Genomic DNA, 250,000 nt, shown 5'->3' with positions numbered 1-250,000 from the left:
TGAAGGGGTAAATGAGAGATGAGGTGGTAAAGGAGGAGATATGAAGGGGTAAAGGAGGAGAGCTGAAGGGGTAAAGGAGGAGAGCTGAAGGGGTAAAGGAGGAGAGCTGAAGGGGTAAAGGAGGAGATGAAGGGGTAAAGGAGGAGACAAAGGGGTAAAGGAAGAAAGATGAATGGGTAAAGGAGGAGAGCTGAAGGGGTAACGGAGGGAGAGATGAGGTGGTAAGGAGGAGAGCTGAAGAAAGGAGGGAGATGAAGGGGTAAAGGAGGAGATATAAAGGGGTAAAGGAGGAGAGATGAAGGGAAGGAGGAGAGCTGAAGGGGTAAAGGAGGAGAGATGAAGGGGTAAAGGAGGAGAGATGAAGGGGTAGAAGAGGAGAGATGAAAGGGTAGATGAGGAGAGCTGAAGGGGTAAGAGGAGAGCTGAAGGGGTAAAGGAGTAGATAATGAGGTGGTAAAGGAGGAGAGATGAAGGGGTAGAAGAGGAGAGCTGAAGGGGTAAAGGGGGAGAGGAGAAGGGGTAAAGAAGGAGAGATGAAGGGGTAAAGGAGGAGAGATGAAGAGGTAAAGGACGAGAGATGAAGGGGTAAAGGAGGGAGATGAAGGGGGGAAAAAAGGAGGAGATATGAAGGGGTGAAAAAGGAGAAATGAGGGCAAAAGGAGGAGATGAAGTGAAGGAGGAGATATGAAGGGGTGAAGGAGGAGATATGAAGGGGTAAAGGAGGAGAGATGAATGGGTAAGGAGGAGAGCTGAAGGGGTAAAAAGGAGAGATGAGGTGGTAAAGGAGATGAAGGGGTAAAGGAGGAGAGCTGAAGGGGTAAAGGAAGGAGAGCTGAAGGGGTAAAGGAGGAGAGCTGAAGGGGTAAAGGAGGAGATATGAAGGGGTAAAGGAGGAGATACAAAGGGGGTAAAGGAAGAAAGATGAATGGGTAAGGAGGAGAGCTGAAGGGGTAAAGGAGGAGAGATGAGGTGGTAAAGGAGGAGAGCTGAAGGGGTAAAGGAGGGAGATGAAGGGGTAAGGAGGAGATATAAAGGGGTAAAGGAGGAGAGATGATGAAGGGGTAAAGGAGGAGAGATGAAGGGGTAAAGGAGGAGAGATGAAGGGGTAAGAGGATGAGGAGAGATGAAGCTGGGTAAAAAGGGAGGAGAGTAGATAATGAGGTGGTAAAGGAGGAGAGATGAAGGGGTAGAAGAGGAGAGCTGAAGGGGTAAAGGGGGAGAGGAGAAGGGGTAAAAGAGAGATGAAGGTAAAGGAGGAGAGAAAGGTAAGGACGGAGATGAAGGGGTAAAAGGGGGAGATGAAGGGGGAAAAAGGAGGAGATATGAAGGGTGAAAAAGGGGTGAGATATGAAGGGGGTAAAGGAGGAGATATAAAGGGGTAAAGGAGGAGAGCTGAAGGGGTAAAGGAGGAGAGATGAAGGGGTAAAGGAGGAGAGCTGAAGGGGTAAAAGGAGGAGAGCTGAAGGGGCAAAGGAGGAGAGATGAAGGGGTAAAGGAGGAGATATGAAAGTAGAAGAGGAGATGAAGGGGTAAAGGTGGTAAAGGAGAGATGAAGGGTAAAAGGAGGTGAGATGAAGGGTAGAAAGGAGAAGATAAAGGAGGAGAGCTGAAGGGGTAAAGGAGGAGAGCTGAAGGGTAAAGGAGGAGATTTGAAGGGGAGGAGGAGAGCTAAAGGGGTAAAGGAGGAGATAATTAGGTGGTAAAGGAGGTGAGATGAAGGGGTAAAGGAGGAGAGATGAAGGGGTAGAAGAGGAGAGATGAAGGGGTAAAGGAGGAGCGCTGAAGGGGTAAAGGAGGAGAGATGAAGGGGTAAAGGAGGGAGATGAAGGGAAAAAGGAGGAGACATGAAGGGGTATAGGAGGAGAGCTGAAGGGGTAAAGGAGGGAGATGAAGGGGTAAAGGGAGGAGATATGAAGGGGTGAAGGAGGAGATATGAAGGGGTGAAGGAGGAGATATGAAGGTGAAGGAGGAGATATGAAGGGGTAAAGGAGGAGATATAAAGGGGTAAAGGAGGAGAGATGAATGGGTAAAGGAGGAGAGCTGAAGGGGTAAAGGAGGAGATATGAAGGGGTAAAGGAGGAGATACAAAGGGGTAAAGGAGGAGAGATGAATGGGTAAAGGAGGAGAGCTGAAGCGGTAAAGGAGAGATGAGGTGGTAAAGGAGGAGAGCTGAAGGGGTAAAGGAGGGGAGATGAAGGGGTAAAGGAGGAGATATGAAGGGGTAGAAGAGGAGATATGAAGGGGTAAAGGAGGAGATATAAAGGGGTAAAGGAGGAGAGATGAAGGGGTAAAGGAGGAGGCTAAAGGGGTAAAGGAGAGATAATTAGGTGGTAAAGGAGTTGAGATGAAGGGGTAAATGAGGAGAGATGAAGGGGTAGAAGAGGAGAGATGAAGGGGTAAAGGAGGAGCACTGAAGGGGTAAAGGAGGAGACATGTAGGGTAAAAGGAGGAGATGAAGGGGTAAAGGAGGAGACATGTAGGGGGTAAAGGAGGGGAGATGAAGGGGTAAGGAGGGAGATATTAAGGGGTGAAGGAGGAGATATGAAGGGGTGAAGGAGGAGATATGAAGGGTGAAGGAGCTGAACCTATGAAGGGGTAAAGGAGGAGAGCTGAAGGCATAAAGGAGGAGATATGAAGGGGTAAAGGAGGAGATACAAAGGGGTAAAGGAGGAGAGATGAATGGGTAAAGGAGGAGAGCTGAAGGGGTGGAGGAGAGATGAGGTGGTAAAGGAGGAGATATGAAGGGGTAAAGGAGGAGAGCTGAAGGGGTAAAGGAGGAGAGCTGAAGGGGTAAGGAGGAGACCTGAAGGGGTAAAGGAGGAGATATGAAGTAAAGGAGGAGATACAAGGGGTAAAGGAGGAAAGATGAATGGGTAAAGGAGGAGAGCTGAAGGGTAAAGGAGGAGAGATGAGGTGGTAAAGGAGGAGAGCTGAAGGGGTAAGGAGGGAGATGAAGGGGTAAAGGAGGAGATATAAAGGGGTAAAGGAGGAGAGATGAAGGGGTAAAGGAGGAGAGCTGAAGGGGTAAAGGAGGAGAGATGAAGGGTAAAGGAGGAGAGATGAAGGGGGTGAAGAGGAGAGATGAAAGGGTAGATGAGGAAGGAAGGGTAAGAAGGAGAGCTGAAGGGGTAAAGGAGTAGATAATGAGGTGGTAAAGGAGGAGAGATGAAGGGGTAGAAGAGGAGAGCTGAAGGGGTAAAGGGGAGAGGAGAAGGGGTAAAGGAGGAGAGATGAAGGGGTAAGGAGGAGAGATGAAGAGGTAAAGGACGAGAGATGAAGGGGTAAAGGAGGAGAGATGAAGGGGGAAAAAGGAGGAGATATGAAGGGGTGAAAAAAGGGGTGAAGGAGGAGATATGAAGGGGTAAAGGAGGAGATATAAAGGGGTAAAGGATGAGAGCTGAAGGGGTAAAGGAGGAGAGATGAAGGGGTAAAGGAGGAGAGCTGAAGGGGTAAAGGAGGAGAGCTGAAGGGGCAAAGGAGGAGAGATGAAGGGTAAAGGAGGAGATATGAAGGGGTAAAGAGGAGAGATGAAGGGGTAAAGGAGGAGCTAATTAGGTGGTAAAGGAGGTGAGATGAAGGGGTAAAGGAGGAGAGATGAAGGGGTAGAAGGAGGAGAGATGAAGGGGTAAAGGAGGAGAGCTGAAGGGGTAAAGGAGGAGAGCTGAAGGGGTAAAGGAGGAGATTTGAAGGGGTAAAAAGGAGGAGAGCTAAAGGGGTAAGGAGGAGATAATTAGGTGGTAAAAGGTGAGATGAAGGGGTAAAGGAGGAGAGATGAAGGGGTAGAAGGAGGAGAGATGAAGGGGTAAGGAAGCTGAAGGGTAAAGGAGGAGAGATGAAGGGTAAAGGAGGAGAGATGAAGGGTAAAGGAGGAGACATGAAGGGGTATAGGAGGAGAGCTGAAGGGGTAAAGGAGGAGAGATGAAGGGGTAAAGGAGGAGAGCTGAAGGGGTAAAGGAGGAGAGATGAAGGGGTAAAGGAGGAGATATGAAGGGGTAAAGGAGGAGAGCTAAAGGGGTAAAGGAGGAGATAATTAGGTGGTAAAGGAGGTGAGATGAAGGGGTAAAGGAGGAGAGATGAAGGGGTAGAAGAGGAGAGATGAAGGGGTAAAGGAGGAGAGCTGAAGGGGTAAGGAGGAGAGATGAAGGGGTAAAGGAGGGAGATGAAGGGGTACATGAAGGGGTATAGGAGGAGAGATGAAGGGGTAAAGGAGGAGACATGAAGGGGTGAAGGAGGAGATATGAAGGGGTAAAGGAGAGATGAAGGGGTAAAGGAGGAGATATGAAGGGGTGAAGGAGGAAGGAAGGGGTAAAGGATGAGATGAAGGGGTAAAGGAGGTGAGATGAAGGGGTAAAGGAGGAGAGATGAAGGGTAGAAGAGGAAAGATGAAGGGGAGAAGAGGAGAGATGAAAGGGTAGATGAGGAGAGCTGAAGGGGTAAAAGGAGGAGAGCTGAAGGGGTAAAGGAGGAGATAATGAGGTGGTAAAGGAGGAGATATGAAGGGTGAAGGAGGAGAGATGAAGGGGTAGAAGAGGAGAGATGAAGGGGTAGATGAGGAGATATAAAGGGGTAAAGGAGGAGAGATGAATGGGTAAAGGAGGAGAGCTGAAGGGTAAAGGAGGAGAGATGAGGTGGTAAGGAGGAGAGCTGAATGGGTAAAGGAGGGGTATGAAGGGGTAAAGGAGGAGAGATGAAGGGGTAAAGGAGGAGATTTGAAGGGGTAAAGGAGGAGCTGAAGGGGTAAAGGAGGAGATAATTAGGTGGTAAAGGAGGTGAGATGAAGGGGTAAAGGAGGAGAGATGAAGGGGTAGAAGAGGAGAGATGAAGGGGTAAAAGGAGGAGCGCTGAAGGGGTAAAAAGGAGGAGATGAAGGGATAAGAGGGGAGATGAAGGGGTAAAAGGGGTATAGGAGGAGAGCTGAAGGGGTAAAGGAGGAGAGATGAAGGGGTAAAGGAGGAGAGCTGAAGGGGTAAAGGAGGAGAGATGAAGGGGTAAAGGAGGAGATATGAAGGGGTAAAGGAGGAGAGCTAAATGATAATTAGGTGGTAAAGGAGGTGAGATGAAGGGGTAAGGAGGAGAGATGAAGGGGTAGAAGAGGAGAGATGAAGGGGTAAAGGAGGAGAGCTGAAGGGGTAAAGGAGGAGAGATGAAGGGGTAAAGGAGGGAGATGAAGGGGTAAAGGAGGAGACATGAAGGGGAGGAGGGGAGATGTAAAGGGAGATATGAAGGGGTGAAGGAGGAGATATGAAGGGGTAAAGGAGGAGAGCTGAAGGGGTAAAGGAGGGAGATGAAGGGGTGAAGGAGGAGAGATGAAAAAGGATGAGAGATGAGGTGGTAAAGGAGGTGAGATGAAGGGGTAAAGGAGGAGATGATGTAAAAGGGGTGAAAGGAGGAGAGCTGAAGGGGTAAAGGAGGAGAGCTGAAGGGGTAAAGGAGGAGAGATGAGGTGAGATGAAGGGGTAAAGGAGGAGAGATGAAGGAGTAGAAGAGGAAAGATGAAGGGTAAAGGGAGGAGGGAGATGAGGAGAGCTGAAGGGGTAGGAGAGCTGAAGGGGTAAAGGAGGAGATAATGAGGTGGTAAAGGAGGAGATATGAAGGGGTGAAGGAGGAGAGATGAAGGGGTAGAAGAGGAGAGATGAAGGGGTAGATGAGGAGATATAAAGGGGTAAAGGAGGAGAGATGAATGGGTAAAGGAGGAGAGCTGAAGGGGTAAGGAGGAGAGATGAGGTGGTAAAGGAGGAGAGGAATGGGTAAGGAGGGGGAGATGAAGGGGTAAGGAGGAGATATGAAGGGGTAAGGAGATGAAGGGGTGAGATGAAGGTGAAGGAGGAGATATAAAGGGGTAAAGGAGAGAGCTGAGGGAGTAAAGGAGGAGATAGAAAGGGGTAAAGGAGGAGAGATGAAGGAAGATGGGGGAAAGGGGGAAGGTAAAGGAGGATGAAGGGGTAAAGGAGGAGAGATGAAGGGGTATGAATGGGAGGAGGAGAGCTAAAGGGGTAAAGGAGGAGATAATTAGGTGGTAAAGGAGGTGAGATGAAGGGGTAAAGGAGGAGAGATGAAGGGGTAGAAGAGGAGAGATGAAGGGGTAAAGGAGGAGCTGAAGGGGTAAAGGAGGAGAGATGAAGGGGTAAAGGAGGGAGATGAAGGGGTAAGGAGGATATGAAGGATGAAGGGGTAAAGGAGGAGATGAAGGGGTGAAGGAGGAGATATGAAGGGGTAAAGGAGGAGATATAAAGGTGAAGATGGGTAAAGGAGGAGAGCTGAAGGGGTAAAGGAGGAGAGATGAGGTGGTAAAGGAGGAAGCTGAAGGGGTAAAGGAGGGAGATGAAGGGGTAAAGGAGGAGATGAAGGGGTAGAAGAGGAGATGAAGGGGTAAGGAGGAGAGCTGAAGGGGTAAAGGAGGAGAATGAAGGGGTAAAGGAGGAGATGAAGGGGTAAAGGAGGATAGCTAAAGGGTAAAGGAGGAGAGATGAAGGGGTAAAGGAGGAGAGATGAAGGGGTAAAGGAGGAGAGCTGAAGGGGTAAAGGAGGAGAGATGAAGGGGTAAAGGAGGAGGTGAGGGATGAAGGGGTAAAGGAGGAGAGATGAAGGGGTAAAAGGGGGTGAAGAGGTAAAGGAGGAGATGAAGGGATGAAGGGGTAAAGGAGGAGATATGAAGGGGTGAAGGAGGAGATATGAAGGGGTAAAGGAGGAGAGCTGAAGGGGTAAAGGAGGAGATATGAAGGGGTGAAGGAGGAGAGATGAAGGGGTAAAGGATGAGAGATGAGGTGGTAAAGGAGGTGAGATGAAGGGGTAAAGGAGGAGAGATGAGGTGGTAAAGGAGGTGAGATGAAGGGGTAAAGGAGGAGAGCTGAAGGGGTAAAGGAGGAGAGCTGAAGGGGTAAAGGAGGAGATAATGAGGTGGTAAAGGTGAGATGAAGGGGTAAAGGAGGAGAGATGAAGGAGTAGAAGAGGAAAGATGAAGGGGTAGAAGAGGAGAGATGAAAGGGTAGATGAGGAGAGCTGAAGGGGTAAAGAAGGAGAGCTGAAGGGGTAAAGGAGGAGATAATGAGGTGGTAAAGGAGGAGATATGAAGGGGTGAAGGAGGAGAGATGAAGGGGTAGAAGAGGAGAGATGAAGGGGTAGATGAGGAGATATAAAGGGGTAAAGAGGAGAGATGAATGGGTAAAGGAGGAGAGCTGAAGGGGTAAAAAAGGAGGAGAGATGAGGTGGTAAAGGAGGAGAGCTGAATGGGTAAAGGAGGGAGATGAAGGGGTAAAGGAGGAGATGAAGGGGTAGAAGAGGAGATATGAAGGGGTAAGGAGGAGATATGAAGGGGTAAAGGAGGAGATATAAAGGGGAAGGGGAGATAAAGGAGGAGAGCTGAAGGGGTAAAGGAGGAGGAGAAAGGGGTAAAGGAGGAGAGCTGAAGGGGTAAAGGAGGAGAGATGAAGGGGTAAAGGAGGAGATATGAAGGGGTAAGGAGGATAGCTAAAGGGGTAAAGGAGGAGAGATGAAGGGGTAAAGGAGGGTGAATGGGTAAAGGAGGAGAGCTAAAGGGGTAAAGGAGGAGATAAGAGGTGGTAAAGGAGGAGAGATGAAGGGGTAAAGGAGGAGAGATGAAGGGGAAGAGGAGAGATGAAGGGGTAAAGGAGGAGAGCTGAAGGGGTAAAGGGAGATGAAGGGGTAAAGGAGGAGATGAAGGGGTAAAGGAGGAGAGGGGTAGAAGGGGTAAAGGAGGAGAGATGAAGGGGTGAAGGAGGAGTAAAGGTAAAGGAGGAGATATAAAGGGGTAAAGGAGGAGAGATGAATGGGTAAGGAGGGAGCTGAAGGGGTAAAGGAGGAGATGAGGTGGTAAAGGAGGGAGCTGAAGGGGTAAAGGAGGGAGATGAAGGGGTAAAGGAGGAGATATGAAGGGGTAGAAGGAGGAGATGTAAAGGAGGAGAGCTGAAGGGGTAAAGGAGGAGAGATGAAGGGGTAAAGGAGGAGATATGAAGGGGTAAAGGAGGATAGCTAAAGGGGTAAAGGAGGAGAGATGAAGGGGTAAAGGAGGAGATATGAAGGGGTAAAGGAGGAGAGCTAAAGGGGTAAAGGAGGAGAGATGAAGGGGTAAAGGAGGAGAGGTGAAGGGATAAACGAGGGGAGATGAAGGGGTAAAGGAGGAGATATGAAGGGGTAAAGAAGGAGAGATGAAGGGGTAAAGGAGGAGAGGTGAAGAGGTAAAGGAGGAGAGATGAAGAGATAAACGAGGGGAGATGAAGGAGTAAAGGAGGAGATATAAAGGGCTAAAGGAGGAGATATGAAGGGGTGAAGGAGGAGATATGAAGGGGTACAGGAGGAGATATGAAAGGGTAAAGGAGGAGAGCTAAAGGGGTAAAGGAGGAGATAATTAGGTGGTAAAGGAGGTGAGATGAAGGGGTAAAGGAGGAGAGATGAAGGGGTAGAAGAGGAGAGATGAAGGGGTAAAGGAGGAGCGCTGAAGGGGTAAAGGAGGAGAGATGAAGGGGTAAAGGAGGGGAGATGAAGGGGTAAAGGAGGAGACATGAAGGGGTATAGGAGGAAGCTGAAGGGGTAAAGGAGGAGAGATGAAGGTAAAGGAGGAGAGCTGAAGGAGGAGGAGAGCTGAAGGGGTAAAGGAGGAGAGATGAAGGGGTAAAGGAGGAGATATGAAGGGGTAAAGGAGGAGAGCTAAAGGGGTAAAGGAGGAGATAATTAGGTGGTAAAGGAGGTGAGATGAAGGGGTAAAGGAGGAGAGATGAAGGGGTAGAAGAGGAGAGATGAAGGGGTAAAGGAGGAGCGCTGAAGGGGTAAAGGAGGAGAGATGAAGGGGTAAAGGAGGGAGATGAAGGGGTAAAGGAGAGAGAAGGGGTATAGGAGGAGAGATGAAGGGGTAAAGGAGGAGATGAATGAATGGGTAAAGGAGGAGAGCTGAAGGGGTGAGGAGATATGAAGGGGTAAAGGGGTAAAGGATGAGAGATGAGGTGGTAAAGGAGGTGAGATGAAGGGGTAAAGGAGGAGAGATGAGGTGGTAAAGGAGGTGAGATGAAGGGGTAAAGCAGGAGAGCTGAAGGGGTAAAGGAGGAGAGCTGAAGGGGTAAAGGAGGAGATAATGAGGTGGTAAAGGTGAGATGAAGGGGTAAAGGAGGAGAGATGAAGGGGTAGAAGAGGAAAGATGAAGGGGTAGAAGAGGAGAGATGAAAGGGGTAAAGGAGGAGAGCTGAAGGGGCAAAGGAGGAGAGATGAAGGGGTAAAGGAGGAGATATGAAGGGGTAGAAGAGGAGATATGAAGGGGTAAAGGAGGAGATAATTAGGTGGTAAAGGAGGTGAGATGAAGGGGTAAAGGAGGAGAGCTAAAGGGGTAAAGGAGGAGATAATTAGGTGGTAAAGGAGGTGAGATGAAGGGGTAAAGGAGGAGAGATGAAGGGGTAGAAGAGGAGAGATGAAGGGGTAAAGGAGGAGCGCTGAAGGGGTAAAGGAGGAGAGATGAAGGGGTAAGGAGGGGAGATGAAGGGGTAAAGGAGGAGACATGTAGGGGTAAAGGAGGGAGATGAAGGGGTAAAGGAGGAGATATTAAGGGGTGAAGGAGGAGATATGAAGGGGTGAAGGAGGAGATATGAAGGGGTGAAGGAGGAGATATGAAGGGGTAAAGGAGGAGAGCTGAAGGCGTAAAGGAGGAGATATGAAGGGGTAAAGGAGGAGATACAAAGGGGTAAAGGAGGAGAGATGAATGGGTAAAGGAGGAGAGCTGAAGGGGTAAAGGAGGAGAGATGAGGTGGTAAAGGAGGAGATATGAAGGGGTAAAGGAGGAGAGCTGAAGGGGTAAAGGAGGAGAGCTGAAGGGGTAAAGGAGGAGAGCTGAAGGGGTAAAGGAGGAGAGCTGAAGGGGTAAAGGAGGAGATATGAAGGGGTGAAGGAGGAGATATGAAGGGGTGAAGGAGGAGATATGAAGGGGTGAAGGAGGAGATATGAAGGGGTAAAGGAGGAGATATAAAGGGGTAAAGGAGGAGAGATGAATGGGTAAAGGAGGAGAGCTGAAGGGGTAAAGGAGGAGATATGAAGGGGTAAAGGAGGAGATACAAAGGGGTAAAGGAGGAGAGATGAATGGGTAAAGGAGGAGAGCTGAAGCGGTAAAGGAGAGATGAGGTGGTAAAGGAGGAGAGCTGAAGGGGTAAAGGAAGATGAAGGGGTAAAGGAGGAGATATGAAGGGGTAGAAGAGGAGATATGAAGGGGTAAAAGGGGTGAATGGGTAAAGGAGAGAGCTGAAGGGGTAAAGAAGGAGAAAGGAGGAGATATGAAGGGGTAAAGGAGGAGAGATGAAGGGGTAAAGGAGGAGAGCTAAAGGGGTAAAGGAGGAGATGAAGGGGTAAAGGAGGGGTATGAAGGGGTAAAGGAGGAGATACAAAGGGGTAAAGGAGGAGAGATGAATGGGTAAAGGAGGAGAGCTGAAGGGGTAAAGGAGGAGATGAGGGGTAAAGGAGGAGAGCTGAAGGGGTAAAGGAGGGAGATGAAGGGGTAAAGGAGGAGATATAAAGGGGTAAAGGAGGAGAGATGAAGGGGTAAAGGAGGAGAGCTGAAGGGGTAAAAGGAGGAGAGATGAAGGGGTAAAGGAGGAGAGATGAAGGGGTAGAAGAGGAGAGATGAAGGAGGAGGAGATGAAGGGGTAAAGAAGGAGAGCTGAAGGGGTAAAGGAGGAGATAATGAGGTGGTAAAGGAGGAGAGATGAAGGGGTAAAGGAGGAGAGCTGAAGGGGTAAAGGAGGAGAGCTGAAGGGGTAAAGAAGGAGAGATGAAGGGGTAAAGGAGGAGAGATGAAGGGGTAAAGGAGGAGAGATGAAGGGGTAAAGGGAGATGAAAGGGGAGGAGATATGAAGGGGTGAAAAGGAGGAGAGATGAAGGGGTAAAGGAGGAGATATGAAGGGGTAAAGGAGGAGATATACAAGGGGTAAAGGATGAGAGATGAAGGGGTAAAGGAGGAGAGATGAAGGGGTAAGGAGGAGAGATGAAGGGGTAAAGGAGGAGAGCTGAAGGGGTAAAGGAGGAGAGATGAAGGGGTAAAGGAGGAGATATGAAGGGGTAAGGAGGAGAGATGAAGGGGTAAAGGAGGGAGGTGGTAAAGCTGAAGGGGTAAAGGAGATGAAGGGGTAAAGGAGGAGAGATGAAGGGGTAGAAGAGGAGAGATGAAGGGGTAAAGGAGGAGAGCTGAAGGGGAGGAGAGAGCTGAAGGGGTAAAGAGAGGGGAGAGCTGAAGGGGTAAAGGTGGTAAAGGAGAGATGAAGGGGTAAAGGAGGAGAGATGAAGGGGTAGAAGAGGAGAGCTGAAGGGGTAAAGGGGGAGAGGAGAAGGGGTAAAGAAGGAGAGATGAAGGGGTAAAGGAGGAGAGATGAAGAGGTAAAGGACGAGAGATGAAGGGGTAAAGGAGGGGAGATGAAGGGGGAAAAAGGAGGAGATATGAAGGGGTGAAAAAGGAGAAATGAGGGGGTGAAGGAGGAGATATGAAGGGGTAAAGGAGGAGATATAAAGGGGTAAAGGATGAGAGCTGAAGGGGTAAAGGAGGAGAGATGAAGGGGTAAAGGAGGAGAGCTGAAGGGGAAAAGGAGGAGAGCTGAAGGGGCAAAGGAGGAGAGATGAAGGGGTAAAGGAGGAGATATGAAGGGGTAGAAGAGGAGATATGAAGGGGTAAAGGAGGAGCTAATTAGGTGGTAAAGGAGGTGAGATGAAGGGGTAAAGGAGGAGAGATGAAGGGGTAGAAGAGGAGAGATGAAGGGGTAAAGGAGGAGAGCTGAAGGGGTAAAGGAGGAGAGCTGAAGGGGTAAAGGAGGAGATTTGAAGGAGGGTAAAGGAGGAGAGATGAAGGGGTAAAGGAGAGAGATAGAATTAGGTGGTAAAGGAGGTGAGATGAAGGGGTAAAGGAGGAGAGATGAAGGGGTAGGAGGAGAGCTGAAGAGGGAGAGATGAAGGGGTAAAGGAGGAGAGCTGAAGGGGTAAAGGAGGAGAGATGAAGGGGTAAAGGAGGAGAGATGAAGGGGTAAAGGAGGAGACATGAAGGGGTATAGGAGGAGATAAGGTGGTAAAGGAGGTGAGATGAAGGGGTAAAGGAGGAGAGCTGAAGGGGTAAAGGAGGAGAGATGAAGGGGTAAAGGAGGAGAGCTGAAGGGGTAAAGGAGGAGAGATGAAGGGGTAAAGGAGGAGATATGAAGGGGTAAAGGAGGAGAGCTAAAGGGGTAAAGGAGGAGATAATTAGGTGGTAAAGGAGGTGAGATGAAGGGGTAAAGGAGGAGAGATGAAGGGGTAGAAGAGGAGAGATGAAGGGGTAAAGGAGGAGCGCTGAAGGGGTAAAGGAGGAGAGATGAAGGGGTAAAGGAGGGGAGATGAAGGGGTAAAGGAGGAGACATGAAGGGGTATAGGAGGGGAGATGAAGGGGTAAAGGAGGAGATATGAAGGGGTGAAGGAGGAGATATGAAGGGGTAAAGGAGGAGAGCTGAAGGGGTAAAGGAGGAGATATGAAGGGGTGAAGGAGGAGAGATGAAGGGGTAAAGGATGAGAGATGAGGTGGTAAAGGAGGTGAGATGAAGGGGTAAAGGAGGAGAGATGAAGGGGTAGAAGAGGAAAGATGAAGGGGTAGAAGAGGAGAGATGAAAGGGTAGATGAGGAGAGCTGAAGGGGTAAAGAAGGAGAGCTGAAGGGGTAAAGGAGGAGATAATGAGGTGGTAAAGGAGGAGATATGAAGGGGTGAAGGAGGAGAGATGAAGGGGTAAAGGAGAGATGAAGGGGTAGATGAGGAGATATAAAGGGGTAAAGGAGGAGAGATGAATGGGTAAAGGAGGAGAGCTGAAGGGGTAAGGAGGAGAGATGAGGTGGTAAAGGAGGAGAGCTGAATGGGTAAAGGAGGGGAGATGAAGGGGTAAAGGAGGAGAGATGAAGGGGTAAAGGAGGAGATTTGAAGGGGGAGCTAAAGGGGTAAAAGGAGGAGAGGTGGTAAAGGAGGTGAGATGAAGGGGTAAAGGAGGAGAGATGAAGGGGTAGAAGAGGAGAGATGAAGGGGTAAAGGAGGAGGCTGAAGGGGTAAAGGAGGAGAGATGAAGGGATAAAGGAGGGGAGATGAAGGGGTAAAGGAGGAGACATGAAGGGGTATAGGAGGAGAGCTGAAGGGGTAAAGGAGGAGAGATGAAGGGGTAAAAGGAGGAGAGCTGAAGGGGTAAAGGAGGAGAGATGAAGGGGTAAAGGAGGAGATATGAAGGGGTAAAGGAGGAGAGCTAAAGGGGTAAAGGAGGAGATAATTAGGTGGTAAAGGAGGTGAGATGAAGGGGTAAAGGAGGAGAGATGAAGGGGTAGGAGGAGAGATGAAGGGGTAGCGCTGAAGGGTAAAGGAGGAGAGATGAAGGGGTAAAGGAGGAGGGAGATGAAGGGGTAAAGGAGGAGACATGAAGGGGTATAGGAGGGGGAGATGAAGGGGTAAAGGAGGGAGATATGAAGGGGTGAAGGAGGAGATATGAAGGGGTAAAGGAGGAGAGCTGAAGGGGTAAAAGGAGGAGATATGAAGGGGTGAAGGAGGAGAGATGAAGGGGTAAAGGATGAGAGATGAGGTGGTAAAGGAGGTGAGATGAAGGGGTAAAGGAGGAGAGATGAGGTGGTAAAGGAGGTGAGATGAAGGGGTAAAGCAGGAGAGCTGAAGGGGTAAAGGAGGAGAGCTGAAGGGGTAAAGGAGGAGATAATGAGGTGGTAAAGGTGAGATGAAGGGGTAAAGGAGGAGAGATGAAGGAGTAGAAGAGGAAAGATGAAGGGGTAGAAGAGGAGAGATGAAAGGGTAGATGAGGAGAGCTGAAGGGGTAAAGAAGGAGAGCTGAAGGGGTAAAGGAGGAGATAATGAGGTGGTAAAGGAGGAGATATGAAGGGGTGAAGGAGGAGAGATGAAGGGGTAGAAGAGGGAGATGAAGGGGTGAGAGGAGGATGAAAGGGTAGATGAGATATGAAGGGGTAAGGAGGAGAGCTGAAGGTAAAGGAGTGAGGTGGTAAAGGAGGAGATATGAAAGGGGTGAAGGGGTAGGAGGAGAGATGAAGGGGTAGATGAGGAGATATAAAGGGGTAAAGGAGGAGAGATGAATGGGTAAAGGAGGAGAGCTGAAGGGGTAAAGGAGGAGAGATGAGGTGGTAAAGGAGGAGAGCTGAATGGGTAAAGGAGGGGAGATGAAGGGGTAAAGGAGGAGATATGAAGGGGTAGAAGAGGAGATATGAAGGGGTAAAGGAGGAGATATGAAGGGGTGAAGGAGGAGATATAAAGGGGTAAAGGAGGAGAGATGAAGGGGTAAAGGAGGAGAGCTGAAGGGGTAAAGGAGGAGATAGAAAGGGGTAAAGGAGGAGAGCTGAAGGGGTAAAGGAGGAGAGATGAAGGGGTAAAGGAGGAGATATGAAGGGGTAAAGGAGGATAGCTAAAGGGGTAAAGGAGGAGAGATGAAGGGGTAAAGGAGGAGATATGAATGGGTAAAGGAGGAGAGCTAAAGGGGTAAAGGAGGAGATAAGTAGGTGGTAAAGGAGGTGAGATGAAGGGGTAAAGGAGGAGAGATGAAGGGGTAGAAGAGGAGAGATGAAGGGGTAAAGGAGGAGCGCTGAAGCGCTGAAGGGGTAAAGGAGGAGAGATGAAGGGGTAAAGGAGGAGAGATGAAGGGGTAAAGGAGGATAGCTGAAGGGGTAAAGGAGGAGAGATGAAGGGGTAAAGGAGGAGATATGAAGGGGTAAAGGAGGAGAGCTAAAGGGGTAAAGGAGGAGAGATGAAGGGGTAAAGGAGGAGAGATGAAGATATAAAGGAGGGGAGATGAAGGGGTAAAGGAGGAGAGATGAAGGGGTGAGATGAAGGGGTAAAGGAGGAGAGATGAAGGGGTAAAGGAGGAGAGATGAAGAGGAGGGAGATGAAGGGGTAAAGGAGGAGATATAAAGGGGTAAAGGAGGAGATATGAAGGGGTGAAGGAGGAGATATGAAGGGGTACAGGAAGGAGGGTAAAGGAGGAGAGCTAAAGGGGTAAAGGAGGAGATAATTAGGTGGTAAAGGAGGTGAGATGAAGGGGTAAAGGAGGAGAGATGAAGGGGTAGAAGAGGAGAGATGAAGGGGTAAAGGAGGAGCGCTGAAGGGGTAAAGGAGGAGAGATGAAGGGGTAAAGGAGGAGAGATGAAGGGGTAAAGGGGAGAGCTGAAGGGGTAAAGGAGGAGAGCTGAAGGGGTAAAGGAGGGAGATGAAGGGGTAAAGGAGGAGATATGAAGGGGTAAAGGAGGAGAGATAAAGGGGTAAAGGAGGAGATAATTAGGTGGTAAAGGAGGTGAGATGAAGGGGTAAAGGAGGAGAGATGAAGGGGTAGAAGAGGAGAGATGAAGGGGTAAAAGGGAGCTGAAGGGGTAAAGGAGGAGAGATGAAGGGGTAAAGGAGGAGATATGAAGGGTAAAGGAGGAGAGCTGAAGGGGTAAAGGAGGAGAGATGAAGGGGTGAAGGAGGAGAGATGAAGGGTAAAGGAGAGAGATGAGGTGGTAAAGGAGGTGAGATGAAGGGGTAAAGGAGGAGAGATGAAGGTGGTAAAGGAGGTGAGATGAAGGGGTAAAGCAGGAGAGCTGAAGGGGTAAAGGAGGAGAGCTGAAGGGGTAAAGGAGGAGATAATGAGGTGGTAAAGGTGAGATGAAGGGGTAAAGGAGGAGAGATGAAGGGGTAGAAGAGGAGAGATGAAGGGGTAGAAGAGGAGAGATGAAGGGGTAAAGGAGGAGAGCTGAAGGGGCAAAGGAGGAGAGATGAAGGGGTAAAGGAGGAGATATGAAGGGGTAAAGGAGGAGATATGAAGGGGTAAAAGGAGGAGATAATTAGGTGGTAAAGGAGGAGAGATGAAGGGGTAAAGGAGGAGAGCTAAAGGGGTAAAGGAGGAGATAATTAGGTGGTAAAGGAGGTGAGATGAAGGGGTAAAGGAGGAGAGATGAAGGGGTAGAAGAGGAGAGATGAAGGGGTAAAGGAGGAGCGCTGAAGGGGTAAAGGAGGAGAGATGAAGGGGTAAAGGAGGGAGATGAAGGGGTAAAGGAGGAGACATGTAGGGGTAAAGGAGGGAGATGAAGGGGTAAAGGAGGAGATATTAAGGGGTGAAGGAGGAGATATGAAGGGGTGAAGGAGGAGATATGAAGGGGTGAAGGAGGAGATATGAAGGGGTAAAGGAGGAGAGCTGAAGGCGTAAAGGAGGAGATATGAAGGGGTAAAGGAGGAGATACAAAGGGGTAAAGGAGGAGAGATGAATGGGTAAAGGAGGAGAGCTGAAGGGGTAAAGGAGGAGAGATGAGGTGGTAAAGGAGGAGATATGAAGGGGTAAAGGAGGAGAGCTGAAGGGGTAAAGGAGGAGAGCTGAAGGGGTAAAGGAGGAGAGCTGAAGGGGTAAAGGAGGAGAGCTGAAGGGGTAAAGGAGGAGATATGAAGGGGTGAAGGAGGAGATATGAAGGGGTGAAGGAGGAGATATGAAGGGGTGAAGGAGGAGATATGAAGGGGTAAAGGAGGAGATATAAAGGGGTAAAGGAGGAGAGATGAATGGGTAAAGGAGGAGAGCTGAAGGGGTAAAGGAGGAGATATGAAGGGGTAAAGGAGGAGATACAAAGGGGTAAAGGAGGAGAGATGAATGGGTAAAGGAGGAGCTGAGCGGTGAAGGGGTAAAGGAGGAGAGCTGAAGGGGTAAAGGAGGGGAGATGAAGGGGTAAAGGAGGAGATATGAAGGGGTAGAAGAGGAGATATGAAGGGGTAAAGGAGGAGATATAAAGGGGTAAAGGAGGAGAGATGAAGGGGTAAAGGAGGAGAGCTAAAGGGGTAAAGGAGGAGATAATTAGGTGGTAAAGGAGTTGAGATGAAGGGGTAAATGAGGAGAGATGAAGGGGTAGAAGAGGAGAGATGAAGGGGTAAAGGAGGAGCACTGAAGGGGTAAAGGAGGAGAGATGAAGGGGTAAAGGAGGGGAGATGAAGGGGTAAAGGAGGAGACATGTAGGGGTAAAGGAGGGGAGATGAAGGGGTAAAGGAGGAGATATTAAGGGGTGAGGAGGAGGAGATATGAAGGGGTGAAGGAGGAGATATGAAGGGGTGAAGGAGGAGATATGAAGGGGTAAAGGAGGAGAGCTGAAGGCGTAAAGGAGGAGATATGAAGGGGTAAATGAGATACAAAGGGGTAAAGGAGGAGAGATGAATGGGTAAAGGAGGAGAGCTGAAGGGGTAAAGAGGAGAGATGAGGTGGTAAAGGAGGAGATATGAAGGGGTAAAGGAGGAGAGCTGAAGGGGTAAAGGAGGAGAGCTGAAGGGGTAAAGGAGGAGAGCTGAAGGGGTAAAGGAGGAGATATGAAGGGGTAAAGGAGGAGATACAAAGGGGTAAAGGAGGAGAGATGAATGGGTAAAGGAGGAGAGCTGAAGGGGTAACGGAGGAGAGATGAGGTGGTAAAGGAGGAGAGCTGAAGGGGTAAAGGAGGGGAGATGAAGGGGTAAAGGAGGAGATATAAAGGGGTAAAGGAGGAGAGATGAAGGGGTAAAGGAGGAGAGCTGAAGGGGTAAAGGAGGAGAGATGAAGGGGTAAAGGAGGAGAGATGAAGGGGTAGAAGAGGAGAGATGAAAGGGTAGATGAGGAGAGCTGAAGGGGTAAAGGAGGAGAGCTGAAGGGGTAAAGGAGTAGATAATGAGGTGGTAAAGGAGGAGAGATGAAGGGGTAGAAGAGGAGAGCTGAAGGGGTAAAGGGGAGAGGAGAAGGGGTAAAGAGGAGAGATGAAGGGGTAAAGGAGGAGAGATGAAGGGTAAAGGACGAGAGATGAAGGGGTAAAGGAGGGGAGATGAAGGGGAAAAAGGAGGAGATATGAAGGGGTGAAAAAGGAGAAATGAGGGGGTGAAGGAGGAGATATGAAGGGGTAAAGGAGGAGATATAAAGGGGTAAAGGATGAGAGCTGAAGGGGTAAAGGAGGAGAGATGAAGGGGTAAAGGAGGAGAGCTGAAGGGGTAAAGGAGGAGAGATGAAGGGGTAAAGGAGGAGATATGAAGGGGTAGAAGAGGAGATATGAAGGGGTAAAGGAGGAGCTAATTAGGTGGTAAAGGAGGTGAGATGAAGGGGTAAAGGAGGAGAGATGAAGGGGTAGAAGAGGAGAGATGAAGGGGTAAAGGAGGAGAGCTGAAGGGGTAAAGGAGGAGAGCTGAAGGGGTAAAGGAGGAGATTTGAAGGGGTAAAGGAGGAGAGCTAAAGGGGTAAAGGAGGAGATAATTAGGTGGTAAAGGAGGTGAGATGAAGGGGTAAAGGAGGAGAGATGAAGGGGTAGAAGAGGAGAGATGAAGGGGTAAAGGAGGAGCGCTGAAGGGGTAAAGGAGGAGAGATGAAGGGGTAAAGGAGGGGAGATGAAGGGAAAAAGGAGGAGACATGAAGGGGTATAGGAGGAGAGCTGAAGGGGTAAAGGAGGAGAGATGAAGGGGTAAAGGAGGAGAGCTGAAGGGGTAAAGGAGGAGAGATGAAGGGGTAAAGGAGGAGATATGAAGGGGTAAAGGAGGAGAGCTAAAGGGGTAAAGGAGGAGATAATTAGGTGGTAAAGGAGGTGAGATGAAGGGGTAAAGGAGGAGAGATGAAGGGGTAGAAGAGGAGAGATGAAGGGGTAAAGGAGGAGCGCTGAAGGGGTAAAGGAGGAGAGATGAAGGGGTAAAGGAGGGGAGATGAAGGGGTAAAGGAGGAGACATGAAGGGGTATAGGAGGGGAGATGAAGGGGTAAAGGAGGAGATATGAAGGGGTGAAGGAGGAGAAGGAGGGGTAAAGGAGGAGAGCTGAAGGGGTAAAGGAGGAGATATGAAGGGGTGAAGGAGGAGAGATGAAGGGGTAAAGGATGAGAGATGAGGTGGTAAAGGAGGTGAGATGAAGGGGTAAAGGAGGAGAGATGAAGGGTTAGAAGAGGAAAGATGAAGGGGTAGAAGAGGAGAGATGAAAGGGTAGATGAGGAGAGCTGAAGGGGTAAAGAAGGAGAGCTGAAGGGGTAAAGGAGGAGATAATGAGGTGGTAAAGGAGGAGATATGAAGGGGTGAAGGAGGAGAGATGAAGGGGTAGAAGAGGAGAGATGAAGGGGTAGATGAGGAGATATAAAGGGGTAAAGGAGGAGAGATGAATGGGTAAAGGAGGAGAGCTGAAGGGGTAAAGGAGGAGAGATGAGGTGGTAAAGGAGGAGAGCTGAATGGGTAAAGGAGGGGAGATGAAGGGGTAAAGGAGGAGAGATGAAGGGGTAAAGGAGGAGATTTGAAGGGGTAAAGGAGGAGAGCTAAAGGGGTAAAGGAGGAGATAATTAGGTGGTAAAGGAGGTGAGATGAAGGGGTAAAGGAGGAGAGATAAAGGGGTAGAAGAGGAGAGATGAAGGGGTAAAGGAGGAGCGCTGAAGGGGTAAAGGAGGAGAGATGAAGGGATAAAGGAGGGGAGATGAAGGGGTAAAGGAGGAGACATGAAGGGGTATAGGAGGAGAGCTGAAGGGGTAAAGGAGGAGAGATGAAGGGGTAAAGGAGGAGAGCTGAAGGGGTAAAGGAGGAGAGATGAAGGGGTAAAGGAGGAGATATGAAGGGGTAAAGGAGGAGAGCTAAAGGGGTAAAGGAGGAGATAATTAGGTGGTAAAGGAGGTGAGATGAAGGGGTAAAGGAGGAGAGATGAAGGGGTAGAAGAGGAGAGATGAAGGGGTAAAGGAGGAGCGCTGAAGGGGTAAAGGAGGAGAGATGAAGGGGTAAAGGAGGGAGATGAAGGGGTAAAGGAGGAGACATGAAGGGGTAAAGGAGGGAGATGAAGGGGTAAAGGAGGAGATATGAAGGGGTGAAGGAGGAGATATGAAGGGGTAAAGGAGGAGAGCTGAAGGGGTAAAGGAGGAGATATGAAGGGGTGAAGGAGGAGAGATGAAGGGGTAAAGGATGAGAGATGAGGTGGTAAAGGAGGTGAGATGAAGGGGTAAAGGAGGAGAGATGAGGTGGTAAAGGAGGTGAGATGAAGGGGTAAAGCAGGAGAGCTGAAGGGGTAAAGGAGGAGAGCTGAAGGGGTAAAGGAGGAGATAATGAGGTGGTAAAGGTGAGATGAAGGGGTAAAGGAGGAGAGATGAAGGGGTAGAAGAGGAAAGATGAAGGGGTAGAAGAGGAGAGATGAAAGGGTAGATGAGGAGAGCTGAAGGGGTAAAGAAGGAGAGCTGAAGGGGTAAAGGAGGAGATAATGAGGTGGTAAAGGAGGAGATATGAAGGGGTGAAGGAGGAGAGATGAAGGGGTAGAAGAGGAGAGATGAAGGGGTAGATGAGGAGATATAAAGGGGTAAAGGAGGAGAGATGAATGGGTAAAGGAGGAGAGCTGAAGGGGTAAAGGAGGAGAGATGAGGTGGTAAAGGAGGAGAGCTGAATGGGTAAAGGAGGGGAGATGAAGGGGTAAAGGAGGAGATATGAAGGGGTAGAAGAGGAGATATGAAGGGGTAAAGGAGGAGATATGAAGGGGTGAAGGAGGAGATATAAAGGGGTAAAGGAGGAGAGATGAAGGGGTAAAGGAGGAGAGCTGAAGGGGTAAAGGAGGAGATAGAAAGGGGTAAAGGAGGAGAGCTGAAGGGGTAAAGGAGGAGAGATGAAGGGGTAAAGGAGGAGATATGAAGGGGTAAAGGAGGAGCTAAAGGGGTAAAGGAGGAGAGATGAAGGGGTAAAGGAGGAGATATGAATGGGTAAAGGAGAGAGCTAAAGGGGTAAAGGAGGAGATAAGTAGGTGGTAAAGGAGGTGAGATGAAGGGGTAAAGGAGGAGAGATGAAGGGGTAAAGAGGAGAGATGAAGGGGTAAAGGAGGAGAGCTGAAGGGGTAAAGGAGGAGAGATGAAGGGGTAAAGGAGGGGAGATGAAGGGGTAAAGGAGGAGATATGAAGGGGTAGAAGAGGGGGAGATGAAGGGGTAAAGGAGGAGATATTGAAGGGGTGAAGGAGGAGATATGAAGGGGTAAAGGAGGAGATATAAAGGGGTAAAGGAGGAGAGATGAATGGGTAAAGGAGGAGAGCTGAAGGGGTAAAGGAGGAGAGATGAGGTGGTAAAGGAGGAGAGCTGAAGGGGTAAAGGAGGGGAGATGAAGGGGTAAAGGAGGAGATATGAAGGGGTAGAAGAGGAGATATGAAGGGGTAAAGGAGGAGAGCTGAAGGGGTAAAGGAGGAGAGATGAAGGGGTAAAGGAGGAGATATGAAGGGGTAAAGGAGGATAGCTAAAGGGGTAAAGGAGGAGAGATGAAGGGGTAAAGGAGGAGATATGAAGGGGTAAAGGAGGAGAGCTAAAGGGGTAAAGGAGGAGAGATGAAGGGGTAAAGGAGGAGAGGTGAAGGGATAAACGAGGGAGATGAAGGGGTAAAGGAGGAGATATGAAGGGGTAAAAAGAAGGAGAGATGAAGGGGTAAAGGAGGAGAGGTGAAGAGGTAAAGGAGGAGAGATGAAGAGATAAACGAGGGGAGATGAAGGAGTAAAGGAGGAGATATAAAGGGCTAAAGGAGGAGATATGAAGGGGTGAAGGAGGAGATATGAAGGGGTACAGGAGGAGATATGAAAGGGTAAAGGAGGAGAGCTAAAGGGGTAAAGGAGGAGATAATTAGGTGGTAAAGGAGGTGAGATGAAGGGGTAAAGGAGGAGAGATGAAGGGGTAGAAGAGGAGAGATGAAGGGGTAAAGGAGGAGCGCTGAAGGGGTAAAGGAGGAGAGATGAAGGGGTAAAGGAGGGAGATGAAGGGGTAAAGGAGGAGACATGAAGGGGTATAGGAGGAGAGCTGAAGGGGTAAAGGAGGAGAGATGAAGGGGTAAAGGAGGAGAGCTGAAGGGGTAAAGGAGGAGAGCTGAAGGGGTAAAGGAGGAGAGATGAAGGGGTAAAGGAGGAGATATGAAGGGGTAAAGGAGGAGAGCTAAAGGGGTAAAGGAGGAGATAATTAGGTGGTAAAGGAGGTGAGATGAAGGGGTAAAGGAGGAGAGATGAAGGGGTAGAAGAGGAGAGATGAAGGGGTAAAGGAGGAGCGCTGAAGGGGTAAAGGAGGAGAGATGAAGGGGTAAAGGAGGGAGATGAAGGGGTAAAGGAGGAGACATGAAGGGGTGAAGGAGGAGAGATGAAGGGGTAAGGATGAGAGATGAGGTGGTAAAGGAGGAGAGATGAAGGGGTAAAAGGAGGAGAGATGAAGGTGGTAAAGGAGGAGAGATGAAGGGGTAAAGGAGGAGAGCTGAAGGGGTAAAGGAGGGAGATGAAGGGGTAAAGGAGGAGATATGAAGGGGTAAAGGAGGAGATATGAAGGGGTAAAGGAGGAGAGCTGAGGGGTAAAGGAGGAGATATGAAGGGGTGAAGGAGGAGAGATGAAGGGGTAAAGGAGGAGAGATGAAGGTGGTAAAGGAGGTGAGATGAAGGGGTAAAGGAGGGAGATGAGGTGGTAAAGGGGTGAGATGAAGGGGTAAAGCAGGAGAGCTGAAGGGGTAAAGGAGAGCTGAATGAAGGGGAGATAAAGGTGGTAAAGGTGAGATGAAGGGGTAAAGGAGGAGAGATGAAGGGGTAGAAGAGGAAAGATGAAGGGGTAAAGGAGGAGAGATGAAGGGGTAGATGAGGAGAGCTGAAGGGGTAAAGAAGGAGAGCTGAAGGGGTAAAGGAGGAGATAATGAGGTGGTAAAGGAGGAGATGAAGGGGTGAAGGAGGAGAGATGAAGGGGTAGAAAGGGAGATGAAGGGGTAGATGAGGAGATATAAAGGGGTAAAGGAGGAGAGATGAATGGGTAAAGGAGGAGAGCTGAAGGGGTAAAGGAGGAGATGAGGTGGTAAAGGAGGAGAGCTGAATAAAGGAGGAGAGATGAAGGGGTAAAGGAGGAGAGATGAAGGGGTAGAAGAGGAGATATGAAGGGGTAAAGGAGGAGATATGAAGGGGTGAAGGAGGAGATATAAAGGGGTAAAGGAGGAGAGATGAAGGGGTAAAGGAGGAGAGCTGAAGGGGTAAAGGAGGAGATAGAAAGGGGTAAAGGAGGAGAGATGAAGGGGTAAAGGAGGAGAGCTGAAGGGGTAAAGGAGGAGAGATGAAGGGGTAAAGGAGGAGATATGAAGGGGTAAAGGAGGATAGCTAAAGGGGTAAAGGAGGAGAGATGAAGGGGTAAAGGAGGAGATATGAATGGGTAAAGGAGGAGAGCTAAAGGGGTAAAGGAGGAGATAAGTAGGTGGTAAAGGAGGTGAGATGAAGGGGTAAAGGAGGAGAGATGAAGGGGTAGAAGAGGAGAGATGAAGGGGTAAAGGAGGAGCGCTGAAGCGCTGAAGGGGTAAAGGAGGAGAGATGAAGGGGTAAAGGAGGGGAGATGAAGGGGTAAAGGAGGAGATATGAAGGGGTAGAAGAGGGGAGATGAAGGGGTAAAGGAGGAGATATGAAGGGGTGAAGGAGGAGATATGAAGGGGTAAAGGAGGAGATATAAAGGGGTAAAGGAGGAGAGATGAATGGGTAAAGGAGGAGAGCTGAAGGGGTAAAGGAGGAGAGATGAGGTGGTAAAGGAGGAGAGCTGAAGGGGTAAAGGAGGGGAGATGAAGGGGTAAAGGAGGAGATATGAAGGGGTAGAAGAGGAGATATGAAGGGGTAAAGGAGGAGAGCTGAAGGGGTAAAGGAGGAGAGATGAAGGGGTAAAGGAGGAGAGATGAAGGGGTAAAGGAGGAGATATGAAGGGGTAAAGGAGGAGAGCTAAAGGGGTAAAGGAGGAGATAAGTAGGTGGTAAAGGAGGTGAGATGAAGGGGTGAAGGAGGAGATATGAAGGGGTAAAGGAGGAGAGATGAATGGGTAAAGGAGGAGAGCTGAAGGGGTAAAGGAGGAGAGATGAACGGGTAAAGAAGGAGGAGAGCTGAAGGGGTAAAGGAGGAGAGATGAAGGGGTAAAGGAGGAGAGGTGAAGGGATAAACGAGGGGAGATGAAGGGGTAAAGGAGGAGATATGAAGGGGTAAAGAAGGAGAGATGAAGGGGTAAAGGAGGAGAGGTGAAGAGGTAAAGGAGGAGAGATGAAGAGATAAACGAGGGGAGATGAAGGGGTAAAGGAGGAGATATAAAGGGCTAAAGGAGGAGATATGAAGGGGTGAAGGAGGAGATATGAAGGGGTACAGGAGGAGATATGAAAGGGTAAAGGAGGAGAGCTAAAGGGGTAAAGGAGGAGATAATTAGGTGGTAAAGGAGGTGAGATGAAGGGGTAAAGGAGGAGAGATGAAGGGGTAGAAGAGGAGAGATGAAGGGGTAAAGGAGGAGCGCTGAAGGGGTAAAGGAGGAGAGATGAAGGGGTAAAGGAGGGGAGATGAAGGGGTAAAGGAGGAGACATGAAGGGTTATAGGAGGAGAGCTGAAGGGGTAAAGGAGGAGAGATGAAGGGGTAAAGGAGGAGAGCTGAAGGGGTAAAGGAGGAGAGCTGAAGGGGTAAAGGAGGAGAGATGAAGGGGTAAAGGAGGAGATATGAAGGGGTAAAGGAGGAGAGCTAAAGGGGTAAAGGAGGAGATAATTAGGTGGTAAAGGAGGTGAGATGAAGGGGTAAAGGAGGAGAGATGAAGGGGTAAAGAGGAGAGATGAAGGGGTAAAGGAGGAGCGCTGAAGGGGTAAAGGAGGAGAGATGAAGGGGTAAAGGAGGGAGATGAAGGGGTAAAGGAGGGAGACATGAAGGGGTAAGGAGGGAGATGAATGGGTAAAGGAGGAGATGAAGGGGTGAAGGAGGAGATATGAAGGGGTAAAGGAGGAGAGCTGAAGGGGTAAAGGAGGAGATATGAAGGGGTGAAGGAGGAGAGATGAAGGGGTAAAGGATGAGAGATGAGGTGGTAAAGGAGGTGAGATGAAGGGGTAAAGGAGGAGAGATGAGGTGGTAAAGGAGGTGAGATGAAGGGGTAAAGCAGGAGAGCTGAAGGGGTAAAGGAGGAGAGCTGAAGGGGTAAAGGAGGAGATAATGAGGTGGTAAAGGTGAGATGAAGGGGTAAAGGAGGAGAGATGAAGGGGTAGAAGAGGAAAGATGAAGGGGTAGAAGAGGAGAGATGAAAGGGTAGATGAGGAGAGCTGAAGGGGTAAAGAAGGAGAGCTGAAGGGGTAAAGGAGGAGATAATGAGGTGGTAAAGGAGGAGATATGAAGGGGTGAAGGAGGAGAGATGAAGGGGTAGAAGAGGAGAGATGAAGGGGTAGATGAGGAGATATAAAGGGGTAAAGGAGGAGAGATGAATGGGTAAAGGAGGAGAGCTGAAGGGGTAAAGGAGGAGAGATGAGGTGGTAAAGGAGGAGAGCTGAATGGGTAAAGGAGGGGAGATGAAGGGGTAAAGGAGGAGATATGAAGGGGTAGAAGAGGAGATATGAAGGGGTAAAGGAGGAGATATGAAGGGGTGAAGGAGGAGATATAAAGGGGTAAAGGAGGAGAGATGAAGGGGTAAAGGAGGAGAGCTGAAGGGGTAAAGGAGGAGATAGAAAGGGGTAAAGGAGGAGAGATGAAGGGGTAAAGGAGGAGAGCTGAAGGGGTAAAGGAGGAGAGATGAAGGGGTAAAGGAGGAGACATGAAGGGGTATAGGAGGGGAGATGAAGGGGTAAAGGAGGAGATATGAAGGGGTGAAGGAGGAGATATGAAGGGGTAAAGGAGGAGAGCTGAAGGGGTAAAGGAGGAGATATGAAGGGGTGAAGGAGGAGAGATGAAGGGGTAAAGGATGAGAGATGAGGTGGTAAAGGAGGTGAGATGAAGGGGTAAAGGAGGAGAGATGAGGTGGTAAAGGAGGTGAGATGAAGGGGTAAAGCAGGAGAGCTGAAGGGGTAAAGGAGGAGAGCTGAAGGGGTAAAGGAGGAGATAATGAGGTGGTAAAGGTGAGATGAAGGGGTAAAGGAGGAGAGATGAAGGGGTAGAAGAGGAAAGATGAAGGGGTAGAAGAGGAGAGATGAAAGGGTAGATGAGGAGAGCTGAAGGGGTAAAGAAGGAGAGCTGAAGGGGTAAAGGAGGAGATAATGAGGTGGTAAAGGAGGAGATATGAAGGGGTGAAGGAGGAGAGATGAAGGGGTAGATGAGGAGATATAAAGGGGTAAAGGAGGAGAGATGAATGGGTAAAGGAGGAGAGCTGAAGGGGTAAAGGAGGAGAGATGAGGTGGTAAAGGAGGAGAGCTGAAGGGGTAAAGGAGGGGAGATGAAGGGGTAAAGGAGGAGATGAAGGGGTGAAGGGGAGATATAAAGGGGTAAAAAGGAGGAGATAAGGGGTAAAGGAGGAGAGCTGAAGGGGTAAAGGAGGAGATAGAAGGGGTAAAGGAGGAGAGATGAAGGGGTAAAGGAGGAGAGCTGAAGGGGTAAAGGAGGAGAGATGAAGGGGTAAAGGAGGAGATATGAAGGGGTAAGGAGGATAGCTAAAGGGGTAAAGGAGGAGAGATGAAGGGGTAAAGGAGGAGATATGAATGGGTAAAGGAGGAGAGCTAAAGGGGTAAAGGAGGAGATAAGTAGGTGGTAAAGGAGGTGAGATGAAGGGGTAAAGGAGGAGAGATGAAGGGGTAAAGGAGGGAGCGCTGAAGGGAAAGGTAAAGGAGGAGAGATGAAGGGGTAAAGGAGGAGAGATGAAGGGGTAAAGGAGGAGATATGAAGGGGTAAAGGAGGATAGCTAAAGGGGTAAAGGAGGAGAGATGAAGGGGTAAAGGAGGAGATATGAATGGGTAAAGGAGGAGAGCTAAAGGGGTAAAGGAGGAGATAAGAGGTGGTAAAGGAGGTGAGATGAAGGGGTAAAGGAGGAGAGATGAAGGGGTAGAAGAGGAGAGATGAAGGGGTAAAGGAGGAGCGCTGAAGCGCTGAAGGGGTAAAGGAGGAGAGATGAAGGGGTAAAGGAGGGAGATGAAGGGGTGAAGCTGAAGGGGTAAAGGAGGAGAGATGAAGGTGGTAAAGGAGGAGAGCTGAAGGGGTAAAGGAGGAGAGATGAAGGGGTAAAGGAGGAGATGAAGGGGAAGAGGAGATATGAAGGGGTAAAGGAGGAGAGCTGAAGGGGTAAAGGAGGAGAGATGAACGGGTAAAGAAGGAGGAGAGCTGAAGGGGTAAAGGAGGAGAGATGAAGGGGTAAAGGAGGAGAGGTGAAGGGATAAACGAGGAGAGATGAAGGGGTAAAGGAGGAGATATGAAGGGGTAAAGAAGGAGAGATGAAGGGGTAAAGGAGGAGAGGTGAAGGGGTAAAGGAGGAGAGATGAAGAGATAAACGAGGGAGATGAAGGGGTAAAGGAGGAGATATAAAGGGCTAAAGGAGGAGATATGAAGGGGTGAAGGAGGAGATATGAAGGGGTACAGGAGGAGATATGAAAGGGTAAAGGAGGAGAGCTAAAGGGGTAAAGGAGGAGATAAAGGTGGTAAAGGAGGTGAGATGAAGGGGTAAAGGAGGAGAGATGAAGGGGTAGAAGAGGAGAGATGAAGGGGTAAAGGAGGAGCGCTGAAGGGGTAAAGGAGGAGAGATGAAGGGGTAAAGGAGGGGAGATGAAGGGGTAAAGGAGGAGACATGAAGGTGTATAGGAGGAGAGCTGAAGGGGTAAAGGAGGAGAGATGAAGGGGTAAAGGAGGAGAGCTGAAGGGGTAAAGGAGGAGAGCTGAAGGGGTAAAGGAGGAGAGATGAAGGGGTAAAGGAGGAGATATGAAGGGGTAAAGGAGGAGAGCTAAAGGGGTAAAGGAGGAGATAATTAGGTGGTAAAGGTGAGATGAAGGGGTAAAGGAGGAGAGATGAAGGTAGAAGAGGAAAGATGAAGGGGTAGAAGAGGAGAGATGAAAGGGTAGATGAGGAGAGCTGAAGGGGTAAAGAAGGAGAGCTGAAGGGGTAAAGGAGGAGATAATGAGGTGGTAAAGGAGGAGATATGAAGGGGTGAAGGAGGAGAGATGAAGGGGTAGAAGAGGAGAGATGAAGGGGTAGATGAGGAGATATAAAGGGGTAAAGGAGGAGAGATGAATGGGTAAAGGAGGAGAGCTGAAGGGGTAAAGGAGGAGAGATGAGGTGGTAAAGGAGGAGAGCTGAATGGGTAAAGGAGGGAGATGAAGGGGTAAAGGAGGAGATGAAGGGGTAGAAGAGGAGATATGAAGGGGTAAAGGAGGAGAGATGAAGGGGTGAAGGAGGAGATATAAAGGGGTAAAGGAGGAGAGATGAAGGGGTAAAGGAGGAGAGCTGAAGGGGTAAAGGAGGAGATAGAAAGGGGTAAAGGAGGAGAGATGAAGGGGTAAAGGAGGAGAGCTGAAGGGGTAAAGGAGGAGAGATGAAGGGGTAAAGGAGGAGATATGAAGGGGTAAAGGAGGATAGCTAAAGGGGTAAAGGAGGAGATAAGTAGGTGGTAAAGGAGGTGAGATGAAGGGGTAAAGGAGGAGAGATGAAGGGGTAGAAGAGGAGAGATGAAGGGGTAAGGAGGAGCTGAAGCGCTGAAGGGGTAAAGGAGGAGAGATGAAGGGGTAAAGGAGGGAGATGAAGGGGTAAAGGAGGAGATATGAAGGGGTAGAAGAGGGGAGATGAAGGGGTAAAGGAGGAGATATGAAGGGGTGAAGGAGGAGATATGAAGGGGTAAAGGAGGAGATATAAAGGGGTAAAGGAGGAGAGATGAATGGGTAAAGGATGAGAGCTGAAGGGGTAAAGGAGGAGAGATGAGGTGGTAAAGGAGGAGAGCTGAAGGGGTAAAGGAGGGAGATGAAGGGGTAAAGGAGGAGATATGAAGGGGTAGAAGAGGAGATATGAAGGGGTAAAGGAGGAGAGCTGAAGGGGTAAAGGAGGAGAGATGAAGGGGTAAAGGAGGAGATATGAAGGGGTAAAGGAGGATAGCTAAAGGGGTAAAGGAGGAGAGATGAAGGGGTAAAGGAGGAGATATGAAGGGGTAAAGGAGGAGAGCTAAAGGGGTAAAGGAGGAGATAAGTAGGTGGTAAAGGAGGTGAGATGAAGGGGTGAAGGAGGAGATATGAAGGGGTAAAGGAGGAGAGATGAATGGGTAAAGGAGGAGAGCTGAAGGGGTAAAGGAGGAGAGATGAACGGGTAAAGAAGGAGGAGAGCTGAAGGGGTAAAGGAGGAGAGATGAAGGGGTAAAGGAGGAGAGGTGAAGGGATAAACGAGGGGAGATGAAGGGGTAAAGGAGGAGATATGAAGGGGTAAAGAATGAGAGATGAAGGGGTAAAGGAGGAGAGGTGAAGAGGTAAAGGAGGAGAGATGAAGAGATAAACGAGGGGAGATGAAGGGGTAAAGGAGGAGATATAAAGGGCTAAAGGAGGAGATATGAAGGGGTGAAGGAGGAGATATGAAGGGGTACAGGAGGAGATATGAAAGGGTAAAGGAGGAGATATGAAAGGGTAAAGGAGGAGATAATTAGGTGGTAAAGGAGGTGAGATGAAGGGGTAAAGGAGGAGAGATGAAGGGGTAGAAGAGGAGAGATGAAGGGGTAAAGGAGGAGAGCTGAAGGGGTAAAGGAGGAGAGATGAAGGGGTAAAGGAGAGATGAAGGGGTAAAGGAGGAGACATGAAGGGGTATAGGAGGAGAGCTGAAGGGGTAAAGGAGGAGAGATGAAGGGGTAAAGGAGGAGAGCTGAAGGGGTAAAGGAGGAGAGCTGAAGGGGTAAAGGAGGAGAGATGAAGGGGTAAAGGAGGAGATATGAAGGGGTAAAGGAGGAGAGCTAAAGGGGTAAAGGAGGAGATAATTAGGTGGTAAAGGAGGTGAGATGAAGGGGTAGAAGAGGAGAGATGAAGGGGTAAAGGAGGAGCGCTGAAGGGGTAAAGGAGGAGAGATGAAGGGGTAAAGGAGGGAGATGAAGGGGTGAAGGAGGAGAGATGAAGGGGTAAAGGATGAGAGATGAAGGTGGTAAAGGAGGTGAGATGAAGGGGTAAAGGAGGAGAGATGAGGTGGTAAAGGAGGTGAGATGAAAGGGGAAAGGAGGAGATATGAAGGGGTAAAGGAGGAGAGGTGAAGGGATAAACGAGGGGAGATGAAGGGGTAAAGGAGGAGATATGCAGGGGTAAAGAAGGAGAGATGAAGCGGTAAAGGAGGAGAGATGAAGGGGTAGAAGAGGAGAGATGAAGGGGTAGATGAGGAGAGCTGAAGGGGTAAAGGAGGAGAGGAGAAGGGGTAAAGAAGGAGAGATGAATGGGTAAAGGAGGAGAGATGAAGAGGTAAAGGACGAGAGATGAAGGGGTAAAGGAGGGGAGATGAAAGGGGAAAGGAGGAGATATGAAGGGGTGAAGGAGGAGAGATGAAGGGGTAAAGGATGGGAGATGAGGTGGTAAAGGAGGTGAGATGAAGGGGTAAAGGATGAGAGATGAGGTGGTAAAGGAGGTGAGATGAAGGGGTAAAGGAGGAGAGCTGAAGGGGTAACGGAGGAGAGCTGAAGGGGTAAAGGAGGAGATAATGAGGTGGTAAAGGTGAGATGAAGGGGTAAAGGAGGAGAGATGAAGGGGTAGAAGAGGAGAGCTGAAGGGGTAGAAGAGGAGAGATGAAAGGGTAGATGAGGAGAGCTGAAGGGGTAAAGAAGGAGAGCTGAAGGGGTAAAGGAGGAGATAATGAGGTGGTAAAGGAGGAGATATGAAGGGGTGAAGGAGGAGAGATGAAGGGGTAGAAGAGGACAGATGAAGGGGTAGATGAGGAGATATAAAGGGGTAAAGGAGGAGAGATGAATGGGTAAAGGAGGAGAGCTGAAGGGGTAAAGGAGGAGAGATGAGGTGGTAAAGGAGGAGAGCTGAAGGGGTAAAGGAGGGGAGATGAAGGGGTAAAGGAGAAGATATGAAGGGGTAGAAGAGGAGATATGAAGGGGTAAAAGAGGAGATATGACGGGGGAGAAGGAGGAGATATAAAGGGGTAAAGGAGGAGAGATGAAGGGGTAAAGGAGGAGAGATGAAGGGGTAAAGGAGGGGAGATAAAGGGGTAAAGGAGGAGACATGAAGGGGTATAGGAGGAGAGCTGAAGGGGTAAAGGAGGAGAGATGAAGGGGTAAAGGAGGAGAGCTGAAGGGGTAAAGGAGGAGAGCTGAAGGGGTAAAGGAGGAGAGATGAAGGGGTAAAGGAGGAGCTATGAAGGGGTAAAGGAGGAGAGCTAAAAGGGTAAAGGAGGAGATAAGTAGGTGGTAAAGGAGGTGAGATGAAGGGATAAAGGAGGAGAGATGAAGGGGTACAAGAGGAGAGATGAAGGGGTAAAGGAGGAGCGCTGAAGCGCTGAAGGGGTAAAGGAGGAGAGATGAAGGGGTAAAGGAGGGGAGATGAAGGGGTAAAGGAGGAGATATGAAGGGGAAGAAGAGGGGAGATGAAGGGGTAAAGGAGGAGATATGAAGGGGTGAAGGAGGAGATATGAAGGGGTGAAGGAGGAGATATGAAGAGGTAAAGGAGGAGATATAAAGGGGTAAAGGAGGAGAGATGAATGGGTAAAGGAGGAGAGCTGAAGGGGTAAAGGAGGAGAGATGAGGTGGTAAAGGAGGAGAGCTGAAGGGGTAAAGGAGGGGAGATGAAGGGGTAAAGGAGGAGATATAAAGGGGTAAAGGAGGAGAGATGAATGGGTAAAGGAGGAGAGCTGAAGGGGTAAAGGAGGGGAGATGAAGGGGTAAAGGAGGGGAGATGAAAGGGGAAAGGAGGAGATATGAAGGGGTGAAGGAGGAGAGATGAAGGGGTAAAGGATGAGAGATGAGGTGGTAAAGGAGGTGAGATGAAGGGGTAAAGGAGGAGAGATGAGGTGGTAAAGGAGGTGAGATGAAGGGGTAAAGGAGGAGAGCTGAAGGGGTAAAGGAGGAGAGCTGAAGGGGTAAAGGAGGAGATAATGAGGTGGTAAAGGTGAGATGAAGGGGTAAAGGAGGAGAGATGAAGGGGTAGAAGAGGAGAGATGAAGGGGTAGAAGAGGAGAGATGAAAGGGTAGATGAGGAGAGCTGAAGGGGTAAAGAAGGAGAGCTGAAGGGGTAAAGGAGGAGATAATGAGGTGGTAAAGGAGGAGATATGAAGGGGTAAAGGAGGAGAGATGAATGGGTAAAGGAGGAGAGCTGAATGGGTAAAGGAGGAGAGCTGAACGGGTAAAGAAGGAGGAGAGCTGAAGGGGTAAAGGTGGAGAGATGAAGGGGTAAAGGAGGAGAGGTGAAGGGATAAACGAGGGGAGATGAAGGGGTAAAGGAGGAGATATGAAGGGGTAAAGAAGGAGAGATGAAGGGGTGAAGGAGGAGATATGAAGGGGTACAGGAGGAGATATGAAAGGGTAAAGGAGGAGAGATGAAGGGGTAAAGGAGGAGAGCTGAAGGGGTAAAGGAGGAGAGATGAAGGGGTAAAGGAGGAGAGATGAAGGGGTAAAGGAGGAGAGATGAAGGGGTAAAGGAGGGGAGATGAAGGGGTAAAGGAGGAGATATGAAGGGGTAAAGGTGGAGAGATGAGAGGTGATCACAGAGCTTTCAGAGGTGCCTCCGGCCTATCTAACCATCCCCAACCCCATCCTCAGGTCTATCTAACCATCCCCAACCCCATCCTCAGCCCTATCTATCCATCCCCAACCCCATCCTCAGGCCTATCAAACCTTCTCCAACCCCATCCTCAGCCCTATCTAACCATCCCCAACCCCATCCTCAGCCCTAACTAACCAACCCCAACCCAATCCTCAGCCCTATCTAACCATCCCCAACCCCATCCTCAGGCCTATCAACCCCATCCTCGGGCCCTAACTAAAAAGCCCCAACCCCAACCTCAGCCCTAACTAACCAACCCCATCCTCAGCCCTAACTAACCAACCCCAACCCCATCCTCAGCCTTATCTAACCAACCCCAACCCCATCCTCAGCCCTATCTAACCAAGCCCCAACCCCATCCTCAGCCCTAACTAACCAACCCCAACCCCATCCTCAGGCCTATCTAACCATCCCCAACCCCATCCTCAGGCCTATCTAACCATCCCCAACCCCCATCCTCAGCCCTATCTAACCATCCCCAACCCCATCCTCAGCCCCTATCTAACCCCAAGCCCCCCAACCCCCCATCCTCGGGCCCTAACTAATAAGCCCCAACCCCATCCTCAGCCCTAACTAACCAACCTCATCCTCAGCCCTAACTAACCAACCCCAACCCCATCCTCAGGCCTATCTAACCATCCCCAACCCCATCCTCAGGCCTATCTAACCATCCCCAACCCCATCCTAGGCCCTAACTAACCAACCCCAACCCCATCCTCAGCCCAAACCAGCCCCAAACCCTTCCTTAGCCCAAACTAACCAATCCCATCCTTAGGCCTAACTAACCTTCCCCAACCCCATCCTCAGGCCTATCTAACCAGCCCCAACCCCATCCTCAGCCCTATCTAACCCTCCCCAACCCCATCCTCAGGCCTATCTAACCAGCCCCAATCCCATCCTCAGGCCTATCTAACCATCCCCAACCCCATCCTCAGCCCTATCTAACCATCCCCAACCCCATCCTCAGGCCTATCTAACCATCCCCAACCCCATCCTCAGCCCTAACTAACCAACCCCAACCCCATCCCCAGGCCCTAACTAATAAGCCCCAACCCCATCCTTAGCCCTAACTAACCAACCCCAACCCCATCCTCAGCCCTATCTAACCAACCCCAACCCCATCCTCGGGCCCTAACTAAAAAGCCCCAACCCCATCCTCAGCCCTAACTAACCAACCCCAACCCCATCCTCAGGCCTATCTAACCATCCCCAACCCCATCCTCAGGCCTATCTAACCATCCCCAACCCCATCCTCAGGCCTATCTAACCATCCCCAACCCCATCCTCAGCCCTAACTAACCAACCCCAACCCCATCCTCGGGCCCTATCTAACCAACCCCAACCCCATCCCGGGCCCTAACTAATAAGCCCCAACCCCATCCACAGCCCTAACTAACCAACCCCATCCTCAGCCCTACCTAACCAACCCCATCCTCAGCCCTAACTAACCAACCCCACTCCATCCTCAGCCCTAACTAACCAGCCCCAACCCCATCCTCAGCCCTAACTAACCAACCCCAACCCCATCCTCAGCCCTATCTAACCAACCCCAACCCCATCCTCGGGCCCTAACTAAAAAGCCCCAACCCCAACCTCAGCCCTAATTAACCAACCTCATCCTCAGCCCTAACTAACCAACCCCAACCCCATCCTCATGCCTATCTAACCATCCCCAACCCCATCCTCAGGCCTATCTAACCATCCCCAACCCCATCCTCAGCCCTATCTAACCATCCCCAACCCCATCCTCAGGCCTATCTAACCATCCCCAACCCCATCCTCAGGCCTATCTAACCATCCCCAACCCCATCCTAGGCCCTAACTAACCAACCCCAACCCCATCCTCAGCCCTAACTAATCAGCCCCAACCCCATCCTCAGCCCTAACTAACCAGCCCCATCTTCAGCCCTAACCAGACTCATCCCCATCCTCAGCCCTAACCAGCCCCAAACCCTTCCTTAGCCCAAACTAACCAATCCCATCCTTAAGCCTAACTAACCAATCCCATCCTTAGCCCTATCTAACCAGCCCCAACCCCATCCCCAGCCCTATCTAACCATCCCCAACCCCATCCTCTGGCCTATCTAACCATCCCCAACCCCATCCTCAGGCCTATCTAACCAACCCCAACCCCATCCTCAGCCCTAACTAACCAGCCCCAACCCCATACTCAACCCTATCTCACCAGCCCCAACCCCATCCTCAGCCCTATCTAACCAGCCCCAACCCCATCCTCAGCCCTAACTAACCAGCCCCAACCCCATACTCAACCCTATCTCACCAGCCCCAACCCCATCATCAGCCCTATCTAACCAGCCCCAACCCCATCCTCAGCCCTCACTAACCAGCCCCAACCCCATACTCAACCCTATCTCACCAGCCCCAACCCCATCATCAGCCCTATCTAACCAGCCCCAACCCCATCCTCAGCCCTAACTAACCAGCCCCAACCCCTTCCTCAGCCTGAACTAACCAGCCCCAACCCCTTCCTCAGCCCTATCTATCCACCCCAACCCCTTCCTCAGCCCTATCTAACCATCCCCAGCCCCAACCCAATCCTCAGCCCTATCTAACCATCCCCAAACCCATCCTCAGCCCTATCTAACCAGCCCCAACCCCATCCTCAGGCCTATCTAACCAGCCCCATTGTAAACCCTATATAATTAGCCCCAACTCCATCCTCAGCCCTATCTAACCAGCCCCATTGTAAACCCTATATAATTAGCCCCAACTCCATCCTCAGCCCTAACTAACCAACCCCACTCCATCCTCAGCCCTAACTAACCAGCCCCAACCCCATCCTCAGCCCTAACTAACCAACCCCAACCCCATCCTCAGCCCTATCTAACCAACCCCAACCCCATCCTCGGGCCCTAACTAAAAAGCCCCAACCCCAACCTCAGCCCTAACTAACCAACCTCATCCTCAGCCCTAACTAACCAACCCCAACCTCATCCTCAGGCCTATCTAACCATCCCCAACCCCATCCTCAGGCCTATCTAACCATCCCCAACCCCATCCTCAGCCCTATCTAACCATCCCCAACCCCATCCTCAGGCCTATCTAACCATCCCCAACCCCATCCTCAGCCCTAACTAACCAACCCCAACCCCATCCTCGGGCCCTATCTAACCAACCCCAACCCCATCCCCGGGCCCTAACTAATAAGCCCCAACCCCATCCACAGCCCTAACTAACCAACCCCATCCTCAGCCCTACCTAACCAACCCCATCCTCAGCCCTAACTAACCAACCCCACTCCATCCTCAGCCCTAACTAACCAGCCCCAACCCCATCCTCAGCCCTAACTAACCAACCCCAACCCCATCCTCAGCCCTATCTAACCAACCCCAACCCCATCCTCGGGCCCTAACTAAAAAGCCCCAACCCCAACCTCAGCCCTAATTAACCAACCTCATCCTCAGCCCTAACTAACCAACCCCAACCCCATCCTCATGCCTATCTAACCATCCCCAACCCCATCCTCAGGCCTATCTAACCATCCCCAACCCCATCCTCAGCCCTATCTAACCATCCCCAACCCCATCCTCAGGCCTATCTAACCATCCCCAACCCCATCCTAGGCCCTAACTAACCAACCCCAACCCCATCCTCAGCCCTAACTAATCAGCCCCAACCCCATCCTCAGCCCTAACTAACCAGCCCCATCTTCAGCCCTAACCAGACTCATCCCCATCCTCAGCCCTAACCAGCCCCAAACCCTTCCTTAGCCCAAACTAACCAATCCCATCCTTAGGCCTAACTAACCAATCCCATCCTTAGCCCTATCTAACCAGCCCCAACCCCATCCCCAGCCCTATCTAACCATCCCCAACCCCATCCTCGGGCCTATCTAACCATCCCCAACCCCATCCTCAGGCCTATCTAACCAACCCCAACCCCATCCTCAGCCATAACTAACCAGCCCCAACCCCATACTCAACCCTATCTCACCAGCCCCAACCCCATCCTCAGCCCTATCTAACCAGCCCCAACCCCATCCTCAGCCCTAACTAACCAGCCCCAACCCCATACTCAACCCTATCTCACCAGCCCCAACCCCATCATCAGCCCTATCTAACCAGCCCCAACCCCATCCTCAGCCCTAACTAACCAGCCCCAACCCCTTCCTCAGCCCGAACTAACCAGCCCCAACCCCTTCCTCAGCCCTATCTAACCACCCCAACCCCTTCCTCAGCCCTATCTAACCATCCCCAGCCCCAACCCAATCCTCAGCCCTATCTAACCATCCCCAAACCCATCCTCAGCCCTATCTAACCAGCCCCAACCCCATCCTCAGGCCTATGTAACCAGCCCCATTGTAAACCCTATATAATTAGCCCCAACTCCATCCTCAGCCCTATCTAACCAGCCCCAACCCCATCCTTAGCCCTATCTAACCATCCCCAACCCCATCCTCAGCCCTAACTAACCATCCCCAACCCCATCCTCAGCCCTAACTAACCAGCCCCAACCCCATCCTCAGCACTATCTAACCATCCCCAACCCCATCCTCAGCCCTAACTAACCAGCCCCAAACACATACTCAACCCTATCTAACCAGCCCCAACCCCATCCTCAGCCCGAACTAACCAGCCCCAACCCCTTCCTCAGCCCTAACTAACCAGCCCCAACCCCATCCTCAGCCCTATCTAACCAGCCCCAACCCCATCCTCAGGCCTATCTAACCAGCCCCAACCCCATCCTCAGCCCTAACTAACCAACCCCAACCCCTTCCTCAGCCCTATCTAACCAACCCCAACCCCGTCCTCGGGCCCTAACTAATAAGCCCCAACCCCATCCTCAGCCCTAACTAACCAAGCTTATCCTCAGCCCTAACTAACCAACACCAACCCCATCCTCAGGCCTATCTAACCATCCCCAACCCCATCCTCAGGCCTATCTAACCCCATCCTCAGCCCTATCTAACCATCCCCAACCCCATCCTCAGGCCTATCTAACCATCCCCAACCCCATCCTCAGGCCTATCTAACCATCCCCAACCCCATCCTCGGGCCCTAACTAACCAACCCCAACCCCATCCTCAGCCCTAACTAATCAGCCCCAACCCCATCCTCAGCCCTAACTAACCAGCCCCATCTTCAGCCCTAACCAGCCTCAACCCCATCTTCAGCCCTAACCTGCCCCAAACCCTTCCTTAGCCCAAACTAACCAATCCCATCCTTAGGCCTAACTAACCAATCCCATCCTTAGCCCTATCTAACCAGCCCCAACCCCATCCCCAGCCCTATCTACCTAGCCCCGACCCCATCCTCAGGCCTATCTAACCAGCCCCAACCCCATCCTCAGGCCTATCTAACCATCCCCAGCCCCATCCTCAGGCCTATCAAACCATCCCCAACCCCATCCTCAGCCCTATCTAACCATCCCCAACCCCATCTTCAGGCCTATCTAACCATCCCCAACCCCATCCTCAGGCCTATCTAACCATCCCCAACTCCATCCTCAGCCCTATCTAACCATCCCCAACCCCATCCTCAGGCCTATCTAACCATCCCCAACTCCATCCTCAGCCCTATCTAACCAATCCCAACCCCATCCTCAGGCCTATCTAACCATCCCCAACCCCATCCTCAGCCCTAACTAACCAACCCCATCCCCTTCCTCGGGCCCTAACTAATAAGCCCAAACCCCATCCTCAGCCCTAACTAACCAACCCCATCCTCAGTCCTAACTAACCAACCCCAACCCCATCCTTGGGCCCTAACTCATAAGCCCCAACCCCATCCTCAGCCCTAACTAACCAACCCCAACCCCATCCTCAGGCCTATCTAACTAGCCCCGACCCCATCCTCAGGCCTATCTAACCAGCCCCAACCCCATCCTCAGGCCTATCTAACCATCCCCAACCCCATTCTCAGCCCTAACTAACCAACCCCATCCCCATCCTCAGCCCTATCTAACCAACCGCAACCCCATCCTCGGGCCCTAACTAATAAGCCCAAACCCCATCCTCAGCCCTAACTACCCAACCCCATCCTCAGTCCTAACTAACCAACCCCAACTCCATCCTCAGCCCTATCTAACCAGCCCCAACCCCATCCTTAGCCCTATCTAACCATCCCCAACCCCATCCTCAGCCCTAACTAACCATCCCCAACCCCATCCTCAGCCCTAACTAACCAGCCCCAACCCCATCCTCAGCACTATCTAACCATCCCCAACCCCATCCTCAGCCCTAACTAACCAGCCCCAAACACATACTCAACCCTATCTAACCAGCCCCAACCCCATCCTCAGCCCGAACTAACCAGCCCCAACCCCTTCCTCAGCCCTAACTAACCAGCCCCAACCCCATCCTCAGCCCTATCTAACCAGCCCCAACCCCATCCTCAGGCCTATCTAACCAGCCCCAACCCCATCCTCAGCCCTAACTAACCAACCCCAACCCCTTCCTCAGCCCTATCTAACCAACCCCAACCCCGTCCTCGGGCCCTAACTAATAAGCCCCAACCCCATCCTCAGCCCTAACTAACCAAGCTCATCCTCAGCCCTAACTAACCAACACCAACCCCATCCTCAGGCCTATCTAACCATCCCCAACCCCATCCTCAGGCCTATCTAACCTCCCCAACCACATCCTCAGCCCTATCTAACCATCCCCAACCCCATCCTCAGGCCTATCTAACCATCCCCAACCCCATCCTCAGGCCTATCTAACCATCCCCAACCCCATCCTCGGGCCCTAACTAACCAACCCCAACCCCATCCTCAGCCCTAACTAATCAGCCCCAACCCCATCCTCAGCCCTAACTAACCAGCCCCATCTTCAGCCCTAACCAGCCTCAACCCCATCTTCAGCCCTAACCTGCCCCAAACCCTTCCTTAGCCCAAACTAACCAATCCCATCCTTAGGCCTAACTAACCAATCCCATCCTTAGCCCTATCTAACCAGCCCCAACCCCATCCCCAGCCCTATCTACCTAGCCCCGACCCCATCCTCAGGCCTATCTAACCAGCCCCAACCCCATCCTCAGGCCTATCTAACCATCCCCAGCCCCATCCTCAGGCCTATCAAACCATCCCCAACCCCATCCTCAGCCCTATCTAACCATCCCCAACCCCATCTTCAGGCCTATCTAACCATCCCCAACCCCACCCCATCCTCAGCCCTAACTAACCAGCCCCAACCCCTTCCTCAGCCCTAACTAACCAGCCCCAACCCCATCCTCAGCCCTATCTAACCAGCCCCAACCCCATCCTCAGGCCTATCTAACCAGCCCCAACCCCATCCTCAGCCCTAACTAACCAACCCCAACCCCTTCCTCAGCCCTATCTAACCAACCCCAACCCCGTCCTCGGGCCCTAACTAATAAGCCCCAACCCCATCCTCAGCCCTAACTAACCAAGCTTATCCTCAGCCCTAACTAACCAACACCAACCCCATCCTCAGGCCTATCTAACCATCCCCAACCCCATCCTCAGGCCTATCTAACCCTCCCCAACCACATCCTCAGCCCTATCTAACCATCCCCAACCCCATCCTCAGGCCTATCTAACCATCCCCAACCCCATCCTCAGGCCTATCTAACCATCCCCAACCCCATCCTCGGGCCCTAACTAACCAACCCCAACCCCATCCTCAGCCCTAACTAATCAGCCCCAACCCCATCCTCAGCCCTAACTAACCAGCCCCATCTTCAGCCCTAACCAGCCTCAACCCCATCTTCAGCCCTAACCTGCCCCAAACCCTTCCTTAGCCCAAACTAACCAATCCCATCCTTAGGCCTAACTAACCAATCCCATCCTTAGCCCTATCTAACCAGCCCCAACCCCATCCCCAGCCCTATCTACCTAGCCCCGACCCCATCCTCAGGCCTATCTAACCAGCCCCAACCCCATCCTCAGGCCTATCTAACCATCCCCAGCCCCATCCTCAGGCCTATCAAACCATCCCCAACCCCATCCTCAGCCCTATCTAACCATCCCCAACCCCATCTTCAGGCCTATCTAACCATCCCCAACCCCATCCTCAGGCCTATCTAACCATCCCCAACTCCATCCTCAGCCCTATCTAACCATCCCCAACCCCATCCTCAGGCCTATCTAACCATCCCCAACTCCATCCTCAGCCCTATCTAACCAATCCCAACCCCATCCTCAGGCCTATCTAACCATCCCCAACCCCATCCTCAGCCCTAACTAACCAACCCCATCCCCTTCCTCGGGCCCTAACTAATAAGCCCAAACCCCATCCTCAGCCCTAACTAACCAACCCCATCCTCAGTCCTAACTAACCAACCCCAACCCCATCCTTGGGCCCTAACTCATAAGCCCCAACCCCATCCTCAGCCCTAACTAACCAACCCCAACCCCATCCTCAGCCCTATCTAACTAGCCCCAACCCCATCCTCAGGCCTATCTAACCAGCCCCAACCCCATCCTCAGGCCTATCTAACCATCCCCAACCCCATTCTCAGCCCTAACTAACCAACCCCATCCCCATCCTCAGCCCTATCTAACCAACCCCAACCCCATCCTCGGGCCCTAACTAATAAGCCCAAACCCCATCCTCAGCCCTAACTGCCCCAACCCCATCCTCAGTCCTAACTAACCAACCCCAACTCCATCCTCAGCCCTATCTAACCAGCCCCAACCCCATCCTTAGCCCTATCTAACCATCCCCAACCCCATCCTCAGCCCTAACTAACCATCCCCAACCCCATCCTCAGCCCTAACTAACCAGCCCCAACCCCATCCTCAGCACTATCTAACCATCCCCAACCCCATCCTCAGCCCTAACTAACCAGCCCCAAACCCATACTCAACCCTATCTAACCAGCCCCAACCCCATCCTCAGCCCTAACTAACCAGCCCCAACCCCTTCCTCAGCCCTATCTAACCAGCCCCAACCCCATCCTCAGCCCTATCTAACCAGCCCCAACCCCATCCTCAGGCCTATCTAACCAGCCCCAACCCCATCCTCAGCCCTATCTAACCAACCCCAACCCCGTCCTCGGGCCCTAACTAATAAGCCCCAACCCCATCCTCAGCCCTAACTAACCAAGCTCATCCTCAGCCCTAACTAACCAACACCAACCCCATCCTCAGGCCTATCTAACCATCCCCAACCCCATCCTCAGGCCTATCTAACCCTCCCCAACCACATCCTCAGCCCTATCTAACCATCCCCAACCCCATCCTCAGGCCTATCTAACCATCCCCAACCCCATCCTCAGGCCTATCTAACCATCCCCAACCCCATCCTCGGGCCCTAACTAACCAACCCCAACCCCATCCTCAGCCCTAACTAATCAGCCCCAACCCCATCCTCAGCCCTAACTAACCAGCCCCATCTTCAGCCCTAACCAGCCTCAACCCCATCTTCAGCCCTAACCTGCCCCAAACCCTTCCTTAGCCCAAACTAACCAATCCCATCCTTAGGCCTAACTAACCAATCCCATCCTTAGCCCTATCTAACCAGCCCCAACCCCATCCCCAGCCCTATCTACCTAGCCCCGACCCCATCCTCAGGCCTATCTAACCAGCCCCAACCCCATCCTCAGGCCTATCTAACCATCCCCAGCCCCATCCTCAGGCCTATCAAACCATCCCCAACCCCATCCTCAGCCCTATCTAACCATCCCCAACCCCATCTTCAGGCCTATCTAACCATCCCCAACCCCATCCTCAGGCCTATCTAACCATCCCCAACTCCATCCTCAGCCCTATCTAACCATCCCCAACCCCATCCTCAGGCCTATCTAACCATCCCCAACTCCATCCTCAGCCCTATCTAACCAATCCCAACCCCATCCTCAGGCCTATCTAACCATCCCCAACCCCATCCTCAGCCCTAACTAACCAACCCCATCCCCTTCCTCAGCCCTATCTAACCAACCCCAACCCCATCCTCGGGCCCTAACTAATAAGCCCAAACCCCATCCTCAGCCCTAACTAACCAACCCCATCCTCAGTCCTAACTAACCAACCCCAACCCCATCCTTGGGCCCTAACTCATAAGCCCCAACCCCATCCTCAGCCCTAACTAACCAACCCCAACCCCATCCTCAGGCCTATCTAACCATCCCCGACCCCATCCTCAGCCCTATCTAACCATCCCCAACCCCATCCTCAGGCCTATCTAACCATCCCCAACCCCATCCTAGGCCCTAACTAACCAACCCCTACCCCATCCTCAGCCCTAACTAATCAGCCCCAACCCCATCCTCAGCCCTAACTAACCAGCCCCATCTTCAGCCCTAACCAGCCTCAACCCCATCATCAGCCCTATCTAACTAGCCCCGACCCCATCCTCAGGCCTATCTAACCAGCCCCAACCCCATCCTCAGGCCTATCTAACCATCCCCAATCCCATCCTCAGGCCTATCAAACCATCCCCAACCCCATCCTCAGCCCTATCTAACCATCCCCAACCCCATCCTCAGGCCTATCTAACCATACCCAACCCCATCCTCAGGCCTATCTAACCATCCCCAACTCCATCCTCAGCCCTATCTAACCATCCCCAATCCCATCCTCAGGCCTATCTAACCACCCCAACCCCATCCTCGGGCCTATCTAACCAACCCCAACCCCATCCTCAGCCCTAACTAATCAGCCCCAACCCCATCCTCATTCCTAACTAACCAACCCCAACCCATCCTCAGCCCTAACTAACCAGCCCCAACCCCATACTCAACCCTATCTAACCAGCCCCAACCCCATCCTCAGCCCTATCTAACCAGCCCCATCCTCAACCCTATATAACCAGCCCGATCCCCATCATCAGCCCTATCTAACCAGCCCCAACCCCATCCTCAGCCCTAACTAACCAGCCCCAACCCCTTCCTCAGCCCGAACTAACCAGCCCCAACCCCTTCCTCAGCCCGAACTAACCAGCCCCAACCCCATCCTCAGCCCTATCTAACCATCCCCAATCCCATCCTCAGGCCTATCTAACCAGCCCCAACCCCATCCTCAGCCCTATCTAACCAACCCCAACCCCATCCTCAGCCCTAACTAATCATCCCCCCAACCCCATCCTCATTCAGCCCTAACTAACCAACCCCAACCCATCCTCAGCCCTAACTAACCAGCCCCAACCCCATACTCAACCCTATCTAACCAGCCCCAACCCCATCCTCAGCCCTATCTAACCAGCCCCATCCTCAACCCTATATAACCAGCCCCATCCCCATCATCAGCCCTATCTAACCAGCCCCAACCCCATCCTCAGCCCTAACTAACCAGCCCCAACCCCTTCCTCAGCCCGAACTAACCAGCCCCAACCCCTTCCTCAGCCCGAACTAACCAGCCCCAACCCCTTCCTCAGCCCTAACTAATCAGCCCCATCCCCTTCCTCAGCCCTATCTAACCAGCCCCAACCCCTTCCTCAGCCCTATCTAACCATCCCCAACCCCATCCTCAGGCCTATCTAACCATCCCCAACCCCATCCTCGGGCCCTAACTAACCAACCCCAACCTCAACCCTATATAACCAGCCCCAACCCCATCCTCAACCCTAACTAACCAGCCCCAACCCCTTCCTCAGCCCTAACTAACCAGCCCCAACCCCTTCCTCAGCCCTAACTAACCAGCCCCAACCCCTTCCTCAGCCCTAACTAATCAGCCCCAACCCCTTCCTCAGCCCTATCTAACCAGCCCCAACCTCCTCAGCCCTATCTAACCAGCCCCAACCCCTTCCTCAGCCCTATCTAACCATCCCCAACCCCATCCTCGAGCCCTAACTAACCAACCCCATCCTCAACCCTATATAACCAGCCCCAACCCCATACTCAACCCTATCTAACCAGCCCCAACCCCATCCTCAGCCCTATCTTACCAGCCCCATCCTCAACCCTATATAACCAGCCCCAACCCCTTCCTCAGCCCTATCTAACCAGCCCCAACCCCATCCTCAGGCCTATCTAACCATCCCCAACCCCATCCTCGGGCCCTAACTAACCAACCCCAACCCCATCCTCAGCCCTAACTAATCAGCCCCAACCCCGTCCTCGGGCCCTAACTAATAAGCCCCAACCCCATCCTCAGCCCTAACTAACCAAGCTCATCCTCAGCCCTAACTAACCAACACCAACCCCATCCTCAGGCCTATATAACCATCCCCAACCCCATCCTCAGGCCTATCTAACCCTCCCCAACCACATCCTCAGCCCTATCTAACCATCCCCAACCCCATCCTCAGGCCTATCTAACCATCCCCAACCCCATCCTCAGGCCTATCTAACCATCCCCAACCCCATCCTCGGGCCCTAACTAACCAACCCCAACCCCATCCTCAGCCCTAACTAATCAGCCCCAACCCCATCCTCAGCCCTAACAAACCAGCCCCATCTTCAGCCCTAACCAGCCTCAACCCCATCTTCAGCCCTAACCTGCCCCAAACCCTTCCTTAGCCCAAACTAACCAATCCCATCCTTAGGCCTAACTAACCAATCCCATCCTTAGCCCTATCTAACCAGCCCCAACCCCATCCCCAGCCCTATCTACCTAGCCCCGACCCCATCCTCAGGCCTATCTAACCAGCCCCAACCCCATCCTCAGCCCTATCTAACCATCCCCAACCCCATCTTCAGGCCTATCTAACCATCCCCAACCCCATCCTCAGGCCTATCTAACCATCCCCAACTCCATCCTCAGCCCTATCTAACCATCCCCAACCCCATCCTCAGGCCTATCTAACCATCCCCAACTCCATCCTCAGCCCTATCTAACCAATCCCAACCCCATCCTCAGGCCTATCTAACCATCCCCAACCCCATCCTCAGCCCTAACTAACCAACCCCATCCCCTTCCTCAGCCCTATCTAACCAACCCCAACCCCATCCTCGGGCCCTAACTAATAAGCCCAAACCCCATCCTCAGCCCTAACTAACCAACCGCATCCTCAGTCCTAACTAACCAACCCCAACCCCATCCTTGGGCCCTAACTCATAAGCCCCAACCCCATCCTCAGCCCTAACTAACCAACCCCAACCCCATCCTCAGGCCTATCTAACCAGCCCCAACCCCATCCTCAGCCCTATCTAACCAGCCCCATCCTCAACCCTATATAACCAGCCCGATCCCCATCATCAGCCCTATCTAACCAGCCCCAACCCCATCCTCAGCCCTATCTAACCAGCCCCAACCCCTTCCTCAGCCCGAACTAACCAGCCCCAACCCCTTCCTCAGCCCGAACTAACCAGCCCCAACCCCTTCCTCAGCCCTAACTAATCAGCCCCATCCCCTTCCTCAGCCCTATCTAACCAGCCCCAACCCCTTCCTCAGCCCTATCTAACCATCCCCAACCCCATCCTCAGCCCTATCTAACCATCCCCAACCCCATCTTCAGGCCTATCTAACCATACCCAACCCCATCCTCTGGCCTATCTAACCATCCCCAACTCCATCCTCAGCCCTATCTAACCATCCCCAACCCCATCCTCAGGCCTATCTAACCATCCCCAACTCCATCCTCAGCCCTATCTAACCATCCCCAACCCCATCCTCAGGCCTATCTAACCATCCCCAACCCCATTCTCAGCCCTAACTAACCAACCCCATCCCCATCCTCAGCCCTATCTAACCAACCGCAACCCCATCCTCGGGCCCTAACTAATAAGCCCAAACCCCATCCTCAGCCCTAACTACCCAACCCCATCCTCAGTCCTAACTAACCAACCCCAACCCCATCCTCGGGCCCTAACTCATAAGCCCCAACCCCATCCTCAGCCCTATCTAACCCTCCCCAACCCCATCCTCAGCCCTAACTAACCATGCCCAACCCCATCCTCAGCCCTAACTAACCAGCCCCAACCCCATCCTCAGCACTATCTAACCCTCCCCAACCCCATCCTCAGCCCTAACTAACCAGCCCCAACCCCATACTCAACCCTATCTAACCAGCCCCAACCCCATCCTCAGCCCTATCTTACCAGCCCCATCCTCAACCCTATATAACCAGCCCCATCCACATCATCAGCCCTATCTAACCTGCCCCAACCCCATCCTCAGCCCTAACTAACCAGCCCCAACCCCTTCCTCAGCCCTAACTAACCATCCCCAACCCCTTCATCAGCCCTTTCTCACCAGCCCCAACCCCTTCCTCAGCCCAATCTAACCAGCCCCAACCCCATCCTCAGCCCTAACTAACCAGCCCCAACCCCATCCTCAGCACTATCTAACCATCCCCAACCCCATCCTCAGCCCTAACTAACCAGCCCCAACCCCATCCACAGCCCTATCTAACCAGCCCCAACCCCATCCACAGCCCTATCTAACCAGCCCCATCCCCATCATCAGCCCTATCTAACCAGCCCCAACCCCATCCTCAGCCCTAACTAACCAGCCCCATCCTCAACCCTATATAACCAGCCCCATCCCCATCATCAGCCCTATCTAACCAGCCCCAACCCCATCCTCAGCCCTATCTAACCATCCCCAACCCCATCCTCAGCCCTATCTAACCAGCCCCAACCCCATCCTCAGGCCTATCTAACCAGCCCCATCATCAACCCTATATAACCAGCCCCACACCATCCTCAGCCCTATCTAACCAGCCCCAACCCCATCCTCAGCACTATCTAACCATCCCCAACCCCATCCTCAGCCCTAACTAACCAGCCCCAACCCCATACTCAACCCTATCTAACCAGCCCCAACCCCATCCTCAGCCCTATCTTACCAGCCCCATCCTCAACCCTATATAACCAGCCCCAGCCACATCATCAGCCCTATCTAACCTGCCCCAACCCCATCCTCAGCCCTAACTAACCAGCCCCAACCCCATCCTCAGCCCTAACTAACCAGCCCCAAGCCCCCCATCCCCAACCCCTTCATCAGCCCTTTCTATCTAACCAATCCCCAACCCCATCCTCAGCCCTAACTAACCAGCCCCAACCCCATCCTCAGCCCTATCTAACTCAACCCCACCCTAACTAACCAGCCCCAACCCATACTCAATCCTAACCAGCCCCAACCCCATCCACAGCTATCTAACCAGCCCCATCCTCAACCCTATATAACCAGCCCCATCCCCATCATCAGCCCTATCTAACCAGCCCCAACCCCATCCTCAGCCCTAACTAACCAGCCCCATCCTCAACCCTATATAACCAGCCCCATCCCCATCATCAGCCCTATCTATCCAGCCCCAACCCCATCCTCAGCCCTATCTAACCATCTCCAACCCCATCCTCAGCCCTATCTAACCAGCCCCAACCCCATCCTCAGGCCTATCTAACCAGCCCCATCGTCAACCCTATATAACCAGCCCCACATCATCCTCAGCCCTATCTAACCAGCCCCAACCCCATCCTCAGCCCTATCTAACCATCCCCAACCCCATCCTCAACTAACCAGCCCCAACCCCATCCTCAGTACTATCTAACCATCCCCAACCACATCCTCAGCCCTAACTAACCAGCCCCAACCCCATACTCAACCCTATCTAACCAGCCCCAACCCCATCCTCAGCCCTATCTAACCAGCCCCATCCTCAACCCTATATAACCAGCCCCATCCCCATCATCAGCCCTATCTAACCAGCCCCAACCCCATCCTCATCCCTAACTAACCAGCCCCAACCCCTTCCTCAGCCCCTTCCTCAGCCCTATCTAACCAGCCCCAACCCCTTCCTCAGCCCTATCTAACCAGCTCCAGCCCCATCCTCAGCCCTATCTAACCATCCCCAACCCCATCCTCAGCCCTATCTAACCAGCCCCAACCCCTTCCTCAGCCCTATCTAACCAGCCCCAACCCCTTCCTCAGCCCTATCTAACCAGCCCCAGCCCCATCCTCAGCCCTATCTAACCATCCCCAACCCCATCCTCAGCCCTATCTAACCAGCCCCAACCCCATCCTCAGGCCTATCTAACCAGCCCCATCGTCAACCCTATATAACCATCCCCAACCCCATCCTCAGCCCTATCTAACCAGCCCCAACCCCATCCTCAGCCCTATCTAACCATCCCCAACCCCATCCTCAGCCCTGACTAACCAGCCCCAACCCCATCCTCAGCACTATCTAACCATCCCAAACCCCATCCTCAGCCCTATCTAACCAGTCCCAACCCCTTCCTCAGCCCTAACTAACCGGCCCCAACCCCATCCTCAGTCCCGCTCTGAAGATGGTGCCAATAGACATGGTCACCTGGTTCCTGGCTCCTAAGCGACTATGCAGTATGTATTTTGTGTGTCTGTGGTATATCTCACATTATTAGCTCAGAATGTTTTTTGCATTATTACATACAGCCAGAAATATATTTTGGATATTGGAGCAGAGGTAACTCACCAGCATTTTGACCATAAATATGACTTTCCTGAATTGTATCCTTTGTTCGTACCCCCCAAGACTATTCCACTTATCCCAGAGGCTACTTCAAGACGCCGCAGGAGAGGAGGTATTCGGAGTAGACTTCTAGTCCCACTCAGGAGGCGGGCACACCATCCACCACTTCTGAGTATATTACTCGCTTATGTTCAGTCTCTAGACAATAAAATAGACGAACTCAAGGCGATTTTTCCACAATAATTTCTTGTGGAAGCTAAGTGCTTGCTAAATATTTGTATGCAACCAATAAAATGTTATTTGATTTGATTTAAATGTAAAGTGGAACCGGGTTCTAAATTAAAAGACATACAGGGTTCTAGAGGTAAAGACAAACAGGATTCTAAAGATATAGTGGAACATGGTTCTTAAGTTGAAGACAAACAGGATTCTGAAGGTAAAGTGGAACAGGGTTTAAAAGTTAAAGACAAACAGGATTCTGAAGGTAAAGTGGAACAGGGTTCTAAAGTTAAAGACAAACAGGATTCTCAAGGTAGAGTGGAACAGGGTTCTAAAGATAGTAGAACAAAATTGTAAAGGTAAAGACAAACAGGATTCTAAAGGTATAGTGGAACAGAGTAAACAGGATAATAAATGTAAAGTGGAACAGGATTCTAGAGGTAAAGTTGAACAAGGCTCTTAAAGGTAATGGGGAATATGGTGCTGAAGGTAAAGTGGAACAGGGTTCTAAAGGTAAAATGGAACAAGACAACAAAGTTAATATTGAATATCTTTTTGAAGGTAAAGTGGAACAGAGTCATATGTACATGATGTACAGGAGAGCAGAGTTTTAAAGGTAATGTGGACAGTGACATTTTATCATTTGATTTTCTCTCTACTTTGAGAGGTGTCATCCTGTGACAGCGCACACACTGAACACACACAGTGAAGACACACACTGAAGACACACAGTGAACACACACAGTGAAGACAGATACTGAACACACACTGAACACACACAGTGAAGGAAGACACATACCATGAAAACACACACAACATGTGCTTAAGGGGTAGCGACTCCAGACTGTGTTCTGTTTATTGAAGGAACTTGGATTCCCAAAGCACCACAAAACAAAGAACTTTGGTTTTAGTTTAGGCTGAAATTGATCCTTCCCAAATCTGACAAGTGAGTTTTCTTTGAAAAAGTCCCGAGACAGAAACTTTTCCCCAGGAGGAGGTATTAAAGGAGCGATCCCAGTAAGTGTTTTTCTCTGAGTGAGACAGTCTAAGGACAGTCTGAAGGTCACAGGAGACCTCAAAACACAAATATGAAGTGCAGTGCACAATTAGCCCAGCTTGGCGGGTCATGTTTTGGAGGATTTATGACTCAACCTTCACCTCTCCTAAGCCCATTGTGGAGATGCAGAGATGAGACAAGGTAGTAATCACAAAATTTATTTTTTAATTAGTAAATTCTTTGAAAGAACTCATCCAACGGTCAATTCATGTCAGCATGCCAAAACATTGAGGTGTGTGTATATACAGTGGGGCAAAAAAGTATTTAGCCAGCCACCAATTGTGAAAGTTCTCCCACTTAAAAAGATGAGAGAGGCTTGTAATTTTCATCATAGGTACACTTCAACAATGACAGACAAAATGAGGGAAAAAAATCCTGACATTTAATCCTAGTAAAAATTCCCTGTCTTAAATCAGTTAGGATCACCACTTTATTTTAAGAATGTGAAATGTCAGAATAATAGAAGAGAGCTTTTATTACTTTCATCACATTCCCAGTGGGTCAGAAGTTTACATACACTAAATTAGTATTTGGTAGCATTGCTTTTAAATTGATTTAAACTTGGGTCAAATGTGTCGGGTAGCCTACCGCTGGGTGAATTTTGACCCATTCTTCCTGACAGAGTTGGTGTAACGGAGTCATGTTTGTTGGCCTCCTTAAATGGCATATATTATTATTATTATTATATTGCTCATACACGGTGGCAGGGTGGCCTAGTGGTTAGAGTGTTGGACTAGAGGGTTGGACTTCTTCCCCTGAACAGGCAGTTAACCCACTGTTCCTAGTGGGGGGAGGAGGGGGGGGGGGTGTTGTCACATGTAATGTGGGGTTAGTTGTCACTTTCAACTCCATTTAAAACTTTGCCTGCCATTATACAATAAAACCCAAGCTCTTTTGTGCTTGTGCTACAGTATAAAGAGCTCCCCACCGAGCACGGACGTCACTTCAACGTCTAGTTTTGATTCACATTTGTTTGAGTTGTCAACTAACGTGAATTCATTGTGAAATCAACACAAAAACTCACCATGTAAATGAATATACATTAACAGTTGGGCAAAAAAAAGAGGAAATTTGAAAATCTAATTTGTTATTCACGTTAATTCAACATCCATACATACATTGTGTTTTTGGGTTGAAATTACCATGGAAACAATGTTGATTCAACCAGTTTTTGCCCAGTGGGTCCGTTCATTGCCTCTCTCACACACACATTTGGTTTTGCTGTCACACACGCACACACACACACATTTTGGTTTTGCTGTCACACACGCACACACACACACACATTTGGTTTTGCTGTCACACACACACACACACACACACACACACACACACACACACACACACACACACACACACACACACACACACACACACACACACACACACACACACACACACACACACACACACACACACACACACACACACACACACACACACACACACACACACGTACTTAAAATGTCATATGTTATTCTCACGGCATAAAGTGCTGAATTTTCATAGAAATATCGTTCGATCAAAGACAGGCAATGTCTAAGACTGTATGTTGTACTGCCCTAACAAGCAAAAGAGCAGTAACTGCACAGGTGGTCAAAAATGAGTTATTTACACTTGATACATGAAATACATGCTTTATCATCTGGACAAATGTCCTGTCCACTGTGTTGTGTTTTGGAGAAAATGGGGGGATGATGTTTGCAGTAACTGGAAAATGTTAGTGAAACCTGTTGCTTCTGCTTGCTGAGGATAAACTGAGCCACCGGTTCCTCTATGGTAATCTCTGTACGCTCGGGTTGAGAGACAGGGAGGTTCTAGTCAGAAAACAACTTATCTAGGCAACAAAATAAACATAACAAAATAATGGAAGTTTTACTCAGTCCTTCTCAGGTTCTGCTCTGTGTCTGTCTCTTGGTCTTCCCTCGCAGTATGCCACGGTGCACCCTTTATGTGTCCTGCATGGCTGGTTAGCACACTCCACTAATTACCTGTACTTGGGCGATCATCGTCATGGTGCCCAGCCTGTGAACGCCCAGCAGAGTGAGCCAACGTCACGGCACGTACCTCCCCTCTATCACCAACCCACCTCCCGGGATACCACAAGCTTAACACTATGTAAAGGTTAGCATTAAACATATGTGGTGTATGACATGATGATATGATGCATAGCCTGGCTGACATGAACACAAAGACACCGAGGCAGTCAGGTAATTAACTGGACGTGACCCCAAAAGAAGGAGGGGATGAGTGGAGAAAAGAAAAATGAGAGGAGAGACGGAGGGGGCATCAAACCTGCAGCCTGGCATGTTTTACACACCACAGTGTCTTGTTTTTGCAGAGGTCACTCCTCCTATTACAGATGGAGGCTCTGTCTTCACAGAGGTCACTCCTCCTATTACAGATGGAGGCTCTGTCTTCACAGAGGTCACTCCTCCTATTACAGATGGAGGCTCTGTCTTCACAGAGGTCACTCCTCCTATTACAGATGGAGGCTCTGTCTTCACAGAGGTCACTCCTCCTATTACAGATGGAGGCTTTGTCTTCACAGAGGTCACTCCTCCTATTACAGATGGAGGCTCTGTCTTCACAGAGGTCATCCTCCTATTACAGATGGAGGCTCTGTCTTCACAGAGGTCACTCCTCCTATTACAGATGGAGGCTCTGTCTTCACAGAGGTCACTCCTCCTATTACAGATGGAGGCTTTGTCTTCACAGAGGTCACTCCTCCTATTATAGATGGAGCCTCCCTCCCTCCCTCTCTCTCGCTCTCATCCGCTCTCTCTCTCGCTTTCTCTCCCCTTCTCTCAACCCCCTCGCCTTGTCTCTCATCCTCTCTCACCCCATCTCCCTTTCTGTCTTCCTCCCTCTCTCCATCTCTCTTCCCCCTCCCTCCCCATCCAACCCCCCTCGCTCTTCTCTCGATTCAATTACATTTCAATTTAAGGGGCTTTATTGGCATGTGAAACAATGTTTACATTGCCAAAGCAAGTGAACTAGATAATAAACAAAAGTAAAATAAACAAAAAATGTACAGTAATCACTACACTCACAAGCCTCTCTTTCCCCTTCCCTCCCCATATCTCTCTCTTCCTCTATCTCCCTCTCTCTCTCGCTTTCTCTCTCCCTCCATCTCCCTCTCTTTTCCCCCACGCCCGTCTCCCTCCCTCCCTCCCCCGTCTCTCTCTCTCCCCCTCTTTATCTCTTTCTCCACCTTCTCTCCCTCTCCACCTCTCTCTATTCCCCCTTCCCTCTCCCTCTCTCGCTCTTTCTTTCTCTCTGAGGAGATGTGAACGTAGATCAGTTTCTCCCTCTATATCCAGTGAGTCTCACACAAGCAACAGTGTCAAACAATCCATTCCTGAGCCGATTTTTAGCTGTCTGGTGCTATCCATGTGTGTCTGCGAGGTGTGTGTTTGTGTTTGGGTGGGGGTGGGCGTGCATGTGTGCATGTGTGTATCTGTTTAGAATGTGTGTGTACTCATAACACCTACTGCTAGGCTGGAGAGTTTATAAGCTGTCAGAATTGTAATGTGGAGACGATAAGGCTCCACAGAACTTCCCTGGGCCAGATCAGTTACACAGAGACCTTGACACCTTTTCATTCCCTTGGATTTTAGACCAGATCACTGGAGTCAATATTGACATTTACAATGCAGGAGAGAGGAAGAGAATGCTTATGGCTGCATAAATGAACTGTGAGGAGAGAGATGAACCCTGAGCTGGTTTCAGTCATAGTCAGCACTCAGGTAATAGAGAAAGTAGCACTGCGACTGCACCAGTGAAGGTAGTAAATTACCTTTTAATGGCATCAGACCAAGGCTCTGCATCTCTCCTCGTGCTCCTAGACCTTAGTGCTGCTTTTGATTCCATCGATCACCACATTCTTTTGGAGAGATTGGAAACCCAAATTGGTCTACATGGACAAGTTCTGGCCTGGTTTAGATCTTATCTGTCAGAAAGATTTCAGTTTGTCTCTGTTGAGGGTTTGTCTTCTGACTAATCAACTGTACATTTCGGTGATCCTCAAGGTTCCGTTTTAGGACCACTATTTTTTTCACTATATATTTGACCTCTTGGTGATGTCATTCGGAAACATAATGTTAACTTTCATTGCTATGGGGACGATGACAGCTGTACATTTCAATGAAACATGGTGAAGCCCCAAAATTGCCCTCCCTGGAAGCTTATGTTTCCGACATAAAGAAGTGGATTGAGGCATTTTTTTTACATTTAAACTCGTACAAAACAGAGATGCTAGTTCTAGGTCTCAAGAAACAAAGAGTTCTGCTGTTGGATCTGACAATTAATCAAGATGGCTGTACAGTCATCACAAATAAAACTGTGTGTTTTGACGAACATATCAAGAATATTTCAAGGATGACTTTTTCCATCTTCTTAACATTGCAAAGATCTGAAATGTTCTGTCCAAAAATGATGTAGAAAAATGTATCCATGCTTTTGTCACTTCTAGAACAGACTACTGCAATGCTCTACTTTCTGGCTACCGGATAAAGTACTAAATAAACTTCAGTTAGTGCTAAACACGACTGCTAGAATCTTGACTAGAACCCCAAAATGTGATCAAATTACTCCAGTGCTAGCCTCTCTACACTGGCTTCCTGTTAAGGCTAGGGCTGATTTCAAGGTTTTACTGCTAACCTTCAAAGCATTACTAAAAGCATTACTAAAATTCCAAGATGGCATTGCAGTAGGACATGTGTATTTGTCTTTGTCTTGTTCCCGTGTCTTATAAATAGCCAGTCTTTTTCATATATAGCTTAGTCTCACTTTCTATCTACGAACTAAATATACTTTCCTGCAACCCACCTCACCCAATGTGTTTAAGCATCAGCTGTCAGAGCAGCTTACCGATCATTGCACCTGTACACAGTCCATCTGTAAATAGCCCACCCAACTACCCCATCCCCATATTGTTATGTATTTTTTGCTCCTTTGCACCCTAGTATCTCTACTTGCACATTCATCTTCTGCACATCTATCACTCCTGTGTTTAATTGCTAAATTGTAATTATTTCCCACTATGGCTTATTTATTGCCTTACCTCCCTAATCTTACTACATTTGCACACACTGTATATAGACCTTTCTATTGTGTTATTGACTGTACGTTTGTTAATTCCATGTGTAACTCTGTGATTGTTGCACTGCTTTGCTTTGTGTTGGCCAGGTAACAGTTGTAAATGAGAACTTCTTCTCAACTAGCCTACCTGGTTAAATAAAGGTGAAATAAAAAATAAATAAATCAATTACACGGACTTGCTCCTAACCATCTTTCCGATTTGGTCCTGCCGTACATACCTACACGTACACCAGGGGTGTGAAGGTGAACGTAAAGGCACTGGAGCAAGGCACCTCCCTTGCTGTCTCTGCCTGGCCGGTTGACCTCTCTCCACTGGGATTCTTTGCTGCTAACTCTATTATGTGTGCTGAGTCACTTGCTTACTGGTGTTCTTCCTTGCCATCACTAGGAGGGGTGCGTCACTTGAGTGGGTTAAGTCACTGACGTGATCTTCCTGTCCGGGTTGGCACCCCCCTCGGGTTCACACATGGGAGATCTTTGTGGGCTATACTCGAGCTTGTGTCAGGGTAGTAGGTTGGTGGTTGAAGATATCGCTCTAGTGGTGTGGGGCCTGTGCTTTGGCAAAGTGGATGGGGTTTCATCCTGCCTGTTTGGCCCTGTCTGGGGGTATCATCAGACAGGGCCACAGTGTCTCCCAACCCCTCCTGTCTCAGCCTCCAGTATTTATGCTGCAATAGTTTGTGTCGGGGGGCTAGGGTCAGTCTGTTGTATCTGGAGAATTTCTCCTGTCCTATCCGGTGTCCTGTGTGAATTTACGTATGCTCCCTCTAATTCTCTCTCTCTAGTTCTCTCTCTCTCTAGTTCTCTCTTTCTCTCTCTCTTTCTATCGGAGGACCTGAGTCCTAGGACCATGCCTCAGGACTACCTGACCTGATGACACCTTGCTGTCTCCAGTCCACCTGGTTATGCTGCTGCTCCAGTTTCAACTGATCTGCCTGCGGCTATGGAACCTGTTCCCTGGACATGCTACCTGTCCCGGACCTGCTGTTTTGGACTCTCTCTCTACCGCACCTGCTGTCTCCAACTGAATGATCGGCTATGAAAAGCCAACTGACATTTATTTGTGAAGTGCTGACCTGATGCACCCTCTACAACCACTGTGATTATTATTATCTGACCATGCTGGTCATCTATGAACGTTTGAACATCTTGGCCATGTTCTTTTATGATCTCCACCCGGCACAGCCAGAAGAGGACTGGCCACCCCTCAGAGCCTGGTTCCTCTCTAGGCTTCTTCTTAGGTTCTGGCTTTTCTAGGGAGTTTTTCTTAGCCACTGTTTTTCTGCATTGCTTGCTGTTTGGGTTTTTAGGCTGTCATACTGTACATCACTTTATAAATACATTTGATTGAAGGTAGACGGGGGAAGGGTTCATTCATATTTGTCATGTCAGTTAAAATGTTTAGAGTATAGGACCACACCAAATGTTCATCTGCCGTTGTCAGCTGTTTGTTTGGCGCACTGTTTTTTTTAGAAACCATGGACGTCTGACTGACAACAAATAAAAGTCACTATTCTACATGTTACAGCCTGTACTCTCATCATACCAGCAAATGCTATTGGTGTGTTCCTGCCTTAAGAATGTGTTAAATGCAACAGTAAGGTTGTTGTACTTCCTGGGTAAGTGATCTCATAGAGAATGGATATAATGACTTAGTGGTTAGGCAGGTATATTCCTTGTCTAGTAGAGGTAAATAGACCTACTGGGGTACGAGGTAAATAGACCTCCTGGGGTACGAGGTAAATAGACCTCCTGGGGTACGAGGTAAATAGACCTCCTGGGGTATGAGGTAAATAGACCTCCTAGGGTACGAGGTAAATAGACCTCCTGGGGTACGAGGTAAATAGATCTCCTGGGGTACGAGGTAAATAGACCTCCTGGGGTACGAGGTAAATAGACCTCCTGGGGTACGAGGTAAATAGACCTCCTGGGGTACGAGGTAAATAGACCTCCTGGGGTACGAGGTAACTAGACCTCCTGGGGTACGAGGTAAATAGACCCCCTGGGGTATGAGGTAAATAGACTTATTGGTGTTGGGGGGGGGGGGGGGTGCAGCTCTTGCAGTGAATGTGTTAAATACAACAGTAAGGTTGTTGTACTTCCTGGGTAAGTGATCTCATGGAGAATGGATATAACAGCTTAGCAGTTAGGCAGGTATATTCCTGGTCTAGTAGAGGTTAATAGACTTACTTGGGTAAGAGGTAAATAGACTTACTTGGGTAAGAGGTAAATAGACTTACTGGGGTTGGGGGGGAAGAGGGTGCAGCTCTTGCAGTGAATGATTTCCTTGACGATGGGCAGATCAAGGGGGAGGGGGGGTGGGGGCACCATGCCGAGGCCGGGCATCATGGGGTTCATGGGACCGATGCCTGTCATCATGCCAAGGCCTTGGTCAAAATCTAGATGAAGCACACAACACACACTTATAAAAACAACATTGCCACTCACACCAGTTCAACACATGTTGCCATTTTCACGTTTAGTTTGACATTGTGTTTCTCCATGAACACTTTGCGGAGGTTTCTGTCAACAACGGTGACCCACAGCCAGTCTATAAATAACTGAATACATGCTCTGATGAATGGACAATGGCAAAGGAGGGGATAGCTACCGTTTTACAGGCTCCTAACCAACTTTGCTATCTTTGTTTTTTCGCATTTTTTGTAACTTATTTAGTACATAATGTTGCTGCTACTGTCTCTTATGACTGAAAAGAGCTTCTGTACATCAGAACAGCGATTACTCACCTCGAACAGGACAAAGATTTTTCTTAAATGAGTCTGACGCAAAGGATATACTGCTTTCCTGAGACCAGGCCCCCATCCCTGTCATTCGTGTGAAAAAAAGACAGAAAGACAGGGGGCGGGCGGATGTCTGGGTGCCTTGTGAGAATTCGTTGGTGAGTGAGTAAACCACTACCCTCGGCATTATTGGCCAACGTGCAATCATTGGAAAACAAACTGGACGATCTACGATTAAGAATATCCTACCAACGGGACATTAAAAACTGTAATATCTTATGTTTCACCGACACGGACTATATAGAGCTGGCTGGCTTCTCCGTTTTTCAGCAGGACAGAGCAGCTACGTTATTTGTCAAAAACTGCTGGTGCGCGATGTCTAATATTAAAGAAGTCACTAGGTATTGCTCATCTGAGGTAGAATACCTCATGAAAAGCTGTAGACCACACTATCTACTAAGAGAGGTCACATTTATATTATTCGTAGCCGTCTATTTACCACCACAAACCGATGCTGGCATTAAGTCCGCACTCAACGAGCTGTATAAGGCCATAAGCAAACAAGAAAATGCTCATCCAGAAGCGGCGCTCCTAATGTCCGGGGACTTTAATGCAGGGAAACTTAAATATGCTTTACCTAATTTCTACCAGCATGTCACATGTGCAACCAGATTTAAAAATATCTAGAACACCTTTACTCCACACACAGAGACTCATACAAAGCTCTCCCTCACCCTCCGTTTGACAAATCCGACCATAATTCTATCCTTTTGATTCCGGCTTACAAGCAAAAACTAAAGCAGGAAGTACCAGTGACTCACTCAATACAGAAGTGGTCAGATAACGCAGATTCTACACTACAGGACTGTTTTGCTAGCACAGACTGGAATATGTTCCAGGATTTATCCAATGGCATTGAAGAGTATACCACCTCAGTCAACAGCGTAATCAATAAGTGCACTGACGATGTCGTCCCCACAGTGACCGTACGTACATACATTACCCAACCAGAAGCCATGGATTACAGGCAACATCCTCATCGAGCTAAAGGGTAGAGCTTCCGCTTTCAAGGAGCGGAACACTAATCCGGACATTTATAAGACATCCTGCTATGCCCACAGACAAACCATCAAACAGGCAAAGCGTCAATACAGGACTAAGATTGAATTGTACTACACCGGCTCTGACGCTCTTCAGTTATGGCAGGGCTTGAAAACTATTACGGACTACAAAGGGAAAGCAAGCCACGACCTGCCCAGTGACGCGAGCCTGCCAGACGACATAAATTTATTTTATGCTCACTTTGAGGCAAGAAACACTGAAGCATGCATGAGAACACCAGCTGTTCCGGACGACTGTGTGATCACGCTCTCAGGTGGTAAGGGTAGGCAACAACATATCTGCAATGCTGATCCTCAACACTGGGGCCCCTCAGGGGTGCATGCTTAGTCTCTTCCTGTACTCCCTGTTCACCCACGACTGCGTGTCCAAGCACAAGTCCAACACCATCATTAGGTTTGCTGACGACACAACAGTTTCGACATAACAGCCTGATCACCGACAACAATGAGACAGCCTATAGGGAGATCAGAGACCTGGCAGTGTGGTGCCAATAACAATAACCACTTTCTCAATGTGAGCAAGACAAAGGAGCTGATTGTGGACTATAGGAAAAGGAGGGCTGAACAGGCCCCCATTAACATTGATGGGACTGAAGTGGAGCGGGTCGAGAATTCCAAGTTCCTTGGTGTCCACATCACCAACAAACTGTCATGGTCCAAACACACCAAGACAGTTGTGAAGAGGGCACGACAACACATTTTCCCCCTCAGGAGACTGAAAAGATTTGTCATGGGTCCCCAGATCCTCAAAAACATCTACAGCTGCACCATCAAGAGCATCCTGACTGGTTACATTACCCCCTGGTATGGCAACTGCTCAGCATCTGACCATAAGGCACTACAGAGGGTAGTACGTACTGCCCAGTACATCCCTGGGGCCAAGCTTCCTGACATCCAGGACCTATATACTAGGCAGTGTCAGAGGAAGGCCCAAAAAATTATCAAAGACTCCAGTCACCCAAGTCATAGACTGTTCTCTCTGCTACCGCACGGCAAGCAGTACTGGAGCACCGAGTCTAGGACCAAAAGGTTCCTTAACAGCTTCTACCCCCAAGTCATAAGACTGCAGAATAACTCAACTAATCAAATGGCCACCCAGACTACTTACATCCCCTTTTTGTTTTTACACTGCTGCTACTCGCTGTTTATTATCTATGCATAGTCACTTTACAAATTACCTCGATTAACCTGTACCCCCACACTCGGTACCAGTACCCCCTGTATATAGCCTCGTCATTGTTATGTACATTTCTTGTGTTACCTTGTGATAGTTGTTTTGCTTTTGTTTAGTTTATTTATTTTATTAACTCTATTTATTAAACTGCATTGTTGGTTTAGGGCTTGATAGGAACAAACAAACATCCTACATGTTTAAAGTGGAGCTACATGAGCTTCTCTTGACTCTCCTCTCTGCAACTGTGTGTCTGACCTTTGATCTTCCTGTCTGTAGTCAAGGAGAGAGAGAGAGAGAAATAGAGAGAGAGCGAAGACCAGGAAACACAGGAGATTTCACAAGTATTGATGTAGACTACCGCTGGGTGCACTCATACACACATGCGTCTGCCCACCCACCTGCCTGTTAATGACCTAATTTCTGGTATTAATTTTGAAAGTGATAAGAGGGACCATGTTGCCTGGTTGATGATGACTCCTGCCCAGCGAGGCGGAGGAGAGGTGAAATGATGGCAGGAGGAGAGATAGAGGGAGGCAGGTACAGCGGACACAGTGTCTACTGAATGCCAGTCTAAGTGGCAGCTCTGGTCTCAGGGCTGGGTGAGAGGCCCACCACAGAGCTCTCTGATGGGCCTCAGACAGAGTCATAGCGGGATTCAGCACGGGTCTCAGGGCTGGGTCGAGGCCCACCACGGAGCTCTCTAATTGACCTCAGACAGTATAATAGTGGGGTTCAGCTCTGGTCTCAGGACTGGGTGAGAGACCCACCACGGATGGGCCTCAGATAGGGCCTCAGATAGGGTAATAGTGGCTCTTGTCTCAGGGCTGGGTGAGAGGCCCACTAGGGAGCTCTTTGGTGGGCATCAGACAGGGTAATAGTGGGGTTCAGCCCTGGGTTGGGAAAAGAGGCCCATGGCAGAGCTCTGGTTGGAGAGAGAGGCCCACGGCAGAGCTCTGTCATTGGCCCCTATGCGGCAGATGAGCTGATTCATAACTGCCACTACCCTGAACTGAGGAAATGAGCACACTGCTGATGAATTATGTAAAACACTCCTGGCTGCCACACATATTATGAGCACAGAGAATAATTTTCACTCTTGGTAAATAAAAGATTTCTGCACCATATTTATTCATGAACATGACAGATGATAGGAGCCAAACCAGGCTCCGGGTGCACATCAAGAAAATATCTGGTTTGATCAAGACCAGCCTGTTTCCATTTCACTGCTGAATTTTTCTTTCTCCTTCCAGTCTGTGTGTGTGTGTGTGTGTGTGTGTGTGTGTGTGTGTGTGTGTGTGTGTGTGTGTGTGTGTGTGTGTGTGTGTGTGTGTGTGTGTGTGTGTGTGTGTGTGTGTGTGTGTGTGTGTGTGTGTGTGTGTGTGTGTGTGTGTGTGTGTGTGTGTGTGCTTCCATTCAGAGCCAGTGGGCATAGGAGGTGTGAAGTAGAGCGATGCATGATAACAGAGATTATTTACACTCTGTTTCTTCTCAGGGATTTTAAGATAAACACACACCATCTTCAGTGTGAAACAGGCCCCTTCCAGCCAGAGGTAAAACTGTCTGGAGACAGAGACAGAGCAGGAGTCTTCTGAACAGAAACATCAGCGGAGAACTCTGTCTTCTCTCCAGACACACAAGGTGTCTCTCTCTCCCCCCTATCTCTCCCTCTTCCCTCTCCCACTGACTCCATCTCTTTCTCTTCATCTCTCTCTCTTTCTCCAGTCACATGATAGATCATCACACAGCCTCTGCCTGCAGTCCCAGAGATATGAAGAGTCACCCAAACACACACACACCCACCCCATGGATACACAAACACACGCAGGCATTCACACACACACACACACACACACACACACACACACACACACACACACACACACACACACACACACACACACACACACACACACACACACACACACACACACACACACACACACACACACACACACACACACACACACACACACACACACACACACACACACAGTCCTGTATCTCCATGTTAACCAATCAGCTTCCCAGAGTTTTGTTGAAGGTAATTACATTTCATGCTGCCTATCAATAAAATGTCCAGCAAGGAATAAAACATTTGGCATTTCACTGTAGATACCTCCTGGCTGTCAACATATCACATCCATCCTCCCTCTCTTTCCTCCTCTTCTCTTCCCTTCCTCCCCTCCCTCTGTTTTCCAGGGTAAACGTCCCCCCCAGCAGAGTGGGTGCTAGGTGGAAAGAGGGCTGGGTGGAGGATGGTGTGGGATGGCTGGGGGGAGGGAGGGCTGGGTGAAGGGAGGGATGGGTAAATGGAGGGTGGAAGGGAGGGCTGGATGAACTGAGTGAGGGATGGGTAAAGGGGAGTGTGGGAGGGCTGGGGGGAGGGAGTGCTGGATAAAGGGGAGTGTGGGAGAGCTGGGGGGAGGGAGGGCTGGGTAGAGGGTGGGCTGGGTAAAAGGGAGGGAGGGCTGGGTATAGAGAGGGTGGGAGGCCTGGGGGAGGGAGGGCATGGGTGGAGGAAGGGCTGCGTGGAGGGTAGAGGGAGGGCTGGATGGAGGGAGGGAGGGTAACACAGTGAACTACTGTGAGGCATGCTAGGTAATATTCTCTAATGAGGCGAGCAGACAAAGCCCTCTAGAACACGACCAGAGGCTCCAGTCTCAATGTGCTGCCAGACATCTCCTTCTCTTCATAATATAAAATATAGATTCAGCCGCAGACAGATTTTTTTCTTGAGAGGATGGTCAAGGGTACGGAACAGGCAGGGTCTGCTGGTAGCCTAGCGGGTTAAGAGCACAGGGCCAGTAAATGAAAGGTCACTGGTTCGAGCCGACTAGGTGAAAAATCTGTAGATGTGCGCTTGAGCAAGGCACTTAACCTTAGTTGCTAATGTAAGTAACTCTGCATAAGAGCATCTACTAAGTTACTAAAATGTAAGCATAATTACAAATTATTTGTATACTGCAAATTGACTGCAAGAAGCCCAAACAGATTGACTCAAATCAAAACTTGCTTACATTTGTATACGATCACATGTCTCTCTATTATGTGTGGGAATACTTGGGAACAGATTTCATAAATTAAAATCACTTGGAGCTGATATCCTGTTGTTTTTACAGTCTATTACTCTGTGTGCACAATTATTAGGCAAATTGCATTCCTCAGGATTCATTTTATTGTTGAACAAACTCAATGCTCTCAGTCAATCCAAAATGTTATTCATCCTCAAACCTAAATGTTTAACAAAGGAAAAGTGAGCTTTGTCTTTCTCAGGGGAATACATAAGTGTGCACAATTATTAGGCAACTAATAGTGTGCAGAATTATTAGGCAACCAAATTACAAAATTTATTTGTCCCAACTCACTTGTTTATTCAACATTTTTTGAGTAAGTGTAACAAATAAGGTAACACAAAATGACAATTAAATAACATTTCCGGCCTTTCAAAAATATTCAGTGACCAATGTAGCCACCCTTCGTTTCAATAACTAACAGGAGCCTTCCATCCACGGAACCGGTCAGTTTCTTGATCTGTTCACAATCAACTTTTGCTGAAGCAGCATCCACAGCCTCCCAAATGCTGTTCAAAGAGGTGTATTGTCTTCCCTTACTGTAAATCTCACGTTTGAGAAGGGCCCAAGTCAGGTGAGGAAGGGGGCCAGGTCATTATTCGGGCATCTTTGAGACCCTGTCTGGCTAGCCAAGCAGTGTAGTACTTGGATGCATGTGATGCAGTATTGTCCTGCATAAAGATCATGGCCTTGAATGCTGAGGACTTCTTCCTGTACAACTCCTTGAAGAAAGTATCTTCCAGAAACTGGCAGTAGGTTTGGGAGTTGAGTTTCAGTCCATCTTCAACCCGAAAAGGTCCAACTACCTCATCCTTAATGATAGCAGCCCATAACAGTACCCCTCCACCACCTTCCTGGCGCCTGACTCGAAGTGGTGCCCTGTGTTCATTACTGATCCAGCCACAGGCATGTCCATCTGGTCCATCAAGAGTCACTCTCATGTCATCTGTCCATAAAACCTACGAAAAATCTTTCTTTGGGTATTTCTTTATCCAATCTTTACGTTTCAACTTGTGAATCGTATTCAGTGGTGGTCGTGTTTCAGTCTTCTTGACCTTGACCATGTCTCTGAGCACTTGACACCTTGTACTTCTGAAGACTCCAGGTAGGTTGCAGTTCTGGAATATGGTGGAGGATAATGGGTTCCTGGTAGCTTGACGTTTAATTCTTCTCAAGTATTTTGCAGTTAATTTGCAAAAAATAATTCTCCATGCGTTCTTTGCGCTACAGTTAAAATGGCGCCGGAAGAAATGGTAGCAGTTTTACGGGCGCCCAACCAATTGTGCTATTATGTGGGTTTTTTTCGCGTTATTTGTAACTTATTTTGTACATAATGTTTCTGCAACTGTATCTTACGTCAAAAAAAGAGCTTCTGGATATCAGGACAGCGATCACTCACCTAGGAATAAACAAAAGGTTTTTTCTACAACAAGGAGGACGCACAAGACATTCTCCAAACGCCCCACAGGGCCGACATCCCATTTATTTGCAAGAGGAAGTGACGCAGGTACAGAGGACAAAGAGCCGAATGCCTAGGCAGGACCCGGAGAAGGCGAGTGGGAAGGCTGCCATTACCTTCAATACTACTCTCCAACTTGCAATCATTGGATCATAAATTAGATGAGGTACGATAACGAATATCCTAACAATGGGACATAAAAAACTGTAATATGCTATGTTTCATGGAATAGTGGCTGAATGACGACATGGATATTCAGCTAGCGGGATATACGCTGCACCGGCAAGATAGAACAGGACACTCCGGTAAGACGAGGGGCGGCGGTCTGTGCATATTGGTAAACAACAGCTGGTGCACTAAATCTAAGGAAGTCTCTAGATGTTGCTCGCCTGAAGTATATTGTGATAAATTGCAGGCCACACTACTTGCCTAGAGAGTTTTCAGCTATACTTTTAGTGGCTGCTTACAGTGCCTTGCGAAAGTATTTGGCCCCCTTGAACTTTGCGTCCTTTTGCCACATTTCAGGCTTCAAACATAAAGATATAAAACTGTATTTTTTGTGAAGAAGAATCAACAACAAGTGGGACACAATCATGAAGTGGAACGACATTTATTGGATATTGAAAAATACTGAAAAATTGGGCGTGCAAAATTATTCAGCCCCCTTAAATTAATACTTTGTAGCGCCACCTTTTGCTGCGATTACAGCTGTAAGTCGCTTGGGGTATGTCTCTATCAGTTTTGCACATCGAGAGACTGACATTTTTTCTCATTCCTCCTTGCAAAACAGCTCGAGCTCAGTGAGGTTGGATGGAGAGCATTTGTGAACAGCAGTTTTCAGTTCTTTCCACAGATTCTCGATTGGATTCAGGTCCGGACTTTGACTTGGCCATTCTAACACCTGGATATGTTTATTTTTGAACCATTCCATTGTAGATTTTGCTTTATGTTTTGGATCATTGTCTTGTTGGAAGACAAATCTCCGTCCCAGTCTCAGGTCTTTTGCAGACTCCATCAAGTTTTCTTCCAAAATGGTCCTGTATTTGGCTCCATCCATCTTCCCATCAATTTTAACCATCTTCCCTGTCCCTGCTGAAGAAAAGCAGACCCAAACCATGATGCTGCCACCACCATGTTTGACAGTGGGGATGGTGTGTTCAGGGTGATGGTGTGTTCAGGGTGATGAGCTGTGTTGCTTTTACGCCAAACATAACGTTTTGCATTGTTGCCAAAAAAGTTCAATTTTGGTTTCATCTGACCAGAGCACCTTCTTCCACATGTTTGGTGTGTCTCCCAGGTGGCTTGTGGCAAACTTTAAACAACACTTTTTATGGATATCTTTAAGAAATGGCTTTCTTCTTGCCACTCTTCCATAAAGGCCAGATTTGTGCAATATACGACTGATTGTTGTCCTATGGACAGGGTTTCCCACCTCAGCGGTAGATCTCTGCAGTTCATCCAGAGTGATCATGGGCCTCTTGGCTGCATCTCTGATCAGTCTTTTCCTTGTATGAGCTGAAAGTTTAGAGGGACGGTCAGGTCTTGGTAGATTTGCAGTGGTCTGATACTCCTTCCATTTCAATATTATCGCTTGCACAGTACTCCTTGGGATGTTTAAACTTGGGAAATCTTTTATGTCCAAATCCGGCTTTAAACTTCTTCACAACAGTATCTCGGACCTGCCTGGTGTGTTCCTTGTTCTTCATGATGCTCTCTGCGCTTTTAACGGACCTCTGAGACTATCACAGTGCAGGTGCATTTATACGGAGACTTGATTACACACAGGTGGATTGTATTTATCATCATTAGTCATTTAGGTCAACATTGGATCATTCAGAGATCCTCACTGAACTTCTGGAGAGAGTTTGCTGCACTGAAAGTAAAGGGGCTGAATAATTTTGCACGCCCAATTTTTCAGTTTTTGATTTGTTAAAAAAGCTTGAAATATCCAATAAATGTCGTTCCACTTCATGATTGTGTCCCACTTGTTGTTGATTCTTCACAAAAAAATACAGTTTTATATCTTTATGTTTGAAGCCTGAAATGTGGCAAAAGGTCGCAAAGTTCAAGGGGGCCAAATACTTTCGCAAGGCACTGTATTTACCACCACAGACAGATGCTGGCACTAAGACCGCACTCAGTCAGCTGTATAAGGAAATAAACAAACAGGAAACCACTCACCCAGAGAAGGCGCTCCTAGTGGCCAGAGACTTTAATGCAGGGAAACTTAAATCAGTTCTACCTAATTTCTATCACCGTGTTAAATGTGCAACCAGAGGGAAATAAATTCTAGATCACCTGTACTCCACACACAGATGCGTACAAAGCACTCCCTCGCCCTCCATATGGTAAATCCGACCACAACTCTATCCTCCTGATTCCTGCTTACAAGCAAAAACTAAAGCAGGAAGCACCAGTGACTCGGTCTATAAAAAAGTGGTCAGATGAAGCAGATGCTAAACTACAGGACTGTTTTGCTATCACAGACTGGAACATGTTCCGGGATTCTTCCGAGGGCATTGAGGATTAATCCACATCAGTCACTGACTTTATCAATAAGTGCATCGAGGACGTCGTCCCCACAGTGACTGTACGTACATACCCCAATCAGGAGCCATGGATTACAGGCAACATTTGCACTGAGCTAAAGGGTAGAGCTGCCGCTTTCAAGTTACAGGACTCTTACCCGGAAGCTTATAAGAAATATTGCTTTGCCCTGCGTCAAACGATCAAACAGGCAAAGTGTCAATACAGGGCTAAGACTGAATCATACTACACTGGCTCCGACGCTCGTCTTATGTGGCAGGGCTTGCAAACTATTACAGACTACAAAGGGAAGCACAGCCACGAGATGTACAGTGGAACCAGCCTATCAGACGAGCCGATGTGAGCAAGACCTTTAAACAGGTCAACATACACAAGGCCAGACAGATTACCAGGGCATGTGCTCCGGGCATGTGCTGACCAACTGGCAGGTGTCTTCACTGACATTTTCAACATGTCCCTGATTGAGCTTGTAATACCAACATGTTTCAAGTAGACCACCATAGTCCCTGTACCCAAGAAAGGCAACCTGCCTAAATGACTACAGACCCGTAGCATTTACATTACATTTACATTTAAGTCATTTAGCAGACGCTCTTATCCAGAGCGACTTACAAATTGGTGCATTCACCTTATGACATCCAGTGGGACAGTCACTTAACAATAGTGCATCTAAAACTTAGGGGGGGTGAGAGGGATTACTTATCCTATCCTAGGTATTCCTTAAAGAGGTGGGGTTTCAGGTGTCTCCGGAAGGTGGTGATTGACTCCGCTGTCCTGGCGTCGTGAGGGAGTTTGTTCCACCATTGGGGGGCCAGGGCAGCGAACAGTTTTGACTGGGCTGAGCGGGAGCTGTACTTCCTCAGTGGTAGGGAGGCGAGCAGGCCAGAGGTGGATGAACGCAGTGCCCTTGTTTGGGTGTAGGGCCTGATCAGAGCCTGGAGGTACTGAGGTGCCGTTCCCCTCACAGCTCCGTAGGCAAGCACCATGGTCTTGTAGCGGATGCGAGCTTCAACTGGAAGCCAGTGGAGAGAACGGTGGAGCGGGGTGACGTGAGAGAACTTGGGAAGGTTGAACACCAGACGGGCTGCGGCGTTCTGGATGAGTTGAAGGGGTTTAATGGCACAGGCAGGGAGCCCAGCCAACAGCGAGTTGCAGTAATCCAGACGGGAGATGACAAGTGCCTGGATTAGGACCTGCGCCGCTTCCTGTGTGAGGCAGGGTCGTACTCTGCGGATGTTGTAGAGCATGAACCTACAGGAACGGGCCACCGCCTTGATGTTGGTTGAGAACGACAGGGTGTTGTCCAGGATCACGCCAAGGTTCTTGGCGCTCTGGGAGGAGGACACAATGGAGTTGTCAACCGTGATGGCGAGATCATGGAACGGGCAGTCCTTCCCCGGGAGGAAGAGCAGCTCCGTCTTGCCGAGGTTCAGCTTGAGGTGGTGATCCGTCATCCACACTGATATGTCTGCCAGACATGCAGAGATGCGATTCGCCACCTGGTCATCAGAAGGGGGAAAGGAGAAGATTAATTGTGTGTCGTCTGCATAGCAATGATAAGAGAGACCATGTGAGGTTATGACAGAGCCAAGTGACTTGGTGTATAGCGAGAATAGGAGAGGGCCAAGAACAGAGCCCTGGGGGACACCAGTGGTGAGAGCGCGTGGTGAGGAGACAGATTCTCGCCACGCCACCTGGTAGGAGCGACCTGTCAGGTAGGACGCAATCCAAGCGTGGGCCGCGCCGGAGATGCCCAACTCGGAGAGGGTGGAGAGGAGGATCTGATGGTTCACAGTATCGAAGGCAGCCGATAGATCTAGAAGGATGAGAGCAGAGGAGAGAGAGTTAGCTTTAGCAGTGCGGAGCGCCTCCGTGATACAGAGGAGAGCAGTCTCAGTTGAATGACTAGTCTTGAAACCTGACTGATTTGGATCAAGAAGGTAATTCAGAGAGAGATAGCGGGAGAGCTGGCCAAGGACGGCACGTTCAAGAGTTTTGGAGAGAAAAGAAAGAAGGGATACTGGTCTGTAATTGTTGACATCGGAGGGATCGAGTGTAGGTTTTTTCAGAAGGGGTGCAACTCTCGCTCTCTTGAAGACGGAAGGGACGTAGCCAGCGGTCAGGGATGAGTTGATGAGCGAGGTGAGGTAAGGGAGAAGGTCTCCGGAAATGGTCTGGAGAAGAGAGGAGGGGATAGGGTCAAGCGGGCAGGTTGTTGGGCGGCCGGCCGTCACAAGACGCGAGATTTCATCTGGAGAGAGGGGAGAAAGAGGTCAGAGCACAGGGTAGGGCAGTGTGAGCAGAACCAGCGGTGTCGTTTGACTTAGCAAACGAGGATCGGATGTCGTCGACCTTCTTTTCAAAATGGTTGACGAAGTCATCTGCAGAGAGGGAGGAGGGGGGAGGGGGCGGAGGATTCAGGAGGGAGGAGAAGGTGGCAAAGAGCTTCCTAGGGTTAGAGGCAGATGCTTGGAATTTAGCGTGGTAGAAAGTGGCTTTAGCAGCAGAGACAGAGGAGGAAAATGTAGAGAGGAGGGAGTGAAAGGATGCCAGGTCCGCAGGGAGGCGAGTTTTCCTCCATTTCCGCTCGGCTGCCCGGAGCCCTGTTCTGTGAGCTCGCAATGAGTCATCGAGCCACGGAGCGGGAGGGGAGGACCGAGCCGGCCTGGAGGATAGGGGACATAGAGAGTCAAGGGATGCAGAGAGGGAGGAGAGGAGGGTTGAGGAGGCAGAATCAGGAGATAGGTGGGAGAAGGTTTGAGCGGAGGGAAGAGATGATAGGATGGAAGAGGAGAGAGAGCGAAGGTTGGGACGGCGCGATACCATCCGAGTAGGGGCAGTGTGGGAGGTGTTGGATGAGAGCAAGAGGGAAAAGGATACAAGGCAGTGGTCGGAGACTTGGAGGGGAGTTGCAATGAGGTTAGTGGAAGAACAGCATCTAGTAAAGATGAGGTCGAGCGTATTGCCTGCCTTGTGAGTAGGGGGGGGAAGGTGAGAGGGTGAGGTCAAAAGAGGAGAGGAGTGGAAAGAAGGAGGCAGAGAGGAAAGAGTCAAAGGTAGACGTGGGGAGGTTAAAGTCGCCCAGAACTGTGAGAGGTGAGCCGTCCTCAGGAAAGGAGCTTATCAAGGCATCAAGCTCATTGATGAACTCTCCGAGGGAACCTGGAGGGCGATAAATGATAAGGATGTTAAGCTTGAAAGGGCTAGTAACTGTGACAGCATGGAATTCAAAGGAGGCGATAGACAGATGGGTAAGGGGAGAAAGAGAGAATGACCACTTGGGAGAGATGAGGATCCCGGTGCCACCACCCCGCTGACCAGACGCTCTCGGGGTGTGCGAGAACACGTGGGCGGACGAAGAGAGAGCAGTAGGAGTAGCAGTGTTGTCTGTGGTGATCCATGTTTCCGTCAGTGCCAAGAAGTCGAGGGACTGGAGGGAGGCATAGGCTGAGATGAACTCTGCCTTGTTGACCGCAGATTGGCAGTTCCAGAGGCTACCGGAGACCTGGAACTCCACGTGGGTCGTGCGCGCTGGGACCACCAGAGTAGGGTGGCCGCGGCCACGCGGTGAGGAGCGTTTGTATGGTCTGTGCAGAGAGGAGAGAACAGGGATAAACAGACACATAGTTGACAGGCTACAGAAGAGGCTACGCTAATGCAAAGGAGATTGGAATGACAAGTGGACTACACGTCTCGAATGTTCAGAAAGTTAAGCTTACGTAGCAAGAATCTTATTGACTAAAATGATTAAATGATACAGTACTGCTGAAGTAGGCCAGCTGGCAGTGGGTGCGTTGTTGACACTACACTAATCAAGTCGTTCCGTTGAGTGTAATAGTTTCTGCAGTGTTGCTAGTCGGGGGCTAGCTGGCTAGCTAGCAGTGTTGTTTACGTTACGTTGCGTTAAAAGAACGACAATAGCTGGCTAGCGAACCTAGAAAATCGCTCTGGACTACACAATTATCTTTGATACAAAGACTATGTAGCTAGCTAAGTAGCTAGCTACGATCAAACAAATCAAACCGTTGTACTGTAATGAACTGAAGTGAAAATGTGATACTACCTGTGAATGCGACCGGGTAGTTGAGTTCTATACAGGAGACGTTGGCTAGCTGTTGGCTAGCTGTCGGCTAGCTGTTGGCTAGCGTTGGCTAGCTAGCAGAGTCACCTACGTTAAGGACGACAAATAGCTGGCTAGCTAACCTCGGTAAATTAAGATAATCGCTCTAAGACTACACACTCTAAACCTAAACAGCACTCACATCCGTAGCCATGAAGTGCTTTGAAAGGTTGGTAAAGGCTCACATCAACACCATTATCACAGAAACCCTAGATCTACTCCAGTTAGCATACCGACCAAACAGATCCACAGATGATGCAATCTCTATTGCACTCCACACTGCCCTTTCCCACCTGGACAAAAGGAACACTTATATGAGAATGCTATTCATTGACTACAGCTCAGCGTAGCTATACACCATAGTACCCTTAAAACTCATCACTAAGCTAAGGATCCTGGGACTAAACACCCCGCTCTACAACTGGATCCTGGACTTCCTGACGGGCCGCCCCCAGGTGGTAAGGGTAGGTAGCAACACATCTGCCATGCTGATCCTCAACATTGGAGCTCCACATGGGTGTGTGCTCAGTCCCCTTCTGTACTCCCTGTTCACCCACAACTGTATGGCCAGACACGACTCCAACACCATCATAAAGTTTGCAGAAGACACAACAGTGGTAGGCCTGATCACAGACAACGACGAGACAGCCTATAGGGAGGACGTCAGAGACCTGGCCGGGTGGTGCCAGAATAACAACCTATCGCTCAACGTAACCAAGACTAAGTAGATGATTGTGGACGACAGGAAAAGGAGGACCGAGCACTCCCCCACTCTCATCTACAGGGCTGTAGTGGAGCAGGTTGAGAGCTTCAAGTTCCTTGGTGTCCACATCAACAACAAACTATAATGGTCCAAACACACCAAGACTGTCATGAAGAGGGCACGACAAAGCCTATTCCCCCTCAGGAAACTAAAAAGATTTGGCATGGGTCCTGAGATCCTCAAAAGGTTCCACAACTGCAACATCGAGAGCATCCTGACTGGTTGCATCACTGCCTGGTACGACAATTGCTCGGCCTCTGACCGCAAGGCACTACACAGGGTAGTGCGTACGGCCCAGTACATCACTGGGGATAAGCTGCCTTTCATGAACGTTGTTGTAAGAATCGGACCAAAGTGCAGCGTGGAATGGTTTCATCATCTTTATTCGAGTGAAATGCACAGAAAACAATAAAGAGCTAAATGAACGTGAAGCTATGTAGTGCTCACAAGTAACATTACATTACCAAGATCCCACATCAAACAGGTGGGAAAAGGCTGCCTAAATATGATCCCCAATCAGAGACAACGATAGACTGCCTCTGATTGGGAACCATACCAGACCAACATAGAAATAGCAAAACTAGAATGCCCACCCTAGTCACAACCTGACCTAACCCAAAATAGAGAATAAAGGATCTCTAAGATCAGGGCATGACACTGCCAGCCATCCAGGACTACACCAGGCGGTGTCAGAGGAAGGCCCTAAAAATTGTCAAAGACCCCAGCCACCCCAGTCATAGACTGTTTTCTCTACTACCACATGGCAAGCGGTACCGTAGTGCCAAGTCTAGGACAAAAAGGCTTCTCAACAGTTTTTACCCCAAGGCCAAAAGACTCCTGAATAGGTAAAAATGCCTACCCAGACTATTTGCATTGTGTGCCTCCCCCACCCCCTATGTTTACACTGCTGCTACTCTCTGTTTATCATACATACATAGTCACTTTAACTATACATTCATGTACATACTACCTCAATTGGGTTGACCAAACAGTGCTCCTGCACATTGGCTATGCGGGCTATCTGCATTGTGTCCCGCCACCCACCACCCACCAACCCCTCTTTTCCGTTATTGCTACTCTCTGTTTATCATATATGCATAGTCAATTTAACCATATCTACATGTACATACTACCTCAATCAGCCTGACTAATCGATATATGTATGTAGCCTCGCTACTTTTATAGCCTCCTCTACTGTATATAGCCTCCTCTACTGTATATAGCCTGTCTTTTTACTGTTGTTTTATTTCTTTACTTACCTATTGTTCACCGAATACCTTTTTTACACTATTGGTTAGAGCCTGTAAGTAAGCATTTCAGTGTAAGGTCTACTACAACCTGTTGTATTCGGCGCACGTGACAAATAAACTTTGATTTGATTTTAGTTGACTATTTGCAACAAAATATTTGATTGTCAGGTGGTCACGCCTCAACAGTTCAGCTATTTCAACAGTGTTGCATCCGTCTGACAGGCATTTGACCATTTTTTACTTTTCAGTGTCAGTTAAATCTCTCTTTTGGCCCATTTTACCTGCTATAATGAAGCGGCCTAATAATTATGCACACCTTGATATAAGGTGTTAGTCACTTTCACCACACCCTCCCTCATTACAAATATACATATAATCAGAAATTATTTGTCCAATAAGCATTCAAGTTCATATGGTTTGGAGTTGGAAAATGTGCATAGAAATAATGATAAGATCAGAATACTCACTTGCCTAATAATTGTGCACGCAGTGCATGTCCAACAATTATAATGAAAAAAAGTTAATAAACCACACGCAGGCCGACAGTGGGGTAACCCTGATCTATAGCCTTATGGTCAATACAGTCATCCCTCTACAGCCCTACTGAATAACCATATGCAGCTCAATGGGCCCTATGGCCACTGTTGTAGTCCCACTGGGGCTCCAGGCTGCCAACAGGCAGCAGTTGGAATTTAAGACAACTAAGCAGTATTGACTGTAGATGTCCTGTAATGTCTGATGTCATAACTCAAGTAACAGCTGGGTGAGTTGCCACCACTCCACCCTATGAAGCAGGGCTATGCAGAGGTTTAACCATGTGAAGTAGGACTATGCATAGCTTTAATCCTGTGAAGGAGATGACAAGATTCTAGTGGGGATTGCAAGGAAGCCTTGTCCACATAAAGCTTATCTCTCCTGTGAGTGCCATGTCCCCATAGTGAAGTCTTTACAGTATCATGTCCCCACAAGACAACCTGTCCCCATAGTGAAGTCTCTACAGTTCCATGTCCCCACAGTGGACTCTCTAAACTTCCATGTCCCCATTGCGAAGTCTCTACAGTACCATGTCCCCACAATACATCATGTCCCCATAGTGAAGTCTCTACAGTCGTATGTTCCCATAGTGAAGTCTCTACAGTTCCATGTCCCCACAGTGGACTCTCTAAAGTTCCATGTCCCCATAGTGAAGTCTCTACAGTATGATATCCCCATTGTGAAGTCTCTACAGTACCATGTCCCCACAAGACATCATGTCCCCATAGTGAAGTCTCTACAGTCGTATGTTCCCATGGTGGAGTCTCTACAGTACATTGTCCCCACAAGACAACCTGTCCCCATAGTGAAGTCTCTACAGTACCATTTCTCCATAGTTAAGTCTCTACAGTACCATGTCCCCATAGTGAAGACTCGACAGTACCATGTCCCCATAGTGAAGTCTCTACAGTACCATGTCCCCATAGTGAAGTCTCTACAGTACCATGTCCCCATAGTGAAGTCTCGACAGTACATTGTCCCCACAAGACAAGCTGTCCCCATAGTGAAGTCTCTATAGTACCATGTCCCCATAGTGAAGTCTCTATAGTCCCATGTCCCCATAATGAACTCTCTAAAGTACCATGTCCCCATAGTGAAGTCTCTACAGTACATTGTCCCCACAAGACAACCTGTCCCCATAGTGAAGTCTCTATAGTACCATGTCCCCATAGTGAAGTCTCTATAGTACCATGTCCCCATAGTGAAGTCTCTATAGTCCCGTGTCCCCATAGTGAAGACTCGACAGTACCATGTCCCCATAGTGAAGTCTCTACAGTACCATGTCCCCATAGTGAATTCTTGGTAGTACCATGTCCCCATAGTGAAGACTCTACAGTAACATGTCCCCATAGTGAAGACTCTACAGTCCCATGTCCCCATAGTGAAGTCTCTACAGTACATTGTCCCCACAAGACAACCTGTCCCCATAGTCAAGTCTCTATAGTACCATGTCCCCATAGTTAAGTCTCTATAGTACCATGTCCCCATAGTGAAGTCTCTATAGTCCCGTGTCCCCATAGTGAAGACTCGACAGTACCATGTCCCCATAGTGAAGACTCGACAGTACCATGTCCCCATAGTGAAGACTCGACAGTACCATGTCCCCATAGTGAGGTCTCTACAGTACCATGTCCCCATAGTGAAGTCTCGGTAGTACCATGTCCCCATAGTGAAGACTCTACAGTAACATGTCCCCATAGTGAAGACTCTACAGTCCCATGTCCCCATAGTGAAGTATCTACAGTACGTACCATGTCCCCATAGTGAAGTCTCTATAGTACCATGTCCCCATAGTGAAGTCTCTACAGTCCCATGTCCCCATAGTGAAGACTCTACAGTCCCATGTTCCCATAGAGAAGTCTCTGTAATACCATGTCCTCATAGTGAAGTATTTTCAGTCCCATGTCCCCATAGTGAAGTACTGTACCCTGTCTTCACAAAACAACCCACTGGGAACACACTGGTTAAATCAACGTTGTTTCCACATCATTTCAATGAAATTACGTTGAACCAAAGTGGAAAATACGTCTGTGCCTCTTTAGACCCTGTCCGTCTCCACAGCATTTTATTTATTTACGTTGACTGAGCCTCATCTCCCGGTAGCTACTTGGCTCTAGACAGACTGGCGATGCAATGACTTGGTGGCAGGTGGTGTTGCGTACCACAGAGGCAATAAATCTAATCAGGACTGCTGATTAATGTGTCACATGACTTGGATAATAAATGGTTACTGGGGAGGTGCCTACGAGAGAGAGAGAGAGAGTGAGAGAGAGAGGGCAAACACAGGAGACTTCCTACAAATGCTACTGTAATGTAACGCTTGTCTCTTTCTTTATGGGCCATTGAGAGGAGATGTGGAATCAAAGAGAAGAAAGCCAACATCGTTGATTGCATCTCTTACACTGTGGTAAACTATACAACCTCTATGTAATAAGAATATGAGGCACTGGTATATAATACAAGCTAAAACAATATGAAAGCAAGAGATCGTTATATATAAACCAGCTCTACTCAATGGTTAAGGCAGTGTGCATTTTAATGTTCTGACAGAGCTGTGTTCTTTGGCAGGGAAAGTTAGTTTGACTGCAAGAAGAACAGAGAGAGAGACAAGGAGACCGAGAGAGAGACAAGGAGACAGAGAGAGAGGCAGAGAGAGAGACAGAGAGAAAGACAGGGAGAGAGAGACAGAGAGACAAAGAGACAGAGTGCGAAAGAGAGAGAGATAGCTCCATCAGAAGAAAAACAACAGAGGAGAGGATGAAGTTCAATCCCTCACATGATGGAGAATCAGTAGAAAATCCAGGTGGATTAGTTCAAAGGTACAAGCCGATCTAATAACAAAGGCTTTGTGTGTGTGTGTGCTGTGAAGTGGTGTGCAGTGCTGTGCTGTGCTGTCCTTTGCGTGCGCGTGTGTGTGTGTGTGTGTGTGTGTGAAAACAGGATGTTGAAATAATGTATAATGTATAAACGTATGTATAATTAAGCAGTGTGGGGAAGCAATGTTTGTCCTACTTTAGTTGTGACTTTTATAGCAGTGGAGCAGAGTGCTGACTCAGTATAGAGATGACAGTAATGAAGCTGTTGGATAATTTGGGCTTCAGAGAGAAAGACAGAGAAAGACAGAGAGAGACAGAGAGAGAGAAAGAAAGGGATTAGAGAGAAGTAGAGAAGTATAGATGGAAGAGGTGTAGCTCCAGGTGATTGTAGTGAGCGACCACAGCTGTCCAACACCCCCCTGCATTAACCTGTTGAAGCTATGGGGGCGCTATTTCATTATTGGATAAAAAAACGTACCCGTTTTAAGCTCAATATTTTGTCACAAAAACATGCTCGACTATGCATATAATTGACAGCTTTGGAAAGACAAACCTCTGACGTTTCCAAAACTGCAAAGATATTATCTGTGAGTGCCCCAGAACTGATGCTACAGGCGAAACCAAGATGAAACTTCAAACAGGAAATGAGCAGGATTTTTGAGGCTGTTTTCCAATGTCTCCTTATATGGCTGTGAATGCGCCAGGAATGAGCCTGCCCTTTCTATCGTTTCCCCAAGGTGTCTGCAGCATTGTGACGTATTTGTAGGCATATCATTGGAAGATTGGCCATAAGAGACTACATTTACCAGGTGTCCGCCCGGTGTCCTTTGTTGAAATTGCTGCGTAATCTACAAGCTGCACGCAGTCATCCAGTGATTGAGAGGAGAGAGGAGACTTCCACGAACGATATATCATGAAGAGATATGTGAAAAACACCTTGAGGATTGATTCTAAACAACGTTTACCATGTTTCAGTCGATATTATGGAGTTAATTTTGAAAAAAGTTAGGCGTTTTGATGACTGAATTTTCATTTTGTTTCGGTAGCCAAACATGACGCACAAAATGGAGCGATTTCTCCTGCACAAATAATCTTTCAGGAAAAACTGAACATTTGCTATCTAACTGAGAGTCTCCTCATTGAAAACATCCGAAGTTCTTCAAAGGTAAATTATTTTATTTGAATGCTTTTCTGGTTTTTGTGATGTTGCCTGCTGAATGCTGACGCTAAATGCTACGCTAGCTATCAATAGCTATCAATACTGTTACACAAATGCTTGTTTTGCTATGGTTGAGAAGCATATTTTTGAAAATCTGAGATGACAGTGTTGTTAACAAAAGGCTAAGCTTGAGAGCTAGCATATTGATTTCATTTCATTTGCGATTTTCATGAATAGTTAACATTGCGTTATGGTAATGGACTTGAGGCTGTAGTCACGATCCCGGATCCGGGATGGCTTAATGCAAGAAGTTAAATCAAATCAAATCACATTTTATTGATCACATACACATGGTTATTGCGAGTATAGCGAAATGTTTGCGCTTCTAGTTCCGAGAGTGCAGCAATATCTGATAAGTAATCTAACAAGTCCATAACACCAACCTAACACACACAAATCTAAGTAAAGGAATGGAATAAGCATATATACATACACTACCATTCAAAGTTTGGGGTCACTTAAAAATGTCCTTGTTTTTTAAATAAAATCACATCAAATTGATCAGAAATAAAGTGTAAACGTTGTTAAATGTTGTAAATGACTATTGTAGCTGGAAACGGCCGATAAAAAAAGAAGGAATATCTACATAGGGGTACAGAGGCCCATTATCAGTGTCACACCCTGACCATAGAGAGCTGTTTATTCTCTATGTTGGTTGGGGCGTGATAGTGACTAGGCTGGGACATCTAGGTGATTAGTGATTTATGTTGGCCTGGTATGGTTCCCAATCAGAGACAGCTGTTTATTGTTGTCTCTGATTGGGGATCATATTTAGGTAGCCATTTTCCCCATTGTGATTTGTGGGATCTTGACTATGTTTGTGTGTAGTTGCTTTCTGCACTGCATGTAGCTTTATGGTTTGTTTATTCGCTCTATTGTTTTTGTGCTTTAAGTTTCTCTTCTAAATAAAAGGATGGAAACATACCACGCTGCATCTTGGTCCACTCATTATGACGAACGTGACAGAAGAACCCACCACAAACGGACCAAGCAGCGTGGCCAGGAGGGGCAGACATCATGGACGTGGGAGGATATTTTGGACGGTAAAGGATCCTGGACGTGGGAAGAAATCATGGCCGGAAAGGATCGCCTTCCATAGAAGCAGCAAGGGATCATCAACAATGACTCCGGGGTTCGCAACCAAGACGCAAGCAGAAGAGGCAGCCCCAAAACAGTTTTTTTTGGGAGGGGGCACACGGGGTGGTTGGCGGAGCCAGGTTCCAGACCAGAGCGAACTCCCTGCACTCGCTTTAAGGAGCGTGTGACCGTTCAGGCACCAGGCTATGCAGTGATATGCACTGTGTCTCCAGGGCGCATTCACAGCCCGGTGCGCTTGGTGCCAGCTCTCTGCACTTGCTGGGCTAAAGTGAGCATCCAGCCAGGATGGGTTGTGCCAGCTATATGCTCTAGACCACCAGTGCGCCTCCACAGTCCAGTATGCCCTGTGCCTCTTCCCCACACTCGCCCTGAGGTGCGTGTCACCAGCCCGGTGCCACCTGTACGGTCCCACGCATCAGGCCTCCAGTAAGCCTTCACAGTCCAGTAAGTCCTGTGCCTCTTCTCCACACTTGCCTTGAGGTGCATGTCACCAGCCCGGTGCTACCTGTACCGGTCCCATGCATCAGGCCTCCAGTGCGCCTCCACAGTCCAGAGCTTCCGGCGACAGTTCCCAGTCCAGAACTTCCATCGACAGTTCCCAGTCCAGAGCTTGTGACATTTCACGGTCCGGAACCTCCAACAACGGTCCACGGTCCGGAACCTCCAACGACGGTCCGCGGTCCGGAACCTCCAACGAGCCTCCCGAGACGGTCTGCGGTCCGGAGCCTCCATCAACGGTCTGTGGTCCGGAGCCTCCAGCGACGGTCTGCGTTTCGGAGCCTCCAGCGACGGTCGGTGGTCCTTCAGCAGGGGTTCCCAGTCCAGCGCCTCCTGCGAGGTTTCCCAGTCCGGAGCCTCCGGCGACAATCCACGGTCTGGTGCCTCTGGCGATGATCCACGGTCTAGTGTCTCGGGCGACGACCCTTGGTCCGGTTCCTCCGGCAAACAAGCCACGGTCCGGTTCCTCCGGCGAGGATCCACGGTCCGGAGCTTCTGGCGACGATCCACAGTCTAGTGCCTCCGGCGACGACCCTTGGTCCGGTTCCTCCGGCAAACAAGCCACGGTCCAGTTCCTCCGGCAAGGATCCACGGTCCGGAGCTTCTGGTGACGATCCCCGCACCAGGGAGGATGACGTATCTGCGAGCGGAGTGGTTACTTTGCCCCGCACCGGACCCGCCCCCGACAGTAGATGCCCACCTGGACCCTCCCCTATTTAGTCAGGTTTTGCGGTAGCCATTTTCCCATTGTGATTTGTGGGATCTTGACTATGTTTGTTTGTAGTTGCTTTCTGCACTGCATGTAGCTTCACGTTTCGTTTATTTGCTTGATTGTTTTTGTCCTTTAAGTTTCTCTTCTAAATAAAAGGATGGAAACATACCACGCTGCATCTTGGTCCAGTCTTTATGACGAACATGACAATCAGCAACCGTCATGTGTTCCAATGACAAGTTGTGTTAGCTAATCCAAGTCTATAATTTTAAAAGGCTAATTGATCATTGGAAAACAATTTTGAAATTATGTTAGCACAATTGAAAACTGTTGCGTTAATTAAAGTGGCTAATAAAACTGGCCTTCTTTAGACTACTTGAGTATCTGGAGCATCAGCATTTGTGGGTTTGATTACAGGCTCAAAATGGCCAGAAACAAATAACTTTCTTCTGAAACGTATCAGTATACTGTTGTTCTGAGAAATTAAGGCTATTGCTATTCCATGCGAGAAATTGCCAAGAAACTGAAGTTCTCGTACAATGCTGTGTACTACTCCCATCACAGAACTGGCGCAAACTGGCTCTAACCAGAATAGAAACAGGAGTGGGAGGCCCAAGTTCACAACTGAGCAAGAGGACAAGTATATTAGTGTGTCAAAATTGAGAAAAAGATGCCTCACAAGTCCTCAACTGGCAAGTTCATTAAATAGTAACAGTGAAGAGGCGAATCTGGGATGCTGGTCTTCTAGGCAGAGTTGCAAAGAAAAAGCCATATCTCAGACTGGCCAATAAAAATACAAGATTAAGATGGGGAAAAAAACACAGACAGAGGAACTCTGCCTAGAAGGCCGTGCTAACATAATGTGCAAAACTAATTGCAAAATGGGTCTTCCAAAATGGGTTTTCTAATGATCAATTAGCCTTTTAAAATGATACATTTCGATTAGCCAACACAACGTGCCATTGGAACACAGAAGTGATGACTGCTGATAATGGGCCTCTGTACGCCTATGTAGATACTCATTAAAAAAATCTGTCGTTTCCAGCTATAATAGTCATTTACAACATTAATAATGTCTACACTGTATTTCTGATCAGTTTGATGTTATTTTAATGGACAAAAATGTGCTGCTCTTTAAAAAACGAGGACATTTCTATGTGACCCCAAGCTTTTGAACGGTAGTGTACATATGCGATGAGTAATGCAAGCTATGTAAACATTATTAAAGTGGCATTACTAAAGTGACTAGTGATCCATTTATTAAAGTGGCCAAAGATTTACAGTCTGTATGTAGGCAGCAGCCTCACAGTGATAATGATGGCTGTTTAACTATCTGATGGCCTTGAGATAGAAGCTATTTTTCAGTTTTTGATGCACCTCTACTGACCTCGCCTTCTGGATGGTAGCGGGGTGAACAGGCAGTGGCTCAGGTGACTGTTGTTCTTGATGATCTGTTTGGCCTTACTGTGACAACGGGTACTGTAGGTGTCCTGGAGGGCAGGTAGTAAGCCCCCGATGACGCGTTGTGCAAACCGCACCACACTCTGGAGAGCTCTGAGGTTATGGGCGGTGCAGTTGCCATACCAGGTGGTGATGCAGCCCGACAGGATGCTCTCAATTGTGTATCTGTAAAAGTTTGTGAGGGTCTTAGATGACAAGCCAAATTCCTTCAGCCTCCTGTTGCATCTTCTTCACTACACTGTCTGTGTGGGTGGATAATTTCAGTTTGTCCATGATGTGTACGCCGAGGAACTTAAAACGTTCCACTTTCTCCACTGCTGTCCCTTCGATGTGGATAGGGGGGTGCTCCCTCTGCTGTTTCCTATAGTCCACTATCATTTCCTTTGTTTTGCTGACATCACACTCCAAGTGCCCTCACCTCCTCCTTATAGGCCGTCTCGTCATTGTTGGTAATCAAGCCTGCTATTGTTGTGTTGTCTACCAACTTGATGATTGAGTTGTAGGCGTGCATGGCCACGCAGTCGTGGGTGAACAGGGAGTACAGGAGGGGGCTGAGCATGCACCATTGTGGGGCCCCAGATTTGAGGATCAGCGAAGTGGAGATGTTGTTTCCTACTTTCACCACCTGGGGACGGCCAGTCAGGGGGACCAGGACCCAATTGCACAGGGCAGGGTTGAGACCCAGTGCCGCAAGCTTAATGATGAGCATGGAGGGTACTATGGTGTTGAATGATGAGCTGTATTCAATGAACAGCATTCTTAAATAGGTATTCCTCTTGTCCAGGTGGTGTAGGGCAGTGCGCAGTGTGATGGCGATTGCATCGTCTGTAGTCCCCACCCAGTGCCACACTACTACCCATCTGACTGCAACACACACACTCATACGCACCAGTGTTCCTCTCCATCGCACTAACACAGCTCTACAATTATAACTCGCTAAACAAAGTGCATAATTTTCTCTTGCACAGCACAGCAGTGTAGCAAAGAGAGTCTGCTAGTCTGGCAGCAGCTCAGTAAATTGTACAAATGAAATTGAACAGGAAAAAGCCAGTAGGTAGAATAGCATCCTCCAAGCCCACTTTATTTGAAATATGGAGTCCTAGTGGATTACTGTGAGGCCTAGAATTCTGGAGCTCTGTTGATATGAATGTGCTTTTAAAGAAGCTGAAGGTGGTGGTTTAGAAAAAGGGAAACAAGACATTCTAGTACAAAGAGAGGAATGACACGACTGCATGATAACATATCTGTTGGCTCTGCCACTGTAATTACATCTAACTGAGTGACTCATGATGAAGACATATTTGTTGGCTCTGCCACTGTAATTACATCTAACTGAGTGACTCATGATGATGACATATTTGTTGGCTCTGCCACTGTAATTTCATCTGACTGAGTGACTCATGATGATAACATATCTGTTGGCTCTGCCGCTGTAATTTCATCTGATTGAGTGACTCATGATGATGACATATCTGTTGGCTCTGCCACTGTAATTACATCTGATTGAGTGACTCATGATGATAACATATCTGTTGGCTCTGCCGCTGTAATTACATCTGACTGAGTGACTCATGATGATAACATATCTGTTGGCTCTGCCGCTGTAATTACATCTGATTGAGTGACTCATGATGATAACATATCTGTTGGCTCTGCCACTGTAATTACATCTAACTGAGTGACTCATGATAACATATCCGTTGGCTCTGCCACTGTAATTACATCTGACTGAGTGACTCATGATGATAACATATCTGTTGGCTCTGCCGCTGTAATTACATCTGATTGAGTGACTCATGATAACATATCTGTTGGCTCTGCCACTGTAATTACATCTGATTGAGTGACTCATGATGACATATCTGTTGGCTCTGCCACTGTAATTACATCTAACTGAGTGACTCATGATGATGACATATTTGTTGGCTCTGCCACTGTAATTTCATCTGACTGAGTGACTCATGATGATAACATATCTGTTGGCTCTGCCACTGTAATTTCATCTGACTGAGTGACTCATGATGATAACATATCTGTTGGCTCTGCCACTGTAATTACATCTGACTGAGTGACTCATGATAACATATCTGTTGGCTCTGCCACTGTAATTTCACCTGACTGAGTGACTCATGATGATGACATATCTGTGGGCTCTGCCACTGGGAAAACAGCCTATGGTATAGCCAAGATGGTGACATGATGGAGTGACAGCTAGGGTCAGTTTGTTATATCTGGAGTACTTCTCCTGTCTTATCCGGTGTCCTGTGTGAGTTTAAGTATGCTCTCTCTAATTCTCTCCTTCTCTCTTTCTTTCTTTCTTTCTCTCGGAGGACCTGAGCCCTACGACCATGCCTCAGGACTACCTGGCATGATGACTCCTTGCTGTCCCCAGTCCACCTGGCCGTGCTGCTGCTCCAGTTGCTACAGCTCAGGAGCTGTAGAGATACTACTAATGACCGGCTATGAAAAGCCAACTGACATTTACTCCTGAGGTGCTGACTTGCTGTACCCTCGACAACTACTGTTATTATTATTATTTGACCATGCTGGTCATTTATGAACATTTGAACATCTTAGCCTGGTTCCTCTCTAGGTTTCTTCCTAGGTTTTGGTCTTTCTAGGGAGTTTTCCCTAGCCACCGTGCTTCTACACCTGCATTGCTTGCTGTTTGGGGTTTTAGGTTGGGTTTCTGTACAGCACTTTGAGATATCAGCTGATGTAAGAAGGGCTACAAAAATACATTTGATTTGATTTGACAGTTACAGTCCAATGATGTGTCTATAGTTCACCTGACTGTGTGACATATATCATGATGATACATGACTATGGGCAACCCCTCCCTGACGATAGAGCCAAGAGGTTCAGTATAAATGGCGTTAATGACAGAATTACTATTTGACTTGTGTATGCGTGTCACAAAATAGGATTAACTAAGGGTTTCAAAGCTTCTGCCACCCTGCCAACTGTCTGTCTGGAACTGAGCTGTGTGGATCTCAGGCCCTCAGACTGATAATAGAGTCATAAGTCCATCTGGCTGACTCAGCGCAGCATGTTCATTTTAATAGAGACAAAGAAAATGGCAGACGTAGGCAAATGTGAGCAGTCGCAGGATGCACAGAATCCAACAACTAGTCTGCAGTTACATTCAGAAACATCCACTGGATACTGCAGACACACAGAAACAAACCCTCCAGACACTCCCCCTAGTCTCTACTGCAGCCACACAGACAGAAACCCTCCAGACACTCCCCCTAGTCTCTACTGCAGCTACACAAATGCAAAAACTCCAGACACTCCCCCTAGTCTCTACCTCAACCACAGACACTCTGTGGGCATTCAGACATTCACAGAGTTCAAGTAACTGACACATATTGACATCAATTGTTCAGAGGAGCCTGTGTGAATCAGGCCTTCTTGATTACATGGCTGCAAAGAAACCACTACTAAAGGACATCAATAAGAAGAAGAGACTTTCTTGGGCCAAGAAACATGAACAATGGACATTAGACCGGTGGAAAACTGTCCTTTAATCTGATGAGTCCAAATTTGAAATGTTTTCTATCTAACAGCCGTGTCTTTGTGAGACACATAGTAGGTGAACGGATGATCTCCGCATGTGTGCTTCCCACCGTGAAGCATGGAGGAGGAGGTGTGATGGTGTGGGGGTGCTTTGCTGGTGACACTGTCAGTGATTTGTTTATAATTCAAGGCACACTTAACCAGCATGGCTACCACAGCATTCTGCAGCGATACGCCATCCCAATTTGTTTGCACTAAATGGGACAATGTTTTTTTTTTAAATAGGAAAATGACCCAACACACCTCCTTGAATGAGTAGGTGTGTCCAAACTTTTGACTAGTACTGTATGTCTAAAATACACATCTTGATTCAGATGTGTCAGGATTTTTGTCAGCAAAACCACAAAATTCCAAATATGCATTGGAAATGGTCTGTATTCTCTAGAATATCAAGTGGGAGGTTATAACATTTCTTTCACATGACCTATCAATTTAGACAAGCGTCTGGGTGAAAATGATAAAATATTTATACAATATTTTTATCTGAACACTTTCAAAGTCATATTAGGATATCTTTTTACCTGGAGTTTTTCCTTCTTGTAAGCTGCAACTTAAACAGATTTTAGTCATGAAATCTTCTTCTATTTAGCGGGGTGGCAGGTAGTGATTAGAGCGTTGGGCCAGTAACCAAAAGGTTGCTAGATCAAATACCCGAGCTGACAAGTTCAAATCTGTCGTTCTGCCTCTGAACAAGGCAGTTAAACCACTGTTCTTAGGCTGTCATTGCAAATAAGAATTTGTTCTTAACTGACTAGCCTAGTTAAATAAAAATAAAATAAAAAATGGCCTTAAATAGATGGGTGGGGCTACTTAGCTACAGTAGAGGTATGATTATAACTCCAGTAGAGGTACGATTATAACTCCAGTAGAGGTACGATTATAACTCCAGTAGAGGTATGATTATAACTCCAGTAGAGGTATGATTATAACTCCAGTAGAGGTATGATTATAACTCCAGTAGAGGTAAGATTATAACTCCAGTAGAGGTACGATTATAACTCCAGTAGAGGTATGATTATAACTCCAGTAGAGGTACGATTATAACTCCAGTAGAGGTACGATTATAACTCCAGTAGAGGTATGATTATAACTCCAGTAGAGGTACGATTATAACTCCAGATTATAACTCCAGTAGAGGTACGATTATAACTCCAGTAGAGGTACGATTATAACTCCAGTAGAGGTACGATTATAACTCCAGTAGAGTACGATTATAACTCCAGTAGAGGTACGATTATAACTCCAGTAGAGAGATTATAACTCCAGTAGACGATTATAACTCCAGTAGAGGTATGATTATAACTCCAGTAGAGGTATGATTATAACTCCAGTAGAGGTATGATTATAACTCCAGTAGAGGTATGATTATAACTCCAGTAGAGGTATGATTATAACTCCAGTAGATTGATTATAACTCCAGTAGAGGTATGATTATAACTCCAGTAGAGGTATGATTATAACTCCAGTAGAGGTATGATTATAACTCCAGTAGAGGTATGATTATAACTCCAGTAGAGGTATGATTATAACTCCAGTAGAGGTATGATTATAACTCCAGTAGAGGTATGATTATAACTCCAGTAGAGGTATGATTATAACTCCAGTAGAGGTATGATTATAACTACAGTAGAGGTATGATTAGGATTAAATGACCCATACCTGACATAAGGGGCTGTCCTGTCATGTTCATGGGAGCCATGCCAAGGTTGTTCATGGCGGTGGCCCAGGCGTTGGGGTCTGACATGGGGTTGGACATGTCCATGGATATGTTACGAATCCCTTCTGCAGAGAGAGAGAGAGAGAGAGAGAGAGAGAGAGAGAGAGAGAGAGAGAGAGAGAGAGAGAGAGAGAGAGAGAGAGAGAGAGAGAGAGAGAGAGAGAGAGAGAGAGAGTCAGTCAGAAAACGGTACAATCAGATATGGTCTCAAATTATTTGTTCAATTGCCTCTAATTTCCTATTTAAAAGCTTCTACAACACAGTAAAGAATTTGTAACTATTTTTTTGAGAGGTCATCTGTCCAGTGACACCACTTTTTACATTCTATTCAGAGGTTATTAGAATTCATTCCCCTCTTGGCTGATCTTCCTCTGACCTCTTGTAAGAGAGGGCCTCCTGATGATGCTGCTTCTCTTCCCTGGCCGACACTACAAACTCTCAGAATGAACAACAGTACTACCACAACACACTCCTCAGATAGAATCTATACAATAAAACTTCAGTAAAAGAGCAGGGCTAGTTTATGTTTCTTTGTCACGGTCAATTTAGGGGAATAAAGCTCACAAAAAGAAGATTACTAGCTTTGGTACTAAGCAAAAGGCCATTTCTAAAGCAGTCGGTCATTCAAAACTTGAAAAAAAAACGATGGCCTAATATTACAGACACACACATCAATTCAGACACAACCCCAGGGAAAGCAGTCTGGTTTTCTGCCAAGATCCCTACAGTAAAATACCCCAAGTAAACAAGAACGCATCACACATTCAACCCCAGCCTATTCCTCCCATCTAAACCATTTCACAACTCTAAATGGACTTTCTGGCTCTCATTTCTTTTACCTGTCCCTCTGACAGACGGTAAAGTGTGTTGACTGGCTGTGGCACTGAACTGCTCTCCTGCCTCATGATGCCAAAACAAACAGTTGGTGATGATGAGAACAACACTTCACACACCTCAAAGGTCACTGTGATCTGCTAACACTGATGCTGTGTGTGTGTGCGTGCGTGCGTGTACACGCGCACGCTCGCGCCCTGTCTAATCACTTGAGCAGCAGACTGATTGGTCCGAGGTAGCTGAGGGTCTGATATAATAAAGGACTAATGATGTTTCCTCTGTCTGGTATAATACAGGACTAATGATGTTTCCTCTGTCTGGTATAATAAAGGACTAATGATGTTATCTCTGTCTGGTATAATAAAGGACTAATGATGTTATCTCTGTCTGTGTCACGTTCTGACCTTAGTTCCTTTTTTATGTATTTGTGTTAGGTTGGTCAGGGCGTGAGTTGGGGTGGGTATGTCCTTTTTCTATGTTGTCATATTTCTATGTGTTTGTGTCACGTTTTCACCTTAGTTCCTTTGTTTTGTCTTTGTTTTAGTATGGTCAGGGCGTGAGTGTCCAGACTCCTGGACATGGGAGGAGATCTTGGATGGCAAGGGACCCTGGATACAGCCGGGAGAATATTGCCGCCCCAAGGCAGAGCTGGAGGCAGCGAAAGCCGAGAGGCGGTGATATGAGGAGGAAGCACGGCAGCGCGGCTGGGACAAGAGGCAGCCCCAAAAATGTATTGGGGGGGGTCACAGGAGGAGTGTGGCTAAGTCAGGTAGGAGACCGGCGCCAACTCCCCGTGCTTACCGTGGAGAGAGGTGGACCGGGCAGGCACCGTGTTATGCTGTGAGGCGCACGGTGTTCCCGGTGCGCAGGCATAGCTCAGTGCGTTACATAGCAGCGCTTCGTATCGGCCGGGCTAGAGTGGGCATCGAGTCCAGGTGCCATGAAGCCGGCTCAGCACATCTGGTCTCCAGTGCATCTCCTCGGGCCGGGGTACATGGCACCAGCCCTGCGCATGGTGTCCCTGGTTCACCAGCACAGCCCAGTGCGGTCGATTCCACCTCATCGCACTGGCCTGGCTACGGGGAGCATCCAGCCTGGTAGGGTTGTGCAGGCTCGGTGCTCGAGACCTCCAGTGCGCCTCCACGGTCCGGTCTATCCTGTGCCTCCTCCACACCCCAGGCCTCCTGTCCTGAGCTGCAGAGTCTCCCGTCTGTCCTGAGCTGCCAGAGTCTCCCGTCTGTCCTGAGCTGCCAGAGTCTCCCGTCTGTCCTGAGCAGCCAAAGTCGCCCGTCTGTCCTGAGCTGCCAGAGCCCCCCACCAGTCCTGAACTGCCAGAGCCGCCCGTCTGTCCTGAGCTGCCAGAGCCACCCGCCAGTCCTGAGCTGCCGGAATCACCCTTCACTCCGGTGCTGCCGGAATCGCCCGCCCGTCCGGTGCTGCTGGAATCTCCTGTCCATTCGGGACCCGTGGCTAGGGTCCCCAGTCCGAGGTCGGCGGTGAGGGTCGCCGCTCTAAAGAGGCCACGGAGGCAGGTTAAGAGGCGGACAAAGACTACGGTGGAGTGGGGTCAACGTCCCACGCCAGAGCACTACCGCCACCGCGCCACCGCCACCGCGGACAGACACCCACCCAGACCCTCCCCTATTGGTTCAGGTTTTGTGGCCGCAGACCGCACCTTTGTGGGGGGGTACTGTCACGTTCTGACCTTAGTTCCTTTGTTTTGTCTTTGTTTTAGTATGCTCAGGGCGTGAGTTGGGGTGGGCAGTCTATGTTCTTTTTTCTATGATTTGGGATTTCTGTGTTTGGCCTGGTATGGTTCTCAATCAGAGGCAGCTGTCAATCTTTGTCCCTGATTGAGAACCATACTTTGGTAGCCTGTTTTCACACTTGAGTTGTAGGTGATTATTTTCTGTTTTGTGTCTGCACCAGACAGAACTGTTTTGGTTTCATTTCGTTCTCTTTATTGTTTTATTCTTTAGTTTTCTAAGTTATAATAAATATCATGAACATTTACGACGCTGCGCATTGGTCCTCTGATCCTTCCTACTACTCCTCCTCGTCAGAGGAGAGACAACCGTTACAGTTTGGCCTAGTATGGTTCTCAATCAGAGGCAGGTGTCGTTCGTTGTCTCTGATTGAGAATCATACATAGTTAGCCTGTTTTCCCCATTTTGGCTGTGGGTGTTTGTTTTCTGTTTTGTGTCTGCACCAGACAGGATTGTTTCGGGTTCATTCCGGTCTCTTGTTGTTTTTGTCATTCAGTGTTCTGTTCTAATAAATACTCCTGAACCACGCTGCCCTTTGGTCCTCACCTTCTTCCACCAACGAAACCTGTTATAGTCTGGTATAATAAAGGACTAATGATGTTATCTCTGTCTGGTATAATACAGGACTAATGATGTTTCTTCTGTCTGGTATAATAAAGGACTAATGATGTTTCCTCTGTCTGGTATAATAAAGGACTAATGATGTTATCTCTGTCTGGTATAATAAAGGACTAATGATGTTATCTCTGTCTGGTATAATAAAGGACTAATGATGTTATCTCTGTCTGGTATAATAAAGGACTAATGATGTTATCTCTGTCTGGTATAATAAAGGACTAATGATGTTATCTCTGTCTGGTATAATAAAGGACTAATGATGTTATCTCTGTCTGGTATAATAAAGGACTAATGATGTTATCTCTGTCTGGTATAATAAAGGACTAATGATGTTATCTCTGTCTGGTATAATAAAGGACTAATGATGTTATCTATGTCTGGTATAATAAAGGACTAATGATGTTATCTCTGTCTGGTATAATAAAGGACTAATGATGTTATCTCTGTCTGGTATAATAAAGGACTAATGATGTTTCCTCTGTCTGGTATAATAAAGGACTAATGATGTTTCCTCTGTCTGGTATAATAAAGGACTAATGATGTTTCCTCTGTCTGGTATAATAAAGGACTAATGATGTTTCCTCTGTCTGGTATAATAAAGCACAAATGATGTTTCCTCTGTCTGGTATAATAAAGGACGAATGATGTTTCCTCTGTCTGTCAGCGTGGTAAGTGTTCATGTTTTAAATATTTTAATGAAAACTGAAAACAAAACAATAAACAACCAACGAACAGTCCTGTGCAGGTGCAACACAACATTAAACAGAAAATAAACACCCAACGAAAAACAGGTGGAAAAAGGCTACCTAAGTATGATTCTCAATCAGAGGCAATTAACGACACCTGCCTCTGATTGAGAACCATAGGCGGGAGACTCCGGCCGCGCCGGACAGGCGGGAGACTCCGGCCGCGCCGGACAGGCGGGAGACTCCGGCCGCGCCGGACAGGCGGGAGACTCCGGCCGCGCCGGACATGCGGGAGACTCCGGCCGCGCTGGACAGGCGGGAGACTCCGGCAGCGCCGAGCAGGAGGAAGGCTCTGGAAGCACTCGACAGGCAGGAGCACCTGTAGGGAGGAGACAGAGAGACAGCCTGGTGTGGGGAGCTACCACCGGAGGGCTGGTGCGTGAAGACTTACAGAAAACGTTTGACCTCTGTCATTGCCAACAAAGGGTATATAACAAATTATTGGGATAAACTTTTGTTACTGACCAAATACTTATTTTACACCATAATTTGCAAATAAATTCATTAAAAATCCTACAATGTGATAGTTGGAAGTGTACCTATGATGAAAATTACAGGCCTCTCTCATCTTTTTAAGTGGGAGAACTTGCACAATTGGTGGCTGACTAAATACTTTTTTGTCCCACTGTATCACCAGTGTTCAGTGACATATCCCTAGGGTTCAGTGACATATCCCCAGTGTTCAATTCCCATGAAAGAGCCACTGTCTCTCAAAGGATCCCGATGCATCCATACTGTTTAGCTCATTACAGGAGGCCTTGGTTGTCTTAGGAGTTCTGATATTATCAGGTTGATAGTTATCTAAGGGCTGAAGGGTTTGAGAGAGAGTTAAAGTGCTGGTCGAGGTCAGGGTAACCCTCATGCCCTGTAATGATAAGATATCATGGAGGAAATGTCCACAGTGCCTCTCACTAGTTCCCTCCCTCCCTCTTTCCATCCATCCATTCATCCCTCCCTCCCTGGGCGCTGGCCTCCTGGGATTTAGAGCTTCATAGAGTGACCTTGAGGGCAGAGCTCTGGCATGGCTCCCCTCAGCTCCCTTCCACTCAATCACAGCCACACAGAGCAGAGGGAGTGTGTCTGAATAGAAATCAGCAGTGGAAAGATCAACACTAGCACACGCTCACACACACACAAACGCACACACACACATGCTCGCACACACACACACACACGCACACACGCTCGCTCGCACACACACACGCTCGCACACACACACGCACACACACACACACACACACACACACACACACACACACACACACACACACACACACACACACACACACACACACACACACACACACACACACACACACACACACACACACACACACACACACACACACACACACACGCTCGCTCGCACACACACAAACACACACACACTCGCACACACATGCTCTCACACACACAAACGCACACACACGCACACACATGCTCGCACACACAAACACACACACACGCTCGCACACACACAAACACGCACACACTCGCACACACATGCTCACGCACACACGCGCACACATACACACATAGCTGCCTGAGAAACTTGAGCCAGTAAAAATAATCACCTGCCATCATGGGGAGTGCTGAATATGTGTGTTCAAGATTAAAATCATCTGTTTTACCATTTTACTGGTGTCTCATATAATTTAACAAACAATTATATGACAGGGATTGGTGTAAGGTCCATTTCAAGATTCAATTCAATTCACTCAAATTAGTTGAAAATGAAATCAATGGATGCACATTCTCAAGGCAGTCTCGAAGCATCTAGTCAATAGGGACCCACTTCACCCACTTATCATTTGCAACAGTAGATGTAACACTGACCCCCCGAGGCCCATTTTTTCCCTTGATGATCCTACCCGGCCCATGTTTTCCTTGAGGCCCCCATTATTAGTCAGATAATGATCATTTTGCGCCAAAAAAAAACAGGAGAGGCACACTAGGCTAAAAATTGACCAGCCCATCTGGTATTTGGATTCAAAATACAAGATTGCGTACAGTCAGACGTCTTTTTCCTTCGTCTTGTCGTGTCCCATGTATATATATTTTTATATATTTTTTCTAAACATCAACTTCAAAACACTCTCTTGCAACCCACCTCACCCAATGGGGTGCGGATCTGTTACTTTTTTTTATAAACTTAATTTTATTCACCTCGAATCTGGAATCCCCCAACAGAAGCTAGCCAGCTCGCTAGCTACTAGCTAGTAGTCAGCTAACCACTGCTAGCAGTCATCAGCTAACCTTTAGCTCGGAAAGCTCTCGCCAGTTCGTACAACGCGACTCAAACCAGAGTATACCGGACCTATTTTCTCTCCATATCCCCGGATTCCTACTGCAAGCTCTGGACATTTTCACCTGGATCATCGCAGCGAGCTTGCTGCTACCCGGGTGACTTCTGGCTAACGTCAGTCCCGGAGCAAGCCCCAATTAGCCTGGAGCTAGCCCATGCTAGGCCCTTTCTCCCAGGCTAGCTAAAGAGGCCCATCAGCAATTCCTGGGCTACAATACCTGGACCCCTTCCACTGCCGATATGGGGCACGGAACCCCGCGATCCTTTTCGACTGCACTACGACCTAATCAGCTCGAGGGGGTGCTTAACTGGCCTCTACATCGTGACGTCGACTGAATGCTAGACGCGGCTTGCTAGCTGTCTAGAGCATATTGGACTGTAGCTGTATAGATCCATTGTCCAATTTCTTGGGCCACTATACCTATTTTTCCAATTGGACTTGGACCCCTCTGCTACTCGGGAACCCTACTAATCCATCACGACTGGTCTATCGACGTCACCGCACCTGGAGGCTAAAACAGATTTTCCTCCATCCAGACGTCCCTCTAAGGCCCTTCTGCTAGCTTGCTAGCCCCGGTCTGCTAGCTTGCTAGCCCTGCCCCTTGTCCATTACTGTCCTGGTTAGTGAGTATTGTCTTATTTCACTGTAGAGCCTCTAGCCCTGCTCAATATGCTTTAACCTATAATTTAGTTCCACCTCCCACATATGCAGTGACATCACCTGGTTTAAACTAAAAATATCTCTCTCATCATTACTCAATGCCTAGGTTTACCTCCAATGTACTCACATCCTACCATACCTCTGTCTGTACATTATGCCTTCAATCTATTCTATCGCCCCCGAGAATCCTCCTCTCTGCTCTGAACGCACTAGACGACCAGTCTTGATAGCATTTAGCCGTACCCTTATCCTACTCCTCCTCTGTTCTTCTGGTGATGTAGAGGTTAATCCAGGCCCTGCAATGCCTAGCTCCACTCCTACTCCCCAGGTGCTCTCATTTGTTGACTTCTGTAAACGTAAAAGCCTTGGTTTCATGCACATTAACATTAGAAGACTCCTCAAGTTTGTTTTATTCAAAGCTTTAACACACTCTACCAAACCGGATGAGCTAGCCATGTCTGAATCCTGGCCGTTCGGTAGACCACCAAAAACCCTCAAATTTGCATCCATAACTATAAAACTGCCAAAGGGGGCGGTGCTGCAATCTACTGCAGAGATAGCCTGCAGAGTGCTGTCTTACAATCCAGGTCTGTACCTAAACAATTCGAGCTTCTACTTTTAAAAATCTTCCTTTCCAGAAACAAGTCTCTCACCGTTGCCACTTACTATAGACCACCTTCTGCCCCCAGCTGTGCCCTTGACACCATATGTGAATTGATTGCCCCCCCATCAATCTTCTGAGCTCGTGCTGCTAGGTGACCTAAACTGGGACATGCTTAACACCCCGGCCATCCTACAATCTAAGCTTGATGCCCTCAATCACACACAAATTATCAATGAAACCACCAGATACAACCCCAAATCCGTAAACACGGGCATCCTCATATCATCCTAACCAATTTGCCCTCCAAATACACCTCTGCTGTCTTCAGCCAAGATCTCAGCGATCACTGCCTCATTGCCTGCATCCGTAATGGGTCTGTGGTCAAATGACCACCCCTCATCACTGTCAAAAGCTCCTTAAAACACTTCAGCGAGCAGGCCTTTTTAATCGACCTAACCCGGGTATCCTGGGAGGATATTGACCTCATCCCCGTCAGTAGAGGTTGCCTGGTTATTCTTTAAAAGTGCCTTCCTCACCATCTTAAATAAGCATGCCCCATTCAAAAAATGTAGAACCAGGAACAGATGTGGCCCTTGGTTCTCTCCAGACCTGCCTGCCCTTGACCAGCCCAAAAACATCCTGTGGCGTTCTGCATTAGCATCGAACAGCCCCCATGATATAAAACTTTTCAGGGAAGTTAGGAACCAATATAAACAGGCAGTTAGGAAAGCTAAGGCTAGATTTTTCAAACAGAAATGTGCATCCTGTAGCACAAACTCAAAAAAGTTCTGGGACACTCTAAAGTCCATGGAGAATAGGAGCACCTCCTCCCAGCTGCCCACTGCACTGAGGCTAGGAAAACCTGTCACCGCCGTTAAATCCACGATAATTGAGAATTTCAAAAAGCACTTTTCTACGGCTGGCCATGATTTCCACCTCGCTACCCCTACCCTGATCAACATCCCTCCACCCCCACACAGCAACTCGCCCAAGCCTCCTCCACTTCCCCTTCACCCAAATCCAGATAGCTGATGTTCTGAAAGGGCTGCAAAATCTGAACCCCTACAAATCAGCTGGGCTAAACAATCTGGACCATTTCTTTCGAAACTGATCTGCCGAAATTGTTGCAAATTGTAGCCTGTTCAACCTCCCTTTCGTATCGTCTGAGATCCCATAGATTGGAAAGCTGCTGCTCTTCAAAGGGGGAGACAATCTAGACCCAAACTGCTACAGAACTAAATCTGTTCTACCCTGCCTTTCTAAGGTCTTCGAAAGCCAAGTTAACCTGTTACTCCTACCCCCTACTTTTTCGAACATTCTGTTAAAAATCGTGCAACATTTCAGCGCCCTGCTGCTCATGCCAGGAATATAGTATATGCATATGATTAGTATGTGTGGATAGAAAACACTCAGACGTTTATAAAACTGGCTAAATCACGGCTGTGACTATAACAGAACGTGCGTTTCATCGAAAAGCGCAGGAAAATCTGATCACTGAAAATGGAAATATATATCCATCCGCCACTTCAACCCATTGATAAAGGCGAACCACAATAAATGGGGCTGAGGTTGCAATACCTACAGCTTCCACACGATGTCAACAGTCTTGTCATTTGCCTAGGCTTTGTTTCATGGTCAAACGAAGAAGAGACAAGCCATTTGTTCAAGTCTCCGACCGGATATTTTGGTTGAGATTTACCCGGACATTATTTCCAGACGGACAGCTAAAGAATATACATCGCCTCGTGATCAATTTGGTCGCTTATTAACGTGTACTAATACCTAAAGTTGCATTACAAAAGTATTTTGAAGTGTTTTGTGAAAGTTTATCGTCTACTTTTTTAATTTAAAAAATGACGTTAAGTTATAAGACGCTATTTTTTTCCGTTTATCACACAGTCTTCATAGATCGATATCTAGGCTATATATGGACCGATTTAATCGGAAAAAAGACCCAATAGTGATTATGGGACATCTAGGAGTGCCAACAAAGAAGATGGTCAAAGGTAATGAATGTTTTATATTTTATTTGTGCGGTTTGTGTACTGACGACTATGCTAATTATTTTGTTTACGTCCCCTGCGGGTCTTTTGGGGTGTTACATGCTGTCAGATAATAGCTTCTCATGCTTTCGCCGAAAAGCATTTTAAAAATCTGACTTGTTGCCTGGATTCACAACGAGTGTAGCTTTAATACCCTGCATGTGTATTTTAATGAACGTTTGAGTTTTAACTAGTACTATTAGCATTTAGCGTAGCGCATTTGCATTTCCAGATGTCTCGATGGGACGCCTGCGAGTCATTTCGATTCCCACCGTACCTTCTCCACTATTCAATCTGGTTTCAGAGCTGGTCATGGGTGCACTTCAGCCGCGCTCAAGGTCCTAAACGATATCATAATCGGCATCGATAAGAGACATTACTGTGCAGCCGTATTCATCGACCTGGCTAAAGCTTTCGACTCTGTCATTCACCACATTCTCATCGGCAAACGGAACAGCCTTGGTTTCTCAAATGATTGCCTGTTGTCCGGACCTCTGGCAGTCTCTATGGGGTGTCTCGGGGTTCAATTCTCGGGCCGACTCTCTTCTCTGTATACATCAATGATGTTGCTCTTATTGCTGGTGATTCTCTGATCTACCTCTACGCAGACGACACCATTCTCTATACCTCCGGCCCTTCATTGGACACTGTGTTAACTAACCTCCAGACAAGCTTCAATGCCATACAACTCTCTATCCGTGGCCACCAACTGCTCTTAAATGCAAGTAAAACTAAATACATGCTCTTCAACCGATCGCTGCCGCACCTGCCTGCCCGTCCAGCATCACTACTCTGGACGGTTCTGACTTCAAATATGTGGACAGCTACAAATACCTAGATGTCTGGTTAGACTGTAAACTCTCCTTACAGACTCACATGAAACATTTCCAATCCAAAATTAAATCTAGAATCGGCTTCCCATTTCGCAACAAAGTATCCTTCACTCATGCTGCCAAACATACCCCCGTAAAACTGACCATCCTACCGATCCTTGACTTCGGCGATGTCATTTACAAAATAGCCTCCAACACTCTTCTCAACAAATTGGATGCAGTCTATCACAGTGCCATCTCTTTTGTCACCAAAGCCCCATATACTACCCACCAATGCGACCTGTACGCTCTCGTTGGCTGGCCCTTGCTTCATTCTCGTTGCCAAACCCACTGGCTCCAGGTAATCTACACGTCTCTGCTAGGTAAAGCCCCGCCTTATCTCAGCTCACTGGTCACCATAGCAGCACCCACCTGTACCATGCGCTCCAGCAGGTATATCTCACTGGTCACCCCCAAAGCCAATTCTTCCTTTGGCTGCCTCTCCTTCCAGTTCTCTGCTGCCAATGACTGGAACGAACTGCAAAAATCACCAAAGCTGGAGACGCTTACCTCCCTCACTAGCTTTAAGCACCAGCTGGCAGAGCAGCTCACAGATCACTGCACTTGTACATAGCCCATCTGTAAATATCCCATCCAATCTACCTCATCCCCATACTGTATTTACTTATTTATCTTGTTCCTTTGCATCCCAGTATCTCTACTTGCACATTCTACCATTCCAGTGATTAAATGCTATATTGCAATTACTTTGCCACCATGACCTATTTATTGCCTTACCTCTCTTATCCTACATCATTTGCACATGCTATATATATACTTTTCTACTGTATTATTGATTGTATGTTTGTTTATTCCATGTGTAACTGTGTGGTTTTATGTGTCGAACTGCTTTGCTTTATCTTGGCCAGGTCGCAGTTGCAAATAGAACTTGTTCTTAACTAGCCTACCTGGTTAAATAAAGGTTAAATTAAAAAATACAAATAAAACATTTGTGTGAAATGCCAAATGGCCAGTCTTCCCCTGGTGAAGGCTTTCCAGGGTTCTGCTTAAAAATAAAGCTGTTTTGGTTGGTGAATATTTTTTTTAACAACCAGAGCTGCAAACATCCACATTTCCTTTGGCCAAAGGAATGATACTGCCAATGGCCTCTGTGACGCCAGTCCAGCCCTACTGGTCGTTGAGCTGCAGTAAAGGCTCCCCCAAGGTGCTGATGGAAATGAATCCGTTTTAAGGCCCATTGGCTGGAGGCCTCCCAGCAGGCCAAGAGAAGCTCAGGGACATTTAGTTTACAACGGATATGACGGTCTTAAAAGCTAACAGGCCAATTGCAACCTTTTTTACAAAGAAAGGCCTCCTGGAACACAATCATGGTCACATACCGACAGGGAAGGAAGTCTGCACTCAGGACTAACTGATGGAGAGAATGGAAGAATAGAGAGAAAGAGAGAGGGAGAGAGAGTCGGGGGTGAGTGAAAAGGAGGGAGGAGGAAATGGTTGGTGCAACTATGTAGAAAATTGCAAGCAGCCTCTACCTGACCCTCATCCATTATTATAGAGAAAATGTTGCATAATGGTTGTTTGTGGTTGTGAACAAAAACCAAATAATTACAATAATTACATGAGCCAAGGATTATTGGACATGAATGGACTCCCTGAATAGAAAATTACAGTGTGAGATGAAGGAGTTTCATTTAATTTCATAACCTATTCATATCCTTATATCAAAGGAAAAACTATTAATTTGTAGGTCTATAAATCAAAAGGAAAAACACTAAAGACATTAGATGTCTGTGATTTCCTTTGAATATGAGTTCTGGGTCCTTACACTTACAGCATGAATCAGAATATAGGAGGAAGAAGAGGTGGCCATTTTCATTCAAACACAATGCTAAGATTAGTGATTGCCAGGCCATCCTTACGCGTGAAAAACCCTCACCATGGGGAATAAAATGCATGGTGAAATAGCTTTGTTGGAGTGGATGGATGTCTGTTTAACCTTAATCTAGTGGATGCAGATCAATGTGTTTCTGCCCTGTCTTCTGTTTGTGTCAGAGATTCCCTCCACCTGAATCCAACACCAGCACAACTAGATGAACACTAAACAGTGGAGAGAATTGATTCCAAGTAAGGAATTGGCTACATTACTTTTTTCTATTTCATAAGTTGGAGCTTTAGAGAATCCCTCAGCCTGATCCTGCCAAGAAGCTTTCAGAATGGAAAGGGTCTCCCCCATCTCTCTCCCTCATCAAGGGTCTCCCCCATCTCTCCCTCCCTCATCAAGGGTCTCCCCTATCTCTCTCCCTCATCAAGGGTCTCCCCCATCTCTCTCCCTCATCAAGGGTTTCCATCTCTCTCCCTCATCAAGGGTCTCCCCCATCTCTCTCGCTCATCAAGGGTCTCCTCCATCTCTCTCCCTCATCAAGGGTTTCCATCTCTCTCCCTCATCAAGGGTCTCCCCCATCTCTTTCCATCTCTCCCTCATCCTCATCAAGGGTCTCCCCCATCTCTCTCCCCCCTCATCAAGGGTCTCCCCCCATCTCTCTCATCAAGGGTCTCATCAAGGGTTTCCCTATCTCTCCCCATCTCTCCCCATCCTCATCAAGGGGGTCTCCATGGGTCTCCCCCATCTCTCCCTCCTCATCAAGGGTCTCCCATCTCTCTCCCTCATCAAGGGTCTCCCCCATCTCTCTCCCTCATCAAGGGTTTCCATCTCTCTCCTCATCAAGGGTCTCCTCCCCATCTCTCTCCCTCATCAAGGGTCCCCCATCTCTCTCCCTCATCAAGGGTCTCCATCTCTCTCCCTCATCAAGGGTCTCCCCCATCTCTCTCGCTCATCAAGGGTCTCCATCTCTCTCCCTCATCAAGGGTCTCCCCCATCTCTCTCGCTCATCAAGGGTCTCCTCCATATCTCTCTCCCTCATCAAGGGTTTCCATCTCTCTCCTTCATCAAGGGTCTCCCCCATCTCTCTCCCTCATCAAGGGTCTCCCCCATCTCTCTCCCTCATCAAGGGTCTCCCCCATCTCTCTCCCTCATCAAGGGTCTCCCCCATCTCTCCCTCCCTCATCAAGGGTCTCCCCTATCTCTCTCCCTCATCAAGGGTCTCCCCCATCTCTCTCTCCCTCAAGGGTTTCCCTATCTCTCTCCCTCATCAAGGGTCTCCCCCATCTCTCTCCCTCATCAAGGGTTTCCATCTCTCTCCCTCATCATGGGTCTCCCCATCTCTCTCCCTCATCAAGGGTTTCCATCTCTCTCCCTCATCAAGGGTCTCCACCATCTCTCTCCCTCATTAAGGGTCTCCCCCATCTCTCTCCCCCATCTCTCTCCCTCATCAAGGGTCTCCCCCATCTCTCTTCCTCTGCAAACTAAAGGCCCAGACCCATGACGACTAAAAGCCAACAGTGGCTAACTGTTGACCAGTCTTTACGGTGTGTTCAAGCCTCAAGGGGTTTTCAGAGGTTGTCCCCCATCTTCCTTATCAAACTAAGGTCCCTATTGTTAGATTAGTTCACCTCTCCACTAGGGTTGGAAGCCAGGCTACAGTAGCATCATCAGATCCAACTGCAATAAACATTTGTATCCAGCTATTTTCAAGACAGTTGATTAAAATGATAAAGCATTTAATTCACATTTAATGCCAGCAGAGGCGAGTCACTTGTTGGTTTTTCAGGCATATCAGAGATTATTTTTATCCGTACAAAAATCCAACATCATTCTGCTTCTACATTTGTTTGACCTCTGAGCTGAATTAAACATCCACACATATTTGTTCACCAAACCAGACAAATGATGCAGGTATGAACTCTGACGGCATAATGATGTTAACATGAGAAATAAGCACAAATCAAAACTGCATTGTCATGCAGTCCAGCTGATTACTGTATGTGCACAGGCTAACTGCCTGATTAACCTGACTAGCTTTCATTATGATACAGCAGCTTGAATGAGATCAGCATTTAGTTTTAAACTAACTGAGCCCTTTTGAAGAGCTGTGATTAAACTCTGAAGAAAGGAAGGATTCCAGACTCACTGCTTTGGTAGGAGATGAGGAGTGAAATGCCATCTACTCAGCATAACATTGAAGACAATTGGTTTCATCAGAATGCGTTGCAATAGCATAATACACTGGAGAGGAATCTCTATTCTCTGATGTGGTCTTGGTGTTTCAGTGTTGTCCAGCGTGTCTTTCCTGACATTCTTCACCCCTCATAGGTGAGTGTTTCTTCAGTGTGTATCACGCTCTCAAGTCCAGAACTCTACCGGCAGAGAGGAGAGATTTTCGGAGGATGATGACACTGAGAGGAGATAGGCTGAGTTATCTGGGGACATGCAGCTAGTGAAAGACACTACATTACTGTAAAATCACCCAGGCCTGATTTCTTCTCTTAGACAACCTTGAAGATGAAGAGAAAAACCACAGCCACAGAGGCTGTGATTTTTGTCTATTAATTATTTTTGACGTGGACTTCACAGGACAGAGTGATTTTTGGTAAACAACCTCCGTTTTTATTCTCTTATCAGGATCCATTTTTAGATGTGTGGAGCAGGAGCACTCGTGTTGTGTCACTGGAGCAGAGCAGCCATTCCTGGAGGAGGGCTTTCACCTCTCTTTACCAGAGAGGGATGTGACAGACAGAAACACTGATTACACAGATAACACACAGAGAGCACGAGAGAGAGCGAAGGAGAGCGGGTGAGTGAGCAAGAGAGAGAGAGAGAGAAAGTGAGAAATGGAGAGAGCTGCTCGCCAACAGTAACACAGAACAAAATGCTAGGAAATAAAATATGAGGTTATCGGTTCTAATCAAATCAAATGCCTGCAGTTTGTACATAAGAGCCCTGATGGTCCTTGTCAGCAAAGGTGTTTGGTCTCTGTCATCAATTAAATCCAATCACCATTTATAAAACAAACCATCAACAAGACAATATGGACAGTTAAAAGCAGGACGATTACATTCATGAGAGACAACTCTCAGACACCTTGATTGTGCCATTGATCCTAATGATACAGCAGCATGTTGGCCACAGCAGAGGACGGACCTAATTCATGCTGTGGTCATGATGGTTTGAATGTGGAAGTGTTCCATTGAAATCAATGGAAATTTGTGGCAAAACAAAGACATGTAACCTTTAAATGAACACATTCATATCAAACAATGTTAAAAATCTGAGTATCTGTAGTGAGAAATAGAAAAAATAGAATACAACTTCACTGTCCATTTGTTACAGCTATTCATTGATGTGAGTCTGTGATATGGAGTCAGTAGGACCATAATGAAGAGGACTGGAATGCCTGGCCTGGAATTCGGCGCCGAAGAAGGCTCCGGCCTTGGAGCGGGACTGGACGCCGTACCTGGATTGGGCACCGGCGCAGAGGAAGGCTCCTGCTATGGAGCGGGACTGGACGCCGTGCCTGGACTGGGCGCAGGGGAAGGCTCCGGCCATGGAGCTGGAGGTTCCGGGCAGTTGACCATTGCTGGAGGTTCCAGACCGTGGACCATTGCTGGAGGTTCCGGACTGTGGACCGTCGCAGGAGGTTCCGGACTGTGGCCCGTCATGGGAGGTTCCAGACTGTGGACCGTCGCTGCAAGCTCTGGACTGGGAACCGTCCCTGGAAGTTCTGGACTGGGGACCATCACCAGAAGCTCTAGACTGGGGATTGTCACCGGAAGCTCTGGACTTGGGGACCGTCTTCGGGAGCTCTGGACTGGGGAGACACACTGGAAGCCTATTGCATGGAGCTGGCACAGGTGGTAGTGTGGTGACACACACTTCAGGGAAAGTGCAAGGAGCTGGCACAGGACGTACAGGGCTGTGGAGGCGTACTGAAGACCTGGTGCATGGAGCCGGCACAGTTTTTACAAGACTGCTAGCACGCTCCTCAGGACGAGTACGGAGAGCAGGCTCAGGTGGCATCAAACAGATAACACGCTCCTTAGGACGAATGTTGTGCATCATACACCAATACAACTCTCTCATTTCTCTCTCCTCCAATTTTTCCACCAACTCACTGATGTTCTCTGACTCTCTCCGTTCACTCTCCTCCAATTTCTCCCTCTTCTCCCAGACTGGCTCTGGTTCACTCCTCGGCTCCACCGACCACCCCGTGTGCCTGCCCGTCTTTTGGGCTTTCTATGTGGCCGCGAACCCCGGCGTCATCGCTGTCCTCCCTTCTCTCCTTGCGTCTGCTTCCAAGGAAGGCTTTCCTGTCCTGACATGATTTCCTCCCAAGTCCAGGATGTCTTCTCCTCCTTTATCTCCTCCCAAGCCCAGGATACCCTCCTCCTGGGCACGACGCTTGGTGCTGGTGTGGTGGGATCTTCTGTCACGATCATTGTAAGAACATTCGGACAAAAGCGAAGTTTGAAATCGGTTCAACATTTTTTTTTTCAGTGACCGCACAACAAAACAATAAAGAATAAACTAAATGTGATGTTCTGGAGTGCTCACAAGCAGCTACACAAAAACAAGGCTGCCTAAATATGATCCCCAATCAGAGACAACGCTAAACAGCTGCCTCTGATTGGGAACCATACCAGGCCAACATAGAAATAAAACAACCTAGATTACCCACCCTAGTCACACCCCAATCCAAAATAGAGAATAAAAAGGCTCTCTATGGTCAGGGTGTGACAGGTAGTTGTTGTGAAATTGTTAGATTACTTGTTAGATATTACTGCACGGTCGGAACTATAAGCACAAGAATTTCGCTACACTCGCATTAACATCTACTAACCATGTGTATTGACCAATTAAATTTTATTTTATTTTATTTGAACAGTGTCTGAGTGGGTTGATATGAACAAATTGGTGTTGAACATTTCTAAAATGAAATGTATTGTATTTGGTTCAAGATACACTATTGTTCAAAAGTTTGGGATCACATTGAAATGTCCTTGTTTATGAAAGAAAATCACATTTTCTGTCCATTAAAAGAACATCATATTGATCAGAAATACAGTGTTGTCATGTCCTGACCATAGAAAGCCTGTATTTTCTATGGTAGAGTAGGTCAGGGTGTGACTTGGGGTTTTAGTCGTAGTAGTTTAATTGGGGATCATACTTAAGTTGCATTTTTCCACCTGTGCGTTATGGAATATTGTTTATGTTTAGTTGCCTGTTAGCACCGCATTGTTAGTCACGTTTCGATTATTCTTTATTTGTTTTTTCTTTGCTAAAGTTTCACTTTATTCTTTAATAAATAAGTGGAACTCTACGTACGCTGCACCTCCGACCATCATTCCAACGAATGTGACAGAATATCTCATCACAACCGGACCAAGCAGCGTGCTCGGGAGGAGATGGAATCCTGGTCTTTGGAGGAGATCAGGGAGAGAATATCCTGGACTTGGGAAGAAATAATGGCAAGACACAAGAGGGACAGGAGGGACAGCGACGAAGTCGGGGAAGAAGGCCACAGAAACCACAAGATTTTCTGGGGGGGGCACATGGAGCAGTTGGCGGAGCCGAGGAGTGAACCAGAACCAGTCTGAGAGAAGAGGGAGAATTTGGAGGCGAGAGAAATGGGAGAGTTGTTGAGTTGGTGGAGGATGCGTGGTATTTGCCCTAAGGAACGTGGTGCCACCTGAGTCAGCTCCCCGTACTCGTCCTGAGAAGTGTGTAATGTTCCCGGAACAACTGATGCCGGCTATACGCACCAGGTCTCCAGTGCGCCTTCACAGCCCAGTACGTCCTGTGCCAGCTCCTCACACTTGCCGTGTGAAGTGGGTTTAAGTTCCGGTACCATTGATGCAGGCTATACACACCAGGTCTCCAGTACGTCTCCACAGCCCAGTAGGTCCTGTGCCTACTCCTCACATTCTCCCTCAAATGCGCTTTCCCACTCAGGTGCGTCCTGTGCCTCTCCTCACACTCTCCTTGAAGTGCGTGTTCCCAGTCAGGTATGTCCTGTGCCTGCTCCCCGTACTCGCCCTGAAGTGCGTTTCACCAGTCCAGGGTCACCTGTGCTGGCCCCACGCATCAGGCCTCCAGGGCGACAGTTCCCAGTCCAGAGTTTCCGGCGACGTTTCCCAGTCCAGAGCTTCCGGCGACAGTTCCCAGTCCAGATCTTCTGGCGATGTTTCACAGTCTGGAACCTCCAATGACGGTCCACAGTCCAGAACCTCCTGAGACGGTCCACAGTCTGAAACCTCCTGAGACGGTTCACAGTCCGGAACCTCCTGAGACGGTTCACAGTCCGGAACCTCCTGAGACGGTCCACAGTCCGGAACCTCCTGAGACGGTCCACAGTCCAAAACCTCCTGAGACGGTTCACAGTCCGGAACTTTCTGAGACGGTCCACAGTCCGGAACCTCCTGAGATGGTCCACGGTCCGGAACCTCCTGAGATGGTCCATGGTGCGGAACCTCCTGCGATGGTCAACGGTCCGGAACTTCCAGCTCCATGGCCGGAGCCTTCCCCTGCACCGATGTCCTGTCCAAACACGGCGTCCAGTCCAGCTCCAAGGCAGGAGACTTCCTTGGCATCTAGGTCCAGTCCAGGCACAGTGTTCAGCCTGTATTTTCTATGGTAGAGGAGGTCAGGGCGTGACTATGGGTTTTAGTCTAGTTTATTATTTCTATGTGGGGTTCTAGGTTTATATTCTATGTTGGGGTTTGTGTATGATTCTCAATTAGAGGCAACTGGTAATCGTGGTCAATAATTGGGAATCATACTTAAGTTGCATTTTTCCACCTGTGGGTTATGGGATTTTGTTTGAACATGTATGTATTGAGTTAGTGCACATAACATCTCTGTAGTCACGGTTCGTGGTTAGTTTATTTGTTTTTGTCATTGCTAAGTTTCATTTTATTCATTAAAATTATGTGGAACTCAACATACGCTACGCCTTGGTCCGATATTAATTCTACAAACGAACGTGACAAATATAGACATTGTTAATGTTGTAAATGACTATTGTAGCTGGAAACGGCTGATTTGTTATGGGATATCTGCATACGCATACAGAGGCCCATTATCAGCAACCATCACTCCTGTGTTCCAATGGCACGTTGTGTTAGCTAATCCAAGTTTATCATTTTAAAAGGCTAATTGATCATTAAAAAAACATTTTGCAATTATGTTAGCACAGCTGAAAACTGTTGTGCTGATTAAAGAAGCAATACAACTGGATTTCTTTAGACTAGTTGAGTATCTGGAGCATCAGCATTTGTGGGTTCGTTCGATTGCAGGCTCAAAATGGCCAGAAAAAAGCATCATGACACAGGGAGAGACCCAGATGCAGACACAGGAGGCAGATGGTTGGAGTCTTACAGTATTTATTAACCCAAAAGGAGTATGGTCGTGGACAGTAAAAGGTCAAAACCAGATCAGAGTCCAGGAGGTACAGAGTGGCAGACAGGTTCATCGTCAAGGCAGGCAGGTATGGAGTCCAGAAACAGGCAAGGGTCAAAACCGGGAGGACTAGGAAAAGGAGAATATCAAAAAGCAGGAGAACGGGAAAAACTCTAGTTGACTTGGAAAAACAAACATACAAGACTAAATGGCACAGGGAGACAGGAAACACAGGGACAAATACACTGGGGAAAATCAGTGACACATAGAGGGGTGGAGAAAATCAGGTCAGGTGGAACAGATCAGGACGTGACACAAAGTCCTTTCTTCTGAAACTCGTCAGTCTATTCTTGTTCTAAGAAATGAAGGTTCCATGCGAGAAATTGTCAAGAAACTGAAGATCTCATACCACGCTGTGTACGACTCCCTTCACAGAACAGCGCAAACTGTCTCTAACCAGAATAGAAAGAGGAGTGGGAGGCCCTGGTGCACAAGAGGACAAGTACATTAGAGTGTCTAGTTTGAGAAACAGATGCCTCACAAGTCCTTAACTGGCAGCTTCATTAAATAATACCTGTAAAACACCAGTCTCAACGTCTACAGTGAAGAGGTGACTCTGGGATTCTGCCCTTCTAGGCAGAGCTGCAAAGAAAAAGCCATATCTCAGACTGGCCAATAAAAAAAAAGATCAAGATGGGAAAAAGAACACAGACACTGGACAGAGGAAGATTGGAAAAAGGTGTTATGGACAGAGGAATCTAAGTTTGAGGTGTTCGGATCACAAAGAAGAACATTCGTGAGACACAGAAAAAAATTAAAGATGCTGGAGGAGTGCTTGACGCCATCTGTCAAGCATGGTGGACGCAATGTGATGGTCTGGGGGTGCTTTGGTGTTGGTAAAGTGGGAGATTTGCACAGGGTAATAGGGATCTTGATCTTCACTCCATTTTGCAACGCCATGCCATACCCTGTGGACGGTGCTTAATTGGACCTAATTTCCTCCTACAACAGGACAATGACCCAAAGCACAGCTCCAAACTATGCAATACATATTTAGGGAAGAAGCAGTCAGCTGGTATTCTGTCTATAATGGAGTGGCCAGCACAGTCACCGGATCACAACCCTATTGAACTGTTGTGGAAGCAGCTTGACCGTATGGTACGTAAGAATTGCCCATCAAGCCAATTAAACTTGTGGGAGGTGCTTCAGGAAGCTTGGGGTGACATCTCTTCAGATTACCTCAACAAATTGACAACTAAAATGCCAAAGGTCTGCAAGGCAGTAATTGCTGCAAATGGAGGATTCTTTGACGAAAGCAAAGTTTGAAGGACACTATTATTATTTCAATGAAAAATCATTATTTATAACCTTGTCAACGTCTTGACTATATTTCCCATTCATTTCACAACTCAATTCATGTATGTTTTCATGGAAAACAAGGACATTGCTAAGTCACCCCAAACTTTTGAATGGTAGTGTATATGCTTGCTGATGATCTTGAATTGAATTTGTCGATGAAAAGAACTCATGTAGACAAGTGAAAAAAGAACTTAGCTTCTAGGCGTCAGGTTGAAAGCAGCTTTATCATGATCAGAACACATAGATACTATTGTTATTAATTTGGGTAAGGGAATGGCTGTTACAAGATAATGTTCAGAGTATGTAACATCTGGCACACTAAATCAGGTGATTCAATCAATGGTCCTATCACACTTAGAGTACTGTCCAGTTATATGGTCATCTGCAGCAAAGAAAAAAAAATTAAAGCTCAAAACAGGGCTGCCAGATTAGCTCTACATTGCTCTCTCCATATGAATATTATTCAAATGCATCAGAATCTCTCATGGCTTCACGTTAAAAACAAATTACTATCCAGTCTTCTGATTTTCATTAGGAATGCTATATTTTTTAAAACAGTATTGTTCAGGCCAGTTAGTACATACTAGCAACAAGCATAACCACCAAAACAAACAGGCAAATTCAGGGCAGCTAAAACAACCCAAGCCAAGGACAAATCGCCTTAAATATACAGTTTTATATAGAGCCATAGCTGAATGGAACTCTTTACCAATCCATATATCTCAGGTAAAAAGTAAATCCACCTTGGCTCACATCAAAACCATTCCAGAAACCCCTGTCCCGCTCCAATTTGCATACCGCCCCAACATATGATGCAATCTCTTTTGTATGCCACACTGCCCTTTCCCACCTGGACAAAATGAACACCTACGTGAGAATGCTATTCATTGACTACAGCTCAGAGTTCAACACTATAGTGCCCTCAAAGCTCATCACTAAGCTAAGGACTTGAGAGATAGAGAGAAAGAGAGCGATTGGGAGAGAGCTAAAGGGTGAGAGAGGGAGAGAGAGAGAGAGAGAGAGAGAGAGAGAGAGAGGGCGAGAGGGCTAGAGAGAGAGAGAGAGAGAGGGCGAGAGGGCTAGAGGTCAAGAGAGAGAGCGAGAGAGAGATGACCAGTATGGGAGATTAAAAGCTTTGAACAGGTTTCTGAAGGTGACTAATCAGTGCTCAAGTTCTCATTAATGTCAATAAAACCATCCCACGTTAACATCAATATAACCATCTCACATTCACATCAATAAAACCATCCCACATTCACATCAATAAAACCCTCCCACATTCACATCAATAAAACCCTCCCACATTCACATCAATAAAACCATCTCACATTCACATCAATAAAACCATCTCACATTCACATCAAAAAAACATCTCACATTCACATCAATAAAACCATCCCACATTCACATCAATAAAACCCTCCCACATTAACGTCAATAAAACCATCTCACATTCACATCAATAAAACCATCCCACATTCACAACAATAAAACCATCTCACATTAACGTCAATAAAACCATCTCACATTCACATCAATAAAACCATCCCACATTCACAACAATAAAACCATCTCACATTAACGTCAATAAAACCATCTCACATTAACGTCAATAAAACCATCACACATTAACGTCAATAAATCCATCCCACATTCACATCAATAAAACCCTCCCACATTAACGTCAATAAAACCATCTCACTGTAACGGAATTCGTCTGTTGAAAGAGGAGCGGACCAAAATGCGGCGTGGTGGTTACTCATGTTCTTTAATGAAAAAATGAACTATACATGAAATAACTAAATCTACAAAAGAACAAACGGAAAGTGAAAGGCTGTATAGGTTATCTTTTTAAAAATAAAAAATAATTTATTATATTCAATACCATTCATTCTTTACAACTCATAATTTACATACATACTCAAATAATGGAATTTTAATTAAACTAATTAAACTAAACATAAACCCCAAACAAAACCTCAGGGGAGCATCTTCCCTCCCCGTCACCCTACAAAATACCTTTCCCTATCTCCCCGTCCCTAATCTATCCCCTTACAAATCTAAATGACACTCAGCCCGAAACCCCCCTTCCACCTCTCCCGAGCAGCATGCTGCCCCCACTTCCTCTCCTCCCTCTTCATCCTCCCCCTCAAATCTCCTTCCACCCTCCTCACTATCCCTTCCACCCTCCAATCTCTCCCTGTCTTCACCATGTTCTGCCTTGCTTCCCACAGCCCCCGTTTAAAGAGACTCATGAGAAGCCAGAGCAGAAACCTGTCCCTATCCGTCCCTCTCTCTCTCCCTACACCCCTCTCTAACCTGGCCCAGGTCAATACAAAATCCCCCTTTACCAAACCTAACAACACCCGTGCCCTAGCCCATACTACTCCGGCAAAGGCACAGTCCCAAAAGACATGGCGCACAGTCTCCTCGCTGCCACAAGAGGATCTTGGACAGGTGGGGGATTGCACCAAACTATACCGGTACAAGATGGAACGTACCGGCAAGCACTTATGGAGGCTCAACCAATTCAGGTCCTTGAGCCTGTTGTCCAGACCCCGCGCCTGCACTCCCTCCCAGACTACTTCCGAGATGCCCACTACAGGTGCCGGACTCCCTGCCTTTCTGACCTCCTCGTACAGGTGCCTGTGATCTAAACCTACTCGGGCAACTTCAACCTCAGGGTGCGCACGCAGCCACTTGGCCGCATGACCAAAGTGCCACGGCAGCTGTTCCGCCTGAGGACCCGTGTTAGACCATACCATTATGCTTCTCACCTGATACGAGAAGAACACCCGCAGGAGGTAACCGGACGGGTGTATCACTGGCTGAGCAAGCTAAGTTAACAAGAAAGAAACAAAAATTGTGTCCAGCTTGAGGGGGAAATGTGGTACCCCCTACCTCCCTCCCCGATGGGACAGATCATGCGAGCCCTGGCGACCCACTCGCACCTGCCACTCCACATAAACTGAAACACAAGCCTCACTAGAGGCCTCCTCAGACAAGCCGGCAATGGGTAGATGTATGCCAAATACAAAAGAGACGGCAACACATCCACCTTTAGGACCAGGACTTTGCCCATAAAAGACAATGATGATGGCGGCAGTGGAGAGATACCACCCTCCCCCCCCCCACCAGCTCCTCCACCATACCCCTCATCTCTTCCACCAGGGCACTTTCCCCCCAGTCCACTTGCTCTTCCACCGTCTCCTTCTCCACCACTCCTCCCTCGCTTTCTTCTCTCTCATGCTCCTCCACTCGGTTGCCTTCTTCCGCCGCTTTTCCTGGTTCTCCTACTCCCGTGCCTTCCGTTTCCTCCTCTATTCCATCCGCCGCTTCTTGCTCCTCCTCCTTCCTTGTGGCCTTCCCCTCTGGACCTGTACTCTGGTCATGAGGCGTGCTTCCTTCCCCTCCTCTTCTTCCCCCATCCCCCGCTCCTGCTCCCCCCCCAGCCGCAGACGCATATGACCTCTGACGGGCCGGGCAACCCCGCCACAGGTGTGCTGACGAGCCACACCCATGGCACGTCTTAGGCTTGTCACAATCCCTCGCCTCGTGTTCTTCAGATCCACAAAATCTGCATTTTCTTGTACTGCACGAGGGGAATATGTAACCGTAGGCCATACAGCGCCTGCAAAATGGGGGCTGACGTGCATAAAATAACGTCCCCCTGTCAGCCCCTAGGGGAGAACATAGCAGGAGGATGGAGGTAGCCACCATGTCCCTTTGGGTCCTCTCTGAGGAGGGCCTGGAAGCCTCTCATCCCATTCCAAAACCCAAGGGAGTCTTTGAGGTGCCTTGCTGAGGAGACGTTATCCATGTATCTCCCCAGAAAAGCCCTCACCTCTTTGTCCTTAACGTAAGGGTTGTAAATGTTGACAATTCTTCGCCAGGCTTGTTATTTCATAGTGGCACATCGGCCTCTCACCTCCCACTGCTCTTGCCCTTCTCAGGATATCATCGTGTTTTTCTCTGTATATAGTGCCACGTCGTATGCTCCCTCCAACGAGTTGCCTTGGAAACAAAACACGTCCTTCACCGTCAGCTTTAGAATCCCCATCAATATTATCCTTCCAAAAGTTTTGCGTCCTAAAGGCTCCAACTCCTTTTCCTTCAAAGCAAACCGAATCGTGTTGGCCAGCCCAATCCCAGGGACCGACCGTGTTGATGTATTCTTCGTTCTCTTCTCTTCCAAAACAAGAAAAAATAAAAACCAAAGTGACCAAGCCTATCTGGTGAAACTACACAGAGACAGGAACAATCACCCACAAACACACAGTGAAACCCAGGCTACCTAAATATGGTTCCCGATCACAGACAACGAGAATCACCTGACTCTGATTGAGAACCGCCTCAGGCAGCCATAGACTATGCTAGACAACCCTACTCAACCACAATCCCAATACCTACTAAACCCCAATACAAAAACACACCACAAAATAAACCCATGTCACACCCTGGCCTGACCAAATAAATAACGAAAACACAAAATACTAAGACCAAGGCGTGACACTCACATTCACATCAATAAAACCATCTCACATTCACATAAAAAAAACATCCCACATTAACGTCAATAAAACCATCTCACATTAACGGCAATAAAACCATCCCACATTTACATCAATAAAACCATCCCACATTCACATCAATAAAACCATCCCGCATTAACATCAATATAACCATCACACATTAACGTCAATAAAACCATCTCAAATTCACATCAATAAAACCAGCCCACATTTACATCAATAACACCATCCCACATTCACATCAATAAAACCATCCCACATTAAACCATCCCACACACCACACATACACACTCAGACACACACACACACACAGGAAGATAGATATGAGTGCTCCTTGTCTCCATCTTTGATGTCTATCTCAGCTCACTGCATCTGAATCAACACTGACAGATGACTGGTTAATAGGTCATTAATGTATAAATGAGAGAGGTGTGGGCTGAGCTGCTAGTTCCCTCCTAGATAGCGGTTTGCTCTACCGCCTCCTCTTTTCTCTGCTCTCTCACCCACATTAACTTTCATTAATCAAAACAACTCCATTAACAGACCTTAATTACAACACAGTGGAGAGGCTTTGAAGAGGGAATGCCTGGCCATTAGACTTTCAAGTCTGGCCTGAAATCTGTTTGAAACCCTGGAAAAGATGTGGAATTAAACCAATGATTATAAATCTAATTACATAATCTCCGTTTGACAGCTCAATCTAGCCTCTCATTTTGCATTCCTCCTCATTTGTGTTTCATGTTGTTCCTCTTCCCTCCTTGTTTTTCACTCTATAACACCTAAGATACATTTAACTCAGCTGTCAATCCAATACCATCACCTTACATTTACTACCATGCAGGGATAATCAAGTTATATGACCTTACATTTACTACCATGCAGGGATAATCAAGTTATATGACCTTACATTTATTACCATGCAGGGATAATCAAATTATATGACCTTACATTTACTACCATGCAGGGATAATCAAGTTATATGACCTTACATTTACTACCATGCAGGGATAATCAAGTTATATGACCTTACATTTACTACCATGCAGGGATAATCAAGTTATATGACCTTACATTTATTACCATGCAGGGATAATCAAGTTATATGACCTTACATTTATTACCATGCAGGGATAATCAAGTTATATGACCTTACATTTACTACCATGCAGGGATAATCAAGTTATATGACCTTACATTTACTACCATGCAGGGATAATCAAGTTATATGACCTTACATTTACTACCATGCAGGGATAATCAAGTTATATGACCTTACATTTACTACCATGCAGGGATAATCAAGTTATATGACCTTACATTTACTACCATGCAGGGATAATCAAGTTATATGACCTTACATTTACTACCATTTACTACCATGCAGGGATAATCAAGTGATATGACTTTACATTTACATTTAAGTGATATGTATATCATGACTTCCCTTAATATTGTCCTTCCTTGTCTCAGCTAAACACCCAACAAACGTAATCACCTGGCTCCACCATGTTGCCGACATTTGGTTTCCGTTGGCAACGCTTATCACTCCCAAAAGTACCAAGCACTTCCATTTCAGCAAAGTGGGTTTCATTTCCTTGTTTCCCGCATGAAGGATTACCACAGAAAATTGAGGCAGTTATCAATACATTCCAGCGTGTTACTACTGCAAATCCCATTGAGAGCCATTTTTTTTTATTAATAACTCCAGGTGTTTCAATCTCTTCAGGAGGGGCGTCTTTTAATAAGGTTTATTAAACAGAAACAGAGGTTCTTTATCAAAACCATTCAACAGGTAAGTCAAACATAAACTTCACACAGAGAATATGAAGGGTTTTTTATCAAGCCAAAGGGGGATTAAGTTACTAAGAAAGTGCAAGCTTTTTGCTGTTTGCATGTGTAGCTACATTTTATCACCGCATATATAGAGAATATCTATGTAGATATGTTTGTTCAGTACACAGATAGAGGAGAATAGACTTCCAGATTAAGACAGACATCTTAGTGTCTTTGGGAAATCGCCTGCAGAGGAAGTCTATGCTAAATGTTATAAAATCTGGTCCCAAACGTATCAGGAGCTCAAATATCAGACTTTTCTCAACTCAACATAGGATTCCCAAGTGTCAGCTCTGAAAGCCTGAGAAAATACTGACAGTCCTAACATCCTTTATGTGTCCCAGGAGGAGAAGAAAAAAGGAGATCCCCAAACCAAGATGTCCACTTTCTGAGGAGATCACAAACCATAACCTCTACCTGTCAAAGGCTAGAAGGAGATGAAAAACACAAAACCAGACTTCTGAACTAGAGGTTCTTGCTAGGATAAAGATGATTCTATAGTATTTGGTATTTCGTTCCATTCAGCCTATTTAATCATGGCTCCCTGTGCACTTCAGGGAGAACTTGACACCCATCTCAAAAAACAAGCACAAGAGTTTCGTTAATCTGTTTTTCTTTTCTTGCGGTTCCTGTCAGAACAACAGACCAGAGCTGAAGAGAAGGCTGATGCTCTCTGATGCATTGTTTTTATTAAAGGTCTGGCAGTAGAACATCACCTTTTGGGTTCCATGTAAAAAGGTTCTACCTGGAACCAAAGATAGTCTACCTGGAGACAAAACGGTTGATCAATGAGGACAGTCGAAGAACCCTTTTAGGTTCTAGAAAGCACCTTTTTTCTAACAGTGTAGCTAATGAGTGTTCCGTGCACCATTATCCAGTAACATGAGACCACAGTACTAGCTGGAGACAGATGAACACATTACCCATTCACCTAATGCTTGGACATGTACACTCTGATTTCACTGCAGAGGAGTCTCTTCAGGGCATAATAACACTGTGTGTAGCTGCAGTTACAGTAGAGGGAGAAAAAGTCCTGCAGCTTGAGATTCAATATCAAAAGCAAAAAACCTTTGTTAAGACATTAATCAAATCTGATACGCGTGGTTAAAGGGGGCCTAACCAGCACAATACAGTCAGTCTCTGCTGCTGTAAAGCTAGCCCTGAACAATCTCCTTTGGTATTACCAGTCTGCTGAGCAGAGGTTCTCTGAAGCTAGCTAGAGTGATAACACTCCTACAGCACCCTCCCAGTGGCATAGTGGCCTAGTCACCAAGTACAATATATCCTAGTATCACAGAGTTCCAATGTCCTGTGTCAAAGTGGTCCAGTGACTGTAGGAAGCAGAGCAGCCAGTACAAAATAGTCCAGTAGACAGATAGTAGAGTCTAGCTCTGAGGGGCTTTAATCTCTTCCTCCCTCCACTGGTGTCCCATTATCATTATCTGAACTGCTGATGCTGCTGCTGCCAGGCTCTTATCAGCAGCCAATTAGAACACAGGGATCTTATCTCCAACCGCCAATTACAACCGAGGGAGCTGCTGTGAGGAAATGTCAACAACTTAGAGACCTCACACCTCTCTTATCTGGCCCCGCCTCTCCCTCCCTCCCTCCAGACAGCTCCAGCTCTACTGTCATGGTAACCGCTGGTGATGGGATACTATTACAAGGGAAACAGGTACAGGCCCTTTTAATAAAATAAACTCCCAGACACCCTGACTGTCTCCCAACAATGTCAACACCCTCTTGATAACTTGCGTCCAGCAACATTTAACTCATTGGGTCTATTTCCAGTTGAAGAAAAGGCTGCTGCTGCTCTGTGTGGTTTACCCTCCCAGTTAACAGCTATTACACACAGCACTTAGAGCTACATGACCAGAGGAAGGAGCAGACATGCCTGGAACGCTCCTGTTAATGGGATTTATCTGTTAATTGAATGATTAGAATATTCCACCCTGAAACCATATAATTGTATGGAATTGATTCAAATGTATAAAATTATAATCAATAAATGTGTAGTTCTAGTCAGAATTAGGGTAAAATAATATAACTAACACATGTCTTTATAGTGTCTTAAAAACAGAATGTCTGAGCAGAATTCGGTGCCGACCTTGGCTAGGGGCCATTGAGAGATTTGGACAAGAACAGGGAGCGATTCTCACGGTCCCTAATCTTTGTCGGCTGGGTAGCAGGACAGTTTATGCATGCCTACTGTTTGTGTGCAAATGTGTGTGCATATGTTAGTGTGAATGTGTGTGCGTACATTTGTGTGAATGTGTGTGCGTACATTTGTGTGAATGTGTGTGCGTGAGAAGCCAGTATAAAATGGTTGTCTTGTACAACAGACCAGCGCTCTCGTAAATAAACTTTCTGACTACCGTAGCTGGGCCTCCGTCTGATTCATTTCAACCAGTTTCTTACAAATTATGTGCTTCAGGCTGCGTAGTCAATTGAATTGGGTTTATGAACATTGAGAACATAATTCTCGTAACAGCTCCACACCTGTACCTCTTGATAACAAAGGCTTTGCAGATTCATTACAGGAGAGGAGATAGAGATTACTTTTTGATTGGCTTATTCTCCTTGACAATGATGTCATGAAGGATGAATTCTGCTCCCAACCGCTCCTCTATCTGTCCATCAATCTCCATGCAGGAATCAATGCTAGGGCAACTCTGATAGGCTGTTTCCCATGACAACAGATAACACTTGGAGGTCAACTACCTATTTTAAAGGTTTCATTGGTCCAACTTGGTGGTGTCACCCTGGTGGTGTTATCAATAAAGCTAATAAAGCTAATACTTCAAATAGAGACAGTGTTAATGCAAAGGCAACATTCACAAGCACAAAGGTCTGTGTAAAATCAATTAATGACGGTCCTTTTCTGTTGACCGAATAGAAGGCCAAGGTTGTCCATTCAGAGTGATGACAATCTGCTTTCTTTGACACTCTGAGCATGTGACTGTCTGTGATGGCTGTGTGACATGGCCATGTGACATCATAGCTGACTGTCAAGTGGCTGTTGGGGGAGATGTGCTCAGGAGTGTCACTGCCACATCACATGTCACCAGACCAAACAGAAACAAGGCAGACTGGCCAGACATCTAGGACATTAAGGATACGTACACTTCCACAGAAAGAGTCTACTGCCGACCAACAAGGACATATTGACCAATACTCAGTCAACACAGACAGGTCAACCTCCATACAATATTTCACTATCAGTCAACAAGGGCAGATCCACTTTCTGTTTAAGGCCTACACTCTACTGTCAGTCAATAAGGAGATTCTATAGACCAGTGGTTCCCAAACTTTTTATAGTCCTGTACCCCTTCAAACATTCAATCTCCAGCTGCGTACCCCAGCTAGCACCAAGTTCAGCGCACTCTCAAATGTTGTTTTTGCCACACACACACTATTCTATACACACACACACTATTCTATATTTCTGCCACACACACACTATTCTATACATTTATTAAACATAACAGTGAGTGTGAGTTTTTGTCACAACCCGGCTTGTGGAATGTGACAAAGAGCACTTATAGGACCAGGGAACAAATAATAATATAATAATCTTTATTTAACCATCTTACATATAAAATCTTATTTTTTCATAGAAAATTGTGAATAACTCACCACAGGTTAACCTCTCTAGGGTAGGGGGCAGCATTCGGAATTTTGGATGAAAAGCATGCCCAAATTAAACGGCCCAAATTAAACACTCTTGAGTTTCCAAAACTGTTCAAATAGTGTCTGTGAGTATAACATAACTTATTTGGCAGGCGAAAAATCCATTCAGGAAGTATTTTCTAACGGTTTTGTAGTTTTCTATTCAATGCCATTACAGTATCCATTGACTTAGGACCCAATTTGCAGTTCCTATGCCTTCCACTAGATGTCAACAGTCTTTAGAAATTATTTCAGGCTTGTATTCCTATAAATGAGGGAGTAAGACCAGTCTGAATGAGTGCACCCTACCGTGTCGTGAATCTTTAAACCTAGGTAAAATATGTTTTGTTTTCTGAATTTTTATAATGAGCATTTCTGAATTTAAATTTGGCGCTCTGCAATCTCACTGGATGTTGGCCAGATGGGACGCTAGCGTCCCACATACCCTAGAGAGGTTAATGAGAAGGGTGTGCTTGAAAGGATGCACATAACAATGTCGGGTTGTATTGGAGAGAGTTTCAGTCTTAAATAATTTACCACACACAGTCTGTGCCTGTATTTAGTTTTCATGCTAGTGAGGGCTGAGAATACACTCACATAGGTACGTGGTTGCAAAGGGCATCAGTGTCTTAATAGCGCAATTTGCTAAGGCAGGATACTCTGAGCACAGCCCTAGCCGGAAATCTGGCAGTGAGTCTCTCTTGTTCACATATCGCTAAGTGGACTGGAGGCAGGGCTTGAAAGGGATAACGAATCCAGTTGTTTGTGTCATCCATTTCGGGAAAGTACCTGCGTAATTACGCTTCCAACTCACTCAGGTGCTTCGCTATATCACATTTGACATTGTCCGTAAGCTTGAGTTCATTTGCACACAAAAAATCATACTATAATGGAAAGACCTGTGTGTTAATGCAGACAGAGAAGAGCTCCAACTTCTTAATCATAGCCTCAATTTTGTCCCGCACATTAAATATAGTTGTGGAGAGTCCCTGTAATCCTAGATTCAGATCATTCAGGCGAGAAAAAACATCACCCAGATAGGCCAGTCATGTGAGAAACTCGTCATCATGCAAGCGGTCAGACAAGTGAAAACTATGGTCAGTAAAGAAAACTTTGAGCTCCTCTCTCTGTTTAAAAAAACGTGTCAATATTTTTGCCCCTTGATAACCAGCGCACTTCTGTATGTTGTAAAAGCGTTACATGGTCACTGCCCATATCATTGCATAGTGCAGGAAATACATGAGAGTTCAGGGTCTTGCTTCAACAATGTGAACCATTTTCACTGTCGTGTCCAAAACGTCTTTCAAGCTGTTAGGCATTCCCTTGGCAGCGACAGCCTCTCGGTGGATGCTGCAGTGTACCCAAGTGGCATCGGGAGCAACTGCTTGCATGCTCGTTACCACTCCACTATGTCTCCCTGTCATGGCTTTTGCACCATCAGTACAGATACCAACATGAGCAGCAGCTACGTTTGGCTACATACGGACCGTTAGTGGAATTCCCACGAGAGAGTAACACCCCCCCCCCCTCCCCCCCTTGGTCTGTGCCGTGGCGGAGATCTTTGTCTCAGGATGGTAAGTTGGTGGTTGAAGATATCCCTCTAGTGGTGTGGGGGCTGTGCTTTGGCAAAGTGGGTGGGGTTATATCCTTCCTGTTTGGCCCTGTCTGGGGGTGTCCTCAGATGGGGCCACAGTGTCTCCTGTCCCCTCCTGTCTCAGCCTCCAGTATTTATGCTGCAGTAGTTTGTGTCGGTGGGCTAGGGTCAGTTTGTTATATCTGGAGTACTTCTCCTGTCCTATTCGGTGTTCTGTGTGAATCTAAGTGTGCTTTCTCTAATTCTCTCCTTCTTTCTTTCTCTCTCTCGGAGGACCTGAGCCCTAGGACCATGCCCAGGACTACCTGACATGATGACTCCTTGCTGTCCCCAGTCCACCTGGCCATGCTGCTGCTCCAGTTTCAACTGACCTGAGCCCTAGGACCATGCCCCAGGACTACCTGACATGATGACTCCTTGCTGTCCCCAGTCCACCTGGCCATGCTGCTGCTCCAGTTTCAACTGTTCTGCCTTACTATTATTCGACCATGCTGGTCATTTATGAACATTTGAACATCTTGGCCATGTTCTGTTATAATCTCCACCGGCACAGCCAGAAGAGGACGGGCCACCCCACATATGCTCTCTCTAATTCTCTCTTTCTTTCTCTCTCTCGGAGGACCTGAGCCCTAGGACCGTGCCCCAGGACTACCTGACATGATGACTCCTTGCTGTCCCCGGTCCACCTGACTGTGCTGCTGCTCCAGTTTCAACTGTTCTGCCTTGTTATTATTCGACCATGCTGGTCATTTATGAACATTTGAACATCTTGGCCATGTTCTGTTATAATCTCCACCCGGCACAGCCAGAAGAGGACTGGCCACCCCACATAGCCTGGTTCCTCTCTAGGTTTCTTCCTAGGTTTTGGCCTTTCTAGGGAGTTTTTCCTAGCCACCGTGCTTCTACACCTGCATTGCTTGCTGTTTGGGGTTTTAGGCTGGGTTTCTGTACAGCACTTTGAGATATCAGCTGATGTACGAAGGGCTCTATAAATAAATGTGATTTGATTTGATTTGATTTCATGTGACTGGATGTTAATTATTTGACCAGAAAACCTGTATTTGACATTGTGTTGTTATTTCGCTGAACACTAGATGGTTTCATTTTGTACACTACACAGACTATATAGAGCTACACTTGTACACTACACAGACTATATAGAGCTACACTTGTACACTACACAGACTATATAGAGCTACACGTGTACACTTCACAGACTATATAGAGCTACACTCGTACACTGTATTTTTTTGTGAAGAATCAACAACAAGTGGGACACAATCATGAAGTGGAGCGACATTTATTGTATATTTCAAACTTTTTTAACAAATCAAAAACTGAAAAATTGGGCATGCAAAATTATTCAACCCCTTTATTTTCAGTGCAGCAAACTCTCTCCAGAAGTTCAGTGAGGATCTGTGAATGATCCAATGTTGACCTAAATGACTAATGATGATAAATACAATCCACCTGTGTGTAAACAAGTCTCCGTATAAATGCACCTGCACTGTGATAGTCTCAGAGGTCCGTTAAAAGCGCAGAGCATCATGAAGAACAAGGAACACACCAGGCAGGTCCGAGATACTGTTGTGAAGAAGTTTAAAGCCGGATTTGGATACAAAAAGATTTCCCAAGCTTTAAACATCCCAAGGAGCACTGTGCAAGCGATAATATTGAAATGGAAGGAGTATCAGACCACTGCAAATCTACCAAGACCTGGCCGTCCCTCTAAACTTTCAGCTCATACAAGGAGAAGACTGATCAGAGATGCAGCGAAGAGGCCCATGATCACTCTGGATGAACTGCAGAGATCTACAGCTGAGGTGGGAGACTCTGTCCATAGGACAACAATCAGTCGTATATTGCACAAATCTGGCCTTTATGGAAGAGTGGCAAGAAGAAAGCCATTTCTTAAAGATATCCATAAAAAGTGTTGTTTAAAGTTTGCCACAAGCAACCTGGGAGACACACCAAACATGTGGAAGAAGGTGCTCTGGTCAGATGAAACCAAAATTGAACTTTTTGGCAACAATGCAAAATGTTATGTTAGGCGTAAAAGCAACACAGCTCATCACCCTGAACACACCATCCCCACTGTCAAACATGGTGGTGGCAGCATCATGGTTTGGGCCTGCTTTTCTTCAGCAGGGACAGGGAAGATGGTTAAAATTGATGGGAAGATGGATGGAGCCAAATACAGGACCATTCTGGAAGAAAACCTGATGGAGTCTGCAAAAGACCTGAGACTGGGACAGAGATTTGTCTTCCAACAAGACAATGATCAAAGACATAAAGCAAAATCTACAATGGAATGGTTCAAAAATAAACATATCCAGGTGTTAGAATGGCCAAGTCAAAGTCCAGACCTGAATCCAATCGAGAATCTGTGGAAAGAACTGAAAACTGCTGTTCACAAATGCTCTCCATCCAACCACACAGAGCTCGAGCTGTTTTGCAAGGAGAAATGGGAAAGAATTTCAGTCTCTCGATGTGCAAAACTGATAGAGACATACCCCAAGCGACTTACAGCTGTAATCGCAGCAAAAGGTGGCGCTACAAAGTATTAACTTAAGGGGGCTGAATAATTTTGCACTCCCAATTTTTCAGTTTTTGATTTGTTAAAAAAGTTTGAAATATCCAATAAATGTCATTCCACTTCATGATTGTGTCCCACTTGTTGTTGATTCTTCACAAAAAAATACAGTTTTATATCTTTATGTTTGAAACCTGAAATGTGGCAAAAGGTCGCAAAGTTCAAGGGGGCCGAATACTTTCGCAAGGCACTGTATATAGAGCTACACTTGTACTACAGACACTACGAGCAGTCAACCAGACCAGATCCTCCTCTGCTGCCAATCAACATGGACCATGTGGCAGATTGTCATGCCCTCTAACTCAAAATAGGGAGCATTAACATTTCCTGAAGGTTAGACTTTCCAATGGTTGACTTGTCCTCTGATGGAGAGCTGCGGTGCCAGTGGGGAGGACTGCCAGGTGTTGTTGTGATGGCAGAGAGAGGAGATGAGGCTCAGTTGATGGGACTTTATCAGACTGATGACTGACTGACATGTCTGTGTAAGTCTTCATATACCTCCCTGAGGATGACAGCTCCTCAGCTCCTCTGTGAGCTGAGAGACAGACAGATAGACACTGAGTGGAGGAGAAGACCTTGTAGTGCAGAGTAGAGCTACAAATGGCTGCCTTGACAGAGGACAAAAACACTGCTCTGCTCACTCCAAGTTCCCCCTAACGACATCTATCCAACCTGAACCATTAGAATATAAAAACATCTGACTTTGGATCAGTGATTAGGGGCAAACTGAAAGATCTGGTCAAATCAGATAACAGCAGGCTAATTTATTTAGTACGATAACCTTTTTTCTGATTAACAACATCTTTCCCCAAATACATGATGGTGAATAGAGGACAGGAGTGCAGAACGGGAGCATGTTAAAAGGCTGTTAACAATACCAGTGTTGTGTGAATACAAACATCACCATGCTACAATACCCTGAGGCCTTCAGATATATATATGAACTGACACATCAAAGGAAGAACGCTTGTTCTCACTACAGAGCTGTTAGAAGTCAGTCTATGCAATGCAGAAAGATGCACAACAATCTGTGCTATACAAGACATGTAATTGAATTGAATGCATTAATGCAAATTACCATGCATTTTATATATGTTTTTTTAATTACAAATGTAAATAAGACTAATGCTCTATTTTCTATTAACACACTCGGGTGTAAACCACTTGAGGATGTGCCCCTTTGTGCTTAGTTAATGAGCTCATAATTCATGTCCCTGATGCTAATTTAGATATGTCCCATATAGAGAATCACTATTGACTCCTTCATTATTCCACTTAATGTCCCAGAGTTTCATTGTAGTCTGTGACAAACATGTGTCTCTAAACCCCTGAACACTGAATCAGCCCAGTTTCTGGACTGGTATGTAGAACATTCTAATGTGACGTTATACTACAACTAATACCGTCATTGTTTGTCAAGAAGTCACTAGTGCATGACAGTGTTGTATCAACTAGGTGCAGAGGCTCTTGTGAAATATGAAGTGTTGCCACTTCCTGCTCCTCTACCCACACAAGGGAATGATATACTGTATCGGAAGAGAAGGGAGGGAAGGGATTGAAAGAGAGATAGAGAAAAAATGTAATATCTGGAGGAGTGTAAGACATTGCTCAAAAGGACATTGTCAAGCAAATTATATTTACCCACTAACATTGATATCTGTCCTTAGGTGTCAAGGAGAGATGTAGAGAAAGATGAAAGAGCCGAAGGAGAGAGGGAGGAAGGGAGGGAGGGAAAGAGGAAGGGGAACACTTGACAAAACCTGGCTCTGTGGAGTCATTTTCTGTTTGTCTGAGTGGGTGTTGCCAAGGACATGAAGATCATTTTCTGTTTGTCTGAGTGGGAGTTGCCAAGGACCTGAAGATCATTTTCTGTTTGTCTGAGTGGGTGTTGCCAAGGACCTGAAGATCATTTTCTGTTTGTCTGAGTGGGTGTTGCCAAGGACCTGAAGATCATTTTCTGTTTGTCTGAGTGGGTGTTGCCAAGGACCTGAAGATCATTTTCTGTTTGTCTGAGTGGGTGTTGCCAAGGACCTGAAGATCATTTTCTGTTTGTCTGAGTGGGTGTTGCCAAGGACCTGAAGATCATTTTCTGTTTGTCTGAGTGGGTGTTGCCAAGGACCTGAAGATCATTTTTGGGGGAGAGCAGTGGAGACTTTTGTCCTTTAAAGAAGGAGTTCCAGCATCAACACCTTTAAGAATGCCATTGACTTCATCATGTATCAGAGAGAATGTCTCAGGTACAGTATGGAGTCTCATCTAAGCCCAGCTCATCAAATCTCATTGACATATCAATATATGATTCGACAGATGTTTTCATCTAAAGCGACTTACAGTCATGCATGCATATAATTTCTAATGGGAATCCAACCCACAATCCTGGTGGTACAAGCACCGTGCCTCTACAATACCAACAGAGGCACACAATGACCTCAGATATAAAGATTAATCCTCAAACTAGAGGAAATGTCATTTGTTGGATGTTGTTGATGTAGTAGAACCAACAGAAATGAACAGTGATCTAGATACCATCTGTGATACAGTGTAATTTAATGACAAACCTGACAAAATGTCCTAATAACTGGGAATCAATAAACAACAGGATGGAGGATCGTCTTTAGAGATATGACCAAGTGGGGCTGACATCAGCAGCAGAACTACAGAAAGAGAGAATGAGAGTGAACATGGAATCAGACTGGATTGCCAGACAACCCTTTTAAAAGGTTTGTATTGTGTCAGATAGATCAATAGAGGATAGAGGAGGAGGTTAAGGCCAAGGAAGATGGACAGAGATCCTCTGATCTGACCATCATCTGCAGTAGAGAGCTTCAGCAGAGAGAGAAGAAGAGGTCTGTAAATAGAACTACTGCAGCAGCAGCAGAGAGGAGGTCTGGAAATAGAACTACTGCAGCAGCAGCAGAGAGGAGGACTGGAAATAGAACTACTGCAGCAGCAGCAGAGAGGAGAGGAGGTCTGGAAATAGAACTACTGCAGCAGCAGAGATGAGAGGAGGTCTGGAAATAGAACTACTGCAGCAGCAGAGATGAGAGGAGGTCTGGAAATAGAACTACTGCAGCAGCAGAGAGAGGAGAGGATGTCTGGAAATAGAACTACTGCAGCAGCAGCAGAGAGGAGAGGATGTCTGGAAATATAACTACTGCAGCAGCAGCAGAGAGGAGAGGAGGTATGGAAATAGAACTACTGCAGCAGCAGCAGAGAGGAGAGGAGGTCTGGAAATAGAACTACTGCAGCAGCCGCAGAGAGAAGAGGATGGGTCAGGTCGGCTGCAGACGGGTTCAGTCTGCATAAACAGACAGACAGTGACATGGGAAATAGGTGGGGAGGAGAGCAGGAACCTAAACAGAACCCTGTTATCTACTAAAGTTATCTACTAAACTTAGGAGTAACAGAAAGTATTACCAATAATGACACACACTGATACGTGATACTGCACGTATTTAAGGATCTCTTCATCTCTACTGTACCTAACTCTCTTTCTCCCTCTCTCTCTCTGTGTGTGTGTGTGTGTGTGTGTGTGTGTGTGTGTGTGTGTGTGTGTGTGTGTGTGTGTGTGTGTGTGTGTGTGTGTGTGTGTGTGTGTGTGTGTGTGTGTGTGTGTGTGTGTGTGTGTGTGTGTGCGTGTGTGCGTGCGTGCGTGCGTGCGTGCGTGCGTGCGTGCGTGCGTGCGTGCGTGCGTGCGTGCGTGCGTGCGTGCGTGCGTGCGTGCGTGTTCGTTGTGTCTGTGTGTCTATGCAATTGTGTGCGTTCCTGTGAATGGCCAGGATTAGACTTGGGACTTTACACCTTGGTTGTTTTCATCATGAATCACCTCTCCCTCCTCTCATTGTGCAGTCATTCTTCATTGAGAAAGAGGAGAAAGGGTAGAGAGAGGGGAGGACAAGAGCAATGGCAGGATGATGATGAGGAGGGGGTGGAGGAGTGCAGCACCTCATTAAAAGCTCCGCTGTGACAGCCACAGAGAGGCAGCTGCTGTGGGTCAGTGGAAACGACTGGAGGTGGAGAATGAGGGAAGAGAGAGAGAGAGAGAGAGAGAGAGAGAGAGAGAGAGAGAGAGAGAGAGAGAGAGAGAGAGAGAGAGAGAGAGAGAGAGAGAGAGAGAGAGAGAGAGAGAGAGAGAGAGAGAAAGAAAGAAAAAACACTTTTTATTGTTTATTTAACTTTTGTTTATCTTCTATTTCACTTGCTTTGGCAATGTAAACATGTGTTTCCCATGCCAATAAAGTTCCCTTAATGTAAATGTCAATTGAGAGAGAGGAAGAGCGAAAGAGACACACACACAGAGGGAGAGAGTAAGCCCCTTGAATTGAATGGAGACAGAGCGAGAGAGAGGGGGTTGAGGGAGGGAGAAAGGACCACAGGAACAGTATCTTTTGATGTGTGTGTTACTGTGAGCGTGGTATGGAGTTAAAGGGAGGATTCCCGCATCACCTCTCACTGAGATCATGACTGACGTGGAGGAGGAAGAGATAAGAAGGAGAATAAGATGAACAACTGAGAAAGAAGATCTTCCACACAGCATAAAGCAATTTTCCTCCTTGAACCTACAGACAATGTTCTTCACTAAGACACATAATTCTAGCGGTACTGCAGTGTTTAAACTATGGTTTTAGGAAGCTTTAAAGACTGCTATTAAGACATGCAGATCTTCAATTTCCTCCTCAGTCTACCTCTCAGAGGTCTGTTAAGACACAGACAGAGACTACAATAGTAATACAGACAAAGACTACAGTGGTAATACAGAGACTACAGTAGTAATACAGACAGGCTAGTGTAGTAATACAAACTACAGTAGTAATACAGAGACCACAGTTGTAATACAGAGACTACAGTAGTAATACAGACAGAGACTGAGAGTAGTAATACAGACAGAGACTACAGTAGTAATACAGACACTACAGTAGTAATACAGGCAGAGACAACAGCAGTAATACAGGCAGAGACAACAGCAGTAATACAGACAGAGACCACAGTAGTTGTCACGCATTGGTCATTGTATTTTGTGTTTTTGTTATATGTTTGGGTAGGCCAGGGTGTGACATGGGTTTATATGTTGTGTTTCGTATTGGGGTTTGTATTATTTGGGATCGCGGCTGATTAGGGGTGTGGTATAGGCTTGGCTGCTTGAGGCGATTCTCAATTAGAGTCAGGTGCTTATTCGTTGTCTCTGATTGGGAACTGTATTTAGGCAGCCTGAGTTTCGCTTTGCATTTCGTGGGTGTTTGTTCCTGTCTTTGTGTAGTATTCACCAGATAGGCTGTAATAAGTTTCACGTTCCGTTCTGTTGTTTTGTATTTAGTATTCAGTTATTTCATGTACCGCGATTCAGTTAATTAAAGTCATGAGTAACCAACACGCTGCATTTCGGTCCGACTCTCTTCTTTCAACAGACGAACACCGTTACAGTAGTAATACAGAGACTACAGTAGTAATACAGGCAGAGACAACAGCAGTAATACAGACTACAGTAGTAATACAGAGACGACAGTGGTAATACAGAGACTACAATAGCAATACAGACAGAGACCACAGTTGTAATACAGAGACTACAGTAGTAATACAGATAGAGACTACATTAGTAATACAGACAGAGACTACAGTAGTAATACAGAGACTACAGTAGTAATACAGGCAGAGACAACAGCAGTAATACAGACTACAGTAGTAATACAGAGATGACAGTGATAATACAGAGAATACAATAGCAATACAGACAGAGACCACAGTTGTAATACAGAGACTACAGTAGTAATACAGACAGAGACTACAGTAGTAATACAGAGACTATAGTAGTAATACAGAGACTACAGTAGAAATACAGAGACTATAGTTGTAATACAGAGACTACAGTAGTAATACAGAGACTACAGTAGTAATACAGAGACTATAGCAGTAATACAGAGACTACAGTAGTAATACAGAGACTATAGTAGTAAAACAGAGACTACAGTGGTAAAACAGAGACTACAGCAGTAATACAGAGACTACAGTAGTAATACAGAGTGGTAATACAGACAGGGTTAATAGTCCAGCATAGCTCCTTGTCTTCTTCCTGTACCAGTGAAAGGCTTTCTTTTGTAAATGTCATTTCCAATTAGAGCTGATATCATAGTGGAGGTGACAGTGGGGCCAGCGCTGGCCCTTAGAAAGCTCTGGGCTTTGATTCAAACGAGGACACAGAGAGCCCGGGGTCTTTCCTGTTGTACTGAGACTGCAGCCACAGTTTGGGGTCCACTTAGGCACAAAGGTAGATATGTGAGATGCATAATTCAACAGGCCAGCCGGGAGGCCTGTCAGAGAGAGTGTTATTTACAGCTGGCCTATCAGAGAGACTGTTATTCCTCTGATGTTTGGATGCCGTCTCAGACACAGAGGTGTAAATTCTGCAGTCTGCCGCTCTCTTGAAAGAGCAAATGCAGAAGTTTTTATCTCAATATCAAATCATTTCTGCGTAACAACTTTACAGTGATTTCTTTCAATCAAAGTGGCTAAAAAATTTTTTATGTTCACCAGTTCTGGAGGTCTACGTCACCGGTTTTCTAGGCTTCACTGAATGGGATTCATTATCATCAACCCCAGACTGTCTTGTCTGATTACACACACTCCCATTACACTCCCATTTCCCCTAAATTAGTATGTTATATATGTGTCCTCTGTTCCCTCTGTCTTTGTCGGTTATTGTTCCTATGTCCGTTGCTCATGTGAGTACCTATGCGTTGGTACAGCTGTTATGCTGCGTGCTTCATACTGTATATTGTGTATTACGGGGATCGTCCAGTGTTGTTCAACAAAGTTTACCCTTACTATTTTGTTTGGGTAAAGCCCTGTTTTTTTATATACGTGTTTGTTTTGGGTGTATTAAAAACCCCTACTGTGTATTCCTGCACCTATCTCCAAATCCTCCAAATCCTTTTCACCAGCGTGACATTCTTAGCAATAGCAATAGTAAAAAAGAATAATAACCTCATACAGCTTTTACACTGAATGGGAATTGTCGTAATAAACTCAGCAAAAAAAGAAACTGCCCTTTTTCAGGACCCGGTCTTTCAAAGATAACTTCACAGATCTTCACTGTAAAGGGTTTAAACACTGTTTCCTATGATTGTTCAATGTACCATAAACAATTAATGAACCTACACCTGTGGAACGGTCGTTAAGACACTAACAGCTTTCAGACGGTAGGCAATTAAGGTCACAGTTATGAAAATGTAGGACACTAAACAGGCCTTTCTACTGACTCTGAAAAACACCAAAAGAACGATGCCCAGCGTCCCTGCTCATCTGCATGAACGTGCCTTAGGCAGGCTGCAAGGAGGCATGAGGACTGCAGATGTGGCCAGGGCAATAAATTGCAATGTCCGTACTGTGAGACGCCTAAGACAGCGCTACAGGGAGACAGGACGGACAGCTGATCATCCTCGAAGTGGTAGCCCACTTGTAACAACATCTGCACAGGATCGGCACATCCGAACATCACACCTGCGGGACAGGTAAAGGATGTCAACAACAACTGCCCGAGTTACACCAGGAATGCACAATCCCTCTATCAGTGCTCAGACTGTCTGCAATAGGCTGAGAGAGGCTGGACTGAGGGGTTGTAGGCCTGTTGTAAGTAAGGCAGGTCCTCACCAGACATCACCGACAACAAACCCACCATTGCTGTACCAGACAGGACTGGCAAAAAGTGCTCTTCACTGAACAGTCGCGGTTTTGTCTCACCAGGGGTGATGGTCGGATTTGTGTTTATCGTTGAAGGAATGATCATTACACAGAGGCCTGTACTCTGGAGAGGGATCAATTTGGAGGTGGAGGGTCCGTCATGGTCCGGGGCGGTGTGTCACAGCACCATCGGACTCAGCTTGTTGTCATTGCAGATAATCTAAACGCTGTGCGTTACAGGAAAGACATCATCCTCCCTCATGTGGAACCCTTCCTGCAGGCTCATCCTGACATGACCCTCCAGCATGACAATGCCACCAGCCATACTGCTCGTGATTTCCTGCAAAACAGGAATGTCAGTGTTCTGCCATGGCCAGCGAAGAACCCGGATCTCTGGGACCTGTTGGATCGGAGGGTGAGGGCTAGGGCCATTCCCCTCAGAATTGTCTGGGAACTTGCAGGTGCATTGGTGGAAGAGTGGGGTAGCACCTCATAGCAAGAACTCAAGAACTGGCAAATGGTGCACAACTGGTGCAGTCCATGAGGAGAAGATGCACTGCAGTACTTAATGCAGCTGGTGGCCACACCAGATACTGACTGTTACATTTGATTTTGACCCCCCTCCCTTTGTTCACAGACCTATTATTCAATTTCTGTTGGTCACATGTCTGTGGAACTTGTTCAGCTTATGTCTCAGTTGTTGAATCTTATTATGTTCATACAAACATTTACACAAGTTTGTTTACATTTGTGTAAATTTGCTGAAAAGAAACGCAGTTGACAGTGAGAGGACATTTTTTTTTTGCTGACTTTATTCACAATTTCAAAGCATTATTCCAACCTTGTGTGGAAATATATATAAAACACAGGAAAATCGCATTTTTGATAGCACTGGGTCTGTAATGAAGAACATTCTGATTGTAAATAGAAACTCCTTTAAATCTCAGACTGCCTTCTGGGCAACAGTAATATTCCCTGGCTAGAAGGAAGTGGTGAATTAGTGCCAGAGCCAGGGGGTCTGAAAAGGGATATAATTATGTTCAGAGTTTATATAGAGTTTCTCACTTTCTTCTCTCCTATTCTCTCTATTTCTTTACTCGTTTTAAACCAAAAACAGCTGGGCTTGAGTGGTCTAATTGATACCAGTGTATCTGGTAGTGAACTGGGACTGGGAGTATGCGTTTAATGTTAACTGGAACATACAGTACAAATGTACAGTACAAATGTCCCAAGTGGGATTCAGATCCTCCCACAAGCCTCTTGGTACTGTGGACTACAGCCAAGCAGAGAGTGAGAGTCAGGACTGTAGCTGGTAGATGTATTTCTATCTTTCCTCCAGTGTGTTGTGTCTGGATGGCTGAAAACACAGACAGCTGTCTCTGTTCTAGTAGAAAATACACTGTGATACGAGACCCTATCTTTGCCTCTCCTCTCAGATAGAATGTAACAGGTAGCGTTAGCTGTAGGCTTACATACTGTAAAATGCGCAGTTGCTACCTAGTTAATGCTTTAACTTTCAAAAAACATATTGTACACAAAGTACTGAAACCAGCTTTAGAAAGGACAGGAGTCATTTGGTTCATTCAGAGGGAAGTCTGTGTCCAATGGCACTTTGTGTTCTTCAAATCCCATATTCATGTATTCAGGATAGAGAGAAGTGAGAGGAGGGATGGAAAGACCGAGAGGAAGAAGAAAGCACTGATGGGACTGAACAGGAGATGGAAGGAGAGAGGGATTAAAGAGAAGGAGGAGGGAAGGAGCCCTGTTTCTCCCCCTAATGAATCCATCACTGGTACAGGTGAAGTAGAAGAAAGGCTGGGGTCAGAGAGTTCCACAATCAGAGGGGATGTTTTATAGATAAGAGAAGCGTACTATCCAGGTGGAGGTTTCAATAAGATGAAGCCCAGGAGAGCATTGACAGGTATTTTTCTCATGACTGGTCAATCTATTGTTTTCAGCTGTCTCAATACCAGAAGAGAACAGCCCTGCTGCTGCTGTATCATTCCACTGCACTTACCATCCACACCCTGGGAATCAATAGCATTTTATTCAGCACAGCTCTGCTAGCACTCGCTAAAGGTTAATGCACGTGGGATTCGACTAGAGAAGGTATACAATTCCCTCTGCTATTTGTAATGTCAGTGACAATAACCAACTTATTTTTACTCATTTAATTATGGATTTTATTAATTTCAAAAACATTTTATTCAGACTATCAACACGCTGTTGTAAAAGGCCTAAAATAGGTATGGCTTTTCAATTCAATATTGTTGTCAGGGCAACATCCTCAATACAGTACTGAAGGAGGTTGAAACTCATTCAACACAAGCCCAGGGTTTCAGCATCAATCTACATGGGAAACCACAACAAGTCTCCAACAGTTGGATTTATACTATGTCAAAGGATACTCCCAGTAACAGGAAGCCTGAGAGCAACTGTCTAGCAACGGAGTAAGGTCACTTCCCTAAAAATTTGTTGTTGTTCATCTATATTGTATGAAAAGAGGGGCTTATCCTCTGTATCCGAGTACGCCCCCATTCACATTGACGGGGCTGTAGTGGAGCAGGTCAAGAGCTTCAAGTTCCTCAGTATCCACATCACAAAGGAATTATCATGGTCCAAACACACCAACACAGTCGTGAACAGGGCACAGCAACGCCTCTTCCCACTCAGGAGGCTGAAAAGATTTGGCATGGGCCCTCAGATTCTCAAAAGTTTTACAGTTGCATCAATGAGGGCATCTTGACTGGCTGCATCACCGTTTGGTACGGCAACTGCTCAGCATCTGACCACAAGGTGCTGCAGAGGGTAGTGCGTACAGCCCAGTACATCACTGGGACCGAGCTCCCTGTCATCCAGGCCCTCTATACAAGGCAGTGTCAGAGGAAGGCCCTAAACATTTTCAACGACTCCAGCCACCCAAGTCATAGATCGTTCTCTATGTTACCATATGGTAAGCAGTACTGGAGCGCCAAGTCTGGGACCAAACGGCTCCTGAACAGCTTCTAATCTCAAGCCATAACACTGCTGAACAGTTAATCAAATGGATACCCGGACAATTTGCTTGACCCCCTTTTTATTTGCACCGGCTCTATGCGCACTCACTGAACTCTACCCACGTACTCAAAAAACACACGCACATGCACACACGCTCACACATTTATTTCCATTTTTTTAGGTGACATTCTCATAAAGGAGCAATTCGGGTTAATTGCCTTGCTCAAGGGCACATTGACAGATTTTTTCCCCTAGTCAGTTTGGGGATTTCAACCAGCAACCTTTCGGTTACTGGTAGGCTACTTGCCGCTAGGCTACACATGCACAAACAAACATACCCTTGTAAAACTGACCATCCTACCAATCCTCGACTTTGGCGATGTCATTTACAAAATAGCCTCCAATACCCTACTCAACAAATTGGATGCAGTCTATCACAGTGCAATCCGTTTTGTCACCAAAGCCCCATATACTACCCACCATTGCGACCTGTATGCTCTCGTTGGCTGGCCCTCGCTTCATACTCGGCGCCAAACCCACTGGCTCCATGTCATCTACAAGACCCTGCTAGATAAAGTCCCCCCTTATCTCAGCTTGCTGGTCACCATAGCATCTCCCACCTGTAGCACACGCTCCAGCGGGTAGATCTCTCTAGTCACCCCCAAAACCAATTCTTTCTTTGGCCGCCAGTTCTCTGCTGCCAATGACTGGAACGAACTACACAAATCTCTGAAACTGGAAACACTTATCTCCCTCACTAGCTTTAAGCACCAACTGTCAGAGCATCTTACAGATTACTGCAGCTGTACATAGCCCACCTATAATTTAGCCCAAACAACTACCTCTTTCCCAACTGTATTTAATTAATTTATTTATTTTGCTCCTTTGCAGCCCATTATTTTTATTTCTACTTTGCACATTCTTCCATTGCAAAACTACCATTCCAGTGTTTTACTTGCTATATTGTATTTACTTTGCCACCATGGCCTTTTTTGCCTTTACCTCCCTTCTCACCTAATTTGCTCACATTGTATATAGACTTGTTTATACTGTATTATTGACTGTATGTTTGTTTTACTCCATGTGTAACTCTGTGTCGTTGTATCTGTCGAACTGCTTTGCTTTATCTTGGCCAGGTCGCAATTGTAAATGAAAACTTGTTCTCAACTTGTCTACCTGGTTAAATAAAGGTGAAATAAAAATAAAATAAAAAACTCACACATAGATACACTTTCATACTCTTCACATACGCTGCTGCTACTCTGTTTATTATCTATCCCAGGGATGGGCATCCGGTGGAGTCTCAAATTACATTTACAATTAAGTAATTTAGCAGACGTTCTTATCCAGAGCGACTTAGAAATTGGTGCATTCACCTTACTGTTGCAAGTTAGAATAGTAGAATAATATTTTCCTCTTGTTATGTATGTCACTGATAGTCAGCTATCTAAACCATGTCAGCATTTTATTTTTGGGGATTGCAAAATTAGCTCGCCGCAAAACTATCTAAACTTGTTATAATGGTTGAATTACCAACCGGGGGGCCCCCACTGATTTTCCTAGTCAGTCTCACTCAGATATCAAATAACAAACTGCAAACATTTCTCTCCGTCTCATGGTGAAAAGGAATAGAATTGCACGAATTTAGTTTAAAAATGGCTAAATCCTCTCTCTGTCCCATTGTAAAATGTGTAGAATTGCAGCAAACTTGTTTTAAAATAGCAACATTTTATCTACACCTGTTACAATAATGAGTGAAGAGGTGTGGAGTCAGGCGCAGAGAGCAAAAGATGTGGGAAAAACAACACGCTTTAATGTCCCGGAAACATAACATGTACAAAAGTGAAAACACAAATGAACAGAAATATAAACGGACAGCGTGAAACCCAAATGCAAACAAAAATACACTCAACCAACAAAACAGACGAACAAGCCCGCACGAAACAGAAGCGGGCTAAACAGACTATATATAACCCTATCCTAACAACCAAACTAGAAACAGGTGCTACCAATTAGACAAAACTAAACGAACACGGAACAACGGATCGGCGATAGCTAGTAGACCGGTGACGACGACCGCCGAGCGCCACCCGAACAAGAAGGGGAGTCACCTTCGGTAATATTCGTGACAGTACCCCCCTCCTGATGCGCAGCTCCCGCAGCGCGCCGACGCCGCCCTCGGGGTCGACCCGGAGGCCGAGGCGCTGGGCGATCCGGACGGAGGCGATGGAATTCACTCAACATGGATGGGTCTAGAATATCCCTCGCCGGAACCCAGCACCTTTCCTCCGGACCGTACCCCTCCCAGTCGACGAGGTACTGCAAGCCTCTCACCCGGCGTCTCGAGTCCAGAATAGCTCGTATCTTGTACGCCGGGGATCCCTCGATGTCCAGAGGGGGTGGAGGAACCTCCGGTACCTCATTTTCCTGCATGGGACCAGCTACCACCGGCCTGAGAAGAGACACATGAAATGAGGGGTTAATACGATAATACGAAGGAAGTAATAATCGATAACAAACCTCATTTATTCTCCTCAGGACTTTAAATGGCCCTATACACTGCGGACCCAGCTTCCGGCAAGGCAAGCAGAGAGGCAGGTTTCGGGTCGAGAGCCAGACCCTGTCCCCAGGTGCAAACACGGGGGCCTCACTGCGGTGACGGTCAGCACTCTTCTTCTGCCTTATACTCGCTTGGCGTAATGACTCCTGGACTGCCCTCCAGGTCTCCTTAGAGCGCTGTACCCACTCCTCCACCGCAGGAGCCTCAGTCTGGCTCTGATGCCTCAGTCTGGCTCTGATGCCACGGTGCCAGGACCGGCTGGTACCCCAACACGCACTCAAATGGTGACATGTTGGTAGAAGAGTGGCTTAGAGAATTCTGGGCTATTTCTACCCAGGGAATATATCTCGCCCACTCGCCTGGCCGGTCCTGGCAATACGACCGCAGAAACCTACCCACCTCCTGGTTAACTCTCTCCACCTGACCATTACTCTCCGGGTGATACCCTGAGGTAAGGCTGACCGAGACCCCCAGACGTTCCATAAATGCCCTCCAAACACGGGAGATAAATTGGGGGCCCCGAAACTATATCCTCGGGCACCCCGTAGTGCCGGAAGACATGGGTGAAAAGAGCTTCCGCAGTCTGTAGGGCCGTAGGGAGACCGGGCAATGGGATAAGACGGCAGGACTTAGAGAACCGATCCACAACGACCAGGATAGTAGTGTTACCCTGAGAGGGGGGGAGGTCAGTAAGAAAATCCACCGAAAGATGGGTCCACGGCCGTTGTGGAACGGGAAGAGGTTGTAATTTACCTCTTGGCAGGTGTCTAGGAGCCTTACTCTGGGCGCACACCGAACAGGAGGAAACATAGAATCGCACATCCCTCCTCAAAGTGGGCCACTAGTACTTCCTCTCAAGACCTCTCACTGTCCTATAAATACCTGGGTGACCCGACGAGGGTAGACAATGAGCCCATCGAATCAATTGATCACGAACAGCCAGCGGCACGTACCTACGGCCCTCCGGACACTGTGGAGGTGTAGGTTCCCCCCTTAGTGCCCGCTCGATGTCCGCGTCCACATCCCATACTACCGGTGCCACCAGCTTAGCTGCCGGAATGATGGGAGTAGGATCGATGGACCTGTCCTCAGTGTCATAGTGTCTTGACAGCGTGTCAGCCTTAGTGTTGAGGGAACCTGGTCTATATGAGACAGTGAACCGAAATCTGGTGAAAAACATGGCCCACCTTGCCTGACGAGGATTCAGTCTCCTAGCTGATCGGATATACTCCAGGTTACGATGGTCAGTCCAGATAAGGAAAGGGTGCTTAGCCCCCTCAAGCCAGTGTCTCCACACCTTCAGGGCCTTAACCATAGCCAACAACTCCCTATCCCCCACATCATAATTCCGCTCCGCTGGCCCGAGTTTCTTAGAAAAAAAGGCACAGGGGCGGAGCTTCGGTGGCACACCCGAACGCTGTGAGAGCACCGCTCCAACCCCAGCCTCGGATGCGTCCACCTCTACTATAAACGCCAAAGAAGGGTCCGGATGTGCCAACACCGGCGCCTTAGTAAACATCGCTTTCAACTTATGAAAAGCTCCGTTCGCCTCTGCTGACCACTGTAAACGCACCGGTCCCCCCTTCAGCAGTGAGGTAATAGGGGCAGCTACCTAACCAAAACCCCGGATAAACCTCCGGTAGTAATTGGCAAATCCCAAGAACTATTATATTATTATAACCGCTGCACCTCCTTTACCGTGGTCGGAGTCGGCCAATTACGCACGGCCTTAACGCGGTCACCTTCCATTACCAAACCAGAGCTGGAAATGCAATAACCCAGGAAGGAAACTGATTGTTTGGAAAATTCACGTTTCTCTGCCTTCACATACAGGTCATGCTCCAGCAGTCGTCTAAGCACCTTACGCACAAGAGATACATGCGCAGAGCGTGTAGCGGAGTAGATCAAAATATCGTCAATATAAACCACTACACCCTGTCCGTGCAGGTCTCTGAGTATTTCATCCACGAAGGATTGAAATATAGCTGGAGCATTCTTTAAACCGTATGGCATGACGAGGTACTCATAATGGCCCGACGTAGTGCTAAATGCAGTTTTCCACTCATCTCCCTCCCGAATACGCACCAAATTATAAGCACTCCTGAGATCCAGTTTAGTGAAGAACTGTGCTCCGTGAAATGATTCCACTACCATAGCAATGAGAGGTAGTGGGTAACTAAAACCCACTGTGATGGAATTTAGACCTCTATAATCAATACACGGACGCAAACCACCATCTTTTTTCTTCACAAAAAAGAAACTCGAAGAGACAGGTGACATGGAGGGCTGAATGTAACCCTGTCCCAGAGCCTCGGTGATATAATTTTCCATAGCCACCTTCTCCTCCTGGGACAAAGGATACACCATGACTCCTGGGAAGTGCAGCGTTAACCTGGAGATTTATCACGCAATCCCCCTGCCTATGGGGTGGTAATTGGGTCGCTTTCTTTTTACTGAAAACGATAGCCAAATCGTCATACTCAGCTGGAATGCGCACGGTGGAAACCTGGTCTGGACTCTCCACCGTTGTAGCACCGATGGAAACCCCTACACACCTGCCTGAACACTCATCAGACCACCCCTGTAGAGTTCCCTGTTTCCACGAAATCGTAGGATTATGAATAGCCAGCCAGGGAATCCCCAGAACAACTGGAAACGCAGGTGAATCGATAAGGAACAAACTAATTCGCTCCTTGTGATTCCCCTGCGTAATCATCTCCAACGAAATTGTGGCTTTCTTCACCAGCCCTGACCCTAATGGTCGACTATCTAAAGAGTGCACGGGAAAAGGGGGGTTTACTTTTACTAACGGAATCCTCAACCTCTGAGCGAGTCCGCGATCTATGAAGTTTCCAGCTGCGTCTGAATCTACCAGTGCCTTATGCTGGAGAGAAGGAGAATAATTTAGGAAACAAATTAATAGGAACATGTGACCAACAGGAAACTCTGGGAGAGTGTGGTGCTTACTCACCTGGGGTGACCGATGAGTGTTCTGCCTGCACTCATGATTCCCAGATGAATTCCTCCAGCACCGACCAGACGTGTGCCCTCTCCGGCCACAACTGGTACAGGAGGAGCTTCCTCCTCCGATCTCCCTTGATGCGGTACCTCCTAGCTCCATCGGAATAGAGGCAGGAGGATCGGGAGGTAGAACTGACAGGACCCTTTCAGAACGTCCACGAGCAGCTAGCAGATGGTCCAACCGGATCGACAGGTCTATCAGTCCATCCAGGCTAAGTCTAGTATCCCGATAGGCCAGCTCCCTACGGACGTCCTCTCTCAGGCTACACCTGTAATGGTCTATCAGGGCCCTGTCGTTCCACCCTGCTCCCTCAGCCAAGGTCCGGAACTCCAGCGCGAAGTCCTGCGCGCTCCTCGTCCCCTGTCTCAGATGGAACAATCTCTCACCCGCCGCGCGACCCTCTGGAGGGTGATCGAACACGGCCCTGAAACAGCGGATGAACTCCGGGTAGTTGTCTTTCGCCGAGTCGGGCCCGTTCCAGACCGCATTAGCCCACTCCAGGGCTCTACCAGTCAGGCAGGTGATGAGGACCCCTACTCTCTCCTCCTCTGAGGGGGCCGGTCGAACGGTGGCCAGGTAGAGGCCTAATTGCAGCAGGAATCCCTGGCACCCTGTCGCTGCTCCATCGTAATTCCTCGGAGGCGTCATGTGCAGAGCGCTGGAACCGGATCCAGATGGGGGAGATGGTAGAGTTGCTGGTGGGAGGGTCGGTGGAGTAGTAGGGAAACCATTCCTCTCCCAACGATCCATCCTCTCCATCATCTGATCCATCGCTGATCCTAGGCGATGAGGAGGATGGATGTGTGATGATGGACTCTCTCCTCCATAGTGGGAAGAGGAGTGGTCGCTGCTCCTGCTGACTCCATATGGTGGTGCGGGCTTCTGTTACAATAATGAGTGAAGAGGTGTGGAGTCAGGCGCAGAGAGCAAAAGATGTGGAAAAAACAACACGCTTTAATGTCCCGGAAACATAACATGTACAAAAGTGAAAACACAAATGAACAGAAATATAAACGGACAGCGTGAAACCCAAATGCAAACAAAAATACACTCAACCAACAAAACAGACGAACAAGCCCGCACGAAACAGAAGCGGGCTAAACAGACTATATATAACCCTATCCTAACAACCAAACTAGAAACAGGTGCTACCAATTAGACAAAACTAAACGAACACAGAACAACGGATCGGCGATAGCTAGTAGATCGGTGACGACGACCGCCGAGCGCCACCCGAACAAGAAGGGGAGTCACCTTCGGTAATATTCGTGACAACACCGCATTGCAAAATGTGAGGAATTGCACTAAATTCACTCTAAAACATATAATTGTTCTCTCCACTGTCAAGAGAGCCTCCACTAAAATGTTTTGCTCGCAGTGTGTGTGTGTATGTGGGGGGGGGGGGGTCGGTACGCGGAAGCATGAGCAACTGAGGCCCCTCATGGGGATTTTTTTGTGGCCCCTGCCCCATCAAAGTTGTCCATTCGGATCTATCCTGATTGTCTAGTCCCTTTTACCCTTGCCAACATGTAAATATCACCTCAATTACCTCAACTGCATTGTACACCTGCACATTGACTCGGTACCGGTACTCCTGGCATATAGCATTGTTATTGTTATTTTATTTTGTTACTATTTCCTTTTTTATTTTCTGCCATGTTTTTCTTGGTTTTTAACTCTTCATTGTTGGGAAGAGGCTCGTAAGTAAGCATTTCACCGTAAAGTCTTCACCTGTTGTACTTGGCTAATGTGACAAATAAAATGTAATTGGATTTGATCAAAAAGACCTACACACTGTACTATCTCGGTCATCCCTACAGTTATATAATATAAGTAGGCCTATACCATTTTCGTAGGCCTATACCATTTTCGCCATCCACCGCAGCTATATACAGTATAAGAAGCCATGTTTATTTATTTTATTTATTTCACCTTCATTTAACCAGGTAGGCTAGTTGAGAACAAGTTCTCATTTGCAACTGCGACCTGGCCAAGATAAAGCATAGCAGTGTGAACAGACAACACAGAGTTACACATGGAATAAACAATTAACAAGTCAATAACACAGTAGAAAAAAATGGGCAGTCTATATACAATGTGTGCAAAAGGCATGAGGAGGTAGGCGAATAATACAATTTTGCAGATTAACACTGGAGTGATAAGTGATCAGATGGTCATGTACAGGTAGAGATATTGGTGTGCAAAAGAGCAGAAAAATAAATAAATAAAAACAGTATAAAAACAGTATGGGAATGAGGTAGGTGAAAATGGGTGGGCTATTTTCCTATAGACTATGTACAGCTGCAGCGATCGGTTAGCTGCTCGGATAGCTGATGTTTGAAGTTGGTGAGGGAGATAAAAGTCTCCAACTTCAGCGATTTTTGCAATTCGTTCCAGTCACAGGCAGCAGAGTACTGGAACGAAAGGCGGCCAAATGATGTGTTGGCTTTAGGGATGATCAGTGAGATACACCTGCTGGAGCGCGTGCTACGGATGGGTGTTGCCATCGTGACCAGTGAACTGAGATAAGGCGGAGCTTTACCTAGCATGGACTTGTAGATGACCTGGAGCCAGTGGGTCTGGCGACGAATATGTAGTGAGGGCCAGCCGACTAGAGCATACAAGTCGCAGTGGTGGGTGGTATAAGGTGCTTTAGTGACAAAACGGATGGCACTGTGATAGACTGCATCCAGTTTGCTGAGTAGAGTGTTGGAAGCCATTTTGTAGATGACATCGCCGAAGTCGAGGATCGGTAGGATAGTCAGTTTTACTAGGGTAAGCTTGGCAGCGTGAGTGAAGGAGGCTTTGTTGCGGAATAGAAAGCCGACTCTTGATTTGATTTTCGATTGGAGATGTTTGATGTGGGTCTGGAAGGAGAGTTTGCAGTCTAGCCAGACACCTAGGTACTTATAGATGTCCACATATTCAAGGTCGGAACCATCCAGGGTGGTGATGCTAGTCGGGCATGCGGGTGCAGGCAGCGATCGGTTGAAAAGCATGCATTTGGTTTTACTCGCGTTTAAGAGCAGTTGGAGGCCACGGAAGGAGTGCTGTATGGCATTGAAGCTCATTTGGAGGTTAGATAGCACAGTGTCCAATGACGGGCCGAAAGTATATAGAATGGTGTCGTCTGCGTAGAGGTGGATCAGGGAATCGCCCGCAGCAAGAGCAACATCATTGATATACACAGAGAAAAGAGTCGGCCCGAGAATTGAACCCTGTGGCACCCCCATAGAGACTGCCAGAGGACCGGACAGCATGCCCTCCGATTTGACACACTGAACTCTGTCTGCAAAGTAATTGGTGAACCAGGCAAGGCAGTCATCCGAAAAACCGAGGCTGTTGAGTCTGCCGATAAGAATATGGTGATTGACAGAGTCGAAAGTCTTGGCGAGGTCGATGAAGACGGCTGCACAGTACTGTCTTTTATCGATGGCGGTTATGATATCGTTTAGTACCTTGAGTGTGGCTGAGGTGCAACTGTGACCGGCTCGGAAACCAGATTGCACAGCGGAGAAGGTACGGTGGGATTCGAGATGGTCAGTGACCTGTTTGTTGACTTGGCTTTCGAAGACCTTAGATAGGCAGGGCAGGATGGATATAGGTCTGTAACAGTTTGGGTCCAGGGTGTCTCCCCCTTTGAAGAGGGGGATGACTGCGGCAGCTTTCCAATCCTTGGGGATCTCAGACGATATGAAAGAGAGGTTGAACAGGCTGGTAATAGGGGTTGCGACAAGATGTACCATCTTGGCCGCATGAAGAATAGCCATGCAGCATGGCACCCTGTGTGTAATGCTCCGGGTGTTGTGGGTGTGGAGTCAAACGCAGGAGACAGAGAGTGCAATGCTGTGCGTCTTTAATAGCACCAATGCACCACACTGTGCTCACAATAGTAACGGCCCCAAACACAGGGAATGAAAATGTACTGTCACGACCAGGCACTAACACGTACCTCTACAACAGAGCCGAAGGTTACACTGAAATAATCCCGCACAACAACCAGGCGGGCCGGCTGTCTAATAAAGACAAACTAATCATACATAAACAGGTGCTACCAATAAACATACAAGGAGGGGGAGGAAAGACAATCAGTGGCAGCTAATAGGCCGGTGACGACGACCGCCGAGCGCCACTCGTGACACTGTGGCTCAGCTTACTTGACATTTAAAAGGCAGATTTCCTTACATAGACTCAGAGAAGAAGAGGAATCCATTCTCAACTTTACAAGGCAAAACTATACACAAATCTTTGCTTCTAGTTTGAGACATTTAGACGTTTTGTGGTTTAAACTTTACTACACGGAGTAAACATCCTTTAAACATCACTGTTTGCGTCTTGGGAATCTCTCACTGCATACATTATCCCCCCCATCACCAGAGGAACGGTGATGCTGAGTGTGCGTGTTTCTGCGTCTAACGAGATGAATATATCCATTAGAATTCCTTAACGAGGGTAAATCCACATGGCTGCTAATTAGTCCGTGCTCCATCTTCTCACAGAGCTGGAGGACTGGACTGGTTCTTGTGATGCTAGAGAACATTAAAGCCACTAAATGTACCCAGCTCCAGATGCAGCAGATTGTCCCCATTTAACAGGTTTTCCATTAGGGAGCAGATTAATGTAACACAGCAATAATAGATATAATGGCAGTGTTCTGAAAGGCTGAGGGATCCCGGCGCTGTCGTTAATGGTAAGTCATCATTATCTAATCAAAACAAATTTTATTTGTCACATACACATGGTTAGCAGATGTTAATGCGAGTGTAGCGAAATGCTTGTGCTTCTAGTTCCAACAATGCAGTAATAACCAACAAGTAATCTAACTAACAATTCCTAAACTACTGTCTTATACACAGTGTAAGGGGATAAAGAATATGTACATAAGGATATATGAATGAGTGATGGTACAGAGCAGCATAGGCAAGATACAGTAGATGGTATCGAGTACAGTATATACATATAAGATGAGTATGTAAACAAAGTGGCATAGTTAAAGTGGCTAGTGATACATGTATTACATAAGGATGCAGTCGATGATATAGAGTACTGTATATACGTATGCATATGAGATGAATAATGTAGGGTAAGTAACATTATATAAGGTAGCATTGTTTAAAGTGACTAGTGATATCTTTACATCATTCCCATCAATTCCCATGATTAAAGTGGCTGGAGTTGAGTCAGTGTCAGTGTGTTGGCAGCGGCCACTCAATGTTAGTGGTGGCTGTTTAACAGTCTGATGGCCTTGAGATAGAAGCTGTTTTTCAGTCTCTCGGTCCCAGCTTTGATGCACCTGTACTGACCTCGCCTTCTGGATGATAGTGGGGTGAACAGGCAGTGGCTCGGGTGGTTGATGTCCTTGATGATCTTTATGGCCTTCCTGTAACATCGGGTGGTGTAGGTGTCCTGGAGGGCAGGTAGTTTGCCCCCGGTGATGCGTTGTGCAGACCTCACTACCCTCTGGAGAGCCTTACGGTTGAGGGCGGAGCAGTTGCCGTACCAGGCGGTGATACAGCCCGCCAGGATGCTCTCGATGGTGCATCTGTAGAGGTTTGTGAGTGCTTTTGGTGACAAGCCAAATTTCTTCAGCCTCCTGAGGTTGAAGAGGCGCTGCTGCGCCTTCTTCACGATGCTGTCTGTGTGAGTGGACCAATTCAGTTTGTCTGTGATGTGTATGCAGAGGAACTTAAAACTTGCTACCCTCTCCACTACTGTTCCATCAATGTGGATAGGGGGGTGTTCCCTCTGCTGTTTCCTGAAGTCCACAATCATCTCCTTAGTTTTGTTGATGTTGAGTGTGAGGTTATTTTCCTGACACCACACTCCGAGGGCCCTCACCTCCTCCCTGTAGGCCGTCTTGTCGTTGTTGGTAATCAAGCCTACCACTGTTGTGTCGTCCGCAAACTTGATGATTCGTTGGAGGCGTGCGTGGCCACACAGTCGTGGGAGAACAGAGAGTACAGGAGAGGGCTCAGAACGCACCCTTGTGGGGCCCCAGTGTTGAGGATCAGAGGGGAGGAGATGTTGTTACCTACCCTCACCACCTGGGGGCGGCCCGTCAGGAAGCCCAGTACCCAGTTGCACAGGGCGGGGTCGAGACCCAGGGTCTCGAGCTTGATGACGAGCTTGGAGGGTACTATGGTGTTGAATGCCGAGCTGTAGTCGATGAACAGCATTCTGACATAGGTATTCCTCTTGTCCAGATGGGTTAGGGCAGTGTGCAGTGTGGTTGAGATTGCATCGTCTGTGGACCTATTTGGGCGGTAAGCAAATTGGAGTGGGTCTAGGGTGTCAGGTAGGGTGGAGGTGATATGGTCCTTGACTAGTCTCTCAAAGCACTTCATGATGACGGAAGTGAGTGCTACGGGCGGTAGTCGTTTAGCTCAGTTACCTTAGCTTTCTTGGGAACAGGAACAATGGTGGCCCTCTTGAAGCATGTGGGAACAGCAGACTGGTATAGGGATTGATTGAATATGTCCGTAAACATTACCGGCCAGCTGGTCTGCGCATGCTCTGAGGGCGCGCCTGGGGATGCCGTCTGGGCCTGCAGCCTTGCGAGGGTTAACACGTTTAAATGTCTTACTCACCTCGGCTGCAGTGAAGGAGAGATCGCATGTTTTCGTTGCAGGCCGTGTCAGTGGCACTGTATTGTCCTCAAAGCGGACAAAAAAAGTTATTTAGTCTGCCTGGGAGCATGACATCCTGGTCCGTGACTGGGCTGGATTTCTTCCTGTAGTCCGTGATTGACTGTAGACCCTGCCACATGCCTCTTGTGTCAGAGCCGTTGAATTGAGATTCTACTTTGTCTCTGTACTGACGCTTAGCTTGTTTGATAGCCTTGCGGAGGGAATAGCTGCACTGTTTGTATTCGGTCATGTTACCAGACACCTTGCACTGATTAAAAGCAATGGTTCGCGCTTTCAGTTTCACGCGAATGCTGCCATCAATCCACGGTTTCTGGTTAGGAAATGTTTTAATCGTTGCTATGGGAATGACATCTTCAACGCACGTTCTAATGAACTCGCACACCGAATCAGCGTATTCGTCAATGTTGTTATCTGACGCAATACGAAACATATACCAGTCCACGTGATGGAAGCAGTCTTGGAGTGTGGAGTCAGCTTGGTCGGACCAGCGTTGGACAGACCTCAGCGTGGGAGCCTCTAGTTTTAGTTTCTGTCTGTAGGCAGGGATCAGCAAAATGGAGTCGTGGACAGCTTTTCCGAAAGGGGGGCGGGGCAGGGCCTTATATGCGTCGCGGAAGTTAGAGTAACAATGATCCAAGGTTTTTCCACCCCTGGTTGCGCAATCGATATGCTGATGAAATTTAGGGAGTCTTGTTTTCAGATTAGCCTTGTTAAAATCCCCAGCTACAATGAATGCAGCCTCCGGATAAATGGTTTCCAGTTTGCAAAGAGTTAAATAAAGTTTGTTCAAAGCCATCGATGTGTCTGCTTGGGGGGGGATATATACGGCTGTGATTATAATCGAAGAGAATTCTCTTGGTAGATAATGCGGTCTAAATTTGATTGTGAGGAATTCTAAATCAGGTGAACAGAAGGATTTGAGTTCCTGTATGTTTCTTTCATCACACCATGTCTCGTTAGCCATAAGGCATACGCCCTCGCCCATCTTCTTACCAGAAAGGTGTTTGTTTCTGTCGGCGCGATGTGTGGAGAAACCCGTTGGCTGCACTGCTTCGGATAGCGTCTCTCCAGTGAGCCATGTTTCCGTGAAGCACAGAACGTTACAGTCTCTAATGTCCCTCTGGAATGCTACCCTTGCTCGGATTTCATCAACCTTGTTGTCAAGAGACTGGACATTGGCAAGAAGAATGCTAGGGAGTGGTGCACGGTGTGCCCGTCTCCGGAGTCTGACCAGAAGACCGCCTCGTTTCCCTCTCTTTCGGAGTCGTTATTTTGGGTCGCTGCATGAACACAGAATCCGCGTCGCGAAAAACATATTCTTGGTCGTACTGATGGTGAGTTGACGCTGATTCAGTAGTTCTTCTCGACTGTATGTAATGAAACCTAAGATGACCTGGGGTACTAATGTAAGAAATACCACGTAAAAAAACAAAAAACTGCATAGTTCCCTAGGAACGCGAAGCGAGGCGGCCATCTCTGTCGGCGTCGGAAGTACAACCTAATGTTCTGTTGCTAAGCAGGTGCATGTAGACAGAGCCACTCTTGAGGGTTTGGGAGGTGTGACTTACGTCTAAACCAGCGCACAGCGTGAGGTTTTAACGTGATATGGATGTTGTTAAAAACACCAGACTTTGATTAGTCACTATCTTTTTATTCTCACATTGAACATGTCTTTGTACCTCCATCAATCTAAACCTACTTAAGGTATTCTTGTCTTTTATTTAATTTAATTTCACCTTTATTTAACCAGGTAGGCCAGTTGAGAACAAGCTCTCATTTACAATTGAAACCTGACCAAGATAAAGCAATGCAGTGCGACAAAAACAACACAGAGTTACACATGGGATGAACAACAGTCAATATGGGATGAACAACAGTCAATAACACAATAGAAAAATATATGTACAGTGTGTGCAAATGTAGTAAGATTAGGGAGGTAAAGGCAATAAATAGGCCATAGTGGCAAAATAGTGACAAATTAGCATTAACACTGGAGTGATATGGGCAGATGATGATTTAAAAAATAATAATTAAGGGGTGGATCAGCTTAATATTGCGGAAAGAATGTTGCTTCCAATGTAATTGTCTGCATCATTTCCAATCGCCCATATTTTTGGGGTAAATCTATTATATCCATACACGCATGCATACATATACACATCTATCCATACACATACCTATATAGACATACATACTTTTTTAAAAGAATATAACTTTATTATTCCCCGCAAACCCTACCACCGTCCCCCAATTGGAGTAAACTAATAAACACTTCTGCTTTTACCTTCAATTTATACATCTTATACACATTTTACAGACACAGTCTACTTTACAATAATTCTCTCTTGTTTGTTCTTAGTCTTTCCTCTATTTCTGATGTCCATCCAGTTTGATTTCTATTTGTAACTGTGCTATTTCACAAAAGTTCCGAACCTATATACATTTTACAGATCCCGTATGCTTTACAATGTTTATCTTGTTGTTAGTCCCACCCTTCAGCTCCATTCAACCCCTCCCATCTATCTCTCAACATCAGCCATTTCGAATTTCTATTTGCCATATATTTTTCAAATGTGCTATGATGCTTCACAAAATAATTAAACCTTCCTATTCTCATAGCTTCTACAGATTGTAAATTAAAAATTAAACATTTTGCTAAAATAATGGCTTTTCAAATCACTATCACTATGGCTTTTCAAATCACTCAGTATTGCTATCTGTAGCGTTAGTTCTAGGCAAATGTTGCAATTCTTCAGCCATTCCTGGACCTGTGACCAAAAACGAGCTACATATGGAAAATACCAAATAAATGATCTAATGAGTTGCAAGAATTATGTATAGTAATTTATATTGAAAAATTTGACGTTTTGAATCCGGCGTTGTTTTGCGTATCAATTCATAAACCATGTGCCATGGAATGGGTACATCGAAAATCTCTTTCCAACTATTTTGCAATTTATATGGCACAGCTGTTAGTTTTTTGGTCCTTAAATGAAATTGGTATATGTTTTTATTCACCATACTTTACTTTAACCATTTATGTTCTTTAATAGAGGGCCGACATACAAGTTCTATACTTTTCCCCTTCTACTTGCCTTTGTCACGCCTTGGTCATTGTATTTTGTGTTTTCGTTATATTTTGGTCAGGCCAGGGTGTGACATGGGTTTATATATTGTATTTTCGTATTGGGGTTTGTAGTATTTGGGATTGCGGCTGAGTAGGGATGTTGTATAGGCTTGGCTGCCTGAGGCGGTTCTCAATCAGAGTCAGGTGATTCTCGTTGTCTCTGATTGGGAACCGTATTTAGGTAGCCGGGATTTCACTGTGTATTTCGTGGGTGATTGTTCCTGTCTCTGTGTAGTTTCACCAGATATGCTGTAATTAGGTTTCACGTTCCGTTTGTTGTTTTGTATTTTGTAATAGTTTTCATGTGTCGCTTTTTTAAATTAAAGTCATGAGTAACCACCACACTGCATTTCGGTCCGACTCTCTTTCTACAAACGAAGAACGACGTTACAGCCTTTCCATATGTCTGTGTTAGCTGCATGTGTGACATAACTCCACCAGTCCTATTTATGATATCATTCACTAAAATTATACCTTTTTTAAACATTTCTTCGATAAATACATTTTTTTTATCAATTAGTATATTTGAATTTAACCACAATATTTGTTGTACTATTTGTTCTGTCCTTTCAGGTGGATTAAACTGAAATTGCAACTAACTTTATAAGGCTTGTTTAAAAAATAAAGATATTTTGGAGAGTATTTCCTTTTCAAACAATCGAAAGTGAGCAGGTGTAATCTGAATAAAGGGGAAAAGGCCCTTCCTGAATATAGGATGAGACATTCCTACCAATTGACTAAAGAACCAGTTTGGATTTATGTATAACTTTTGTATAATTGATGCCTTTAGTGAGAGGTCTAATGCTTTAATATTTAAACGTTTCTGCCCACCACATATTCGTTATATAAATAGGCTCTTTTCATTTTATCTGGCTTGCCATTCCAAATCAAATTGAATATTTTTTTGTTCATATAATTTAAAAAGCAGGTCACTAGGTGTAGGCAAAACCATAAGCAAATAGTTATAACTAAAGAGTTAATATGGGTGACTTTTCCACAAATAGACAGGTATTTTGCTTTCCATGGTAGCAAGATCGTATCTATTTTTGCTAACTTTCTATAAACATTTATTGGAGTGAGATAATTTCTTTCTTGTGGGATTTGTATACCGAGTATGTCCACATCTCCATCAGACCATTTAATTGGTAAACTACATGGTAATGTAAAATGTGCATTATTTAGTGAACCCAAACGTAATATGGTATATTTATCATAATTTGGTTTTAATCCAGAGAGGATAGCAAAAGTATCTAGATCCTCTAAGAGGCCGTGGAGAGACTCCAATTGTGGTTTTATAAGAAAACATGAATCATCAGCGTCCAATGACACTTTAGTTTTTAAGCCACGTATTTCTAAATCCTTAATATTATTGTTTGATCTAATCTTAGCAGCTAACATTTCGATGGCAATAATAAATAGATATGCCGATATTGGACAACCTTGTTTTACTCCTCTAGATAGTTTAAAACTTTCTGAGATGTAGCCATTATTTACTATTTTACACCTAGGGTTACTATACATAATCTTAACCCATTTTATAAGAGATTCCCCAAAATTGAAATGTTCTAGGCATTTATATATAAACTCCAGTCGTACTTTATCAAAAGCCTTTTCAAAATCAGCTATGAAAACCAGGCCTGGTGCCCCCGATATTTCATAGGGTTCTATTGTTTACAGTACTTTTCTTATATTTTCTCCAATGTATCGCCCATGTAAAAAAAACTGTCTGATTAGAATGAATAATATCTGACAATACTTTGTTAATTCTATATGCCAAGCATTTTGTTAGGATTTTTTGCATCACAACACTGAAGTGTAAGAGGTCTCCAATTTTTTTAATGGACTGGATCTTTATATATACCACTTGGGTCCTGTTTCAGTAATAATGATATCAGACCTTCTTGTTGCGTGTCTGATAATCTACCATTTATATACGAGTGGTTAAAACAAGCCAATAATGGTCCTTGAGTATACCAAAAAAAGGTTTGTATACCACTGGTATACCATCCAGCCCTGGAGTTTTCCCATCCTTAAAGGCCCCAATTGCCTCAAGCAGTTCCTCCTCTGTAATTTGGCCTTCACATGAGTCTTTCTGTATAGATATTAATTTTACATTATTATTAGGAAAAAAATCCATACAATTAGTTTTAGTTAGTGAAGATGGAGGAGCCTGAAATGAAAACATATTCTTAAAGTACTTTACTTCCTCTTTCAAAATATCATTTGGTGAATCATGTGTGGGTCCATCATTTGTAACAAGTTTTAATACTTTCTTTTTGGTAGCATCTCCATATTGAAGATTGAAAAATAATTTGGTGCATTTTTCCCCATATTCCATCCAGTTCGCTTTATTTTTATAATATATTACACTGGATCTTTCTTGAATAAGTTCCTCCATTTCTTTTTGTTTTTCCTCTAACTTATTCTGTGCCTCTATAGTATCGTTTTTATTGCTATCTAACTGTACTGTTAGTCCTTCAATTTCTTTTGTTATTATGGTCTCTTTTGATCTAAATTGCTTTTGTTTTATAGATGAATGGATGAATGGCCTCTAAAAGCACATTTAAAAGTGTCCCATATAGTAAGGGGATCTGCTGTACCTATGTTATGTCTGAAAATGTCAGTTATAAATTCTTCTGTCCTAGTTCTAAACAATGTATCATCTAGTAGGCTTTGATTACATTTCCAATATTCTCGCCCACGTGGAAATTCTGTAAGAGTAATATATATGCCAATTATGTGATGATCCGACCGCATTCTGTCCCCGATCAAACACTTTTTAAACATTTGGTGCCAGAGAGAATGGTGAAAGAAAGTAGTCAAGGCGACTAGCTTGGTTAAGCCTCCGCCATGTATATCTCACTAGATCAGGGTATTTAAGTCTCCATATATCCACTAATTCCAATATATCCATGACATTCATGATTCCTTTAGGTACCTGAGGGTGATAGTTTGTAGTTTTTTTTTTGTAATTTCCTTTCCGGTCCATAGAGGTATTTAAGGCCGTATTAAAATCTTCCACCATAATAATAGAGTCTAGTGTTGCTTGTAGAGTTGATACATTCTTATATATATTTTAGAAGAAGCTTGGATCATCATTATTCGGACCGTATAAGTTAATAAGCCATATCTGTTTATCGTCCAATAACATATTTAAAATAATCCATCTACCTTGAGGATCTGTTTGGGCAATTTGCACATTTGGATCAAAATTATTGTTATTTAAAACCATCATCCCTTTTGAATTTCTTTGTCCATGGGAGAAGTATATTTCGCCCCTCCCCCCAGTTCTTTTTCCACAAATCGTCATCTAAAACTGTTTAATGGGTTTCCTGTAAACAATAGATATTATATTCCTTCTCTTTTGGCCAGGTAAATACTGATTGTCTTTTCTTATTATCTGCTAGGCCATTACATGCTTATTTCACCACCTATCATAATGAGACACAACTTTAAATTATTTTTACCAAATATATGTTTGTAAACGTACCATTAAAAAGTAACATGATGATTGAGTGTCTATATAGCTGTACCATGATCTTTGCATTTCTACTAAGTAAACCTGCAATTGGTCCCTACTATTCCACCCGCTAAAAGCCCTCCTCATCCCACGTTGGGTTGTCATCCCAATGCCCGGCAGACCACCCTCGACCCCCTGTATCCCATAACCCATAACCGACTGGGATCCATCATTTAAAAAGAGCACACAGTGCTATTTACCGAATTGAAGTAGATTAACTGCCAAATGTATTTCCATCGCCCTCACCTCAATTTGTATTATATATAGCTGTGGATCATCCTCTATTGTCCCTAACATATTTTACTCCTTTGCAACAGTTGTGGGATACACACACTCAACCCATACCCCCACACAACCATAAGCTCACCATAAGCTCACTTACAATTGCACCACCCCAGAGCCCAACTCAAGATAGGTCTTGATTTACAAATGCACTTGCAGTTGCAACTGCATGAGAAGGCCTGCAAGACTGCACAAAAAAATAGGCAAAAATTGAGAGATTTTATTTACCATTGTCACATCCTAGATGACGGAGGTCAAATGTACACCTTTTTCCCGAAACACCCACAATACAGTCACCCGTATTGACCATATTCCCAAGCATCTCCATGCAGTCAGACTTTGATTCTGTGCCACTAGGGTCACAATAATATACCCCCTCTCTGAATGTCCGAGTGTGACCCCCTCCCCATGGGTTACTGCAGCTAGTGTTGCCAGCACTGCCTGGGTGGGGACACCCCACCGGAATCCCCACCGGCTAGGTACAAGGTCGTCAAGGTTCTCATTAGCAGCTTTGAGAAATTCCTTGTATATTATGCTCTCCCTTTAGGGGGCTTTGGCTTTGCAGGACCAACCCTGCCAAGCAGGCTCAGAATCTTGAGTGGGCGGTGCTGCTCTTGGTCTCTGACCATCATTATATGTTATCTGGGTCATTCAGGTGGGTGTCTAGGTTATAGGGTCATGGACCTTACCATTAAAATATGATCATAAATAAATAATTAGATATAATTTATTTAAAACATGTAGTTCCCCATGATAGGACAATAACAAATCAAATGTATCATCTATTTTAAAACTGTTCCACCATGATAGGACAATAAATAAGACGTATAATTCATTATAAAAGTATATCCATCATCTGAACAATATTGAAAGCCCTCTCATACCCCGGCCCACAGCAATACATTGGCTCTGGGATATGCAACCATTTCATTACTCAGTCACTCAACTTTTCAAACAAAACAAATAAAAATAAACACACACCACACCATCCACACATACTGTGCCTTCTGTTTACTTTTTATCTTCACTATGTTGAATTAGTGCTTGTGTGTTCAATTAGTTATCTGTGAAGATATAAAGAAAAGCTATATTTTTTATTGTATTGTTACAATCCATAACCGGGCTAGAATTGTGTTTATTTTCCTCATCTATGAGAACTTTGTCATTTTTAAAACAACCATGGAGTAGTCTTTGTGTCTCTGAACAACTGGTTGTCAATATATAGTTTATCAACGACGAGAGCTACTCGTTTCGCTTTTAATCTATTTTCTTTGAAAATCGGATACAGAACTTTGCGCCATTCTACAATTTCCTTCGGAAACTGATCATTCATGCCAATTTTGGTCCCAGCAAGTCTTTTACCCAGGCTTTTAACCATTATTTTATCTTTAAATGAAGCAATTGGGCGGTCATACCTTTGGCCTCTCTGTCCGAAGCGGTGTACACGTTCAAGTTGGATTTTGTCAATAACTTCTGACTCTGGATCTGAAGCGCTGTAAGGAGGAACTCTCTAACTACAGATTCAGGGACTTCCCCTTCTTTCTCCTGGATACCTGTAACTACCAGATTCTCCCTAATTGATCTAGTTTGTATGTCCAGTAAGGCTTCCCTCAGAACAGTGTTCTCCTTTTTAATTTCATTCATTTTGGTTTCAATCTTATTGACTGTCCCTTTTAGCTTGTGTGTTTCCTTCTCCAATGTCGCAGCTTTTTCATCACTCATCTCGAGGCCTTCAACTATTTTATATCCTTACTAACTAACTCAAGTATACCCAGTGGGTCATTTATTGATTTTAACAGATCGGTTTCGACCTTTACCATTCTCGGTGGTGAAAATATTAAATCGTCTGTGTCTGTAGAAAAGTCACGTTTCCGTTTTGAAATCGGTTCCCCTGTCTTACTCTCCGTCATGTTTGGGTGTTGCTTGTTTTCGTAATATTTGTCGATAAATGTTTCTAGTCTTAAGATTTGTTTTGTGTTATTATCCAGATTGAAGGTTATCACCCACCAGATTATGTAGTGCTAATATTTTAGTTTATCTTGCCAATATTGAATATTACGTTTTATCTTGAGGTGCTCTACATAACTTTATTCAGTCTGCCATTACCTTTACGTCCGCCTCCCTCTCCACCTCCCTCCTAGGCCCTAACCTATGCAGGTAGAGATACTGGGGTGCAAAAGAGCAAAAAAAATAATAATATGGGGATGAGGTAGTTGGGTGGGCTATTTACAGATTGACTGTGTACAGGTACAATGATCGGTAAGCTGCTCTGACAGCTGATGTCTAGTTTTGGGTTGGTAATGACGCATAGCAATAACATGAAATTGAACATATTAAATAGTGAGAACTGAAACTCACTAGGAAGAGTGGTTCATTAACACTGACAATTAATCCTGACCAATTAAGGTCACCAAGACAGCAGAAAACATACAGCAACACCTCTCTGTCTTAAAAAGCTCTATGGGATCGGTGTCCCTAAACGGGGACAGTTGTTGCCTAATATGCAATTTTGTGACTAGAATGACATTGTAAACAACAGCCAACTTTCCTGGACATAGAGATGTCTTAAATGGGCAGAAAGCTTAAATTATTGTTAACCTATCTGCAGTGTCCAATTTACAGTATACAGTATATTACAGAAAAAATATATCATGGCAACTCGTTTGATACATTCACCTCAGAAGGTAAATAATGTACTTACATTCAGTAATCTTGTTCTGATTTGTCATCCTGAGGGTCACAGAGACAAAATGTAGGCATGGTAACAGCCAGGCTAAGGTGTGAGAGCTGCAATCACAGTGGACAGGAAACCTGCAGCTTTAGACAGACGGCCCTGACTTACACAGGACTAACTTACAATAAGGCCCTCAGGGTGGAAAACATGAGAGAGCTCTTACCAAGTTTCGACCTCACTTTAAATTACACTCAGTGTAAAATTCATAGGTACCACTGATGTACACCTTGTTTTATTGCACCTGGAGGCAGAACTGTGTAGTGTTATGTACTCCTTAAATACTGCAGTAATATGACCGTACTATAGTACCTGGAGGCAGAGCTGTGTAGTGTTATGTACTCCTTAAATACTGCAGTAATATGACAGTACTATAGTACCTGGAGGCAGAGCTATGTAGTGTTATGTACTCCTTAAATACTGCAGTAATATGACAGTACTATAGTACCTGGAGGCAGAGCTGTGTAGTGTTATGTACTCCTTAAATACTGCAGTAATATGACAGTACTATAGTACCTGGAGGCAGAGCTGTGTAGTGTTATGTACTCCTTAAATACTGCAGTAATATGACAGTACTATAGTACCTGGAGGCAGAACTGTGTAGTGTTATGTACTCCTTAAATAATGCAGTAATATGACAGTACTATAGTACCTGGAGGCAGAGCTGTGTAGTGTTATGTACTCCTTAAATACTGCAGTAATATGACAGTACTATAGTACCTGGAGGCAAAGCTGTGTAGTGTTATGTACTCCTTAAATACTGCAGTAATATGACAGTACTATAGTACCTGGAGGCAGAACTGTGTAGTGTTATGTACTCCTTAAATACTGCAGTAATATGACAGTACTATAGTACCTGGAGGCAGAGCTGTGTAGTGTTATGTACTCCTTAAATACTGCAGTAATATGACAGTACTATAGTACCTGGAGGCAGAGCTGTGTAGTGTTATGTACTCCTTAAATACTGCAGTAATATGACAGTACTATAGTACCTGGAGGCAGAGCTGTGTAGTGTTATGTACTTCGTATATACTGCAGTAATATGACAGTACTATAGTACCTGGAGGCAGAGCTGTGTAGTGTTATGTACTTCTTATATACTGCAGTAATATGACACTACTATAGTACCTGGAGGCAGAGCTGTGTAGTGTTATGTACTTCTTTTATACTGCAGTAATATGACAGTAATATAAAACCTGGAGGCAGAGCTGTGTAGTGTTATGTACTCCTTAAATACTGCAGTAATATGACAGTACTATAGTACCTGGAGGCAGAACTGTGTAGTGTTATGTACTCCTTAAATACTGCAGTAATATGACAGTACTATAGTACCTGGAGGCAGAGCTGTGTAGTGTTATGTACTCCTTAAATACTGCAGTAATATGACAGTACTATAGTACCTGGAGGCAGAGCTGTGTAGTGTTATGTACTCCTTAAATACTGCAGTAATATGACAGTACTATAGTACCTGGAGGCAAAGCTGTGTAGTGTTATGTACTCCTTAAATACTGCAGTAATATGACAGTACTATAGTACCTGGAGGCAGAACTGTGTAGTGTTATGTACTCCTTAAATACTGCAGTAATATGACAGTACTATAGTACCTGGAGGCAGAGCTGTGTAGTGTTATGTACTCCTTAAATACTGCAGTAATATGACAGTACTATAGTACCTGGAGGCAGAGCTGTGTAGTGTTATGTACTCCTTAAATACTGCAGTAATATGACAGTACTATAGTACCTGGAGGCAGAGCTGTGTAGTGTTATGTACTTCGTATATACTGCAGTAATATGACAGTACTATAGTACCTGGAGGCAGAGCTGTGTAGTGTTATGTACTTCTTATATACTGCAGTAATATGACACTACTATAGTACCTGGAGGCAGAGCTGTGTAGTGTTATGTACTTCTTTTATACTGCAGTAATATGACAGTAATATAAAACCTGGAGACAGAGCTGTGTAGTGTTATGTACTTCTTATATACTGCAGTAATATGACAGTAATATAAAACCTGGAGACAGAGCTGTGTAGTGTTATGTACTTCTTATATACTGCAGTAATATGACTGTACTATAGTACCTGGAAGCAGGCTGGGTCTCTTCCTCTTAATGCTCTTCTCAGCTCCGTTCTCCAGGGGACAGTCTGACACCAGCGGCACGTTTGAGTTGCTGAACTGCACGGGTTCGTTGTTGGAGGACAGGTCAAAGGACAACGGGTTCAGTCCTGAAACACAACAGAAACACAACAAGCAGCCATGTTAAACCAGATGGACCATAGATCTATAAACCACAACAGAAACACAACAAGCAGCCATGTTAAACCAGATGGACCATAGATCTATAAACCACAACAGAAACACAACAAGCAGCCATGTTAAACCAGATGGACCATAGATCTATAAACCACAACAGAAACACAACAAGAGGCCATGTTCAACCAGATGGACCATAGATCTATAAACCACAACAAGCAGACATGTTAAACCAGATAGACCATAGATCTATAAACCACAACAAGCAGACATGTTAAACCAGATAGACCATAGATCTATAAACCACAACAAGCAGACATGTTAAACCAGATAGACCATAGATCTATAAACCACAACAAGCAGACATGTTAAACCAGATAGACCATAGATCTATAAACCACAACAAGAAGACATGTTAAACCAGATAGACCATAGATCTATAAACCACAACAAGCAGACATGTTAAACCAGATAGACCATAGATCTATAAACCACAACAAGCAGACATGTTAAACCAGATAGACCATAGATCTATAAACCACAACAAGCAGACATGTTAAACCAGATAGACCATAGATCTATAAACCACAACAAGCAGACATGTTAAACCAGATAGACCATAGATCTATAAACCACAACAAGCAGACATGTTAAACCAGATGGACCATAGATCTATAAACCACAACAAGCAGACATGTAAGTCGCTCTGGATAAGAGCGTCTGCTAAATGACTTAAATGTAAATGTAATGTTAAACCAGATAGACCATAGATCTATAAACCACAACAAGCAGACATGTTAAACCAGATAGACCATAGATCTATAAACCACAACAAGCAGACATGTTAAACCAGATAGACCATAGATCTATAAACCACAACAAGCAGACATGTTAAACCAGATAGACCATAGATCTATAAACCACAACAAGCAGACATGTTAAACCAGATAGACCATAGATCTATAAACCACAACAAGCAGACATGTTAAACCAGATAGACCATAGATCTATAAACCACAGGGTGCAACAGACACATGAGTTTTACTATTATAACTGCAGTATACAAACACTCATCAGTCCTGCATTTTACTGACTACAGTACACTATGTACATAACATTCAGACAGATACAGAGAATATCCTGCAGTATGTGAAGAGAAGATTCAGAGAATCCACAGGGTTTCCTTTTCAAAACAGTTCAGATGTCAGTTAACTGAAGACAAAGAAAATACCTGCCAAAGATGAGAGAAATACAATTCTATTAAACCTGAAGAAACCATGTGTTCCCTATTTTTAACAGTCAGGAGTTCAACACATGAAATTAAAGGAATGAAAACATACAGTTCCCTTTTCGTAGTCCAGAGTTCACTCACTGAAGAACATAGGGAGACTCCCTAAAAGAAGCATGGATAATATGTATATTTTCCAAAACTCCAGAGTTCTGTGTCTCTCTGTTCAGACAGTGGGGACACTAGGGAGCATCTCAGAACCAATAACAGTTTCTGAACATCTTTTCTGGTCTCTTTTCTAATTTAGCAGTTTAATTTCTGTCCCAGGATATTTCTGTCCTGAGAGGAACCAAGATAGGATTAAACACACAAAGACCCCTGTGAGTTATGAACCCACCACACACTCTTCATAGAAGTCCAGTATCTAAAGTGACTACAGGCTTCAAAATAACAATGAGCCAATCTGTCCAACAGCTCCAAGCAGACAGTCCCTTCCTAAAACCAGTTCTATTCCTCCCACAGATGGGTAGTGTCTTCCAGAGAATAAAGCAATAAGGAGAGTAGTGGCTGATGAATTATGGAAACAATAACAATGTTGCCCCAAAATCCCAGGAAACAATAAACTAATTCAATTGTGTTCCGAGCCTAATATATCAGGGATTTCCACTTCTCTAACTGGACTTGTGTTATTTATAATACTGAACAGGGTCAGGGAGAGACAAGCCCTGTTCTCATGAAAAATGCATAAAATCTCTAGGTTTACACTTGTTTTGCTAGACTTTGTTGCTGTCAGAAAAAATAAAGTCTGAAGATGGAAAATGGCAACCTTTGCCAGTGAGTCTCCATTCTACACTAAGACACACAGGGCTCAACTCTCAAACCACAAAACATGAAAATGAATTCCTGATAAACTAAACATGTTTCTCAGAGGAGGTGAGCTGAAGGAGGAGTTGGTCACTTGCTACCAATCAGATGAAGACTTCCACCATCCATCTTTATGTTTTGGAGTGCTGGAGAGGAGGCAGTGGCAGAAGACACAGGGACAAACTGCAGACTACCTACAAACTAGCCAACATCACCACACTGTTGTAGTCCTGAACACATCACATCGGCCAAAAGGTCATAATATACACTTCATGGTGAGGGATTCTCTGGGATCTGCTTCACTTTCACTGAACCACTAAACCATTGAACCACTGAACATGGAGTTAGGTGTTGCATCAATCGGGTTTTTTCATGGCCATAAAGAGTATACAATGATGCAAAGTATAGTGAAGTACTTAGAACACATCACATGGAGCTGTGAAGTGAGTGATCAGGCATTCTGTTGACATGGAGAAGGAGAAACTCCTATGCATCTCTCTCTCTCTCTCTCTCTCGCTCTCTATTCTGAATAGGGGGCTCAGAAAGCTGCCAATGGAAACTGACACCCAGTGAGCCTCATACATTTATGGATGTGCCGGGGTAACACCATTCTGATGAATGTTTCTCTATCTCTGCTCCACAACACAAAGCCATCCCTAATGTGTTTACAGGAGGATTTGAAATGTCTCACTTTGTTTGCCTTCTCTATAAGAGACTTGATAGAATCTGTCCTCATCAGGCCCTTCTTCCTTTCTCTCTCTGTTTACTTCCTTCATCTCTTTCTCTCTCCGTGTTCTGTTCTTTATGTAACCACATTTCCATCACAACGAGACCCAACCATCCCGTTCCCTCCCTGTGTGTCATCAAGGCTTTCCACATGAAGAGAGTAGATTGGTAAACAACGGGCTAATAAACAGAGGACAACTTGTCGAATGAAGTGCAGAATTGCCTTCCCTCAAACCCAGAGAAACCAGCTGGGAAATCTGCCCTATAAACATTATGCAGCAGCGTGTATAAGTTGTTGTCGAATGAAAAGGACAAGTGCTCCGTTCCTGAGAGTCTGTCTGTCTGTCTGGCATCACACAGCACACTCATTGCTTACTACTCACAAATCCACCCACACACCCTCCATCTCTCCACCTCTCTCTGCTCTGCCTGTCAGCATCCATCTGGCAGCCTCTCTGTCTTTCTCTCTTTCTTTCTCCCAGACGACAGTCTACAGACTTCTCCCAGACGACAGTCTACAGACTTCTCCCAGACAACAGTCTACAGACTTCTCCCAGACGACAGTCTACAGACATGATAAATGCCTCAGTTCATCTTCTAAACATGCTAGAGTTTCATCTGATTTATACCAGAATTTAATAACTTCAAGAGGAAATTAAAGGAGATTGGCAGTTACAGAGAAAAACGAGCTAGATGTATATTGAGAGGCTAACATAGCAATTGAAGGAGAGTCTGACACATTTGGTCTGACTAAGTGATAGTAGAGTGATATTAAGCAGCGTACTCCTAGCCCCTTTGGATCTATTTTGGGTAACTGCCTGTCTCTGTCCTGTACTGTTGCTGTCCTGTCCTCTGCGGCAGTGTCCTGTACTATAGTAGTGGATCATTTTAACCCTGATAAATCTTTGCTGGGTCACTGTCTCTGTCTCACCCCTATCCTACAGCGACTCCCCCAACACACTGATGGATGGTATGTTTCTGCAACAACATCTGGCCATAACCACAGCTCACGCTAGGAGGAGAAGAGAAGAGGGGGAAGATTCATGATTCACTCGTCTGGCAAACGGAGAGAATAAATAACAAGAGGGTAACTAGGATGTCGGGGGATTTTGGGCTGAGCAGCAGGAATGAGAGGTATGGGAGGCTGGAGGGAGGAACCAGGAATTAAACAAAGAGAGAAGATAATGACCAATGTAGGAAATCTTGACTTCAGAGAAGAGAACTACAGGCAGGGCCAGCTCCAGGCATAAGCGACATAAGCGATTGCTTAGGGCCCCAGACGCTAGGGGGGACCCAAAACCGACAAAAAAATGTGTTGAAAAAATACTGTATAAAAACTTTACCAGTCAAGACTGTCACGACTTCCACCGAAGTCGTTGCCTCTCCTTGTTCGGGCGGTGCTCGGCGTTCGACGTCACCCTCTGTTTCCCCTCATGTCTTTGTCAGAGATTGTTTATTGTCAGTGTAGTGTTTTTTGTATAGGTGCGCGACAGGTCTTTGTATCCATATTTGTTTATATTCATTTTTCTATTTAGTGTTATGGAGCATGTTACTTGGACATTTATTAAAAGACTCCATTTTACACTCCGTTTGACTCTCCTGCACCTGACTTCCCTGCCACCTATACACATATATCTGACAAAGACAGAAGAATTCCCAAGGTCTTCTCTTGGAAGTGCAGGTATAGTTTGAAATTATCTTGCTGGTGGTGACTCAGATGCTCATTCATTTTTAGCCTGAAACAATCAATTCTCTCCAGATACACAAGAAGACGTCACTTTAAGTCTTCTGCCAGTGGTCCTCCCAACACCAGTCTACAAATGTCACGACTTCCACCGAAGTTGGCTCCCCTGCCTGTTCGGGCGGTGCTCGGCGGTCGTCGTCACCATCCTACTAGCCGCCACTGATACCTTTTTCGTTGTCTGTTTGTTTTGTCTTAGTTGCACCTGTCAATTTGTGTGCTTGATGGGCTTCCTTATTTATAGTTCGTTTACCCGCCCTTGTTTCGTGCGGGATTACTCATATGTTCCGTGTGTATGTTTTGTTGGTGTTTGTGCTCTGGACCTGGTACCCTGTCGTGTTGAGTTGGTCCACATTTTCTGCGCCCTGTTTTGTTGGGCATTATTTTCTGTGGGGCAAGGTACACTGCTTGAGGCACTGGATGTGTTTGATGTGTTTGATATCAACTTTCCCACTGTTCCCCAGAATGGGAATTCCTACAGACCATGATGTATCAGCTGCCAGGAACAGAATCCCCCTCAGTAAGACTTTTGCGGCAGAGTAGCCTAGTGGTTCGAGCATTGGACTAGTAACTGGAAGGTTGCAAGTTCAAACCCCCGAGCTGACAAGGTACAAATCTGTCGTTCTGCCCCTGAACAGGCAGTTAACCCACTGTTCCTAGGCTGTCATTGAAAATAAACATTTGTTCTTAACTGACTTGCCTAGTTAAATAAAGGTAAAATAAATGTATTTTGAACAATGGTGAATAAGTATTTGCTCTTGTATGTAGAGAGATGTGTTCCTGTGAATGAATAGATCAATGGATGGATGAGCCATGTGTGTCTCATTCCAATGCTAATATCTAAGCCACTATTTATAGCTCTGTAAAATTGACTTTTATTTGTAGTTTTTCAATTCATTTGTGCCTGTATTTTGCCAACAGTATGGCATGTGGCTAATTTGCCTTCCATTCAACTACTGAAGCGCGTTCTGATATGCTTTCATTCTATCACAGCAATTTATTTTAAATACCAATGTAACATTTTGGGGATTGTGAAAAGTGCTCTATGAATGAAATACAGTTATTAAGTAATGAGTCATTAGTCCATATCCTTAGAATCATTTGTTTTAATTATTAAAATGTCGTAAATTATCTTTTAAACGACCAATGGTTAAATCTATTGCTCAGTTATCACTTGGCTCATGTAAATAATTATGTAGATTTCCTTTAAACATCCTATGGTCAAAATGCCCATAGTGTTTTATTGTAGCTACATCAAAATATTAAACAATTAATTTGGGAAATATCCAGTCTTTGCGATTTTCTTCATTACCATGCTGATGATTTCAAAATGTATTGGATTTACTTGTATCTGTTAAAGACGATGGCATACATGTGGTTTAGTATATGTACTACATGCAATATCAAATGTACCTCAATTTGCCACAACTAATTTGCAAGTGAAAATATGAGCTTGCTTCAAATTTGCGGCAAACAGTAGAATGTTCGACACAAGTTTCCCAGTTCACAAGTTGCCGGAAATTTACCTCAACAGTTTGCCACAAAAATCATTTGCATGGGAAAATATGAGCTTGCCGCAAATGTACCACAACAGTTTGCCACAAAACTATTTTCAATATGAAAATATGAGCTTTCAACAGATTTGCTACAAATTGGCCAAAGGTGTGCCACAACTGTTTGCCAGAAGTCTGTTTTTTTGGTAAGGGTCAATTGGGGTCTCAACTTACTGTTGAGAGTTAGAATAGTACAGTAGGTGTAACGATTGCGTCGGGAGAAGGAGAAGAGGACCAAGGTGCAGCGTGGTAAGTATTCATAATACTTTTAATAAATACGAATACTTGAACAAAAAACAACAACACGACAAATAAACAGTTCTGCAAGGTGCAATACACACAAAACAGAAAACAACTACCCACAACCCATAGTGGGAAAACAGGCTGCCTAAGTATGGTTCTCAATCAGAGACAACGATTGACAGCTGCCTCTGATTGGGAACCATACCAGGCCAAACACATAGAAATCTAACACACAGAACAAAACATAGAATACCCACCCCAACTCACCAAACTAAAATAGAGACATAAAAAAGGAACTAAGGACAGGACGTGACAGTAGGTGCATTTTCAAAATGTGGTTGTGCATCAGCAGTTTTGTTAACATCACTCTATTCAAGACTCATAAAGGGGATGGAAATGAACCCTCTGGGGGATACCAGCAGCAGAGCTGTGAGGGCATTAGAAGGCTATCTAATAGCCCTATATCCATGAACTACTGATTGCGCTGCTAGTGTAATACTGTTAATGTTAGTGTTAAACTGTCACTTATGCATGATACCCACTGTTTTCGCTAACTCGTGATGATACCCAATGCTATCGCTGACACGGGTCAATAATCTGCTAATACTTTCGGTAACAACGTGAAAGCATTTGGGATGCTGGGAATGACACATGCTTCAAACATCAAAGCGCTAACTGAGAGCAGGTAGGGCTTCTCTCTCTCTCCTTCCATTTCGTTCTGTCGATCCTCCCTTACCAGAGGGCCCTGTGGAGGGGAGGACGGCTGTAGGGCTGCAGGCTGTGTGCAGGCTGTGTCTCTGAGACGCCTCAGAGCTGTTGTGTGATGACAGCCTGAGGAAAAAGGCTGCAATACTCTCAGCTGAAGTAATGAGACAGGATAATAGCACTGACAAATACCAGCAGGAGGGAGAGAGGCAGCGAGAGAAAGAGAGAGAGAAAGAGAGATAGCGAGAGGGAGATACTGACAGACAGAGAGAGAGGGGTGCAGAAATAGAGAGAGGGGGGGGTAGTGAGCTCATGGGCTTCTGAGTTTTTCTGCAAAAAGATAGAATTGGAGTTGGATAAATGCAGATAAACTTTAAAACCTTGGCAAGGATTTACACAGGATACTAACCTCCACATCAAAACCTTCAAACCACATCAAAATGTCATACCTAAAACCATGATTTTGGACAAACTTACCTGAATGGACTATTACTACCGAAGACTATCAAGAAAACACTTCTAACAAACTAAGAATGCTGTTCATTGACTACAGCTTGGCATTCAACACAATAGTACCCTCCAAGTTCATCATTAAGCTTGAGGACCTGGTTTTTAACCCCACCAACACCTTCCAACACCTCCACTTCACTGATCCTCAACACTGGTGCCCCACAACGGTGTGTGCTAAGCCCCCTCCTGTACTCCCTGTTCACCCATGATTGAGTGGCCATGCACGCCTCCAACTCAATCATAAAGTTTGCAGACTGCACAACCGTAGTAGGCCTGATTACCAACAATGACGAGACAGACTACAGGGAGGAGGTGAGGGCCCTGGGAGTGTGGTACCAGGAAAATAACCTCTCACTCAATGTAAAAAACAAACAAACAAACGAGCTGATTGTGGACTTCAGGAAATAGCAGGGGGAGTACTCCCATATCCACATCGAAGGGACAGCAGTAGACAAGGTGAAAAGCTTACAGTTTCTCGGCGAACGCATCACAGACAAACTGAAATGGTCCACCCACACAGACAGTGTGGTTCAGAAGGCGCAACACCTCCTCTTCGACCTCAGGAGGCTGAAGAAAGTTGGCTTGGCATCTAAAACCCTCATGAACTTTTGAGAGCATCCTGGCGGGCTGTATCACCACCTGGTACGGCAACGTACTGCCCGCAACCGCAGGGCTGTCCAGAAGGTTGTGTGGTCTGTTCAACGCATCACCGGAGGCAAACTACCTTCCTTCCAGGACACCTACAGCACCCAATGTCACAAGAAGACCAAAAAGATCATCAAGGACAACAACCACCCGAACCATTGCCTGTTCACCTTGTTATCATCCAAAAGGTGAGGTCTGTACAGGTTTATCAAAGCTTGGACCGAGAGACTGAAAAACAGCTTCCATCTCAAGGCCATCAGACCGTTAAATATCCATCACCAGCACATTAGAGGCTACTGCCCTATATACATAGACTTGAAATCACTGGCCACTTTAATAATGGAACACTAGTAACACACATAATGTTTACATATTTTGCATTACTCGTCTCATATGCATATACTGTATTATATTATTTTCTACTGTATCTTAGTCTATGCCACTGACATTGCTTGTCCAAATATTTATATATTCTTAATCCCATTGCTTTTCTTCAGATGTGTGTATTGTGTGTATTGTTGGGAAAGTGTTAGATATTGCTGCACTATTGGAGCTAGAAACACAAGCATTTCACTACACCCGCAATAACATCTGCTAAGCACGTGTATGTGACCAATAACATTTGATTTTAACAGACCCCACCCCCACCTAACATCCCCCCTGTCAGCCCTCTTGACAACCCCCACACATCCACTGAGGACACACAAAAGCCAGAGATTGTGCTCTTCATTGACTCAAATGGCAAATACATTCAAGAGGATAAACTTTTTCCCAAACACAAAGTGGCTAAACATGCCCTGGAGCTGCTGCCAGAGTACAGACTAGGGTCCCCGAGCAACATCATAATTCACATGGGCACAAATGACCTGAGGGCCCAGCAGGAAAGGATGGCCACAACACTCAAGGTAGTGATTGAAAAAGCTTCTTCCACTTTCCCCAACGCACAAGTGGTTATCTCCACCCTGCTACAGTGAAAAGACTTTCACCCTGCCACCATGCAGCAGGTGAATGCAAGCATTTTGCGAGACTGTGCCTCAAAACCTAAAGTTGACCTGGTCCACCACTCCACCCTGGACTTGAACAGCCTTTACAACCAGGTCCACCTCTACCAGGCAGAAAACCCAACTTTTGCCAGGACCATGAAGGACTTCACCATCAACAGTAGACCCAGCACCGCACACAGGAGCAACAGAGCAGAGGACACCCCGCCCAAGCCAGCAAGACACCCTACCAGACCTGCAAGTCCCCTTACTGAAGAACCTGCACAGAGATAACCCATGCCAAGAGACCACAGCATCACCGGCCACACCCCCAACCAGCCAAGACCACCCCAAGCAAACCCTGGCCACACCCTATATAGGCCCCCAATATCAGACCTATGCCCCTTCTGCCCACCCCATGCCCCCCACCCCTTCTCAAGGACCTCAACATGACAGCAGAACATATGCCCAGGCCGTGAGCAGAGCAACAGGCCCAACCCCCACTATTACACCCACCCCTGCCCCATCCTGCGACCTGTTCACACCTACTGTAATGGTCCGGGCCTAAACCACACAAAAACAACACTAGATACTATGGAACACAAAGCTTTTACTATCTCATCCTGGAATATACAAGGTCTGAGGTCATCTGCCTTTGTCCTAAAGAGCTGGAACCCAGACATCAAAGAAATTGGAAATATCGACAATGTCATCCTACAAGAAACATGGTATAAAGGAGACGGACATAATGGTTGCCCTCTAGGTTACAGAGAGCTGGTAGTCCCATCCACCAAACTACCAGGTGTGAAACAGGGAAGAGACTCAGAGGTTATGCTAATTTGGTAAAGAGGAGACCTAATTAGGGCTAGGCGTCCCGCTAGCAGGACAACTTCCGGTGAAACTGGAGTGCCCGCAATTCAAATAAATAATTATAAAAAATATGGATATTAAACATGTAGGTACATACAAATGTCTTATATCGATCGAAAGCTTACATTCTTGTTAATCTAACTGCTCTGTCTGATTTACAGTAGCCATTACAGCGAAAGCATGCAATGCGATTATTTGAGGACGGCGCCCCACATCAAAATATTTTTATTAAATTAAATTTGTCAAAACAGGAACATTTTACATCTGGCTAGAAATTAATAAGGAAATTATCTCAACAGAGAAAAATGGCATCCTGTGTACTACCTATATCCCATATCCCCCCAATAGAATCCCCATACAATTACAGCTTCTCCATCCTAGAGGGGGAGATGAACAATTTCCAGGCCCAGGGACATGTTCTAGTCTGTTGCAAACTAAATGCCAGAACTGGACAAGAACCTGACAACCTCAGCACACAAGGGGACAAACACCTACCTGGAGGTGACAGCATTCCCTCCCCCATATGCCCCCCTAGATACAACTACGACAACATAACCAACAAAAACGGGTCACAACTCCTGCAGCTCTGTCGGACACTGGGTATGTACAGTACATAGACAATGGGAGGCTTTGAGGGGGCTCTTACAGTAGGTACACCTATAGCTAATATCTTGGCAGTAGTACTGTAAACAACTTTATCACTAACCTCAACCCAGAGTCTCTTAGAGCGTTCACAGTCAGCTCACTGACACCCCTATCAGATCACATCAAAATCACAGTCTACTTGAAAAGAGCTATGCTCAATCCTGAGGCATCAAAGCCAAAGGAACTGAATAATATTAAGAAATGCTAGATGGAAGGAAAGTAGTGTGGAAATCTACCCAAAAATTATTATGCAACAACAAATTAATTCCCTCTCGACAATTTCATGAACAAAATCAAATCAAATTTTATTGGTCACATACACATGGTTAGCAGATGTTATTGCGAATGTAGCAAAATGCTTATGCATCTTTATCTGACAGTGCAGCAGTATCTAACAGGTAATATCTAACAAATTCCACAACAAAACCGAATACACACAATCTAGTAAAGGAAAGGTGTGAGAATATATAAGCATAAAATATATGGATGAGCAGTGACAGAGAGGCTAAGATGCAATAGATAGTAAAGAATAGATGGTGAAGGATACAGTATACAGTATATACATATGAGATGAGTAATGCGAGATATGTAAACATTCTTAAAGTGGCAATACTAAAGTGACTAATGTTCCATTTATTAAAGTGGCTTAAGATATCAAGTCTGTAGGAAGGCAGCCACTCTCTGTGCTAGTGATGGCTGTTTAACAATCTGATAGCTTTGAGATAGAAGTTGTTTTTCAATCACTCTGTCCCTGCTTTGATGCACCTGTACTAACCTCGCCTTCTGGATGGAAGCAGGGTGTGAACAGGCAGTGGCTCGGGTGGTTATTGTCCTTGATAATCTTTTTGGTCTTCCTGTGACATCAGGTGTTGTAGATGTCCTGGAGGGCAGGTATCTTGCCCCCGGTGATGCGTTGGGCAGACCTCACCTCCCTCTGGAGAGCCTTACGTTTATGGGCGGTGCAGTTACCGTATCAGGCGGTGATACAGCCCGACAGGATGCTCTCAATTGTGTACCTGTAAAAGTTAGAGGAGTTTTGGTGACATGCCACATTTTTTCAGCCTCCTGAGGTTGAAGAGGCATTTTTGCAACTTCTTCACCACACTGTCTGTGTGCGTGGACCATTTCAGTTTGTATGTGATATGTACACCGAGGAACTTAAAACTTTACATCTTCTCAACTGCTGTCCGGTCGATGTGGAATGGGGGGTGCTCCCTGCTATTTCCTGAAGTCCACGATCATCGCTTTCATTTTGCTGAAATTGAGTGAGAGGTTATTTTCCTGACACCACACTCCGAGGGCCCTCACCTCCTCCCTGTAGGCTGTCTCGTCGTTGTTGGTAATCAAGCCTACTACTGTAGTGTTGTCTGTAAACTTGATGATTGAGTTGGAGGCATGCATGGTCATGCAGTTGTGGGTGAACAGGGAATTACAGGAGAGAGCTGAGAACCTTTTGAGACACCGTAAAGTCCATGGAGAACAAGAGCACCTCCTCCCAGCTGCCCACTGCACTGAGGATAGGAAATACTGTTACCACCGATAAATCTATGATAATCAATAATTTCAATAAGCATTTTTTTTACGGCTGGCTACCTGGTTACCGCTACCCCGGCCAACAGTTCTGCATCCCCCCGCAGCAACTTGTAGCAGGTAGTACTCTACGTGTGGTAGGAATAGTATGTGTAGCAGGTAGTACTCTACGTTTGGTAGGAATAGTATGTATAGCAGGTGGTACTCTACGTGTGGTGGGAATAGTATGTGTAGCAAGTAGTACTCTACGTGTGGTAGGAATAGTATGTGTAGCAGGTAGTACTCTACGTGTGGTGGGAATAGTATGTGTAGCAGGTAGTACTCTACGTGTGGTGGGAATAGTATGTGTAGCAAGTAGTACTCTACGTGTGGTAGGAAAAGTGTGTATAGCAGGTAGTACTCTACGTGTGGTAGGAATAGTATGTGTAGCAGGTAGTACTCTACGTGTGGTAGGAAGTGTGTGTATAGCAGGTGGTACTCTACGTGTGGTAGGAATAGTATGTGTAGCAGGTAGTACTCTACGTGTGGTAGGAATAGTATGTGTAGCAGGTAGTACTCTACGTGTGGTAGGAAGTGTGTGTGCAGCAGGTGGTACTCTACGTGTGGTAGGAAGGGTGTGTATAGCAGGTGGTACTCTACGTGTGGTAGGAATAGTATGTGTAGCAGGTAGTACTCTACGTGTGGTAGGAAGTGTGTGTATAGCAGGTGGTACTCTACGTGTGGTAGGAATAGTATGTGTAGCAGGTAGTACTCTACGTGTGGTAGGAATAGTATGTGTAGCAGGTAGTACTCTACGTGTGGTAGGAAGTGTGTGTGCAGCAGGTGGTACTCTACGTGTGGTAGGAAGGGTGTGTATAGCAGGTGGTACTCTACGTGTGGTAGGAATAGTATGTGTAGCAGGTAGTACTCTACGTGTGGTAGGAAGAGTGTGTATAGCAGGTGGTACTCTACAGACATCTGAATGGACAAACAGCTGAGGGGACAGACAGACATCTGATGGGACAGACAGACATCTGAGGGGACATACAAACAGCTGAGGGGACAGACAGACATCTGAGGGGACAGACAGACATCTGAGGGGACAGACAGACAGCTGAGGGGACAGACAAACAGCTGAGGGGACAGACAGACATCTGAGGGGACAGACAGACATCTGAGGGGACAGACAGACATCTGAGGGGACAGACAAACAGCTGAGGGGACAGACAAACAGCTGAGGGGACAGACAAACAGCTGAGGGGACAGACAGACAGCTGAGGGGACAGACAGACAGCTGAGGGGACAGACAGACAGCTGAGGGGACAGACAGACAGCTGAGGGGACAGACATACAGCTGAGGGGACAGACAGACACCTGAGGGGACAGACAGACACCTGAGGGGACAGACAGACACCTGAGGGGACAGACAGACACCTGAGGGGACAGACATACAGCTGAGGGGACAGACAAACAGCTGAGGGGACAGACAAACAGCTGAGGGGACAGACAGACAGCTGAGGGGACAGACAGACAGCTGAGGGGACAGACAGACAGCTGAGGGGACAGACAGACAGCTGAGGGGACAGACAGACAGCTGAGGGGACAGACAGACAGCTGAGGGGACAGACAGACAGCTGCAGGGACAGACAGACAGCTGCAGGGACAGACAGACAGCTGAGGGGACAGACAGACAGCTGAGGGGACAGACAGACACCTGAGGGGACAGACAGACACCTGAGGGGACAGACAGACACCTGAGGGGACAGACAGACACCTGAGGGGACAGACAGACACCTGAGGGGACAGACAGACACCTGAGGGGACAGACAGACACCTGAGGGGACAGACATACAGCTGAGGGGACAGACAAACATCTGAGGGGACAGACAGACATCTGAGGGGACAGACAGACATCTGAGGGGACAGACAGACATCTGAGGGGACAGACAGACATCTGAGGGGACAGACAGACACATGAGGGGACAGACAGACACCTGAGGGGACAGACAGACACCTGAAGGGACAGACATACAGCTGAGGGGACAGACAGACATCTGAGGGGTCATACATACAGCTGACGGGGAACCATCTGAACCTAATCATTAATTAGGGAGTTATTTAGTGTGTGTGTGTGTGTGTGTAACAATGTGGTGTGTGAGGTGAGGGAGTGGACCATCCATCTTGCCAGTGATGAACAAGTCAACAGGTAGTCAGATTAAAGCCTGTTCATCCATGTGATAGAGAGGAATGTACAGTGACTTAAAGCATTAACACACCACTGACCTCATGAATACTATTCTGCTTCTCTTTGAACTTTTACACTCCATTACCAAGTCAAAGCCTTCTGTCCCCAAAGACCTCTGTACTTTACACATTTAGCTCCATGGATTTGTCTTATCAAACGCTGTGGCTGGCTGACAGACACTTATCAGACCAATGACAACTGTAGGGGGTTCCACTCCTTCAAACTATCTGAAAAACATCATTTCAACAATACTGCTTTAGCCTTACCCATTACAGAATGTCTGCTATGACAACAGACGTGGGGACTCAGACAATGATGACTTTATATACTGTATACAGCAGTTAGACAGACATATTTCAAAAGGCAGAAAATTGCATCAAGAAAGAAAACACAGAGAGAAATGAGCAGTCGAAGCAAATCTGCACTGAATAAGTTTCACATTTTCATTCTCTGTTAAAAAGGCACATAGACACACAGACACACACACAGCCTCTTCTTATCTATAAAGCCGTTTCCTGTTAGGTCGTGACCAGGATTTCTCTATTGAATTACTGTTGGAAAACCAAAACACTTAGTCTGCTATGATCGTGCATTGCGGAGAGAGGGGACATAAAATCCATATTCTATTGTCCAAGAGAGGATTGATCTATACTCTGAATGTCAAAGACACACAGACGGACGGACACTAGAAGAACCCTGGCCTTAAGAGGGCTCACCCCAGGGTACAGAACCAGATTTCATCAAATAATATTTAATAAAAATTATGGAAATAATTTATTTTGAGGGGTCATGACCTTGAACAAAACAATGTTCCAGGACACTATGATATCTTTGATTGTGGGTTACACAGTGGTGTCGATAATAACAATAACCAGACATTCTCTTATCCACATAAAAGGGGAGGAAGGAACTGGGCCTGTTTGACAGTTCACACCCTGTTGTAAATTACAGGAGAAGGGGGGTTCTTTCTCCCTCTTTAGTATCCACCAAAGGAATGTCTTTGTTTCACAAACAGTTCTCTCTCTTAAACCTTGACATGGACAAAAGTGGATAATGGAACAACAATTCAAGAATGTGAGGAATGGTCAGTGGGGAGCTATGGAAAGCAAATGTAATATTGCTTTTCATTTTATGATGTCACTAAAAACTGTATGGACGAAATACTGTAACTTGGAGAGTATATCCCCTTTATTTTTAAGTTTCCATCCAATACATTGTGCATATAATATTACAAATTATGAAAGTATTTTTGTTAAGATATGAATATGATTTTAGGAGGTATAACATAATATATTTGTTGTTGGGTAAAATATGATATGGTGTCAGTCCACTAGGGACCTTTGTCTCATGTATTAAGTGTGTATGTGTCACACCCTGATCCGTTTCCCCTGTCTTGTCTCCACCACCCACCAGGTGTCTCCCATTTGTTTCCGTTATTCCCTGTGTATTTAAACCGGTGTCTTCTGTCTGTCTGTTGCTAGTTCGTCTTCTCTTGTTAAGTCAACCAGCGTGCTCCATTTCCGTGCTCCTGTTTTTGCTAGTCTTTGTTTTTCTAGTCCTCCCGATTCTGATCCTTTGCCTGTCCTCACTGTACCCGCATGCCTGACCATTCAGCCTGACCTAACCTCAAGCCTGCCTAACGCCCTGTACCTTCGGTCCTTTCTAATTCGTTGGTTGGGGCTCGTAAGTAAGCATTTCATTGTAAGTTCTACAACTATTGAATTCGGCGCATGTGACTAATAACATTTCATTTGATTTGACCTGATTCTTGCCTGCACCTTGTTTTTCAATAAATATTAGAGACTCAAACCATCTGCCTCCGGTGTCTGCATTGGCATCTCGCCTTGTCGTTATAGTATGAACTGGCCATGTGTCACGATCGTCGCTAGGAACGGACCAAGGTGAAGCGTGAACACATACTTTATCACACCGTGAAACTACAAAAACAATCAACATAACAACGAACGTGAAAGCCATGGTGCAACATGCACACACACACAAAACAATATCCCACTAAACAGGCGGGAACAAAGGACAGCTGAAGTATGATCCCCAATTAGAGACAACGATAATCAGCTGCCTCTAATTGAGAACCATACACAAAAACAAAATATAGAAATACAAATGCTAGAAAACGCCCCTAGTCACCCCCCCTAACCCTCCCCATCTGGTTTCAGGTTTTGCGGCCAGAGTTTGCACCTTTGGTGGGGGGGATTGGGGGGGGGGTACTTTCACGCCCTGACCATAGAGAGCCCTCTGGGTTTTAGGCCAGGGCGTGAAAGTACCCCCCCCCATCCCCCCCACCAAAGGTGCAAACTCTGGCCGCAAAACCTGAAACCAGATGGGGAGGGTTAGGGGGGGTGACTAGTGTCGGTGGCGGCTTCAGTGCAGGTCTTAACACCTGTTTGAACTTGTTATCAGTATAAAAGACACCTGTCCACAACCTCAAACAGTCCCACTCCAAACTCTACTATGGCCAAGACCAAAGAGCTGCCGAAGGACACCAGAAACAAAATTGTAGACCTGCACCAGGCTGGGAAGACTGAATCTTCAATAGGTAAGCAGCTTGGTTTGAAGAAATCAACTGTGGGAGCAATTATTAGGAAATGGAAGACATACAAGACCACTGATAATCTCCCTCGATCTGGGGCTCCACGCAAGAATCCCAGAACCACACGGGGGGGACCTAGTGAATGACCTGTAAAGAGCTGGGACCAAAGTAACAAAGCCTACCATCAGTAACACACTACGCCGCCAGGGACTCAAATACTGCAGTGCCAGACGTGTCCCCCTGCTTAAGCCAGTACATGCCCAGGCCCATCTGAAGTTTGCTAGAGAGCATTTGGACGATCCAGAATAAAATTGGGGGAATGTCATATGGTCAGATGAAACCAAAATATAACTTTTTGGTAAAAACTCAACTCGCCGTGTTTGGAGGACAAAGAATGCTGAGTTGCATCCAAAGAACACCATACCTACTGTGAAGCATGGGGGTGGAAACATCATGCTTTGGGGCTGTTTTTCTGCAAAGGGACCAGGACGACAGATGAAACGTGGCTGGGTCTTTCAGCATGACAATGATCCCAAACACACCGCCTGGGCAACGAAGGAGTGGCTTCGTAAGAAGCATTTCAAGGTCCTGGAGTGGCCTAGCCAGTCTCCAGATCTCAACCCCATAGAAAATCTTTGGAGGGAGTTGAAAGTCCGTGTTGCCCAGAAACAGCCCCAAAACATCACTGCTCTAGAGGAAATCTGCATGGAGGAATGGGCCAAAATACCAGCAACAGTGTGTGAAAAACTTGTGAAGACTTACAGAAAATGTTTGACAACTGTCATTGCCAACAAAGGGTATATAACACTTTTGTTATTGACCAAATACTTATTTTCCACCATAATTTGCAAATAAATTCATTAAAAATCTTACAATGTGATTTTCTGGATTTTGTTTCTAATTTTGTCTGTCATAGTTGAAGTGTACCTATGATGAATTACAGGCCTCTCATATTTTTAAGTGCACAACTTGCACAATTGGTGGCTGACTAAATACTTATTTGCCCCACTGTACATCTAAGAACATACAAAGCAGCACAGATAACTCTTAAAGTAGACAAGACACTTGACAGAGAATTGATACAGGATAGACATGAACGGACACCCAAGGGAGAATTGGACATGTGGAGAATGAAAGGGGCGCTCCTACATGATAATGTCAGACATAAGGATAATTTACTAATCTTACCTAAGTCATTGTTTAGAGATGCGGCAAGGTTGTTACCTGGGCGGAGCCAGGTATCAAAGGGGGGATGGGTAGTTGTGTCCTAGGATAGGACGGGACCTAGGGGGGCCTAGCATAGGACACTGTAGCCTATTGGATAATAAACCAATTTTAAAAATACAAAAACATTATAGCTAACAAGTAGGCATAGAAGTTGAACATAGAACAAATTAGAAACTGTTTGGTAAGCAAACCTGTATGTCCAAGATATTATGCACTACAGGTGAATTACAGGAGAAGGTGATTCACTCAATCCAGTCCCTAAGGAGAATAGACGGGAAGCAGCCCCATTGGGAGGGGCCATACCAGGTACTCCTGGTGACAGCCTTCGTGGTGAGAATAGCTGAAAGAGCTACCTGGGTTCATATCACACACTGCAAAAGGGTAAGACACACTTACACTGTAAAACAATCACAGTGTTAGAGAAGAGAACCGAAACCAACAGGGTTCAGGGGTCATCTCTCTAATGAAGATTCCCTGATCCAGTCTTTTCCCCACTGTGAGCGTTCATAGAAGTGAGTCTGGGCTGGACTCTGGCTGATGATATGTTCTCTGGGAGAGGGTGGAGCTTTACAGGAGTGCTGATTGGTCTGAGCCAAGGGCCAGTGAGGATAGTGCAGAAGAAAGATCTTAAGGAAGTGATTGAGGTGGAAACGGGTTATGGGGATTCTAGAATGGATTCAGTATAAAGCCAGATCAGTAGCGAAAGAAGAATGTTAGGCCTGTACCACAGCAAAACCTCCATTGACAACCATTCCCTTTCCATTTGATGGAATTTATGCACCCAGGGGAATGGCCTGTATGGTAGAGCTGTTCATGAGGGCAGGGAAGACAGACAGTGACATTGGTCTGCATTATCTATATCCCATGTGCCCATTACATCCAGACTTCCCCCTTTCACAGTTACAGGAGGACATTATTATTGTATGGCTCGCTACATCACACACGGATGGGACGTAGGGGAAGTAAAAACATGCAATAGGACTGAGAACGTTACAACCGACAAGACAATGAGGGACTTGACTGGCAGATGAAAAGGCCTGGAGAGGATGTCTGGTGATTTGTGGGGGTGTGAGACTGTGACCTAACCTGCCTACCAATTGGACCGGTTGTTGTGCACTAGTGCAGTTAGGCATGCTCTTTACCCTTACCCAGAGCCAGGTAGAAGAGAGAGAAGGAGGGCTCCATCAGGATCTTTTGAGCCTAGAGTTTACATTGATAGCATTGGAGTTCCAAGGGGTTACCTGATTGGTTCTGGATTGGAATCAGGCATCTTATGGTGATAACAGCTGCAACTTGGTTGATGGGATGTCAGGATAGAATAGCCTTGGATAAGTTACTGTCTGAAAAGGGTGGGGGGAGGTTCGTCCCAGAATGACACAGCTCCAGACGGATCAGTAACCAAGGCCCTGGCAGAGAACTCTGGGGTAGATAATGCTCTAAGAAATTGGTTTGATAGTTTGTTTGGGAAAAGAATAAACGTCATGATCACTGTGTTTTGGTTAACCTTCACCGGTGTGACTTTGTTTTGTGCGGATGATTTCAGTGCGAAAGGTTCTCATTTCGAGGACTCTGGAGAAATCCATGAGACAACAGATGGTGAGATACGGGCCGATTCCGAGCTCTGACCAGTGGAATGATGAATACATGACTCTAGACCTAGCCGTTGGATCTGGCTCCTTCACATACGAGGAGCCTGTGTTATATGAGACCATTTCTAATGTTTAGGTTTTTTCTTGTTTTGATGTTTAGACTGTTTCTTTGATGAAGATTATAATGAAAATCCTGATAAGAAGAGTCTGATATAGGCCTAGAACAGTGTTACGAATCCCTTTTGGCCCGACAGTCTAGGGGGGGGATGGTAATGAGACCCGTAACATAACTCATGCAAATTATTATTGTGACAAAGTAAAAGTGTGCACAAAATAACCACGACAACAGAAATCTACCGTCAAACTCTAGGTTTATTTATAAACACACTGTAATGGGGGGGAGCAGGAAAAGGGGCTGAGCTGGACCCAAGGAAAGAAACAATAAATATACAAAAACACACCCCTAAGCTAGACTAGCCTACTTTAACAACAGCTAACTAACTAACCAAAAATACAGTGGGTGGTCCACCCAGTTCTAACTAATGTATTTAACAAAGTTCACCTACGGGTAGTGTATGCCCATGGGCGACTTGTCTTGGTTTCCCCCTTCTCCCACCAGCAATCAAACACCATAAACAAAAACAATACTCACAGGTGATGACAAAGTGCTATGAGGTGCTTAAACAAAAGAGAGGTTAAGACATAAAGCGAGAGTGAAACACAGAGACCTACAGACATGGCATTTACAGAGTGATTGAGCTGAGCTGAGCTCTAGAACAAACAAATGGGGTTTTTAAACCATGGGGAAGGAACTGTGATAGGTCAGGAAATAGGAGAAGGTGTGTCTTCTGATTGATGATTGATTGTTGACTGATTGGGGAGTGATGGTTTTCACCTGTGAGGGGAGAAGGAGAGAAAAGAAACACACACACAGGATACACACACACACACACAGGATAACTGTATCCGTAACACTCCCACCCTTAAAAGAGCAACCCTAGGGGTTGCGACTACATTATTTCAATGAATACGCACAACAAAGCAACAACCTTGCAAAACATACAGAAATCATTTTCACACACGAGACAAAGCATCTGCCAACACATTATCTTAACAAAAACTGGTTACCCGATTTTGTCTTCGGTAACGGTCCGACACAATCAACCACCACATGCTCGAATGGTTCACCTATGACAGGTATGGGACAAAGAGGAGCGGGAGGAATAACCTGATTTGGTTTTCCTGTTATCTGACAGGTGTGGCATGTCCGACAGAACTGAGCCACATCTTGTTTTAAACCCGGCCAAAAGAAATGTCGAAGGATCCGATCATAAGTTTTTGTGATTCCTAAATGACCAGACCACTGGTGACCATGAGCAAGGGATAACACATTTTGTCGAAAGGCTGTAGGAATCACTATTTGGTAAACAGCATTACAATCTCCATCCGCGTCAACATGGGATTTCCATTTACACATGAGGAGATTACCATCAATGAAGTAAGCCACGTTTTTCTTCTTCACATCTTCCAATGAGACAACACTAGAAAAACATTTAGCAAGCTTGTTGTCAACCTTTTGGTTAGCAATCAGCTGCTCACGAGTGACTGGTGACTGTATTGCATCAGCAATAAGTTCAACGTTCTTTGATTCTTTCCTGGGCTGTTTGTCAGAGGTGATCAGCTTCTCAGAGGTATCACACAATCCATCCTCTTGATCAACCTCTTTGAACAGAACAGTGTTCGACAAATCTATCTCATCACCATCTTGTCGTGCCTGAGCACGAGTGACAGCACAAGCGGGGAACACATGTGGATAACTCTGTGCCAGCTCATTCGAGAGAGAGTGGTCACTTTTATCCAATACTTCCAATACGGGTACTACCTTTCCTCCGGCAATATCGTTACCCATTATAAAGGTCACACCTTTCACTGGCAACAGGGCGTACCCCACTCTGAATATTATTTTTATGAATAATGACTAAATTATGTATACATTTAAATTAGAACTATAACTAAACAGAATACTACTCTGTTACTGTATGAATGTATGAATCTTATTATAATTCTGAATTGGTTGGTTAACCTGTTGAACCTATGGGGGCGCTGTGTCATTATTGGATAAAAAGACGTGCCCGTTTTAAGCGCAATATTTTGTCACGAAAAGATGCTCGACTATGCATGGAATTGAAAGCCTTGACACAACTCTGACGTCTCCAAAACTGCAAAGATATTATCTGTGCGTGCCCCAGAACTAATGCAACAGGCGAAACCAAGATGAAGTTTCATACAGGAAATGCCCCGGATTCTGAAGGCGCTATGTTCCAATGTCTCCTTATATGGCTGTGAATATGCCAGGAATGAGCCTGCGCTTTCTGTCTATTCCCCCGAGCTGTCTGCAGCATTGTGACGTGTTTGTGGGCATATCATTGGAAGATTGACCATAAGAGACTACATTTACCTGGTGTCCCGCCCGGTGTCCTGTGTGCGTAATCTGTTGGTCCATGCGCGTTCCATTTCTTCAGAATTGTAAGTAAACAGCCACAATGGATCTTATCGTCGATAGATATGTGAAAAACACCTTGAGGATTGATTCTAAACATCGTTTGCCATGTTTGTCGATATTATGGAGCTAATTTGGAAAAAAAGTTTGCGTTTTAATGATTTCTTTTTTTTCTTACCCAAACGCGATGAACAAAACGGAGCGATTAGTCGACACAAATAATATTTTTTGTAAAAACGGAACATTTGCTATCTAACAGAGTCTCCTCATTGAAAACATCTGAAGTTCTTCAAAGGTAAATGATTTTATTTGAATGCTTTTATGGTTTTTGTGGAAAATGTTGCATGCTGAATGCTAATGCTAAATGGTACGTTAGCCATCAATACTGTTACACAAATTGTTTTGCAATGGTTGAGAAGCATATTTTGAAAATCTGAGATAACAGTGTTGTTAACAAAAGGCTAAGCTTGATAGAAAATAGATTCATTTAATTTAATTAGCGATTTTCATGAATAGTTAACGTTGCGTTATGGTAATGAGCTTGAGGCTGTAGTCACAATAGCGGATCCGGGATGGCTCGACGCAAGAAGTTAATGAATTGGTGAATGAACACATAAGAACTAATTTCATCTAACAGTTACATTTAGACAACAGACAGTGAATCAAAGTGAAAGGAAGCAAGATCTCATCTCAGCGTCTTTCCCAGAGGTTATTCCACCTTCGCTTTACACATCAGTAACTGGTTGAACAAACCTAATAATCCTTTTCCAAATGGACCCTCTTTTCCCAGGGGAAAGTGATGAAGATCACTTTAATGGTCAACTGCACACAACCTGACTTCCTCTTTTAGCCCTGTAGTAAATTAAAACTGTAGTATATACTATAGTAATTAATGTAGTGTTTTTGCGGTCTGTAGGATACACTAGTGTTTTTGTAAAAAAGTGTTGTTTTTGCAGACTGTAGTGTTTAAGGACATTACTGTAGTATTTACGACAGTACTTTTTTTGTGGATAATACTGTAAACACCATAATATTTTACAGTATGCTTCAACATTCTATAGTAAGTACTACACAAGATCGAAGGATACTACCATGTGTATTATAGTATTCTACAATATACTATAGTTTACCATATAATTCTAAACTAAGTACTGTAGTATTCTATAGTAAACTGTAGTATTTTATTTACATTTGGCTACATGCACACTATACAGGCCTATACACACACACTCACGTGTCAAACAGAGAAGCTATGTGACTAGGGCCCAGATCCAAGATGGTCCGACTCAGGTCTGATTACAGGGTTTCATCAGACTGATACATCTCAGTCCTACTTTATGTATTCCACTGACTGAGGAATTACAGGCTTATATGATGGACGTCATTGGTGAAAGAGAAATGTACAGTAGCCCTTCCATGTTTCAGTCCATTGTCTTCTGTTTGGTGCCTAATGAAAAGGCCCCTGGTAAAGGGTGCAGAGAGGAGTGTGAGCTGGGGCAGGCAGCAGAGACCCTGATCACTCATCCGGGCTTACAGGTGATTTCTGTTCCTCTTCATTCCAGCTCACTAATGACCACAACTAGAGATGGAATCACTCAGTGGAACAACATCTTTAGACATGTATAAAGGCCGGCTTCCTTTCTCAGTTTCACTCTTTCTACTGCATCTTAATGGACCCTCAGCTCTCAGAATAAAATACACGTTGACAAATATAAGTAGAAGTTACTACATTAAGATGGCAGCCCGATGTTCAAAAGTAATATTATGAACCATCCAAGTATAGTGGCAAGCCGGTAAAGTGTGTGTAACTGTGTGGAGCTGTAAGTGGGGACATGTAGGATGGCTGAGAGGACTGGCTTAGCTTGGCACTGGTATCCATGGAATCACTGTAGTCCGTGGTGACAGCCAGGTTTCCATTGGCGATGGTGGTGACAGGCATAAGCACTCACGCACACCAGTATACATTTGAAGCACAGAAACACACCTGGACACACAAACACAATCAGTATCTCTCCCCCTCCCTTACAGGTTCTCTTTCAGTATATCTCTGACAAATGCACACTTCCATGCTTAGACACACACACATCTTGAGCCAGATCCTTTGACTTATCAGGCTGCCACTTTTGTGTAAAAATAGGTTTCAATCAAAACACAGGAACCACTCAACCTGCTTTCCTGTACAGTGTATTTTATGGAGAGTGTTGATAATGTTTCTGCAGAAAGAGGCCAATAGCAGCTTTTATGCGACTGAGCCGTGTATTGAAAGAGAGAGAGACAGAGAGAGAAAGGCCGTGGTGAATATGATTCCTGGGGTGAGACTGTCACTTTGTTGTATGTTTAGCATGAGGATGGTCTGATAAGAGGCGAGATAATAGAAGAAGAGAGTCTGATAAGAGGAGTGAAGGGTCTGATAAGGAGGGTCTGATAAGAGGAGTGAAGGGTCTGATAAGGAGGGTCTGATAAGAGGAGTGAAGGGTCTGATATGAGGAGTGAAGGGTCTGATAAAGAGGGTCTGATATAAGGAGTGAAGGGTCTGATAAGGAGGGTCTGATATAAGGAGTGAAGGGTCTGATAAGGAGGGTCTGATATAAGGAGTGAAGGGTCTGATAAGGAGGGTCTGATATGGAGTGAAGGGTCTGATAAGGGGAGAGAAGGGTCTGATAAGGAGGGTCTGATAAGGGGAGAAAGGGTCTGATAAGGGGAGAAAGGGTCTGATAAGGGGAGAAAGGGTCTGATAAGGGGAGAAAGGGTCTGATAAGGGGAGAAAGGGTCTGATAAGGGGAGAAAGGGTCTGATAAGGGGAGAAAGGGTCTGATAAGGGGAGAAAGGGTCTGATAAGGGGAGAAAGGGTCTGATAAGGGGAGAAAGGGTCTGATGAGGGGAGAGGGTCTAATGAGGGGAGAGGGTCTAATAAGAGGAGAAAAGGTTTGATAAGAGAAGAGGAAGGTCTGAAAAGAGGAGCGAAGGGTCTGATAGATGTAATAGAAGGAGAGAATGGTCTGATAAGAGGAGAGGGTCTGATAAGAGTGGAAAAGGGTCCGATAAGAAGAGGATGGTCTGATAGCAGGAGAAAAGTGTCCGATAAGAGGAAATGAGGGTCCGATAAGAGGAAATGAGGGTCCGATAAGAGGAAATGAGGATCCGATAAGGGGAAAAGGGTCCGATAAGAGGAAATGATGGTCTGATAAGAGGAGGGTCTGATAAAAGGAAAGGAGGGTCTGATAAGGGGAAAGGAGGGTCTGATAAGGGGAAAGGAGGGTCTGATAAGGGGAAAGGAGGGTCTGATAAGGGGAAAGGAGGGTCTGATAAGGGGAAAGGAGGGTCTGATAAGGGGAAAGGAGGGTCTGATAAGGGGAAAGGAGGGTCTGATAAGGGGAGGAGGGTCTGATAAGAGGAAAGGAGGGTCTGATAAGAGGAAAGGAGGGTCTGATAAGGGGAGAAAGGGTCTGGTAAGAGGAGAGAAGGATAATATAAGAGGGTCTGATAAGAGGAGAGGTGGGTCTGATAACAGGAATGTCTGATAAGAGGAAAGGAGGGTTTGATAAGGGGAGAAAGTGTCTGATAAGGGGAGAGGAGGGTCTGATAAGAGGAGGATCTGGTAAGAGGAGAGAAAAGTCTGATAAGAGCAGAGGAGGGTTTGATAAGAGGAGCAAAGGGTCTGATTAGAGGGGAGAAGTGTCTGATAAGAGCAGAGGAGGGTCTGATAGGAGGAGGGTCTGGTAGGTCGAGAGAAAGGTCTGATAGTAGGGGAAAAGATGATAAGAGGAGTGTCTGAAAGAAGGAGAGAAGGGTCTGATGACAGGAATGTCTGATAAGAGGAGATGAGGGTCTGTTAAGAGGGGAGAAGGATCAGCTAGGAGTAGAGGAGGGGCTGATCAGAGGAGAGGAAGGTCTGATTAGAGGAGAGAAGGGTCTGATTAGAGGAGAGAAGGGTCTGGTAAGAGGGGAGGGTCGGATAAGAGGAGAGAAGGGTCTGATAGGAGGGTCTGATTAGAGGAGAGAAGGGTCTGGTAAGAGGGGAGGGTCGGATAAGAAGAGGGTCTGATTAGAGTAGAGAAGGGTCAGCTAGGAGTAGAGGGGCTGATAAGAGGAGGGTCTGATTAGGAGAGAAGGGTCAGCTAGGAGTAGAGGGGCTGATTCGAGGAGAGGAGGGTCTGATTAGAGGAGAGGAGGGTCAGCTAGGAGTAGGGGGGCTGATAAGAGGAGAGGAGGGTCTGATTAGAGGAGAGGAGGCTCTGATTAGAGGAGAGAAGGGTCTGGTAAGAGGAGAGAAGGGTCTGGTAAGAGGAGAGGAGGGTCTGGTAGGTGGAGAGGAGGGTCTGAAAAGAGGAGAGGAGGGTCTGATCAGAGGAGGGTCTGGTAGGTGGAGAGGAGAGTCTGAAAAGAGGGGAAAAGGGTCTGATAATAGGAGAGGAGGGTCTGATTAGAGAAGAGATACCCTTTAATTCAAGTGTGTACCAGCAAGAGACCTGATTGGTTAGCCGTGCGTCTGTAGCATACGTGATTGCAGAGTTTGCTAAACTAATGACCACTGGATTGTTCCAAATAATCATTCTGCCGGTTAGGCTTTCACGGTTATCATTATCATCATCATCGCTAACAGATACAAAGTGGTAGACAAACACACACACCCAGACAGGGGCATTCTTGCTTTACCGTTTCAGAAAGGTAAGGAAAAATACAACTCACTGATGACTTTTGTTCAGTCTTGTGCTAATCTTGGGCAAAAAAATAGTCATATAGATATCCACTACCGTTCAAAAGTTTCGGATCACAAAGAACAACAGGACAATGACCCAATGCACAGCTCCAAACTATGCCAGAACTATTTAGGGAAGAAGCAGTCAGCTGGTATTCTGTCTATAATGGAGTGGCCAGCACAGTCACCGGATCTCAACCCTATTGAGCCGTTGTAGGAGCAGTTTGACCGTATGGTACGTAAGAAGTGCCCATCAAGCCAATCCATCTATATAATAATAATAATAATATATGCCATTTAGCAGACGCTTTTATCCAAAGCGACTTACAGTCATGTGTGCATACATTCTACGTATGGGTGGTCCCGGGAATCGAACCCACTACCCTGGCGTTACAAGCGCCATGCTCTACCAACTGAGCTACAGAAGGAGGTGCTTCATGAGGCATGGGGTGAAATCTCTTCAGATTACCTTAACAAATTGACAACTAGAATGCCAAAGGTCTGCAAGGCTGTAATTGTTGCAAATGGAGGATTCTTTGACAAAAGCAAAGTTTGAAGGACACTATTATTTCAATTTAAAATCATTATTTATAACCTTGTCAACGTCTTGACTATATTTCCCATTCATTTCAAGTATGTTTTTATGGAAAACAAGCATATTTCTAAGTGACTCAACTTTTGAACAGTAGTGTATATTGTTAAATTTAATTTTGTCTGGATTCGGTCTGCATTCTCCGCAGCACAGATTTTTAGGGCCCTAAAGATGTCACCATACGAAATACTGTAGAGGTGACTAATAGCCTGAACCCAAACCACAGAGGGTATTAATAGCCTGAACCCAAACCACCGAGGGTATTAATAGCCTGAACCCAAACAGGGTATTAATAGCCTGAACCCAAACCACAGAGGATATTAAGCACATTTCAATAGAAGCCACTAATCAAGGTTAATAATATGCAGAGCTGTAAAAATCACAGAACATTTCCCCTGTTGGTGTCTGGTAAAAGTTTATCTATTCCCGGCTGGTAAAAATGTATCTATTTCCGGCTAAAGATTTGACATTTTCAAATGATGATAACTTCGCCAAACGTATATGTGCACTCAACACACACACACACAGAGCAGGTTGTCACTGTTAAGATGTCAGAAGCTCGAGTTTCTCGTGTTGGTTCCTGAGTAGAACATCCAAGCCATTTCATTTCTCCATCTCTCTCCAGCTGGGCCTCCAACGTGTCAGGTTGGAGTCCAGGGTTAAATGACAACAGACTCCAGGGCAAATAACATGTCATCAGTATTCATTATATCAGTGACAAGGGGAGAATTCAACCTCAGCCCCCTGTCATTCCAACATGCCTCTGGGGATTCGCTGAAGGTTAATTTATTTAAATCTCCCATCCACTCATCTCAATTCCATTAAACTAGACTAATGAATCTTTGGTTTGCAGTCTAATCAGCTTTCTACTGTCAAAGGCCCACATCAGCTCACCAGGAACATTGTGTGTATGTGTGGAGTTTTATAGAGCTCCAACAGTTACTATAGATACTGATAATGGCATATGAACTCCTATGGATATGTGTGTGTGTGTGTGTGTGTGATAACCTTGGTCTAATCTTTCTAATTACATAGCGTACATGGTAATAAAGTCAAAAGGCAGACATCTAAATCCTCCTTCTCCCCCTGGAGCTCTAAACCATAGCCTCAAACTCCATTTCCCATCTGTCCCCCACACACTGGATTGTTATAGAATCCAGTCTTATCAGAGCATGTAGCAATACAACTATTGTACAGGCAGACCTTGGGCATAAGGAACAGCCTCATTACAACATGTTATATGTCAGCGTTATGGTACAGACAGATGCTGTTATGGAAATGCCTCTGAAAATGGCTACTCTGTCAGTTTAATTGCCAATGAAGCCATTTCCAGTCTGTTTCAGATGGTTTACAGCTAATGTCAAACTGCCTATCTGGTCCGATTGGCTGGCTAATGAAAGAGGAACCAGGGAGGGACAGAAGAGTCAAACCCCTCACAAGCCCAGTTGGCTTTGATGGGCTTCAGCCGTGGCATGCTGTGTCAGTAGTCTTGTGTGGCAGGGTTTCGTTACAGCGGGAGTCACTGACTGGTGGTCCATTATCTATTGAGGTTAATAAGCACTTTTTCAGCTGGGGTGAACTGGTCAAATATGTCCAGTTCTTTTTGCTCCGATCGGTATTACATTACTGCTCATTCTGAGAGAGGGAAGGTGAGTGAGGTTATAGCATGTGCCTTTGGGGGTCGACACACACCCTCCTTGCTGGTAATGTACGGTGATCAGATTGATAAGAGATGGGGGATTGAGGCAGGAGCACTGTGACAAACCGTATATAAGGGAAAAGTGGGTGCTGGAAGTGACAGGAGCATATGACAGATAATATGCAAGAAACTGCTCAGAACATTTATAGACTAAACTGCTAGGGGTTGGATAGCTGGAAGCAGCTGGATGCAGCTGGAAGCAGCTAGAAGCAGCTAAAACTACAGTTAACAGTTTCTCTCATATTATCTGTTATTTTCCTACACAGCCTATCTTTTTACAGTATCTAATCCACTAGGTTTCATCGGTTACTCCATGTTACAGTATCTAATCCACCATGTTTCATCGGTTACTCCATGTTACAGTATCTAATCCACTATGTTTCATCGGTTACTCCATGTTACAGTATCTAATCCACCATGTTTCATCGGTTACTCCATGTTACAGTATTGCTCATAGAGGAAAATATGTTTCTTATTTGCAGATTTCACGGTCTATTTACTCCATCAATTTGTTTTCAAAATGGGTGTTTTGCATGTTTTCTTCCTTTTGACAAAATATGTGGATCGAGGCTATGCTAATGCCTACCCTAGATTTCCTTCACATCTCTGATGTTTCTCCATCACAGACTGTTAAAATGATTAACATTTATTCAAATGACAAGTAATCCCCATGTAATCTACGTGTGAGTGGGAAGACGGGCGGATGAATGGATGGATGTGCCGTAAACATAGCTGGTTGGCTGGGCTGAAGCTGGCGTTTCAAAAAGTTTACAAAGCTATTCCAGCCACTCTTGAGTCCAGTCACACAGCTTATCTCTTATTGTGTGTATGTGCTTGAGCAAATGCATGAATGTTTGAATGCATACAGATATAGAATCCTATTTTGACCAGTTTCTCACATCAGGAAAATAACCCTGCAGCAACATAGAATGTGAATAATGGTTGGGATTATAATTCATGTAAATGTTTGTAGGGGTTGATATATTGGACTCCCATGGTAGGTACACCTATAGCTCATCTCTTGGCAGTAGTACTGTAGACTACTTTATCTCTCAGTCTCTCAGAGCGTTCACAGTCAGCCCACTGACACCCCAATCAGTCTACTTGAACAGAGCAATACTCAATCATAAGGCATCAAAGCCAAAGGAACTGAGTAATATTAAGAAATGCTATTGATGAAGGAATATGGTGTGGAAACCTACCCCAAAAAATTAGGCAGCAACAAATTAAATCCCTTTTAGACAACTTCCTGGACAAAACGTTCCACTGTAATAGTGAAAGTGTAAACTTGGCAGTAGAAAATCTTAGCCATATATTTGACCTCTAAGCTATGTTACGCATAGCATCGAACAACAACATTGATGAATAGGCTGATTCGGTGAGCGAGTTTATTAGCAAGTGCATCGGTGATGTTGTACCCACAGCGTCTATTAAAACATTCCCCAACCAGAAACCGTGGATTGATGGCTGCATTCGCGCAAAACTGAAAGTGCCGAACCACTGCTTTTAAATCAGGGTGACCAGAATCAGGTGACCAGAAACATGACCGAATACAAACAATGTAACTATTCCCTCCGCAAGGCAAACAAACAAGCTAAGCGCCAGTATAGAGACAGTAGAGTCGCAACGGCTCAGACACGAGAGGTATGTGGCAGGGTCTACAGTCAATCACGGACTACAAAAGATAAACCAGCTCCGTCGCGGACCACGATGTCTTGCTCCCAGACAGACCTAAAACAACTTCTTTACGCACTTTGAGGACAATACAATGCCACTGACACGGCCCACTACCAGAACCTGCGGACTCTCCTTCACTGCAGCCAATGTGTGGAAAACATTTAAACATGTTAGCCCTCGCAAGGCTGCAGGCCCAGACGGCATCCCCAGCCGCATCCTCAGAGCATGCGCAGACCAGCTCGCTAGTGTGTTTACAGATATATTCAATCAATCCTTATCCCAGTCTGCTGTTCCCACATGCTTTAAAAGGGCCACCATTGTTCCTGTTCCCAAGAAAGCTAAGGTAACTGAGCTAAATTACTACCACCCAGTAGCACTCACTTCCGTCATCATGAAGTGCTTTGAGAGACTAGTCAAGGACCATATCCCCTCCACCCTACATGACACCCTAGACCCACTCCAATTTGCTTACAGTCCCAATAGGTCCACAGATGACACAATCACAATTCACACTGCCCTAACCTATCTGGACAAGATGCTGTTCAGAATGCTGTTCATCGAATAAAGCTCAGCATTTAACACCATAGTACCCTTCAAACTCATCATTAAGTTCGAGAACCTGGGTCTCGACCCTGCCCTGTGCAACTGGGTCCTGGACTTCCTGACGGGCCGCCCCCAGGTGATCCTCAACACTGGGGCCCCACAACGGTGCGTTCTCAGCACTCTTGTGCTCCCTGTTCACCCATGACTGCATGGCCATGCACGCCTCCAACTCAATCATCACATTTGCAGAATACACTACAGTGGTAGGCTTGATTACCAGCAACGACGAGATGACCTACAGGGAGGAGGTGAGAGCTCTCGGAGTGTGGCGTCAGGAAAATAACCTCACACCCAATGTCAACAAAACAAAGGAGATTATCGTGGACTTCAGGAAACAGCAGAGGGAGCAGCCCCCTATCCACATCGACAGGACAGTAGTGGAGAGGGTGGAAAGTTTTAAGTTCCTCTGTGTACACATCACGGACAAACTGAAAATGGTCCACCCACACAGACAGTGTGGTGAAGAAGGCGCAGCAGCGCCTCTTCAACCGCAGGAGGCAGAAGAAATTTGGCTTGTCACCAAAAACACTCACTAACATTCACAGATGCAAAATCGAGAGCATCCTGTCAGGCTGTATCACCGCCTGGTATGGCAACCGCTCCGCCCATAACCGTAAAGCTCTCCAGAGGGTAGAGAGGTCTGCACAACGCATCACCGGGGGCAAACTACCTGCCCTCCAGGACACCTACACCACTCGATGTCACAGGAAGGCCATAAAAGATCATCAAGAACAACAACCACCCGAGCCACTGCCTGTTCACCCTGCTATCATCCAGAAGGCGAGGTCAGTGCAGGTGCATTAAAGCAGGGACCGAGAGACTGAAAAACAGCTTCTCTCTCATGGCCATCAGACTGTTAAACAGCCATCAAACATTGAGTGGCTGCTGCCAACATACTGACTCAACTCTAGCCACTTTAATAATGGAAAAATTGTATCACTAGCCACTTTAAACAATGCCACTTTATATAATGTTTACATACCCTACATTACTCATCTCATATGTATACAGTGGGGCAAAAAAAGTATTTACTCACACACCAATTGAGCAAGTTTAACAGTTAAAAAGATGAGGCCTGTAATTTTCATGCGTACACTTCAACTATGACAGACAAAATGAAAAAAAAATAGGACCAAGCTGCAATAGGTAAGCAGCTTGGTTTGAAGAAATCAACTGGGGGAGCAATTATTAGGAAATGGAAGACATACAAGACCACTGATAATCTCCCTCGATCTGGGGCTCCACGCAAGATCTCACCCCGTGGGGTCAAAATGATCACAAGAACAGTGAGCAAAAACTCCAGAACCACAGGGGACCTTGTGAATGACCCACAGAGAGCTGGGACCAAAGTAAAAAAGCCTACCATCAGTAACACACTATGCCGCCAGGGACTCAAATCCTGCAGTTCCAGACGTGTCCCCCTGCTTAAGCCAGTACATGTCCAGGCCCGTCTGAAGTTTGCTAGAGAGCATTTGGATGATCCAGAAGAAGATTGGGAGAATGTCATGGTCAGATTAAACCAAAATATAACTTTTTGGTAAAAACTCAACTCGTCGTGTTTGGAGAACAAAGAATGCTGAGTTGCATCCAAAGAACACCATACCTATGTGAAGCATGGGGGTGGAAACATCATACTTTGGGGCTGTTTTTCTGCAAAGGGACCAGGATGACTGATCCGTGTAAAGGAAAGAATGAATGGGGACATGTATCGTGAGATTTGAGTGAAAACATCCTTCCATCAGCAAGGGCATTGAAGATGAAACGTGGCTGGGTCTTCCAGCATGACAATGATCCCAAACACACCGCCTGGGCAACGAAGGAGTGGCTTCGTAAGAAGCATTTCAAGGTCCTGGAGTGGCCTAGCCAGTCTCCTGATCTCAACCCCATAGAAAATCTTTGGAGGGAGTTGAAAGTCCGTGTTGCCCAGCAACAGCCCCAAAACACTGCTCTAGAGGAGATCTGCATGGAGGAATGGGCCAAAATACCAGCAACAGTGTGAGATAACCTTGTGAAGACTTACAGAAAATGTTTGACCTCTGTCATTGCCAACAAAGGGTATATAACAAAGTATTGAGATAAACTTCTGTTATTGACCAAATACTTATTTTCCACCATAATTTGCACAAAAAAAGTCATTAAAAATCCTACAATGTAGGATCTACTCATTTTGTCTGTCATAGTTGACGTGTACCTATGATGAAAATTACAGGCCTCTCTCATCTTTTTAAGTGGGAGAACGTGCACAATTGGTGGCTGACTAAATGCTTTTTTGCCCCACTGTACACTGAGCAAATGTCAAATTGGATTTTTACCAAATTAGACAAAATACCAGTGCCATCACAGAAGCAAGATTTTGACCTGTTGCCACAAGAAAAGGTCAACCAGTGAAGAACAAACACCACTGTAAATATCATGCCCCAGTCTGGATTATAACCTGAACTGTGCCCAAATTGTGATTATAACCTGAACCGTGCACCAGTCTTGATTATAACCTGAACCGCGTCACAGTATTGATTATAACCTGAACCGTGCCACAGTATTGATTAGAACCTGAACCGTGTCACAGTATTGCATGGCGCTTGTAACGCCAGGGTAGTGGGTTCGATCCCCGGGACCACCCATACGTAGAATGTATGCACACATGACTGTAAGTCGCTTTGGATAAAAGCGTCTGCTAAATGGCATATATTATTATATTATTATATATATTAGAACCTGAACCGTGCCACAGTATTGATTCGAACCTGAACCGTGCCCCAGTATTGATTCGAACCTGAACCGTGTCACAGTGTTGATTATAACCTGAACCGTGCCACCGTAATGATTATAACCTGAACCGTACCACAGTATTGATTATAACCTGAACCATGCAACAGTACTGATTAGAACCTAAACCGTGCCACCGTATTGATTGCAATCTGAAGCGTGCCACAGAATTGATTATAACTTGATCCGTGTCACACTATTGATTGCAACCTGATCCGTGCCACCATATTGATTGCAACCTGAAGTGTGCCACAGAATGGATTATAACCTGAACAGTGTCATAGTATTGATTGCAACCTGATCCGTGCTACCGTATTGATTGCCGCCTGAAGCTTTCACGACTCTGACCGAAGGTGGCTCCCCTTCCCGTTCGGGTGGCGCTCGGCGGTCGTAGTCGCCGGCCTAATAGCTGCCACTGATTATTTTCTCCCCCTTCTTATGTGTTTATTGATTACACCCGTTTTGAGTTTCTTGCAATTAGTTGGGCTTTATTAGTTAGCCGGACCGCCCTTTAAAAAATCTGAGTACATTATGTGTAGCTGACAGTTAACACCTACTACATAAAGTACAAATCTAGGACCTTTATGCGGTCTATACCTCTATAATTCTACTGCAGTCTCCCTTGTGGTCCTATAATAATTGCTTTAAATAGAGGATTTGAGGTGAAGCCATATCCCCCAATGAGTTAATTCCTGATTTGCTTTTTTGGCACCTCTCTCTTTCCATCTCTATCCAATAGGAGCTCTGTGCGTGAGTTCTCTTTGTTCCCATGGTGAAAGTGAGTCCATGTGATTGAATCTGTCTCCAAATGAATCATCCCCCTGAGTGACTGAACAGGGGAGAGATATCACTGCTTTAGCTCCAAAACCCTCTTTCAAAAGGAGAGGCTTTCTCCTTTGAAGCTATTTCAGGATACAGTCATAAGCCAGAGAAGAATAGTCAGATGCCTGCTTGTCATTCTCCATGAATCTGGGCTTTCTGCTCTTGTCCAGTATAGAAGCTTTCTGCTCTAGTTCAGTATATACGTGTTTTGCTCTAGTCCAGTATAGAATAGTTCTGCTTTAGTAAAGTATTGAAGTATCCGTCACTGGGGGGACTGATGCTGCTAACTGTCTGCTCTCAGGACTAGAGAATTATCCGGCGGCATCAGCTATGGCATTGATGCTCCCTTGTGTGGCCGAAATGGCCCTTAAAAAAATGCCATGGGGATGCAACAGCGCCCGTTTTTCTTATCGAAATCCAAGGTGCATATTGCAGATGTTAGAATTGTCCACATTTACTTTCATCAGCCAACAAGATGAGTAATGAACAGCAAAAGCACTAGCCTATGTCAATCTACGATTCCCCATAGTGACCTATTCTATTGGTGAGCTTGTCATCCTGTGCTAGAAATCAATCATAGAAACATACTGTGGGAGAGTTGTGGGACGCGATAGATCCCAAATGCATATAACCACTGTACATCAAAAAATATCTAAAAAGCAATGAGGCTGATGCAACGGATTAACATGTTGATAAACTATTAGGCAATTTCTTCACATTATAAGCAAAGCAATGAGCACATGACAGTAACAAGAGGGTATGTTCTAAAAAGCAAATAGGGAAAAAACACCATTCTCAAAAGTGCACCACAACAGCGAGCTGTTTAATATGATAGAGAAGAAAATATCCTTCATAAATGTAGTAAGAGAGAAGCTCTAAAGACAAAAACAACAAGCATGAGTTGTTAATATGACTAGGATTGTGTCTGAGTGCTGGACAATAAAATACATTTGAGAACATGAGAAATACCATATCTAGTAACCCTAACTACTAAATTCTACACTATCTAATAACACTATCTACTAACCCTACGTATCTACTAACCCTAACATTACGTATCTACTAACCCTAACACTATCTACTAACATCTACTAACCCTAACACTACCGACTAACACTAACACCAACTACTAACACTAACTTAATCTAACCCTAACCCAGTTTTCCAACCCTATCTACAAACCATAAAATTATATACTAACCCTAACACTATCTACAAAATGCAACACTGTCTACTAACCCTAACACCATCTACTAACCCTAACATTATCTACTTACCCTCACACTATCTACTAACCCCAACTTAATCTAACCCTAACCCAGTCTTCCAACCCTAACTACCAACAATAACACTATCTACCAACCCTAAAACTAACACTATTTACTAACCATAACAATATCAACTAACCCTAACACGATTTACAAACCCTAACAGTATCCAATAACCCTAAAAATATCCACTAACCCTTTAAAAAATATATATTTCACCTTTATTTAACCAGGTAGGCTAGGTTTGCAACTGCGAACTGGCCAAGATAAAGCATAGCAGTGTGAATATACAACAGAGTTACACATGGAGTAAACAATTAACAAGTCAATAACACAGTAGAAAAAAAGGGAGTCTATATACATTGTGTGCAAAAGGCATGAGGAGGTAGGTGAATGACAATTTTGCAGATTAACACTGGAGTGATAAATGATCAGATGGTCATGTACAGGTAGAGATATTAGTGTGCAAAAGAGCAGAAAAGTAAATAAATAAAAACAGTATGGGGATGAGGTAGGTGAAAATGGGTGGGCTATTTACCAATAGACTATGTACAGCTGCAGCGATTGGTTAGCTGCTCAGATAGCAGATGTTTGAAGTTGGTGAGGGAGATAAGTCTCCAACTTCAGCGATTTTTGCAATTCGTTCCAGTCACAGGCGGCAGAGAACTGGAACAAAAGGCGGCCAAATGAGGTGTTGGCTTTAGGGATGATCAGTGAGATACACCTGCTGGAGCGCGTGCTCTGGATGGGTATTGCCATCGTGACCAGTGAACTGAGATAAGGCGGAGCTTTACCTAGCATGGACTTGTAGATGACCTGGAGCCAGTGGGTCTGGCGACGAATATGGAGCGAGGGCCAGCCGACTAGAGCATACAAGTCGCAGTGGTGGGTGGTATAAGTTGCTTTAGTGACAAAACGGATGGCACTGTGATAAACTGCATTCAGTTTGCTGAGTAGAGTGTTGGAAGCAATTTTGTAGATGACATCGCCAAAGTCGAGGATCGGTAGGATAGTCCGTTTTACTAGGGTAAGTTTGGCGGCGTGAGTGAAGGAGGCTTTGTTGCGGAATAGAAAGCAGACTCTTGATTTGATTTTCGATTGGAGATGTTTGATATGAGTCTGGAAGGAGAGTTTACAGTCTTGCCAGACACCTAGGTACTTATAGATCTCCACATATTCAAGGTCGGAACCATCCAGGGTGGTGATGCTGGTCAGGCGTGCGGGTGCAGGCAGCGAACGGTTGAAAAGCATGCATTTGGTTTTACTAGCGTTTAAGAGCAGTTGGAGGCCACGAAAGGAGTGTTGTATGGCATTGAAGCTTGTTTGGCGGTTAGATAGCACAGTGTCCAAGGACGGTCCAGAAGTATATAGAATGGTGTCATCTGCGTAGAGGTGGATCAGGGAATCGCCCACAGCAAGAGCAACATCATTGATATATACAGAGAAAAGAGTTGGCCCGAGAATTGAACCTACTATCTACTAACCCTAACCCTAACCACCAACCCTAACTACCAACCCTAACTACCAACCCTAACTACCAACCCTAACTACCAACCCTAACTACCAACCCTAACTACCAACCCTAACTACCAACCCTAACTACCAACCCTAACTACCAACCCTAACTACCAACCCTAACTACCAACCCTAACTACCAACCCTAACTACCAACCCTAACTACCAACCCTAACTACCAACCCTAACTACCAACCCTAACTACCAACCCTAACACAGTCTACCAACCCTAACACAGTCTACCAACCCTAACACAGTCTACCAACCCTAACACAGTCTACCAACCCTAACACAGTCTACCAACCCTAACACAGTCTACCAACCCTAACACAGTCTACCAACCCTAACACAGTCTACCAACCCTAACACAGTCTACCAACCCTAACACAGTCTACCAACCCTAACACAGTCTACCAACCAACCCTAACACAGTCTACCAACCAACCCTACCAACACACAGTCTACCAACCCCAACCCTACCAACCCACCGTCTACCAACCCTAACACCGTCTACCAACCCTAACACCGTCTACCAACCCTAACACCGTCTACCAACCCTAACACCGTCTACCAACCCTAACACCGTCTACCAACCCTAACACCGTCTACCAACCCTAACACCGTCTACCAACCATATCACTATCTTCTAAATCTACACACCCTATCCCAAACCAAAGGGGCACAACTCCTGCAGTATGCTTTGTTTGTACATAGTCAAGGGTAGGCTTCGAGGGGACTCATATGGTAGGTACACCTATAGCTCATCTCTTGGCAGTAGTACTGTATACTACTTTATCACTGACCTCAATCCAGAGTGTCTCAGATTGTTCACAGTCAGCCCACAGATTACAGACTCTAGCAAAATCACAGTCTACTTGAACAGAGCAATACTCAATCATGAGGCATCAAAGCCAAAGGAAATGAGTAATATTAAGAAATGCTTTCGATGGATGGAATGTAGTTTGGAAACCTACCAAAAAACAATTAGGCAACAGCAAATTCAATCCCTTTTAGATAACTTCCTGGACAAAACGTTCTACTGTAATACAGAAGGAAAATCATAACATTATATTTGACCTCTCAGCTTCCCTACCAAATCTAAACACCTCAAATAGAAAACCGAAGAAAATTAACAACAATGGCAAATGGTTTGATGAAAAATCCAAGAAAGAAATTGAGAAACCTGTCCAACCAAAAACATAGAGAACCAAAAAACCTTAGCCTACGCCTTCACGATGGTGAATCACTAAAACAATACAGAAATACATAGAAGGAACAGCACATCAGAAATCAGCTCAATGTAATTGAAGAATCTATAGACTTTAACCACTTCTGGGAAAGTTGGAAAACACTAAACAAACAATGAATTACCTATCCAAAATGGAGATGTATGGGTAAACCACTTCTCCAATCTTTGTGGCTCTTATAACAAAGAACATATACAAATCTTAGAGACAACTATTAAAGACTACCAGAACCCACTGGATTCTCCAATTACCTTGAATTAACTACAGGACAAAATTAAAACCCTCCAACCCAAAAAGGCCTGTGGTGGTGATGGTATCCTCAGTGAAATTATCAAATATATAGACAACAAATTCCAATTGGCTATCCATCCATAGCTCATGTACTCACCCTGCACACCCTAATTGACAAACAAAAAAACTAAAACAAAGACAAAGTCTTCTCATGATTTGTTGATTTAAAAAAGCCTTCCACCCAGAGGGTCTGCTATACAAATTGATGGAAAGTGGTGTTAGGGGAAAAACATACAACATTATAAAATCCTTGTACACAAACAACAAGTGTGAGGTTAAAATAGGCAAAAAAAACACATTTCTTTCCACAGGGCCGTGGGATGTGACAGGGATGCAGCTTAAGCCCCACCCTCTTCAACGTATATATCAACAAATTGGCGAGGGCACTAAAAAAGTCTGCAGGACACAGCCTCACCCTACTAGAATCTGAAGTCAAATGTCTATTGTTTGCTGATGATCTGGTGCTTCTGTCACCAACCAAGGAGGACCTACAGCAGCACCTATATCTTCTGCACATATTCAGCCAGACCTAGGCACCGATAGTAAATCTCAGTAAGACCAAAATAATGGTGTTCCAGAAAGGTCCAGTTGCCAGGACCACACATTCAAATTCCATCTAGACACCGTTGCCCTAGAGTACACAAAAAAAAACATACCTTGGCCTAAACATCAGCGCCACAGGTAACTTCCACACAGCTATGCCATCAAAAGGAACATAAAATTCAACATACCAATTAGGATCTGGCTAAAAATACTTGAATCAATTATAAAACCCATTGCCCATTATGGTTGTGAGGTTGGGGTTCGCTCACAAAAAAAAAATACAAAATGGGACAAACACCAAATTGAGACTGATAAAATATCCTCTGTATACACCGTAGAACACCAAATAATGCATGCAAAGCAGAATTAGGCCGATACTAGCTAATTATCAAAATCCAGAAAAGAGACGTTAAATTCTACAACCACCTAAAAGGTGAAGGAGAGTCAGACCAAAATGCAGCCTGTACATTTCGATCCATGTTTAATAAACAAACGTAAAACGCAAATCAATGACAAACACTACAAAACAAAGAACGTAACGAAAACCGAAACAGCCTATACTTGTGTAAACTAACACAGCGACAAGGACAATCACCCACGAAACACACAAAGAATATGGCTGACTAAATATGGTTCCCAATCAGAGACAACGATAAACACCTGCCTCTGATTGAGAACCACTTCAGACAGCCATAGACTTAACTAGAACACCCCACTAAGCTACAATCCCAATACCAACACACCACATACAAAAACCCCATGCCACACCCTGGCCTGACCAAATAAATGAAGATAAACACAAAATACCTTGACCAGGGCGTGACAACCATCCATAACAAAGCCATCACATACATAGAGATGAACCTGGAGAAGAGTCCCCTAAGCAAGCTGGTCCTGGGGCTCTGTTCACAAACACAAACACACCCCACAGAGCCCCAGGACAGCAACACAATTAGACCCAACCAAATCATGAGAAAACTAAAATATAATTACTTGACAAAATGGAAAGAATTAACAACAAAACAGAGTAAACTAGAATGCTATTTGGCCCTAAATGGAGAGTACACAGTGGCAGAATACCTGCCCACTGTAACTGACCCAACCTTAAGGAAAGATGTGACTATGTACAGACTCAGTGAGCATAGCCTTGCTATTGAGTGCTCACTGCCCACAAAATGAGGTGGAAACTGAGCTGCACTTCCTAACTTCCTGCCCAATGTATGACCATATTAGAAACACATATTTCCCTCAGATTACACAGATCCATGGAAAAAATTGGAAACAAACCCAATGTTGATAATCTCCCATATCTACTGGGTGAAATACCACAGTGTGCCACCAGAACAGCAATATTTGTGACTTGTTTCCACAAGAAAAGGTCAACCAGTTTAGAACAAACACCATTGTAAATCACCCCATATTTATGCTTATTTATTTTCCATTTTGTACTTTAACCATTTCCACATCGTTACAACACTTTATATATACATAATATGACATTTGTAATGTCTTTATTCTTTTGAAACTTCTGTGAGTGTAATGTTTACTGTTCATATTTGTTGTTTATTTCACTTTTGTATTTTATATACTTAATATACTTTTATATACTTAACATATGTTTCCATTGCCAATAAAGCCCCTTGAATTGAATTGATAGGAACACAATCATTTCGCTACACCTGAAATAACATCTGCTAAATATGTGTGTGACCAATAACATTTGATTTGATTTGATCTGATCTGTCGAGCATCAGATGGAAAATCCAGACTAACCAAATAAAGTGTAACCTATGAAAGAGCTAACAAAACTGTGGCTGACAGCGCTAGCACTCACCATATGAATCATTTGAGTAGATGTGTCTCTTGGTGTCTAAGCGTGTTTTAGCACCACAGAAGAAGTTATTAACCACAACAACGAAGGGTTTCTGTTGAAAAGGCAAAGGAGAAATCACATTGAGGAACCATTTCCAAGACTGCCACTTTCATATCCAGGGCATGTATAAAGCAAATGGTCAGCGTAGGGCAAGGTAACTCAGAGCAATATCTTCACTCCACTTCAGGCGGGCTGGGAAATGGAAGAGCTATAGAGGTCATGGCAGATTGGGCTCAGTCAAGTCATACCCACTGAACACACAATAGTAATGATGATTTATTCAAAGGTCTTAAAATAAAACTTCCGGAGGAATAAAGCTCTGAGTCATCTGGGAGACAGAGAGAGTAAGAAGACCAGGCAGATTGAATCATCATTCTAATGTAACCCATGGTGCTAACCTCACAGAAACTGCACCCCTCTACGGAGGGAGTCTTGCGTCAGGTGTAAGATGGTGAGTCAGCTCTGGAGCACAACAAATAAGAAAGAAACCGTTTATTTCCCTTTTGAACTTCAATAATTCAGATCGATGTTCCATCGCTCCACAACTCTATCCAGTCACCATGCAGAGAATGCAAAAGTAACTTTCATAGTGTGCTTGTTGTGAAAGTAGAGCAAGACTACTGATGTCCAAAATGATATCCAAAACACAGGGTCCCTGTAGTGCTCCACTGAACACCACCACTAAACAGGATGGATTCTCAGATCTTTCAGCTTGACCAGTCCATTCTAAACTCTCCAGAGCCATTGGAGAGGTCTTTGCGTCTCCCCAGTCTGGCCCAGTGGAGTTGATGTGTGGCACAAATGTGGCCTGGCAGCATTGGGAGGTCAGACAACCTTCTGTTGGCTCGAATGAAGCCAGTTATGCATTCCCAGCTGTTTGTGCTTTCCTTGTTTCTACTAAAGAGGGAAAAACAATTCAAACAAATAACACTAAAGCACATTACATATTACCCACCAGCACCCCTCACAGGGTTTATGAGTCGTGTCAATGGAAACGATTGAACCGGGAAGGGAAACAACCTTTAGAGACAGGAAATGACTCGGTCACGGAGGCCATTACTGCAGTAAAGAGCAAGGGCAATTAGCCTGTTCATAGATCACAATGTAGCAGCTTTGTGAGAGGGAACCAAGCCAGCAGAGTCCATTCAGCACACATAGTAAGGAGCCCTGGCTGAACCATTCTGAGCTACTGATATGAATGTCATCACAGGACAGAAACCCATTAAAGGTGATAAACGCATTAAGATGGTGAGAGTTCTCTGGTGTTTAGGGGTGTTTGTTACTACAACACTTATATTTGGTTTTAGGAGCTTCCTTGATTCTCCATGCCCACAGTACTATAGGGTGCTTTAACCCGCTCAAGTTTCCAATACCATACTGTAATGCTACTCAAATAAATCATCAGTCCCATTACGATCAAACCATGCACTGGGTTTTTCCTGAAAGCACATGGATAATATCAAATCAAGAGATAGGTTATTGATTAAACACTCAATAAAGGTGAAGATTTATGGTTTATTACAGTGGATACAACAAGCAACTTGGTCTCAGAGTATTTCGTATTATTCTGTACATAAATCTGAGACCCTCCATTTAGTATGATACTGTATCAAGTGTTTTGCAAATTTGTAACATATTGTACATTTAGTAAATTCGTAACATTTGTACGTTTTGTAAATTCGTAACATATAATATGAATTGTAATTCAAAACATATAATGCAAAATGGGTGATGGAAATGGATAATCGCACTCCACACTGCCCTTTCCCACCTGGACAAAAGGAATACCTATGTGAGAGTGCTGTTCATTGACTACAGCTCAGCGTTCAACACCATAGTGCCCACAAAGCTCATCACTAAGCTAAGGACCCTGAGCCTAAACACCTCCCTCTGCAACTGGATCTTGGACTTCCTGACGGGCCACCACCAGTTGGTAAGGGTAGGCAACAACACATCTGCCACGCTGATCCTCAATACTGGGCCCCCCCAGAGGTGCGTGCTTAGTCCCCTCCTGTACTCCCTGTTCACCCACGACTGTGTGGCCAAGCACGACTCCAACCCCATCATTAAGTTTACAGACGACATAACAGTTAGAGGGAGGAGGTCAGAGACCTGGCAGTGTGGTACCAGGAAAACAACCTCTACCTCAATGTGAGCAAGACAAAGGTGCTGATTGTGGACGATTGGAAAAGGAGGGCCGAACAGGCCCTCATTAACATTGACGGGTGTAACGGATGTGAAACGGCTAGCTTAGTTAGCGGTGTGCGCTAAATAGCGTTTCAATCGTTACGTCACTTGCTCTGAGACCTTGAAGTAGTGTTTCCCCTTGCTCTGCAAGAGCTGTGGCTTTTGTGGAGCGATGGATAACGATGCTTCGAGGGTGACTGTTGTTGATGTGTGCAGAAGGTCCCTGGTTCGCGCCCGGGTATGGACGAGGGGACGGTTTCAAATTATACTGTTACACGGGGCTGTAGTGGAGCGGGTCGAGCGTTTCAAGTTCCAACACACCGTCAACACACCAAGACAGTTGTGAAGAGGGCACGACAACACCTTTTCCCCCTCAGGAGACAAAAAATATTTGGCATGGCTGCATCATCAAGAGCCTCCCGGGTGGCGTAGTGGTTAAGGGCGCTGTATTGCAGCGCCAGCTTTGCCACCAGAGACACTGGGTTCGCACCCAGGCTCTGTCGCAAGCGACGCACAATTGGCTAAGCGATGTCCGGGTTAGGGAGGGCTTGGCCGTTAGGGATATTCTTGACTCATTGCGTGTTTCCTCCGACACATTGGTGCGGCTGGGTTGGATGCACGCTATGTTAAGAAGCAGTGTATTGGAGGACGCATGACTTTCAACCTTCATCTCTCCCGAGCCCGTATGGGAGTTGTTGTCATGTTTTGTCTTATATTGTCTTGTCATTTTGCTTTTCCTTCTGTTCGTTTTCCCCCTGCTGGTCTTTTTAGGTTCGTTCCCCTTTTCCTCTCTCCCTCCCTCTCTCTCTTCTCTCTGTCGTTCCGTTCCTGCTCCCAGCTGTTCCTATTCCCCTAATCAATCATTAGTCTTCCCACACCTGTTCCCTATCTTTTCCCCTCATTAGAGTCCCTATTTCTCCCCTTGTTTTCCGTTTCTGCCCTGTCGGATCCTTGTATATTGTTCACCGTGCTGTGTCTTTGTATCGCCCTGTCGTGTCGTGTTTCCCTCAGATGCTGCGTGGTGAGCAGGTGTCTGAGTCTGCTACGGTCAAGTGCCTTCCCGAGGCAACCTGCAGTTTATTATCGAGTCTCCAGTCAGTTCTCGTGATTACGAGTGAAATTGTTTTTATGCTTTATTTACCGCTCCGATTTGTCTAGGAGTATTGCTATTTCCTTAAACTGGATTAAAGACTCTGTTTTCGCCAAGTCGCTTTTGGGTCCTCATTCACCTGCATAACAGAAGGATCCGACCAAGGAATGGACCCAGCGACTACAGACGCTCGTAACACTGCCGTCGAGATCCAAGGAGCCATGCTCGGCAGACACGAGCAGGAATTGTCTGCTGCTCGTCATGCCATGGAGAACCTGGCCGCTCAGGTTTCCGACCTCTCTGGACAGTTCCAGAGTCTTCGTCTCGTGCCACCTGTTACTTCCTGGTCTGCCGAGCCTCCGGAACCTAGGGTTAATAACCCACCTTGCTACTCCGGGCAGCCCAAGGAGTGCCGCTCCTTTCTCACCCAGTGTGATATTGTGTTCTCTCTCCAACCCAACACATACTCAAGAGAGAGAGCTCGGGTTGCTTACGTCATTTCACTCCTTACTGGCCGGGCTCGAGAGTGGGGCACAGCTATCTGGGAGGCAAGGGCTGATTGTTCAAACAATTACCAGAACTTTAAAGAGGAGATGATTCGGGTTTTTGACCGTTCAGTTTTTGGTAGGGAGGCTTCTAGGGCCCTGGCTTCCCTATGCCAAGGTGATCGATCCATAACGGACTACTCTATAGAGTTTCGCACTCTTGCTGCCTCTAGTGACTGGAACGAGCCGGCGCTGCTCGCTCATTTTCTGGAGGGACTCCACGCAGTGGTCAAAGATGAGATTCTCTCCCGGGAGGTTCCTTCCAGTGTGGACTCTTTGATTGCTCTCGCCATCCGCATAGAACGACGGGTAGATCTTCGTCACCAAGCTCGTGGAAGAGAGCTCGCGTCAACGGTGTTTCCCTGCTCCGCATCGCAACCATCTCCCTCCTCTGGCTCAGAGACTGAGCCCATGCAGCTGGGAGGTATTCGCATCTCGACTAAGGAGAGGGAACGGAGGATCACCAACCGCCTGTGCCTCTATTGCGGATTTGATGGACATTTTGTCAATTCATGTCCAGTAAAGCCAGAGCTCATCAGTAAGCGGAGGGCTACTGGTGAGCGCTACTACTCAGGTCTCTCCATCTAGATCCTGTACTACTATGTCGGTCCATCTACGCTGGACCGGTTCGGGTGCTACATGCAGTGCCTTGATAGACTCTGGGGCTGAGGGTTGTTTCATGGACGAAGCATGGGCTCGAAACATGACATTCCTTTCAGACAGTTAGACAAGCCTACGCCCATGTTCGCCTTAGATGGTAGTCATCTTCCCAGTATCAGATTTGAGACACTACCTTTAACCCTCACAGTATCTGGTAACCACAGTGAGACTATTTCTTTTTGATTTTTCGTTCACCTTTTACACCTGTTGTTTTGGGTCATCCCTGGCTAGTATGTCATAATCCTTCTATTAATTGGTCTAGTAATTCTATCCTATCCTGGAACGTTTCTTGTCATGTGAAGTGTTTAATGTCTGCCATCCCTCCCATTTCTTCTGTCCCCACTTCCCAGGAGGAACCTGGCGATTTGACAGGAGTGCCGGAGGAATATCATGATCTGCGCACGGTCTTCAGTCCGTCCCGAGCCAACTCCCTTCCTCCTCACCGGTCGTATGATTGTAGTATTGATCTCCTTCCGGGGACCACTCCTCCTCGGGGTAGACTATACTCTCTGTCGGCTCCCGAACGTAAGGCTCTCGAGGATTATTTATCTGTGTCTCTTGACGCCGGTACCATAGTGCCTTCTTCCTCTCCGGCCGGGGCGGGGTTCTTTTTGTTAAGAAAAAGGACGGTACTCTGCGCCCTGCGTGGATTATCGAGGGCTGAATGACATAACGGTTAAGAATCGTTATCCGCTTCCCTTATGTCATCAGCCTTCGAGATTCTGCAGGGAGCCAGGTGCTTTACTAAGTTGGACCTTCGTAACGCTTACCATCTCGTGCGCATCAGAGAGGGGGACGAGTGGAAAACGGCGTTTAACACTCCGTTAGGGCATTTTGAGTACCGGGTTCTGCCGTTTGGTCTCGCCAATGCGCCAGCTGTTTTTCAGGCATTAGTTAATGATGTTCTGAGAGACATGCTGAACATCTTTGTTTCTGTCTACCTTGACGATATCCTGATTTTTTTCACCGTCACTCGAGATTCATGTTCAGCACGTTCGACGTGTTCTCCAGCGCCTTTTAGAGAATTGTCTCTACGTGAAGGCTGAGAAGTGCTCTTTTCATGTCTCCTCCGTTACTTTTCTCGGTTCCGTTATTTCCGCTGAAGGCATTCAGATGGATTCCGCTAAGGTCCAATCTGTCAGTGAGTGGCCCGTTCCAAGGTCACGTGTCGAGTTGCAGCGCTTTCTAGGTTTCGCTAATTTCTATCGGCGTTTCATTCGTAATTTCGGTCAAGTTGCTGCCCCTCTCACAGCTCTTACTTCTGTCAAGACGTGTTTTAAGTGGTCCGGTTCCGCCCAGGGAGCTTTTGATCTTCTAAAAGAACGTTTTACGTCCGCTCCTATCCTCGTTACTCCTGACGTCACTAGACAATTCATTGTCGAGGTTGACGCTTCAGAGGTAGGCGTGGGAGCCATTCTATCCCAGCGCTTCCAGTCTGACGATAAGGTTCATCCTTGCGCTTATTTTTCTCATCGCCTGTCGCCATCTGAACGCAACTATGATGTGGGTAACCGCGAACTGCTCGCCATCCGCTTAGCCCTAGGCGAATGGCGACAGTGGTTGGAGGGGGCGACCGTTCCTTTGTCGTTTGGACAGACCATAAGAACCTTGAGTACATCCGTTCTGCCAAACGACTTAATGCTCGTCAAGCTCGTTGGGCGTTATTTTTCGCTCGTTTCGAGTTTGTGATTTCTTACCGTCCGGGTAGCAAGAACACCAAGCCTGATGCCTTATCCCGTCTTTTTAGTTCTTCTGTGGCTTCTACTGATCCCGAGGGATTCTTCCTTATGGGCGTGTTGTCGGGTTGACAGTCTGGGGAATTGAAAGACAGGTTAAGCAAGCACTCACGCACACTGCGTCGCGCGCGCTTGTCCTAGTAACCTTCTTTTCGTTCCTGTTTCCACTCGTCTGGCTGTTCTTCAGTGGGCTCACTCTGCCAAGTTAGCTGGTCATCCCGGTGTTCGAGGCACTCTTGCTTCTATTCGCCAGCGCTTTTGGTGGCCGACTCAGGAGCGTGACACGCGCCGTTTCGTGGCTGCTTGTTCGGACTGCGCGCAGACTAAGTCAGGTAACTCTCCTCCTGCCGGTCGTCTCAGACCGCTCCCCATTCCTTCTCGACCATGGTCTCACATCGCCCTAGACTTCATTACCGGTCTGCCTTTGTCTGCGGGGAAGACTGTGATTCTTACGGTTGTCGATAGGTTCTCTAAGGCGGCACATTTCATTCCTCTCGCTAAACTTCCTTCCGCTAAGGAGACGGCACAAATCATCATCGAGAATGTGTTCAGAATTCATGGCCTCCCGTTAGACGCCGTTTCAGACAGAGGTCCGCAATTCACGTCACAGTTTTGGAGGGAGTTCTGTCGTTTGATTGGTGCGTCCGTCAGTCTCTCTTCCGGGTTTCATCCCCAGTCTAACGGTCAAGCAGAGAGGGCCAATCAGACGATTGGTCGCATACTACGCAGCCTTTCTTTCAGAAACCCTGCGTCTTGGGCAGAACAGCTCCCCTGGGCAGAATACGCTCACAACTCGCTTCCTTCGTCTGCTACCGGGTTATCTCCGTTTCAGAGTAGTCTGGGTTACCAGCCTCCTCTGTTCTCATCCCAGCTTGCCGAGTCCAGCGTTCCCTCTGCTCAAGCGTTTGTCCAACGTTGTGAGCGCACCTGGAGGAGGGTGAGGTCTGCACTTTGCCGTTACAGGGCACAGACTGTGAGAGCCGCCAATAAACGTAGGATTAAGAGTCCAAGGTATTGTTGCGGCCAGAGAGTGTGGCTTTCCACTCGCAACCTTCCTCTTACGACAGCTTCTCGTAAGTTGACTCCACGGTTCATTGGTCCGTTCCGTGTCTCCCAGGTCGTCAATCCTGTCGCTGTGCGACTGCTTCTTCCGCGACATCTTCGTCGCGTCCATCCTGTCTTCCATGTCTCCTGTGTCAAGCCCTTTCTTCGCACCCCGTTAGTCTTCCCTCCCCCTCCCGTCCTTGTCGAGAGCGCACCTATTTACAAGGTACGTAGGATCATGGACATGCGTTCTCGGGGACGGGGTCACCAATACTTAGTGGATTGGGAGGGTTACGGTCCTGAGGAGAGGAGTTGGGTTCCGTCTCGGGACGTGCTGGACCGTTCACTTATTGATGATTTCCTCCGTTGCCGCCAGGATTCCTCCTCGAGTGCGCCAGGAGGCGCTCGGTGAGTGGGGGGGTACTGTCATGTTTTGTCTTATATTGTCTTGTCATTTTGCTTTTCCTTCTGTTCGTTTTCCCCCTGCTGGTCTTTTTAGGTTCGTTCCCCTTTTCCTCTCTCCCTCCCTCTCTCTCTTCTCTCTGTCGTTCCGTTACTGCTCCCAGCTGTTCCTATTCCCCTAATCAATCATTAGTCTTCCCACACCTGTTCCCTATCTTTTCCCCTCATTAGAGTCCCTATTTCTCCCCTTGTTTTCCGTTTCTGCCCTGTCGGATCCTTGTATATTGTTCACCGTGCTGTGTCTTTGTATCGCCCTGTCGTGTCGTGTTTCCCTCAGATGCTGCGTGGTGAGCAGGTGTCTGAGTCTGCTACGGTCAAGTGCCTTCCCGAGGCAACCTGCAGTTTATTATCGAGTCTCCAGTCAGTTCTCGTGATTACGAGTGAAATTGTTTTTATGCTTTATTTACCGCTCCGATTTGTCTAGGAGTATTGCTATTTCCTTAAACTGGATTAAAGACTCTGTTTTCGCCAAGTCGCTTTTGGGTCCTCATTCACCTGCATAACAGTTGTAGCGATGAAACAAGATAGTAGCTACTAAACAATTGGATACCACGAATTTGGTTGTGAAAAAGGGGTAAAATAAAAAAAATACATTAAAAAAGAGCATCCTGACCGGTTGCATCACCTCCTGCTAGGGCAACTGCTCGGCATCTGATCGTAAAGCCGCTACAGACACATCACATTAGTGACAACCGCGACAAATGTGACATATTCATAACACTACTATCAGAATCTATTTAAAGACTGAGATTTTGTAGTTATACTGTATATTGTTTGTGTGTACTCAAACAAGTGCAAATGCAAATGCAAAAAATGTTTGTTTTATATTTGAACATGACTCTATACAAATGTGATATAGTAAAGCACCTGAGTGAGCTAGGTGCTCAATTACACAGGTACTTTCCTGAAAAGTACGACACAAACAGTATACTGTAAGCACACAGTAAAAATGCTAAAATACAGTACATTTATTTTGCACACGCAAAGGAAGAAAAATAGGCCTAAGCTATACTGTATGTTAGATCAATTATAAGGAATAGATTTAAAAAACGGTCGAAATACAGTGAAATCAGCATCATAAGTCAGTCATGTCCGTTGTTTTTGTCCAGCCACATTTTTCAACAACATCACAGGCGATATTCTCCTTGGCCAGACAGCGGGGGAAATATCTTCGGGCATGACGAATCCACCACTGAAAGGACTTTTCTGGAATGTCACCACAGGCCATTGCCTGGAGGAGGGCCATATGTTCATGGGGATTGTGAACATACACCTTCCACCACCATGCTAAAAACAACTCCTCGTTCGGGTTGAGAAATGGGGAATATTTTTTATTTTATTTAACCTTTATTTAACTAGTTAAAGATCAAATTCTTATTTACAATGACAGCCTGCTTTACAATGAGGGCCTAATATGGTGGGAGATAGAGAACTGTAAACCTGGGATGGTCATGGAACTAGTTACAGACCTGAGTTACAGACCTGAGCAGCCCAATAGAAACTCACATTGTCCCAAATTAGAACATACATTTGCTGCTCAGGATCACCTGGCCCTCTCTGCTCTGGCAGAAAAAGATTGTCATGTAAGGTGTTCAGAAAATGAAGGAAATGGGCAGTGTGTATGGTCCAAAGGTGGCATGGCGGTGGAGGACCCCACTGTGGCTCATAGCTGCGCATATGGTAGCATTCCCCGCACAGGCCAAGTTCCTTAATGATGGCACGTTGAAAAATGATGTTCCGTTCTCTCCTCCTCGTCTTAGCTAAATTGAATCCAGAGTCATTTATGAATATGAGTTCCTAGTAGGCTGGACACATTACATTTTTAACAATGTTTTTTTCTGATAAAACTAATTCATTGCATCTGCCATTGAGCCCAGTTTCATAATATTACCATCTGTCCCAGCTGCTTGCCGAAGTTTTGAAGTAATCAGCTCCTATTAGTTCTATTGAGCATCGTGGCACCAACTCGCCCTCCCGAACGTTCCATTCCCAGCTTATTGTTCTACGACACGATGTCTGCTTTGCTATTGATGCCTGCGTTGCTATTGATGGTAATGAGACCTGCCCACGATAGTGGTAGTTAAAATGTGAACAACAACAAAAAATTACTCATGGAACTCAGAGGTCATCCTATTGTTTTCTATAGGGAAATATAGGTGTGTGTGTTTATTTTGCCAAATATCTCGCAATGTGTATATTTAGATTTTTTTCAAATTGGACACCATTTTAAAAATGAGAATATCCTCCTTCTAATTATGTAACGCTGGGCAACATACTCCGTTGTCATCAAACGCTAGCCTCGAAAAACCTTTCGCTCTTGGAACACTGAGCTCCCCACATTGTTTTCCTATGGAGAGGCATGTTGGTATATTTCGCCAAATACCTCGCAATGTGTATATTTAGATTTTTTTCAAGTTGGACACCATTTTATTCATGAGAATCTCCTCTTTCTAATTACATAAGGTTGGGCATCGTAGTCTGCTGTCATCGATCGCTAGATCAGAAATAGTCAAAGGTTTTAGTACATTTTTTTCCCTACTTCCTCGTTATGCAGACATAAGCACACTTCGCACCATCGAGGTGCGGATGTCTACTTTCTACACAAGTTATTATTTTTTAGTTTCGTCCTGAGAACAGACTGTCGTGGTAAAATAAAAGGGATGCATTTTTGGTGCCATTTAGGCTAAATGGAATTCTAAGCCTTGTCTCAGGATGGTAAGTTGGTGGTTGAAGATATCCCTCTAGTGATGTGGGGGCTGTGCTTTGGCAAAGTGGGTGGGGTTATATCCTTCCTGTTTGGCCCCTCCTGTCTCAGCCTCCAGTATTTATGCTGCAGTAGTTTGTGTCGGGGGGCTAGGGTCAGTTTGTTATATCTGGAGTACTTCTCCTGTCCTATTCGGTGTCTTGTGTGAATCTAAGTGTGCCTTCTCTAATTATCTCCTTCTTTCTTTCTCTCTCTCGGAGGACCTGAGCCCTAGGACCATGCCCCAGGACTACCTGACATGATGACTCCTTGCTGTCCCCAGTCCACCTGGCCATGCTGCTGCTCCAGTTTCAACTGACCTGAGCCCTAGGACCATGCCTCAGGACTACCTGACATGATGACTCCTTGCTGTCCCCAGTCCACCTGGCCATGCTGCTGGTCCAGTTTCAACTGTTCTGCCTTACTATTATTTGACCATGCTGGTCATTTATGAACATTTGAACATCTTGGCCATGTTCTGTTATAATCTCCACCCGGCACAGCCAGAAGAGGACTGGCCACCCCACATATGCTCTCTCTAATTCTCTCTTTCTTTCTCTCTCAGAGGACCTGAGCCCAAGGACCGTGCCCCAGGACGACCTGACATGATGACTCCTTGCTGTCCCCAGTCCACCTGACTGTGCTGCTGCTCCAGTTTCAACTGTTCTGCCTTATTATTATTCGACCATGCTGGTCATTTATGAACATTTGAACATCTTGGCCATGTTCTGTTATAATCTCCACCCGGCACAGCCAGAAGAGGACTGGCCACCTCACATAGCCTGGTTCCTCTCTAGGTTTCTTCCTAGGTTTTGGCCTTTCTAGGGAGTTTCTCCTAGCCACCGTGCTTCTACGCCTGCATTGCTTGCTGTTTGGGGTTTTAGACTGGGTTTCTGTACAGCACTTTGAGATATCAGTTGATGTACGAAGGGCTATATAAATACATTTGATTTGATTTGATTTGATTTAAGCATCACTCCATTAATTTCATCCATTTCCATTAATTTCATTGATTCCATTCATTTGCTATAGGCTCGCGCTAGTTTTCCAGTATGACCAACATTCTTTTGTCTTTTTTCAGCCTTCTGTGAATGTTGACTCATTGTATTGTCCAGCCTATTGCTAGGGGATGGGACTTGCATCCAACTTAATGATTCTCTGAAATGACAGTAAATACTGTAATGGTTATATAGTAAAGTTTACTGGTAACATCAATGTGTCTCTAATGCTTCAAGAGTGTAATACTAGTACATTACTTACCATTTATCCTTCACTCTTTGGGAATTCCTTTCAAATGGGACTCTGTAGATCTGCTTCATCCGGAGATGGTGTTTCTTAAGGACGCGAAATATGGTTGATAAGCTCACTCTGATGTTATGGAAGATGGCAGGGTTTTCAATCATCTGTTGTTGGATTTCACAATGGCAGCCTCCTGTTCGTCTGTAAATAGACGTGTTCTACCACCATGTGATGGTCGTCTTTCAGTTCTACAAAAACAAAATAGCATACACTACAATAAACACTACAGTAAACAAGATAAATATGTTAAAGTAGTATAGCTCCCAATTTCATACAGTAATACATTAAACATTTACTTTGTTTCCTCTTACAGTATGCATTGGAATCTGCTGTCTTTACTGTGCTTTATGTTGTACTACTGTCAAGTAGTAAAAGTAGTAGATGTCTGCAGTACATACCTATTCTCATTTTGGAATGTCCGGCTGATGGACGCTACGGTGAAGCAGCTCAGATTGGGCTGCATTCTCTGCCCATCCTCTCTCAAGGCAAAACCAAGTCATTTTGTTTTTTTTTACTCTTCAATTTTGTGGTATCCAATTGGTAGTTACAGTCTTGTCCCATCGCTGCAACTCCCATACGGACTCGGGTGAGTCAAAGGTCGAGAGCCGTGCGTCCTCCAAAACACAACCCAGCCGCACCGATGTGTCGGAGGAAACCGTGTCAGCACGCACTGGGCCCAGCCCGCCACAGGATTCGCTAGAGAGCGATGGGATAAGGACATCCCTGCCGCCCAAACCCTCCCCTAACCCGGGCGACACTGGGACAATTGTGTGCTGCCCCATGGGTCTCCCGGGCACGGCCGGCTGCACAGAGCCTGGACTCGAACCAGGATCTCTAGTGGCACAGCTAACACTGCACCACTCGGAAGGCCCAGGCAAAACCATGTTTGACTACATGGTCCACCACAGTCGCCCGAATTTCATCAGAGATTACTCTCCTTGTTCTTGGTTTTCCTCCACCACTACCTCTCTCTGCTAAGTTTGCTTCCATTGTTCTCCAATTGTTTTGGGGCGGCAGGTAGCCAAGTGGTTAGAGCATTGGACTAGTAACCGAAAGGTTGCAAGGTTGCAAGATCAAATCCCCGAGCTGACAAGGTAAAAATCTGTCGTTCTGCCCCTGAACAAGGCAGTAACCCACTGTTCCTAGGCCTTTATTGAAAATAAGAATTTGTTCTTAACTGACCTGCCTAGTTAAATAAGGGTCAAATAAAAAAATTAAAAACACAGGAGTACTCACCTGTGGCCTTTTTATCCATACCAAACTTCTGATTGCAAAGTGAACATTTACGCAATTAGTGTTTGCACATGTGAAGAGTGAAAGTGATCAATTGGTAATTGAGCTTAGCTTTGGGGAAAACGAATCAAATGGCCTACTGGACTATTTACATTGACCCCTCCAAACCTTATTTTTACACTGCTGCTACTTGCTGCTTATGCAAAGTCACTTTACCCCAACCTACATGTACAAATGACCTCGACTTACCTTTACCCCCGCACATTGACTCTGTACCGGTACCCCCTGTATATAGCCTCGTCATCGTTATCTAATTTTCTTGAGTTTATTTATTTTCTTAACTTTAGTGTATTTAGTAAATATTTTCTACTCTATTTCTTGAATTGTTGGTTAAAATCTTCTTAGGGCTGAGATCCCACTAACGGGATCGATATGACAGCCAGTGAAAGCGCATGGCGCCAAATTCAAAACAACAGAAATCTCATAATTAAAATTCCTCAGACATACAAGTATTTCACACCATTTTAAATATACACTTCTTGTTAATCCCACCACAGTGTCCGATTTCAAATAGGCTTTACGGTGAAAGCACCACACACGATTATGTTAGGTCAGAGCCAAGTCACAGAAAAACACAGCCATTTTTCCAGCCAAAGAGAGGAGTCACAAATATCAGAAATAGAGATAGAATTAACCAATAACCTTTGATGATCTTCATCAGATGACACTCATAGGACTTCATGTTACACAATACGTGTATGTTTTGTTCGATAAAGTTCATATTTATATCAAAACATCTCTGTATACATTGGCGCGTTATGTTCAGTAGTTCCAAAAACATCCATTGATTTTGCAGACAGCCACATCAATTCACATAAATACTCATCATAAATGTTAATGAAAATACAAGTTTTATAAATGGAAATTTAGATACACTTCTTCTTAATGCAACTGCTCTGTCAAAAATCTGTCACGACTTCTCCCGAAGTCGTTGCCTCTCCTTGTTCGGGCGGTGCTTGGCGGTTGACGTCACCGGCCTTCTAGTCATCATTGATCCATTTTTCATTTTCCATTGGTTTTGTCTTGTCTTCCCACACACCTGTTTTCAATCCCATTCATTACCTGTTGTGTATTTAACCCTCTGTTTCCCCTAATGTCTTTGTCAGAGATTGTTTTATGACAAGTGTTGTTTTTTGTTGTATAGGTGTGCGACGGGTCCTCGTACCCATGTTTGTTTATGTATGTACGTATTTAGTGTTTGGAGCATGTTAAGTGGACTTATATTAAAAGACTCCATTTACACTCAGTTTGACTCTCCTGCACCTGACTTCCCTGCCACCTATAAACACGACTCTGACAGAATCTCTTACCAAAAATATGAAGTCAGCAGGAGAAGACACTTCGCTCATGGAGATGGAGGAACGCGTCCGCGACCAAGCGGAGGAGATGTTTGAGCGCCGCCATGGATCGCATTGTCCAGAATATGGACCACTGGGAGAGACAGGGAGTTTCTCCAGCGCCTCCACCACCACAATCGGGATCTCCCTTGAACGCTTTTCCCCCTCCTGAACCTAATAAGATCCATGTATCCCTACCCACGGGATACAACGGAGATACTGCCGGCTGCCAGGGTTTTCTTCTTCAACTGAACTTGTATCTGGCCATGGTCTCCCCAGTACCATCGGACCGTGAGAAGAGTTGCACCCTCATCTCATGACTCACTGGGAAAGCCCTGGAGTGGGCCAGCGCTGTGTGTAGAGAGGAGGATGCGGCGTTAGACCATTTTGAGGAGTTCCCAGGAATCCCAGTTCCACAATAAATGTTTGTTTAGTTGGATAATGTCCATCATTTATGTCCTAATAGCTCCTTTTGTTTGCAAGTTTGGTAAACTCGAAACTCACGAAGCGCGTTCACTAGGAGCAAACAAAATTTTAAAAGTTCCGTTACAGTCCGTAGAAACATGTCAAACGATGTATAGAATCAATCTTTAATATGTTTTCAACATAAATTTTCAATAATGTTCCAACCGGAGAATTCCTTTGTCTATAGAAAAGCAATGGAACAGAGCTCGCTCTCACGTGAACGAGCGTCACGAGCTCAAGGCATTCTGGCAGACATCTGACTCATTCCCCTCTCATTAGCTCCCACTTCACAGTAGAAGCATCAAACAAGGTTCTAAAGACTGTTGACATCTAGTGGAAACCTTAGGAAGTGCAATGAACAGTATCCCACTGTATCTTCCATAGGAAATGAGTTGAAAAAACGACCAACCTCAGATTTCACAATTCCTGGTTGGATTCATTCTCAGGTTTTTGCCTGCCATATGAGTTCTGTTATACTCACAGACATCATTCAAGCAGTTAAGAAAACTTTGTTTTCTATCCAAATATACTAATAATATGCATATATTATTTGGACTGGGACTGAGTAGCATGCAGTTTACTCTGGGCACCTCTGGGCACCTTATTCATCCAAGCTACTCAATACTGCCCCCAGCCAGTAAGCATTTCACAGTAAGGTCTGTTGTATTCGGTGCATGTGACAAATACAATTTGATTTGATAATGCCAAATCCAGAGATACAATCCTTAAACAATTTTAATAGAATTGAAGATGTATGGTTTACTACAGAGGACATAAACTCAAAGAGATGTATGGTTTACTACACAGAACAAATACGCCAAGAGGTGCAGGTAATGTATGTGGTCACATTGAAAGGTGACAATGCAGCAGCATGCCAATAGAATTGGCCAAAATAAGGAAGTAAAATACAAGATGGTAGAAACTCTCAGAGAGCACTGGCCCAATTTTGACAAAACTTGTCAAAAGTCTTGCAAAAAAAAAATCACACTGATTAGCCTAAGGTGGGAGTTATAGTAATTAATTAACTGAACTTTGTGAGTCACACCAAAGAGGAAGAGGCAAAGCGAGAGGGATAACTGGGCTCTAAAATCGGTCTAGTCCAGCAGGTAGAAAACAAACAAGGCGTTTCGTATTGATGTCAATGAGAGACTGTCGGGTTTAGATAACAAAACATTTAATGGCTTATTTACTAAGTCTGGCTTACTTGATCTAATAAACATTTCGTAGTGCTTAGGTTGTTGTGAGTGAAAAGTAGGACTCGTGCCATCCTAACAACGTTCTATATCAGAGTTGTGCCTGTTGTTCACACGTATCTGCCCTCTCATTGGCTAGAATGGTCCCACTTGATCTTGCCTCCTCCCGACAGCCTTCTAGTCTAAGAATTAGTCTATTTAGCTAACATTCTACTCCTTGCCAATCCTTGTCATTGCCAAATGTAATACCATGTGTCACGCCCTGGCCATAGAGAGGTGTTTTATTCTCTATTTGGTTAGGCCAGGGTGTGACTAGGGTGGGCATTCAATGTTCTTTTTTCTATGTTTTGTATTTCTATGTCTTGGCCTGGTATGGTTCTCAATCAGGGACAGCTGTCTATCATTGTCTCTGATTGAGAACCATACTTAGGTACCCTTATCCCCCACCTGTTTTGTAGGAAGTTAACTTTGTAGTTGTTCAGGGCACACAGCCCAAAGCTTCATGGTTTGGTTTTGTTCTTCGTTTGGTCGGCGTCATTTTTAAATAAAGTTCAAATGTACGCTTACCATGCTGCACCCTGGTCCAGTGCTTCAGCCAGCCGTGACACCATGCCATTTAGCACGTGACATGAAGTACAGGAAGTGGATTAACTAAAGAGACTGGTACTCAGGGCTAATCAAAATCCAATCAAATTTATTTATATAGCCCTTCTTGCATCAGCTGATATCTCAAAGTGCTGTACAGAAACCCATTGCCTTCCATTTTGTAAGACATTACATTTTTAGTGGCCACTTGAGTATCTGGTCAATATAATGGACTATCTGTGGTCACACACAATAACTGACATTTGTTCGTCACACACAATCTGAATTGGCCCAATGGGGGGCGCTGCATCATTCGTGGGAGACAACATGTTTACTGTTGCCTTGTTTCTGTCCGAATCCAAACAGAGGGTCACAGGTGTCTGATGTTGATTCTTTTTTAAATGCTCTAAAAAGGAAGGGGGGCGGGAGGGAGAAAGATCTAAAGGCAGACAGTGTTTACTGGTTATTATAAACAAAGCCACAAACATAGACAGACAAACACACTCTTTGAAGACGGGTTTAAGCAATGCTGACGGAGTGTACTGTGGATTAGGATTAGGACGTGACGAGCTACAAAGGTTAGTGAGGTTGTGCAACAGAAAAGGTTATCTGATTTTGTGTCGGCATAAAGAAATGACAGAGGGGGTTTTAATAAAGAAAGAATCCTCTGAGATTATAAATTCCTTTAAATCCCCATGTAGCTCCCCAATACCATTACAGCTGTCCTGGGCTGAATTACTACACAACCACCCACAATGTTGATGCGCCCACCAGAGCAGACCTGAGCAGACCTGAGAGAAATTTTGTTGGGTCAAAGTGGACATCACAATGCTATTCTGGCTATTCATAAATTGTACCTCCGTCACTTGGTCACGTCATGCCATTGTTATGAACGTTCTCAAGCCACCCTCCACCACTGGTGCCCTAAAGTTGTGATAAGGCCAGTCATTCTGAGTGATGACTAATGAGTGTTTCTAAATTACACTATAGTGGCCAGGAAATATGATGACATTGCTAAAGTAGGCAACTATTTAGTATCATTATCATGTCGTCAAATTTACTTTATTTCGCATAGTTTTTCAAAAATAGCTAGCAAAGCTAACATTAGCAGCTAAAATCCAGTGGTCTCCCCTCTAGCTAACATTATACTGCATCTAAAGTCAATCTGGCTTCATCACAATGATGACAAGGTTGTCCTACTACATATTTGCCTCTAAGAAATGTCATCATGCGTCCATTGAGAATGCATTCAATAGACTGGTCGGGGGGTTGGGGGCTTTGGCAGGGTGGGCTTCGGCTGAGAGTTTCCTTTTGTGAGTGTGAGGATGGAGACTTTGCTTTTGGCAGAACTTTGAGTTTCTAACACGTACGAACACAGAAATTATTCAAGTAGCTGACCAAATTACTTCTGGATTAAGAGAGATTATGCAAAACTGTAAAGGTAATTTAAGATGCCTTGAGGTTTATTCCCTGCTGCACAGCTTTAAGATCTGAATATAGAAGTTATCATTGCCAATGCAATCGAATGTAGTGGGTGATTCATTTGAGAGCAGTGTACTCCAGTAGAGCCCTTTGTGCATCTTTATGGCCATTAAACCAGGGCTTCCGTCCACCTTAGTGTCAGCCATTTTATGAGGCAGCGAGGATCACATGGAGATCCGGGGCCGGACGGTCAGACTACTACAGAGGAGCCTTTACAAGGACAGGAGAGAAGAGACCCTTTCTGGAACTGATATCCCCAGCTGTGGTTGCACCGATCTAGGAGAGCACTTACTGAAACATACTCTGCTAAACACACGGTACCACAATACCTGATACCCATTTCACACATTAAGACAGGCTACCACAGCTTGTCCCATGTCATGAAACAAAATCCATCTATAACCATGAACCAGATCAATTAATTACAGTATGACATGGGAGTCCAAATCAAATGGAAATGCTGGGCAACCATGAATAAAACCTAGGATACATATGCATTAAAATCTGTGTGAAACTGCAGCAGATTACTGAAAGAATGATGAATCCCAGTATAGCATAACAAAAGTGACTCTAAATTAAATGGAAACACTGAACAACCATGAATAAAACCTTGATCACAACGGCCTAAGCATTAAACTACTGTTGGATATGCTGTATTTATACAGAAGCCAATGGCAAAGATGATCAAAGATGTGGAAACAAAAGAAAGATATCGAATGCTGATCACCCATGTTCCAAGATGGCGTAGCAGTCGGATGTGTGTTTAGTCTTGTCCCGTCCTGTCTAGTGTAAATATAGTTTTATTCGTTTTTTTCTGTATATATTTCGTACATATTTTAATCTCACTTTCCAACTAGAGCTGAATATACTCTCTGAATAAACTCTCCTGCAACCCGCATCACCCAATGTGGTACGGATCTGCTTTTTCTATACTTTACTTTAGAACCGGAACCCCCATCAGAAGCTAGCCAGCTAACTAGCTACTAGCTAGTACTCAGTTAGCCATTGCTAGCGGTCTTCAAAGCTAACTAGGACACCAGCGCGACATCAACCCAGAGCACATCAGACTGCTTTTTCTCTGGATTCCTACCGCAAGCTCTGAACCTTTACACCGGATCATCGCAACTAGCTAGCTGCAATCCGAGTGGCTACTCCTGGCTAACGTCTCTGTCCCAAAACAAGCACCAATTAGCCTTGAGCTAGCCTCGAGCTAAGCCCATCTCCCGACTAGCCGAAGAGGCCCAACAATACCTCTTTTGCCAATTGGCCTGGACCCTTTACTGCCGACACGGAGCCCCGCCGATCCATCACGACTGGTCCGCCGACATAATCGTCCGAGGTGGTTTCAACAGGCTTTTTCTGCTAACCATTGCGACATCGTCAAAGATCCATCTGCTGGCCAAGGCCCGCGAGCTTTCTGAAACGCTGTGTCTCCAGCTCACCTAGCGTACTAGAGCACCTGTAGCATACTCCTGGGCTACAATTACCCGGGCCCACGACCGGTCTGTCGATGTCACCGCATGAAGAGGAATAAACAGACTCACCCCATCGCGACGTCCCCCCAAAGGTTAACTCTCTAGCCCTCGCTATCTCCCTGCTTGCTAATTCGGCCTGCTAACGGCTAGCTTGTCTAGCCCGGGCCTACGAACTGTTAGCTTGTTAGCACAGGCCTGCTAACCATCTGAATCACTGCATCCCAAACACTCTGAACCCATTTACTTTCTATCTCTTTTTGATTTTGATTTTGTTTATACCTTCCGGAAACTTGCCTCACCCACTGTGGTACGGAATCGCTGTTACTTTGAATTTTTATTTTATTTTTATGACACACTCAAGAACCTCCAGACGCTAACCAGCCAACTAGCTACAAGCTACTTAGTCATTGTTAGTTTAAAAAAAAAAAAAAAAACCTGGTTAACACTCAGAGCACCAGCCCAGCCCCCTGCCCCATCCACCGCTGCCCCCTGGACACTGATCTCTTGGCTACATAGCTGACGCACACTGGACTGCCCATTAATCACGGTACTCAACTCTGCTTGTTTGTTTTATCTGTCGGCCCAGTTGCCTAGTCAACGCCATTTTACCTGCTGTTTGTTGTGCAAAGGTAGACGTGGGGAGGTTAAAGTCGCCCAGAACTGTGAGAGGTGAGCCGTCCTAGCTGATTAGCATGGAATTCAATGGGTAAGGCGATAGACCTCGCCCACTGTTTTTAGCTAGCTTTCTCAATTCAACACCTGTGACTACTGTATGCTACGCTGTATGTCTCTCTCAAATGTCAATATGCCTTGTATACTGTTGTTCAGGTTAGTTATCATTGTTTTAGTTCACAATGGAGCCCCTAGATCCACTCTGCATACCCCTGTTACCTCCCTTGTCCCACCCCCCACACATTCGGTGACATCACCCATTACAACCAGCATGTCCAGAGATACAACCTCTCTCATCATCACCCAGTGCCTGGGCTTACCTCCGCTGTACCCGCACCCCACCATACCCCTGTCTGCGCATTATGCCCTGAATATATTCTACCATGCCCAGAAACCTGCTCCTCTTATCCTCTGCCCCCAACGCTCTAGGCGACCAGTTTTGATAGCCTTTAGCCGTACCCTCATACTACTCCTTCTCTGTTCCGCGGGTGATGTGGAGGTAAACCCAGGCCCCGCATGTCCCGAGGTACCCTCATTTGTTGACTTCTGTGATCGAAAAAGTCTTGGTTTTATGCATGTCAACATCAGAAGCCTCCTCCCTAAGTTTGTTTTACTCACTGCTTTAGCACACTCTGCTAACCCTGATGTCCTTGCCACGTCTGAATCCTGGCTCAGGAAGGCCACCAAAAATTCAGAGATTTCCATACCCAACTATAACATCTTCCGTCAAGATAGAACTGCCAAAGGGGGCGGAGTCGCAGTCTACTGCAGAGATAGCCTGCAAAGTAATGTCATACTTTCCAGGTCCATACCCAAACAGTTTGAACTACTAATTTTGAAAATTACTCTCTCCAGAAACAAGTCTCTCACTGTTGCCGCCTGCTACCGACCCCCCTCAGCTCCCAGCTGTGCCCTGGACACCATTTGTGAATTGATCGCCCCCCATCTAGCTTCAGAGTTCGTTCTGTTAGGTGACCTAAACTGGGATATGCTTAACACCCCGGCAGTCCTACAATCTAAGCTAGATGCCCTCAATCTCACTCAAATCATCAAGGAACCCACCAGGTACAACCCTAACTCTGTAAACAAGGGCACCCTCATAGACGTCATCCTGACCAACTGGCCCTCCAAATATACCTCTGCTGTCTTCAACCAGGATCTCAGCGATCACTGCCTCATCGCCTGTATCCGCCACGGAGCCGCAGTCAAACGACCACCCCTCATCACTGTCAAACGCTCCCTAAAACACTTCTGTGAGCAGGCCTTTCTAATCGACCTGGCCCGGGTATCCTGGAAGGACATTGACCTCATCCCGTCAGTTGAGGATGCATGGTCATTCTTTAAAAGTAACTTCCTCACCATTCTAGATAAGCATGCTCCGTTCAAAAAATGCAGAACCAAGAACAGATACAGCCCTTGGTTCAATCCAGACCTGACTGCCCTCGACCAGCACAAAAACATCCTGTGGCGGACTGCAATAGCATCGAATAGCCCCCGTGATATGCAACTGTTCAGGGAAGTCAGGAACCAATACACGCAGTCAGTCAGGAAAGCTAAGGCCAGCTTCTTCAGGCAGAAGTTTGCATCCTGTAGCTCCAACTCCAAAAAGTTCTGGGACACTGTGAAGTCCATGGAGAACAAGAGCACCTCCTCCCAGCTGCCCACTGCACTGAGGCTAGGAAACACGGTCTCCACCGATTAATCCATGATTATTGAAAACTTCAATAAGCACTTCTCAACGGCTGGCCATGCATTCCGCCTGGCTACTCCAACCTCGGCCAACAGCTCCGCCCCCCCCCGTAGCTCCTCACCCAAGCCTCTCCAGGTTCTCCTTTATCCAAATCCAGATAGCAGATGTTCTGAAAGAGCTGCAAAACCTGGACCCGTACAAATCAGCTGGGCTTGACAATCTGGACCCGCTATTTCTGAAACTATCTGCCGCCATTGTCGCAACCCCTATTACCAGCCTGTTCAACCTCTCTTTCATATCGTCTGAGATCCCCAAGGATTGGAAAGCTGCCGCAGTCATCCCCCTCTTCAAAGGGGGAGACACCCTGGACCCAAACTGTTACAGACCTATATCCATCCTGCCCTGCCTATCTAAGGTCTTCGAAAGCCAAGTCAACAAACAGGTCACTGACCATCTCGAATCCCACCGTACCTTCTCCGCTGTGCAATCTGGTTTCCGAGCCGGTCACGGGTGCACCTCAGCCACACTCAAGGTACTAAACGATATCATAACCGCAATCGATAAAAGACAGTACTGTGCAGCCGTCTTCATCGACCTCGCCAAGGCTTTCGACTCTGTCAATCACCATATTCTTATCGGCAGACTCAACAGCCTCGGTTTTTCGGATGACTGCCTTGCCTGGTTCACCAATTACTTTGCAGACAGAGTTCAGTGTTTCATATCGGAGGGCATGCTGTCCGGTCCTCTGGCAGTCTCTATGGGGGTGCCACAGGGTTCAATTCTCGGGCCGACTCTTTTCTCTGTGTATATCAATGATGTTGCTCTTGCTGCGGGCGATTCCCTGATCCACCTCTACGCAGACGACACCATTCTATATACTTTCGGCCCGTCATTGGACACTGTGCTATCTAACCTCCAATCGAGCTTCAATGAAATACAGCACTCCTTCCGTGGCCTCCAACTGCTCTTAAACGCGAGTAAAACCAAATGCATGCTTTTCAACTGATCGCTGCCTGCACCCGCATGCCCGACTAGCATCACCACCCTGGATGCTTCCGACCTTGAATATGTGGACATCTATAAGTACCTAGGTGTCTGGCTAGACTGCAAACTCTCCTTCCAGACCCACATCAAACATCTCCAATCGAAAATCAAATCAAGAGTCGGCTTTCTATTCCGCAACAAAGCCTCCTTCACTCACGCTGCCAAGCTTACCCTAGTAAAACTGACTATCCTACCGATCCTCGACTTCGGCGATGTCATCTACAAAATGGCTTCCAACACTCTACTCAGCAAACTGGATGCAGTCTATCACAGTGCCATCCGTTTTGTCACTAAAGCACCTTATACCACCCACCACTGCGACTTGTATGCTCTAGTCGGCTGGCCCTCACTACATATTCGTCGCCAGACCCACTGGCTCCAGGTCATCTACAAGTCCATGCTAGGTAAAGCTCCGCCTTATCTCAGTTCACTGGTCACGATGGCAACACCCATCCGTAGCACGCGCTCCAGCAGGTGTATCTCACTGATCATCCCTAAAGCCAACACATCATTTGGCCGCCTTTCGTTCCAGTACTCTGCTGCCTGTGACTGGAACGAATTGCAAAAATCGCTGAAGTTGGAGACTTTTATCTCCCTCACCAACTTCAAACATCAGCTATCCGAGCAGCTAACCGATCGCTGCAGCTGTACATAGTCTATAGGAAAATAGCCCACCCATTTTCACCTACCTCATTCCCATACTGTTTTTTATACTGTTTTTATTTATTTATTTTTCTGCTCTTTTGCACACCAATATCTCTACCTGTACATGACCATCTGATCATTTATCATTCAAGTGTTAATCTGCAAAACTGTATTATCCGCCTACCTCCTCATGCATTTTGCACACATTGTATATAGACTGCCCATTTTTTTCTACTGTGTTATTGACTTGTTAATTGTTTATTCCATGTGTAACTCTGTGTTGTCTGTTCACACTGCTATGCTTTATCTTGGCCAGGTCGCAGTTGCAAATGAGAACTTGTTCTCAACTAGCCTACCTGGTTAAATAAAGGTGAAATAAAAATAAATAAAAATAAAACAAAAACTCCCCTTTTATCTGACTAAACAAAGGACTTCTGTGTTGAAACAGCATAAGGACCATTTGAAACCTACCCAGCCATGCTGCAGAAATGGAAATGGACCATTAACAAAACAGTATGACATTACCCTTATTGATGGGTGAATGAGTTAGCAACCTTCATGTCGATGAAGTCTTGCATTCTTATCTTCTTGAGTACTCAAAGATCAGTGACCTGGTTTGTTTACTCATTTTGAGGGTAAACTCGGTGAACAAAAGTCTCCCTTTGGCCCTTCGCGCTGACGTGTCAAAAGAAAGGAACATCAACCGTTAGCATCCAGCTCCTGTTCTATTTTAGCACTGAGGCACTGAGGCAAAAACGAGATAATTAACAGCAGCAGAAACACTGCTAAATAAGGAGATGGGCTGTCTGCACTTTGCCTCATAGAGTCTTATTTTCTCCAAATCCTGCTTGATGAGCCACTCACATCAAGCCAGTGACAGAGGCATCAAGGCCATGTTCTCTGACCGGAGACAAAACACATTTGAAGTGATTGAAAAAGAGGAAAAAGTCTAGACGAATTAGATAGACGACTGCAGCAGAACTGTTGCCAAGGCTATGCTTCCAACAGGGTGGAGGAAAACGGACTGTCTGATTTTGTGGCTCTGCCAGTTGTTTGAAGATCTGAAGGCTGCCCGCCCTGGCTTGTACACCCAAGACCTAACAGCCACAGCGCCCCGGGGAGTGCATCATCCAGAAGTCACACATCAACCAACCACTGTGTCAGGTCTTGTACTGTATATCAGCCAATCAATGGGACTTTGCTCCCTCTTCTTGTTAAACCTCCTGTGCAGTGGGTTGTAGAGCCATGGAGGACCAGAGGACCCAAGAGAACCAAACATGTAGAGTTTAGCCCCAGGCAAGATAGGGAGGGCACTTAGTTCCAACACAATTACACACAGTGCTGCACCTCCAACTATCTCACAGGGATTGGATTCTGCCTCTGGTCAATATCAGAGACGTTGTGTTGTGCCTGTCTTTTCATAGAAACCCACTGTACATACAGAGCTACTTTTGTGGTCCTCTGTGCATCTCCCCACCATCCCTCTCTCGCATCCACTCCTTTCCTCTTCTAGGCTACATCCACTCTTCTCTACCTGCCATTATCTCTCTCTCTCTCCTCCACACCTGTTAGAGGTGTGAACCTGTTCTTTCTCTCTCTGCTCTGTTGTGGGCTTGTGAGGGCCTGGCTCTGTGCCTGAGAATGACAGCTCTTCAAAGGCCTTTGTCAGGTTTTGGCTCGAGGGGGTAGTTGAACAGGAGGTTCCCCAGAGGAGCAGTGCTGCCGAGTAATACCCGTTATATCTCCCCAGAAGAGCAGTGCTGCCCAGTAATACCCGTTATATCTCCCCAGAGGAGCAGTGATGCTGTTATATCTCCCCAGAGGAGCAGAGCTGCCCAGTAATACCCGTTATATCTCCCCAGAGGAGCAGTGCTACCCAGTAATACCCGTTATATCTCCCCAGAAGAGCAGTGCTGCCCAGTAATACCCGTTATATCTCCCCAGAGGAGCAGTGATGCTGTTATATCTCCCCAGAGGAGCAGAGCTGCCCAGTAATACCCGTTATATCTCCCCAGAGGAGCAGTGCTGCCCAGTAATACCCGTTATATCTCCCCAGAGGAGCAGAGCTACCCAGTAATACCCGTTATATCTCCCCAGAGGAGCAGAGCTGCCCAGTAATACCCGTTATATCTCCCCAGAGGAGCAGAGCTACCCAGTAATACCCATTATATCTCCCCAGAGGAGCAGAGCTGCCCAGTAATACCCGTTATATCTCCCCAGAGGAGCAGAGCTACCCAGTAATACCCGTTATATCTCCCCAGAGGAGCAGTGCTGCCCAGTAATACCCGTTATATCTCCCCAGAGGAGCAGAGCTACCCAGTAATACCCGTTATATCTCCCCAGAGGAGCAGAGCTGCCCAGTAATACCCGTTATATCTCCCCAGAGGAGCAGAGCTACCCAGTAATACCCATTATATCTCCCCAGAGGAGCAGTGCTGCCCAGTAATACCCGTTATAGCTCCCCAGAGGAGCAGTGCTACCCAGTAATACCCGTTATATCTCCCCAGAGGAGCAGTGATGCCGTTATATCTCCCCAGAGGAGCAGTGCTACCCAGTAATACCCGTTATATCTCCCCAGAGGAGCAGTGCTGCCCAGTAATACCCGTTATGTCTCCCCAGAGGAGCAGTGCTACCCAGTAATACCCGTTATATCTCCCCAGAGGAGCAGTGCTGCCCAGTAATACCCGTTATATCTCCCCAGAGGAGCAGTGCTACCCAGTAATACCCGTTATATCTCCCCAGAGGAGCAGTGCTACCCAGTAATACCCGTTATATCTCCCCAGAGGAGCAGTGCTGCCCAGTAATACCCATTATGTCTCCCCAGAGGAGCAGTGCTACCCAGTAATACCCGTTATATCTCCCCAGAGGAGCAGTGATGCCGTTATATCTCCCCAGAGGAGCAGTGCTGCCCAGTAATACCCGTTATATCTCCCCAGAGGAGCAGTGCTGCCCAGTAATGCCGTTATATCTCCCAAGAGGAGCAGTGCTGCCCAGTAATGCCGTTATATCTCCCCAGAGGAGCAGTGCTGCCCAGTAATACCCGTTATATCTCCCAAGAGGAGCAGTGCTGCCGTTATATCTCCCCAGAGGAGCAGTGCTGCCGTTATATCTCCCCAGAGGAGCAGTGCTGCCGTTATATCTCCCCAGAGGAGCAGTGCTGTCCAGTAATACCCGTTATATCTCCCGAGAGGAGCAGTGCTGCCCAGTAATACCCGTTATATCTCCCCAGAGGAGCAGTGCTGCCCAGTAATACCCGTTATATCTTCCCAGAGGAGCAGTGATGCCGTTATATCTCCCAAGAGGAGCAGTGCTGCCCAGTAATACCCGTCATATCTCCCCAGAGGAGCAGTGCTGCCCAGTAATACCCATTATATCTCCCCAGAGGAACAGAGCTGCCCAGTAATACCCGTTATATCTCCCAAGAGGAACAGTGCTGCCCAGTAATGCCCGTTATATCTCCCCAGAGGAGCAGTGCTGCCCAGTAATGCCTGTTATATCTCCCCAGAGGAGCAGTGCTGCCCAGTAATACCCGTTATATCTCCCCAGAGGAGCAGTGCAGTGTTATATCTTCCCCAGTGATGCCGTTATATCTCCCAAGAGGAGCAGTGCTGCCCAGTAATACTCGTCATATCTCCCCAGAGGAGCAGTGCTGCCCAGTAATACCCATTATATCTCCCCAGAGGAACAGAGCTGCCCAGTAATACCCGTTATATCTCCCAAGAGGAACAGTGCTGCCCAGTAATGCCCGTTATATCTCCCCAGAGGAGCAGTGCTGCCCAGTAATGCCTGTTATATCTCCCCAGAGGAGCAGTGCTGCCCAGTAATGCCTGTTATATCTCCCCAGAGGAGCAGTGATGCCCATAATGCCAGTCACATCTCTACACTGATATGTTTACCTGCAGCTACATGTCTTCCTACTCAAATCGCTGCGAATCCACATTTATCCATGTTGGGTGTCAAAACCACGACTTGAAGTTGAGGTTCAGAATTTGTACTGAATGTCCCATTAAGGCAGAATGGATGAGTATGCATGTACACAACTATGCAGATGATAAATACATAATACTATCACGTATTGCCATCTACTCTAATGTTGCTCAGTGAGTAAAACAGACACATGAGGACAAGAATTGAATGCCTGTACTAAGTGACCACAAACGTTATCCTTATACATTTACAATGTGGCACAAATAAACTGAAAGTTGTTTAATTAGGCCACAGCATCAACAAATCCATGCTGAAAGTCTTTTATGGATTCATGAAAAATAACACAAATGTCTCCTGTCCAAATCTCCATAACAGAATCATCATCACTCAACTACTCATCATCAAACCTTGTACAATCCTACTGTTCATAAGACAACATCCCCTGTACCATCCTACTGTTCAAAAGACAACATCCCCCGTACAATCCTACTGTTCATAAGACAACATCCCCTGTACCATCCTACTGTTCAAAAGACAACATCCCCCGTACCATCCTACTGTTCATAAGACAACATCCCCCATACAATCCTACTGTTCATAAGACAACATCCCCTGTACCATCCTACTGTTCAAAAGACCAAATCCCCCGTACCATCCTACTATTCATAAAACAACAACCCCCGGACCATCCTCCTGTTCATAAGACCACATCCTCCGTACCATCCTACTGTCCATAAGACAACATCTCCCGTACCATCCTACTGTTTATAAGACAACAACCCCGTACCATCCTACTGTTCATAAAATAACAACCCCCGTACCATCCTACTGTTCATAAAACAACAACCCCTGTACCATTCTACTGTTCATAAAACAACAACCCCCGTACCATCCTACTGTTCATAAAACAACAACCCCTGTACCATCCTACTGTTCATAAAACAACAACCCCTGTACTATCCTACTGTTCATAAAACAACAACCCCTGTACCATCCTACTGTTCATAAAACAATCCCTGTACCATCCTACTGTTCATAAGACAACATCCCCTGTACCATCCTACTGTTCAAAAGACAACATCCCCCGTACAATCCTACTGTTCATAAGACCACATCCTCCGTACCATCCTACTGTCCATAAGACCACATCCCCCGTACCATCCTACTGTTCATAAAACAACAACCCTCGTACCATCCTACTGTTCATAAGACAACATCCCCCGTACCATCCTACTGTTCATAACACAACAATCCCCGTACCATCCTACTGTTCATAAAACAACAACCCCCGTACCATCCTACTGTTCATAAGACAACATCCCCCATACCATCCTACTGTTCATAACACAACAATCTCCGTACCATCCTACTGTTCATAAGAAAACAATCCCTGTCCCATCCTACTGTTCATAAGAAAACAACCCCCGTACCATCCTACTGTTCATAAAACAACAACCCCCGTACAATCCTACTGTTCATAAGACAACATCCCCCATACCATCCTACTGTTCATAACACAACAATCCCCGTACCATCCTACTGTTCATAAGAAAACAATCCCCGTACCATCCTACTGTTCATAAGAAAACAACCCCCGTACAATCCTACTGTTCATAAAACAACAACCCCTGTACCATCCTACTGTTCATAAAACAATCCCTGTACCATCCTACTGTTCATAAGACAACATCCCCTGTACCATCCTACTGTTCAAAAGACAACATCCCCCGTACAATCCTACTGTTCATAAGACAACATCCCCCGTACAATCCTACTGTTCATAAGACAACATCCCCCATACCATTCTACTGTTCATAAAACAACATCCCCCATACCATTCTACTGTTCATAAAACAACAACCCCTGTACAATCCTACTGTTCATAAAAAACAACCCCGTACCATCCTACTGTTCAGTTCATAAAACAACAACCCCTGTACCATCCTACTGTTCATAAAACAACAACCCCGTACCATCCTACTGTTCATAAAACAACAACCCCCGTACCATCCTACTGTTTCGTACCATCCTACTGTTCATAAAACAACAACCCCGTACCATCCTACTGTTCATAAGACAACATAAAACAACCCCCGTACCATCCTACTGTTCATAAAAAACAACGTAATCCTACTGTTCATAAGACAACATCCCCCATACCATCCTACTGTTCATCCTACAATCCCTGTCCCATCCTACTGTTCATAAGAAAACAATCCCTGTCCCATCCTACTGTTCATAAGAAAACAACCCCCGTACCATCCTACTGTTCATAAAACAACAACCCCCGTACAATCCTACTGTTCATAAGACAACATCCCCCATACCATCCTACTGTTCATAACACAACAATCCCCGTACCATCCTACTGTTCATAAGAAAACAATCCCCGTACCATCCTACTGTTCATAAGAAAACAACCCCCGTACAATCCTACTGTTCATAAAACAACAACCCCTGTACAATCCTACTATTCATAAAACAACCCCCGTACCATCCTACTGTTCATAAAACAACAACCCCTGTACCATCCTACTGTTCATAAAACAACAACCCCCGTACCATCCTACAGTTCATAAAACAACAATGCCATCCTACTGTTCATGAAACAACAACCCCGGACCATCCTACTGTTCATAAAACAACATCCCCCGGACCATCCTACTGTTCATAAGACCACATCCCCCGTACCATCCTACTGTTCATAAGACAACATCCCCCGTACCATCCTACTGTTCATAAAACAACATCCCCCGTACCATTATACTGTTCATAAAACAACAACCCCTGTACTATCCTACTATTCATAAAACAATCCCTGTACCATCCTACTGTTCATAAAACAACAACCCCCGTACCATCCTACTGTTCATAAAACAACAACCCCTGTACCATCCTACTGTTCATAAAACAACAACCCCCGTACCATCCTACAGTTCATAAAACACCACCTCCGTACCATCCTACTGTTCATAAAACAACAACCCCTGTACAATCCTACTATTCATAAAACAACTCCCGTACCATCCTAATGTTCATAAAACAACAACCCCCGTACCATCCTACTATTCATAAAACAACAACCCCCGGACCATCCTACTGTTCATAAGACCACATCCTCCGTACCATCCTACTGTCCATAAGACAACATCCCCCGTACCATCCTACTGTTTATAAGACAACAACCCCGTACCATCCTACTGTTCATAAAATAACAACCCCCGTACCATCCTACTGTTCATAAAACAACAACCCCTGTACCATCCTACTGTTCATAAAACAACAACCCCGTACCATCCTACTGTTCATAAAACAACAACCCCTGTACCATCCTACTGTTCATAAAACAACAACCCCGTACTATCCTACTGTTCATAAAACAACAACCCCTGTACCATCCTACTATTCATAAAACAACCCCGTGCCATCCTACTGTTCATAAAACAACAACCCCGTACCATCCTACTGTTCATGAAACAACATCCCCGGACCATCCTACTGTTCATAAGACAACATCCTCCGTACCATCCTACTGTTCATAAGACAACAACCCCGTACAATCCTACTGTTCATAAAACAACAACCCCCATACCATCCTACTGTTCATAAAACAACATCCCCTGTACCATCCTACTGTTCATAAGCCAACAACCCCGTACCATCCTACTGTTCATAAAACAATCCCTGTACCATCCTACTGTTCATAAAACAACAATCCCCGTACCATCCTACTGTTCATAAGAAAACAATCCCCGTACCATCCTACTGTTCATAAGAAAACAAACAATCCTACTGTTCATAAAACAACATCCGCCGTACCATCCTACTGTTCATAAGACAAAACAACCCCGTACCATCCTACTGTTCATAAAACAACAACCCCGTACTATCCTACTGTTCATAAAACAACAATCCCGTACCATCCTACTGTTCATAAGAAAACAATCCCCGTACCATCCTACTGTTCATAAGACAACATCCCCTGTACCATCCTACTGTTCAAAAGACAACATCCCCGTACAATCCTACTGTTCATAAGACAACATCCCCATACCATTCTACTGTTCAAAAACAACAACCCCTGTACAATCCTACTATTCATAAAACAACCCCTGTACCATCCTACTGTTCATAAAACCAACAACCCCTGTACCATCCTACTGTTCATAAAACAACAACCCCGTACCATCCTACAGTTCATAAAACAACAACCCCCGTGCCATCCTACTGTTCATGAAACAACAACCCCGGACCATCCTACTGTTCATAAAACAACATCCCCTGTACCATCCTACTGTTCAAAAGACAACATCCCCCGTACCATCCTACTGTTCATAAGACAACATCCCCCATACAATCCTACTGTTCATAAGACAACATCCCCTGTACCATCCTACTGTTCAAAAGACCAAATCCCCCGTACAATCCTACTGTTCAAAAGACAACATCCCCCGTACAATCCTACTGTTCATAAGACAACATCCCCCGTACAATCCTACTGTTCATAAGACAACATCCCCCGTACAATCCTACTGTTCATAAGACAAAATCCCCCGTACTATCCTACTGTTCATAAAACAACAACCCCTGTACAATCCTACTATTCATAAAACAATCCCTGTACCATCCTAATGTTCATAAAACAACAACCCCGTACCATCCTACTATTCATAAAACAACAACCCCGGACCATCCTACTGTTCATAAGACCACACACCATCCTACTGTCCATAAGACAACATCCCCCGTACCATCCTACTGTTTATAAGACAACAACCCCGTACCATCCTACTGTTCATAAAATAACAACCCCCGTACCATCCTACTGTTCATAAAACAACAACCCCTGTACCATCCTACTGTTCATAAAACAACAACCCCCGTACCATCCTACTGTTCATAAAACAACAACCCCTGTACCATCCTACTGTTCATAAAACAACAACCCCCGTACTATCCTACTGTTCATAAAACAACAACCCCTGTACCATCCTTCTGTAGCTCAGTTGGTAGAGCATGGCGCTTGTAACGCCAGGGTAGTGGGTTCGATCCCCGGGACCACCCATACGTAGAATGTATGCACACATGACTGTAAGTCGCTTTGGATAAAAGCGTCTGCTAAATGGCATATATTATTATTATATTATCCTACTGTTCATAAAACAATCCCTGTACCATCCTACTGTTCATAAGACAACATCCCCTGTACCATCCTACTGTTCAAAAGACAACATCCCCCGTACAATCCTACTGTTCATAAGACCACATCCTCCGTACCATCCTACTGTCCATAAGACCACATCCCCCGTACCATCCTACTGTTCATAAAACAACAACCCTCGTACCATCCTACTGTTCATAAGACAACATCCCCCGTACCATCCTACTGTTCATAACACAACAATCCCCGTACCATCCTACTGTTCATAAAACAACAACCCCCGTACCATCCTACTGTTCATAAGACAACATCCCCCATACCATCCTACTGTTCATAAAACACCACCTCCGTACCATCCTACTGTTCATAAAACAACAACCCCTGTACAATCCTACTATTCATAAAACAACTCCCGTACCATCCTAATGTTCATAAAACAACAACCCCCGTACCATCCTACTATTCATAAAACAACAACCCCCGGACCATCCTACTGTTCATAAGACCACATCCTCCGTACCATCCTACTGTCCATAAGACAACATCCCCCGTACCATCCTACTGTTTATAAGACAACAACCCCGTACCATCCTACTGTTCATAAAATAACAACCCCCGTACCATCCTACTGTTCATAAAACAACAACCCCTGTACCATCCTACTGTTCATAAAACAACAACCCCCGTACCATCCTACTGTTCATAAAACAACAACCCCTGTACCATCCTACTGTTCATAAAACAACAACCCCCGTACTATCCTACTGTTCATAAAACAACAACCCCTGTACCATCCTACTATTCATAAAACAACCCCCGTGCCATCCTACTGTTCATAAAACAACAACCCCCGTACCATCCTACTGTTCATGAAACAACATCCCCCGGACCATCCTACTGTTCATAAGACAACATCCTCCGTACCATCCTACTGTTCATAAGACAACAACCCCCGTACAATCCTACTGTTCATAAAACAACAACCCCCATACCATCCTACTGTTCATAAAACAACATCCCCTGTACCATCCTACTGTTCATAAGCCAACAACCCCCGTACCATCCTACTGTTCATAAAACAATCCCTGTACCATCCTACTGTTCATAAAACAACAATCCCCGTACCATCCTACTGTTCATAAGAAAACAAACCATCCTACTGTTCATAAGAAAACAACCCCGTACAATCCTACTGTTCATAAAACAACATCCCCGTACCATCCTACTGTTCATAAGACAAAACAACCCCCCGTACCATCCTACTGTTCATAAAACAACAACCCCGTACTATCCTACTGTTCATAAAACAACAATCCCCGTACCATCCTACTGTTCATAAGAAAACAATCCCCGTACCATCCTACTGTTCATAAGACAACATCCCTGTACCATCCTACTGTTCAAAAGACAACATCCCCGTACAATCCTACTGTTCATAAGACAACATCCCCCATACCATTCTACTGTTCAAAAAACAACAACCCCTGTACAATCCTACTATTCATAAAACAACCCCTGTACCATCCTACTGTTCATAAAACCAACAACCCCTGTACCATCCTACTGTTCATAAAACAACAACCCCGTACCATCCTACAGTTCATAAAACAACAACCCCGTGCCATCCTACTGTTCATGAAACAACAACCCCGGACCATCCTACTGTTCATAAAACAACATCCCCTGTACCATCCTACTGTTCAAAAGACAACATCCCCCGTACCATCCTACTGTTCATAAGACAACATCCCCCATACAATCCTACTGTTCATAAGACAACATCCCCTGTACCATCCTACTGTTCAAAAGACCAAATCCCCGTACAATCCTACTGTTCAAAAGACAACATCCCCCGTACAATCCTACTGTTCATAAGACAACATCCCCGTACAATCCTACTGTTCATAAGACAACATGTACAATCCTACTGTTCATAAGACAAAACCCCTGTACTATCCTACTGTTCATAAAACAACAACCCCTGTACAATCCTACTATTCATAAAACAATCCCTGTACCATCCTAATGTTCATAAAACAACAACCCCGTACCATCCTACTATTCATAAAACAACAACCCCGGACCATCCTACTGTTCATAAGACCACATCCTCCGTACCATCCTACTGTCCATAAGACAACATCCCCCGTACCATCCTACTGTTTATAAGACAACAACCCCGTACCATCCTACTGTTCATAAAATAACAACCCCCGTACCATCCTACTGTTCATAAAACAACAACCCCTGTACCATCCTACTGTTCATAAAACAACAACCCCGTACCATCCTACTGTTCATAAAACAACAACCCCTGTACCATCCTACTGTTCATAAAACAACAACCCCGTACTATCCTACTGTTCATAAAACAACAACCCCTGTACCATCCTTCTGTAGCTCAGTTGGTAGAGCACAACGCCAACCCCGGGACCACCCATACGTAGAATGTATGCACACATGACTGTAAGTCGCTTTGGATAAAAGCGTCTGCTAAATGGCATATATTATTATTATATTATCCTACTGTTCATAAAACAATCCCTGTACCATCCTACTGTTCATAAGACAACATCCCTGTACCATCCTACTGTTCAAAGACAACATCCCCCGTACAATCCTACTGTTCATAAGACCACATCCTCCGTACCATCCTACTGTCCATAAGACCACATCCCCCGTACCATCCTACTGTTCATAAAACAACAACCCTCGTACCATCCTACTGTTCATAAGACAACATCCCCCGTACCATCCTACTGTTCATAACACAACAATCCCCGTACCATCCTACTGTTCATAAAACAACAACCCCCGTACCATCCTACTGTTCATAAGACAACATCCCCCATACCATCCTACTGTTCATAACACAACAATCTCCGTACCATCCTACTGTTCATAAGAAAACAATCCCTGTACAATCCTACTATTCATAAAACCATCCCTGTACCATCCTACTGTTCATAAAACAACAACCCCCGTACCATCCTACTGTTCATAAAACAACAACCCCTGTACCATCCTACTGTTCATAAAACAACATCCCCCGTACCATCCTACTGTTCATAAAACAACAACCCCACCGTACCATCCTACTGTTCATAAAACAACAACCCCCGGACCATCCTACTGTCCATAAGACAACATCCCCGTACCATCCTACTGTTCATAAAACAACAACCCCGTACCATCCTACAGTTCATAAAACAACAACCCCCGTGCCATCCTACTGTTCATAAAACAACATCCCCGGACCATCCTACTGTTCATAAGACCACATCCCCGTACCATCATACTGTTCATAAGACAACATCCCCCGTACCATCCTACTGTTCATAAGACAACATCCCCCGTACAATCCTACTGTTCATAAGACAACATCCCCCGTATAATCCTACTGTTCATAAGACAAAATCCTCCGTACCATCCTACTGTTCATAAAACAACATCCCCCGTACCATTATACTGTTCATAAAACAACAACCCCTGTACAATCCTACTATTCATAAAACAATCCCTGTACCATCCTAATGTTCATAAAACAACAACCCCCGTACCATCCTACTATTCATAAAACAACAAGCCCCGGACCATCCTACTGTTCATAAGACCACATCCTCCGTACCATCCTACTGTCCATAAGACAACATCCCCCGTACCATCCTACTGTTTATAAGACAACAACCCCGTACCATCCTACTGTTCATAAAATAACAACCCCCATACCATCCTACTGTTCATAAAACAACAACCCCCGTACCATCCTACTGTTCATAAAACAACAACCCCCGTACTATCCTACTGTTCATAAAACAACAACCCCTGTACCATCCTACTGTTCATAAAACAATCCCTGTACCATCCTACTGTTCATAAGACAACATCCCCTGTACCATCCTACTGTTCAAAAGACAACATCCCCCGTACAATCCTACTGTTCATAAGACAACATCCCCCGTACAATCCTACTGTTCATAAGACAACATCCCCCATACCATTCTACTGTTCATAAAACAACAACCCCTGTACAATCCTACTATTCATAAAACAACCCCCGTACCATCCTACTGTTCATAAAACAACAACCCCTGTACCATCCTACTGTTCATAAAACAACAACCCCCGTACCATCCTACAGTTCATAAAACAACAACCCCGTACCATCCTACTGTTCATAAAACAACAACCCCTGTACCATCCTACTGTTCATAAAACAACAACCCCTACCATCCTACAGTTCATAAAACAACAACCTCCGTGCCATCCTACTGTTCATAAAACAACAACCCCGGACCATCCTACTGTTCATAAAACAACATCCCCGGACCATCCTACTGTTCATAAAACAACAACCCCGTGCCATCCTAGTGTTCATAAGACAACAACCCCGTACCATCCTACTGTTCATAAGAAAACAACCTCTTTACCATCCTACTGTTCAGAAGACAACAATCCCCGTACCATCCTACTGTTCATAAAAAACAACCCCAACCATCCTACTGTTCATAAAACAATCCTACCATCCTACTGTTCATAAAACAACAATCCCCGTACCATCCTACTGTTCATAAGAAAACAATCCCGTACCATCCTACTGTTCATAAGAAAACAACAACAATCCTACTGTTCATAAAACAACATCCGTACCATCCTACTGTTCATAAGACAAAACAACCCCCGTACCATCCTACTGTTCATAAAACAACAACCCCTGTACCATCCTACTGTTCATAAAACAATCCCTGTACCATCCTACTGTTCATAAGACAACATCCCCTGTACCATCCTACTGTTCATAAAACAACAACCCCCGTACCATCCTACTGTTCATAAAACAATCCCTGTACCATCCTACTGTTCATAAAACAACAAACCATCCTACTGTTCATAAGAAAACAATCCCGTACCATCCTACTGTTCATAAGAAAACAACCCCCATACAATCCTACTGTTCATAAAACAACATCCGCCGTACCATCCTACTGTTCATAAGACAAAACAACCCCCGTACCATCCTACTGTTCATAAAACAACAACCCCTGTACCATCCTACTGTTCATAAAACAATCCCTGTACCATCCTACTGTTCATAAGACAACATCCCCTGTACCATCCTACTGTTCATAAGACAAGATCCCCTGTACCATCCTACTGTTCAAAAGACAACATCCCCCGTACAATCCTACTGTTCATAAGACAACATCCCCCATACCGTTCTACTGTTCATAAAACAACAACCCCTGTACAATCCTACTATTCATAAAACAACTCCCGTACCATCCTACTGTTCATAAAACAACAACCCCTGTACCATCCTACTGTTCATAAAACAACAACCCCGTACCATCCTACAGTTCATAAAACAACAACCCCGTGCCATCCTACTGTTCATGAAACAACAACCCCGGACCATCCTACTGTTCATAAAACAACATCCCCCGTACCATCCTACTGTTCATAAAACAACAACCCCTGTACCATCCTACTGTTCATCCTGCCATCCTACAGTTCATAAAACAACAACCTCCGTGCCATCCTACTGTAAAACAACAACCCCGGACCATCCTACTGTTCATAAAACAACATCCCCGGACCATCCTACTGTTCATAAGACAACATCCTCCGTACCATCCTACTGTTCATAAGACAACAACCCCGTACCATCCTACTGTTCATAAAACAACAACCCCGTACAATCCTACTGTTCATAAGACAACAACCCCTGTACCATCCTACTGTTCATAAAACAACCCCCGTGCCATCCTACTGTTCATAAAACAACAACCCCCGTACCATCCTACTGTTCATGAAACAACATCCCCCGGACCATCCTACTGTTCATAAGACAACAACCCCCGTACAATCCTACTGTTCATAAAACAATCCCTGTACCATCCTACTGTTTATAAAACAACAATCAAATCAAGTCAAATCAAATCAAATTTTATTTGTCACATACACATGTTTAGCAGATGTTAATGCGAGTGTAGCGAAATGCTTGTGCTTCTAGTTCCGACAATGCAGTGATAACCAACAAGTAATCTAACTAACAATTCCAAAACTACTGTCTTATACACAGTGTAAGGGGATAAGGAACATGTACATAAGGATATATGAATGAGTGATGGTCAGCATACAGTAGATGGTATCTACAGTATATACATATGAGATGAGTGTGTAGACAAAGTAAACAAAGTGGCATAGTTAAAGTGGCTAGTGATACATGTGTTACATAAGGATGCAGTCGATGATGTAGAGTACAGTATATACATATGCATATGAGATTAATAATGTAGGGTAAGTAACATTATATAAGGTAGCATTGTTTAAAGTGGCTAGTGATATATTTACATCATTTCCCATCAATTCCCATTATTAAAATGGCTGGAGTTGGGTCAGTGTCAATGACAGTGTGTTGGCAGCAGCCACTCAGTGTTAGTGGTGGCTGTTTAACAGTCTGATGGCCTTGAGATAGAAGCTGTTTTTCAGTCTCTCGGTCCCAGCTTTGATGCACCTGTACTGACCCTTCTGGATGATAGCGGGGTGAACAGGCATCCTGATCTGGCCTTCCTGTAACAACGGGTGGTGTAGGTGTCCTGGAGGGCAGGTAGTTTGCCCCGGTGATGCGTTGTGCAGTCCTCACTACCCTCTGGAGAGCCTTACGGTTGAGGGCGGAGCAGTTGCCGTACCAGGCGGTGATACAGCCCGCCAGGATGCTCTCGATTGTGCATCTGTAGAAGTTTGTGAGTGCTTTTGGTGACAAGCCGAATTTCTTCAGCCTCCTGAGGTTGAATAGGCGCTGCTGCGCCTTCTTCACGACGCTGTCAGTGTGAGTGGACCAATTCAGTTTGTCTGTGATGTGTATGCCGAGGAACTTAAAACTACTACCCTCTCCACTACTGTTCCATCGATGTGGATAGGGGGTGTTCCCTCTGCTGTTTCCTGAAGTCACAATCATCTCCTTAGTTTTGTTGACGTTGAGTGTGAGGTTATTTTCCTGAACACACTCCGAGGGCCCTCACCTCCTCCCTGTAGGCCGTCTCGTCGTTGTTGGTAATCAAGCCTACCACCTCCGCAAACTTGATGATTGAGTTGGAGGCGTGCGTCAGTCGTGGGTGAACAGGGAGTACAGGAGAGGGCTCAGAACGCACCCTTGTGGGGCCCCGTGTTGAGGATCAGCGGGAGGAGATGTTGTTGCCTACCCTCACCACCTGGGGGCGGCCCGTCAGGAAGTCCAGTACCCAGTTGCACAGGGCGGGGTCGAGACCCAGGGTCTCGAGCTTGATGACGAGCTTGGAGGGTACTATGGTGTTGAATGCCGAGCTGTAGTCGATGAACAGCATTCTCACATAGGTATTCCTCTTGTCCAGGTGGGTTAGGGCAGTGTGCAGTGTGGTTGAGATTGCATCGTCTGTGGACCCGGTAAGCAAATTGGAGTGGGTCTAGGGTGTCAGGTAGGGTGGAGGTGATATGGTCTTGACTAGTCTCTCAAAGCACTTCATGATGACGGAAGTGAGTGCTAAAACAAGCTCAGTTACCTTAGCTTTCTTGGGAACAGGAACAATGGTGGCCCTCTTGAAGCATGTGGGAACAGCAGACTGGTATAGGGATTGATTGAATATGTCCGTAAACACACCGGCCAGCTGGTCTGCGCATGCTCTGAGGGCGCGGCTGGGGATGCCGTCTGGGCCTGCAGCCTTGCGAGGGTTAACACGTTTAAATGTCTTACTCACCTCGGCTGCAGTGAAGGAGAGACCGCATGTTTCCGTTGCAGGCCGTGTCAGTGGCACTGTATTGTCCTCAAAGCGGGCAAAAAAGTTATTTAGTCTGCCTGGGAGCAAGACATCCTGGTCCGTGACTGGGCTGGATTTCATCTTGTAGTCCGTGATTGACTGTAGACCCTGCCACATGCCTCTTGTGTCTGAGCCATTGAATTGAGATTGGCTCAGACACATCCTACTGTTCATAAGAAAACAATCCCCGTACCATCCTACTGTTCATAAGAAAACACCCCCGTACAATCCTACTGTTCATAAAACAACATCCGTCGTACCATCCTACTGTTCATAAGACAAAACAACCCCCGTACCATCCTACTGTTCATAAAACAACAACCCCCGTACTATCCTACTGTTCATAAAACAACAACCCCTGTACCATCCTACTGTTCATAAAACAATCCCTGTACCATTCTACTGTTCATAAGACAACATCCCCTGTACCATCCTACTGTTCAAAAGACAACATCCCCCGTACAATCCTACTGTTCATAAGACAACATCCCCCATACCATTCTACTGTTCAAAAAACAACAACCCCTGTACAATCCTACTATTCATAAAACAACCCCCGTACCATCCTACTGTTCATAAAACAACCCCTGTACCATCCTACTGTTCATAAAACAACAACCCCTGTACCATCCTACTGTTCATAAAACAACAACCCCGTACCATCCTACAGTTCATAAAACAACAACCTCCGTGCCATCCTACTGTTCATAAAACAACAACCCCGTACCATCCTACTGTTCATAAAACAACATCCCCCGGACCATCCTACTGTTCATAATACAACATCCCCCGTACCATCCTACTGTTCATAAGACAACAACCCCCGTACCATCCTACTGTTCATAAGAAAACAACCTCTTTACCATCCTACTGTTCAGAAGACAACAATCCCCGTACCATCCTACTGTTCATAAAACAATCCCTGTACCATCTTACTGTTCATAAAACAACAACCCCCGTACCATCCTACTGTTCATAAAACAACAACCCCCGTACCATCCTACTGTTCATAAGACAACAACCCCCGTACAATCCTACTGTTCATAAGACAACATCCCCCATACCATTCTACTGTTCATAAAACAACATCCGCCGTACCATCCTACTGTTCATAAAACAACAACCCCGGTACTATCCTACTGTTCATAAAACAACAACCCCTGTACTATCCTACTGTTCATAAAACAATCCCTGTACCATCCTACTGTTCATAAGACAACATCCCCTGTACCATCCTACTGTTCAAAAGACAACATCCCCCGTACAATCCTACTGTTCATAAGACATCCCCCATACCATTCTACTGTTCATAAAACAACAACCCCTGTACAATCCTACTATTCATAAAACAACCCCCGTACCATCCTACTGTTCATAAAACAACAACCCCTGTACCATCCTACTGTTCATAAAACAACAACCCCGTACCATCCTACAGTTCATAAAACAACAACCCCCGTGCCATCCTACTGTTCATGAAACAACAACCCCCGGACCATCCTACTGTTCATAAAACAACATCCCCCGGACCATCCTGCTGTTCATAAGACCAATTCCTCCGTACCATCCTACTGTTCATAAGACAACATACCCCATACCATCCTACTGTTCAAAAGACAACATCCCCCGTACCATCCTACTGTTCATAAAACAACATCCCCCGTACCATTATACTGTTCATAAAACAACAACCCCTGTACAATCCTACTGTTCATAAAACAATCCCTGTACCATCCTACTGTTCATAAAACAACAACCCCCGTACCATCCTACTGTTCATAAAACAACAACCCCCGTACCATCCTACAGTTCATAAAACAACAACCCCCGTGCCATCCTACTGTTCATGAAACAACAACCCCCGGACCATCCTACTGTTCATAAAACAACATCCCCCGGACCATCCTACTGTTCATAAGACCACATCCCCCGTACCATCCTACTGTTCATAAGACAACATCCCCCATACCATCCTACTGTTCAAAAGACAACATCCCCCGTACCATCCTACTGTTCATAAAACAACATCCCCCGTACCATTATACTGTTCATAAAACAACAACCCCTGTACAATCCTACTGTTCATAAAACAATCCCTGTACCATCCTACTGATCATAAAACAACAACCCCCGTACTATCCTACTGTTCATAAAACAACAACCCCTGTACCATCCTACTGTTCATAAAACAACAACCCCCGTACCATCCTACAGTTCATAAAACAACAACCTCCGTGCCATCCTACTGTTCATAAAACAACATCCGCCGTACCATCCTACTGTTCATAAAACAACAACCCCCGTACTATCCTACTGTTCATAAAACAACAACCCCTGTACTATCCTACTGTTCATAAAACAATCCCTGTACCATCCTACTGTTCATAAGACAACATCCCCTGTACCATCCTACTGTTCAAAAGACAACATCCCCTACTGTTCATAAGACATACCATTCTACTGTTCATAAAACAACAACCCCTGTACAATCCTACTATTCATAAAACAACCCCTGTACCATCCTACAGTTCATAAAAACACTGTACCATCCTACTGTTCATAAAACAACAACCCCGTACCATCCTACTGTTCATACAAAACAACAACCCCTGTACCATCCTACTGTTCATAAAACAACAACCCCCGTACCATCCTACTGTTCATAAGTACCATCTACTGTTCATAAAACAACAACCCCGTACCATCCTACTGTTCATAAGAAAACAATCCCTGTCCCAACTGTTCATAAAAAACAACCCCCGTACCATCCTACTGTTCATAAAACAACAACCCCGTACAATCCTACTGTTCATAAGACAACATCCCCATACCATCCTACTGTTCATAACAAACAATCCCCGTACCATCCTACTGTTCATAAGAAAACAATCCCCCGTACCATCCTACTGTTCATAAGAAAACAACCCCCGACAATCCTACTGTTCATAAAACAACAACCCCGTACCATCCTACTGTTCATAAAACAACAACCCCTGTACCATCCTACTGTTCATAAAACAACAACCCCTGTACCATCCTACTGTTCATAAAACAACATCCCTGTACCATCCTACTGTTCATAAGACAACATCCCCTGTACCATCCTACTGTTCAAAAGACAACATCCCCCGTACAATCCTACTGTTCATAAGACAACATCCCCCGTACAATCCTACTGTTCATAAGACAACATCCCCCATACCATTCTACTGTTCATAAAACAACAACCCCTGTACAATCCTACTGTTCATAAAACAACCCCTGTACCATCCTACTGTTCATAAAACAACAACCCCTGTACCATCCTACTGTTCATAAAACAACAACCCCGTACCATCCTACAGTTCATAAAACAACAACCCCCGTACCATCCTACTGTTCATAAAACAACAACCCCTGTACCATCCTACTGTTCATAAAACAACAACGTACCATCCTACAGTTCGTACCATCCTACTGTTCATAAAACAACAACCCCGTACCATCCTACTGTTCATAAAAAACAACCTCTTTACCATCCTACTGTTCAGAAACAACAACCCCGTACCATCCTACTGTTCATAAAACAACAACCCCGTACCATCCTACTGTTCATAAAACAATCCCTGTACCATCCTACTGTTCATAAAACAACAATCCCCGTACCATCCTACTGTTCATAAGACAACAATCCCCGTACCATCCTACTGTTCATAAGACAACAACCCCCGTACAATCCTACTGTTCATAAAACAACATCCCCCCGTACCATCCTACTGTTCATAAGACAAAACAACCCCCGTACCATCCTACTGTTCATAAAACAACAACCCCTGTACCATCCTACTGTTCATAAAACAATCCCTGTACCATCCTACTGTTCATAAGACAACATCCCCTGTACCATCCTACTGTTCATAAGACAAGATCCCCTGTACCATCCTACTGTTCATAAGACAACATCCCCCGTACAATCCTACTGTTCATAAGACAACATCCCCCATACAATTCTACTGTTCATAAAACAACAACCCCTGTACCATCCTACTGTTCATAAAACAACCCCCGTACCATCCTACTGTTCATAAAACAACAACCCCTGTACCATCCTACTGTTCATAAAACAACAACCCCCGTACCATCCTACAGTTCATAAAACAACAACCCCTGTGCCATCCTACTGTTCATAAAACAACAACCCCCGGACCATCCTACTGTTCATAAAACAACATCCCCCGTACCATCCTACTGTTCATAAAACAACAACCCCTGTACCATCCTACTGTTCATAAAACAACAACCCCCGTGCCATCCTACAGTTCATAAAACAACAACCTCCGTGCCATCCTACTGTTCATAAAACAACAACCCCCGGACCATCCTCCTGTTCATAAAACAACATCCCCCGGACCATCCTACTGTTCATAAAACAACAACCCCCGTACCATCCTACTGTTCATAAAACAACAACCCCTGTACCATCCTAGTGTTCATAAAACAACAACCCCCGTACCATCCTACAGTTCATAAAACAACAACCCCCGTGCCATCCTAGTGTTCATAAGACAACAACCCCCGTACCATCCTACTGTTCATAAGAAAACAACCTCTTTACCATCCTACTGTTCAGAAGACAACAATCCCCGTACCATCCTACTGTTCATAAAACAACAACCCCCGTACCATCCTACTGTTCATAAAACAATCCCTGTACCATCCTACTGTTCATAAAACAACAATCCCCGTACCATCCTACTGTTCATAAGAAAACAATCCCCGTACCATCCTACTGTTCATAAGAAAACAACCCCCATACAATCCTACTGTTCATAAAACAACATCCGCCGTACCATCCTACTGTTCATAAGACAAAACAACCCCCGTACCATCCTACTGTTCATAAAACAACAACCCCTGTACCATCCTACTGTTCATAAAACAATCCCTGTACCATCCTACTGTTCATAAGACAACATCCCCTGTACCATCCTACTGTTCATAAGACAAGATCCCCTGTACCATCCTACTGTTCAAAAGACAACATCCCCCGTACAATCCTACTGTTCATAAGACAACATCCCCCATACCGTTCTACTGTTCATAAAACAACAACCCCTGTACAATCCTACTATTCATAAAACAACTCCCGTACCATCCTACTGTTCATAAAACAACAACCCCTGTACCATCCTACTGTTCATAAAACAACAACCCCCGTACCATCCTACAGTTCATAAAACAACAACCCCTGTGCCATCCTACTGTTCATGAAACAACAACCCCCGGACCATCCTACTGTTCATAAAACAACATCCCCCGTACCATCCTACTGTTCATAAAACAACAACCCCTGTACCATCCTACTGTTCATAAAACAACAACCCCCGTGCCATCCTACAGTTCATAAAACAACAACCTCCGTGCCATCCTACTGTTCATAAAACAACAACCCCCGGACCATCCTCCTGTTCATAAAACAACATCCCCCGGACCATCCTACTGTTCATAAGACAACATCCTCCGTACCATCCTACTGTTCATAAGACAACAACCCCCGTACCATCCTACTGTTCATAAAACAACAACCCCCGTACAATCCTACTGTTCATAAGACAACAACCCCTGTACCATCCTACTGTTCATAAAACAACCCCCGTGCCATCCTACTGTTCATAAAACAACAACCCCCGTACCATCCTACTGTTCATGAAACAACATCCCCCAGACCATCCTACTGTTCATAAGACAACATCCCCCGTACCATCCTACTGTTCATAAGACAACAACCCCGTACAATCCTACTGTTCATAAAACAACAACCCCCATACCATCCTACTGTTCATAAAACAACATCCCCGTACCATCCTACTGTTCATAAGCCAACAACCCCGTACCATCCTACTGTTCATAAAACAACAATCCCCGTACCATCCTACTGTTCATAAAACAACAATCCCCGTACCATCCTACAGTTCATAAAACAACAACCTCCGTGCCATCCTACTGTTCATAAAACAACAACCCCCGGACCATCCTACTGTTCATAAAACAACATCCCCCGGACCATCCTACTGTTCATAAGACAACAACCCCCGTGCCATCCTACTGTTCATAAGACAACAACCCCGTGCCATCCTACTGTTCATAAGACAACAACCCCCGTACCATCCTACTGTTCATAAAACAACATCCCCCGGACCATCCTACTGTTCATAAGACAACATCCCCCGTACCATCCTACTGTTCATAAGACAACAACCCCCGTACCATCCTACTGTTCATAAGAAAACAACCTCTTTACCATCCTACTGTTCAGAAGACAACAATCCCCGTACCATCCTACTGTTCATAAAACAATCCCTGTACCATCCTACTGTTCATAAAACAACAACCCCCGTACCATCCTACTGTTCATAAAACAACAACCCCCGTACCATCCTACTGTTCATACGACAACATCCCCCGTACAATCCTACTGTTCATAAGAAAACAACCCCCGTACAATCCTACTGTTCATAAAACAACATCCGCCGTACCATCCTACTGTTCATAAAACAATCCCTGTACCATCCTACTGTTCATAAAACAATCCCTGTACCATCCTACTGTTCATAAGACAACATCCCCTGTACCATCCTACTGTTCAAAAGACAACATCCCCCGTACAATCCTACTGTTCATTAGACAACATCCCCCATACCATTCTACTGTTCATAAAACAACAACCCCTGTACCATCCTACTGTTCATAAAACAACAACCCCCGTACCATCCTACTGTTCATAAAACAACAACCCCGTACCATCCTACTGTTCATAAAACAACAACCCCCGTACCATCCTACTGTTCATACGACAACATCCCCCGTACAATCCTACTGTTCATAAGAAAACAACCCCCGTACAATCCTACTGTTCATAAAACAACATCCGCCGTACCATCCTACTGTTCATAAGACAAAACAACCCCCGTACCATCCTACTGTTCATAAAACAACAACCCCCGTACTATCCTACTGTTCATAAAACAACAACCCCTGTACCATCCTACTGTTCATAAAACAACAACCCCTGTACAATCCTACTGTTCATAAAACAATCCCTGCACCATCCTACTGTTCATAAAACAACAACCCCCGTACCATCCTACTGTTCATAAAACAACAACCCCTGTACCATCCTACTGTTCATAAAACAACAACCACCGTACCATCCTACAGTTCATAAAACAACAACCCCCGTGCCATCCTACTGTTCATAAAACAACAACCCCCGGACCATCCTACTGTTCATAAAACAACATCCCCCGGACCATCCTACTGTTCATAAGACAACAACCCCGTACAATCCTACTGTTCATAAGACAACAACCCCGTACAATCCTACTGTTCATAAGACAACAATCCCTGTACCATCCTACTGTTCATAAAACAACAACCCCGTGCCATCCTACTGTTCATAAAACAACAACCCCCGTACCATCCTACTGTTCATAAAACAACATCCCCCGGACCATCCTACTGTTCATAAGACAACATCCCCCGTACCATCCTACTGTTCATAAGACAACAACCCCGTACAATCCTACTGTTCATAAAACAACAACCCCCATACCATCCTACTGTTCATAAAACAACATCCTCCGGACCATCCTACTGTTCATAAGACAACATCCCCCGTACCATCCTACTGTTCATAAGCCAACAACCCCCGTACAATCCTACTGTTCATAAAACAACAACCCCCATACCATCCTACTGTTCATAACACAACAATCCCCGTACCATCCTACTGTTCATAAGACAACAACCCCCGTATATCCTACTGTTCATAAGTGTTCACATGAGCCCCATATTTCTCTAATATGAAGTCTGGACCGTTGACTAGCCCTGGCCCAGACCCTAACGAGAGAGCAAGTTAGGTAAACAAGCCCAATCCGCTCCATTAACACGAGGACCACAGGCTCCCCTGCCGCCCCACCATTAATTATCTGGTCTTACAGGAAGATTAGAGAGAGAAAACAAGAGGAGAGATAGGGAAAATAACACACAGCTAGACTCTACTGGGCCTCCCCTCTTTAATTACCAACAATGCAGAAACACACAGGCAGTATTGCAACGAAGAGGCGGAACTTAACGCGCACCTACAGTACAGGTTACGGCTGGATTTCTTAAATTATTAACCCGGAGATTATACAGAGCTCCGAGTTAAAATGACCCGTGGTTGCAACGAACACAGCAGTGGTGTTAACTACCAGACCAGCTGATCTGACATTGTTTTATATTTTATCTTTATTTATCTAGGCAAGTCAGTTAAGATCAGATCCTTATTTACAATGATGACCTACCCTGGCCAAACCCTAAACCGGGCAACGCTGACCACCCTATGAGACTCCCAATCACAGCCGGTTGTGATACAGGCCAAGATCAAACCAGGGTCTGTAGTGATGCCTCTAGCACTGAGATGCAATGCCTTAGACCGCTGCTCCACGGTGTCAAGCTGGCTTGATTCTTAACAGTGGAAATTGCATGGGAAATGGTTATTGTCTGTGTTCAATACACACGCCCCAATGAAGTAACATTCTATCAGGAACAACTCAATTGAAATAATGAAAAATATAAATGGAAGAATATGACATACAACTGAAATAGAAAAATTAGACTGGAAGAGTAGCCTGATTTAGTTAACACGATTCACTGTAGACCACAGCCAAACTATGCCTACATCGAGGCTACTCTTCTGCGAAAATAAAGTTATTGAGGATCAACATTTTATTAATTACCACATTGCAGCCTAAATGAAAGTGATATGGATTGCAGCAACGTATGATAGACCATTTAAAGACAATTTAAATATAATTATAAAACAAAGCACTTTGCACCTGTTTCATTGGTTAAGATAATCACTTCCAAATAATAAGAAATGACTCTCCCTACCACATTTCTTTCCAATTCAGACATTGTTTCTTCAATAAGTAAAATATGGTAGTACAGTAGGTCTACTAGCCTAATAACCCTGAGCCCTGTACGAGCCCTGTACGAACATATAAAGGTTCACTTTTCAATGTTATCATGTTGTAGACAAATAAATAAACCATCTTGGCTATCCACACAACTCGGCTATCCCCTCTTGATAAGAAATGGCCATATTCAATTCAGATAAGTAAAATCATTAATGAATTACATAAATTGTAAACAAAACATTTATCCCACACCATAATTCTTTCACTCATAAAATGTGTAGGGAAGGCTACATTGTCATAGTAGATTTGCCGTGGTAAACGAGGAAATGAAATAATTTTCAGTACAGTATGTCAAATAGATAAATCACCCTTAGTCAGTTAAAATTGCAGGATTAAATTGTTCCGATGTTAATACCCACCAGAGGGTGAAAACGTCTTGAAAAATGTTGCTTGCAATCTAGGACTAAAACATAACCCCGACATCCAATCTGCGTTATGAAGCAGTAAATCGGTGTTGGATGATGGTTACAATTGAGATCAGCTGTGCGGGTGATTTTAGCAGATATTGGTGATTTAATGGGAGATCAGCTGGCGAGAATCTAGTGGCCATCGATGGTTGTAATTGGCCCAACAGAGACTAGTGGATAACGCACAGGACAGCTCTAGATGCTCTTGTCTGGCCCAGTTTGAATTTTCTCTCTCGCTCTCTCCCCTCCATTCATCAATCTGTCTCCATCAGCCAGAGAGACAGGCTAGGGGTCCTGTTAGCCATCTCAAGTCCAGTGTGTGCGTGCATGTGTGCAGCTGGAGGGGAGTGGAGGAGTCTATGTCTGACTGCGTGTAGACTCCAGCAGAGCAACAGCTGCAGCAGGGTCTGTTCTGGGTCCCTCCCTCCTTCCATCCTCTGTGGTTTCCAGGCTGCTGAGGGGGAGGCAGATCTACAGGGGTCTGCCGCTCCCCACTATTAAACTTTAATCCCTCAAAGAGGGATAAGGTAAACATTTGTTTGCAGGAGAGGTGATTGATGTGGGGCTGTCAGTAAGTCAGCAGTCTGCATGTGCTCAGATCCATAGCATGCACACAGGTACACACACACACACACACACACACACACACACACACACACACACACACACACACACACACACACACACACACACACACACACACACACACACACACACACACACACACACACACACACACACACTAAAGTCAAGGTCATCTGAAGCCTTGCCAGGCAGAGTATTTGGGGAGTGCTGTAAGGTGGTGTATGGAGAGCTGAGCTGTGTGAATACTGATGCACCACTTTGAGTTGGGGATGTGAAGCTTCATTCCAGCAGAATGACATTAATATGAGGAGATGAGTCTGTGTGAATTGACCGTAGAGAAGACTGTTCTCTCTCAAAGTGCCACAGTGAGGACTGAGCCTATTATTTCTCCTTCCTGACCAAAAGAGTGAAGATATTTTAGTCCATGGCAAGGACCACATTTCCCCAGAAAGCCATATGATCTACTTTTTAGAGGAAACCAAGCCATGTGATAGAAATAACCTTTTAGAGCAGGGCAAATTCAGTCCTTGAAGGCCTGACTGGTGTCAGTTTTGCCCCAGCCCCAGCTAACACACCAGACTCCAAT

General features: G+C 45.8%; 1 long non-coding RNA gene across 1 annotated transcript; it reads right to left on the bottom strand.

The window, feature by feature from the left end:
- Positions 1 to 57,264: 57,264 nt before the first annotated feature.
- Positions 57,265 to 210,714, bottom strand: LOC124018143. The gene is made up of 4 exons (XR_006835579.1): positions 210,620 to 210,714; positions 156,795 to 156,938; positions 86,816 to 86,938; positions 57,265 to 57,392 (listed from the first exon to the last, which is right to left on the bottom strand). It is a non-coding gene; the product is annotated as an uncharacterized LOC124018143 (long non-coding RNA).
- Between the last annotated feature and the right edge of the window lie 39,286 nt (positions 210,715 to 250,000).

Source organism: Oncorhynchus gorbuscha, unplaced genomic scaffold, assembly GCF_021184085.1.
Source record: "Oncorhynchus gorbuscha isolate QuinsamMale2020 ecotype Even-year unplaced genomic scaffold, OgorEven_v1.0 Un_scaffold_4:::fragment_2:::debris, whole genome shotgun sequence".
NCBI classification, from domain to species: domain Eukaryota; kingdom Metazoa; phylum Chordata; class Actinopteri; order Salmoniformes; family Salmonidae; genus Oncorhynchus; species Oncorhynchus gorbuscha.
The sequence above is the reverse complement of the archived record's forward strand: the minus strand, read 5'-3'. Positions and strand labels throughout refer to the sequence as shown.